This window comes from Corythoichthys intestinalis, chromosome 14, assembly GCF_030265065.1.
Source record: "Corythoichthys intestinalis isolate RoL2023-P3 chromosome 14, ASM3026506v1, whole genome shotgun sequence".
Classification (NCBI taxonomy): Eukaryota; Metazoa; Chordata; class Actinopteri; order Syngnathiformes; family Syngnathidae; genus Corythoichthys; species Corythoichthys intestinalis.
In genome coordinates, this window is record NC_080408.1 from 9,640,445 (window position 1) to 9,882,198 (window position 241,754).

General features: G+C 38.4%; 2 protein-coding genes across 3 annotated transcripts; one reads left to right on the forward strand and one right to left on the reverse strand.

The window, feature by feature from the left end:
* Window positions 1-6,836: 6,836 nt before the first annotated feature.
* Window positions 6,837-60,613, reverse strand: mmp16b (matrix metallopeptidase 16b (membrane-inserted)). Of its 2 annotated transcripts, XM_057857343.1 has the most exons (11): window positions 59,956-60,613; window positions 53,328-53,476; window positions 53,170-53,184; window positions 49,520-49,636; window positions 39,522-39,826; window positions 31,833-31,994; window positions 29,047-29,264; window positions 28,831-28,969; window positions 27,080-27,230; window positions 16,713-16,828; window positions 6,837-13,850 (listed from the first exon to the last, which is right to left on the reverse strand). In XM_057857343.1, exons 1-11 carry the CDS (start codon window positions 60,082-60,084, stop codon window positions 13,489-13,491), a joined length of 1,863 nt encoding a protein of 620 aa, XP_057713326.1. In that variant the 5' UTR covers window positions 60,085-60,613; the 3' UTR covers window positions 6,837-13,488. The 2 variants fall into 2 exon arrangements, with proteins under 2 accessions (XP_057713326.1, XP_057713327.1); XM_057857344.1 differs by lacking the exon at window positions 53,170-53,184 and having other exon boundaries at window positions 59,956-60,611.
* Window positions 60,614-84,550: 23,937 nt separating this feature from the next.
* egfra (epidermal growth factor receptor a (erythroblastic leukemia viral (v-erb-b) oncogene homolog, avian)) lies at window positions 84,551-231,070 on the forward strand. The gene is made up of 28 exons (XM_057856652.1): window positions 84,551-84,824; window positions 155,507-155,658; window positions 158,879-159,065; window positions 159,159-159,290; window positions 159,364-159,432; window positions 164,244-164,362; window positions 170,671-170,812; window positions 173,522-173,638; window positions 174,504-174,630; window positions 174,703-174,776; window positions 174,847-174,934; window positions 175,020-175,219; window positions 178,156-178,288; window positions 178,434-178,524; window positions 187,371-187,528; window positions 188,003-188,041; window positions 191,466-191,610; window positions 191,683-191,805; window positions 197,750-197,848; window positions 201,469-201,654; window positions 205,438-205,593; window positions 209,709-209,784; window positions 210,330-210,476; window positions 213,316-213,413; window positions 213,483-213,647; window positions 218,195-218,242; window positions 218,332-218,425; window positions 229,320-231,070. The coding sequence occupies exons 1-28, from the start codon at window positions 84,704-84,706 to the stop codon at window positions 229,643-229,645; spliced, it is 3,612 nt and encodes a 1,203-aa protein (XP_057712635.1). The 5' UTR covers window positions 84,551-84,703; the 3' UTR covers window positions 229,646-231,070.
* Window positions 231,071-241,754: the final 10,684 nt, after the last annotated feature.

Below are 241,754 nucleotides of genomic sequence, written 5' to 3' on the forward strand. Positions count from 1 at the left end.
TAATTTATTAGTCCGGCGCGGGGCGGCCGGACCCGACCCGACCCGAACGTGAATGCTTAACATTTTGGGCCCGACCCGTTCGGGTTCGGGCACAAGATCTAACCTCTAAGAGATAGGACATAACATAACAATGGCTGAAGCGGAGAAAGAGGGAGCAAGAAAGATTCTTGATGCACCTAAGACATTGAAAGCTGACATCTGGAGACATTTTGGCTTCTATGAGGTTGGTGGGAAACTTGACCAGAGTTATGCAGTGTGTAAAAAATGAAACATGACAATAATAATACAAATGGGGAAACCAAATCCATTGCATCACCGGAATTGCGCAGGGAAGATTTTTGAACGTACTTATATATTTTAAAATGCGCTGAATCGATTCGGCTTGTTGCCCGCATCGAATCGAATCGTCCATGCCCCGCATCGGGATGCATCGCCGCATCGATTATTGTTGACATCACTACTGACCACCTCAATGTTTTTTTATTCTCTTAGCGTTTATGTGTGCTAAAGAGTTGCACTTTTGAACTAAACCATTATTTTTTAAAAGGTTTTTATCTGAGTTGTTCTACATGATAAAATGTCTGAGTGAGAGCTCGTCTGAAACGGGTGATTCCATACTTTTTGCTAGGGGTTTTATAATATTATATTTCAAAAGAGCAAAAGTATATTATTTCACTTGTGTATTACATACAGTAAGTACAGTATATGGTGTAGATACATGTGAAATATATCGGTTGTCAGTCATTTATACGTATAGTAAGTGTCACAGGTGGGGGCACGGAGGACCCAAACGCAGGGAAACAAAGGTAAGAACGTGAGGCAGGGTGACAGTAAAATAAAAACATAAATAAAAACACAAATTACAAACAAAAACAAGGAATCAAAAACTTAGTTGAGCAAAGATCAACATGAGGCTGGCTTGGACACTGATATCAACACTTGGAAAGACACTTGGATTGACAATGACCCAACCAGAAAAGACAGCACATGGGGAACTTAAATACAGACATCGGGTAACGAGACAATGAGGCACAGGTGGTTGACACAAGAGGCAGCGGATTGGTTAACACACAGTGAGCAGGCCACAACAGGTGAACTTAATGGGTAATCACAATGACCAGACACAATAAGGCAAAATCTTAGCAAAACTCAAGGCATGAAAGTTAGTTGCAGAATTAAAAAAAAATATTATTGCTAAAGTGCAAAAGTATATTATTTTACTACAGTATTAACATAAGTACTATATTGTGTATATGAACACATCAATTATCTATTGTTTTTTTGTTTTGTTTTTTTTTTTGTTCAGTTTCCCTAAACATGCATCACTCCTTTAGACGTTCCTCAATCAAATTTTTTCAAATGAAAACTGCACAAAATATTATCTTTTTTGCCCTTAGCCGATATTTAAATAGTCATTTTTTCATCAGGTAACAATCCAAATCTCTTGGATTCACGTCTGTTATCGATGACGGCGTCAACTACTGCAACCTCTATGACGTGTTGTCAGGTAAGCTAAGAATGTGCGTTTATTTTTATTATATTTCAATTCATAACCAAATATCAACATTATATTATTACAGCAAGTGGGCTCACCTCATCTCTGGGCTTCTTGGAGATGACCAACGAATGGGCTTGCTTGGGCTACGGGGCCACCGATTGTAAAAATTAAAATGTTTTTGAGGCCTTCAATTCACTTAATACAAAATGATGAAGACATTTAACACAATCATTTCCAAAATACAAATCAGTTATGATGTGCATGACAATTTTGCTGACGAAATCTAACAAATCGATGTATAATCCAAATGGATTACCGTAATTTTTGGACTGTTAACTGCTACTTTTTCCTTAATTTTTAATTATATAGTCCAGTGCGGCTTATTTGTTGATTTATTTGGGTTAATAGGTAACATTTTATTTGACACCAGCATTATAAGACTGCCATCAGTTATAAATTATGTCACTAACACCATTTATGTCCAGCTCGGATCTATTACATCCATTCAAAAGTGAGATAATTTTCCGGCTAACACTAAATGACATCTGTTTTAAACATTCATTAATGCTCATGACAGTGTCATGTCATAATTATGATTGTCTAATGACAGTCTTACGGTGCCACTGTCAAATAAAGTGTTACCAAATACCATTACTAGCAATTAACGAAACAACTGGAACAGTAACTGAAGAAATAATTAGCACAGAACATGAATTTTAATTGTTATTTACATCTGGAGCGAAGCAATGCATGCTAGCAGGCATGTTGGATGGCAACAGTGTTGACAGCAGGTGGCAGCAGATGTTGACTGTCTTCCGCAAAGGAGCAGTGATGGCCAAATGAAGCTTCTTGAAGAAATGAAGCTTTGCAGCCAATTTGTAAAAAGCTTCACTGTGGTTCATTTGGTCTCATGACAGTTGAATGATGCCGCTGTCAAATTAAAATTTAATTTTTATATTTTATATATCCACCACTGGTAATCACGTCATCATAAGTAAGCATGTGCCGGAATGAGATTCTGACAGTATGATAACCTTAAACAAAAAATATCACGGTTTGACGGTATCACGGAATTGCAATTACAGCTCGAATATGTGTCATTTTGAGATATCTGGGTTTAAAAAAATTCAATTTCTTCAAACATACTAGCAAATTGAAACATAAGTATAATGTTAAAATAAATTTTAAAAAATAACAAAAAAATAACTGAAATATTCTAAATAAAATTAAAATAAATGCTGTCCTTTAGGTGAGTGTAAACCCACCGCTCAAAATTATTACCATCATAACAAAAATAATTGAATTATTTTCCATATAAAGCATATGTGTATGACTCGTATCATGTTTACATTATACAAACACTCTCTTTCCCAACACAGGCAATTGTTAGAGAGAGAAAAAACGCCACATTTTACCACCGCTAGACACACTATACACGCTGGAGTTAACTCTCGTAGCTGGTGGGAAATGTTCATGATAGTGTTTACTAACCTTTAATTTTGGATAAATGCAAACTCATATTGGAGGTATTGCCTCCTCAGCAGTCATCCTCCGCAAACATGTTTTTAGGGCTGGCCTAAACTACTAATTTTCTCCCGATTAGTCACCTGACTTGTCACGTCTGGGTGAGGGTTGTCATGTCTTGGTATGTTGTCTCTTCCTGCTTTTATTTTGAAGCCTCACCCTCCTGTTTCCACCTCACCCTTCCTGCAGTCTCACCTGTTTCTGATTATGATTACCGATTGTTCCCACCTGTGCCCCATTCCTCATGTGCTTAAATTGTTTGTCTCTCCCTCGTCTCGTGCCAAAGTGTCTTCGTCCTTCGTCGTCACTACAGCCTGCATTCATAGTCCAAGATATTTTACGTTGTGAGTTAATTCATAGTATTCTACAGTTTTGGTCTTTTATGCCTAGTGCCAAGTCCTTTGTTATAGTATTCTACTCCAGTGCATTTTGCCTGGCTCTCTTGTTTCCCGTTTGTACCATTTTATTTCGTAGCTCGTCTTGTTCCTCCTTCTGGAGCGCCCTCAGTTTGTTACTGCCTCTGATTATTTGTGTTCAATAAAAGACTGAATTCTGCACGTGAGTCCGCTCCATTCCGTCCAAGTGTGACATGACTATTTTTACGATTAGTCGACTAATGAAATAATTTTTTACTAATTTAGCAATGAAATTTTGTTGACTCTTATTAATTCACATTAACATTTTTGGAACACTTAAATTCTTTATTAAAGTATAAATAAACACGTAAATAACAATAATAAATCAAAAGTAAACATTGAGGTCAAATGCTGATAGCATTAACTAGTGCAATAGAATAGAATGTAAACAGATTCAGAACACCGACTTCGTCTTTCCAACATGATTCAAAACCATTCAGATTTTTCACAAAGAGTGTCATTTTAAAGCTATTCTTGGTGTAGAATCTGAATTCTGAAGTATGTGGGCTTAACTCCAGAAACCGTTATTTATCTGATGAACATGACGTGCTTTTATTTTGAAATGTTCACCAGAAGTACGTTCGCTAAACCGCTAACTGTAAGCTTTGCACTCCGCAAAAAAAGCAATTTTCGTCATTGCATGTGGTGTCAGTAACAGATTTTTTTCCCCCCCTTTTTTTTGTTGGCAAATTCTGTTAACCAGCGATTTTTCATGTTTGAAGTGTCGCCTTTTAAGTTTGTGTTTTGGAGAAGACCAATGTTATATAGCAGGTTAAAGTAGGTTGTCTTTTTTTCCCCATTTGCCTGAATGTAGTAATGCTAACATTTACAGCGTTTAATATAGATGTTTCCTTATTTTGTATGTCTGAACTTAAATTCTACGGCATGTTGATGAGCATTAAACATCTGTGAAAGGAACTGGAGTCTCATATGCCATCAACATGCATGTGTACACACACAAACGCATGCAGCGATAAAACGCAGCCGTTAAAATTACCGCCCTTATTTTTATTGACTGTGTGATAAATGGACTTAATGCATATTGCGACAGGCTTAGCAACTTCAATAAAACATGTCCTTAGTTAGTTAGATGGACTTACGATCTGCCAGCTTGTTGTCTCCTGTCGTCTTCCAAAATTATAACTGGGTGACGGTGTTCATTGACGGCCGAGGTGCAGCCAAGCTTGGTGGTAAAAAGACAGGACACAACAGTGTACCCTCCTTTGTTTTGGAAAAAAGTCAATGTTTTGGCACTTTGGTGCGCTTTTTTGGCTTTGTGCCTGTTAGGTTTTGAGTTGGTTACCTCCTAGCGTGTCCCTCTGATTGCCCATTGATTTCACCTGTTGTGCCTGCTCCTAGTGTATCCACCAATCTGCATCCTCCTGTGCCACCCACCTTTTCCTCGTTGTCTCGTTACCCCTTGTCTGTGTGTGTATATACTGTAAGTTCCCAGTTTCTTTTCACTCCTTGTCGCAACATTTTCAGTGTGTATGTCAGGGGTCGCGTTAACCGAATATTTTCCGTCGTTGACCGTTTTTTTAAAACGGTGACGGAAAAAACTGAAGTCCAGCTGTCATTTTGAGAGGTTGCAATTCACACCCCAGACCACAGGGTGGCGAGTGAGCATATTAATTAGCTATTGTCTCTCTTGATGCATGACGTCGTTGGCCTTACTCAGAAAAATGTCAAGGCAACTGAGTGTCCGAAGTTTCTTCAAAAAGCCCCAAAACGACGATGGTGTCGATAAAAGAGGTGAAAAAAGAGGAACTGATGCAGTGGAGGATGAAGGACAAACAAGCAATCAGCCCTCGGCAACTACTGGGCGAGCAAGCGTCAGCAAGGAGGAAGGTGTGAGACTGCGTTCAGGCCACAGCAGGTGAACTGCTAATTTCATTGTTCCATATGTAGCCTACCTACTGGCTGTTTTTGTCACTGCGGAGAAAAAGTTACATATTCATCTGCTTGATGTGTGATGGCATGGTGTGGATTCTCTGTTAAGCTTGTTTGGACAGAATATTAATTAAAAATGAATGAAAACTAAATACTATTGAATATGTCATTATTATCATTTTAAAAATTTAAGTGACGGGTAAAAATGGATTATGACCAGATTTTTATGACCCTGTCAGTCAAAATGACAGACAACGAAAAAGTCTAGCGCAACCTCTGGTGTATGTTCACGTCACTGTCAATTCTTGCCCGTTCCTACGTCACAGCCCTCGTGTTCCTCAGCCTAAGTAAGTTTTTGATACCAGTCTTTTATTAGTACCCTGACTTTTGTTTGACTTAAGAGTTGTTGGATTCCCCGGTCGTTTTGCTTGTAGTTTGTTTTTTGTTGGCTTTAATTAAATACTTTTTGCTCCGTCTATCTGCCTCACCTCCGTTTCCCTGCATTTGGGTCACACACCACCTGCCTGCCCGCAAACCTGACAGTGCCGCTTTCCCCACTTGCATACCGAGCGTCCGACATTCTCAACTTTCCACACATATATTTTTTTAACCCTTCATTAACCGTCGACGGGATGTTGTGCTCGTCAGCCCATTTAAGTCATCGATGACGGGACAGCTCTACATGTTTTACACGACAGTTGGCCCTCCTCCTCTAAGCCGCGGCCATCTGGAACTTTTCTGTAGCCAAGTATTCCCATACCAGTGATATTGTTTTCTTCAATGTATGGAAAAGTTCAACAGTTTCACCTCCTCCCGCAACTGTGTAGCACAGCTGACTCGCTGACACTGAGCAACAACCGGTGGGGGAGCGTTGACCCTTGCAGCTGCAAGTGAGGGATTTCTCTCTGCATTTTTGGGACATAAAAAATAACTAATATCTTAGGGACGGTATGAAAATTGAAATGAAAATGTTTGCGGTTATCGAAACCGTGACGTTTTCATACCACGGTAATAGGCACTTTTTTTTAATCCTAAGGCACATTCTGTACTTTGAGTATGTGAATAGTCCACTCCCAATGACACACAGCATTATCCTCATTGCTAGAATAAATTGTCCCAGACAGTAATGATCAAATACATTCTAAACCCTATCAATTTAACATGCATCATGACACAATAAAGGGCCCGCTGACACATTTGTTATGCACTTGTTTTTATTTATAACACACAGCATGTCTTTACCCATGGAGTAGTAGATGGATTCAAAAGAAAAATCTTTCAAGCAGACAGCATCCTTCACATTATGTACATATATACGCAATAATATAAGTTTAGTTCTATTACACGAGGCCTCAGACATGTTGGGAGTACAAAATAATAATAACAATACATAAAAACCTTTAATCTTCCTTAGTTGCATCGGCTACTTCCTGTTTTAGCCCTAATGCTTAGCAGCACAAAGTTGGACGAAAGGCAGACCCCAAATAAAATGAAGGAAATGTAGATGATACCACTTTTAAAAGTGTCAAAACAGCTTTAAAAGCTTACAATTGGGCTTTAAAACCGCATCGAATGCGAACGAAAGTACAGGAGAAAAAAAAAACGCTTCAATCCGTCTCCAACGATAAATACGGTACTTACTACAGTCTCGCATGGCCTCATTGTACCCACAAATCCACAGTTCATAACGCACAAAAACACTCTAAACAGCAATTAGGACCATTAACCCACCTCTTTCGACATGAAAAATGCGAAAGCTCCACCTTAGCAAAATGACATCACCTGTAACGATTAAAAACACTGAGGAGCTGAGGCTGTTTCAATAAAGAAGCATAAATAAAAATTTCCATCATAGTTCAACTATACTGTTGAGCCAGCATTTAATGATACATACAGTATTTGTCCAAAACTGCTTAAATCTTCTTAAATAAAAATTTCATTATACTTTGGTTAGACAGTCTAGCGAATAAATATTTGATTTTGAATATGTAAGGTCTCAGAATATGTCTAAGATTTGTTAGAGTTAAAATACTCATTAATTCAAGCAGCAGTAGTAGTTACACAGTATTTTTGTAGATCTAATATTAGTAAATTTTAGTTTTTTTTTTCTTAATAATCTGTTTTTTTGTGTGTGTGTGATATTATTTCTTTCCTTCTACTCAGCAGCAATACACTCGATTGACATGCATCTCCGGAGGGGAGATGCAATGATAATTTTGTCTGGGAAAACATGCTTCCCTATTCCCAAAACAAGAAAACAATTTATCATGGATTAGTAAAGCCGTTTAAGATGAACGGAATGTTGATGGAGGAAACTGAATTTGACCAATGTTTGTGAAGGATTAGTGTTGGCGTCCGTTTACTTCTACAATGCCACGCTAACTTTGACACAGAAATGTTGCAAAGGTTTAAAAACAATAGTGTTTTTCAGAAATAAATCTCTTATAGCAGCTGCATTTTAAAGTAAAAAAAAAGGCAATATTTTGTTTTGCCATACGAAATGCCATTTGGCAGTGAATTATCATGTTTTAATGCCATTGACGGGGATTGAGGTCCATTCCGTTTGAACAGTCAATGGCAGGATATGTACGGTGGCCGTGAAGTGCAAAACACAACAGCAAATCAAAAACACAATGGCACATTCAAAAACACCACCGGAAATCACTAAAAAAAAAAAAAAATCAAATAAAATTAATTTTTAAAAAAATTTTTAAAAATTGTGTCTTTTCTATATATTTATTCAGATTTAGCATTAACAAAGAGATACATACTAGTATAAGACATGTTTAATTAAAACAAAAATAATGAAAATAATTTTTATAAATCTATGCATATATATATATATATATATATATATATATATTTTTTTTTAATATATATTATTTTTAATAAATGGTTTTTAAGCAGTTCAAATGATAAGTTTTAAACATGTTACAGTCCCACCGAATTAAAAGAAAAAATGCTTTTCTTTATTAAACGCTTCATTGCGTGAGTCCACTCTAATCGGTTCAAGTCGCTCACTTACACACAAAGAGTTGCCGCAGAAACTGTTTAACACAGGGGTGTCCAAACTTTTTGCAAAGGGGGCCAGATTTGGTGTGGTAAAAATATGGGGGGCTGACCTTGGCTGACGTCTTTTATGAAGAACAATATATTTAAGCAAATTTTAGCAAGCCATTCTGTGCGTCACATTTGCTTCATTATATATATATTTTTTATTAATAATTACAACAATTTCGCAACTAGCCTTCGTGTCGTCCTCTTTCGACTCGGGCTCTTGCGAAATACTGCTGCTGTGAAATTAAACTAGTTTCAATTTCTCGCTACGTATCTTGCCTGTAATCTTGTCGTACATGTCAGCGTGTCTTGTCTTGTCTTGTCTCTTTAAAAACAGCGACTGTCTCTTTGCAAATAAGGCAGACAGTTGCGTATTTTAGTGAAGAAATAAGTTCAATTTCCACCTATCCTTGAAGTGTCAGCCGTCGCAGTCAACTTTCCTTTTTTGTTGATTGTTGCCATTTTAGAAAATTGGCAGTAAAGGGTCACACGGGGTAATGTTGCTTAGAGTGCTGCTGCCTTTTCGTGGGTAAATGAGGAGTAGCATTTAGTGTGTAAGATAATTCATATGCTGGTAGCAGTACTGCTGACCAATTTATTAAGGCTGTGTGTGGGCCAGATGTTATTGGCTGGGGGACAGATGAAATTTAACCACGGGCCGCATTTGGCCCCCGGGCATGATTTTGGACATGTCTGGTTTAACAGTTTAAACAATGATTGACGCATGCGGCACTTTGAAGTTTGGGCTTCCAGGTATCTCTGGAAATATCAAACCTTAATGTCTGTCAATCATTGTTTACTTTAATAAGCAACTCCGGTGCACTGCCTGACCAAGAAAAGGAGTAGGAGGGAGTGTGAGACTACGTGATCGGATCGGGACAGCTCATCTGTATTTATTAAATCTGCAATGGACTGAGGGTGCGAAGTTTGAACTGCGAAGTAGTGAGGGATCACTGTAATGCTCATTTTTAAATACCACACCAGAAGCGGAATAACTTCCTTGTTTATCAGTACCTACCCTTAAAGGTAGATTTGTCCAATCAGCGATGAGTGTACTTTTTGACTGGGACCTACCTCTTCCGGTTCCTTATTGTAATTTTATTTTTGGATTTGTCGTGGTGTTTTTTGATTTGTCGTAGTGTTTTTGTTTGTTTTTTTGTTAGGTGATTTGCCGTTGTGCTTTTTCATTTGCCGTTGTGTTTTGCATTTCAGGGCCACCATAGATATGAAAGTTAAAGCTCAGACCAAAGCTTCCATTGTGGTTTTGTTTGTGAAAGTCCAAGTTTACATATGTATAAGACAAGACTTTTGTTTCTGACATTTCCAAGTGTTGTTGTTTTTTTTTTTTTTGGGGGGGGGGGGGGTGTTTTATGGCAAACCATGAACATTTACAACTACTTGCCCCAGAAAATCTCAAATTTATCCGGATTTTTCATCAGAACAAGAAACAAGCAGGGTGAGGCAGCATTTAGTTATTATGCTACTCACACCTGGAACAAATTACCTGAAGGTCTGAAGTGTGCTAAAACTGTTAGCTCCTTTAAATAAAGGCTAAAAAGGCTTTTGTTTAGCACAGCATATACAGTGTATCAAAAAGTGAGAACACACCTCACATTACTGCAGATATTTAAATATCTATCTAATCTATCTAATAATCCATGTGCTTTGTTGACATGTCTTCAGCAAACTGTTTACGGGCTTTTTTGTGTACCGTCTTGTAACGAGTCTAGAGCTGAAACGAATACTCGAGCAACTCGAGTTTAAAAACTGATCCCAGTAATTTTATTCACCTCGAGTAATCGTTTATTTTGACAGCTCTAAGCATCACGTTTTGCTCAGATTACTTTTAATGCGGGACAACGCGCTGATGTCACGTGCGTAGAGGAAGAAGCAAAAAAAAAAAAACGTACTGCAGTCGACAGCCGCTACAAACGACGCCGACGTTGCTAAATGCTAGCCCGCACGATGCTACGTTGGTAGCAGGTAGCGTCTGATGTGTCTCAGAGAGATCACATGTATGTTGAACTAGATGCGAAATGACAGAGTCAGCGGCGTTAGTAAACAACTGCCATCTTACAGCAGTAGAGCGCAAAGCGCTAATAAAGAGCGCTAAGCGCTAATAAATAAAGATTAACGTTACTGTCACTAATTCAAGTAACGTTAGCCCTGCGGAGGGCTAGGTTTCTATGAATTATGACCACTGTCGATGCGTGGCTAACGTGTCTTACATACAGGCTTTAACATAACAGCGTTGTGGAGCTATGAGGGTGTAAAATAAAAACTTAATAATGCTAACTATCAATTTTAGCTCAGTTGTCATTGCTGGATAAAACACCAAGTAGCCCTGGTTCCTAATGGCTCCAATACAGCCTGTATCATACATTTATTTTGAACAATGCAAAAACTCAAAACCCTATCAGGACTTACAGTTTAGACTAACTTAAAACTTAACTAGAACTTAGAAATGGCTTGACACAAATAGAAATTCAATTGAAACACGTGGGAAAAAATCCTTACTTTTAAGTGATGTGTGTTATCAAGCGTAATGGCATTTTTAGGTAAGAAATATATATTTAATAAGATCTAAAAGTTTTTTGAATGAAAGCAGTGAATTAGTCTTTTTTTTTTTTTCTAGTTACATCTGAGATGCAATTGTTGGCTGTTTTCAACAATATACATCGAAAATAAAGACAGTAGCCACGTTTACATGCTGACTTTTTTTCATACCGATTCAAATCATTCCGAATGGAAATTTCACATCAGCTGTTTACATGTCACTTCATCTATTCCGATCCAGCGCTTATATGTGTCTGCCTTTATTCCGAAAGGACGTTTGACAACTGCCGTCTGACATGCGCAGATTAATCAAAACAAAGCGTCACGTTGCAAAACATGGAGATCGATCGTCAGATCAGCTGCTGTTCTAACTTTTCGAGTGGAAACAAAACTTCAGAATGACACGCCGTTCATTTAAAAAGTTGTGTGGGAACGCTGTGCGTGTGCTTGGAAGCCATGTTGCATGTGACGTTACTTACGTCACCACGTCAGTACGGAGCATGTGCAGAAAGAACGCAACCAGACACCATTCCGCTTCCCTGTTTACATGATATAATTTTACTTCTAATCGGTTTGGGAAAAGGAATATTCCACCCCTGTGAATCGGAATGAAATTCCATTCGGTTTGGGCCTGTTCATTCCGAATGAGGTGTTTATATGGAACACATTTATTCGGTTTGAACAAATATTCCGATTGTAATTGGAATATTTGGCTCCATGTAAACGTGGCAAGTGATTGACTGAAAATGGTTCAAGATTAGATGAAGTGTCTTGTTTTCTCATGTATATATATAATTGCTCTTCACCTAAAAATATATTTGTTTTAGCCGAATACTCGATTAATTGACAGAATTTTCAGTCGATTACTCGATTACTAAAATATTCGATAGCTGCAGCCCTAAACGAGTCACATGACATTTTGGAGGGAAAATGACAAGCAGTACTCAATTTGGACATTTAGGGATGTATGTAGTTCCCATGTGGTGTACTCTTTTTTTGTCGCCAGGGGTTTGGATATTAATGGCTATATTTTGAGTTATTTTGAGGGGAAAATAAATGAACTCTATTATATAAGCTGCACACAGACTACTTTTCATTGTGTCAAAGTGTCATTTTGTCAGTGTTGTCCCATGAAAACATATACTTGAATACCTGCAGTAATGTGAGGGGTGTACTCACTTTTATGATACACTGTACATAATTGTCTACATATTTTAAACTTCAAGCTATTTGCTTTTTATTCCTTTTCTGACTTATTTCCAGTTCTGATTTCAATTTAATGTGATTTTCATGTATAATTTTATTTCCTGTTTCAATTGCTTTTAACATTCTTTTGATTTAATGTGATTTTTATGTCCATCATGTGATATAAAGCACTTTGAATTGCCTTGTGTTGAATTGTGCTATACAAATAAATTTGCCTTGCCTTTTCAACCATCTGCCCTTTGAATTTGGTGGTAATCGGATTAACCCTTGTATTGTGTTAGAAATCTGCCCATATTTTTGGCGAGTGGATCAAATTTGATCTGTGATGTAAATCGACACTTGATAACTTTTCAGTTTTGGTTGATTTTAGCGACGCCGGTAGTCAAAAAAGCGGTAGTGTTTTGCCTTGAGGAAGACTGCGTTTCCCATTCCCATCAGGACCAGCGCACACCCGAACAGTGTTGTAAAATCATTAATGAGTCAAAAATTAATCTCCCGGTTGCCTGTAAGTGGATAAAACAACATTTCTGTTTCCAGCGGCTGTGTGAATGACGAATAGTAATTAGGTAATGAATTCAGTTGTGGCTAAACAATAGCATATGACGGTTAGCAACCGTGTGGCTAACCCACCGACCCCACCTGAACTCATCAGCGCTGACAAGTTCGGTTTAGGGCGGTTTAAACCCTAAACCATAACCCTAAATCCTAACCCTAGGGGGGTATTATCACAGAATTCCATTCTTCTGTTACCTTTTTTTCTACCAATGACCTTCAACTGGGCTTTATTAGTCAGCTTAATGTTTTTCAGCCACACTTTATACGCTGCCTGCTATCTTCATAAATTATGAACTAAATAAAAATCAGCATGTACCACCAAAAAATTGAGGAAAATGATTGCAAAAGTTGAGCCAGCATCCTCTTTGGAAGAAAAGATCCACACAATGCTCGTGTGTGTGCGTATCAATCGTCATACAATTGAAATTAAGAAAATAAATAAAATAACAGCTCAAGGTAATTTCATTGAGAACAAAAGTCAAGTAGAAGCTTAAAACGAATTGGTGGGTGCGCGGGAGCTTTTTTTTTTTCTTCAAGCAAGTGTGCAGACAGGGAGAGAGACGAAAAAAGGTCCACTTACATACAGGAGCTTAAGTCGCACTTGCTCCGTTGAGTTCATCTAGAGAAAAGAGTCCAAGTAGATAAATACACAGGACTTAAGAGATATGGCTCCCTCACTGCCTTCAGTATCCTTTTGTGCAGTTCTGCCGGGCATCGCAAAACGCGGCAATTATTAGACCTTTTTATCCAAGCTCCGCGCCCCCGCTCGGCGCGGTCGGGCCTTCCTCACACCCACTCCTGCATGGAGCGCTTGCAGTACAGTATGTGGCGCTGCGTGCTCTTCCTGCGGAACTGGAACACGGTGTACAGCAGGACCATCATGCATAGGGCCAGGACGCAGGGGATGGCGATGGCCACCGCCTTCTCCGTTCCGCCCGCACTGTCCAGTTTGATGACCACGTCGGCGTCGCCGCTGTCGTAGTTGCGCTCCTCGGCCGCCGGCGGGCTCCAGTCCCAGTCGGGGTCCGGGGGGAGGCCGTCGCAACCCATGAAGTCGCGCAGGATGGAGCGCGGGTAGCCCGGCTCCACCCGGAGCAGCTGGTTGCTGAACTTCCAGTACTCTTTCCCTTTGTAAAAGTATGTGAAACCTGGGTGGACAAAAGGAGAGTTTATTTTACCATTCACGTATATATAAGTCGATGCCATTGATGGCAATGGACGTCCAAATTTTCCAATCATTTCCAATGGCATCAACATTGCATTGGGCCAATTTAGAAAGATTCCATTGACGGCCATGTATGTCAAATCTATTGATGCCAATGTACTTGGATTTATTGACGCATATGGATGTCAATGCTATTGACGGCCATGGACGTCCAAATTACCAATTTATTTTCAACAGCAAAAAACAAGTGTCCCCAAATCAAAATGAAATGACCACATATGGCTAGGACATCCCCTCCAAATGTCCCTAAAAACCTGATATAACTAGGACATGCCTCCCAAATGACCTGATATGACTAGGACACGCCCCCCAAAATATCCCCAAGTGACCTGATATGATCAGGACAGGCCCCCCAAATGTTCCCAAATGACCCGATATGACTACGACACGCCCCCTAAATGTCCCCAAATGACCTGATATGATCAGGACACGCCCCCCAAATGTCCCCAAATGACCTGATATGATCAGGACACGTCCCCGAAATGTTCCCAAATGACCTGATATGATCAGGACACGTCCCCGAAATGTTCCCAAATGACCTGATATAACTAGGACACGCCCCCCAAATATCCCCAAATGACCTGATACGACCAGGACACGCCCCCCAAAGGTCCCCAAATGACCCGATATAACTAGGACATGCCCCCCAAATATCCCCAAATGACCTGATATGACCAGGACACGCCCCTCAAATGTCTCCAAATGACCTGATATGAACAGGACAGCCCCCCTCCCCCAAATGTTCCCAAATGACCCGATATGACTGGTACACGCCCCCTAAATGTCCCCAAATGACCTGATACGACCAGGACACGTCCCCCAAATGTCCCTAAATGCCCTGATATGATCAGGACACGACCCCCAAATGTCCCCAAATGACCTGATATGACTAGGACACGCCCCCTAAATGTCCCCAAATGACCTGATATGACCAGGACACGTCCCCGAAATGTTCCCAAATGACCTGATATGACTAGGAGAGGTCACCTAAATGTCTCCAAATGACCTGATTTGATCAGGACACGCCCCCAAATGTTCTCAAATGACATATGACTAGGACACGCCCCCTAAATGTCCCCAAATGACCTGATACGACCAGGACACGTCCCCCAAATGTCCCTAAATGACCTGAAATGATCAGGACACGCCCCCCAAATGTCCCCAAATGACCTGATATGACTAGGACACGCCCCCTAAATGTCCCCATATGACCTGATATGATCAGGACACGTCCCCGAAATGTTCCCAAATGACCTGATATGACTAGGACAGGTCACCTAAATGTCTCCAAATGACCTGATTTGATCAGGACACACCCCCAAATGTTCTCAAATGACATGATATGACTAGGACACGCCCCCAAATGTCCCTAAATGACCTGATATGATCAGAACACGCCCCCCAAATGTCCCCAAATGGCCTGATATGACTAGGACACGCCCCCTAAATGTCCCCAAATGACCTGATATGACCAGGACACGTCCCCGAAATGTTCCCAAATGACCTGATATGACTAGGACAGGTCACCTAAATGTCTCCAAATGACCTGATTTGATCAGGACACGCCCCCAAATGTTCTCAAATGACATATGACTAGGACACGCCCCCTAAATGTCCCCAAATGACCTGATACGACCAGGACACGTCCCCCAAATGTCCCTAAATGACCTGATATGATCAGGACACGCCCCCCAAATGTCCCCAAATGACCTGATATGACTAGGACACGCCCCCTAAATGTCCCCATATGACCTGATATGATCAGGACACGTCCCCGAAATGTTCCCAAATGACCTGATATGACTAGGACAGGTCACCTAAATGTCTCCAAATGACCTGATTTGATCAGGACACACCCCCAAATGTTCTCAAATGACATGATATGACTAGGACACGCCCCCTAAATGTCCCCAAATGACCTGATACGACCAGGACACGTCCCCCAAATGTCCCCAAATGACCTGATTTAATCAGGACACGCCCCCCCCAAATGTCCCCAAATCAACAGGAAGTGAAATTATATTGTACCCGAAATGTCAACCAACATACCTGTGCAGGGTAAAGATCTGTATCTCCACACTGCTTAGACACAGAGAATAGGAATCTGAGTGTCCCTATGGTCTGACCAGTTTTAATGTATCACATGTGAGTTTGATATACTCTACTTATGGTTGTTCACTATGTTTTTTTTTTATTAGGAGAAAGCAGCGAACAGGAGGTTTATGGGAGGACAGAAAGTAAGGAAGCAGACAGCACAGACAGACACCTTTTCGATATGTTGTCAAACCCATAATGCTGACAAAACTGGGCTATTGGCTCAGTAGTCAGCATACGCGACTGCCAGGACGGCGCTGCAGGTTCAAACTTAGTTGGGGAAGAGGTACTGTAGAACGAGAAAGGGGAGTGCAGTAACATCACTATTAGAGAGTTACATGGTAGTTCATTGCTAATTTGACAGTCAACTTTTTACGCTTTCCCTTTTTTTTTTAGGGAAAAATTCTGGCAACCACATCTACAGGTATTTTACTGTAAAATTCCCTTTTATTTGACGATTTTTGCAGTGTAGCTAATTCTAATTGAGGACAAGACACGATGCTCAAAGCTAACATGACATTTAAAAAATCATGCGTGCAGTGTCCTTCTTGTGTTCAGTGTAAACAAGCAAAGCAGCTTAATGACAGGCGGTCACAGTCGCGCCATCAAAGCGGCTTTGAAACAACGGCGCTACTGAACCGGACTCCGTTCCAATCGCCTTCTAATGGGATTTTCGGCGCTGGTTGCGTACCGTTGGCTTTGTCCACGAAAGCCCCCTGCGGAGAATCGGGGATGCCCTTCCAGATGGTGATGGGCTTGGGATAACCTGGATCCATGGTCCTCATATCTTCATTGTAGCGCCAGTATCTGAGAAATGACACACAGACGGCACACTCAACACGAGAGCATGGTTCCGTTTTAAGAAAGACAAGCATTTTTCTGTATTATTCTTGTTTAAAAATAATTCACATTATGAAGGCGGCGTGCGTTGGTTTTCGCCAGGTTCTTGCCACATTCCAGAAAGACATGCGTGGTATGTTGAGTGAACACTCCAAATTGTCCGTAAGCGTGAGTGTGTGCGCGAATGGTTATGTGTCCATATGTGCCGTGAGACTGGCTGGCAACCAGTTCAGGGTATACCCCACCTTCTGCCTGGAGTTAGCTGTGATATGCTTCAGCACCCTCGTGACCCTCGTGAGGATAAGTTGTTTAGAAGATGAATGAATGAATGAATTATATGAATGTTATGGTGAGTGATCAAAATGTTTGACGCGTGCAATGCACACTGGGAGTAATGACGCGGTTGGACTGGACTGGGAGGATAGCTATGCTAGCTAGCAAGCGAAGCTAGTATGACGACTGGCATTATTTTGTGACATTCTGCTGCTGGTCAGATTGCTTTGTTACAGAGTGGTGGGATGAGTTCCCAACGCCGTACATGCATCCAATTCCAGCTCATCAGCAGTGTCTTTAAACCGATCCTAGGCGGCTTGCCGAGATATTGACTTGCTGCCATTTGACAGTTTGTACAGCATATCCCTTTGTCGCTAGTCGCATCATTGTCTTGTTTTTTTCGTTTGTCTGCCTCTCACCGCGATTTTCCCTCGTTTTATTTATTTGTTTTTTTTTTTTTTTTTAATGTCTCCCTATGTTTTTTATTTGTGTCTCCCTATTCACGATGTCTTCATTTTTTTTGGAGTTTAATAATCCCTTTTTCCCAACCTGAATGTTATTGTTGTCTGCTTCCTGTCTGAAATGAGCTGCATTTTCTAATTCTCTGGTCAAGCCAGCCGCACTTTCTTTTCGGTTGCGTTTCTGTTGCTTTATAAGGAAAATCATGACTCCAACGTCACACAGAAGTATAGTGTTGTGTTCTATGAGCTAGTCTGTCGCATGGGTAATGCGGGTTTGAATCCCGCTGGAGACCTTCGTTTAATTACTTTTGCTGCTCGTTTTGCGAATATTGACAATGATGTCCTGCTCATCACTTTTCTGCTCGGGTTCAAATGGGAAGGGCAGAACGGACGACATGTTTATGTAGCTAACGAGTGACACTGTGGAAGTAAGCCAATGCTGCCCAGTGACGTCACCGCCCAAAGTCCATTGCGTCGTCAAAAACAATAGCGAGCTAATAGTTAAACTATTTTTTTCAAATTTTATGAAAACGAAAACATTAAGAGAAATTACTATAACTCATACTAACATTTATCTTTTAAGAACTACAAGTCTTTCCCGTGGTTCCCTTTAAGAAAAAAGTGTGGAGCCTTGGCAAAATATATCTCAATGTTAATTCTTTTCTAATATTGTTCACGCCTATCCCAAACATAACTATTCAAGTTATCTAGTGAAAATTTGTTTAGTTTTAAAAGAGGAATACCTCACCAAAATTGCAATGATTTTTTTCCCCAATATCGTTTAGACCTATTCTAGATCATGTTAAATGTTAATGCTGCTTTTCAAGAAAGTGATTACAATTATTGTGTCTGTGAGAGAATTTATTCATGCTTAAAACACAACCATTATATATTATACATTGAATGCTTTTGTTATGCTTGCATGAGAACATTATAGCATAGAGTATCATTGTTAGAGCAATCTGTTGTAATCTTTTTGAGTGGGCCTTCTCATAGCCTTGACGATTGTAGACGGAGTCAATATGCCCAAATATGGACTGTCATGTTCCTGTTGTTTCCAATATGCCCTGAATGAGTACAATATAGCAACTGTGACTTATCAAACTTCTTCCTGGCCACAGCTGCTGATTCAAGGTTATAGCTAAAGGTGGATTTTCCCCTATGAGAGATGTTTTTCTGTAACTTGAGATGTTCTTACTAAGTTTCAATTTCGTTTCTATGGTGTCAACCCATAAATAGAGGGATGCCCTGTATCTCTCTTTTGTCCACATGCGGAGATACACTTTGTGCATTATTCCGTGTCTGTACCCAAGAGCTCTTGTACTAAACCTTCGAAGAAAATCAATCCTTGGCTGGTTCATTCATTATTCTCATTTTGAGCCATCTTTTGGTATTTGTCTCGGAGTTCAAACTTGAGCTTCCCTGACATTTTCATGTATTGTGTGTAACGTTACTTGCACACAGTATGATTACCGTAATTTTTCGACAATAAGGGGCACCTGACTATAAGCCGCCACCCACCAAATATGAAACGAAAATGGCATTTGTTCATGGATAAGCCCCAATCGACTACAAGCTGCAGCTGTCCTCACTGTTTTATGGGATATTTACACTAACCGGTAATACCATATTTGACAGCGACATCAAAAGATCAAATGAACTATCATGAAGCTTTGAAGCAATTAGCTGCAAAGCTTCATTGCTTCAAGAAGCTTCATTTGGCCATCAATGCTCCCTTGGGGGGAGACAGTCAACCTCTGCTGCCACCTGCTGTCAACACTGTTGTTGTCTAACATGCCTCCGAACATGCATTGCAGCGCAACAGAAGTAACTAACAATCAAACTCCTGTTCAATGGTAATTATTTCTTCAGTTACTGTTCCAGTTGTGTCATTAATTGCTAGTTGTGGTATTTGGTAACACTTTATCTGACAGTGGCGCCATAAGACTGCCATAAGACCATCATAATTATGACATGACACTGCAATGAGTAGTTATGAATGCTTATGACAGATGTCATTTTATGTCATCTGGCAAATTATCCCACTTTCTAATGCATGTAAAGATCCGAGCTGGACATAAATGGAGTTAGTGACATAATTCATAATGTCATTAATGCCCATGATAATGTCATGTCATAATTATGACGCCGCTGTCAAAGAAAGTGCTACCTATTAACCCAAATAAATCAACAAATAAGCCACACTGGACTATAAACCGCAGGACTCAAAATGAGGATAAAAAAAGTAGCGGCTTTTAATGCAAAAATTACGGTAAATACAAATTGTTACAAACATTACTGGTTCATCTCTGCAGTCGAGCAAAGGTGTTTTTAACGCCGCATGCAAGATAATCTGCGTATTGGCTTGTTGACCAAAAACAAACACTGAACAAAGATGGCAGCGACACATAGATCCTGATGGTTACATAGCCACTGTTTCAGAAAAATCCTAGAACCGCCACTGGTAAAACTTGACATTAGACTTTACATCGGCCAACCCAGAAAAGGATGTAGCAAAATCTGGACCGCCTCTGTGGTCATCTACGGTTCGTAAATGAGACAACAACAGCCTCTCTTAACATCCTTTATCATTGTTTGCTTCCTGCATTTGAAATATTTTCTCAGTGATCCAGCAGATTTCATGCCGTGACCATGATGCCACATATCAAGAGACAAATTTGGCAAGGCAAAATAGATTTAGACGCTTGCCGGATTTTGTACTTTGTTAGGCCTTTCTAAACTCGATCAATTTCATATCTGCACATGTTATCAAGAGAAGCAGTAATAAGCAGAAAGACTTAATTTCATCACGTCACATGTGAGAATCAAATAAAATGCAAGTGCTAATTGTGACTAAGCAATTTGTCAGCAATGTTTTCCCCTCTTCTTGACCCACAATGAAAATGATTTATGTAGGGCTGTCAAAATTATCGTGCTAACGGGCAGTAATTAATTTTTTAAATTAATCACGTTAAAATATTTGACGCAATTAACGCACATGCCCCGCTCAAGCAAATTAAAATGACAGTATAGTGCAATGTCCAGCAGTTACTTGTGTTTTTTGGAGTTTTGTCGCCCTCTGCTGGTGCTTGGGTGTGACTGATTTTATGTGCTTCAGCATGACGGGCTACTATTTTATTTTTTTGATTGAAAATTTTACAAATTTTATTCAAACGAAAACATTAAGAGGGGTTTTAATATAAAATTTCTATAACTTGTGCTAACATTTATCTTTTAAGAACTACAAGTCTTTCTATCCATGGATCGCTTTAACAGAATGTTAATAATGTTATTGCCATCTCGTTGATTTATTGTTATAATAAACAAATAGAGTAGTTATGTACCGTATATTGAATGTATATTAAATATGCAGCTATCAATTATTATAGTAGTCGATTAATCGATTAACTATTTAGTTCGAATAATTGAGTAATCGGATAAGGACCATGAAAAATTAAAATACCTGAGCTGAGCCTCGAACGTTTAAAGATCAATGTACAACAAAACAACAATTGGCTAACTTACATACCAAAAGTCCGCTAGCTTAAATGCTATAAAATGCTAACTTTTTTTTTTTTTTTTTCAAATAATGCTCTTAAATGGTTCAGACACATATTCCCACAAAAACGGGTAAATATACCTATATAAACTAAATTACGAATCCATTAAAAAACATATGCTCAAAGAAGTAGCTTACTATGGTCTTAACAGGGAGCAGTTGGATTCAGCCATGTGAAATGAGGCAGACCAGAGGGCAGTGTATCCACCCTAATCAATAAAACTAAATGCAAACACTTTCAAAACAAACCATTACAAGGGCACTTTAAATAAACGAATACTCGAAGCAATATAATTTAATTCGAATATTTTTTCTAATCGAATACTCGAGTTAATCAATTAATCGTTGCAGCACTAATGTATATATCCATCTCGTGTCTTATCTTTCCATTCCAACAATAATTTACAGAAAAATATGGCATATTTCATTGATGATTTCAATTGCGATTAATTACGATTAATTAATTTTTAAGCTGTAATTAACTCAATTAAAAATTGTAATCGTTTGACAGCCCTACATTTATGGCGACAGCTGCACAAACGTCCCACCGCAATGCTGGCAAACTGCGAGACTCAAGTATGGACAAACTTCACTGATGCTTGTGTTCAACAGCAAGAGAGAAGCTAACTTGATGTACACATATACAGTTGTGGTCAAAAGTTTACATACACTTGTGAAGAACATAATGTCATGCTCTCTTGAGTTTAGTGAGAGTGATTGTAACAAATACTTCTTTGTCACAAAAAACATTCATGAAGTTTGGTTCTTTTATGGCTTTATTATGGGTGAACAGAAAAAAGTGATCAAATCTGCTGGGTCAAAAATATACATACAGCAGCGCTAATATTTGCTAACATGTCCCTTGGCCATTTTCACTTCAATTAGGCGCTTTTGGTAGCCATCCACAAGCTTCTGGCAAGCTTCTGGTCTAATCTTTGACCACTCCTCTTGACAGAATTGGTGCAGTTCAGTTAAATTTGATGGCTTTCTGACATGGACTTGTTTCTTCAGCATTGTCCACAAGTTCTCAATGGGGTTTAAGTCAGGACTTTGGGAAGGCCATTCGAAAACCTTAATTCTAGCCTGATTTAGCCATTCCATTACCACTTTTGATGTGTGTTTGGGGTCATTGTCCTGTTGGACCCAATCTTCGGGCTGATGACGTTAGGTTATCTTGAAGAATTTGAAGGTAATCCTCCTTCTTCATTATCTCATTTACTCTCTGTAAAGCACCAGTTCCATTGGCAGCAAAACAGCCCCGCAGCATAATACTACCACCGTGCTTGACGGTAGGCATGGTGTACTTGGGGTTAAAGGCCTCACCTTTTCTCCTCCAAACATATTGCTGGGCATTGTGGCCAAACAGCTCGATTTTTGTTTCGTCTGACCACAGAACTTTTCTCCAGAAGGTCTTATCTTTGTCCATGTGATCAGCAGCAAACTTCAGTCGAGCCTTAAGGTGCCGTTTTTGGAGCAAGGGCTTCCTTCTTGCACGGCAGCCTCTCAGTCCATGGAGATGCAAAACACGCTTGACTGTGGACACTGACACCTGTGTTCCACCAGCTTCTAATTCTTGGCAGATCTGCTTTTTGGTGATTCTCGGTTGAATCTTCACCCTCCTTACCAATTTTCTCTCAGCAGCAGGTGATAGCTTGCGTTTTCTTCCTGATCGTAGCAGTGACAAAACAGTGCCATGCACTTTATACTTACAAACAGTTGTTTGCACTGTTGCTCTTGGGACCTGCAGCTGCTTTGAAATGGCTCCAAGTGACTTTCCTGACTTGTTCAAGTCAATGATTTGCTTTTTCAGATCCATGTATGTATATTTTTGACCCAGCAGATTTGATCACTTTTTCTGTTAACCCATAATAAAGTCATAAAAGAACCAAACTTCATGAATGTTTTTTGTGACAAAGAAGTATCTGTTCCAATCACTCTATCGGACAAAAAATCAGAGTTGTAGAAATAACTGGAAACTCAAGAGAGCCATGACATGATGTTCTTCACAAGTGTATGTAAACTTTTGACCACAACTGTACTTATAATGGTGCGAGTGTATTTTCTTTTTTCATCAAATGGGCCTTTGAAAAATAATATTGTAGAGAACCATCTTTTGTTGAGCAGTGTTTTGAACTTATTCAGTGGCAAAGATGTGTTTTTATGTCTTTTATGCTCTTTCAAAGGGAGAAATGTTGGAATGTCCAACATGCACTATTATCAATTCCAATTTTGTTGACAAGGTTAACTCATTCACTGCCATTGATCCATTTCAAATAGATTGGACGTCAAATACTCGTTAAGATGCCTTCTTTCTATAGATGAGCCCCTCAAATTAAAAATCACGCAGACACAGTCCTCATTTCCGTCTATCAATGGGTGTCAAATACGATGATCTGGTGTGTTTGCATTGATGCTTGCATGTGATGTCCGTGAAAATGGGTACTAAAGATATGCTTGAATAATTGTTGACAGCTGGTTAGAGGAAAATTAGCTTCGGGTTGAACTAATGACAGCCATTGCAACTACACTCAAAAAAATGGGGTGTTGAACTGACATAAAAAAATTATAGAAAGAATTTGCACCTGATAATATTGCTTTCCTTCAGCATTTAGCAATTGTGTCCTTTTAACATAAACCACATATGTCTAGCCAACATTAGGCACTCATGTTGCGCGAACATAACGCACTGTTAATGAGCCAACATAAGGCACTCATGTTCACCCCAAAATACGTGTTAAACCGACATTAAAGAAATACATAATTTGTACCTGATTAAATTGCTTTCCTTCAATATTTAGCAGTTGTGTTCTTTTAACATAAAGCACACATGTTGAGCCAACATAAGGCACTACTAGGGCTGTCGAATTTATCGCGATAACGGGCGGTAATGAATTTTTTAAATCACGTTAAAATATTTAATACATGCACGGAACGACCCACTCACGCATTGCCGCAAACAGACTACAATGGTGCCGTTCTACGTACGTAGAGAGCTAAGAGACAGTGACAAGTGAGTGGAGTGGATACAGGCATTCATTTGGACCGTGCTTTTATTTGCCTAAAGCTTTGACATCTTCCACATCAATTATAACTATTGAGGCGAGCAAAGTGGGGAAGAATGACAGGAGTTGATCTTTTTCTTAACACCCTGCATTGTATACAACACAGAGAAGATATAGTATTTGCAGCCACCATACAGTCATGGTTATATTAAAAAAATGAGGATCTAAGTCACAGGTGTCAAACAGATTCCAGAAAGGGCCAAGTGGGTGCTGGATTTGTTCCAACCGATAAGGCACAGAGTTTAACCGATGAACTTCCTGCTGAAACAAACAGCACCTGACAAAGTTTAACTGATTACACATGTAAAAGATCTAATTGGTGAAAAAGTGTCCTCTTCATTGGTTGGAAAGCAAACCTGCACCCACTTGGCCCTTTCTGGAATCGGTTTGACACCTGTGATCTAAGTACAACAAGAGAACAAATGGCTAACTTGCAGCGCAAAAGTCCGCTAGCTTAAATGCTATGAGATGCTAACTTTATTATTATTATTCTTTTTTTTAACACTAAGCTCTTAACAAATCGTTTAAATACACATTCCCACAAAAAACTGTTAAGTATACTTATAAACTTGATAACAAACTCATAAAAATACATTAGCTCATACAAAAAAAAAAACCTTATGTTGGTCTTAACAAGGAGCATCTGGATTCAGCCATGTTAAATGAATTATGTCATATTCACTGTTGCCACTGGAGGTCAGTGTATCCACCGAAATCGATAAAACTAAATGCAAACAATTTCAAAACAAACCATTATAACACGCCTCTGATTAAACAAATACTCGAAGCAGCAAAATTCGATTCAAACCTTTTTTCTAATCGAATTATTCAACTTAATCGATTAATCGTTGCAGCACTACATTTGAAATGCTTAAAAAACATTTATTAAAAAATATATACACATAAAAGTTTTTTTTTTTAATTATACTTTTGGGGAAAAAAGTGGAAAAGCTTGTCTCATATGTATCTCTTTCCAATGCAAAATCTGAATAAGTACATTGGACACATTTTTTTGGGGGGGGGGGGGGGGGCTACTTCGCGGTTCACTTATCGGGGCGAGTGCTGGTCCCCATTGACCGCGAAAAACGAAGGATCACTGTATAAGTTGAATTTTGGGGAGGTCATTTCCCTTAATTAGACCAAGCACAACCATTATACATTATAGTCGTAATGAAACTGCAAACAAAGTGCATAATAGGTATCTATTGACAGATTTACAGTTATTCAGAAAACGATAAACAAAACAAACTCTCGATCTCCCTCCAAATCAAAATCACTACCAAATCCATTCAAATCTTTATCTTTGTCACGTTCTGCTCCTGGTCAGATTTTGTGTTGTTGCAGAGCCGGCTGTGGGGGCGTTCCCGACGTCGCACCTGCAGCTCATCAACAACAGTATAAAGACGCAGGCGATCCACTGGAAGGACGCCGAGATATTTATTCTTGCTGGTCGCCATTTGACATCCTTGCATTTCGAGTAACTTGCTATTTTGGTAATTTCGCACCCTCCGTGGGTTTTAGTCGCCAGTCACTTTAGTTTTGTATGCCTCTACCTTGTGCAGGTATGTGAGTGTATTTTAGTTGTTTTATTGACTCTGCCTAGCACCTTGGTTTACCCTCGCGTTTGTATATTGATCTCCGTTGACCTCCTGTCACGGACCCGTTTTGTTATTTCCCCTTTTTGCCGCGATTGCGTGTTTTTTGTTTTGTATTTAATAAACCCTTGTACGCTTCCTTCAGTCGTTTGTTGTCTGTTGTGAGGTCCAACCTTGTTTCCGCGTTCGCGGACCCTAACAATCTTAAGTATCACTTTTGAACAGCTGCATCAACTCGAATTAGACGGCACGCCTGGAGTATAAGTCTCAATAGACCGTATTGGTCCGAATATAAGACGGTGTTTTTTGCACTGAAATAACACTGAAAAAGAGTGGGTCGTCTTATGTTCGCGGTCTAGACATTATACCAATTCACGACGCTAGATGGTGCCAGATATCATTGAAGCGATGTTTTGTCATGACAGATCTCAGCTACTTTCTCCATTCACGACACTAGATGGCGCCAGATATCATTGAAGCGATGTTCTGTCATGACAGATCTCAGCTACTCTTTTTAGTTTAACCAGTTTGCAATGCAGTTATTGCAATTTTGTTGTTTTATCACAACAGATTGGTTTATTTACATTTCAAAAATCAGAAGTCATTCATTTACGAATGTGATTCCACTTTAGTTTTCATATTTAAATGTTCAGATATTAAGATTTGAATGAGGCAAAATAACATGCTTTTTCTCTCAAATATATTTTTATAATCATTTGTTTCGGATGTACTGTAATTATTTTCTGTATAAAAATTAATTTGGTGTTCAAACAATCTTTTTTCAAACTTGAGTCTTGAAAAAGAGGGGGTGGTCTTATAATCAGGGCCGTCTTATATTCGGGCCAATACGGTATAAGTCGCATCTGAGTACAAGTCCAAACCCCAGCCAAGCTAAAAAAAAAGTGTGACTTATAGTCCGGAAAATACAATATTTGTATTTTTCATTGGTGTACTGCCAAGAAATATACTGCAGTTATGAGTAGAAAATACTTTTACACAACAGAGTAAACATTTCCCGCATTAATGACTGAATAATTGCAAGTACATAACCATTTATTTCTCCTTAGCACCTTTATCTACAGTACATTAGTGCATATTTCGACCAAAATCAGGTGGTGAGAATTCAGTCGAAAACCTGACAAAAACTACATGCTCATTTTGACTTCATGCACAAACATCTTTGATTCTCAAATGTCCTATGACCGCTCCGCATACTGGAAAAATTGTTCAGTATACACCACTCTGGATAGATGATGCATGACACTGACCTGTCTCCTTTGAAGAAGTAGGTCTTGGCCGCGTCCTCCCACCACACAGCCGTCTCAATGCTCTGCGTGGGCATGCCGCTACCGAAGAGCGAGATGTCCTGAGGATAGGACGGCTGCAGAGTTGTGTCCTTGAACACCCAGAAGCGGTTACCTGAGGACAATGATATTAACATGATAGGAGAACCCTTCTTTGCAAGTGCTATGAATATAACTTCATACTACCAAAGATTCGAGATTGAATAAATACACTCTGTTCTGACTGGGTGACAGTGACAGATGTCATGTTAAACTGCCAGAAGGATGTGTAACTGTGTCAGACCTGCAAGTGTTATGTTCAGTCATCGAGACATGTTTTATTACGTTTTTCTTCTTTTTTTTTTCTGACACCACTATAGAAAACTAGCACGTCTTTACAGAGATAACATTTTCACAGAATTCTGGTCTAAAATGTCTTCGTTGCGCTATACAACTCCACCAGATGGCGCTGTTTCCTGATTTAAAAAAAAAACAAAAACAAAAAAAAACTTCATTTGGTTTTCAACATAGGAGGCTTCATGGCTGTTTTGTTTATTTAAAGCTCTTTGTTGTGGTAAGGCTGCGCCACAGTGTGACTTGAAGACGGGCAGAACACTCAACATATTTACTTAAAATAAATTCTACCTGCACGTTTTTTTTAGCTTTTAACCAAGAATCGAGACTGTTTTACATCCATATCTATAAGGAATTGAGGGATTTACGTATTTATTCACAAGAATTTTCAACGTATAAAGCTCTTTATCTGTGTTTCCACTCGCTCAGCTTTGATGGAGATAGGCCCCCTATTAATTGGCCCCGTGGCCCATGTCCCGTCAATACAATTATGAAGTCTATGCTCCTATTCATTTTGGGACATTCCAAGGCCACGTCCTGCTCAGTAACCCAAAACCAACAGGACGTGACCTGTAAATGCCTCAAAATCAACAGGAAGTGACCTAGACATGCCCCAAAATCAACCAGGAATTGACCGAAAATCAACAGGAAATGACATGAAACACCCCAAAATTAACTCACTGGCTGCCATTGGGAGGGATGACAGCGAAAGAACTGTTTGTTCGATGCCACCCTCCCGGATCAAATGGATTGGAAGCCTACTAATGATTAGTGCTGCAACGATTAATCGATTAACTCGAGTAATTCCATTACAAAACAGCTTCAAATTAAATTTTACTGCTTTGAGTATTTGTTTAATTAAAGTGGCGTTGTTATAGTTTGTTTTGAAAGTGTTTGCATTTATTGATTTGGGTGGATACAATGTCCTCTAGTGGTAACACGGAATATGGCATCTCATTTAACATGGCTTAATTCAGCTGCTCCCTGTTAAGACCAACATGCGGTAAGATTTTGTTTGAGCTAATATGTTTTTTAATGCATCCGTAATTTAGTTTATACTGTAGGTATTTTTAGCTATTTTACTCGATTATTCGAGCTAACTAGTTCATAGATTAATCAATTACTAAAATAATCGATAGCTGCAGCCCTGCTAGTGATAAACACATTTTTTAATTCACAGCAGAAGAATGAAAAGAGCTCGTTTTTCTGATTATTTTATTTTTGACTATCATAGAATAATTTCCTGACCCTTTCAGTATGCTGATAATGTTTGTAACGCCAGATTGTGAGATAATCGTTATAGCGAGCCTTGTATCGCAAATCGTATCGCGAGCGACCCAGAGGTTCCCACCCCAACTTCATAGTATGTGTATTTTGCTTACCTTTGAAAAATACAAATTTTCCTTCGCTGTTTTCGTAGACTGCATCAATTTTGGAAGGCAAGCCTTTCCAGAAGTAATTGATCTGCATGGGGTACCCAGGGACCACCGAGTTGTCCCGCACCCTCCAAAACCATTGATCCTATGGATAATAAATGGGGAACATCAACAATATACAGTAATTCCGATCCACACACTTCTTCGCAGTGCCGAATGTACCTTGAAGACAAAGAGTTCCTGGCGCAGGATGGCCAGCGTATTGAAGCCTCCGTCGCAGATGCTGGGCTTGGAGTTTGGGTTTGACGGCTTGCCTCCCTGCGGAGGGCGGTGGGGTCTGGTGTGTCGGTCGTGCTTGCGGGGGTCTGAGGGAAGGTGGAAGCGAGGAGGTGGGACAGTGGGCGGAGGCCTGGTTGGCTGCGGGGCTCTGTCAGGTGGACCTAAAGGCAATTTGGGAGAAAATTAATAATGACTTTTTAACTGATATCCCAACAATGTCCAACTCCAAAAATCTGATACCGATGTCAAACCAATACTGATATAGAGTGGGGCAAATAAGTATTTAGTTAAACACTAATTGCGCAAGTTCTCCCACTTGAAAATATTAGAGAGGCCTGTAATTGTCAACATGGGTAAAACTCAACCATGAGAGACAGAATGTGGAAAAAAAACAACAGAAAATCACTCTGTTTGATTTTTAAAGAATTTATTTGCGAATCATGGTGGAAAATAAGTATTTGGTCAATACCAAAAGTCCATCTCAATACTTTGTTATGTACCCTTTGTTGGCAATAACGGAGGCCAAACGTTTTCTGTAACTCTTCACAAGCTTTTCACACACTGTTGCTGGTATTTTGGCCCATTCCTCCATGCAGATCTCCTCTAGAGCAGTGATGTTGTGGGGCTGTAGTTGGGCAACACAGACTTTGAACTCCCTCCACAGATTTTCTACGGGGTTGAGATCTGGAGACTGGCTAGGCCACTCCAGGACTTTGAAATGCTTCTTACGAAGCCACTCCTTTGTTGCCCTGGCTGTGTGTTTGGGATCATTGTCATGCTGAAAGACCCAGCCAAGTCTCATCTTGAATGCCCTTGCTGATGGAAGGAGATTTTCACTCAAAATCTCTCGATACATGGCCCATTCATTTTTTCCTTTACACAGATCAGTCGTCCTGGTCCCTTTGCAGAAAAACAGCCCCAAAGCATGATGTTTCCACTCCCATGCTTCACAGTGGGTATGGTGTTCTTCGGATGCAATTCATTATTCTTTCTCTTCCAAACATGAGAACCTGTGTTTCTACCGAAAAGTTCTATTTTGGTTTCACCTGACCATAACACATTGTCCCAGTCCTCTTCTGGATCATCCAAATGCTCTCTAGCGAACCACAGACGGGCCTGGACATGTACTTTCTTCAGCAGGGGGACACGTCTGGCAGTGCAGGATTTGAGTCCCATGCGGCGCATTGTGTTACTGATAGTAGCCTTTGTTACTGTGGTCCCAGCTCTCTGTAGGTCATTCACTAGGTCCCCCCGTGTGGTTCTGGGATTTTTGCTCACCGTTCTTGTTATCATTTTGACGCCACGGGGTGAGATCTTGCATGGAACCCCAGATCGAGGGAGATTATCAGTGGTGTTGTGTATCTTCCATTTTCTAATAATTGCTCCCACTGTTGATTTCTTTACACCAAGCGTTTTACCTACGGCAGATTCAGTCTTCCCAGCCTGGCGCAGGTCTACAATTTTGTCTCTGGTGTCCTTCGACAGCTCTTTGGTCTTGGCCACAGTGGAGTTTGAAGTGAGGTTGTCAGATAATTAGTTAAAACAGGTGCCATTAATACAGGTAACGAGTGGAGCCTCGTTAGACCTCGTTAGAAGAAGTTAGACCTCTTTGACAGCCAGAAATCTTGCTTGTTTGTAGGTGACCAAATACTTATTTTCCAATCTAATTTGAAAATAAATTCTTTAAAAATCAAACAATGTGATTTTCGTTTGTTTTTTTCCACATTCTGTCTCTCATGGTTGAGGTTTACCCATGTTGACAATTACAGGCCTCTGTAATCTTTTCAAGTAGGAGAACATGCAGAATTGGTGGTTGACTAAATACTTATTTGCCCCACTGTATGCAGTCGTGGACTTAACATATTATGACTACAGTAATTATATTGTGATGCCCCACTGGATGCTTTAATAATGATAAATGTAACAACTTCAAGGTTTTCACAAAAATAACATTCTGTATAAAGAACAACTTCAACTGAATTTATAAAAATAGTGCCTATATTGCACTACTATATCACTAAGCATAACTGCTATGCTCAGATGGGACCAGCCCTTGTACAAAGGCAGAAGTCTTCTATATTCAAGTATATTGACCAAAACCAATAATGAAAAATCGATGTCGATATTATCCGATATAATTTTAAAATGCTTCTACCCAATAATATCGGACAACTCTGTTTTTAAGTGTAAAACTAAAACAATTATTTACTTTTTTTTTTTTTTTTTAATCAAAATAACATTATTTATTGAGGACTTCATTTCTCTTTAGTTAATTATTAACTAAAAATGTTCCTAAAAGATTCAAGTACAAATTTTAACAGAGAATTCAAATAATCTAAATTATAAGAAACTCAAAACAAAATGTAAAAGATTCAAAACAAAAGTCCAACTTCACTCAAAATGTGTTTAAATAAAATATATCAAATAAAATGTTTACTAAAAGTATGATATTTACTTAGCATTTTTAGTCCAATTTTATTCCTTTTACTGAAATGTATATTCTATTTTTTTTTTTTAATATTATGACATTATGATAGCATTCAAATTATTTACAATTTAGTATTTCAGAAATAACGTCTTATGTGTCATGAAAATTGCTATATAATCTATTATTTAAAAAATAAATCAGGGAAATTTGATGTGCAATTCAATCAAGAGAAAATACACATGTTGCTTTCTTATCCTGCGAATGTTTTCATTCTAACCAGATCGAATGGCTGGATTGTTACCGTATATCTTCTGGATGCCCTGCAGGTCGTCATGAGGTAGTTTAAAGTTCTCCGTGTCCATGTACTGGTAAAAAGGAGCCATGATCGCAGTGGGATCGTTGGAGTGTTCTAGGCCGAGGGCGTGGCCCAGTTCGTGCACGGCCACCAAGAAGAGGTCGTTCCCTATATGCGCCAATGACGACAAAATGGTGGATCAATGATAAATTCAAGTGGGATTGAAAAGCTTAATACTCTACATTTTATGAATCACATCATTTTTAATGCCCGTGGAAGCTTTCAGTGACCTAAAATCTCCTACAAAACCCTTCATTATGAGCTTCTTTGTCCCATTTAAATAAGTTTTCCTTTTAATATTCTTCATTATATGTACCTTGTATTATAGAAAGCCATCAAGATAACCAGTGTCTGCCTGGATTGACGTGAATGTGCCGTGATGAATCGTGTTGTTTTTTCACAACAACACAGAGTGTGATACGAAGGCGCAAAAAACTGATAGAATGTGCGACTGGGTGCCCATAATTACCCAAATTGGGTCAGTGTGTTCCTCCTGTCACTGCCAATAACAATTTATGATAATGTTTCGCACAACGCGAGTGTGTGAGTGTGCGAGATGAACAGAACACTTTGTAAGTGGGCGATTAGTCTGAACAAGTTAACTCGGCCAACGTGCCTCGTAGGAGGAGGAGACGTGGAATTGCTGCCTTGTGTGAAGTATTGTTTTGATGGCTTGATGGCAGAATGAGGCAAGAAGCACTGGAATGGATTTTTTTCTCTTGAAAAGGATGCTTAGGGCATTGTGAACAAGATTGTTGTCGTGGTGAAGTAGCCACAAGTTGGCCTGCCACAACTCTTGTCCCTTTTTACACACCGCAAAATCTCTTTGTAGACATGATTGTTGATCATCTGATCCACTTTAAGTGCCTGTGACACGAAAAAGCATGTTTATTTCATAATACACGCGGTATTTTATGCTCCTGAATGATATGGACCGCTTGGATGTGTGTGGAAGCGATCGCTATATTTATTTTGTGTTTTTGAATCCCACGCCATTAAAATGAGTGACTTCCAGCAACAGTCTCGAGTTGAGAAAGAGGGCACTGTGAAGTGTACGGTAGAATAAGTCACTTCACTATGCAGCCGTACTGTTGGATGAGAAGAACTAAGGATTCAGCTGATTTTTTCGGATTAATACTAGGGCTGTCAAAATTATCGCGTTAACGGGCGTTAATTAATTTTTAACGTTAATCACGTTAAAATATTTGACGCAATTAACGCACATGCCCCGCTCAGGTTAAAATAACAGCAGTATCATGTCCACTAGTTACTTGTGTTTTTTGTCTCCCTCTGCTGGCCCTTTGGTGCGACTGATTTTATGGGTTGACATCAACAATGGCGAGCTACTGGTTTATTTTGCTGATTGAAAATTTTACAAATTTTATTAAAACGAAAATATTAACAGGGGTTTTAATATAAAATTTCTATAACTTGTACTAACATTTATCTTTTAAGAACTACAAGTCTTTCTATCCATGGATCGCTTTAACAGAATGTTAATGTTAATGCCATCTTGTTGATTTATTGTTATAATAAACAAATACAGTACTTATGTACAGTATGTTGAGTGTATATATACGTCTTGTGTCTTATAATTCCATTCCAACAATAATTTACAGAAAAATACTGCATATTTTATAGATGGTTTGAATTGCGATTAATTACGATTAATTAATTTTTAAGCTGTGATTAACTCGATTAAACATGTTAATCGTTTAACAGCCCTAATTAATACGTTTATTTTTCGCATCGCGCCAGCCAAACGGCTGCAGAAAAATCTTGCTGTATGAGGGAGAGGCGTGTGCGCCGTTTTGGAGTTTCAAAACGTTCCCATTCACAGTGGATATTGGCCAAAACAAGCCCTACTACTGTGGGACCATTGGACTTACGAGGAAGTGAGTAAACATTGTGTTTTGTATTATGTCAAATACCGGGATCATTTTAATATGTAGGTGGCCTGCATTTTGTAGCTGACATGCATGCGGGGCGGTTATTTTTCGGCACAACACCGGCGTCTTGTCGCACATCCACACGGCGGGAGAGCACTATATTCGGCTTATTGTGCTCATGTGCCCGGTGTTCTCTCAAAATTTTCAACCGATCAGAAATTGCAGCTTTGAGCTAAAAATAGTCGCGAATACAGCGATTACAAAGTAAACACTACAAACTTTCTTTAAATTAAGGACTACTTACGTTTGATCATTGATAGGCATGTAAAAAGCTCTCCTCATTCACATTAGCTACACGTTAGCTGCACAACAACTGCAGCCGCCCTTAGGGTTGCCACCTGTCCCTTAAAATAAGGAAAAATCCGAAATTGGGAATTAAATGTTTCGTTCCGTATTGAACTACTACGGAAAATAAATGAATAGATACATTCCTATGCATTTTATGAGTTTTTGGGATGTCCCTTTTTTTCTCTGCCTGTACAGCTTTGGGCGCGAGGGGCGCGTCCCGTATTTCTTATTTCTGAAAGGTGGCAACCCTTGCCGCCCTCATCCGGGGAACGAGCTGTAAATTGCTCTCCGGCGAAGACAATCGATAACCCAATCGTCATGTCAAAACATCTGGGCTAGTTATGTGTGATTTTCCGCTTCGAAGACTTTGAAACATCACTCGGTTCGGGTTAGCATATCGGCTAGCTGTCACGCCTCTTGGTTTGTTTACCGGTACATCCTCCGAAGCCGTGGAAGGGAAATGACATATGTCCGATTTAGGTGTCATAAAATATCGTTCGGGATGTGCGACAGTAAAGGTGAAGTCGACAGTTTTGACCATTATGGAGTAATTTTGCCATGTCGTCCTGAATAAGTGCATTTTTATTATTTCATATTCCATTTAGCACAAGACTGTTATTTGTCATGACCATGCCATTTATTTAGCAATTGGGGAAAACACTTGGATAAAAAGAATATCCTGTAAAAGTATTGGCGTGGAGAGACTAAAACAATGACATTTTGCGGCTCTCTTCGTCGCCTTTTCCTCGTTCTGAATAATTCCCCCTCAATGGGCTGAATAGTAAAACCGATGAGCCCAGTCTCCCGCTGACGTCATCCACCTGTTGGGGACGCTAGAGCCCTATAATGGTAGGCGTGGCTAACCGGCAGATTAAAAAACTAATTTCTCTTTGCTAAATTGTTGTATATAGTCGAATCGTCTCAAAATATGATTCTAATTCACATAATAATGCTATTTAAGACTTTTTTTTTCTCCTGTCGTATGCTCTTTAAAGCATTAAAAGAACATTTAGTGTATATTGAAAAGAACCATTAACAGTCCAATCCATGTTGACTAGGAGGTTGGCAGAGATCATTTGCTGACAGCCTCTACCAGGCAAAATGGATTTGGATATTCTATTCTATTCTATTCTATTCTATTCTATTCTATTCTATTCTATTCTATTCTATTCTATTCTATTCTTAAAGAGCAAACCTGTAGTAAATAGCCACACTAATTTTCCACCGACACACATTTACATGTAACATGTGGCTGAATAACTCCTAGAGATTGTTGCCCTCTAAAACATGATATCCCACCGCGCTCCCCCCTCCCTCACTGGATGAATGCAACACGACCAGCCTCCTACGCCAAAGTCCCACAACGACTCCCGAGTGAGTGGCCATGGCTACCATTAGCGCTCATGTCAACATGCATCATTTACAATTACACTGCTGTGAGAGCCCATTAAAAGGCTACATGGCTTTCGAGACACATAATCGGAAACGGAAACGTTTCTCGAATGTGAGGCATTGGGAAGTAGGGGAATTTGACCCAAGGACAATGACCACTCGGGGATATGACGGCTGGAATAAACAATGTGGGTTGAAAGCTTCTTTTCTCCTGATTTGAAGGTGCCTACGCTTACAGAGATACTGCAACCATGTTCCTTTTTTTATGTGTATTATCGTTGTTGCGGTTTGAAGCAGCTTACAAAACAATGCATCCAAAAATTGAAAGGTTTCCATTATATTGTATTTACAGGCGCTGTAATTTCATTTTCCAAATTCCAATGTTAAAAAAAAAAACTGTAATTTCGGCTCACGGAATGTGGAGCAAAACTCCACCAAGTGAGAGCTCATAATTCCAAAACCTTGGAAAGTTGGGCACTCATAAGACAAGTTAGCATCGTATTTTGACCCTCTCATGTTGCTAAGAATGCCAAATAGTTGAACATTTAAATGTACATTCTTTAAGTTAAATGCAATTTTTTTTCTTTTAAAGGCTGAAGGCCGGTCAAGTCACCACTCAGTTGTTGTTGCTGTTGTTCTTGTGGACACTATCTTTGAAGTCCTAATTCTCTATTATTCGTGAACCAATGTTCTTGAAATTAGGTAGCTATGTAGCCTGAGCTAGTATCTATCGATCCTTGGAACCCTGATTTTAAAAAAAATGTATCAGAGTTGATTAATTAATTGCGGAATTATGCAGGTCAGCAGTAGGATCAGCCTTCTGTAGGTTGGAAATTTGCCAGTAGAGGGCAGTGTGGACGTAATGTTTGTGACTCATGCTCATTCAACTTAAGGGCAGAACGTTCATTCGAGGGCTGCAGCTAGCGAATATTTTAGTAGTCGACTGACCTATCGACCAGTTAGTTCGAATAATTAAGTAATCGGATTAGGAAAATTTAATGCATTGCAGAATAAATTTTAGGAGATGTAAAACAAAGGCTTGCTAAGATTGCACTTTCAAAAGAGCATTAGATGAGAGTACAAAATAGAATTTCAAGCAGAATTGCACTTTAATTTAAAAGAAATTAAAATACCTGAGCTTAGCCTCAAACGGTGTTAAAAAAATAATAAGTGAGGATTTATGTAAAACAATTGGCTAACCCACATAGCAAAAGTCCGCAAGCTTAAATGCTATAAAATGCTAAAGATTTTTTTTTCAATGCTCTTAACAAATCATTCAAACACATATTCCCACAAAAAAATGAGTAAATATACCTACAAACTAAATTACGAATGCGTACAAAAAAAATTAGCTGAAACAAAATCTTATGTTATGTTTGGTCTTAACAGGGAGCAGCTGGATTCAAGCATGTTAAATGAATTATGTGATATTCACTGTTGCCACTAAAGGCGGTGTATTCACCCAGATCAATAAAATTAAAGACAAACACTTTCAAAACAAACCATTACAACGCCACTCTAATCAAACAAATACCCGAAGCAACAAAATTCAATTCGAAGCTTTTTTCTAATCGAATTACTCGAGTTAATCGTCGTTGCAGTTCTAGTTCATTCACTGGCATCCCTCCCACTTCAAATGGATTGGACGGAAGTTTACATTTGGGTCATTTCAGGTCGTTTGCTGTTTATTTTCAGTCACTTCCATTTAATTTTGAGGCATTTCTGGGTCACTTTCTGTTGATTTTGGGGCACTTTTCACTTCCTGTTGACTTTGGATTAACACAACAAGAAGTGACCTGGGAATCTCCCCAGATGGCTGCGAATGCTCCGGTTTCAAACGCACGAACGTTCATTCACCCCTGCCAGCCATTGCGTTAACAGTCACTATTCCAGTGGAAGATTTTGTTAGCAACTTGTTGATTCCTTTGTTTGTCATTCATTCATTCATTTCGATATATTGTCACACCTAGTTGCAATCATGGCAGCAAATAGGTATAACATATATATATACATATAGGTAATGCTCACATTTCAAGTTTTTAGTTCATCAGATGTTAAAAGAAAGAAAAGAAATGCCACAAATAAAAAATATTGTCATGACTACATTGCATCCCAGGGTGCCATCTTTGACTGAGACCCAGCCAAGAATGTCAAGTTACATCATCATATTGTACAGTCCCTAACAAAAGTCTTATCACTTATCCATTTTGTGTAAACAATTACTAATAACCTGACTTTAAATTATTCAATTGGTTTCAGAAATGGCTCATATGAAAGCTAAGACCTTCCCAAATGATGTCTAATGTACAAAAATATATTTGTTTCACTGAAAAAAAGATTCATCAGTTAATGTAGACATAAAGTTCAAATTTTGGCAGGACAAAAGTTTTGTCGTCTACAGAAAGTAGTGTGAAAATTGTACAAAAAATCTACTTCAAATACAAAAATATGTTACATAAAATAAGCGAATTAAGTAGTGGTGCTGTGAGATCCAAATTTAATATTATGTATGACTTCCATGGGCTTCGGCAACGATTCATACAATTTATTGATGAAGTCATCAGGAACATCAAAGAAAGCAGTCTTGCATGCCTCCCAGAGTTCATCAACATTCTTGGGTTTCGTCTTCCAGGCTTCCTCTTTCATCCTACCCCAGACATGTTAAATGATGTTCATGTCTGGTGACTGGTCTGGCCATCCTGGAGGATCTTGATCTTCTTTGCCTTGAGTAACTTTGAGGTAGAGATTGAAGTATGCGATGGAGCACCATCCTGCTACAGAATTTGTCCCTTTTTATGGTTAGGAATGTAAAAGGCAGCTAAGATTTGTTGATATTTCAGACTATTTATCTCTCAGGGTGCAGACAATTAAAAAACTGTGTGGCATTTGCCAAGGCCCACATCCTGTCAAAAGAATGGACAGTGGAAAAGTGGCAAAAGGTGGAGTTTCAGATAAATCTTGCATTGAATTACACCGCAGTCGCCGTAAATATTGCAGGAGATCTACTGGAGCCCGCATAGATCCGAGATTCACTCAGAAAACCGTGAAGTTTGGTGGTTACATCATTACCAAAATCATGGTCTGGAGTTACATCCAGTATGGGGGTGTGCAAGAGATCTGCAGGGTGGAAGGCAACATAAATAGTCTGAAATATCAACAAATCTTAGCTGCCTCTTACATTCCTAACCATAAAAAGGGACAAATTCTGCAGCAGGATGGTGCTCCATCACGTACTTTAATCTCTACCTTAAAGTTCCTCAAGGCAAAGACGATCAAGATCCTCCGGGACTGGCCAGCCCAGTCACCAGACATGAACATCATTGAGCATGTCTGGGGTAGGATGAAAGAGGAAGCATAGAAGACGAAACCCAAGAATGTTGATGAACTCTGGGAGGCATGCAAGACTGCTTTCTTTGATGTTCCTGATGACTTCATCAATAAATTGTATGAATGCTTGCTGAACCACATAGATGCAGTCCTTCAAGCCCATGGAAGTCATAGAAAATATTAAATTTGGATCTCACAGCACCACGACTTAATTCGCTTATCTTAAGTAACATATTTTTGTATTTGAAGTACATTTTTTGTTCAATTTTCATACTACTTTCTGTAGGCGACAAAACTTTTGCCTGGCCAAAATTTGACCTTTATGTCTTCATTAAATGATAAATCTTTTTTCAGTGAAACAAATGTATTTTTGTACATTCAACATCATTTGGGAGGGTCTCAGCTTTCATATGAGCCATTTCTGAAACCAATTGTATAATTCAAAGTCAGGTTATTAGCAATTGTTTCTACAAAATGGATAGGCAACAAGATTTTTGTCAAGGACTGTAGATAAATCACACCAAATAAGCTATCATAGTAAAATTACATAAGAGTGCTAAGTTTTTTTTTGTAAAAGAAATAAAATTATATGATATAGTATAAGATAATTAAATCAAATTAATAAAAGGGAAAAGAAGTTAAGCCCAGTATGAAATAGCCATCAACATCGTCCACTCACCATCATGGTTGGGATTCCCCAGAGTCCAAGGCTCATCCGAGTCAAAGTGGGTGTCGCCTCCAATGCCCGGACCGGGGAAGTAGGCGTGGGCGAGGAAACCGCCCTCCCCGTCAAAAGGCGAGCTGTCGCCGTGGAAACCCGAGGCGAAGATGATAGTAATGTCCACGTCGCGGCGGCCCGTCTCCAAGGCGCTGTAAGGGACGGCCTCGAAGCGCAGCGGCGTCACACCCTGCCACACGTCAAATGCTCGGCGGATAGCGTCGTGGGTCTCACGAGCGCCCACCTTTGGCGTGACATTTTTTATGCTGTGGAGGGAAGAAAAAATACATGTCAAATATAGCCAATCCATCAGTTTTCTCTAGCACTTTGCTGAAGTTTGAAAAGATCTAAATTAATGCTGCCTTCACATGCTCTGGGAAAGATGGTCCTTACAACTCGCTAATTGGTAATTCCGAGTGTTTTCTGTTCATGTGCTTTTGTTGTCGTAGCAAAAAAACATAGCAACTTCATTTTGGTTTGTTGCATGGGCAAAAACGTTTTGGACCTATAAATTCATCTACAATAACAAGAAGAAAATGCATCAACATCCAAACAGTAACTTTTTTTGTAACTGTAACTGAACATTTTAGCAAACACCTGGTTCAGAAATAGGAGATTGCATACAGCAGGGGTCCCCAAATTTTTTTCTGTGAGGGCCACATAACTTTTCCCTTCTCTGATGAGGGGCCGGGGTCAGTTTGTAACAGAAAAGGTATGACGATTGCAGGAGTGCCTAAATGTAAAAATGTATTGTTTTTCAGAAAGCCACAATCAAATAACCCTTTCTGGATTCTTCACGGAACAAAAGTAAATAAAATAAAAATAATAATATAATATAATATAATATAGTAATAATAAATAATAATAACACTATTAATTAAATAGATAATAACCAAATAACCCTCTCTGAGTTCTTCAAAGAAAAAGGCCAGGACATAAATAACACTATTGAGAAGAAACAAAAAACAAATTCAAAATGCTCTCTGGTAGGGTTGTTCCGATCATGTTTTTTGCTCCTGATCCGATCCCGATCGTTTTAGTTTGAGTATCTGACGATCCTGATATTTCCCGATCCGATTGATTTTTTTTGTTTGTTTTTTTTTGCTCCCGATTCAATTCCAATCATTCCCAATAATTTTTCCCGATCATATACATTTTGGCAATGCATTAAGAAAAAAATAATTTAAAAAAACTCGGACGAATATATACATTCAACATACAGTACATAAGTACTGTATTTGTTTATTATGACAATAGATCCTCAAGATGGCATTTACATTATTAACATTCTTTCTGTGAGAGGGATCCACGGATAGAAAGACTTGTAATTCTTAAAGGATAAATGTGACTTTGTATATTGTGACTAAATATTGCCATCTAGTGTATTTGTTGAGCTTTCACTAAATGATACTGTAGCCATGCCCAAATGCATGATGGGAAGTGCAACCATGATTGTGCGTAGTGGTACCAATTGATATATCTTCTCTGTGTTGGGAAATAACATAGGGTGTTAAACAAAAGATCAATTACTACCTTTCCTCCCCACATTGCTTACCACGATATTTCTAATCGTAGGGAGAGGGGTTGTAAGGCTTTAGCCAATTAAAAAAGGCTCCAAAGGCTGCCAAAATTCACTCTACTCATTTTACGCTGCCATGTAGCTCTATATATAGGTAAAACGGCGCCATTACAGATTGAACGCGACCATTCGTGAGTGGGTCGTGCAGCGCATGCCATAATTGCGTTAAATATTTTAATGTGATAAATTTTTTTTTAAAATTAATTGATCGACTGATCGATTGGGACATCTCTACTCTCTTGTATTGTTCCGGGGGCTGGACCAAATGTGGAGGCGGGCCGTACCCGGCCCGCGGGCTGTAGTTTGGGGACCCCTGGTATACAGTAAAAAACATATATGTATTTGAACACCCTACTATTTTGCAAGTTCTCCCACTTCGAAATACTGGAGGAGTCTGAAATTTTCATTTTAGGTGCATGTCCACTGTGTGAGAGATAATCTAAAAAGAAAAATCCAGAAATAACAATGCATGATTTTTAACAATTTATTTGTGTGATACAGGTGCAGATAAGTATTTGAACACCTGTTTATCGGCTAGAATTCTGACCCTGAAAGACGCCAATTAAAGGTCCACCTCCACTCTATGTATTATCCCGAATCAGATGCAACTGTTTGAAGTCGATAGCTGCATAAAGACACCTGTCCACCCCATACAATCAGTAAGACTCAAACTTGTAACATGGTCAAGACCAAAGAGCTGTCTAAAGACACCAGAGACAAAATGTGTTCACCTCCGCAAGGCTGGAAAGAGCTACGGAGCAATTGCCAAGCAGCTTTGTGACAAAAGATCCACTGTTGGAGCAATCGTTAGAAAATGGAAGAAGCTAAACATGACGGTCAGTTTCAATCGGAGTGGAGCCCCATGTAAGATCTCATCTCGTCGGGTCTCAATGAACCTAAGAAAGGCGAGGAATCAGCCCAGAACTACACGAAAGGAGTTGGTCAATGACCTAAAAAGAGCTGGGACCACTGTTTCCAGGGTGACTGTTGACGGTTTGAAATCATGCATGGCACGGAAGTTTGCCCATGACCATTTGGATGATGCAGAGGAGTCATAGTAGCAAGTTTTGTGGTCAGATGAGATATAAATAGGGATGGAAATTGATAAGATTTTTACGATTCCGATTCCATTATCGATATTGCTTAACGATTCGATTCTTTATCGATTCTAATTTGGACTAATGGACTGTATGAGGTTCTGGGTTCAATATGTTTTATGGTTCATTCGCCTCGGGGTGTCGGTTAGAACACAAGGAGTGGAGAGTGGATTTGGTCTTTGGCACTTTTAATATAACTTGGCAACATGCACAACTACAGTATATACAGGCAATGGCACTTTATATTAGAATCACTCAATGAGCAGGTGGGAGCTTGCGTGGAAAGATGTTGATGTATTTGTATGTGAGTGAAAGACTGGAATGTGTGGATATACTAGTATGTGTGGTTCTGAAAGGAAAGAAAATTAGTGCTGATGCAATAAACAATGCAAATTTAATGTAAAGCAGTTAATAACACATATACATGACTCGCAGTGTAATTATGGAGCTATTCTATCTCCATATGTAATGAACACAAAGGTGGGGGGGGGGGGGGGTGCGCACAAGCCGGAAGCACGCTGCGTGCACGTTCAGTCAACAACACGAAACGGTCGCGCTGATAACGGCTCTAATTTATCATAAGAACTTTATGGCATGAAAAGGAAATACTTACATTCGTTCATTGACGCACAAAAATTAATACTTCCTCTAAAAGGTGGCCGTTCTCAGCTCGAAATGCGCACCTTATGCCTATTCTCGGTCCCAGAATACACAGCACGCATGACGTAGGACAATAACAGGAAATGGACTGGTTGCTATGGGAACGAACCAGCATACCCATGAAATCTTTCTAACAGCAGTAATAAGATTGCTAATAAAATCGTTTAGGATTATTTTAGATGCATATATGTTATATTTTTCTTATAGAGTATTTGACGAGGAATGCAATGGACCCATTAAAACGTTTTGGGAAAAATCACCATTTTTTAAAGTAGTCTCATGAATAATGACTTGGCCTGTGAATAGTTGCACTGCGTTTTGACTAAGCAGCGGCATCTCCTTGGAACTTAAGATAGTTACACTGCGAGAATTCATGTTGTAACATTTGCGATCTTAAACATGCGTATGGTGCGGCAATTCTGAGACATTGAGTGTACCGTTTCAGGAGCCTATCATAGAATCATTAAATACTCAAAACCGTTTGTCTATAAGAACTGGTTCTTGATTCCCAACCCTAGACATAAATAAGTCTTTTTTTAAGTCTTAATTCCACTAAATGTGTTTGGAGGAAGATGAGTAACGAGTGGTATCTCAAGATCCCCATCCCAACTGTGAAGCATAGGTCTGGTAGCATCATGCTTTGGGGGGGATTTTCTGCGCATGGGACAAGACTGTATTCAAGAGAGGATGACTAGGGCCCTGTATTGTGAGATTTTGGGGAACAACCTCCGTCCCTCAGTCAGAGCATTGAAGATTGATCGTGTCTCTGTCTTCCAACAAGGCAGTGACCCAAAGCACACAGCCAGGAAAACCAAGGAGTGGCTTCGTAAGAACCATACCAAGGTTTTAGAATGAGTCTCCAGACCTAAACCCAATAGAAAACCTTTGGAGGGTGCTCAAACTCCGTGTTTCTCAGCCAAGAGATCCCTTCTGCACTGCATGCAAACATGGTGAAAAACTACAGGAAAAGTTTGACCTCTGTAATTGCAAACAAAGGCCACTGTAACAAATATTAATATTTGTTTTCTGAGGTGTTCAAATACTTATTTGCAACTGTATCACACAAATAAATCGTTAATAAATCATAAATAAAATGCATTATTATTATTATTTCTGGATTTTTCTTTTCATATTATATCTCTCACAGTGGACAAGTACCTAAATGAAAATTTCAGACCCCTCCATGATTTCTAAGTGGGAGAACTTGCAAAATTGCAGGTTGTTCAAATACTTATATTCTTCATTGTATATTGTTCGTTTGATTAAACTCTAAACTATTCACGCACAGATTCAAATCCTCTGTACTCAATGCGACGCGGGACATCAAGGGAAAGCAACTTCAGAACGAGCGCGTAGCAGCGATGAAGCAAGTTTATTTGATTTTCCTTCACTTAATAATTTATATTTTTAGACGGGTTCCTTAGAAATTTTGTGTGACAAACACTTCCAAGCATTTTCAAGGTTATGCAAATTTTGCAATTTTAATGCAAAATTCAGTTTTTCAAACACGACATTAAAATCCGAGCATTTTCAAGCATTTCAAGGACCCATACGAACCCTGTAGCTTTGTGAGAACACAGATCTGCACTTTGAATTCGGCACTTTGATCGCCTTCTACGTTGATTCTTAGTGTTGACATAGTAAATATTGACAAAGTTTATCGTTTAGTTGTTGACCTTAAATGTTTTCCGGGCAAATGAGGGGAAAACAATACTCCTAACTAGGGTTGTTCCGATCATGTTTTTTTGCTCCCGATCCGATCCCGATCGTTTTAGTTTGACTATCTGCCGATCCCGATATTTCCCGATCCGATTACTTTTTTCTTTGCTCCCGATTCAATTCCAATCATTCCCGATAATTTTTCCCGATCATATACATTTTGGCAATGCATTAAGAAAAAAATGAATAAAACTCGGACGAATATATACATTCAACATACAGTACATAAGTACTGTATTTGTTTATTATGACAATAAATCCTCAAGTTGGCATTTACATTATTAACATTCTTTCTGTGAGAGGGATCCACGGATAGAAAGACTTGTGACTTTGTATATTGTGACTAAATATTGCCATCTAGTGTATTTGTTGAGCTTTCAGTAAATGATACTGTAGCCATTTAACTTCTGCCCAAATGGATGATGGGAAGTGCAACCATGACTGTGCGTCATGGTACCAGTTGATATATCTTCTCTGCGTTGGGAAATATTATAGGGTGTTAAGAAAAAGATCAACTACTACCTTTCTTCCCCACATTGCTTCCCGCAATTATTCTAAACATTGGGAGAGGGATTGTAAGGCTTTAGCCATTTAAAAAAAGACTCCAAAGGCTGCCAAAATTCTCTCTACTCATTTTACGCTGCCTTTTAGCTCTATATACTGTATGGGTAAATCGGCGCCATTATAGATTGAATGCAACAATACGTGAGTGGGTCGTGCAGCGCATGCGTTAATTGCTTTAAATATTGTAATGTGATGAATGTAAAAAAAATTAATTTTCGCCGTTAACGCGATAAATTTGATAACCCTACCTTAAGCTTAAACTAAAGACTCTGGAAGAGTGTAACACATTATGTCTGTAACGTTAAATACAATTAGAAAACGATTTAATTAAAAAATATACTGTATATATATATATATATATTAAAAAAAAGGCATGTCCGATATTTTTTGCCGATTCCGATACTTTGAAAATGACGTGATCGGACCCGATTGATCGGGATGCCGATCGATCGGGACATCTCTAATTACCACCTTACGGAATTAAAGAGGGACAGAGTAACAAAAGGATAAATGTGATTTTGTATATTGTCTTTCTATATATTTGTATGTTGTGACTAAATAATGCCATCTAGTGTATTTGTTGAGCTTTCAGTAAATGATACTGTAGCCATGCCCAAATGCATGATGGGAAGTGGAACCATTACTGTGCGTAGTGCTACCAATTGATATATCTTCTCTGCGTTGGGAAACAACATATGATGTTAAGAAAAAGATCATTTGCTAAATTGCTTCCCCACATTGCTTCTCATGATATTCCTAATCATAGGGAGAGGGATTGTAAGGCTTTAGCCAATTAAAAAAGGCTCCAAAGGCTGCCAAAATTCACTCTACTCATTTTACGCTGCCTTTTATCTCTCTATATAGGTAAAACAGCGCCATTACCGATTGAGCGCGACAATGCGTGAGTGGGTCGTGCAGTGCATGCATTAATTGCGTTAAATATTTTAATGTGATACATTTTTAAAAAAAATTAATTACCGCCGTTATCGAGATAAATTTGATAACCTAACTTAAGCCTGAACTAAAGACTCTGGATGAGTTTAACATATTATGTCTGTAACGTTAAATACAATTAGAAAACGATTTAATTAAAAAAAAAAATAATAATATATATATATATATATATATATATATATATATATATATATATATATATATATATATATATATATATATTAAAAAAAGGCATAGCTGATATTTTTTTGCCGATTCCGATACTTTGAAAATGACGTGATCGGACATCTCTACTCCTAACATACCACATAACTCTATAAAATCACTCATGCAAATTCTAGAGAAATCTTAGAATTGGACCATCACTCAATAATACGATGAGCTGAACTGAATTGTACAGCTTGACGGAAAGCAAACACACTGACAATTCATTGTACTCCACAGGTCAGTGTACAGACACTTTTACTTAGCCAGCGAGAAAATAAGTTGATACAACTATTTCAAGGCTGGCAGCATTCACTGAACTTTTACACAGCTCTCTTTATCAGTGCCTGGCAGGCAGAGAGGAATTGGGAATCTTCTCTCTCGCTCGCCTCCCATCTTCATGAATAACACGCAGTCACCGGCTCAGCACTGATTGACATTCTATTTGGAGAGTGTTCTCATCAATTCAAATTAGGGGAGGGAAGGATTTGAATAAATTGACGGCATTATCGGTGACAACGGCTGAAACCTGTCAATTTCTGCCGCCGCGTCGCCGACCCGTTTATCGGCCCTCCTCAGACGCCATTAAAAAAAAAATAGTGAGGAGGCCAATGCCTAATCGGGGTAAGAGATAAGATGAGAGTGGGAATATTTCCTGCTGAAATGAGGGATTCTACAGTTAGGAACGAGAGTGGAAATTGTTGTCAGGTATGAAAAGGCAAAATGGGAGCCACTAGTTATTTTGCATGCTCAAAAAAAAAAAAATAACAATGGTTGCATGCACACACAGCGGTGGGAAAAATAGCCATTCGTTCAAATTAAGTGCAAGTACTGTACATTATTACACGAAAATGTACACGTTATATGATGACATCCTATCCTCTTAACTATACATTCAACATACAGTACATAAGTACTGTATTTGTTTATTATGACAAAAATCCTCAAGATGGCATTTACATTATTAACATTCTTTCTGTGAGAGGGATCCACGGATAGAAAGACTTGTAATTCTTAAAGGATAAATGTGACTTTGTATATTGTGACTAAATATTGCCATCTAGTGTATTTATTAAGCTTTTAGTAAATGATACTGTAGCCATTTAACTGTTCTGCCCAAATGCATGATGGGAAGTGCAACCACGACTGTGCGTAGTGGTACCAATTGATATGTCTTCTCTGCGTTGGGAAGTAAGATAGGTTGTTCAGGAAAAGATCAACCACTACCGTTCTTCCCTACATTGCTTCCCACGATATCTCTAATTGTTGAGAGAGGGAGTTTAAGGCTTTAGCCAATTGAAAAGAGGGTCCAAAGACTGCTAAAATTCTCTCTACTCATTTTGCGCTGCCTGTTAGCTCTATATATAGGTAAAACGGCACCATTATAGATTGAAAGCGACAATGTGTGAGTGGGTCGTGCAGCGCATGCGTTAATTACTTAATGTGATTAATTTAAAAAAAAAAAAATTAATTACCGCCGTTAACGCAATAAATTTGATAGCCCTACTTTAAGCCAAAACTACTCTGGATGAGTAAGACATTTTGTCTGTAACATTAAATACAATTAGAAAACGATTTAAATAAAATATATATATATATATTAAAAAAAGGCATGTCTTGATATTTTTTTGCCGATTGCGATACTTTGAAAATGACGTGATTGGACCCGCTCGATCGGCATCCGATCGTCTTTAATTCTTGTGTCTTATCTTTCCATTCCAACAATAATTTACAGAAAAATATGGCATATATTATAGATGGTTTGAATTGCGATTAGTTAAGATGAATTACGATTAATTACTTTTTAAGCTGTAATTAACTTGATTAAAAATTGTAATCTTTTGACAGCCCTAATTTAGATGTAACACTATACTCTTATTTGAGTAAAATTTTTGGCTACTCTACTCACCTCTGCTAAGTACAAAGTAAAAGTTACCGTAATTTCCCGAATATAAGGCGCACCCGTGTATAATGCGCACCCCAAATTTACTTGTAAAATCTAGGGGAAATTATTGTACCCGTTTATAACGCGGACCCTAATTTTAGCACCAATAAATAGAAGAATACAAGAAAACAGAGCTCGTGTACAGATACAGAGATGTCATTTTACTGACTGGTGAAACACAGCACAAGCATAGCACATTGGTAGTTCAAAACATTAACGTAAACTGACAATATTTACGGTAATAATATGATTTGACAACTTCTCCAACTTACCAGAATCTAGGAGAAAACAAAACAGATGTGACTTTTCTTTTAAAGGCTGCTGTATAACTTGCTTGTTTCCTCATGATGAATAAATGTTTCTTCCATGGATTGATACGGTAAAATGAAAGTGAGAACGTAAGTCGGAAATCCGTGAGAGCTTATCGCTGTCAACACGACAGTAACAAAAGGAACTATTGTTATTTGGGTTTGAGTTTCCCGAGGGACCGATATAGTTGACGGACACAGGAAGTGTGTGTCCTTATATTTGTTATGGTCCGAATTGCGGAGCTGCAATAAACGTCGACTCAAATGAGTTCAAGAAACTAAATTCTGTGCTTTATGAAGAGTGAAAAAAGCAGAATTTAACACAGACGAAATCATTCGGCCGATTAGAGTGAAGTATTACCGAAACAAAATGGTGACGAGACGTACCGTAATGGTCGGCAACGGGTCGCCACATACATTTCTTCAACACAACGTGGCCGTGTCAATGAAAAAAAGTCGGTTTGTATATATATATATGTAATACATATATATTTCTGTCTCCATCCATGTACCCGTTTATAATGCGCACCATGAGTTTACAAGTTGATTTTGGGGAAAAAAAGTGTGCGTTATATTCGGGAAATTACGGTAATTTAAATGGGCTGAAAAACCTTCACAAAATAAAGAGTAGTAAATCATGTGATCTGTTTTCAAAAGTGAAGAATGATACAGATTTTTTTGTTACTTTCTTTCAGTGCCACACACACATACATGCAAGGCAATATACAGAATCTGTTCAGCCGACTATTCTATATATTCCCATACATGACGTTTTGGAGCAGTCACCATGGCAACACAGAACTTGTGATCACTATTGGTGGTGACGGGGGGAAAAAAGTCATCACTGGAACACATGACTCCTCCTCCTTCACGGTTAACTGAGGCTGAACCTGAATGGTCGCCAAGGCAACTGCCTCCCTTCCTCTCACCTGTAGGTGATGTGCGTACGCTGCCACTTCTGGCCTGTTAGCGCATATCTCCGCCTCCGTGACCTCGAAGCACTTTTGAGCGTGTCTGGAACGCCGCAGCGGGGCTTCTGCATCCAACTGGAAACAGATAAAGAAGAGTAGATCATTTTAGGTCATCTTTCAAACTATTTATATGACAGCTCTCCACTTTGTGTGAGGTGAACTTGACATTTAATGCGCAATTCTATCCTCATGTTAAATCCTGATACGATGTTATCACAGTAGATCAAGTAAGAGTATCGGTATACACTGATGGTGCCCAGTGCCAAAATATAGTGAGAAAGCAAAAGAATGATGCAGGTCGATAAACTCGTTTGGACAACCTATTGCTCTATTAACCCTTTCAAATGAGGGTGAGTTATCACATTGTAAGTCCCAACATTATAATGCTTACAATGGCATCATGTTACAGTACTGATGCAATGGGTAAAAACATTGCTAGAAAATCAAGTTGTGGTGGGAACCTCTTGATACCTCACGATAACGATATAATTTGCGATACAAAGCTCACGATAACGATGATCTCACGATATGGCGATACAACAATTATCAATAAACTGGTAAGGAAAATCATTCTACAAAACAACTCATAAACCGAAAAACAAGCTATCTTCATCCTTCTGCTGTAAGTTTATCACTGGTAGCCGTCCAATCCATTGGGAAGAATTCTTTTTCTTTTCCCCTAATATAATACCCCTTCATAATTCTATTGACGGGTCAATTCGGCCAGCCACTGCGCAACGCCTTCAAGCAGGGGGCCAGGAATCCCACAATCCGCTTCAGTTATTCGCCGTCGGTCGCACCGACACATGCAGCATTCAGCGCCGGATTTAGGATAAAAATATGAAAGCTGTACCGCATACAAACAAGAAATATTCTCTCAGGAGTGATTTGTACGAGGATTCAATGTATTATAATATTTTTCGTACCATGCATGCATTTTGAAACGTGAAAAAAATCAATGGGAGAAATTCGCTGCTAGCATTGTCATCATAGTCTGCATTATTTACGTAAAATAAATGCTTACTTTACAGTTATTTTGCATTTATTGACAAGAACTTTCATCGGAAAAGCTCTGTTTACATCAGGCAGCTGCTAGCTACATTCACTAACAGACTAGCATTGTACTTCGACATCTTTACATAAAATAAATGCTTACTGTACGTTTTTTTTGTTGTTGCTTTTAACCAAGAATCGAGAATGCTTTACGTCCATATCTATAATGAATTTGGGGATTTAAGCAGTTATTCACAAGAATTTTCACTGGAAAAGCTGTGTTTACATCATGCGGCCACAAGCTACATTCACTAACAGACTAGCATTGTACTTCGACATATTTACCTAAAATAAGTGCTTACTGCACTTTTTTTTTTTGCTTTCAACCAAGAAGCGAGACTGTTTTATGTCCATATCTATATGGGATTCAGGGATTTGAGCATTTATTCACAAGAATTTTCACCGGAAAAGCTCCGTTTACATCAGGCGCCCGTTAGCTACATTCACTAACAGACTAGCATAGTACTTCGACATATTTACGTAAAATAAATGCTTACTGGAATTTTTTTTTTTTTTTGCTTTTAACCAAGACTTGAGACTGTTTTACGTCCATATCTATAAAGAATTTGGGGATTTTGCTTTTAACCAAGACTTGAGACTGTTTTACGTCCATATCTATAAAGAATTCAGGGATTTAAGCATTTATTCACAAGAATTTTCACCGGAAAAGCTCTGTTTACATCAAGCGGCTGCTAGCTACATTCACTAACAGACTAGCATAGTACTTCGACATATTTATGTAAAATAAATGCTTACTGGAATTTTTTTTTTTTTTTGCTTTTAACCAAGACTTGAGACTGTTTTACGTCCATATCTATAAAGAATTTGGGGATTTTGCTTTTAACCAAGACTTGAGACTGTTTTACGTCCATATCTATGAAGAATCCAGGGATTTAAGCATTTATTCATAAGAATTTCCACCGAAAAAGCTCTGTTTACATCATGCGAACGCTAGCTACATTCACTAACAGACTAGCATTGTAATTCGACATATTTAAGTAAAATAAGTAAAATAAATGCTTACTGAACATTTTTTTGCTTTTAACCAAGAATCGAGACTGTTTTACGTCCATATCTTTAAAGAATTCGGGGATTTAAGCATGTATTCACAAGAATTATTTACCGGAAAAGCTCTATTTACATCATGCGGCTGCTAGCTACATTTACTAACAGACTAGCATTGTACTTCGACATATTTACGTAAAATAAATGCTTACTGCACGTTTTTTTTTTTTTTTTTTTGCTTTTAACGAAGAATTGAGACTATTTTACGTCCATATCTATAAAGAATTTGGGGATTTAAGCATTTATTCACAAGAATTTCCACCGAAAAAAGCTCTCTTTACACCAGGTGGCCGATAGCTACATTCACTAACAGACTAGCATTGTACCTCAACATATTTAGGTAAAATAAATGCTTACTGCGCGTTTTTTTTTTTTTTTTTTTTCATTTTAACCAAGAATCGAGACTGTTTTACATCCATATCTATAAAGAATTCGGGGATTTATGCATTTATTCACAAGAATTTTCACCGGAAAAGCTCTGTTTACATTAGGCAGCCGCTAGCTACATTCACTAACAGACTAGCATAGTACTTTGACATATTTACGTAAAATAAATGCTTACTGCACGTTTTTGTTTTGCTTTTAACAAAGAATCATGACTGTTTTACGTCCATATTGATGAAGAATTCGGGGATTTAAGCATTTATTCACTAGAATTTTCACCGGAAAAGCTCTGTTTACATCAGGCGGCCGCTAGCTACATTCACTAATAGACTAGCATAGAACTTCGAGATATTTACATAAAATAAATGCTTACTGCAAGTTTATCTAGCTTTTAACCAAGAATCGAGACTGGTTTACATCCATCTCTAAAAAGAATTCAGGGATTTAAGCATTTATTCACAATAATTTTCACTGGAAAGGCTCTGTTTACATCAGGCGGCTGCTAGCTACATTCACTAAAAGACTAGCATTGTACTTCAACATATTTACGTAGAATAAATGCTTACTGCACTTTTTTTTTTTTTTTTGCTTTTAACCAAGAATCGAGACTGTTTTACGTCCATATCTATAAAGAATTCGGGGACTTAAGCATTTATTCACAAGGATTTTCACCGGAAAGGCTCTGTTTACATCATGTGGCCGCTAGCTACATTCACTAACAGACTAGCATTGTACTTTGACATATTTACGTAAAATAAATGCTTACTCCAAGTTTTCTTTTGACAAAGAATCGAGACTGTTTTACATCCATATCTATACAGAATTCAGGGATTTAAGCATTTATTCACAAGAATTTTCAATGAAAAAAGCTCTGTGTCATTTCACTCGGTCAGCTTTGACGGCCTCGCCAACAATGCAGGGCCCCTATTTATCGGCCCCACGCCCCGTCAATACATTATGAAGTCTATGCCCCTTAAAACAAACAGTATCTTGATACAGTGATTGTGCATGTGGACAAGTGCCAAGTTATAACAAGCTGGTGCAAACTACGCTACCACTTATGAGTGACACACAAAAGGAAGGCAATAAATATCGTCAATTCTCACCTCAGCGTGATATCACTGCATCATCATGCAAAATAAGAAGAAGGACACGTGTTAAAAGCGTCACCTGCGCATTGACGCACGGCCACGAGAGGACAACATGTCTGATTTCTGTTCTACACTCACACATTTGCATGTCCGCGACACATCGGTATACTTACTCCATGGTTCTCTCATCCAGCGTCCCGGTGACATTGAGTCCGTAGGTGCGCTGCATGGCAGCAATGGCCGAGTGCATGGTTTGGACCGAGCGCAGAACGGACATTTTGGGTTCTGTGTGGGGAAGGTAGCCGTACCTCTGTAGCCATCCCTAAAAAGAAGCACGTTTTAGATTTAATTGTATGTGATAGACCGTGTTGTGTCAAAGTCACCAAAGTCACCACTAACTAACTGTATACATAAACACTAAACCTGCTTTTCAGCTATTTATGGTATTAAATGATTATTCATCTAACTGATAAAGATTCTTTTTTTTTTTTAATTTTGCATTTATACTTACTCTACTTAGTATAACTACTTGGATGCTGGCTAGCTAGCAAGCTACACTGCAGGCCAAAAGTATTAGGACCCCAGCAATTCTGTCAGATAATGCTCAATTTCCCCCAGAACATTGTAGTAATATCTTCATTTATTTTGCTTACAATGAAAAACACATAAGAGAATGGGAAAAAATTTTAAATCATTATCATTTTACTAGGGCTGTCATAATTATCGCGTTAACGGGCATTAATGATTTTTTAAAAATTAATCACGTTAAAATATTTGACGCATTTAACGCACATGCCCCGCTCAAACAGATTAAAATGACATCAAAGTGTCATTTCCACTTGTTACTTGTGTTTTTTGGTGTTTTGCCGCCCTCTGCTGGCGCGTGGGTGTGACTGATTTTTATGGGTTTCAGCACCATAATTATTATTGACATCAACAATGGCGAGCTACTAGTTTATTTTTTGATTGAAAATTTTATTAAAACGAAAACATTAAGAGGGGTTTTATGTAAAAATTCTATAACTTGTACTAACATTTATCTTTTAAGAACTACAAGTCATCCATGGATCGCTTTAACAGAATGTTAAAGCTTGTTGATTTATTGTAATAAACAAATACAGTACTTGTGTACAGTTATTTGAATGTATATATCCGTCTTGTGCCTTATCTTTCCATTCCAACAATGATTTACAGAAAAATATGGCATATTTTATAGAGGGTTTGAATTGCGATTAATTACGATTCATTAATTTTTAAGCTGTGATTAACTCGATTAAAAATTTTAATCGTTTGACAGCCCTACATTTTACACAAAACTCCAAAATTGGGCCTGACAAAAGTATTGGTACCCTTTGAAAAATCATGTGATGCTTCTCCAATTTATGTAATTAACAGCAACTGTTATCTACCTGTGGCACATAACAGGTGGTGGCAAAAACTAAATCACACTTGCAACTAGTTAAAATGGATTGAAGTTGACTCAACCTCTGTCCTTGTGTGTACCACATTGAGCATGGAGAAAAGAAAGAAGACCAAAGCACTGTCATGAGAAGCAAAATTGTGAGGAAGCATGGGCAATCTCAAGGCTACAAGTCTATCTCCAAAGACCTGAATGTTCCTGTGTCTACCCTGCACAGTGTCATCAATAAGTTTAAAGCCCATGGCACTGTGGCTAACTTCCCTAGATGTGGACAGAAAAGAAAAATTGATGAGAGATTTCAACGAAAGATTGTGCGGATGGTGGATAAAGAACCTCGACTAACATCAAAACAAGTTCAAACTGTCCTGCCGTCCAAGGGTACAACAATGTCAACCCGTACTATCCGTTGGCATCTGAATGAAAAGGGACTGTATTGTAGGACACCCAGGAAGACCCCACTTCTGACCAAGAGACATAAAAAAGCCAGGCTGGAGTTTGAAAAACTTACCTGAGAAAGCCAAAAATGTTTTGGAAGAATGTTCACTGATCAAATGAGACAGAAGTACAGCTTTTTGGGAAAAGGTATCAACATAAAGGAAAATAAACCGAGGCCCTTAAAGAAAAGAACACAGTTAACACAATCAAACATGGCGGAGGTTCCCTGATGTTTTGGGGTTGTTTTGCTGCCTCTGGCACTGGACTGCTTGACCATGTGCATGGCATTATGAAGTCTGTAGCCTACAAACAAATTTTGCAGCAAAATATAGGGCCCAGTGTGAGAAAGCTGGGTCTCCCTCAGAGGTCATGGTTCTTCCAGCCGGACAATGACCCAAAACTCACTTCAAAAAGCACTAAAAATGGTTCAAGAGAAAGCACTGGAGACTTCTAAAGTGGCCAGCAATGAGTCCAAACCTGAATCCCATAGAACACCTGTGGAGAGATCTGAAAATGGCAGTTTGGAGAAGGCACCCTTCAAATCTCAGAGACCTAGAGCAGTTGGCCAAAGATGAATGGTCTAAAATTCCAGCAGAGCATTGTAAGAAACTCAATGATGGATACCGGAAGCAGTTGTTCGCAGTTATTTCGTCTAAAGGTTGTGCTACCAAGTATTAGGCTGAGGGTGCCAATACTTTTCTCCGGCCCATTTTTAAAGTTTTTTTTACGTTTTTTATTCTTTTTTATTTTTTCGTTGCAAGCAAAATAACTACCAAAGCATTTGTAATTGCACTCATTTTCTGGGAGAAATTGAGCATTATCTGACAGAATTGCAGGGGTGTCAATACTTTTGGCCAGCAGTGTAGCTAGGTAGTTAGACAAGCAAGCAGGCAGAAAGACAGATAGATATACTGACAGACAGACAGATTGACAGACAGACAGATGGAAAGACTCAAATTCACATGCACCAACCACCATTTAGTGACCCTGCTCAACTGCAAAAAGTTCAGCTATCTTAGGTTTCTCATCCTGACATTTTTCATTTCACAGTACTGTGGCTCAGAGTTTCCACAGCATCGGAAGGACTCATTGTTCAAAGGCTTCAGTAAAGAAAAGGGTATGGCATTTTCTACGCAGTGAAGGCAGTTGTCATCAAATGGAGAAAATATGACACATGCTAGACGTCATCAAAACTGTTAAAAAGAGGGGAAGAATATTCAGACAGGCTGGATCTGCGAGAATTTTTGTTTACTGCTTTGTACATGTGACATCGCTTTCCGTCTTCTCCGATGTCTGGGTTATGAGGTAAGGTGGCAAAACAGAAAAAAAAAAAAACTTGTGAAATGCGAAAATGTGTTTACATGAGAAAATTGGCCCTATTTTCAAAACAGTATCGAACATAGGCAGCACTGAACTACAAAAAGAACTCCAAAAAGTGGCATTTGCCATTCTTTGAGACTGTTTTTATTTAGCTTGTACTGGAGAAGAAATATGCTGGATACCGCAGCTAGGAATGGTGACATATTCCAGGATGTTATGAACCATCCCAAATACCTTTCAGTGTTGCAACCTTCAGGTCTTTTCTATAAACAAAAACATCTTAATTTTATTTTGAATCTCTCTCTAATAAAAATCACTTCTCACAACTAGACATGTGCCGATTACCGGTTTCAAGGTATACCGTGGTATGAAAATGTCAAAACCGCAAAACTTTTCCGTCATACTGTCCCTACGGTATTAGCTATTTTTTATGTCCCAAAAATGCAGGGAGAAATCCCTCGCTTGCAGCTGCAAGGCTCAACCCTCCCCCACCGGATGTTTCTCAGTGTCAGTGAGTCAGCTGTGCTACACGATGGCTGAAGGAGGTGAAACTCCTGAAGTTTTTCCCCCATCGAAAAAAACAAAATTGCCTGTTTGGGAATACTTCAGCTACAGAAAAGTTACAGATGGCCGCGACTTAGTAGAGGAGGGCCAACTGACATGTAAAACTTGTTTGCGGAGGGTGGCTGCCAAGGAGGCAATACCTCCAATATGATTTCGCATTTATATAAAATAAAAGGTTAGTAAACATTGTCATGAACGTTTCCCACCAGCTACGAGAGTTAACTCTAGCGTGTTTAGTGTGTCTAGCAGTGGTAAAACATCTGGTCTTTTTTTTTCTCTCTGGCAACTGTCTTTGTTAGAAAGAGAGTGTGGGTATAATGTAAACATGATACCAGTCCGGTTTCACGTTATTTTACATTGACAGCAATGGCCCTGTAGTGGCATCACTCACTAAAAACCCTGAAAAAACACGACAGTCCCTGACAAAAGTCTTGTCGCTTATCCATTTTGTAGAAACAATTGCTAATAACCTGACTTTTAATTATTCAATTGGTTTCAAAAATGGCTCACATGAAAGCTAAGACCCTCCCAAATGATGTTGAATGTACAAAAATATATTTGTTTCAAGATTTATCATTTAATGAAGACATAAAGGTCAGATTTTGGCAAGACAAAAGTTTTGTCGCCTTCAGAAAGTAGTGTGAAATTGAACAAAAAATGTACTTCAAATACAGAAATATGTTACATAACATAAGCCAATTAAGTAGTGGTGCTGTGAGATCCGAATTTAACATTTTGTATGACTTCCATGGGCTTGAAGGATTGCATCCATGCGGTTCGGCAAGGATTAATACAATTTATTGATGAAGTCATCAGGAACATCAAAGAAAGCAGTCTTAAATGCCTCCCAGAGTTCAGAAATATTCTTGGGTTTCGTCTTCCAGGCTTCTTCTTTCATCCTACCCCAGATATGCTCAATGATGTTCAGGTCTGATGACTGGGCTGGCCAGTCCTGGAGAATCTTGATCTTCTTTGCCTTGAGGAACTTTTAGGTAGAGATTGAAGTATGCGATGGAGCACCATCCTGCTGCAGAATTTGTCCCTTTTTATGGTTAGGAATGTAAGAGGCAGCTAAGATTTGTTGATATTTCAGACTATTTATGTTGCTGTCACCCTGCAGATCTCTCGCACACCCCATATTGGGTGTAACCCCAGACCATGATTTTGCCACCACCAAACTTCACTGTTATCTGAGTGAATCTCAGATCCATGCAGGCTCCAGTAGGTCTCCTGCAATATTTTCAGCAACTGTGGTGTAATTCAATGGAAGATTCATCTGAAAAATCCACCTTTTGCCAGTCTTCCAGCGTCCATCCTTTTGACAGGCTGTGGGCCTTGGAAAATGCCACACGGTTTTTTATTTGTCTACACCCTGAGATATCTGCAGGGTAGGGTGGAAGGGTGGACTGATGAAACCTAAGTTAAATTTTTGGGAGTAACACACAACGTCATGTGTGGAGGAAAAATGGACCAGCTCACCAACATCAACATTTCATCCCAACCGTGAAGCATGGTGGAGGGAACATCATGATTTGGGGTTGTATTGCTGCCTCAGGGCCGGGACAACTTGCGATTATTAATGGAAGAATGAATTCAAATTTTTCAGGATGTTTTGCAAGAAACCTGAGGCCGTCTGTCAGATGGTTGAAGCTAAAAAGAGGATGGATGCATGCTGCAACAAGACAATGATCTAAAACACAGAGGTAAATCAACTTTAAAATGGTTTCAGAAGAACAAAATACACGTTCTGGAGTGGCCAAGACAAAGTCCAGACTTGAACCCCATTGAGATGCTGTGGCATAACCTAAAGACAGCGATTCATGCCAGACATCCCAGGAATCTGACTGAACTACAGCAGTTTTGTAGAGAAGAATGGGCTAGGATTAGTCCTGATCGATGTGCCAGACTGATCTGCAGCTACAGGAAGCATCTGGTTGAAGTTATTGCCGCCAAAGAGGGGGTCACAAAATGTTAAATGTGATGGTTCATTTACTTATTTTTCCTCCTTCTGTCATTGTTTACATACTATCCTCATTAAAATATGAAAACCTATAAATGTTTGGGTGGTTTTAGTTAAAGCAGACACTTTTTTTTCATCTGTGTGATTTTGACAAAGATCAGATCACATTTGATGGTGATTTTATGCAGAAATATGAGAAATTCCAATGGGTTCAGATACTTTTTCATACCACTGTAGATACATAGATACGCAAATACATAGATACACATATGCATACATACAAACTGCAGATACATAGATCGACATACTACTAGTATATATTGATAGTATTGAAGGTTTCCCATGGTCGCTTCTTCATAGAGGACAAATTCAAAAGTGAATCAAAATCACTAACGTATAAACAAGCAGAAAAATAAGGAGTTCATGCCTTCAGTTTTGACTACAACACAACACATCCATCTTGTTGATGTCCCTATCGCCAAGTGTCCGCTCCATCATCCGTCCATCCGTTCGACCATCCACCCTCGCATCCATTCACACAGCAACCAGCGGGGGCGGCCAATCAGAAATGTTCCCCTTACACTACCTATTGTATTATCTGTCAGTTCCTCTGTGTTTACCGACAGCTTATGTTTATCATCCTTTTCCCTGCATCTAGCCGCTATGTGTGTGTTTATGCCAAGACTCATGTATCCCACATGTATGGCAGTGAGGCGTAAAATTGATTTGGGGAGCTGCTGAAATTGAAGAATTGAAGAGGATTATATATCTCAAATCATATTTGTGATGATAATCATGAAAAAAAAAAATCTCATTATGCAACTGGCATGTGTGACTGGCTAATCCGCTCCATCAGCATGATGCTGAGGCCTATCACTTTTCACCATCAATTAATGCATTGCAGGCCCAAACAAAGCTTGCATCCATATCTGGGTTACATGCACACACGCACATAAATGAGCCTTGAGTGGCCGTGTTGTGCTATTGGTGTTCCAGATTTTCATTTTGGTGGTTGCTGGAGGAGTGGATACGGTCATGGATAACGGCTAAGAGCAGGGAAGGGCCGCTTATCTATTATATTATATATTTATGTGCATCCTACCTCGACGCTGAAGTGCTGGTGCTCCTCTCCGGACACTGCACACGCAATCCAAAGCAAGAGATGCAAGCACAACGCGGCCGCCTGAACGCAATTCGATGCTTTCTTTGCACTAGAGGCGACTAAGGTCATAATGACCCGCTTAAATCCCGATTCTCTCTTTTTTGTTGTTGTTGTCCTGCTTTTCAGCGAGAAGCCTCCCGCGTCTCGCTTTGGGGTTTTTTTGCGTCAAGACAAATGCATGAAGGCATGGAGCGCTGCGTCCGTGAGGCGCGTCGACGTCAAGGAGAAACGATCCGATGTCAAGCGCACATGAAGCGGCGTGTTCCATCCGATGCCCTCGCCATCCTTGTATTTACATCACGGGCTCCATTTAGACAGCAGCAGCATCACTGGGGCTGCAGGCGGGCAGTCTGCGCAAGATTGGCCGCCTCCTCCTCCGCCTCCCTCTCTCGTCGCCTTTCACGCCTGCGCTTTGATTTCGTGCATGACAGAATATGCACGGCGTCTGCAAAGAAGAGGGACGGAAAGAGGGGTCGAAGATGCAATTACCTTTATATTCATAACTAATAACACCCATGCAAATGTGAAATATTTTCCACTTTGTGTTATCAATGAAAAATTCGAATCGTCACGAATCTACAACTGATGTCTCCCCTATTATGACAAAAGCAGCAACGTACAGTAAGTAGACCAACACAATGGCTGATGTGACGTCACACGTCGGCCCCGCCTCTCGTTGCCAGGCAGAATTAGAGGAAACACAGGTAAGCTTTCGAATGAAAACAATTGGTGTATCTATTGCTACACTGTATGGCAGAAAAAAGCAGCATAGTGTGACAATATTGGAATTAACTACTATTCTATATTAAATATAAACAAGTATTTATTGGAAGAAACATTGGGATGTGACTACATAAATTACCCGCTATGTTTGGATATTTTTTAGTCAAAATAGTCTGACAGAAAACAAATTGTTTCTACTGTCAGATACTTTGATTTTCTTATTGTAGTGAGATGCCGTCTTCAAAAATACAGTGGGGAAAATAAGTATTTAGTTAAACACTAATTATGCAAGTTCTCCCACTTGAAAATATTAGAAAGGCCTGTAATTGTCAACATGGGTAAACCTCAACCATGAGAGACAGAATGTAGGGGAAAAAAACAGAAAATCACATTGTTTGATTTTTAAAGAATTTATTTGCAAATCACGGTGGAAAATAAGTATTTGGTCAATACCAAAAGTTCATATCAATACTTTGTTATGCAGTGTTGTCACAGATTACTTGAAAAAGTAATTAAATTACTGATTATGCCTCAAAAAAGTAATCTAGTTACTTTCCTGATTACTTCATTATCAAAGTAACTAAGTTACTTTAAAAGTAATGTCAGTTACTTTTTACCTATTTTTCTCTCTTTGCCGCCTCAACATAAGAATGACAACAGAAAAATGTCATCGCATGTATTTGACTTTCCGATGATTGAATTTAAAGGGGAATATCAGAATTTCGCGCAAGCTTAGCCACTCCGGAGCCCTAAAACTAACAAATATCTGACAAACTGCTTGGAATTTGTTGAAATCAACTCCACCGACCGATTAAACCCCGCTAACTCTAAGATTAAGCATAATGTCAAAACTTCTGAATTTCGGGTTATGGTTAACAGCATATCAGTGCCAATGTAAAATAATGCAAACTGACAGCACAAAATTTCAAAGGTGGTGGCGGGAGCGGATGCGCGTCCACAACCCAGAGATACTCCTCTCAACACACATGCGGTCAATTTGGCCACAAAACGTGGCGGCAACTAAGCACTTTACACTCAGTCGGACTTACAACACATCCCACTGATGCTAAACGAACACATCACCTCACGGCATAAATGTGCAACACGCATATGATGTAAACAAAGCTTGCCAAATTGGAGCGATGACTGCCCGTCGTTGCTACGGCAAAGCTACGAAACGGCCGAGCATGAAGTCCAACCTTTTGCTGATACCCTCCAGAATGAAGGAAAAATACTCACCTTCATTCATGGATATCCACAGATCAACATTCCCTCGCAACGTGTCAACACTCGGCTCCAATGTCCACCCGCCTGGCCCACGCCTTCAGTCCCACAACACATGTGACACGAGACCAAAACAGGAAATAGCTAAGAGGTTGTCATGGAAACATGTACCGGGAACCTTTTATTTTAGCATTTTCTTTTCAAAATGCTCTTCGTACATGACTACAATAATCTTCATTTTACATACGTTATGAGACAATGAAAAAATAGTAACGCAGAGACACTAAGGAAACTTTAATCAGAGTACTGGGGGTAGAAAAATGAACGCGTTAGATTACTCGTTACTGAAAAAAGTAATCAGATTACAGTAACGCGTTACTAACTAACGCGTTACTGACAACACTGTTGTTATGTAGCCTTTGTTGGCAATAATGGAGGCCAAACGTTTTCTGTAACTCTTCACAAGCTTTTCACACACTGTTGTTGGTATTTTGGCCCATTCTTCCATGCAGAACTCCTCTAGAGCAGTGATGTTTTGGGGCTGTCGTTGGGCACCACGGACTTTCAACTCCCTCCACAGATTTTCTATGGGGTTGAGATCTGGAGACTGGCTAGGCCACTCTAGGACCGTGAAATACTTCTTATGCCTTTGTTGCCCTGGTTGTGTGTTTGGGATCATTGTCATGCTTAAAGACCCAGCCACGTCTCATCTTCAATGCCGTTGCTGATGGAAGGAGATTTTCACTCAAAATCTCTCGATACATGGCCCCATTCATTCTTTCCTTTACACACATCAGTCGTCCTGGTCCCTTTGCAGAAAAACAGCCCCAAAGCATGATGTTTCCACCCCCATGCTTCACAGTGGGTATGGTGTTTTTCGGATGCAATTGAGTATTCTTTGTCCTCCAAACACGAGAACCTTTGTTTCTACCAAAAAGTTATATTTTGGTTTCATCTGACCATAACACATTCTCCCAGTCCTCTTCTGGATCATCCAAATGCTCTCTAGCGAACCTTCTTCAGCACAGGGACACGTCTGGCAGTGCAGGATTTGAGTCCCTGGCGGCACATTGTGTTACTGATAGTAGCCTTTGTTACTGTGGTCCCAGCTCTCTGTAGGTCATTCACTAGGTCCCCCGTGTGGTTTTGGGATTTTTGCTCACCGTTCTTGTTATCATTTTGACGCCACGGGGTGAGATCTTGCATGGAGCCCCAGATCGAGGGAGCGTATCAGTGGTCTTGTATGTCTTCCATTTTCTAATAATTGCTCCCACACTTGATTTCTTTACACCAAGCTTTTTACCTATTGCAGATTCAGTCTTCCCAGCCTGGTACAGGTCTACAATTTTTTCTCTGGTGTCCTTCAACAGCTCTTTGGTCTTAGTGGAGTTTGGAGTGTGACTGACTGAGATTGTGGACAGGTGTCTTTTATACTGATAATGAGTTAAAACAGGTGCCATTAATACAGGTAACGAGTGGAGCCTCATTAGACCTCGTTTGAAGAAGTTAGACCACTTTGACAGCCACAAATCTTTTTTGTTTGTAGGTGACCAAATACTTATTTTCCACTCTAATTTGGAAATAAATTCTTTAAAAAGCAAACAATGTGATTTTCTGTTTTTTTCCCCATATTCTTTCTCTCATGGTTAAGGTTTACCCATGTTGACAATTACAGGCCTCTCTAATCTTTTTAAGTAGGAAAACTTGCACAATTGGTGGTTGACTAAATACTTATTTGCCCCACTGTATATACAGTGAAGAAAATAAGTATTTGAACACCCTGCCATTTTGCAAGTTCTCCCACTTAGAAATCAGGGAGGAGTCTGAAATGTTTTTTTTTTGTTTGTTTTTTTTTTTTTTTAAAGCTGTCCTGTTCAGCTGTTTGACACAGAGAATGGAAGTCTAACTGCCTGGTTGGTCTGAACAGTTTTAATGTTTCACATTGAGAGTATGACATACTCCAATTGTGATCATTGGACATACCTCATTTATTATGACAAAGCAGTGAACAGGAAGGGGTTATGAGGGAACAGAACAAAAGAAAAACAAGAGAAGAAAGAAAAGAAACACAACAACAAGAAATACATTGAACGTTTAAATTAACTACTAATATGTTGGTGTTATCGTCAGCTAGATATATTTCTGGTTGACACCATGTGGGGGGCCTGTTGACCAGGAAAAGAGGAGGACGGGGCTGGGGGAGTATATAAGCTAAGTGAATGAAAGGGGTAGAGTGTACACAAATCAGCTCTGTGATCTAGAACCCAGTAATCGTGTGAATCACTTGTGAGTGTAAGCCCGTTGGCGACCGAGTCTGAAATTTTCATTGTAGGTGTGCATGTCCACTGTGAGAGAGAGAATCTAAAAAGAAAAATCCAGAAAACACAATGCATGATTTTTTTAAACAATTTATTTGTGTGATACAGCTGCAAATAAGTATTTCAACACCTGTCTATCGGCTAGAAATCTGACCCTGAGAGACCGGTTAGTTCGTCTATTAAAAGTCCACCTCCATTCCATGTATTATCCTGAATCAGATGCATTTGTTTGAGTCGATGGCAGCATAAGGACACCTGTCTACCCCATACAATTAGGAATAGTAAGACTCAGACCTGTCACATGGTCAAGACCAAAGAGCTGTCCAAAGACACCAGAGATAAAATTGTTCACCTCCACAAGGCTGGAAGTCTACAGAGCAATTGCTAAGCAGCTTGGTATAAAAAGGTCCACTGTTGGAGCAATCATTAGAAAATGGAGGAAGCTAAACATGATGGTCAATCTTAATGCGAGTGGAGCCCCATGTAAGATGTCACCTCGTGGGATCTCAATGATCCTAAGAAGGGTGAGGAATCAGCCCAGAACTACACAACAGGTGTTTGTCGATGACCTGAAAAGAGCTGGGACCACCATTTCCAAGGTTACTGTTGGTAATACACTAGAGGTCATGGTTTGAAATCATGCATGGCACACAGGGCCGGCCCAGCCTATACGCAGACTATGCAGCTGCTTAGGGCCCCTGACCACTAGGGGGCGCAGATAGGGGGCAATCTGGCAATTGTTTAATTTATATTCTATTTTGTTTACAACAGTTTGCTTTATTTGACTTTTGTGAGTTTTGATACTTGATTACAAGCTTAAAAAATAAAAGTTCTTCCTTAACTTCTTTCTTTCCTCTTTTAGAAAAAGGTTTGGTGTTATCTACTGTAAGTACTGACAATCATTTGGGGTGAGAAGTTTGAACAATGCAGTGCAACAAAATCTGATTAATATACAAAATATGGACATAAAGGTTGGATTGCATGCATGGGTTTCACAGTACACTGTGATGAAATGGTGGGCCAACAATATGGGCCCATTGGCATTATTTTGCTTAGGGCCCCCAAAATGGCCCTGATGGCACAGAATGTTTCCCTGCTTAAACCAGCACATGTCAAGGCCCGTCTTAATTTTGCCTCTGACCATTTGGATGATGCAGAGAAGTTCTGTGAGCAAGTTTTGTGGTCGGATGAGAGTAAAACAGAACAAGGAGAAACAGGGGAAACTATCCAGTTTCCGAAAGCGTTCTAACTAGCCCCTCCTTCACCTCGCTTTTTATTTGGGATGGCCCTAGCAACAGATGGGTGTCTTGCCATAAAAGGGAAAAATGAGAAGCAAGCTACCGACACCTCTTGTCTTTTTTGGCAATGTGTGTGCATGTAGGTGGAATTATATATATACTGTACGTGTCAGCACATTTCAGCAACGCACAGCGGCCTCTTCTGACCTTGACCAGGCAAGACAAAACATTCTTTCTTTGTGAACAATAACAATAAGCAAAAGAATTTCTTCATTGCGGGCAGCAATTGATAAAAGCAAATATATAATAACAACTTAATAACTATCTCATCAGATGCATTTCATAAAGCAATAGCATTTGATAAGTAATAAAATGCAACAATATGATTCCTTAAATGTATTGAAGTTGACCTGTGGAACCTAGGCCGGTTTAAACCGGTCAGAATGACAAGACAGTATTATCAAGAGCTAAACATGTCTATAGATATCAATTCCAAAAATGGCTCTTACTGCAATCAATCATGGAACATCCTATTATAGTAATCAATACTTTATTATGAGCCTTCATTGGAGGGTCTAAGGATGGGGGATACCCAGGACTTGAATTTATTTATTCATCTTTGTTGCTTCGTTTGCTGTTTCTGATTGTGTATCATATTGCCACTGCAATGCCCTTTGAGACAATGTTGTTGTGATCCAGGGCTATACAAATAAAATTGAATTGAATTGGTAAAAGCATATATTTAATAACCATTTAATAATTATCTTATCAATGCACAACCTATATTCTTAGTTAAAATGTATGTTTTGCATTTAGATGCAATGAAATAAGACAAAAATTAGGAGATGGAGGTTGGGTTACTTTATTGTGTTTTTGTTAACTGTTATTTTACAAATCATTGGAAAAAATACAATTTTAAATAAAAATCAGTTTCTCATGAGTCATGAATGCTTTGTTACAGTAAGTGCAGTGCAGTAGTAGCCTAATGCATGTGTATGACCTGTTGTGTTTTACTGTGTGTTATAGGTATACCTGTGCCAAAAGCAGTTTACTTTGCATTTCGGTGGTTTTAGGAGGTTTGATCCCTCCTCAAGAGGGAAAAAAAATCTGGCTCCGTGACGACCTTTATGTCTGGAGTTTATTGGAGTTTTGACGTGTGCTGCACACTGCGCAGTATTTGCATCAGTCATCACAATCTAGCTGGAGTCACAACAGCCTGCAACTGGAAAAGTTTCCACACGGTGGCGGTGTGTCCTGGAGCATTTTGCCTGCAAGCCATTGCATGCCTGTCGTGTCAACCCCTCCAGGCCCCACAATGCAGGAACCTGATCCCAACTGTATTGGTACGTCCTAAAAGAGAGAAAAGGAAGCTGGATTGTTTCACACCATAAACATGTCAGGATGCGTTCACGGTCCGCTTGACGATCCGACGTTTGATCGCCGTATTCTGTGGTTATTATACATTTTGGACTGGGAGAGGAGAGAGTTTTTACTGTAAGAATCTGGCACTAGTCTTGGGAACTCTCATGCTTCAGGCGCCACACTGATGATAGTTAGTGGTTTCCAGTTTGGGTAGCTTTCAATTTGACATATTTACATAATGCAACCAGAAATTTCCAAATTGTGATTTGGGGGGGGGGGGGGGGGGGGGGGTTTCCTCAAAGCAAAACAATTTGAACCAAAATCTTAAGAAAAATGAACAGCCAAAAGTTAAATAATCAAGATAACTGCCTCACAAGTAAGGCTTGTACTGACTAGCTGACTTGTCGACACTGACTACTAATATTTTTTGGTAGGCTTGAGGAGACAGCTACTTGTAGTAACAGACTAGTGTGTTAAATGACATTTGTTCTACACCTCGAGCAGAATTTTGACAGCTTTTCAGCAGGAGAGGTCTGTGACTACTTGCTAAGAACACGTAGCTAGAGGGAGAGGTGTTTCTTTGGCAAGAACAAAAAAAAAATCACATGACAGAATACGGCCTTCACCCAGTCTACGTCTGCGCTCTTGTCTTGTAATCTATATGTGTTGCATAAACTCAATGTATGAGTGTTGGTGATTATAGATTTTTGCCAAGCATTATCTGATATTTGTTTCTAATTTAGTATTGTACTTTAAGAAATGACTTAAATCAATTTTGCCTTTTTATATCAGGAGGAAATCGATACCTATTACTTATACTTATATATGGCGGAAAACACAAACCAGACTGAAAAAGCAGTTTCTGCTCTTGCACCCCTCTTTAAAATAAACTGCTGTATTTTAGGCTAAAAGAACTGTTGTGTTTGATAGAACAACATGTCTATATGCTGCCATAGCAGATTCATGGCGCATTAAGCCCCTGAACTATTTTTAATTTGTCCGTTTTACCCTAGAAACCCGTTTACAGACGTCGCGCAACTGCTTTTGTTTCAACCCAGCCATAAAAAGAAGGTAAGTAATTATATTTATTAATCAAAATGTCAGTCATTTTTAGCTTAGAATCATTAATTTATGTCTAATATTTTGTTTAAAATTAAAAATAAAAAGACTTTAAAAAACTATTCACTCGCATATTTTAAACTTTTAAACAAATTACGTCAAAATGAAAAAAATGGTGTCTGTAAATAAGTCATGGATAGCTACCTCATAACTATGGCTTAATTTTATTTTTTTTTCGTAACTGTCTCATTTCCCCGATTTGTAAATGATAAACAATCGATCCAAACAAACAAACAAACAAAAAACATTTAAAAGGGTAAATATATGAAAAAGAACATCTTGACCACTCCTTGATGTCTGCGATTTCTGCATCACGATCCTTGCTATATTACGATGTTTCACCTATAAAATCCCCCCAAAATCTGGCTGTGGCCATTCACATTGTTTGATTTTTAAAGGATTTATTTCCAAATTAGAGTGGAGAATAAGTATTTGGTCACCTACAAACAAGCAAGATTTCTGGCTGTCAAAGAGGTCTAACCTCCTCTAACGAGGTCTAACGAGGCTCCACTCGTTACCTGTATTAATGGCACCTGTTTTAACTCATTATCGGTATAAAAGACACCTGTCTACAACCTCAGTCAGTCACACTCCAAACTCCACTATGGGCAAGACCAAAAAGCTGTCGAAGGACATCAGAGACAAAATTGTAGACATGCACCAGGCTGGGAAAACTGAATCTGCAATCGGTAAAACGCTTGGTGTAAAGAAATCAACTGTGGGAGCAATTATTAGAAAATGGAAGACATACAAGACCACTGATAATCTCCCTCGATCTGGGGCTCCATGCAAGATCTCACCACGTGGTATCAAAATGATAACCAGAATGGTGAGTAAAAATCCCAGAACCACACGGGGGGACCTAGTGAATGACCTACAGAGAGCTGGGACCACAGAAACAAAGGCTGCTATCAGTAACACAATGTGCCGCCAGGGACTCAAATCCTGCACTGCCAGATGTGTCCCCCTGCTGAAGCCAGTACACGTCCAGGCCCGTCTGTGGTTCGCTAGAGAGCATTTGGATGATCCAGAAGAGGACTGGGAGAATGTGTCATGGTCAGATGAAAACAAAATAGAATTTTATGGTAGAAACACAGGTTCTCGTGTTTGGAGGAGAAAGAATACTCAATTGCATCCGAAGAACACCATACCCACTGAGAAGCATGGGGGTGGAAACATCATGCTTTGGGGCTGTTTTTCTGCAAAAGGACCAGGACGACGGATCTGTGTAAAGGAAAGAATGAATGGGAACATGTATCGAGAGATTTTGAGTGAAAATCTCCTTCCATCAGCAAGGGCATTGAAGATGAGATGTGGCTGGGTCTTTCAGCATAACAATGATCCCAAACACACAGCCAGGGCAACAAAGGAGTGGCTTTGTAAGAAGCATTTCAAGGTCCTGGAGTGGCCTAGCCAGTCTCCAGATCTCAACCACATAGAAAATCTGTGGAGGGAGTTGAAAGTCCGTGTTGCCCAACGACAGCCCCAAAACATCACTGCTCTAGAGGAGATCTGCATGGAGGAATGGGCCAAAATACCAGCAACAGCGTGCAAGCTTGTGAAGAGTTACAGAAAACGTTTGGCTTCGTTATTGCCAACAAAGGGTACATAACAAAGTATTGAGATGAACTTTTGGTATTGACCTCAAACAATGTGATTTTCTTTTCTCTCCCCCCCCCCCCCATTCTGTCTCTCATGGTTGAGGTTTACCCATGTTGACAATTACAGGCCTCTCTAATATTTTCAAATGGGAGAACTTGCACAATTAGTGGTTGACTAAATACTTATTTGCCCCACTGTATGCTAAGCAGGCAGCATGGACTCGCACTAGTTTAGCCATTCCAGACCCCTGAAACTAACAAATAACAAACTGCAATGGAATGGAACTGCAAGGAATTTGTTTAAATAAACTCCACTGACTAATTAAATCCCCGCTTACCCTGATGTCAAAAATTCTAAACTACCCCTTTAAAAAAAATATCATGGGGACGCCCTGATTTTGAGGTTTCTTATGTGTCAATTTAACAAACCTTGGCCTCAACAACCCAGCACAAGTTGTATGCCTGGCAACGGTGGCATACAGCTAGTATGCTGTAAAATGCAACAAATTTCAATCTAAATGTTTTGGTGTGAAGTGCCTCAAAAGTCAAACAATTTCAGGCAAACTCCTCCAGAAATTGTTACCATTTTTTCGAGGAAAACGTCTTCCCCCACCCCAAAAAAAAAAATAAAAAATAAATAAAAAATCTATCAAAATATTTTTGAGGATTAACTGCGTCGAAGATCGAAGAATTTCAGACAAAATTTACCTCAAACAATTCAAATCCCTTTTGGGGGACAATATGTTGCCAAAAATATTCAAATGTGGGTAAAAATACAAAAGAACGAAATATACTGTAAATTAAAATTTCAATTGAAATATTTGGAGGTCAAAGGTCAAATAATTAAAGCTAAAAGTTATGGGAAAAATATTAAATTCCAGTGCTTGCACATGTATTATGACACAACAACATAAAGTATACCCTGAAGCTTTATTACTCAACAGTTTCATTGCACATTTTTGAACAGGATGTAACAGATGACACGCGAAATTCCATAACCATGAACGCAGTCTCGTTCATTCATCAACTTGGAAGGTGTTGCTGGAGCGTGTAGCTGAAATCTCCATGGCGACAACGTGCACTAAGCAGGGCCACAGACATCAACAAGCTCAGGCTGACAAGTGGTTAAAAATGGAACACAATAAGTTGTGACGAGAGTGTTTTATTGGCATTAACAATCAACAAAGAGTGCGTGCCCACGCGTGTACTTTGTGTGTGTGTGTGTGTGTACTCAGAATTAAAACACATCACTGCTTTTTAAATATTTGCTGAGAGGAGTAGCTGGAGAGTCATTTCCTTTACACGTGCAGATGGTGAGATGCAAAGTGGTCTAGTCTAATTCAGCCCTATTAATTGCTACTTGACCGTTTGTTCTTTGGCCTCTTTTAAAGCCTGAAATACAGATTCAACGTTTATTTTAAAGTATTTCAACGATTCCTGAAAGCAAAATGTGCACGTCATAGAAGTTCATTGAAAGTAAAGTTGTTTTTGTTTTTAGCTTTTCCTGAGCATACGACAGGACAAAAAAAAGTCTTAAATAGCATTATTATGTGAATTAGAATCATATTTTGAGATGATTCGACTACTACCGTAATTTCTGGACTATAAGGCGCACCTGACTACAAGCCGCCAACCACCAAATTTGACATGATAACGGCATTTGTTCATAGATAAGCCGCACTGGACTATAAGCTGCAGTTGTCCTCATTGTATTATGGGATATTCACACCAAAAGATATTAACTGGTAACACTTCATTTGACAAAGGCATTTCAAGACTGTCATGAAACCAAATGAACCACCATGAAGCTTTGAACCAATTGGCTGCAAAGCCTTATTGTTTCAAAACTCTTCATTTAGCCATCACTGCTCCCTTGGGGGAGACAGTCAACCTCTGCTGCCACCTGGTGTCAACACTGTTGTCATCCAACATTCCTCCTAGCATGCATTAGGCACTACAGATGTAAATAACAATCAAAATTCATGTTCTGTGCTAATTATTTCTTCAGTTACTGTTCCAGTTGTTTCATTAATTGCTAGCTATTGTATTTGGTAACATTTTCTTGGATAGTGATGCCATTATACTGTCATAATTATTACATGACACTGTCATAAGCATTATTGAATGCTTATAAAAGATGTCGGTTAGTGTCATCCAGCAAATTATCTCACTTTTGAATTGACGTAAAAGATCTGAGCTGGACATAAATGGAGTTAGTGACATAATATGCCACATGACACATATTGACATCTGTCATAAGCATTCAGTAGTGCCCATGATAGTGTCATGTCATAATTATGACGTTCTTATGACAGTCTTATGATGCCGCTGTCAAATAAAGTGTTACCTATTAACCCAAATAAATCATCCAATAAGCCGCACTGGACTATAAACTGCAGGATTCAAAATGAGGGAAAAAAGTAGCGGCCTATAGTCCGAAAATTAGGGTATATACAACAATTTAGCAAAGCGCAGATGACGAGAAATTAGTCTTTTAATCTGCCGGTTAGCCACGCCTACCGTTGTAGGGCTCTAGCGTCCCCAACAGGTGGATGACGTCAGCTGGAGAATGGGCTCATCGGTTTTCCTATTCAGCCCATTGAGAGGGAATTATGCAGAACGAGGAAAACGCGACGAAGAGAGCCGCAAAACGTCATTGTTTCAGTCTCTTTACTTGAATATTTTTACAGGATATTCTTTTTATCCAAGTATTTTCCCCAATTGCTAAATAAATGGCATGGTCATGACAAATAACAGTCTTGTGCTAAATGGAATATGAAATAATAAAAATGCACCTATTCAGGACGACATGGCAAAATTACTCCATAATGGTCAAAACTCTCAACTTCACCTTTACTGTCGCACCTCCTGAATGATCTTTTATGACACCTAAATCGGGCTTATGTCATTTTCCTTCCCCGGCTTGGTAGAATGTAAACAAGCCAAGAGGCGTGACAGCTAGCCGACATGCTAACCCGAACCGAGTGATGTTTCAAAGTCTTTGAAGCGGAAAATCACACATAGCTAGCCCGGATGTTTTGACATGACGACTGGGTTGTCGATTGTCTTCACCTGAGAGCAATTTACAGATCGTTCCCTGGAGGAGGGCGGCTGCAGTTGTTGTGCAGCTAACGTGCAGCTAATGTGCATGAGGAGAGCTTTTTACATGCCTATCAATGATAAAACGTAAGTAGTCCTTAATTTAAAGAAAGTTTTTAGTGTTTACTTTGTAATCGCTGTATTCGCGGCTATTTTTAACTCAAAGTTGCAATTTCTGATCGGTCGGAAAATTTGACAGAACACCGGGCACATGAGCACAATAAGCCGAATATATTGCTCTCCCGGCGGGTGGATGAACGACAAGCCGCCGGTGTTTTGCCGAAAAATAGCCACCCCGCATGCATGTCAGCCACAAAATGCAAGCCACCTACAGTACATATTAAAATGATCCCAGTATTTGACATAATACAAAACACAATGTTCACTCATTTCCTCGTAAGTCCAATGGTCCCACAGTAGTAGGGCTTGTTTTGGCCAATATCCACGGTGAATGGGAACCTTTTGAAACTCCCAAAAGGCGCACACGCCTCTCCCTCATACAGCAAGATTTTTCTGCAGCCGTTTGCCTGGCGTGATGCGAAAAATAAACGTATTAATCCGCAAAATCAACTGAATCCTTAGTCCTCATACACAACAGTACTGCTGTATCGTGAAGAGGACTCCTTCTCTCGTACACGTCACAGCGCCGTCCTCCTCACTGCAAGACCGAAGCCGGAAGTAACTCATTTTCATGGCGCAGGATTCAAAAAACTAAATAAATATAGCGATCGCTTCCACACACATCCGAGCGGTCCATATCATTCAGGAGCATAAAATACCGCGTGTATTATGAAATAAACATGCTTTTTCGTGTCACAGGCACTTTAATCTATAACAAAAAATGTAATGTGAACAATGGAACTTTACCTTTACAAATCAGTTCATCTCAATCATGTTAAAAACCTAGCGTTGAGTATTTCTGCCATGCAGCCTGGAAGTTCTGGGTTTGAATGTCACCATTCCTAAGTGGAGTTTTATTGTTCTCACATTGCTTTGTGTAGTTTTACTGCAGGTAGTCCATCTTTCACATATTTCCACCAAAATTAGGTTTATTAAAGTATTGAAATATTCACTAGCATGAATGCTTGTTTAACTGTTGCTAAATGTCAGATGAATTGCTATAGAAAAGACATAAGTGGATTTACAGTGTCATTCACAGATTAGCTTTTGATCCGTATGCTTTGTTGACCACTTTTGGTGTTAACTAGAGTTGTCTGATAATGACTTTTTAACTGATAACTGATATCCTGATGTTGTCGGTTCAAAAAATCTGACACGGATATCAAACCAATTAGGGATGTCCCGATCCAGGTTTTTGTACTTCCGATCCGATATTGTTTTGCACTTCCGATCGATACCGATACTGGCCGATACCGAAACCGACCTATCTGAGCATGTGTTAAAGTTTAAAGTTATTTAGCCTCCTTACTTAGTTGTCAGACTCATGTTGAAAAGAGTTTTAGTACTCTTGATAACAACTAGCCAGCTGAATTAGGTGAGTTTGAATAACACACAACGGTTGGTAACAAGAAACTGACCTGTTTATTCAGTGACAAACACAAAACATTCCATAATTTCCCTTCTGTCTACTTTCGACATGTGAAAGCTTTAAAACTGTTTTGAAGATAGATTCAAGTCAAGATTTTGCCGATTTAGGAGTATTTTAGATAAAAAGTTAATTAGGTTCGCTTGGAAGGTTCACAACAGCCTACTAGGGAAGTCTCCTGCTTTAAGATGGCGGCCGCTTACTAACGCATCTAGTTTTCCATACTTCAGTGTTGCTGACGCAGTCGAGTCTGTCGTTTTGCATCTAGTTCTATATATATGATATCTAATATCTACAGTTAAACGATGTTGACGTAGTTTGTAGCGGCTGTCAGCAGCAGTCAGGTATTGTTGCGTTTTTTATCCAGCGGCATGAGTTGAGCTCAAGCCGTGGGTTGAGCACTGGCATTACCCGGGTCTACAACAAGCATGATGTTTACTCTCGGGACGCAATGCGGTCCGTTTCTCATTGCGTCCTGAAGACCGCGCTGTGTATTAGTTCCACTTTACTCGACATATTTCAATAATCGGAATTTGGATGTTTGTAAATCGTTCTCGAATCTTCCATGGCCGAATCGCTCAAGGATGTAATGACGGCTGGGCATGTTGTACCGTGGTTCTAAGTGTTAGATGGTGCGTCTTTACTCATGAGAGATAATGGCTCGTCATACAGAATGAATTCTTCGACTCTTGTTATTCCCTGGGCTTTGGGACTGTCAAGTGCCAGTTTGTCACGCATAGCAAAAGTTTCTGCCAGTGTTGGTTGCGTAGGACCTTTCTTTTTGTCTTCGGTTTTCTTAACAAACTTCTTATATTGTTTGTGGTGGTATTTCGCTAAATGCTTGATTAGGTTGGTTGAATTAAAACTTCTTACAGCTTTACCACCACGCTTGACTTTATTGTGGCATATGTTGCGCTCTGCCTCTTCGTCTTTGTCGTCCTTTAAGGTGCAATGATCCCACACAGCTGACATTTTTACCGATAAAGTCTCTCGGTAAATTGGGAGAGGGTAATGTAGTGTGTTGAAGGTGTGCCGTAAAATGCGGACCTGATTTAGGAAGCAAAAACTGGACTGGATTATGTAAATCGGTGCGATAGAAAACCTGGACCGCACTTTAAAAAAAAACTGGATCGGAAGTCTGGATTGGAATTTTTCCGTGTCGGCCGATCCGATACCGATGCGCATTTTTTTGCCCATATCGGCATCCGATCCGATCCAAATATCGGATCGGGACATCTCTAAAACCAATACTGATATATGCAGTTGTGGACTTAACATATTATTGCTAATTGTACTGTGATACCCCACTGGATGCTTTAATAATGATAAATGTAACAACCTCAAGGTTTTCCAAATAAAATAAACATTCTGTGAAAAATAGGATAACAACTTAAACTGAAGTTACAGGAAAAAGTGCCAAAATATTGTCCTGTATAAATAAAATGAGCCAAAATGTCCGTAATTAAATAAAAGGAATAATCTAGCCTGGTACACCAAACTCACCAGTCTTCCAGCTATAGAGTCTGGTGACCAATGAGCGGATCAAATTTCCAGGGCGGAGCAACCCACAGTAAATAGACAGCGGAGTGGACGAATCAGCGATGGGCAGACATGACGTTGGTAAAGCAACAACTCTCGCGCGGCGAGAACGGAGAAGTTTATGTACCATGGCTAGCGCAAGACAGACTGTTGTCAATGACTTGTGTCTATGTGTTTTTGGTCATTTAAAACTGATTTTACCGCGAATTGGAACATATTCTCGGCTCTCCTGTTCGCCATCTGTGTTGTTGTGGAGACGACTTCCAACATGGAAGAGTGACGTTGTTGGTTAAGAACACGTCATGCAAATAAACAAATCTGATTGGATGGATGATTTCGTACTGGCTGGAGAGGCCGTTAAGGAGGTGGGTCCCAGACTATTCTCACAGTGTTTGAAAAATACAGGAGAACAGTCAGGCCGTGCCAGACAAGGAATAATCAACAATAAATCACGTTTACACTAGTTGCCCCGAAGAGCCACTAGGGGGCAACCAAAGCATTACAATCATAGGACATGCCAATGCAATGACAATTCCTGGGGATGCATGCTGGGCCTTTGCACTGATTTGTAATCATAATTAAGTCTTTTATTGCTTTTCGTAGTGACTATTTCTTTCTGGTGACTCAGTAGTTATATGTGATGAGTTTTAAATTCAGTATTTTTCATTTTATTGGTCATTTTATTTGTGCTCTTTCCCTCAGTCAACAAATCCCAAGCAAGTCCAAAGACCTCTAAAAGTCACTCTTATTACAGCCTCCGTTACCTGCTCATGGACAATTGCTACAGGCTTCTACGTGAATTAATAACCTAGCATGCATACTGGCACGAAACCGTTACCAATATTTTTCTTTAAATGCTTTTATCGGCCGATATTATTGGACAACTCTAGTGTTAATCAATCAGGTTTAAACAATCGGAACTGACATTGAAAGCACTTCATACTGTGCATGGTTGTTACTGAGTTACATTTAAAATAAAACAATTGATAAAGAGGAATGCCTTTGGATTTTTTTCTTACAGATTCATGGTAACATTTATTTACTTTAATTTTTATTTGATACATACACTATAGAAATTGTCCGTATGTACATGTAAATTCCAAACAACAAATATATTTAAATATTCGACAGTGACTATAACCAGTGTATGACGTTAACGAGGGCAAAGGTGTCTGTATTTTTCCATGCAACATTCCCCAAAATACACTGATGTTGCCAACCCATCTGGACTCCGTCATGCAGAACAGACATGTTAAAGTCCCCCGGCCCCTACCCTCACACAATACACACAGTATAACCTTTCGCCTCACTAGGCAGCCTAATAACATAGTACAAGACATGTCACTTCAAATATGCTTCATTGAAAAAGGTTGGGACTTCTCAATGTAAAGGCATATTTTAGCTGATAGTATGCAGTTTGTATTGTAGGGGAGAGCCGGGTTCATTGTCCTAAAGGTTGGTTTTCACACCAGCTACAACTCGACCACCAGAGGGCGATGTTGCATAATATCAGTATATAAAAGATCATATGCTCCCAAAAGAAAAATAAATCTAAATTGTTTTTGCTATAACCTCACCCAACACTCTGAAGTAGAGGCGTTTTTTTATTTTTTTAATTTTTATTTTAATGTCAATTTAAAAAATTTAAAATCTTTTTTACACAATTAATTCACATTGTCAATCTAGCCAGTTTCTTGCTAGGTAGTAGATTAGCTTTTAGCCAAAACACCATTTGGGGTTGGTTCAGTGGCGGAAAAAATGTGAACAGGGCCTGGGAGTGATGAGCATGAACGGGAACCCCGAGTGGACTGTCCAACAGGGGTGTTGGGGTGCTAGTGGACAGTTATTTGCCCCTCAAAACCATCGTCCGTTGTGTGTGTATGTGGGGGGTTTGCAAGTGGAATTTTTTTTGTGGGCCCCTCCAGACAACTGGCTAAGCGGCTGGCAGAGATATTTTAACACAAACATTGTATTAGAGCTCCGCCCATCATCTTACCTTTCCGTTTGACCCTCCCCTTGCCCAACTCTTAGAGATCCTGGCCCGGGTGCGGCGGCACCCCCAGCACCTCCCGAAATTTTTCCCCTCAAAGGATTCAATTGATTTGTTTGGTGCACAGTGAAATTGATTTCAAAATAAGTATCCAAAAAGTCCACAAGTATTGTATTTTGTTTAATGACGGAGGATACGCTGCCCTCTGGTGGCAGCGTTGGATCTGTCTAGACTGTCGCCTTAAGACTGAGGAGTAGAGACTCGTCTGATATGGATAAAGGACAGCTGAGTTCAGGTTTGGCTCACATAAGGCTGTAGGTTGTTTCCGCTAATATATGTTCTTGTATGCATTTGTAATTAAGTTTACAGCTACAGTTTGTGAGAGATTTGCTATGAGAATTGTAAATACGTTAGCATTAGTAGAATTTAGGACTTTTGTTAGGTAACTAATTTCCATATTATCCAGAGTAGATGGACGTTTGAACACCAATTGTTTTGTGTCAAGTGTTTTATTATTAAAATTCGTGTCGTTTTGAACATAAGTGTACTTATGTGTGTTACAGCTTTACAAATTGTCAAAAGTGAAGGAAGTAAAAAGCACAATTGCCCTGTTTGATGTCTGTAAAGCTGAACAACTTCACATTCAGTGATGACAGAACTTGTCATATTGATATAACAAAGTAAAAAATAAGATACTGTGAGGTACAATAAGGTTCTGTTTATGCGGCTAAAAAAAAACGATTCGAGACAAAATAGCAGACTAGACTATGGAGTCCAAATCGTGTAGGCCAAGTACGTCGTAACCCTAGGGCGGGGACTACCTGTATGTGTTGATTGGAAGATATTCATGAAAGAGTGAAAAATGTGACAACCAACCCTGCCCTCCCTTGCATGTACAGTGCACATCGACATATGATTGCTTCAACACACGATCTTTTCGACATCCGATGTCAAATTTGACTTGCCATTTGTTTCTACATCTGACGACATGCTCGAAATACAATGATTTATGACAGCACAGCAGATTTTCTTGTGAGAGTAATCAACATGGGTTCCAAGAATGTCAGTGCAGGTGGTGAAAAAAAAGGAAAAGGATGACGCTTACCATTTAAATTAAGATATAAATATATGAGCGTGGTGTGCACGCTCGTGAACTGGCTCGACAGTCAGTCGTCTGCGATCTTGATGGTACTCCTTCGACCTCCGTTTGCCAGTCTTTATAAGGTAAGGTGACATTTACTATTGTGGTAACATCGCCAAAGAAATCGCCAGCTTCGTCAGGTTTTTTATCATTTATTTCAGAACTTGTGCAACACAAGAGCCTACTGTCCACCGCAGTTGAGGCCAACAACAGAGTGCGTATGACACCAAAAAGCATGTTTAGTTCACTTCATATTTCACGCAGTGTTTTATGCTCCTGAATGAAATGGACCGCTTGGATGTGCGTGGAAGCAATCGCTTTTATATATTAAATTTTTGAATCCCGCGCCATGAAAATGAGTGACTTCCGGCTTCAGTCTCGTGTTTAGGACGAATGCGAATGTGACGTCATCCGGGTCAGCATCTCACAATACAGCATTGCTTTAAAGCAGGGGTCCCCAAACTTTTTCCTGTGAGGGCCACATAACCCTTTCCTTCTCTGATGAGGGGCCGGGGTCAGTTTGTAACAGAAAAAGTGACGATTGCAGGAGTGCCTAAATGTAAAAAAAATACTGTTTTTCAGAAAGCCACAATCAAATAACCCTTTCTGGATTATTCACGGAACAAAAGTAAATAAAATAAAAATAATATAATATAATATAATTAGGGCTGTCAAAATTATCACGTTAACGGGCGTTAATTTTTTTATAAAATTAATCACGTTAAAATATTTGACACAATTAACGCACATGCCCCGCTCAAACAGATTAAAATGACAGTACAGTGTAATGCCCGCTTGTTACTTGTTTTTTGGTGTTTGTTGCCCTCTGCTGGCGCTTGGGTCCAACTGATTTTATGGGTTAGTACCATGAGTGAGCATGGTGTAATTATTGACATCAACAATGGCGAGCTACTAGTTTATTTTTTTGACTGAAAATTTTACAAATTTTAATAAAATGAAAACATTAAAAGGGGTTTTAATCTCAAATTTCTATAACTTGTACTAACATTTATCTTTTAAGAACTACAAGTCTTTCTATCCATGGATCACTTTAAGAGAATGTTATGTTGTTATGTATGTTAATGTTAATGCCATCTTGTTGATTTATTGTTATAATAAACAAATACAGTACTTATGTACCGTATGTTCAATGTATAAATCCGTCTTGTGTCTTATCTTTCCATTCCAACAATAATTTACAGAAAAATATGGCATATTTTGTAGATGGTTTAAATTGCTATTAATTAATTTTTAAGCTGTAATTAACTCGATTAAAAATTTTTAATCGTTTGACAGCCCTAAATATAATATAATATAATATAATAACAACACTATTAATGAAATAGATAATAACCAAAAAACCCTCTCTGGGTTCTTCACAGAAAAAGCCAGGAAATAAATAACACTATTGAAAACTATTGATTTTTTTTTTTTTTTTTCAAGGGGCCGGACCAAATGTGGCTGCGGGCCATGTCCGGCCCGCGGGCCGTAGTTTGGGGACCCCTGCTTTAAAGCATGCAGATGGACTGCGGATTCAGCTGATTTTGCGGATTAATTCATTTATTTTTCACATCACGCCAGCCAAACGGCTGCAGAAAATTGTTGCTGCACCAGGGAGAGGCGTGTGAGCCTTTTTGGGTTTCAAAAGGTTCCCGTTCTCTGCGGATATAGGCCAAAACAAGCTCTACTACTGTGGGACCATTGGAGTTACGAGGAAGTGAGTTAACATCGTATTTTGTATTACGTCAAATACTGTTCTGGGATCATGGCACATGTTTTAATACGGAGGTGGCTTGCATTTCGTGGCTGATTGTCAACCGAAAATGCCACTTGGCCGACGACCGCCGGCTTGTCACACGCCACCCCCCCCCCCACCCCCCCCCACCCCCCCCCCCCCCGTCGGTAGAGCACTATACTCGGCTTATTGCCCTCTTCTTGTGCCCAGTGTTCTGTCAAATTTTCAACCCAAATTGCAACTTTGTGTCAAAAATTGCCGCGAATACAGCTATTAAAAAGTAAAAACTACAAAGATTCTTTAAATAAAAGACTATATACTTACGTTTGATCATGGATGGACATGTAGAAAAGTTTTCCTCAGACACATCCTGCCACGTTAGCTGCACAACAACTGCACGCCGCTCTCTGTTTACATCTTCGCTGGGTAGTAAAGCATTATTTTACGCCATTAGTCGTGTTGACTATGTGGCAGCTATGCGCTCCTCCGACGTCGGTGGGTTTTTCCGGCGGTACTCTCCAGCTGCTTCCACGGCGAGCTCTCCTGTCCATAGCAGGGGAACGAGCTGTAACTTGCTCGCCGCGAAGACAATTGAAAAGCACGTCACCGTGTGACAAGATCCGGGCTAGTTTTGTGTGATTTTTCACTTCGAAAAGCCAAAATAAGACTTTGAGACTTCACTCGGTTCGGGTAAGCATGTCGGCTATCTGTCACGCCTCTTGGTTTGTTTACATTCTCCGAAGCCGGGGCAGCGAAATAACAAAATCCTGACTAACTGCGGTGGCATAAAATATCGTTCGGGGGTGCAACAGTAAAGGTGAAGTCGACAGTTTTGACCTTTATCGAGTAATTTTGCCATGTCGTACAGAATAAATGCATTTTTATTATTTCATATTCCATTTGGCACAAGACTGTTATTCGTCATGACCAGGTGTGAAAGTGGTTAGAATTTCTTGCCGGAACTCCCCAACGTGACGGTCGCCACGGAGCCAGAAATTTTTTTTATTTGTTTTGGGGGGGGGGGGGGGGGGGGGTCAAATCTACTGAAATGCAAAGAAAACTGTTTTGGTTTAAAAAAAAAAAAATCAGTTTATGTAACACATACATAAACTGATTTTCATTCAAAATTGTATTTTTTCAATGATTTGCAAAATAAAAGTTAACAAAAACAGCAATAACCCCAACCGCCATCTCCCAATTTTTATTTTCCCTAATTTCCTCACATACTAAATGCCAAATCTCAATTTTAACTACTTAACATAGGATGTATATTAAAACTGAAGTTTATGTAAACATTTCCTTTTTTTTAATAATAAAGATATAAGTAACATACATTCAGAAAAATAAGTACAAATGTCTTATATTATGCAGAGTGAAACGGAATATATTATGAAGATCACGCAAACATTGACTTTTTGAAATCATAAGCAAATGAATAAGTAGCCTAACATAAATGAACAAAGTCCCAAGTGCAAATTGACTTCTAAGATGTTGTGAACCTCTTCATCAGAGCAAATAAAACTAAATATGATTAATAAGCCACATTAACTCTTTTCTTTTATACCGGAACTGCGTTTCAGCCCTGAATCTTATACCGGAACTGCGTTCCTGACCGTTCCCGCCCACTTTCACCCCTGGTCATGACCATACCATTTATTTAGCAATTAGGGAAAAATAAAAGGATAAAAAGAATATCCTGTAAAAATATTGAAGTACAAAGACTGAAAAAAATGACATTTTGCATTACATTATTACACAAATTATTATTATTATACTAGGGTGACCATATTTTGATTTCTAAAAAAGAGGGCACTCAGCCCAGCCTCAGCCCGGCCTCAAGATACTTGAATTTTACTCGAAGTTCACTCAAAGATGCCTATATCACTTTAATATATTTAAAGTGTGCCCCCTCACTCTGGATGGAAAAAAAAAAGCTCCGACAGAAGTCAACAGTTGCCATTATATACGTATTTATCATTAAAAAAAAAAAAAAAAACTTCAGGCATTGTGGCCAAATCGTCAACCCAGTAGATGGCGGTAATGCCTCATGATAGGGGTAAACTGCCAACAAAAACAAGAAGACCTACTACTTCCCTCCATTCTCGTAGGAGCCATGTCAACTGCTGCCACCTAGCGGTCGGAGGGATTCTCTTCAAATTGGTCCCGTGAAAAATCATAAAAACCGGACATTTTTATGAATTTATAAAACCCGCCCGGACCACGAGGACACTACGTGAAAGTAGGACTTGTCCGAGCAAAAGAGGACGTTTGGTCACCCTAATTATAGACCCTACCCACGTGACGTCACAACTCCTTCCTCCTGACTGGTGCCGCCCAAATGTCCGTCAACACATCATATTTACCTGTTACGGCTACGTACATTCCTCCTATTTACGACGTGTTTTTCTGCTCGTTAACATTAATAATCAAAATGGTGAAGGCGTGTGTGGCGGTCGGTTGCAATAACAGAGAAGATAGACGGCGAAGACGGAGAGACTTGAAGTTCTACCGGATTCCGAGAGACCTGGAGAGAAGAGAGCGAGATGGGCTGCTGCAATTCGACGAGAAAACTGGGCTCCAAACGATTACCACAGATTATGTAGTAGTCATTTTATATCTGGTAAAATGCATTTAATATATATTTAGAGGGTTTTGGGCTGACAACCACAATTAAGATCATTGCTAGGCTAATCGCCGACAACATACACGTATGTAGGTAGTGAGAGTGCTATCGCTAAACCATATAAACATTAAAAGCCCTAACTTCATTGACAAACGACATGAAATACATTAGACTTGACAGTGGATGTTAGCAAGAACAAAAGATTTTGAATTGAAAATTTCGTAACTCACCTTTCCAAGCACAAGATAGATTCCTGCCGAATTTTCGTGGACGAGGACCTGTTTCACCCAACCAGCAACGAAGTATTTATAAGCCTCCAAGCTCTTAAAGTTTTTCAAACTTTCGTGAGAATAGGCTGATTTTGTGTGGACAAGATAGTTGTACATATCAGGCTAGCTAGCAGATGTCAGGCAAATACGGCGGAGACAGCGGGTCGAAAAACATCGATTTAGACATCAAATATGGATCTGGCGAATGGATAAACTGAAGCTTTTCCACATAACGCCTTTTATGCAACGCATCAAGTGAGTTTACGGCATCCGAAAGCACCGGGTCTTCCATGAAATGCATTATAAATTGCTCGATCAATTGAGACCATTGATAATACAGACACAAAATGACGGACAAGGGGGCGGAACCATACAGCGAGCACGTGATTTTGTGACGTCGGTGGGTAGGGTCTATACTGTATTATTATTCTGATTTCTATTTCTAATTTATTTGTTTTGCCATGTGTAATTGCCATTTGTAATAGTACCAGCAATATTTATTGAGGATTTAATGTAGTGTAGGTGCTGTGGAACGAATTAATAGAATTATAATGTATTCTTATGGTGCTCGACAGGCGGCCATTTCGACTTATAAACAACGTCCTGAAACGTTCCACTGTATGAATGTATAATGTTTACTGTAATTCTTTCACTTTTATAGAGCAACAGGTGCATGTTTCTACTGCGACATGTGTAAATGTGGTGGAACACAAACGGCCATCGGGGGGTGATTGTTCCACCCATCAATAACATTTAGGCATGTACAGTTTTACAGGCTCAAGATTCCACACCTTTACCCCTAACCTTGAGTGAAGGAACTATAAAGACTATAGTTTGGTCCTGAAAAAAATATGCAACCCTGGCCCCTGACCCAAAAAGTTTTTTAGAACCCCTGTGCTAAAGTCAGCTTTTGCATTCCGCCGGTGAGTGTCCCTAATGCGCATGTGCGCGCGCGTACCTGCTGCTTGCCTGTCCCTGCCTCTTGCGACGTCATTGCTAGACGTCCTCCTCTCGCTCCCAAACTGTGTTTTAGAGGAGGAGCTGTCAAAGTTGTCGGAGAGTCTCTCTTACTAGAGAAAACAAACGGGAAGAAAGAAGTGAAGTGAGTCTTTAGTGGACGTCGGACACAGTGGAGCGACTTTTATTGCTTTTGTTCGTAGCATGCAATGGCACCTTCTCAGTAGCAGCGTTTGCGTTCGGAGAAGGACGATGGCTAGCCGCCTTCTGGAGTGGCTCACCGTCACCTCACTGCTCTGCTCGTCGCTCGTGGCTGAAAAGAAAGGTATGTGCATGTGGGAAGAAGGGAGGGACAAGCTGGGAAATCTCAGACTGAGAAAGTCAAATCTTGGTGGCGGTGGGGAAAAGTTTCACTTAGATAGTCACTGAGGATCAGTTCAGCCGGTAAAGCTGGAATCAGCGTCACAACTTCCACTTTAACGTCACTTTATTGCTGACAAAGATAGACATCCAATTAATTTAAAATGTCTCACCTTTGCGTTTAATCCATTTTGACTGAGAGAGGCTGCCAGCGAATGCCAGTCCTCCCATTCAAATGAATTGGACATTTTTTAGGTCAATGGAAGCCAATGAGTTGAACATCTGGCCGATGTAGTGCATTTCTTTAATCAAACCGCATTGTGCAATTGTGCATTGTTTTCATATGAGTATGTTTTGAAATCACTTATGCTGTTTGGCCTGATTGCAAACACAATGGACAAACAAAAATGCAACACACTCACGCTGTCACGTACAATTATATCTATTGACGCATTAAGGGCAGACACATGAAGATTTATGCTCACTTATCATTGGATTATATGTACACCTGTAAAAGGTCTAGATCAGGAAGTGTTTCAAAAGTCTCCCTTTGCTGTTTACAAAACAAACTAGGGCTGCAGCTATCGTTTACTTTAGTGGTCGATTAATCCGTCAACTAGTTAGTTTAAATAACTGAGTAATTGGATTAGGAAAATTGAATGTGTTACAGAATGAATTTCAGGAGATGTAAAACAAAGGCTTGCTAAGATTGCACTTTCAAAAAAAGCAATAAATGTGAAAACAAAAAAAGATTCCTGAGTGTTTCTAACTGTGCAAAATTGCACTTTCATTTAGAATTAAATTCAAATACAGTGGTACCTCTACATACGATCACTTCGACACACGATCTTTTCGACATCCGACGTAAAATTTGAGCCGCCATTTGTTTCTACATCCGACGAGTTGCTCGAAATACGACGACATGACAGCACTGCAAACGAACACACGGTGGATTTTCTTGTGTGAGAAATCAACACAGTTTTCAAAAAAAGTTGATACAGTTGGAGAAACAAGGAAAAAAGTGATGCTTACCTTTGAAATGAAGATGCAAGTTATAGAAAAATATGAGCTTGGGGTGCGCGTCCCTGAACTGGCTCAACAATACAGCTCCATGGTCCTCTTCCGACCACCGTTCGCCACTATTTATAAGTTAAGGTGACAATTATTATTGTGGTAACATTGCCAAGGAAATCGCCAGCTTCGTCACGTTTTTATCATTTATTTAAGAACTTATCCAACACAAAACGCCCATTGTCTTAAGCAGTTGACTGCTCTCAAGAAAACGAAAGTATTATCTCTACCGCACCGACCTATCTCACTGTGACGTCAGCTTCGCGGTGCGTTCAGGGACAGTAAAAAGTGTCCGCCATATTAGAATCCAATTCGTTACATTATTTACAGGAATAATTATTAATTATTCTTCTTATTATTATATTATTCTGACTTATTTATTTATAACTTATTTGTTTTTCTATGTTTAATTGCCATTTGTAACAGTGCCAGCAGTATTTATTAAGAATTTAGTGTATGTTTTTAGGCTTTGGAACGAATTAATGGAATTATAATGTATTCCTTTGGGAAAATCCTGCTCGACATACGACCATTTCGACTTACAAACAAGGTCCTGGAACGAATTAAATTCGTATGTAGAGGTACCACTGTACCTGAGATTAGCCGCAAAAAGTATAAAAAATAAATAATTAAATGAGGCTAAAAGTACAACAGAAGAACAACTGGCTAACTTGCATAGCAATAGTCCGCTAGCTTTAATGCTACAAAATGCTAATGATTTTTACAATAAATGAGGCTATAAGTACAACAGAGGAAAAACTGGCAAACTTGCATAGCAAAAGTCTGCTAGCTTAAATGCTAAAAAATGCTAATGATTTTTTTTACAATACTTTTAACAAATCGTTCAAACAAATATTCCCACAAAAAACGACTAAGTATACCTATAAACTAAATCACGAATGTATTTTGAAGAAAAAAAAAAACACATCGTACTGGCCTGAATATAAGACGGCCCTGATTATAAGACGACCCCCTCTTTTTCAAGACTCAAGTTTGAAAAGACTTTTTGAACACCAAATTGATTTTTATACAGAAAATAATAATACATCCGAGACAAATGATTATAATAATATATTTGAGACAAAAAGCATGTTATTTTGCCTGTTCAAATCTTAATATATGAACATTTAAATATGTAAACTAAAGTGCAATCACATTCGTAAATAAATGGCTTCTGGTTTTTGAAATGTAAATAAACCAATCTATTGTGATAAAACAACAAAATTGCAATAACTGCATTAACCATCAAAGTGAAGTCTAATTGTAACTGTAGTCTTGAAAAAAATCTGAATAAGGAAAAACATTGCAATAAAATAATGCAAACTGGTTAAACTAAAAAGAGTAGCTGAGATATGTCATGACAGAACATCGCTTCAATGATATCTGGCTCCATCTAGTGTCGTGAATGGGTATAACGTCCAGAACGCGAATATAAGACGACCCCCTCTTTTTCAGTCTAATTTCAATGCAAAGAACACCGTCTTATATTCGGGCCAATACGGTAATAGCTCAAACAAAACTTACAACCTTATTGTGGTCTTAGCAGGGAGCGGCTGGATCCAGCCATGTGAGCGGAGTTATGTAATATTGACTGTTGCCACTTGAGGGCAGGGCAGTGTATCCAGTGTATTCCATCCAAATCAATCAAACTAAATCCAAACACTTTCAAAACAAACCATTACAATGCCACTTCTAATTAAACGAATACTCGAAGCGGCAAAACAAACACTTTGTTAGAACAAGCCTTACAGTGCTATCTGTTTTTGACGAACACCTGATATTAGGGGTGTAACGGTACACAAAAATCTCGGTTCGGTACGTATCTCGGTTTTGAGGTCACGAGGTTATTTGAGGTCATTTTCGGTACAGTAAGAAAACAAAATGCAAAATATAAATGTGCTAGTTGTTTATTACACACCTTTGTGATTTCAACAATAGGAACATTAGCATATACAAACCTAGAATTCTGCTCAAAAATAGCAGGTATTTAAAGATAATCCAACAACAATTTGCCTTTCAGACTCCGCGTACTGGTCAACTTTCTTTCTGAAAGAAAGAAGAAAAAAGAAGTCCTGTGCTAAAGAGAAAAGCAATCCCAATGACAAAGATTTTAACATGTATTTTACAAATGAAATGCCTCAATGAATCATTTTTTTTTCTTCTGAACGGTTTTCAAATCTTTATTGGTGGATTTTCTCAAGTTAAAGCACCACACAGAAATTCATAAATTTAATTGTGTAAGCAGTATCTGGGTATTATTCTTATTGTTTAATTACAGGTGTTTTAGCTAATTTCAATTTATTTTATTTAAATGGGCTATTATTTATTTTATTATGTGTTTATATTTTATAAATGTGATGTAGTATTCATTTATATTTTATATTTTATGTTGTATAACTAGTCCCTATGTGAATATTAGTTCCTACTTGTTTTTTTGTGGTAGGAGGGTTTTGTATTGAACACGGGGCCGTGTTGGTTATTATTATGGCAGAGAAGATGGCAGTAAATCAACAAAGACAAGTCAACTGTGCCCCGATCTACCACTCAAGAAATCTGATGGACTCAAAAAGTGGGTTACGATTGCATATTAGTTTGAAAATCGACCGGATCCACCGTATTTTTACACGAGTGACTTCCTGTCTGGCCAAGCCTATAGCTACCGGTAGTAGTATTGACGCAGGAGGGTCGCGTTTTGCGTCAAATAATAAACTCTACCGTTCTTTTCCGTGCGTCGTGGTGAGCCACTTCTGGGACGCATCTAACACGCGGCCGCACTGCGACTGGTGTGCATTGGCTGATTGACTCTAACGCCCGCGTTTCACTGCGTTCTCGCGGCGGCCGCGTTGTCGCACCGTTGACGTTTCTGGGTTATACTGTCCTACCGTGTTGGTCCTCATTATAGTAGAGAAGACAGAGTAAATATAATCTACACAAAGAAACTGTAACCCGATCGACTCACAGCCTCGAAAAGTAAGGGTTACATTACGTCAGAAACTCATTCGGTACGCCTCCGTTCCGAACCGAGCACCACGTACTGAAACGGTTCAATACAAATACATGTACCGTTACACCCTTACCAAATATAATAAATCAAAGAATAGACTCCCTTCTTTCTCCAGGGGAGATTCTAAAATTATCTTTCTTTAGTAATCAGCAGGTTTGCTTACTAATCTTAGGTGCTCCACTTAAAAACTGGAAGCTTTCATTTAGACAACAAACAAAAAAAGCGGAATAGTTACTGATTGCTTTTACTTCTTGACACATTTAAAATACAATGGCCATGCAGTCAACAACCCATTCAAAATAAGTTTTTGGGCAGTAACCTGGTTATGCAAGGCCATGTGAACATGTTCAAAAACCTGAATATGTTCATATTCAGTTCTCAAATACCCCATTGCTCCCCCTGGGTTAACCCTTTTCTGAAGCGAATATCCAGCCGTGTAAATTGTGATTTATATTGAGATTCATTTTCAAGGAATCTTGGGGTTCATCTCAAGTCTCTTAATTGCAATGTTAATCATTCCTTAAAACATAGAAGGCGACCTGGATTCTGTTCTGCTGTATTAATAAGCGTATTAAGTGTGCTAATGCATAGTCAGCCAAATATGGCATAAATTTGGTAAGGGATGCAAGGGAGGAGAGGAGTGAAGAAACATTACATTAAAATACAGTACTGGCAAAATATTTATTTTAATTAATATTTGTTTAATATTTGAAACTCCAAATTTATTATTTTGAGGATATTCTATTTAACAATATAGCTCATGCATAATTTCCAAAAACATCACTTTTCAGACCCCCCACACCAAAAAGAACAGCATATTTTTTAAGTCATGAACGATGCATTATCAAAGCCATTTTCAACACTATAACAATATGTTAATACTCACCACAATAACTGTTAATATGTAGACAGATACCTATTTAGAACTTTGTTCTCTGTTTGATTACTAATATAATTTATAATATATGTGCTTGGTCTCTGATTAAGTAATATGACTTTCCCAAAGTTCAATTTATACTGCAGTGTGACTTATGTTGTTTTCTCTTCATTGCACATATTTTGGCTGGTGCAACTTATAGTCCGAAAATAGAGTAATGTCTATAAAGGGTTGACCGCTTATAAAATATAGTTATCAAATATGGTAATTTAATTTGATAATAAATTATTTGTTGAATTATTGTTACACCTCTTTCTTGTTTGTTTCCCCTGTACTGTAATACAGGACTCTTAAGCGTGAACCAGAATAATCCATTCCACAGAATTATTACAGTATTTTTTAAAAATTTTTTTCAAGATATTTACGTTCGCTGAGTGACTCAGTTGCCTCTGAAGGCCAGATGTCAGGAGAGAAAGTGACCAGGAGTATTACCGTACTTCCTAATGACAAGTTCCTATTAGTGTGAATCATCCGCTGCTTGTTCTGTCATTATGTGCACAGTGTGCTGTTCAAGTCCAATGTGCATGGTAGTAAAGAAGGAGCTGTGATTCTAAATAAATACAGTAAATCTGCACTTTTACCATAAACAGCAGCAATAGTTTACAGGAAAAAGCACGTACGGCTGTTGAAAATATTGACGTATCGAAGTACTGATACTGAAAGGTTGTATCCGGATTAGGGACGTCCCCGATTCGATCATGTGATGAGAAATCGGGCCGATCGCACCGTTTTTCAGAGGATAAGAATCGGGTGAAAAGTATCAGATTTTTAGTTAAGGAAGATATATATACATTTATTTATACAGTGGTACCTCGACATATGATCGCTTCAACACACGATCTTTTCGACAGATGACGTAAAATTTGACTCGCCATTTGTTTCTACATCTGACGACATGCTCGAAATACGACGACATGACACCACTGCAGACGGACGCACGGCAGATTTTCTTGGGAGAGAAACCAACACAGGTTTCAAAAATGTTGGTACAGGTGGTGAAACAAAGAAAAAGGTGACACTTACCATTGAAATGAAGATGTAAATTATAGAAAAATATGAGCGTGGGGTGCGCATCTGTGAACTGGCCCAACAATACATCTCCATGGTCTTCCTAAGACCGCCGTTCGGCACTCTTTATAGGTTAAGATAACAATTGTTATTGTGGTAACATTGCCAAAGAAATCGCCAGCTTCGTCAGGTTTTTATCATTTATTTCAGAACTTATCCAACACAAAACGCCTCCTGACCGCCAAAGTTGACGGTGTTCTCTGTCACGTCAGACACGCGTTCAGGTACAGAAAAAAATGTCCGCCACATTAGAACCCAATTCATTACACTATTACAGGAGTTATTATTATTATATTATTATTCCGATTTTTCTTTATAATTTTTTTTATCTGCTATGTTTAATTGCCATTTCTGATAGTACCAGCAGTGTTTATTAAGAATTTAGTGTACTGCGGAACGAATTAATGTGATTATAATGTTTTCTTATGGGAAAATCCTGCTCCACATACGACTATTTCGACTTACAAACAAGGTCCTGGAACGAATTAACTTCGTATGTAGAGGTACCACTGTATACACGTAGTCCCCGGGTTATAACGGACCCAACTTATGTGATTACGACTTTACAACGCCTGCGTCTCATTGTTTGTTTGTTTGTTTTTTTGTTTTTTTAAATGTTAACTTTTGTTTTGTGACAAATGGTTTTATTTTGGCGCAGGAAGCGTAGAACAGGAAGTGAGCGCATGTACAAATCCGCCCACTCACTCCTCACACGCACACACAGAGTAGCCGAGTGACAGAGGTGACAGCGTGTGCTCACATTTGTTGCTTGTGAAGCATCCAGAGGCGGCGGCTGTATATTACCCCTTTTGTACTGTTTATTGAGCCTTTTCAATTGTAGTTGAAAACTTGGAGCGAGTTTATGGGATTGTTTTTGATGCTGTTTAGAGGCTAACAGATACAGTGGGGAGAACAAGTATTTGATACACTGTCAATGGGTTTTCCCATTGACAGTGTATCAAATACTTGTTCTCCCCACTGTACATGCTAATCATTTCTTATTGCTGTATCAGCAGCTACTTGTAAACGCAAACTTGAATTGCGGTTTAAATGAAGATGAGACTGATTTAATAATTTAATTCCGTTTTCTTTTAGTTTCATTCTGCAAGTGTTCTTGTCATGAGCAGCTGAATAAAGTCAGCAAACAACAGTGACGTCTGACATCGTCATTTCGGAGCTTAGCTCACTGTCTAGCGAGGACTCAGCGCCAACGTCTTGGCGAGGACAGTACAATGACGTATGATACATGTTTTTGGATAGTTTTTGGATACATGTTTTTGGATGTATGATACATGTTTTGGATTATTTTAGTAGTCGATTAATCGATGAAATAGTTCGAATAATCGAGTAATCGGATAAGGAACATGAAAAACTAAAATACCTGAGCTGAGCTTCAAATGGTATAAAAAAAATAAACAAGGATCTACTTTATGTACAACAAAAGAACAATCGGCTAACTTACATAGCAAAAGTCCGCTAGCTTAAATGCTATAAAACGCAAACGTTTTTTTGTTTTTTTACAACACTCTTAATAAAGGGTTCAGACACATATTCCTACCAAAAAAACGCTAAATATACCATTAAAATTAATAACGAATGCATTTAAAAAAACATTAGCTCAAACAAAAACTTGGCTTATGTTGGTCTTAACATGGAGCAGCTGGATTCAACCCTTTTAAATGAGGCAGACTGGAGGGTAGTGTATCCACACAAATCAATAAAACTAAATACAAACACTTTCAAAATTAACCATTACAACGGCACTTTAATTGATTGATTTTTATTTCGAGCAAAAACAACAAGTATGGAAAAAAAATAAAATTAAACAGTAATGATGAATGTAACAAAAATAATAACAATACATACACGTGTAGCTCGAAACGGAGTGGGAAGAAGCCAAGCTCGAATACTCGAAGCAGCAAAATTTATTTCGAATCTTTTTTTCTAATCAAATACTCGAGTTAATCGATTAATCGTTGCAGCACTAATTTAAAGAGTTAATTCCGATTTGCGTGGAACTCCAGGTTACATCGCCAGCGAAGGAACGGAACTCATTCGTAAACCGGGGACTACCTGTATACATACAGTATGTACTAAAGATGTCCCGATCGATTGGGATGCCGATCGATCGGGTCCGATCACGTCATTTTCAAAGTATCGGAATCGGCAAAAAAATATCGGACATGCCTATTTTTATTATATATATTTATTTTTTTTATTTAAATCGTTTTCTAATTGTATTTAACTTATCCAAAGTAGTTTTGGCTTAAAGTAGGGCTATCAAATGTATTGCGTTAACGGCGGTAATTAATTTTTTAAATTAATCACGTTAAATAACGCATGCGCTGTATGACCCACTCACGCATTGTCGCGTTCAATCTATAAAGACGCCGTTTTACCTATAGATAGCGCTAAAAGGCAGCGTATAATGAGTAGAGAGAATTTTGACAGCCTTTGGAGCCATTTATTATGTGGCTAAAGCCTTACAATATCTCTCTCAGCAATTAAAAATAATGTGGGAGGCAATGTGGGGAAGAAAGGTAGTAGTTGATCATTTTCTTAACACCCAATGTTCTTTCCTAATGCAGAGAAGATATAATTGGTGCCCCTACGCACAGTCATGGTTGCACTTCCCATCATGCATTTGGGCAGAAGTTAAATGGCTGCAGTATCATTTACTGAAAGCTCAACAAATACACTAGATGGCAATATTTAGTCACAATATACAAAGTCACATTTATCCTTTTTCTCTTTTTTCTTTCTATCCGTGGATCCCGCTCACAGAAAGAATGTTAATAATAATGTAAATGCCATCTTGAGGATTTATTGTCATAATAAACAAATACAGTACTTATGTACTGTATGTTGGATGTATATATTCGTCCAAGTTTTATTCATTTTTTTCTTAATGCATTGCCAAAATGTATATGATCGGGAAAAATTATCGGGAATGGTTGGAATTGAATTGGGAGCAAAAAAAAAAAGCAATCGGATCGGGAAATATCGGGATCGGCAGATACTCAAACTAAAACGATCGGGATCGGATCGGGAGCAAAAAAACATGTTCGGAACAACCCTAGTATGTACTGTATATATTTTCTTAAGAGCTAAAAAGTAACAAAATTATCCAGAAATACAATGGCATTGCCGACATACACAAAAATATGTACGTTTTATACTCCGCAAAACTCCCACAAAAAGTGGAAGAGGAAGTACTGTAAACAGTACAGTTCTGTAACATTTTTAGAACTTTTGTTTTAAAAATTCAATATTGGCAGACTCAGAATCAGGTGACTCCGACTCGGTTGTAAAAATATGCGATCGGGACATCCCTAACCCGGAATTGATTGCAAAAGTATCAATACTCATTTATTTGTTTTATGCAGCGGTCACCAGATGTTTGTTGTCATGAGGTAAATTTAAATTGTGCGTTACGCTTAAAGGTAATAGAGGATTTTTTTTACATTTTCCTTCTTAACTCATTGTCTGACATTGACTGTGCTAGATGTCCAGTTCGTTTAAACTGGTAGAGCTGGCACCCAATGAAAATTTGTCCAGTTCAAATGGTTTGGATGTCTTCTAAGTGACAAACACGTTTCAATTCACTACTAAAGGATGATTGGATGCCATAATTGGACGTCTAACATCATCATCAAAGGCACTGAAAGTATAAATTAAATAAAAAAACATTTAATTTTGCGTTATTAAGTATTTTTTCTATTCTTATCTGGAGTTGATCATTTCAGTGTCGCGACAGCAGTTCAGTCGGTCCTAATTTCAATTTGTAAATAGACGCTAATTCCTGGTTGAGGTCGATCTTTAGCACCAAGCAGATGGTTTAATATGCTTTGTTAAATTTTCCCCAAAAGACGTTATTGTAACAAGATGTCTGATGGAAACTTTTCTGGCATCCAAGTTACTGTAAGTCGTCAGCTAAACTAGAAGGAAGACTGTGGAAACAGTTCCACTTCTTCCCAGTGCTTAAAGGTTGGTTAGTAATGGCTTTTTTTGCATGAGTTTGCTGTGGAGGAAGTCGAGAACCATGCTCTCTGTTCCTTCTCATGAATGTATGCCCATTCATATGAACTGCCTTATTTGCGGTACGCCTGTCAGTGACCCGCAGCTTCACCACGAGTTATAACTGTGGTGGTTATTTTTTCAGATGACACGTGAGGCTGGGCTAGGAAGTCACGACTATAAAATCTCGTCTTTTATGGTCTCTCAAAAGTACAGGCATGAGGTGAACCTGCTGTGAAAGTCTGACCGAGCGGTCGGTCAGATAATCTGTCAAAGATAAAACTAATCTGACGGCCGTGTTACTGGCTAAAGCCTTAATCCCTAAAATCCAGGTTTCCCTGGCAGAGGATAAAAAAACTCATTTTATCGATATGTTTGTCATTGTTTTTGGAATTACTGTCCTTCTGAAAATATGACTGGCTGTGGGTGCTTTTATTTAATCAATTGAAGATAGGACTTGTTTCATAGTTTGATGTTTGTAACAGAATTTTAGCATTCGTGTGGGTGTCTAAATGTTTTCCAAATAGTTGACGTATTGGAGATGGATGATTAAGATGAAAGTAGATGCTAAGCACTGTCTAAATGTAATTTGAGCATAAACGTCTCATGGCAAAAGTTCAACCTGCAGCCAGCTCAGTGCAGTGATGCTTCCACCCCAATAACTTTTTTTTTTTTTTTCATCAAATCTCTCTATGATGAAAAAGCAGGCCTTTGCTTATCATTAAAGCACTCTCTCTGGGATAAAGATTGATTTCCTTCGTGAAATAAAGGTTGCGATCCCGTGAAATTTGAGAAGCTGCCGTCTGCGGTGCGCCAGTGCTGTTCTCATGATGAACTTGCCAGACGCCCATATGTTACAGACGTTGAAAATGTGTTTTTTGCTTGGAGCCAATGGGAACAGGTCGATTATTTCTCTCTGCTTCTAAAACTTTAGGTTCAGAAATGTTAAAGAGCCTCAAGTTGTAGTGAAGGATTCTGGTGTCACTCAGGGACAATAGTGGCTTTGTCCTTAGCAGCTTTGGTTACTTTTCATAGCATATTTGAGACCTGTTTTCTGCATCGAACATACTCATCTACAGTATGTACTATCTCACCAAAAGAGAAGAGTGAAGCTTTTCAAGTTTTCATCTTTATGCAGATTAATGTATTTTTTTTTTTAGAAGCATTGGAAACAAGTGTAAAGTTTAAAATGAGTGAAACCGATAGAAAAACAGACTGGATGGAACAAAACAAATAATGTTGAATAAAAGCATGTGCCGGTATGAATGAGATTGTGACGGAGTGATAACCTTAAGCAAAAATATCACAGTTTCACGATAGCAACGTATTGCAATTACAGCTCCAATTTTTTACTTTGAGATATCTGGGTTTTAAAAATAAACTTTTTTTCATTGAACAGGATTTTTATTTTTCAAAACATATTAGCACATTGGAACATAAGTAGGAGTGGGAACCTCTTGGTACCTCACGATACGATACGATTTGCGATACAAAGCTCACGATAACGATCTGACGATATGGCGATACAACGATTATCGATACATTGGCCAGGAAATCATTCTAGGATATTCTTCAAACAATTAATAAACAGAAAAACAAGCTTTTGCTGTGAATTGGAATGAGTTTATCAGTTCATTCGCTGCCACCCTCCCAGTTCAAATGGATTGGACATCTATGACCGTCAATGGGAGCCAATGCCAGGAAATGAGGTAATTTTGGGCCATTTAAGGTCATTTACCTGTTGATTTTCAGTTTCTGTTGATTTGGGGGTCTTTTATGGGCCTCTTCCTGTTTATTTTGAGTTACAGAACAGGAAATGACCTGGGAATCATCCAAAAGAATAGGCAGTTACTCAAACTCAACAAAAAAAATGACCTGTAAATGCCCTAAAATGAACAGCAAGTGACCTGTAAATGCCCTGAAAATCGGACAGAATGACTGTGAATGCTTTGGTTTCGAATGAACGAATGTTCCCAGCCTAAATGGATTGGGCGTCGAGCACCGTCAATCCAGCCATCAAGTTAACTGAGACACTATTATGGTGGAAGATTTTGGTAGCAACTTGTTGGTTCATTTTTGTATCTTTTTTTTTAGACATTAACACCTTTTCAAAACGATATCTCGATTCTTGGCAGGAGCACATCGATAACCTTTTGGAATACAAAGTATCATGGTATATCACCATTTCGATTATTTTGTCACACCCCTAAACATAAGTGTAATGTAAAGTTAAAATAATTTAAAAAAATATATATGTATGTATTTGTAAGAACTCAAATATTCTAAATAACATTAAAATAAATGCAGTCCTTAAGGTGAGCCTAAACCCACCGCCACAGCTCAACATTATTACCATCAGAACAAAAATATCTTCCATAAAAAGCACGTCTGTATGACTCGTATCATGTTTACATTATGCACACACTCTCTTTCTCAACACAGACAGTTGCCAGAGAGAAAAAAACGCCACGTTTTACCACTGCCAGACACACTAAACACGCTGGAGTTGACGTAGTCGTAGCTGGTGGGAAACGTTCATGACATTGTTTACTAACCTTTCATTTTTTATACATGCGAAATCATATTGGAGGTATTGCTGCCTCTGCAGCCAAAGTTAGCAGTCTGGGCATCCTAATTAGCCACTTTATCTGCCTTACGATATAGTATGTTTCACCACCGCTGGATACACTAAACACGCTGGAGTTAACTCTGGTAGCTGGTGGGAAAGGTTTATGACAGTGTTTACGAACCTATAATTTTGTATAAAGTATACATAATCACATATGTATGAAATCATATTGGAGGTATTGCCCCCTCTGGCAGCCACCCTCCACAAACATGCTTTACATGTCTGTTGGCCCTCCTCTAAGCCGCGGCCGTCTGTAGCCGAAGTATTCCCAAACCGGCGATTTCATTTTCTTCGATAGGGGAAAAAGTTCAGGAGTTTCACCTCCTCCAGCCAGCGTGTAGCACAGCTGACTCACTGACACTGAGCAACTATGGAACTAGAACAGTCTCTTAATGAACACACACACATTTTCGAAGTACACACACATCTGACATGAAACACACACGCATTTTGGGATTTATAACGACAACTGACACAAAATACACACTAATCAAATGTTTGAATTGTCTTGCACACAATTAAACACGCTTTTAGTTTGAAATCCGAACTCACAAATGTGTGGATATTTTTGAGACTCATTTCACGCAACCGAGAAACCCACGTGCATTCACCCTTGTGTGTGTTTGTTAGATGTTTATAAAACCCAAAATGTGTGTTTCATGTCAGATGTGTTTATAAATCCTACTATGTGTGTGTGTTTCGTGTCAGATGTGTGTTTGAGCATCTAAAATGTGTGTGTGTTCAATATGAGATTGTTTTAGTTCCAAAGGAGTCGACTGACCCCTGCCTATATAAAGCTCTAATTAACCCCAAATATGCTAAAGATGTTCTAGTAGGCTTCTTCTGGCTGTTTTGTGCCAACACAAACTGTTTTTTTTCCTGGAATGGTAACATAGTAATTCCCTCCACCTTGACTAGGGTTCCAGTAAATGTGAAGAAAAACAGGCCTAAAAGATGATTCTGCCACCACCAAAGTTTGGTTGGTGTCAAACCTAACTTTTGGAATTAGGGTTAAAAAGTTGATCTTTGGTTTCATCAGACCATGATGTATTTTCCCATATTTGGGAGATTTTCAGCGTTGTTTTTGTTTTTTTTTCTCCTTAAGTGTTCTGTTTTGCTACCCTACCCCATGTACCCTTCATTTAAAGGTATATTTTTTTGTTAGATACAGTGATCCCTTGATTTTCGCGGTTAATAGGGACCAGAGCCAGCCGTGATAAATGAAAAAACGCACTCCCAAAAAAAGATGTTTTTTTTTTGTTTGTTTTCTTTTGTGTTCAATGTATTCATTCTGATGTAGCATTGGAAAGAGATACATATAAGACATGTTTTTTTCACTTGTATTCCCAAAGTATAATTAACTCATTCACTCCCAGCCATTTTCACCGGAGCAAGGCCCTTCGCTCCCGGCGGTTTTACTGGATTTTGACTGATTTTTTCCAACGCCCACAAAAAATTCTGTTCTATTGCTATATAAACATGGAACCCACCAAAAGAAAGATTAGACTCTCTTCTTTCAGCAGGAAAAAAAGTTGGTTCATATCTTTTTCCATTCTTTAGAAATCATTAGAAAATAGCTTAGTTTGAGCAATTTTCCAATTTCTATGGAAAAAAAACAGAGAAATTGAGTTTTTTTGTGAAAGCATACATTTCAAACTTCACTCTTCAACTTCATTTCAAACATAACCTTGACTTTAACACAGCTATTTTTTGCTTTAGTTAGATCCCAAACATCTGAATAATGTTTTCCATTTAAAAAATAACATAAACAACAAGGCAAATAGAGCTTTTGATTGCAAAGTAACAATTTATTTACACATAACTAACTGAGATGACGCTGTTGTGGCTGCGACAGCAGGGTTAACTTTCCCCACATCGCTGCCTGTCTCATAAAGATGGATTTTTTTGAGTCTCAACGGGGTCTGCTTGGCGAGCAGCACGAACTCAACGACATCGTCCGCTGCACTGATGGTCCCGGTCGTTCTGCTCGGTCGTCCAGCGCTTGGCATACCGGGCGTCCTCGCGGTTGTTCTGCTCGGTCGTCGGCCGCCTGGCATCCTTCCGCTGGCGCCCCGGCCGTTCTGCCCGACCGTTGGTTGCCGTTGAATCGGGTTGCGGGTCTTACCAAATGCGCTGCTGCCCTCCAGTGGCCAGTTTTATTGCTTTAAAATGGATTTTCAGCTTTTTGCTTTGGAGCTCAGTTGAATCAGAACCCAGAGATGTCTCTATGAAAACGTAAAAGATGTATAAATATGTCGTTGGGACACTGAAACAATTAAAAATAGAATGCATTTATATGTTTTTGGGAGCAAATGAGTTAAAAGAATAAATTTTTAATGTTTTCTAAGCACTTCAAATGTAATAATTATGATAAGTTGATGTTATGATCAGTTTTTAAACAAGAATAAAGTAAAAAAAAATCTTGTCTTTATTAAATGCTTACTTGAGTCCACGCAAATCCGCTCAAGCTGCTCACTTACACTGAGTTGCCACAGCAACTGTTTAACAAGTTGAACGACGCATGCGGTGCTTTGAAGCTTCGGCTTCCAAGCATTATCTGTGGCAAGATTAGACATTAAACGTACGTCAATCATCGTTAACTTTAATAAGCAACTCCAGTGCACTGCCTGACCAACAAAGAGCAGCAGGAGGGAGAGTGAGACTACGTGATCGGCTCGGGATGGCTCATCTGTATTTATTCATTCATTGTTTTTTAATATCCGCAATGGATTGAGGGCGCGAAGTTTGAAGCGCAAAGTAGCGAGTGATCACTGTATACTAATCAAATCTGCTTGGCTGATTTCCTACAACTGCTTCAATGTTGCAGTTGGCCTCTTGACAGCCTTCCTGACCAGTTAATTTTTCATTTTTTCATCAAGTGATCTTCATTCTAGAAAGTCAATGTTCACTTGCTGCTGTTGACTCATTTTCTGTGTTAGATTTTTTCCATACTCTTTTCCAGATTCATATCAATTAGACCGGGTGTGCTCTTTTAAACTTGTTATTTTTTTATCCACTCATTATTTTGCCCTGATGGGAAAAGTGAGCCTCTTATTTGAAGGAGATCTATTTGTCTTGATTAATTGGGCCACTTGAGGCCATTTGAGGGACAGCCACTATTTGCGGAAACCCAGCAAGTAGATAGCAAAGTTCCATTTGCATAGATAAAACACTTCCACTCTGTTACGGTTGACCATATCAGCTTGCCTTGCAGTCCAAACACACCCCAAAGACACCAGCACTCTAGTTTGTGTATACATGGAGTAAGACTTAGTTACTCATTGAACAGATTTTCTGTCTTTTGTTTGTAAGTGGTAGCAACAAAGCCACCTGCTCTGCTTTACGGCCTTTCCATGATTCCCAGCGGAAAGCAAGGGATTAAAAGTGGAAAAAAGTTATCTTCCTTTCTCATCAGGTGGAGTGTGGTGCTGAAAACAGTAGAGTAAGGCCTGTTCTCATTGCTTCTCACAACATTTCTTTATGGTTGGTTTGAACTGAGTTGGATTTAATATCTTTCATTTTGAGACTTTGGACTTGAAGGGGTTTAACCTTAACTTTAGAATGACAGATTGTTTTCATTGTTATATTAAAAATAACACACTTTGGTTTATTTTTGTCCCCTCTGTTACTTAGTGTGGAGCAGCTATAAAACGGCAAACTCCATTTTAAGCTCTTTTTGAAGAATTTGAATGTCATCTCTGTAAAGGGTTGATTTGTCTAATTGTGAATTGCGGCAATTTCCCAATATTGGTGGCCACAGGGCCGACCTGGGGGAACTAGCTAGGTAGGTGTCGCTAGGAGCCCCCCTAAATTATAATAAAATGAACCAAATAATGATATGAACCACAGTGAAGCTTTGGAAAGCTTCATTTTTTCATGAAGCTTCATTTGGCCATCACTGCTCATTGTAATCTTTCACTTTCATTGGAAGAGACAGACAACCTCTGCTGTCACCTGCTCTCAACATTGTTATCGTTCAGCATATTGCCACTCAGGCCTCATGCCTCCAAGCATGCAATGCAGCTCTGTAAATAATGTGATAATTTTAGTTTGAATGACCTTTGATTTAGCCACATGCCATTAATTGTCATTATTCGTAAAGTGGATCTGCTTACATACTGTAAGTGCAAACTTTTTCTCCCTGTCTCGTGAGTGTTCCAAATAGCAAGCGGCTAATCTGATCCTGGTCAGAAACTGCTATTATTTTTTTTTATATGTAGCATATTGAAAAGTACAGTCCCTAACAAGTCTTGTTGCTTATCCAATTTGTAGAAACAATTGCTAATAACCTGACTTTTAATTATTCAATTCAAACTTCACCAAACTTCACTGTTTTGTGGCAAAAGGTGGATTTTTCAGATGAATCTTCCATTGAATTGCACCACAGTCGCCTGAAATATTGCAGGAGACCTACTGGAGCCTGCGTTGATCCGAGATTCACTCCGAAAACAGTGAAGTTTGGTGGTGGCAAAATCATGGTCTGGGGTTACATCCCGTATAGGGGTGTGCGAGAGATCTGCAGGGTGGAAGGCAACATAAATAGTCTGAAATATCAACAAATCTTAGCTGCCTCTTACATTCCTAACCATAAAAAGGGACAAATTCTGCAGCAGGATGGTGCTCCATCGCATACTTCAATCTCTACCTCAAAGTTCCTCAAGGCAAAGAAGATCAAGATCCTCCAGGACTGGCCAGCCCAGTCATCAGACATAAACATCCTTGAGCATGTCTGGGGTAGGATGAAAGACGAAGCATGGAAGACAAAACCCAAGAATGTTGATGAACTCTGGGAGGCATGCAAGACTGCTTTCTTTGATGTTCCTGATGACTTCATCAATAAATTGTATGAATCCTTGCCGAACCGCATGGATGCAGTCCTTCAAGCTCATGGAAGTCATACAGAACCACGACTTCATTCGCTTGTGTTATGTAACATATTTTTGTATTTGAAGTACATTTTTGTTCAATTTTCACACTACTTTCTGTAGGCGACAAAACTTTCGTCTTGCCAAAATTTGACCTTTATGTCTTCATTAAATGATAAATCTTTTTTCAGTGAAACAAATATATTTATGTACATTCAATATCATTTGGGAGGGTCTTAGCTTTCATATGAGCCATTTCTGAAACCAATTGAATAATTAAAAATCAGGTTATTAGCAATTGTTTCTACAAAATGGATAAGCGACAAGACTTTTGTCAGGGACTGCATTTGATATGTTAGAAAATGTCAGGGAAGCGTAGCATGAGGATTTTCCCCCAAAAGCCATTAGGCACCCCTTCCATTAAATGGTGCTCTAGGCAACAGCCTAGCTCTTGCCTATCCACAGGGATGTAACAGGGATGTAACAGATGAAACAGAAGTTTGAAGAATATTTTTATCCTTTTAGTTATTCTCATGATTTATTATAATCTGCCAATGGTTGGTGTCTCTAGTTCTCATTAGTCTCAATGTTTAAAATAGGCAAGAGATGGAAGACTAAGGTCCAGCTTGAGTCCACAATGGCTATTTGTGGTCCACTATTAGTGTGACCATTTCCCTTTTAGCTTAATCTACGATACCATCTCTTTACTACTGCTGGTCCTGAATAGGAATCTCCTACAGCGAGAGGAACAATGGGTCACCTAACATCTCAGAAGCCTGAAGCCGCTGAGCTTTGAAACATCACGCCTCTTCCTGTGTGGTCCACAGGTTTGTAAAAGAAGTGGTCTCACAAATAGTTTGATTGTTGTAACTAATCCAAAATTTGTACTCAAATAGCCATGTTGTCCATTGTGTTTCTAGATGCAAATTTCATTTTATACAGACTTCCGTTAGAGTTGTCCGATATGATCGGATAACCGATGATATTGGCCTATAAAAGCATTTTAAAATGATATTGGATAATATCGACATCGGTTTTTCGTGATCAGTTCTGGACCAAAATGCAAATGGCAGTGCTGTCATGTCCACTTATTGCTTACTGCCTTGTGTTTCTAGGTTTTCGTTGCCCTCTGCTGGAGCTTAGGTGTACTTAGTTTTGATAAGTTCCAGCCTTTTCTGCTGACGTAATCATATGTCGACGCGAGCTCATTGCGAATAGAGAAAGCTAAATGAACGCGCTAACATCTGCAGCCAGTGTACCATAGCAGTTCTTGCCATCTCTCCACGTCGTTTGTGCTTTATACAAGCATGGCTTCTATTTTTCCTTTGTTTTGGAATCCTGAGCGATTGTGTAGTTTATTTGAGACGTGTGCATTGAATTTTGTTTGCATTTGTGGTAAAATGTGGTTACATTCTACCATTTTCTGTCCAAATTGACAAGTGCTGTATACTTTGCTTTATTTTTTGACTTTATTTCATATTATTGACACAATGTTTTGTTATTTTCAGTTTTACAAAAAAGTGTCATTGTTCTTGTCAAGAGAAAGATGACCACAGTAAGGCCAATTCAACTTTACTTGGGCGACTGACTCTTTAGATCCTGATTTGTTCGCTATCTGCCGATTTGTGTAGCCACACACACACATTGCGGGCAGAATAAGTGCCTTATTGGCACTTGCACATGGTCCCAAAAACAAAAAATGTTTGCACTATTTTGATTTCTACAATACATATAGTGGTGTAATATAAGCACTTTTTTTCCCCATAACTTCAGTTGAGGTTTTTCTCTTATTTTTCACAGAATGTTTATTTGGAAAACCTTGAAGTTGTTACATTTATCATTATTAAAGCATCTAGAGGCATTACAATACAATTAACCATAGTATGTTAAGTCCACTACCGCATATATCTGTATCAGTTTGATATTGTTACTGGATTTTTGGAGTTAGACAATTATCGGGATTATCAGACAACTGTAAGGTTGGCAGTAAATCAAATTTTTAGAGCGTCTTGTGTAAATGGGACAGGTTCAGCCTGGTTTGACTTAGCAACAAGTGAGTATTTAACCGCAGTGAGGGTGGATCTGTTAACATAAAAGTGCTGTCTCATTTACGTACTTAATGCTTTGCCTGACCAGGCCTGTCTCAGGTTAAAATTGAGAGACAGAGATTGGGGTGAGAAGAGTTTTTCTCACCCAATTATTTGTTTTGTCCTTACTTGTTATTTTGTTAGGGTGTGGTGAGAAATCAGTCATGATGTGCTTGTTTTCTGTTATGTTGAAGTATCTTGTGTTAATTCTATAGACCTTATGGGTGCATGCTTTAGGATTTGAGATTGAGGTATTTAAGAAAATTTGACTTTGTGCCCTGAACACATATCTCCGTCTCTACGGTGCCTATATGAAAGAAAAATAATAAGTAAATTACTTTACAGTAGGCTTAATTTACATGACATTCCCAAGGACCAGCACATGATGTGACTATCAAGGCTGAGCAAATATGTGGTTGTTGGTAGAGATCGACCAATGTGTTTTTCAGAATAGACACTGATTATTAGTAGTTAGAAGGGACGATAACCGATTTTTGGAGCCAATCACACAAATAAATAAAAAAAATAGCTCCAAGAATGCTTGAATTTCTTAGACTTTTAAACAACAATACTTAGAAAAGAGCTTGTCTTTATTAAATGCTTCACTGCTAAGAACAGTCGTGCGCACACACACACACACACGCACGCACGCACGCACACACACACACACACACACAACGAGTTGCCACAGCACACTAATATTTAACAAGCTAAACGATGATTGACACGTTCGGCCTCTTTGAAGGTAGAGCTGCCAAGCTTCTCTGGCAAGATCAAAGCTTCAACGCCATCAATCAAGCAAGACTCGTAGTGCACTGCTGACCAAGAAAAGCAGTCTGAGCAATAGTAAGGCTGTGTGAGCATGAAGCAGAAAAAAAAAAAAAATTTAAAAACCCGATCCTTTTCACCCAATTCCAATCCTCCGAAAAATGGCACGATCCCTTATCCCTATCCCTAGTTTTAAATGGACTTGTTCCGTATGAATCGGTCGTATTTAAAAAAAAAAAAAAAAAAAAAAAAAGGCCGATACAGATATACGTCAAATTTCAAAATATTGGCTGGCCGATATATCAGTCTGTCTCTAGTTGTTGGTGTGTTCCTAAACAGCAAAAGAAATGTGCTGACATGCAGAATAATAGTCACAGTTCTCCCGTTTCTCATTTCCTTTACCTCATGTCACTTTTTCTAAGAAGGCCTGCGATTGACAATTTGAAGTGTCAAAGCATCGATTCTCAACTAAAACTTGTCTTTTTGGTCTGGCTTCCAAACACGGCTTTTAAATGTGTTTTCAATTGCCAAAAAAAGACTTCAAATTCCTTCAGTATACAGACAAAACGCGTCCCTGCAGAGCCGCCACCCTGCTCCAAGACTGAGACAAAAGGTTTATTCAGGACTTTGTTGTCTTTTTGACACAGACTTATCAGTCTTCTGCGTGACCTTAACTTGCCATGTAGACATGACTTTATAACCCTGTGTCAACAATGAAGACAAAGGCATCCCAGTTTATTCAACAGCCTTCATCTGACAAAAGGTACTTCTTTGGAACGTCATCCTACTGACACTGCATGTCAATGAAGATGCATTGTATACACACAGCAAATGCTCCGAGATGTGAAAATTCTGAATTTGCCAATTATTTGGGTAAAAATCCCACCCTAAAGCGTTACGTTTACTATTATGAATGCAAAAAAAAAAAAAAAGTTTTTCTTTAAATTTGATTTTATATGCTTGTATGGCAGTTAAGAATTATCATCTCTCTTTGTACTAGGGGAGAAACCTCACAATTATCAATACTTGGGTAAGGAAATAATTGTGTTTTTTTTTTTTTTTTTTTAATTGTACAATTAACATACAAAAAAAATGAGCTCTTTTCAACCTTGCTGTGAATTGAATTGAGTTTATCACTCATAGACGTCCAATTAATTTGAACTTGGGGGTGGCAGCGATTTAACGAATGCCATCCCTCCCACTTCAAAAGGATTGGACGTCCATGGTAGTCAATGACAACCAATGAGTTTAATTTTGACGCCATTTCAGGTCATTTGCTCTTGATTTTCAGTAACGTCCTGTTGATTTTGGGGCATTTTTGGGTCGCTTCCTGTTGATTTTGGGTTACAAAACAGGAAGTGACCTGGGAATCTCCCCAAAAGAATAGGCATGGATTCAAACTCAACAGGAAGTGACCTGTAAATACCCTAAAATGAACAAAAAGTGATGCCCCGAAAATGGGAACGATCTGGCTGCAAATGTTTTGGTTTGAATAAACGAACGTTCGTTCGCTCCTCCCAGTCTAAATGGATTGGGTGTCTAGCGCCGTCAATGGCAGCCATTGAGTTAACAGAGACACTATTTCAGTAGAAGAGTTTTGTAGCAACTTTTTTTTTCGTTTTTATACAGTGACACATTTCATAGACTTCACGATCAGTTGACGAGACACGGGGCTTGGCGCCGATCCGTAGGGGGCCTATTTTCAAAAACTTCAAATTCAAATATTTTCAAAACCAAAGCCGCTAGCGACCTAAAACTAAAACAGGCACCTACCTCCCTCAGGCATCTATGAGTCTCCATGAACAGTGACATCAAAGAATTTCAAAGTCTTTCCCTAATAAAATCCCGATTATTTTTTCACAATTATAACAAAATATAAAATGGCTGTAAGATTCTTAAATTTTACGGTGGATGCACAAAAATCACCAAATACAGAGATAGTCTCCTATATATTCAGGATCAATAGCAATATTTAACATATATATGTTTTTGCCCAAAATAGCAACTTTTGTTATTTCTTTTTTATTTAGAGCAACTTTTCAACAGCTAATAAATCCCTCAATTTTCACATCAGAAACTTCATACTTGAGCATGCATAATAATCCTAATTTTACTCAACAAAAGCAAATTTGGAATTTTAACTTATTTAGGTTGAATTCTGATGTTACTAGTGCCTCAGCACGGAGGCACATCTTGCCGGCTATCTGGCCCTCGTCGTTTTTAGATTGAAATGTTACATAAAATTAAACACGTAAAATGCGATTTTTTTTTTTTTGTATGGACGCAGAAATGTCAAAAACACTACTTTTTTTTTTTTTTTTTTGCAAAAAAAACGGGCAGTTGGCCGAAAATTACCTGATCATTTGAATGTAAAGTTACGCTACCGTGTATGGATACAACATGGCTGCCATCACAAAACTAAGAGCTTTTTAAGTTGAAAATTCTTGTAAATAAATGTGTACCTCCCGGAATAGTCTAGATTCTTGGTTATCTTTCGTTTTACGTAAATATTTCGAGTGTAAATTACGCTACTGTGGAAATCCAACGTGGCGGCCATCACAAAACAAAAAGCTTTTTAAAAAATTCTTGTAAATAAATGCATACATCCTGGAATTTCTATAAATATGAACATAGAACGGTCTTGATTCTTGGTTTAAAGCAAAAAAAACAAAAACAAAAAAAAAAACAGGCAGTTATCATTAATTTTACGTGAATATTTCGAGCTGACGTTACACTGATTTTTTTCCATGCATTTTTTTTTTGCAACGTTTCACAGCATGGGGCTTTTTTATAATAAATCCTTGATCAAATCATTCTTGTTACACTCCTGCCTGCTTGTATGCAGTAAAACCTTCGTCCTTTTCCCACCTAAATTCGGCATTTGAATGCAGGTCCAGTGCTTTGCCTGGGTTGGCCCCCAATGGGAAGGCGTGGTGCATAAGCAGATCTACTATTCAGGCGAAGTAGGCGATCGCCTTAGGCCCCCAACCTGTAGGGGGTCCCCAACCAGCTGCCCTTGCCCCAACGAGCAAGGGCTTGGGCCACCCGAGCTAGCAGCACCCCCAACTATTCGTCATGTATAATTATGTCAGCATACCAAACAAACAAATAACAAAACAAAAAAGAACGCCATTTGAATGCTGTGTTTATATTATCTCTCCCCCACACACGCGCACTACAATGGACTGTTCCACGACGACGGACTGAGTATCAGTCACTTAGCTTCATTTAGCGCCGTTTAGCGTCGCTTAGCTCCGTTTAGCATCGCTTAGCTCGGCTTAGCTGTTCGTTACCTGCACTTAGCTCTCCCGCGTTTTTCACGCCACTAAGCTCGCTATTTTTACAGCTCACTTGCTACTTTGCACGTCGGCAATCGTTTATTTAGAACACATGAGCGAATGTGCTCTCCATGAGAGCCAAAGTGCAATGAGGGAGAAGTTGAGAGCAGGCCGCTAATGCCTCTTTTAACTTTCTTCTTCTTCTTCACACCGAACATAAAATACACGACAGCACACCCTGTGGCGAAACAATGCAGTACAGTTCGATTCAGTCGTACAATAAAACTCAACAGCTGGTTAACAGCATTTGCTAACGAAAAAAAAATTAAATCTATTTGTGACACCACAAGCAATGATGAAGAATCTTTTTTTACGGAGTGTAAAGTTTTCGGTTAGCGGTTTAGCGAACCTACCTCCGGTGAACATTTAAAAATAAAAGCACGTCATGTTCGTCATATAAATAACGATTTCTGGAGTTAATCCCACATACTTCAGAATTAATACAATTAATATGTTGCGTAAATACTACAAAATACAGATTCTACACTAAGAATAGCTTTAAAATGACACTCTTTATGACAAATATGATTGGCAATGAATAATTATAATTATTATACTACTATTATACATAGTAGTATACTCAGGGGTGCACATAAGTGGTCCGCATGCGCGCATGCGTACTGGATGTAGACAAACGCGCTGGCCCTCAGCGGCTTTCATACGCTTTTGCGTACCGATGGCTGACCACTGTATTTGCGGCGGACACGAGAAAATAACTTCTCAAAATGTCGAAGAGGCAGGCCACACTGAGTAATTACTTCCGTGTTCCCCCACCCCCGTCAAAAGACAGACAGACGACAGAGACGTCACCGGAGCTACCGAAAAAAAGGACTTTTGCTGAAAAGTGGCTACAGGAGGTACCATGGCTAGAAGCAAATGATGCTCGCACGGAAATGCGGTACAAAACGTGCCGTGAGAATCCCAATGTCGCCGATAAGAGCAGCGCATTTTATGTAGGGTCAAAGAATTTCAGCCATCCAAACTTTGAAAAGCACGAAAAAAACAGAGCATGTGGCAATTAAGCAAACTATCGATGTCAGACATGACCCCACTCGCCCTATGGACAAGTCGCGGAATAAAGGTAATGAACAGCGACATGCACTGACAAACGTGTTTTTGCTCGCATTTTACAAAGCTAAACATGCACGTTCAATGAGGTCTTATGAGGAGGACATCCCACTTTTAAAAAGGCTTGGAGTTAATGTGGGAGCCGCATAATGCCCTTTATTTTGAATTGGTGCCTTTATGTTTATTTCTTTACATTTCACTTCAAAATAATGGCAATTTTGTTGTGCCAGTTGATGTTAATCAAGCATTAATTGTTAATATAATTAATTAAAGTTAATTGGTTCTAAGTAAAGCTTGTCATAAATTTATCGCATCAGGCGGGTCGGCTCTCAAGCTCAGTGAGGACCAAGTCACATCTCCAGGTCCTCCTCTGAGAACCTGGGCGAAAAAATTATGTGCACCCCTGAGTATACTATAATAATAATGCTAATTTTTTTTTTTAAGAATTGTTTTGAATAATGTTGAAAAGGCAAAGTCAGAGTTCTGAATCTGTTCACTTTCCATTCTTTTGCATTATTAAATGCTGTCAGCATTTAACGTAACCTCATTGTTTATTTGTGATTAATTATTGTTATTTACATTATCATTTGTACTTTAATAAAGAATTTAAGTGTTCCAAAATGGTTTTGTGAATTAATAAGCATCAACAAAAATTTAATTGCTAAATTACTAAAAAAAAAAAAAAAAAAAAAAAAGAGAAAATTATTAGATTAGTCGACTAATCGTAAAAATAGTCAGCTGACTAATAAGGAGAAAATTTGTCGTTTAGGACAGCCCTAGTGTACCGGAACATATTTCCTCGACACTCTTCTCACCTTTTTAAACCCTAACCCATGAAGAGGGCCCCTGGATATGTTCGCCTTAGGCCCCAAAACTGCCAAGTCCAATGTTTGTGGGAGGTGTCTTGTCAACTGATGGTGAGGTCTATGCAACTTTTTAAAACGAACTATCGATTCTTGGCAAGGACATATCAAATACCTTTTGGGATGCAGAGTACCACAATATATCACAATTTCGATAGTTTGTCACACCCTTACTTTGTACATATTTTAGAATCGTGTAGATTTGGCCATCCATTCTAATATGAAAACAAAACGATTAATAATTGGTTAACTTTAGAGGATCCACTTCAGTATTTCACATTAGTGGGAGCTGTAGCCAGCCATAAACTATCCACAGTTCTGATGAATAGTAAGACTCCGTAAGGTGGTGAAAGCCTTGTTAACGTGATAGCATCATGCTGTTGTGGCTAGTGACTTCATGCTTTTTATTGCACCACAACCCAGATGTGGTCTTTGGAGTTGAGGTTTGATGTCATCCCGAGGCAAAGGGAGGAATGTAATCTTTTCAGCGGGTTATTGTGGGAGACCTTGGGTTAAGCCTATTGTCACATTGATAGGGCAGTCGTAGCTGCCCATAAACTTTATCACATATGAATGTGGTTAGCCATGGTAATCAGGTTATACCGTATGTGGTGGTTTGTTATGGTTAGTTGATTGAAAAGTGACTGAACACAGTAAGACAATAACCCTTGGTTCTCACATGGACTTTGAAAAATACCTAATTGGATAGTTCTGTATAGGCTAAAGCTTTTTCGCTGACATGATACAAAAATACACCAACAAATTATCTTGTCATGCTCTTGTGAAGTGTAATTTCTTGAGCTTTGAATTACAATGATAGGGGCTGCTGGCAGTATAATTTCACTGGGTGTTGCGGGGGAAGAAAACAAGATGTCATCTTGTCTCCCGCAGTAGTTCAGGCGTATTACAAACTCAACATCACTTCTTTTTTAAAATCTTTGCTATTTTGAGACAAGCTGATGGAAAATGTCCTCTTATCTATTATCTATCTACTTTCAAGGGATGCACCTTTTAATTTTGTTGTACCTGTCTAATGACAAAGACTATTCTTCTATCAACTCTAAAATTACTAAAACGTATTGCACTCTCAAGACACCATGTTGTAGCTTCTCTAATTGCCTTTTAGGCTGAAACACCAATGGTTCATTGCACTCAAAATTAATTTCCTGGTGGTGCAACATCTCTATTACCTCATGCTTTTATGATGACATCCAAAGACCTGCAGGGGGGAAAATAGCAGTGTTTCGCTCCATAAAAAAGGTTGAGCCAACTCTCTTATGACATAATATGCACATGGCTCCCATTTACTTACAGCTGCTTAACTCCTAAAGCAAACTCTTACGAACGAGCAATGTCACTACTCTGCGTCCTTTAATGACCACAACAAACTGCTTCATGCTAATCGTTTTGTGGGTAGAGAACGTTCCCCGCAGTGCAAATACCCTGCAGTGCATATCATGGCGCGGTGCCAGGCTGTAAGTATACAGCTTATTGACCCTGGAGTATATTTACTACATTAACCATCTCCCCTTGAGTTAATTAGATTTATTAAAAAATATATATCGATCCCCTGTGAAGTGTTGTTCTTAATAGCTATAATCTAGCACCAGATAATTTTCATGATATAAAAACACTTTTTTTGGGGTTACTGGGTCAGTGGATCTGCAAACAACAAAATTAGAGTTGATTTATCCTTTGCTATGATTCCTGGACTAGATTCTAGGACTTGTGCTCTTGACGTTTTATATCAAAAATAAGACTCAGTTTCACCAATTTGTTTGAGAAAAAAATCCATGTCGAAGTAAGTAGCAGTTAGTCCTCCACTCCAGGGGGTGGTAGAGGTAATGCGCCTAAACCAACAACCACCATTAAGGGAAAAAGAAGACAAACTAAGATCTAGAAAAGTTATGTGGTTATGGACAGAGTAGGAACTATTAAATGCAGTGTTACTAACACTTTTTTTTTAAAAAGTAAATTTATTGTATATTTTCAAATCTGGAAATGTTTATTTGGCTCTAGAACTAGGCGGATGTCATTGAAACACTGAGTGAGTATTTATTATGGCACTATTTCAAGAGATTCTTTTTCAGTGTTGGAACTATTTGAAATTTTATTTTAACTTATGTGGGAGAGTATGCTCACTGGTAATTAGGGGTGTTCCGATCATGTTTTTTTGCTTCCGATCATTCCCGATAATTTTTCCCGATCATATACATTTTGGCAATGCATTAAGAAAAAAATGAATAAAACTCGGACGAATATATACATTCAACATACAGTACATAAGTACTGTATTTGTTTATTATGACAATAAATCCTCAAGATGGCATTTACATTATTCACATTCTTTTTGTGAGAGGGATCCTCAGATAGAAAGACTTGTAATTCTTAAAGGATAAATGTGACTTTGTATATGGTGACTAAATATTGCCATCTAGTGTATTTGTTGAGCTTTCAGTAAATGATACTGTAGCCATTTAACTGTTCTGCCCAAATGCATGATGGGAAGTGCAACCAAGACTCTGCGTATTGGCACCAATTGATATATCTTCTCTGCGTTGGGAAATAACATAGGGTGTTAAGAAAAAGATCAATTACTACCCTTCTTCCCCACATTGCTTTCCCACGATATTTCTAATTGTTGAGAGAGGGATTTTAAGGCTTTAGCCAATTAAAAAAAGGCTCCAAAGATTGCTAAAACTCACTCTACTCATTTTACGCTGCCTTTTAGGTCTATATATAGGTAAATCGGCGCCATTATAGATTGAACGCGACAATGCGTGAGTGGGTCGTGCAGTGCATGCGTTAATTGCATTAAATATTTTAGCGTGATTAATTAATAAAAAATTAATTACCGCCGTTAACGCGATAAATTTGATAGCCCTACTTTAAGCCAAAACTAAAGTCTCTGGATGAGTGTAAGACATTTTGTCTGTAACGTTAAATACAATTAGAAAACGATTTAATTAAAAAATATACAGTGTATATATTAGGGCTGTCAAACTATTAAAATTTTTAATCGAGTTAATTACCGCTTAAAAATTAATTAATCGTAATTAATCGCAATTAATCGCAATTCAAACCATCTATAAAATATGTCATATTTTTCTGTAAATTATATATATATTCTGTAAAATAAATTGTTGCAATGGAAAGATAAGACACAAGATGGATATATACATTCAACATACGGTACAAAAGGACTGTAGTGGGCATTTCACTCTACTGTCATTTAAATCTGTCTATGCTGTCCTCACTCCGAAGCGTCTACTTTTTCCAAAGCTAGACAGCTAGTGAACGACGCCTTAATAATCAGCCTACTTCTTCTACTATGAAAATGACGTGATCGGATGCCGATCGATCGGGTCCGATCTTTACTGGTAATGGTTGACAAGTAGCTGTTTTTGAGCCAACACAGAAAATGTTACTAAGGTTAGGGCTGGGCGATATGGCCTTAAGTACGTATCACGATAAATCGAGCAGATTTACTTCGATAATGATAAATGACGATAAATTCACCCAAGCGGACTGTTATATAATTTGAAAATTTGAATCAATGCATGGAATACAAATTAACCGTTTCTCGTTAAATTTATTTACCAGCTTTCAATTTAACAATTGCACATGCAGTCAAAACAATAAGTATCTTAAAAAAAATCTCGTAAACAATAAGAATTCTAGTGTGAACATTTAAAGCAGCTTGTATGACTTGAAAAATGTACATTATAAAAATCAATATGACGACTGTGCAAACATGTCATTGTAACACAAATGACTTGCAGCTTTAACAGTGCACTTCAGACAACTTATTGGTAATGGCTGCTGTGACATAATTATTCAACACAAGTGTTTACGTCAAGGTTTCAGTTTTTTTTTTTTTTCCAGAACATTTTTTAATATATGCACCCCCCACACAGACACAACCAGATTAACGCTGTATTGCTCTGATGCCATTGAAACATTTAAGATTTTATGATGGCAGAATAAAGCAAACACATACAGAAAAATAGCTGTGGCCATTAAACTGTCATATTATATATACTGGACTGTCTCAGAAAATTAGAATACACAATATTCTAATTTTTTGAGACAGTCCTGTGTATATATACAGGACTGTCTCAGGAAATTAGAATACACAATATTCTAATTTCCTGACTGTCTCAGGAAATTAGAATACACAATATTCTAATTTCCTGACTGTCTCAGGAAATTAGAATATTGTGTATTCTAATTTCCTGAGACAGTCCTGTATATATACACAGGACTGTCTCAAAAAATTAGAATATTGTGTATTCTAATTTTCTGAGACAGTCCAGTATAGGCTTCACTGTTGGATTATACTTTATGCTGAGTGCTTTACCATAATGAAAGCTTACAGAGAAATTACACAGAGATACCAAATAACGCAACATAATGATTGCTACCTGAAGTCCATGCCCAGGCCACTCATTAATTTCAGCCGTTTCGACATGGTTAGAGCCGCTATCCGACTCCATCACGTTAATTTGTACCGTTAGCCGCTAGCGTTAGCCTGTGGCTTGGCTACCAGAAGAAAGCACTGAAAGCATCCTCTCCTTAAATCGTGAGAACCAGGGAGCACAGCGGGTGAAAGCACGTCTGGAACCCGCCAAGAGTTTACTTAATGTCGGGTGAAAGTTTGGCGAAGCTCCCTTAAGCCCGACTCCATCACGTTTACTTGTAGCGTTAGCCGCTAGCGTTAGCCTACCGGGCTTCTGTTTGTTTGGCTTCCTGAGAACCACGTGACTCCATACGTAAGCACACTGACTGCTTTCTTAAAGGGGAATGAACATAGCCGAACAACACAGAGTCAAAGCGGGATGAAAAGACCATATTTTCTTGTTTTATTAAATTACCGAATTTACCGACATGGTCGAAATTACGTCTGTCATCGTGAAGAATTTCGGTAACGGTAAATTTTCGGTTTACCGCCCTGCTCCATAAGGTTGTCAGCTGGCTGGTTGTCCGCCCTTCCTTCGATCAGACCGGGAGCAGCGGTGCGCATTTACACCAGTCAATGACTTGGAGTGCGCGGTACAGCAGAAATGTTTTCAAAACAAAAATCAGGTTATCAAAAGAGGAAAGGAAAGAAAGCAAAACAGGAGAGGGGTAGAAAAGGCCAACAGGATGTGACAAAGTACTTCACAAAGGAAGGTTGGTGTCTTGTGTCAGTGTAGTGCTGAAAATTAACCTGTTATCTTAGCCCACTCCAGCCTCATCTGGAACCTCGCGATGTCTATAACAAAGCTCCGAAGCAAGGTCCCAACTCACTCCGTAAGAAATACAGGATTTTCCCGGCCTCAATGACCGACATTCACCGATTCAAAAACATGAATTCCAAATAACGACAGCATTTTTTTGTATCCTAAAGATGTTGAAAGTTGGTGTGGAAATTTTCTTTTTTAAAATCAACTTGAATCCAGTTGTCTAGAATTTATTGAATTTAGTTTGTCATCAATTGAATTTAGTTTTTTAACAAGGGACCTCGCGCGGAGCTGTAGCCTATAGTGGAGATTGCGAGTTTCCAGATGGGGCTAAGTCTACTCCATAATGAAATACTGTAATTGTTTGCTAGCTAGTGTTTGCTCCACTTTTAGCTTACATTTAATTAGTACAGCAGGCAAACCCTTAGCAAGCTCCTTATACTAAAACAGTTGTATACTGTAACGTATATTGTAGTATAGTTAAGTTAAAACAAAACATTTATTCTAAGTCATTCATTATGGTATTTGCTTTGAGAATATTCTAAAGTTAAAACATCTATTCTAAGTCATTTATTATGGTATTTGCTTTGAGAATATTTCTAATAAAAATGTATTTAGATTGTAAAAGATGGCCTTCAGTACATTTCTTATAGATGATATTAGACTATTCGTTATTGCTCTAAAAGCTGTATGTTTACATAAATATATTTTCATCTTAAATTAATGCAGAAAATGCACAAATTAGTGTGTAAAGATTCACCAGTGTGCAGGAAAATACGTAGTTGATACTCTAAATGTGTGTGTGTGTGTGTGTCCCGGCACTGGTTTTGGGGCACAAAGTGATATCTTTTCATGGGGCCCAAAATCCCTCGCTGCGCCCCTGATCGTTCCATCCCTAGTGTCAATGTAAAACATAAGCTGAAATGTTAACTACAGAAGAAGTAAAAAGCTTTCATCACCAAAACATGTTTGAAGAGAAATAGGTCTTAAATCTCTGGTGAAACTTGAAGTATTCATATTCCGGTATTATAATTTACTGTCATAACTAATGAAGACCATAAGAAGAGACAGAGAACAGTGTTGAGTAACTCATCATAATTTTCTTAATAGGTGTTTTAGAATGTTCACAGTCTAACTTGGGACTTATGTGTTTAGTAATACTGTTGATAATGGAAAAACAAACGTCTCGTCTGGCGTGTCTGGTACCTGTGATGACTGATATGCAGCAGTAAAGCAAAAGCATCTCTGTGTGTTCCAGCATGTGTGGGCGGCCTTGAAACAACCAGCCTCCTCAGTCATCTTAAACTATCTCCTGTGTTGTTTTGTGGGGCTTTGTTAACTGTGATGTGCTTTTGTTTTGGCGCGTCAGGGGGTAGATAAGACTCCCACTGCTCAAAAAAGTTGACGAAAAAAAAAGTGGCATGCATTGTCTGTGAAGCATTTCATGTATCTTGTGTGATTTTGAATTCATTCTTTATGGTAAATGATGATAGAAGTTTGTTTCGTTTAAACTGGCATTCCAGTCACTATCACTGTCAATGACAGCAAATTTATTAATATCATTGCATTGATTTTTTAATCACCCAGCTACAATTACGGATGCTGGTCTTTCAATGAAGGAAAGCTCATAGTGTGTCCGCCTGTGAGTGCTTTGTGACTGTGTAGGGGCTAAGCGACACCAGCTGATCCGTAGGGAAAGAAACTAGAGTGCTAGAAGTCAATTCACCAAACACAAGCAGCTACAATAGAACGCCCCCCCCACCAGAAATCAGCTCAATTTTTCGCTTGATGTTTTTCACAAAGCAAAAGTCGCTAGGATGATTATAAAAGTCTCCAGTTGAATTCAGAACACTGGAAGGAAAATTAAAAAAAAAAAAAAAAAATCATTCATCTGGATTTTTATTTTTCAAAACATTAGCAAATTGGAACATAAGTGTAATGTTAAAATGAATTTTTAAAAAATAGCTGATATCCTAAATGGGTTAGGGTTTAGGTTGCCACAGCTCAACATTGTAGCAATCAGAACAAAAATATTTTTTTTCCAAAAAAAGCACGTGTGTATGATTCATATCATGTTTACATTATACACACACTCTTTCTCAACACAGACAGTTGCCAGAGAGAAAAAACAAGTTTCACCACCGCCAGAAGACACACTAAACACGCTGGAGTTAACTCTCGTAGTTGGTGGGAAACGTTTATAACAGTGTTTACTAACGTTTAAATTTGAATGAATGCAAAATCATATTGGAGCTATTGCCGCCTCGCCAGCCACCCTCCGCAGACATGTTTTACATGTCAATTGGCCCTCCTCTTCCAAGCCGCAGCCGTCTGTAACTTTTCTGTAGCCAAAGTATTCCCATACCAGCGATTTTGTTTTCTTCAATGGGGGAAAAAGTTCAGTTTCACCTCCTCCAGCCATCGTGTAGCACAGCTGACTCACTGACACTGAGCAACAACCGGTGGGAGAGGGTTGAGCCTTGCAGCTGCAAGTGAAGGATTTCTCCATGCATTTTTAGGATATAAAACATAGCTAATACCTTAGGGAAAGTATGACGAAAAATTTTTGCAGTTTTGAAACCGTGACGTTTTCATACCGTGCTATACTTGAAACCGGTATCGGCACATGTCTAGTTGTAGAGCATATTTAGTCAATGACACGTACACACAACATTACACATGTGATCTCTCATTATTTGAAATTTTGGAAGAAACTGAGCGTTACTTGCAATCTTAAGCCTGAGTTATGCTCCCGCATTGCGGTGACGGCGCAGCGACGACGGCATCATTTGACATTCGATGGTTCTCCGGCCAGGTGATGCGTTGCACTGTAATTCACTGCCAAGCCACTAGAGGGGTGTGGCGTTATGTTTGTATGGTTTAGGGACATGCTTGTTGACCTCCTCTTGTCTAGTTTAACGGAGAAAAAATAAACAATGCAAGATGGAACGCTTGAATGTGGATCTTATGCTCATCCACTTGAATAAATGTTGAGGCGCAGGCGACGCAGAAGACTGTTTCAAGGCGGTTTGTCCAACTTTTGATGCTACATAGAGAGTTCTAGCCTCGGGTGGAAACCAGCTAGTTGTGGCGGCTAGCTTCAAACTGTCGTCGAGCACGGCGTCGAGCGTTTTGTCAGAGGTCTGCAAAGCCCTCCAGCCCGATTTGTTTGCCGTTTCCTACAACCTGCCAGTGGGAAGCCATAGCAGATTTCTGGCATCTATGGAACTTCCCAAACTGCGTTGGAAGCCTTGATATTAACGTTATCATAAAAGCACCAAGGCACTCTCAGTCAGTGATGATGTATCGTGTGTGAACTGTCTGTTGTTGAAAATTAAACATCAAAACAACTCTTTTGACACCAAATCTGTGCTTTATTCTTCATATACTTGAAGTGTGACACATAAATAATTCACAGACTCACAGCAAACATATGTACACAATAAATGATGAAATGCACCAACCAAAAATACGACATAAAGTGATAAAAAGCTGGCAGTTTTTCGCCGACTGGGTCACTGCTTCGTCTGGCCACTCGATTCCGAACACACACATACTCGTCTCGGTGGTTCTTCCATTTTTTCATTCAATCGTTGGCTGACCTCCAGCCCCGTATTTTCAGCAATCTCCTCACACGAATTGCTTGCCATTTGGCAATCTTCATAATATCTTGACAAGACATTGTAGAAATTGTCGTACTTGCTCTTCGTTGATACTCTCGTCGGCTTGGTCCATTTTTGCATATGTAGAAAAATCCTGTTTGACAATGGCGGTGATTTCGCGCTGAACCGGAAACAACATTCTGAGCGGACCAATCACAGTCCATTTCCGCCACGTCATATGCGTCGAAAAAGGTTTGAAAAATCAATAGGAGCACGTCAGGCTACGGTGCAGAATCGTAAATTGGGTCTTCCTTGACGGCGCAGGTCTGACGCGGAAGCATTGAAGTATGCGATGGAGCACCATCCTGCTGCAGAATTTTCCCCTTTTTATGGTTAGGAGTGTAAGAGGCAGCTAAGATTTGTTGATATTTCAGACTATTTATGTTACCTTCAACCCTGCAGATCTCTTTCACACCCCCATACTGGATGTAACCCCAGACCATGATTTTGCCACCACCAAACTTCACTGTTTTCTGAGTGAATCTCGGATCCGTGGCTCCAGTAGGTCTCCTGCAATATTTGCGGCGACTTTAGTGTAATTCAATTGAAGATTCATCTGAAAAATCCACCTTTTACCACTTTTTCAGCGTCCATTCTTTTGCCAGGCTGTGGGCCTTGAAAAATGCCACACGGTTTTTTAATTGTCTGCACCCTGAGAGATCTGCAGGGTGGAAGGCAACATAAATATTCAGAAATATTATATATCAACAAATCTTAGCTGCCTCTTACATTCCTAACCATAAAAAGGGACAAACTCTGCAGCAGGATAATGCTCCGTCGCATACTTCAATCTCTACCTCAAAGTTCCTCAAGGCTAAGAAGATCAAGATCCTCCAGGACTGGCCAGCCCAGTCACCAGACATGAACATCATTGAGCATGTCTGCGGTAGGATGAAAGACGAAGCATGGAAGACGAAAACCAAGAATGTTGATGAATTCTGGGAGGCATGCAAGACTGCTTTCTAGGGTTGTTCCGATCATGTTTTTTTGCTCCCGATCCGGTCCCGATCGTTTTAGTTTGAGTATCTGCCGATCCCGATATTTCCCGATCCGATTGCTTTTTTTTGCTCCCGATTCAATTCCAATCATTCCCGATAATTTTTCCCGATCATATACAATTTGGCAATGCATTAAGAAAAAAATGAATAAAACTCGGACGAATATATACATTCAACATACAGTACATAAGTACTGTATTTGTTTATTATGACAATAAATCCTCAAGATGGCATTTACATTATTAACATTCTTTCCGTGAGAGGTATCCACTGATAGAAAAACTTGTGACTTTGTATATTGTGACTAAATATTGCCATCTAGTGTATTTGTTGAGCTTTCAGTAAATGATACTGTAGTCATGCCCCCAATGCATGATGGGAAGTGGAACCATGACTGTGTGTAGTGCTATCAATTGATATATCTTCTCTGCGTTGGGAAATAATATAAGGTGTTAAGAAAAAGATCATATGCTACCTTGCTTCCCCACATTGCATTTGCTTCCCGTGATATTTCTTATCGTTGGAAGAGGGATTGTAAGGTTTAGGCCAATTAAAAAAAGGCTCCAAAGGCTGCCAAAATTCACTCTACTCATTTTACACTGCCTTTTATCTCTCTATATAGGTGAAACGGCGCCATTACAGATTGAGCGCGACAATGCGTGGGTGGGTGGTGCAGCACATGCATTAATTGCATTAAATATTTTAACGTGATACATTTTTTAAAAAATTAATTACCGCCGTTATCGGGATAAATTTGATAACCCTACCTTAAGCCTAAACTAAAGACTCTGGATGAGTGTAACATATTATGTTTGTAACGTTAAATACAATTAGAAAACGATTGAATTAAAAAACATATATATACTAAAAAAAGGCATGGCCAATATTTTTTTGCCGATTCCGATACTTTGAAAATGACGTGATCGGATCGATCGGGACATCTCTACTGCTTTCTTTGATGTTCCTGATGACTTCGTCAATAAATTGTATGAATCCTTGCCGAACCGCATGGATGCAGTCCTTCAAAGCCCATGGAAGTCATACAAAACATTAAATTTGGATCTCACAGCACCACTACTTAATTCGCTTATATTATGTAGCATATTTTTGTATTTGAAGTACATTTTTTGTTCAATTTTCACACTACTTTCTGTAGGCGACAAAACTTTTGTCGTGCCAAAATTTGACCTTTATGTCTTTATTAAATGATAAATCTTTTTTCAGTGAAACAAATATATTTTTGTACATTCAACATCATTTGGGAGGGTCTTAGCTTTCATATGAGCCATTTCTGAAACCAATTGAATAATTAAAAGTCAGGTTATTAGCAATTGTTTCTACAAAATGGATAAGTGACAAGACTTTTGTCAGGGACCGTATAGATGTGTTAATTTTCTCATTTCTCACGCCCCAACTGGCCCTAAAGCTGCTTTCATGTACCGACTAGAACTAGCAGAAGAGATCATGTCTTGTTACAGCATAAGGTAATAATTTATGTAATTGCATTACTTGTCTAACTCCCAGCATTGATTGCCAAGCCTCTATTGGTCTTCTTCACACGGCTGCGATGGAAAATACTTAGTCGATTTTAACAGAGAGGGGGCCCCTGAGGCTTGGCAGTGGCATGCTGCTGCATTTCAAACATATCAGCTTGATGTGTCATGAGGAGGGCATTTGCTAAAAACTCTCTTTTTGCTTGCTCATGCAAATGAAATCGGTCACACTTTTGGTGAGAACAAAAAGTATGGTACGGAGAAAAAAAACTGAAAAAAAGATGCCCGCTCCTCGGGTGTTTTGAGCTGTTCTCCCAGAAGCGAAGACTCATCAGTGGATTTAACGGTCCGCTGATGTGTAAAGCAGAGGTTGAGATTGGTGAGTAAGGCCTGAGTAAAGCTCGTCTCTCCAACCTTCCCAACGGCTTTTTATGGAATATTCCTTTTATGGGATCTGTTGTGACGAGGTTGACTTGCCAAAGCACCGATAGAGCTGTTGGCAGAAATGAGCCTGTCAGTTCAGTGCTTGGGCTAAAAATAAGAAACCTCTTCAGTCAAAAAGGCTTATTATCTCTTTTTGTTGCATAGGAGTTAGGAGTTATCTGTCCCTCTTGTTTTGTTGATGTGCTCCAACCTGGGCCTCCGACCAGGAATGCTTGAAACAAACCAACAGGGGATTCCCAAATCACAGCTGCCGGAATCCTGTGTGTGAAATGTACGATTCCCGTTTTGCCTTGCGGTTGTTGTTTTTCCTCCCTTGCTCATGCCTCTGCGACTGTTTGCGGGAGTTTTTTTTTTTTTCAAGGGGGTGTTGAGGAGTGAGTTAGCAGGAGCGTGCTGGCCGCCCACTCCCTTTCTCGGCCTTCCTCTGCTGCTTCCTGTGGGAATGAAGAGGAGTATGGCTTTAACAGAGAAAGGTGGATGTGGTGGGGGTTCTTGGACAGGAGAATGTGTGGATGTTGGGGAGGAAGCTGGCTCTTTTTAAGAGACTGGCGAGTGCATTATTGGAATTTTAAATTGGGGGTGCTATGGGGGCTGTGTGAGTTTTGAATAACACATGAGTGGGATTGTTTGGGGTGCCTCCATGCCGGACTAATGGACTTGTGGGAGATTTATCTGACTGATGATATACTACACGGATGAGTTGAGCCAGGCAGGAGCCCAGCTGTGTGTACATAATCCCAATAAATGAATTTGGGGGCCCGGTGCATTCACAATAAGGTGTGTTTGTCCCCCTCTGTCATTGAAGGAATGAATCCATAGTTACATATTGTTTGTTGATAATTTACTGCTGAAGCTCAAATGATAACCAACAAAAGAGCATCCGGTGAGTCAGTAACTGTGGAATTAATCATCTTGAATCCAACTTTTTCTTCCCTTCCTGACTCACTTGCTCTGAGTTTGGATTTGTCTTTTTTTCCCATAGAGTAGATGCTGGAACTCCTGGAGAAAATATCTGGCTCTTTCGCTGCTAAATGCTCTTGCAGTCAGTATTTTTTTAATCTGCTTTTTGAGAGTTGTTGTTGATGATTTAAATAATGAATTTATTACTGGTGCCATAATTAATTTAACAAATAAGAGAACGATTATAGTCCTAAAGTAGGGGTGGAAAAATACAGTGGTACCGCGACATACGATCGCTTCGACACAGGATCTTTTCGACATCCGACTTAAAATTTGACTCTCCATTTATTTCTACATCCGACGACATGCTCAAAATACAATGACACGGACACACGGCAAGTTTTTTTGTGAGAGAAATCAACACAGGTTTCAAAAGGTTTATACAGATGGTCAACAGGGAAAAGGGCAGGGGTGAAAGTGGCTAGAATTTCTTGCCGGAACTCCCTGACGTGAAGGTCGCCACGGAGCCAGAAATTTTGTTTATTTATTTATTTATTTTATTTTTTTCTATCAAATCTCCTAAAACTAGAAAACTGTTTTGGCACTGTTATTTCTATAACACATACAAAAACTAATTTTCATTCAAAATTGAATTTTTTTCAATGATTTGCAAAATAAAAGTTAACAAAAACAGCAATAACCCCAACTTCCATCTCTAATTTTAATTTTTCCTCATTTCCTCACATACTAAATGCCAAATCTCAATTTTAATTACTTAAGAACATAGGATGTATATTTAAATTGAAGTTATTGTAAACATTTACTTTTGCTTTTTTTTTTTTTTTTTTTTTTAAATAAAGATATAAGTAACATACATTCAGAAAAAAAAGTACAAATGACTTATATTATGCAAAGTGAAATGGAATATATTTTGAAGATCGCGCAAACATTGACTTTTTTAAATCATAAGGAAATGAATAAGTAGCCTAACATAAATGAACAAATATAAGTCCAAAGTGCACATTGATAGCTAAGATGTTCTGAACCTCCCCATCAGAGCAAATAAAACTAAATATGATAAATAAGCCTCCACAACTCTTTCCTAGCTCTTAAAGATTTGATCCATTTTCTGTTGCATTGCCCTTTTTTGGTCGCATCAATTCGACAAACTTGTTTTTTTTTTTTTTTGCTGTTCCAGAAAACATGCACATTTGAACCAATCAGAGCTAACTATCTCTGATGATCACATGTCAGTATGTCAGCCAATTGAACGGATAAACGAGTCCAGGCATTTTGCTTTGCTGCGTGCATTCGCACGTTGTCGTCAGACTCAGATAACTGCAGCAGCTGGGTAAACCTCCATGCCATCCGTGGAATAAAATAAATAATAAATATCGGTGGAACAGATTACGCTACACAAGCACTTTATTACGCTTATTGTTAACACTTGTGTATGTAAATCTGATGTTGGTAGATTTTCTTCTTGGAGATGAAATGCATGTGTGGCAGTTTAGCATTTTTTTTACATCGCGTTTTGACAGTTGCCTTCATATTTTTGGAATCAAAGCACCATGTACAGGAACAGCATTCCGGCCCTGAATCTTATAACGGAACTGCGTTCTGGCCCTGAATCTTATACCGGAACTGCGTTCCTGACCGTTCTGGCCCACTTTCACCCCTGGAAAAGGGTGACACTTACCATTGAAATGAAGATGTAAATTATAGAAAAATATGAGCGTGGGGTGCGCATCCGTGAACTGGTTCAACTATACATCTCCACGGTCCTCCTCCGACCACTGTTCAGCAGTCTTTATTAGTTAAGATGACAATTATTATTGTGGTAACATCGCCAGCTTCGTCAGGTTTTTATCATTTATTTCAGAACTTATCCAACACAAAACGCTTCCTGACCGCCAAAGTTGACGGTGTTCTCAAGAAAACATTGAAACCTAAAGTAACTCTCAGCCGCTCCGCTCCCAGTGCCACGTCAGCCAAGCGGTGCGTTCATGTACACAAAAAAAACTTCTGCCACATTAGAACCCGATTCGTTACACTATTACAGGAATTATTATTATTATTATTATTATTATTATTATGATTTTTATTTATAATTTAATTATTTTGCTATGTGTAATTACCATTTGTAATAGTACCAGCAGTATTTATTAAGGATTTAGTGTAGGTTTTTGGGCTGTGGAACAAATTAATGGGATTGTAATGCATTCTTATGGGAAAATCCTGCTCGACATACGATCATTTTGACTTACAAACAAGGTCCTGGAACGAATTAACTTCGTATGAAAAGGTACCACTGTATATAAAAAAACGAGTGTTGTTTTTAACAGGCATTTAATTTCCGTCTTAGTCTTAGTCTTAGTCTTTTGGACGGAAATACTGATTAGTCTAAGTCATATTTTAGTCATTTCAAAATCTGTTCGTCTTCGTATCGTTTTAATCAACGACGACTGAGAAAATTATGTCTAGTTTTAGTCGACAATTCTCAAAATGTTTTCATCTATAAACTTCAAAAGTTTTAGTCCAGGAATAAATATATAAAGGTTTCCAACAATTTCGAACGAACATGACAGACTAGCACATAACTGTTGAGTCTACAAGGACATCACCATTTTCATGATGATGAAAATACACACTCAGCAGGAAGACAGCACAAATTTTTGCAATTAATTGAACTCACCTGGATGCCACGAACTGCATGTAAAATGCTTTCCAAGAGTTTAAAAAGACACCAAGTAATTGTGCTAAATGCGAATGCTATGCTAACATGAACGCTAAGCTAACGCTACAAATGAGTTTAGTGTGTGCTGATCACTCAGTGCAGACCTTTAAAGGCTAAAGCAACATGGCATATCTTGCCAAGATAAGAATGCAAAACTTACCAAGCAGCACCTGACGCATACTGTAGGTTTCACAAAAGGAGCCTGGAATTGGCACAGTCTTACTCACCGGCAGCACGTCACATGAGTGACACGGCTAAACACTGCTAAATGCATGCTAACTCCACATACAATAAAAAATATCACACATTGTATTATGTGTGATCTTTATATTTATGACTGAAACTATGGCAAATTTTCATCTCGTTCTCGTGACGTCAGACGACAACTGGCGTCCATCTCGTTGTGTCTTAGTCTCTCAAAACACGTTTATAGCATGTCATCATGACATCCTCATCTTGGAAAAAATTGTTCGTTGACGAAATATTTTCGTATCGTTGATGAAAACAACATTGTTTGAGAAATTATCTGGCTCTTTCGCTGCTAAATGCTCTTCCAGTCAGTATTTTTAATCTGCTTTTTTACAGTTGTTGTTAATGATTTGAAAAATGAATGTTATTCGGTGCCTTAATTACTTTAACAGATGAGAAAACCGATATAGTCCTGGGTGGGTAGGGATGTGACAATGTATCAAAAACAGGATATTTCGTGATACTTTGTAGCCCAAAAGGTTATCAATATGCTTCCGCCAAGAATCGATAGATCGTTTTAAAAAGGTCTCATTGTTTCTTTCTTTTAAAAGAAAAAAATTATAAGGAACTAGGGCTGCAGCTATCGATTATTTTAGTAGTCGATTAATCTATCAACTAGTCACTTCAAATAATTGAGTAATCGGTTTAGGAACACTTAATGCGTTACAGAATTCCTTTTAGGAGATGTAAAACAAAGGCTTAATGAGATTGCACTTTTAAAAGAGCATTAAATGTGAATACAAAATAAACGTCTTGAGTCTTTCTTCAAACTATGCAGGATTGCACTTTCATTTAAAAATCAAAATACTTGAGCTTGGCCTCAAACGGTATAAAAAACAATGAGGATCTAAGAACAATTGGCCAATTTGCATAGCAAAAGTCCACTAGCTCAAATGCTATAAAATGCTAATTTTATTTTTGCTATTTTTTTTTTTTTTACAATGCCCCTAACAAATCATTCAAACACATATTCCCCGAATAAACTGCTAAATATACTTCCAAACTAAATAACGAATGCACAAATAAACATAGAAACAAGAACTTATGTTGGTTTTCATCGGGAGCAGTTGGATTCAGCCATGTTAAGTGAGTTCTGTCATATTCATTGTTGCCACTAGAGTGCAGTTTATCCACTACTGGTGATAAGCTCATTCCAATTCACAGCAGAAGGTTGAAAAGAGCTCGTTTTTCTTGTTTTTAGTTGTTCTGTAGAGTTTCCTAGAATTTCCTGATTTCTTGACCCATGTATCGATAATTTTTATATCGCAAATCGTATCGTATCGTGACATACCTAGAGGTTCCCACCCCTATATTATAGTATAGGTAAAAATTTCCCTACCAGTAGTTGTGGAGCTTGACCAAAGCTGAAAATAAACACCTAATTGGTAGATTCAGAAAAGCCAACCAATTATACTAGAACCAAGGGATAGCATGACTGATATAATATTACTGATTTAATTAGTAATGCCTTATGTGAGTCCATGCTTTTATAACCTCTAGGCTGGATTATTGTGACTCAGTTAACAGGCTACTCCAGCAAGCCCCTAAAGACTCTCCAGCTGGTTCGAAATTCCATTGCCGAACTACCAACTAGAACAATTTTTGTGTCTGAAAGTTGGAGACATCCCCTAAGGTTGAATGATAATGACAAATTGGTCGAAAGTTCCAACTAATTCATTGGTCATTTTTAGCTCTCCAATCCTGCACAGGTACAGGTGAAATATTTTCTCTCGTCAGGAATTAATCTATTTTTTTTTTACCCTGTCAAAATGAAGTATTAATTTATAAATGTGAATCTATTTTTAGTTGCTGCTCTTCTTGTGTGGCTCCTCATATTGTAAGATAAGGTAGCCAGAAATATTGATAGAGCACTAGCACATTAGATTGCACAGAACAAAGACGCTTTTTAAGGAATGTTATTTTTTTTATTTTATTTTTTTAAAATATTACCGTATTGGCCCGAATATAAGACTGTGTTTTTTGCATTGAAATAAGACTGAAAAAGTGTGGGTCATCTTATATTCGCGGTCTAGACATTATACCCATTCACGACGCTAGATGGCGCCAGATATCATTGAAGCGATGTTCTGTCATTACAGAGCTCAGCTACTCTCAAGTTTAACCAGTTTGCATTATTTTGCTGCAATGTGTTTCCTTATTCAGGTTTGTTTCAAGACTACAGTTAGTTTGACTTCACTTTGATGGTTAATGCAGTTATTGCAATTTTGTTGTTTTATCACCATAGATCTGTTTATTTACATTTCAAAAACCAGAAGCCATTCATTTACGAATGTGATTGCGTTTTAGTTTACATATTTAAATGTTCAAATATTAAGATTTGAATGAGGCAAAATAACATGGTTTTCCTCTCAAATATATTGTTATAATCCTTTGTTTCAGATGTACTGTAATTATTTTCTGTATAAAAATTAATTTGGTGTTCAAAAAGTCTATAAAAGTAGTTACTTACATTAGTGAATAAATACTGCATTATAATGAAGGCAACACATGTTATATATATCAATAATATATTAGCCTACTATCAAAATGACTAAATAGGCTATAAATACATAATGAGCCTCCATGATTAAATAGAGAATTCTCTATATTCTATAGAGAATGATGCACCACGTGACTACTGCTGTTGCCTGCCCTTTTTATGGCCCTTTCCTTCACTATCTTGGTGCGAGAGCCATGTATTTGATTTTCTTTATTATCTCAGTTTTGTTATTGAAGTCTGCAAATAGGTGCTCTGATATGGTCCAACTCCTTCATTTACCAGTCATCATCTGTGAACGGTTTTCCACGCTTTATTATCTCCCGGGTTGCAACAAAACTTGCAGCACTAGTGGAGTTTGGAGATGCAATCCAATTTTTAAATCTATTTTTGCAGTCCTCTAATTTCTCCAGAAGTAATGCAATCGCAATTACTGGGTACTAGGCTGCAAAAGTAGTATGCCTTCCCTGGAAATGTCTTTCCAGATTACTCATTTTGTGATTTGACAACTTCTCGCCACAGAGCAAACATTCAGAAAATCCTTCCGCATTGGCAATGAATGCAATTGATTACGCCTAAGAAACATTGAATCCTTTGTTCTCAGTTTTTTTTTCTCGTTTCCCCTTTGGTTATCCATTCTATGGACCATCATATAGCCGCCGGTTTGTTTACAACAGCCGCCCTGCTGATACAAACGTGTCAGGCTATGACGCAAATCTTCATTGACAGAAATGTTGAAATGGAATATTTATTCTGCACATTTTTACAGCATTGGAAAACGTTAAGATTGTTTGTGTCATGTTTGTCCTCCTACAGAAACCATGTTCAAACAAAAAATAAAAATATATTTCCGTCCCCCATCTTTTTCCATTTTCAAACATTTTTGAAATGCTCCAATGATGGGGGAAAATATTATGTGATGCCTTAACATTAGCACAATATGCCTTTGTGATGTATGATTGCTTCTGTGACCTAGAATATAACTACTTCTATTGTTTTTCCACCTTGGGTCCCATAGTTAGGAGGGAATCTCACGGGATAACTTGTTTTGCACCATAGTACGCGCTTGAGTCCCATAGTTAGGAGGGAATCTCACGAGATAACTTGTTTTGCACCATAGTACAAGCTTGAGTTCCATAGTTAGGAGGGAATCTCACGAGATAACTTAAATAAGCATTCTACTTTAACCGCTGGGAGCCTCAACTGGGGGGGAATCTCATACCCTTGTATAGTCTCACGAGTTCGGGTGGTGTGTTTTCGTGGGGGCAGGGAGTGGCCACCCGTGTCCCCGCGTCAGATGTACCTATAAGAGTCGGGAGATTCCCCCAACTCCCCGGAAGTCTGCCAGAGGATTACGTACGGGTCGCTTGGCTTTGTTCCTTTGCCGCTTTTCCAGAGTGTTGGCTTCCCGCTCATTTGTCACGGTAAGCGATTTTCATTGTTAAGGAACAGTTTGTTGTGCTGTAACAGTAATGCGGGGATTCTGGCATTGACAAACTAGATCTAACATCGTTACCACTTGTTCTTGGTTTTGATGTGTGTTTGCTTGCTCTTGTGGGATTGTAATCAATAAATCTCATTTATTCTGCATTTTCTAATCAGTAAACATCGTCTATTGAGCAAAAGTGTGCTGGTTGCTGACTCATCGCGAACTCGGAAATTTGGGAAAACACTCCAGGGAGCCACTAGGGCAGCGCTAAAGAGCCGCATGCAGCTCTCAAAACATGGGTTGCCGACCCTCGTACTATAGGTTTTGTCTTTTCCTATAACTTTCACTGTGATCTAAAGATTAGTTGGGCTATGTAAATGAATTTGCCATGACTTGATTGAGGCAGTACTTGGGCAAACTAATCAGAAAGTTTTTAGAGAGCCGCCTTTTAACAACAGCGATAGCTGACTAGAGTTGTTTTTGAGCATTCTATTTTGATGACCTTCATGACTGCTACAACAATAGTAATAAACAATCAGAGGATGCCTGGCGGGATACATCGAAGCGTTCTACGACCGTGCACATATAGTTTGGAGACTTTTTTTCCCTCCCCCTCCCTTTTCATCACTTCCTGTCCTCAGTAGGACATAATGTTGGATTCCGTTCATCCTCCTCTTCCCCCGGAGACGAGAATCAGCTACCATCTGGTCCAGCATCACAGGGTAGCCGCCTGGAGCGGATCCAGCGCAAAGAGCAACTTCCTGACATGTCAGAGGAGGCTCGTGTATCTTTTTTTCTTCGTTTGAATCCTCTAGGTTTTTTTTTTTTTTTTGCACCCCTCCCTCAGTTTTCTTTTCTTTTTGAGGCCCTGAGATGCTTGCTGTCAGTGCCTGCTGTCAGGCATCTCCCACAAAAAGGATGAATGTATTTTCTCTTTTACAACGAGTAGGATATCGATACCCTTCACCATCAAAATGCTCAAACCATGTTTCCTCAAGGCTGTGGGCGTTAATTTTACTCCATTCAAACAAAAGACCTGGTGTTATTTCTTAGCAGGCGTTCATTGAATGACAAAACAGGGTGACCCGAAAAAAACGGGAACTTTTTAACAAACCAAGAATGATGGAAGAAAAATATTTTAGGGCGCTTTCACTTAGCACCGTTTGGTCCTTTTTAAATCATTCACTCCCAGCCATTTTCACCAGAGCAAGGCCCTTTGCTCCCGGCCGTTTTAGTGGATTTTGACTGATTTTGCGAGGCCCACAGAAAATTCTGTTCTATTGCTGTATAAACATAGAACCCACCAAAAGAAAGATTAGACTCTCTCCTTTCAGCAGAAAAAAAGTAAGTTCATATCTTTTCCCATTCTTTAGAAATCAGCAATAGAAAATAGCTAATTTTGAACAATTTTCCAATTTCTGATGAAAAAAACTGAGAAAATGAGCTTTTTGTAAACGCATTCAGTGGGGCAAATAAGTATTGAGTCAACCACTAATTGTGCAAGTTCTCCCACTTGAAAATATTAGAGAGGCCTGTAATTGTCAACATGGGTAAACCTCAACCATGAGAGACAGAAAATCACATTGTTTGATTCTTAAGAATTTATTTGCAAATCATGGTGTAAAACAAGTATTTGGTCAATACCAAAAGTTCATCTCAATACTTTGTTATGTACCCTTTGTTGGCAATAACAGAGGCCAAACGTTTTCTGTAACTCTTCACAAACTTTTCACACACTGTTGCTGGTATTTTGGCCCATTCCTCCAAGCAGATCTCCTCTAGAGCAGTGATGTTTTGGGGCTGTCGTTGGGCAACAGGGACTTTCAACTCCCTCCGCAGATTGTCTATGGGTTTGAGACCTGGAGACTGGCTAGGCCACTCCAGGACCTTGAAATGAGTCTCACGAAGCCACTCCTTTGTTGCCCTGGCTGTGTGTTTGGGATCATTGCCATGCTGAAAGACCCAGCCACGTCTCATCTTCAATGCCCTTGCTGATGGAAGGAGATTTTCACTCAAAATCTCTCGATACATGGCCCCATTCATTCTTTCCCTTACACAGATCAATCGTCCTGGTCTCTTTGCAGAAAAACAGCCCAAAAGCATGATGTTTCCACCCCCATGCTTCACAGTGGGTATGGTGCAATTCAGTATTCTTTTTCCTCCAAACAAGTGAGCCTGTGTTTCCACCAAAAACTTTTATTTTGGTTTCATCTGAACACATTCTCCCAGTTCTCTTCTGGATCATCCAAATACTCTCTAGCGAACCGCAGACGGGCCTGGACGTGTACTCCCTTCAGCAGGGGGACACGTCTGGCAGTGCAGGATTTGAGTCATTCAAACTTGCCGTTCTTTCCAAGACGGCCCTCACCGCTCTTTCGCCGAAAAGTCCGATCCAAAATCCTGTCATACCCCGGATTGGGGGAAGAAGGAGAGGGGTCTGTATTGGCTTACCCACTTTATTTTAGCAACAATAATAAAGAAACACAATAAAAAAAAATAACGGGCTACTGCGACATGCATCTGCTGCCTCTCGCTATCTTGCCCTCGCTGCCCTCTACGTCACAGCCCCCCAGTCCAATAGTCTTTTAAGGGGGCCGCGCTAAGTTACGGACATCACAATACACAATAAATAGTTTGCCGCATAACCCTTCACACTAGGATGCCGCTGGTTTGAAACGGCTTGAGAAAAAAAAACAACAAAAAAAACATCTCTTTTGCAAGGAGTGTCGGCTTTTATTTTGGTGTGGCGGTGCGCCACAATCTTTTATTTGTAGGGGAAACCATGATAATCCGTGCGTGAAAAAGTAGTTTCGTCAACTTTAAAACTTGACAAACAGAACTTTTAGCCTAACATCATTGGGAATATTGACACAACCACCTCCTGATGCCTCTATAATCCATGCAATTAGACAAATTTTCAGTTTTGATGATCTTCCTTTTTTCCATTGGTTTATCGGCTCTGCAACTTTCTCATTGACAATCTCGACTTGGTAATTGACAGAATCCAATTTTAAAATTCTGCGACATGATATCACTTGGGCTGTCAAATTTATGGCGTTAACGGGCGGTAATTTTAAATTTTTTTTCAATTAATCACGTTAAAATATTTGACGCAATTAATGCATGCACAGAATGACCCGTTCATGCGTTGCCTCAAACAGTTTACAATGATGCCGTTTTAGCACATTGGGAAGGGAATAAGCAGAGAAATGTGAGTGGACTCAGGCGTACACATACCATTTGCAGCCACTACTGACAGTCATGGTTGCCCAACTTCCTAGTTTGGGCGAAGCAGTAGACGATCTTTTTCTTAACACGCTTAATTGAACACAGCACAGAACATACTGTATATCATGTGCAGCTACCACCGACAGTCATGGATGCACAACTTCCCATCATGCATTTGGGCATAGCAGTTATGTCGCTACAGTATCATTTAGTGAAAGCACAACAAAAATAATATTCCAAATAGATATGCCAAATACATATAAAACTTACTCAGACTTTGCCTTGGCTAGATCTCTAATAAATCTAAAACTCGCCATTGACACCTTGTGGTGTATTTTCAATCACTACTTATCTTTCTATTCTAACAATGATTTACAGAAAAATATGGCATATTTTAGAGATGGTTTGAATTGCGATTATTTACGATTAATTTTTAAGCTGTGATTAACTCGATTAAAAATTGTAATCGTTTGACAGCCCTAGTATCACCAGTTTCTTACTTTGTGTTGATAGGGTTATTCGTCTTGTAATCCAATTTGTTTATATACTCGTAGAATCAAGACATTTGATGGGAAATAAATTGAGGGTGGTTTAATTATTCACCCTTTAATCAGACAACTGAACAAGATTTGTTCTTAGATTGAAGGCCCAGGTTACATAAGCTGCTTTGCCCTAATGCTGTTTTGACTGGGAAATCAACATGAGTGCCAGTCAGCATCCTCCTTTGATTATGTATATGTTTTCCGATAATTGAATCAGCAGCCTCTGGATGCAGTGTAATTCAATTGGAACTAGCGAATGAGAGGAAGCGTCTCGCTCGTAAAACCCGCCGTGATTTAAGTGCGTATCCAATGTCCAAAACAAACCATTGGAGGGCTTTTGATTGATTATTACTCACGTCCCATTTGTGGACTTTCATTGTTTTGTCACTTAACACACCGTTTCATCTAAGCTGTAATCTAAAAACCTTGTACAGTATTTATGTCCCACATGGGCCCCTTTAGAGTTTCAAGTTATCTGTCCTGCAGCATTTGCGCTAAATCTTTCAGTTATCAGTTTTGCTTGGTGTGCTATTTGACTGAAATATACGTTTTGTGTTACAGATTTACTTGCTTGATAGATCTTACTTGCAACCCTGTGCAACAGCTTTTTTCTAACTTTGCTAAAGATTGCCACGTGCCAGTTAATGTCACATTTATCATACAAAATGCTTTGTACCCCCCTACTTCAACGCAAAATGTTGTGGTCTGAAGCCAGTTGTCAAGTGTTTCATTATATCAGTGTTGTTCTTGTCATTGATGACAATAACAAAAAGTATTTTGTCAACGAACACTTTTTTTCATGACCACGGGACTATAATGAGCTTAAAATGTGTTTTGGGAGACTAAAACGTAATGAGACAAACACCAGTTTTCGTCTGACGAGACGAGACTGAGACGAAAATGCGCGAGTTTCCGTTACATGTTCACAATGTGTTAATGTTTAGTTAGCCTGCATGTAGCAGTGTCTGGTTGTATCACTCGTGACGTGCTGCGTCCATCCCTCTTCCCAACTCACCAGTGTGTCATCGCCAGTCTCCATGCAGGCTTGCATACACGGTGAGATTTGTTTTCTTGGTTGGAGCGAATAACAGGGTACCCGCGGGTTATTAAAAGTATTAAAAAAGCATTGCATTTAGTTTTCCGTTATTAAAGGTATTAAAAGTATTAAATTAGCTGTTGTAAGTCTGGATTTTTTTTCACTGTGGTTTTAATTTTTCAGAACATCTCAGTGCAACCTAAATTATATCCGTGACGAAGTTTTTTTTTTTTTAATCCATAATGAAGATGACGCGTAGAATTTTTACGATGCACTGCACTTCGTGCGTGCGTGCCATTAGCATCATTAGCACCAACAACACAACAGCAGGCAATCGCACAGTCCTGTGTGCTAACGCAAGGAACTGCTCAGATGTTATCAGTTGTTATGTTCGACGAAAGCCTCAACAAGAAAACCAAGTCCAAACATTTGGACCAGCATGTGAGGTATTGGATCGGCGACCAAGTCGCATCCAGATACTTTGGGTCGCAGTTTATGGGTCATGCGAATGCAGTGGACCTGCTTAACATTTCAAAGTAAGTTGCCAATTTCTCCAATTAAAATGTGTTTAATGCAATAATGTATTTCTGCACGGTTTGCCTTTCGAATGAATGTGAATTTCGCAGTTTTAACTCAAGAGTTAGCCATGTTCAATGGGGTATTGGCAGGTGCACTAGCCTTAGCATGGATAAACCAGAGTCGTATGCTGCGTTCCAGAAAAGTGTCGGACTTTTCCGACCTCCTACTAGGAAAATATCATTGGAACGCCACTCAAACTGGGAGGTCCAAGTCGCGAAGTCGGAGAAAAAATAACTACCCCGACTTCCAAGTTGTTTCAATCTGACATCACTGGACAAAATAGCGCTCAAGAAAACGTATTGAATGATAACACAATAATGAAGTTAATCAAGTTTATTTGAGACGCCATGTATTTTTTTCTCATACAGTGAATTATCTTTGTTGTGCTATGTTTTTATATTGACGATCAGCAAAGGATGTAACTTAAAAAAGGCAGTTTACAGTGTGGGCTATAACGCAGCCGTCGTTTTTCCTCTACTATTTGATCGCTTATAGGAAGGCAGGTTTGCTGGAGGTGAAAATGTCTTTGGATGGCCCCAAAAAAAAAAAAAAACACCTCGTCGCGATCAGCAATCTTTGTTGTTTACATTTGCTTGGAACGCTTTGAGGTCGGAACTGGTACCATCCGAGTGGGATAAATCAGACTTCCCACTTCTCTGGAATGCGGCAGTAGATTCACCATCACTCAGATACACAACACGGTTGACACTGTCTGTTATTGGAACGAGTGCGGGGTAACGTTGATCTGAATAACATGGCATGGTGATAGGCAAATTAGAATGTAGGTGATAGTAAAACACCTCCTGGTATATTTACATTTTTTCTTGATTAAATAAGAGTATGGATATTCTCTATCTGATTAAAAGAAATGTCTTCAATAGCTAACAAAGGATTAACATGTGTTTTGTATACTTCTTGTAATGTGATTAGAAAAAAACAACTACCAAGGGTCATGTGTAAGCTTTTTTATTTTGTGGTAATTAATGGTAAACTACTGCCATTTAGTGGCTGTTTTTTAAACTTTCACTGCCAATTGCAAGCACTTTACAGTTAAGGTGGCCAACTTGACAATCACCTACCTACCACCTTGACTAGGTCCTCTTAAAAGGGAAACCTGTTGTATTGCAAATGTAATTTCTGAAGTTGCTTTACAAAAATAGTGTAAAATCCATTTTATCCTGGGAAAAGAAATCATGAAAGACCTTATATTTAAATGTGTTTTAATTGTATCTTCAACAAATGTGCATTCTTTTGTCAAACAAACTTAGTAATTTAGGTTGAATTTGATTTTCAGTGCTTTATTTTTTTTAATATGATTCAATATTATCTAAATAATGGGTGCGAGAAAAGTATTAATTTTCAGTTGAAATGGCATTAAAAAAGGTCTTAAAAGTCTTGAATTTAGATGTATCGATCCTGGGGGGACCCTGAACACATTAGCATAGCATTGGCGTAAGGTTAACTCTCCGACAACTTATTTTTGCATACAGTTCGTGACGTCCAGGTGGCTATAATTAATTGAAAATAATGTATTCCTGCTGAGTATAATAAATAAAACAGTTGGCATAAACCTTGTAGGCGCTACCACATGTGCCCGTCTGTTCATTCGAAATAGTTGGAAACCTCTATTAATTTATTTTTAGAGATTTTTATTTTAGTTCACAAACGAAAACATTTTTAGTAAACGTCGACTAAAACTATTCGTCAACAAAAACTAAACGAAGACCAACACATTTTGAAATAACTAAAATATGTCAGACAAATAAGTATTATCATTCAAAAGACTAAGACGAAAATTAAAAGGGCTGCCAAAAAACAACAATGCATTATATACAAGTAGACGTGCCGATTACCGGTTTCAAGGTGTGAAAATGTCAAGGTTTCAAAACCACAAAAATTTTCCGTCATATCGTCCTTAAGGTCGTAGCTATTATTATATGTCCCAAAAATGCAGGAAGAAATCCCTCGCTTGCAGGTGCAAGGCTCAACCATCCCAAACCGGTTGTTGCTCAGTGTCAGTGAGTCAGCTGTGCTACACGATGGCTGGAGGAGGTGAAACTCCTGAACCTTTTACCCCATCAAAGAAAACGAAATCACTGGTGTGGGAAAACTTCAGCTACAGAAAAGTGACAAGCGGCCGCGGCTTAGTGGAGGAGGGCCAACCCATATGTAAAACATTTTTGCGGTGGGTGGCTGCCGAGGAGGCAATACCTCCGATATGATTTCGCATTTAAGCAAAATAAGGGTGAATAAACACTGTCATGAACGTTTCCCACCCACTACGAGAGTTAACTCCAGCGTGTTTAGTGTGTCTAGCGTTGGTGTAACGTGGTGTTTTTTTTTTCTCTCTGACCACTGTCTCTGTTGGGAAAGAGTATAATGTAAAACATGATACGAGTCATACACACATGCTTTTTATAGATAGTAATTAAAGTATTTTTGTTCTGATGGTAATAATGTTGAGCTGTGGTTGTGGGTTTAGACTCACCTAAAGGACTGCATTTATTACAATTGTATTTTGAATATTTCAGTGATTTTTTTTTTTTTTTAGTGCTGTCAAATGATTAAAAAAATAATCTAGTTAATCATATATCAACTGTGTGATTAATCATGATAAATATTCATTTCCCTCGGGATGAATAAAGTTGCTCTTCAGGGAAAAAAAATCTAGTAAAATACTGTAATTGACTTAAAATTTGTTTTCAGATGAAATGTATGATGTATGAATGAATTAATACTTAACCAAATAGTTTTAAAATTTTATTTAACAACTCAGCTCGTATAAAATAAAATAAATTGTCAGTATTATACAGAAAAGAGTTCAACAGATTAAAGTGCCTCAGACTAACAATGTGGCTCAAGTACCGTTTGGCATATTGCCCAAAATTAACTGCCAACTTAAAGAGCAGACAAGCACAATACAGTAACAATAGCTAGTGTTTCAAAAAATTTGTAAACAACTTGTCTGTTAAATTAAACATTTCACACAAATAAATGCAGCATTTGCAGTTTTACACTAAATGGCCTGAAAGCTGTGTGAGATTTAAAAAAATAATAATAATTTGTCAATTTTCACACACTTAACTGAAAAAACATTACACTCAAATGTGTGTAAATGTGTTTAGAAACACTGCATAAGTTAGCCAGTCATACCCTTTTTTTTCGTCCAGTGGTCTCCTGTCAGTGAAACAAACGTAACTGTGGCTAGTTGCTCCACCTTCGTTGCCTTTTCATTTTCAAAAAGTTCATGAATTTTTGTGGCAGTAGTTGCCCGTGAAGATATTCTGTATGTTGGGTCGCCCGATGCTATCTTGATGAGATTTTCAAGGCCCTTGTCTTCGACTAAGTTGATGGGTCTACAGTCTCTGGCTACCCATCTAGCGATAGCAGTATTCAACCTACTTGTTGTCCTTTTGTTGACAAGTCCGAGTCCGCACTCTGCCAGTGTAGCTTGATGACTGCGGCTTGTTTTTGCGGTGTTAGCGTCATTGCTAACACTAGCGAAGATATGCTTTGCCCGAAGGTGGTACTTTAGGCTGGATGTGCTTCGATGGAAGGACAGTTCATCACAGCAGTATGTTCACACAATTTTCTTTTATCCAGATTTCCATTAGGCAGCTTTTTAAAACGGAATTTGCCATGAAGCAGTCCTGGGTCATCATCCTCACTCATCATGGCTGGCTGCATTTTGTCCTGCATTGCCGCGCGGAGAATGTAAACATCACCTTGTGGGATAACGGGAGGCAGTTGTGGCCAAACTTAGTGTGAGCGGTAAATTTCGTTATTTTTTTTTAATGCGTTAATATTTCCAGATTATTCAAGGTCGTTAACGCGTTTTTGTTGACAGGCCTAATTTTTTTGTTATTTTTTGAGATGTATTTTAACTTAAACTTATGCTCCAATTTGCTAATATCTTTTGAAAAATAAAAATCCTGTTCAATGGAAAAAAGTTACTAAATAAAACTACAAAGATATTCTAAAAGAAAGACGCACACAGCTGTGATTTGTCTTTGTTGAAATAATAATTGGGTTTATTATACATTTGCTTAAGTTGGTTACTGTTGCATTACATATTTACTTTGCTTGTTGAATCAAAAACATGCTTTAACTCACAATAATCAACTTCTCCATGAGACTGCTTCAAATTAGTCCGTCCTCAAATACAGAAGATGGAAGAAGTTTGAGAAGCTGTAGATGACTGATAAATGACTTGCATGAATGCATTGCCAAAATAGGTACTTGTTTTATACACATGCACTAATTTCACCTGCATGCACACACATAGAAAAACAAGTTCACAAAACACAAAACAAGTCTCCCTTGCTTTACCCCCCAATTCCTTTTAAGGTAAGACACCTCTTTGTAGCTAAGGACATTCTAAATAAAAAGCAAGGGAACAGAGGGTTGAGCTTTAGAACAAATACGGAAACTGTATCGTGTAGTGTAGTATTGCATTGTACTGCTTCCCTCTGTTCTCCTTCCAAGTTGTTCAAAAAGTTGAGTGCCTTCCCTCCTTATTTTCGGTAATGTTGATAAATGTCCTCCTAAGGATTTGTATTTGAACTTGACAGTCTTGGAGGAAAAAAAGAAAAAGTTCTTGACACATTCATCAGGGCTTTTATTTCCTAAAAGTCAATATTTGTTCTTTAAAAATAAACAACTGCCCCCTTGTTTGTATTATTTCATTTCATTCTCATTAAACATATGTTTATAGTTATTATCTATATGTATTTGATTTTTGTGGCTCTGGCTTTTTGCTGGCATCGGAATTATGAGCTCATGGTTTCCAACATTATTATCTTTGTAAAGGCCACGTTTGTTATAACTCTTGCACTGGCCCTTGGTAGATGGACTGAGTGTATTTACTTACTCTATTTGTCTGCCACGCGAAAAAGAAAACACCTTATATAATTTCTTTTGTGTATACAGGACAGGTACACACACATGCACATATCCTTTATCCTCGAGAAATAATTATCTGAACAAACACCCTTGACTACCAATATTAGTTCCCAAATAAACACTAGCAGACCTGTGACTAGAGGATTAACTAAAGCAATGATAGTCCACTTTATCAGATTGTCAACTCGTAGGGTCAATAATGACAAAGCATGCACGTACAAGTGCATGCATACAAGTACACGCAAACACTGTGCCCAGTGCCACTCCTTGCTTCAGGTGTTATTACCTCCATGAAAAATCAGCGCAACAGCAGGAAGTGAAGCAATGGTTAATTGGTATATGTCACAGTGATTGACGTCAACACAATCTCCATATGTGTGCCGTGCGACAGGTAGTTTTGAGTCAAAAGTGACTCATGTGCAAAGGACTTTTTTCCTGCCACTTAAATACATGCCGTGTTCTTCTACTCACTGCAATTGTGTAAACTGTACACATCCAATGTACGAGATTAAAGGATACATAGTGCTTTCTTGGTTACTTTGCAAAGCACTTGAGCTTCATGAAGTAAAGTTCTAGTAAACAAGTTCATGAGTACCGTATTTTTCGGACTATAAGTCGCACCTGAGTATAAGTCGCACCAGCCATAAAATGCCCAACGAAGAGGAAAAAAACATATAAAAGTCGCACTGGAGTATAAGTCGCAGTTTGGGGGGAAATTTACTTGATAAAATCCAACATATAGAACAGATATGTCGTCTTGAAAGACATTTTGAAATAAAAATAAAATAGAGAACAACATGCTGAATAAGGTTACAGTATGATAATCCGATCACATCATTTTCAAAGTATCGGAACCGGCGAAAAAATATCGGACATGCCTTTTTTTAATATATATATATATATATATATATATATTTTTTAAATTGAAATCGTTTTCTAATTGTATTTAACGTTACAGACAAAATGTCTTACACTCATCCATAGTAGTTTTGGCTTAAAGTAGGGCAATCAAATTTATTGCGTTAATGGCGGTAATTAATTTTTTTTAATTAATCACGTTAAACAATTTATACATGTGCTGCACGACCCACTCACGCATTGTCGCGGTCAATCTATAAAGATGCCGTTTTACCTATAGATAGCGCTAAAAGGCAGTGTATAAGGAGTAGAGAGAATTTTGACATCCTTTGGAGCCATTTTTTATGTGGCTAAAGCCTTACAATACCTCTCTCTGCAATTTAAAATAACGTGGGAGGCAATGTGGGGAAGAAAAGTAGTAGTTGATCAGTTTCTTAACACTATAGTCTTTCCCAACGCAGAGAAGATATATCAACTGGTGCCCCTACGCACAGTCATGGTTGCACTTCCCATCATGCATTTGGGCAGAAGTTAAATGGCTGTAGTATCATATACTGAAAGCTCAACAAAGACACTAGATGGCAATATTTAGTCACAATATACAAAGTCACATTTATCCTTTAAGAATTACAAGTCTTTCTATCTGTGGATCCCTCTCACAGAATGTTAATGTAAATGCCATGTTGGGGATTTATTGTCATAATAAACAAATACAGTACTTATGTACTGTATGTTGAATGTATATATTCGTCCGAGTTTTATTCATTTTATTCTTAATACAGCTAGTGAACGATGCCTTAATAATCACACTTCTTCCTTTTTCATCTGATTTATTAATAAAAAAGCCTCAAACCATTGTCCTCTTTAGACCGTCATAAAACTACAAAAAAAAAGTACACAAGCATTGCATTAGCAACAACGTTAGCTTAGCACGCTATACAGGTTCACTAAACATAAACAAAAAGCGTCTCATACAAAAAATAGAACATTTCGCTTACTAACATAATATGTACATTCTTTATAACAACCATACTTACGGACAAATCTTGTCCAAGGATCATATAAGCACAGCATTACAACGTAGGCTTCAGCCAGAGACGTCGTGCCGCCATATGAACTGGCAAGAAGAAAATAAACCATGTCGCAAAGCGACCACAAGAGTTCGCTGTTGTGCTGCAGCACAAAAAGCCTTGCTGTAAAACTTACCAAAAGGCAGAATACTGTCTGAGCGGGACATGTGCGTTAATTGCGTCAAATATTTTAACGTGATTAATTTAAAAAATTAATTACCGCGCGTTAACGCGATAATTTTGACAGCCCTAATATATATATATATATATATATATATATATATATATATATATATATATATATATATATATATATATATATATATATATATATATATATATATATATACATTGTGTGTGTGTGTGTGTGTGTTTGTGTTAAATGTATTCAAATTTAGCATTAGAAATGTTTTTTCACTTTTGTCCCCAAAGTATAATTTAAAAATTATTGAATATATATGTATATATATACATATATATATATATATATATATATATATATTTTTTTTTTTAGCAAAAAGAATTTTAAGCACTTCAGATGTAATAATTAGGATAAGTTTTAAACATGTTACTGTGTGACCAAACCCACTGAATTATTTTTAAACAAGAATAAAGTAGTAGAAAAATGCTTGGCTTTAGTCAATGCTTCATTGAGTGAGTCTACTCAAATCTGCTCAAGCTGCTCACTGACACACAATGAGTTGACACAGCAATTGTTTAACATGTTAAACGATAATTGACGCATGCGGCGCTTTTGAAGTTTGTGACTCTGGCAAGATCAAACACAAACATCTGTCAATCATCGTTAACTTTAATAAGCAACTCCAGTGCATGTGCACTGCCTGACAAACAAAGAGCAGGAAGGGAGGGAGAATGAGACTACGTGATCAGCTCGGGACAGCTCATCTGTATATATATATATATATATATATATTTTTTTTTTCTTGAAAAAATAAAAATAAAAAAACAAAAGTTTGAAGTTTGAAGCACGAAGTATCGAGGATCACTGTATTCCTTTGGATTATTGTGGTTATGTAATAGGTTATATAAGAGCATAATAATAACAGTTCAGATAGATAACTTTGTGCAGAGAAAAAAAATAGTCGTTCTAAAAAAATATATCAAATATCGTAAGCCGTTACTCACAACGTTACTCATTACTTAAGAATCCTTTAATCAAATACTTTTTTTACTTGTCCTTGAGTACATTTTATGGATGGCTACTTTTACTAGAGTAATATTATTTTGAAGTAACGCTACTATTACTTGAGATTTTTGGCTGCTCTACCCACCTCATAATACAACCTATACAAATATAATCAAAAGTGCAATTTAAAACTCATAAATGCACAACCTTTGATAGTCATGAGACTGTGCAGCTGTTGGGTCCAGTTGGGAAAAATCTAACTAGCCCAGTGAGGCGAGCTTGTGGTAGTTTGTGTGTTGATTTACCCTGACCTTGTTTTGTGCGTTGCGGCCTAATAAGGAAGTGACTTTATGGTCCCAGGCTATCAGGCCATTTACCACCTGCAGGGCCCGTTATGAAATCAGGCACTCCAAGCAGAAGCTGCTCTGTGGCTTTGCTTTTTACTTGTGTTTCTTTCCCTCTTCTTGAGTAGCTAACTTGGTTATTGGCGAGGGAGGTTTGTTGACGGCTCGCATTTTGTTGTAAATCCGGCTAATTGTAACAGGAGAAAGCAGCTGTGCTACGTGTCATATTTACGGTACATGCCATTTGCTTATTACAGTTTGGCTTGAGGAATAATTAGAGCACTAATTGTATCTCGCATGGCTCCTCTAATTAATTTAAATCTCGCTAGTGTGCCTTCACTTGTCGTGGATGGTTGGCCCGGTTCATGTCAGCGAGGACCCTTAGGGAGCAGCTAATGAGGTGAGAGAGGGAGGACGACGGCCGGCAGATGGTCGCGCCCTAATTCCCGCTCTTTCAGTGCAGTGCAATGATTTGGATATGCATTTTAGATGCTCTAACATTGACTGCAAAAATATTGACAATAGGGTTGAATTTTGGAAATTATATCAGCAAGTGAGGGTTTTTAGTAAGCTTGAGAACGATAAACCGATACGACCGGATATCCGGTTTTACAGGTGAGAGATACAGATGTATCGATAGTAAAGTTACCATTCGACAGTAATTAGTAGAGCTGGGAATCTTTGGGCACCTAACGATTCGATTACGATTACGATTCAGAGGCTCCGATTCGATTATAAAACGATTATTGATGCCCCCTCCTTTTTTTTTTTTTTTTTTTTTTTTTTTTTTTTTTTTTTTTAATTAAATGTTTTGTACATTAGTTCCAAAATTGTTAAAAAATCCTCTCAGGCTAAACCAAACTACTATTTCAGTATCAAGTTAACATATAGCAGTAAACAAATATACAAAAATAACAGTAAATAAAAAACTCCAGTCCCCATTCTGTAACAGCAGCTTTAAACTACATTCAATTAATTTAATGTTGTGAATCAACTGTTAAAGTTGTTAAAATTGCTCCCGTTATTCCATAATTTCCCTTTTGTCTACTTTCGACATGTGAAAGTTTTAAAACTATTTTAAAGATAGATTCAAGTCAATATTTTACCGATTTAGGAGTATTTTAGACAAAAAGTTAATTAGGTTTGCTTGGAAGGTTCGCTACAACAGCCTTGCAGGGAAGTGTACTGCTTTAAGATGGCGGCCGTTTACTAACCGCCGCATCTAGCTTTTTGTAGATGTACTGCTCACGCTACCGACTCAATGGTGCATCTAGTCCTATATAAATGATATCTACCATTACATTATGTGGATTACGTACTTTGTAGCAGCTTTTCGGCAGCAGTCAGGTATGTTGTTGTGTTTTTTTATCTCGTGGCATGAGTTGAGCTAGAGCCGTGAGTTGAGCATTGGCATTACCCGAGGGGCCGGGTAATGACAAGCATGATGTTTAGCTATTCTCGCTGCGTTCTTCCTCGTTGCGCCCCGAAGACCGCGCGGCGCGCTGAGTGTGTTGTACTTCCGCTTTACTTGGCATATTTCAATAATCGGAATTTGGATGTTTGTGAATCGTTCTCGAATCTTCCACGGCCGAATCGCGAATAATCTAAGAATCGGAAATTCTGCACACCTCTAGTAATTAGCCATTAGTTATTTTATGAACCGATAGTAGAGCTAGAATTCGGCTATCGCGAGCACAAGAATCGGCTTCTAATGCCTAGTTCAATGCATTGCTTAATATGATATTAATTTAGCTTTTACTTCACATGCTGTGCTTGTGTCATTCACCACACAGCGCACTTAGCTCGAGACCGCACGCATGATATAATATGGACAAGCACTACTCACAGTCGTGGTTGCCTCAATTTCCCAAGCATTTCGGCAGAACCGCTACTAGTCGCCATCATTACCCGATCGTCACTGGCGTGTCATAACAACGCGAGAGCGAATGAAACCACTGTAACGCATGCTCCGTAGCATTTTCTTCACAGCCCAAAACGAAACTAGTAGTGGCAATGAAGCAACATGCTAAAACAATGGAAAGTGTGATCACCGACGCCAGCGACGTGCAGCGATTGATTTTCAACGCACCTAGGAAAACAAAAGTCGGACTTTGAAGTGATGAAGGCAGCCAGATCTGTTCGCATGGGACAGAGCTTGTGTGGAGCGGTACAGAGATCGTGAGTTTTTAACCCTGAAAAATAACCCACTACAATGGTGGAAAGGGCGGCATATTGTTTCCACGAAACGCAGTCTACTTAAGCATGAACACGTGGATTAGTTGATCTTCCTCAAGAAAAATCTGCCCTTCAAAAAAGATATGGACAGTGATGAGGAATAAAAAATGAGGCAGCACAGGCATAAGTCAATGACTTTGCTGTGTATTAGGTTAAAGTAATGATTATTGACCTGTCTGTCTAAAATGCTGTTTTTATTCCCCCAATTGTACCAGTCGTAAAGCATAATTTATTATTTATTTGTGATAACACTAGCAGGTTTAATTCTTTTCTTTTTTCTAGAGCTGCTGCATATAATTAATATTTTTTGTTTGTAAGATGTTTACGTTGAAAGTTTGCACTTAAATTACTTACCTCTTGTGTTAAAAACACAAGGAAATACAGTAATTGAATTACTGCACTTTATTGTTGTCTGTCGCTGGAGTTTTATTTTATTATCAATCCCATCCAACAAAATGATGGTCATATAGTAAGCCTTATTTTTTTTTTCCATAAAAAAATAAAACGTAACATTGGTATGAAATTTTGTTGTTTAATTTTGCTATATTAGAAATGTGGTCTTTTTATATGTTTAAAATACTGTTCAAACACACACAACAAATATTTACTATGGTATCGTTTTCACTCTATCGAACCGTATCGTTCTTACACTGTATCGAATCGCTCGGCCTTAAAAATGTATCGTTTTTTTAATCGAATCGTAACCTGTGTATCTAGATACATATCGAATCGGCTTCATGCCAGAGATTTCCAACCCTAGTTTTTAGTTGGTTGGCTAACCTGTTAGCAAGTCGGTGTGTTGCGTTCTTCGGTGTGAGTTGTGGCCATCAGCAACTAGGGTTGTCAACTCACTGAAAAACTAAAACAAATAATTGAGCGACGGCCAGACAAATAGCTGTCACCCCTTTTTTTTTTTCTTTCTTTTTTTTTTTTTTGTATGTTTACCTTTAACTGTACCCAACGACAGCCCCAAAACATCACTGCTCTAGAGGAGATCTGCATGGAGGAATGGGCCAAAATACCAGCAACAGTGTGGGAAAAGCTTGGGAAGAGTTACAGAAAACGTTTGGCCTCCGTTATTGCCAACAAAGGGTCCATAACAAAGTATTAAGATGAACTTTTGGTATTGACCAAATACTTATTTTACTCCATAATTTGCAAATAAATTCTTTAAAAATCAAACAATGTGATTTTCTGTTTTTTTTTTCTTCCACATTCTGTCTCTCATGGTTGAGGTTTACCCATGTTGACAATTACTTGCCTCTCTAATATTTTCAAGTGGGAGAACTTGCACAATTAGTGATTGACTAAATACTTATTTGCCCCATTGTATTTGGTTTCACGGATAAAACAATGTTAATTTTTGTTATTTACCTGCAATTAAATCACTTTGTTTTCCAGAGATCAGACATTGATATGTGAACATTTCTTAATAAAGAACTGACTATATAATGGATTTTTCGCATCACTGTATATTTGTGTGGAACTGTAGGTCACAATATATATATTTTTTAAGCACGTAGTTTATAAAGGAGATTTTTTTTTTTTTTTTTTTTTTAAATTGCTTCAACAGCTTCAAATTTACAATGATGTCCTGAGACTTAAAGGATTAATTCAGTCTAGTGCTACCAAACCAATGAACGGAGCACGTCTTTTAATGTTTATATATACGCAGCAAGATCAGTACATTATTTTCGAATAATTAAACCCACCACGATGTCACAATTAGATGTTATCGAATGAGAGTGAGAGCATAAGAGGAGGATGCCCATGCTAAAGATAATGCTAATGTGAATGCCAGGGTAATGCTACAAGTTACAGTGGGGCAAATAAGTATTTAGTCAACCACTCATTGTGCAAGTTCACCCACTTGAAAATATTAACGAGGCCTGTAATTGTCAACATGGATAAACTTCAACCATAAGAGACAGAATGTGGGAAAAAAAACAGAAAATCACATTGTGTGATTTTTAAATAATTTATTTGCAAATCACAGTGGAAAATAAGTATTTGTTCAATACCAAAAGTTCATCTCAATACTTTGTTATGTACCCTTTGTTGGCAATAACGGAGGCCAAGCGTTTTCTGTAACTCTTCACAAGCTTTTCACACACTGTTGCTGGTATTTTGGCCCATTCTTCCATGAAGATCTCCTCTAGAGCAGTGATGTTTTGGGGCTGTCGTTGGGCAACACTGACTTTCAACTCCCTCCACAGATTTTCTATGGGGTTGAGATCTGGAGACTGGCTAGGCCACTCCAGGACCTTGAAATGCTTCTTACGAAGCATCTCCTTTGTTGCCCTGGCTGTGTGTTTGGGATCATTGTCATGCTGAAAGACCCAGCCACGTCTCATCTTCAATGCCCTTGCTGATGGAAGGAGATTTTCACTCAAAATCTCTCGATACATGGCCCCATTCATTCTTTCCTTTACACAGATCAGTCATCCTGGTCTCTTTGCAGAAAAACAGCCCCAAAGCATGATGTTTCCACCCCAATGATTCACAGTGGGTATGGTGCAATTCAGTATTCTTTTGCCTCCAAACAAGAGAACCTGTGTTTCTACCAAAAAGTTTTATTTTGGTTTCATCTGACTGTAACAAATTCTCCCAGTCCTCTTCTGGATCATCCAAATGCTCTCTAGCGAACCGCAGACGGGCCTGGACGTGTACTTTCTTCAGCAGGGACACACGCCTGGCAGTGCAGGATTTGAGTCCCTGGCGGCGCATTGTGTTACTCATAGTAGCCTTTGTTACTGTGGTCCCAGGTCTCTGTAGGTCATTCACTAGGTCCCCCCGTGTGGCTCTGGGATTTTTGCTCCCCGTTCTTGTTATCATTTTGACGCCACGGGGTGAGGAGGGAGTTGAAAGTCCGTGTTGCCCAACGACAGCCCCAAAACATCACTGCTCTAGAGGAGATCTGCATGGATGAATGGGCCAAAATACCAGCAACAGTGTGTAAAAAGCTTGTGAAGAGTTACAGAAAACGTTTGGTCTCCATTATTGCCTACAATGGGTACATAACAAAGTATTGAAACGAACTTTTGGTATAGACCAAATACTTATTTTCCACCATAATTTGCGAATACATTCTTTAAAAATCAAACATTGTGATTTTCTGTTGTTTTTTTTCCCCCAAATTCTGTCTCTCATGGTTGAGGTTTACCCAGGTTGACAATTACAGGCCTCTCTAATATTTTCAAGTGGGAGAACTTGCACAATTACTGGTTGACTAAATACTTATTTGCCCCACTGTACATTTAGAGTGTAAGGATACTCACTAAACACCATAAAAGGCTAAAGCAACATAGCATATTTTCACATGCAAAATAAAAAAAAATAAATAAATGGGCAAGCCTGTAGCTTCCTTCAAGCTGCTGCAGGGTCCTTCCGGAGTCCGGCAGTCAGCGGCGGCCTTCGTTGCCCACATAGATGCATGATCACAATCCTTTTTTATTGGCTTATGTTTTTTTTGTTAATCGGCCAATGTTGGAAAAAAAGTCAATATATCTGACTGATATTTCGGCCAGCCAATGTATTGGTGGAGCTCCAATTATGACTTGTTTTTGAGAATGTTTATATTTTATCAAACCTTATAAATTGAAAAACTTTCTTGAGGTCAGAAGATGTTTTTCATTCAACTCAGTCCTGTCGAATTTTCGTTTCTATTTTACTTTAATCATCCCCCTTGAATACTGTAGTGTACTTTGCTATGCATAAGAATAGCTGAGTTTATGGTTTGGTCTGTCTGGCATTCAAGTGCTAACCTGTCGTGGAATGCGGTCCAGGAAACTACAACAGCGCCTCGATTTCCACTACACATCTGGAAGACTCTTTGCTTGCCAGTTGTCATTACAAAACCGTAAATCTCCACTTTAAAGAAAGCTAGGAGAAAAAAATCCATTAGACAGTTAATAAATGTGCCATTACATGAGTGAATGTACGTGGAGGGGTTTACGCAGTACGGTTGACTGCTGCGGCATCCTGGCCAGAACCCGTCAAAAGCTGCAATGGAGGACTCATTTATCCAAAGTAAAAAGTTGTCTGCTCACCTTTTCTTCTAAATTGCATCCTTATTAGATTATTACAAATTAGCCCACCTTATGTAAAAGTGGAACTGAAGAACAGAACAGCTAGCTCAGAGAGACATTTTTAGTAATAAGCAGATAACGATGATGGCTTTCAAGTCCATTTGAACTTGGAGAACTGCAGCGAATGATCATGTTTCAGTGACATCTCAATGGCAGTGAATGAGTTAAAATTTGTGCTGCATCGATTAATCAATTAACTCGAGCAATCCAATTTTGCTGCTTCGAGTAGTCGTTTAATTCGAGTGGCGTTGTAATGGTTTGTTTTGAAAGTGTTTGCATTTAGTTTTATTGATTTGGGTGGATACACAGCCCTCAAGTGGCAACAGTAAATATAACATAACTCATTTAACATGGCCGAATCCAGCTGCTCCCTGTTAAGACCAACATAAGTTTTTGTTTGAGCTAATGTTTTTTATGCGTTATTAATTTAGTTTATTGGTATATTTAGCCATTTGTTGTGGGAATATGTGTTTGAACGATTTGTTAAAAGCATTGTAAAATATTCGCATTTTATATTCTGAAAATATAAGCCAAAACTAGTGCTGCAATGATTAATCGACTAATTTGAGTAATTCGATTAGAAAAAAGGCTTGAGATTAAATTTTGCTTTTTCGAGTATTCGTTTAATTTGAGTGGCATTGTAGTGGTTTGTTTTGAAAGTGTTTGCAGTCAGGTTTATTGATTTGGGTGAATACACTGCCCTCTAGTGGCAAAAGTGAATATGACATAACTCATTTCACATAGCTAATTCCATCTGCTCCATGTTAAGACCAACAAAAGCTAAATTTTTGTTTGAGCTAATGTTTTTTTAATGCATTCGTAATTTAGTTTATAGGTATATTTAGCCGTTTTTTTTTTGTGAGAATATGTGCTTGAAAGATTTGTTAATAGAATTGTCAAAAATTAAAAAAGAAAAATGTTAGCATTTTATAGCATTTAAGCTATGGGAGCTTTGCTATGCAAGTTAGCCAATTGTTCTGCTGTTGTACCTAGATCCTCATGAATTTCTTTATACCGTTTGATGCTAAGCTCAGGTATTTTAATGTTTTTTTAAATGGAAGTATATTTCTGCGTAGTTTGAAGAAACGCTCGGGAGTTTTTGTATTCGTATTGAATGCTGTTTTAAAAGTGCAATCTTAGCAAGCTTTTGTTTTACATATCCTAAAATTTATTCTGAAACATATTAAATGTTCCTAATCTGATTACTCGATTATTCCAGCTAACTAGTTAATAGATTGACTACTACCGTATTTTTCGGACTATAAGTCGCAGCTTTTTTAATAGTTTGGCTGGGGGTGCGACTTATACCCAGGAGCGACTTATGTGTGAAATTATTAACACATTATGATATCATTTCACATATTATTTTGGTGTTTTGGAGTGACACTAATGGTTTGGTAAATTTGTTAGCATGTTCTTTATGCTATAGTTATCTGAATAACTCTTAATAGCTATGGCCAGTGGCCACATTCACGTTCTGCATTTGGCAATGTGTGTTCAATGTATCGTTGACTTTTTTTATATTGAAATGCATGCTTTTTGTTTGTGGAGCTTTCACGCCCACGTGGGGGTGTACTCGCACTTGTTTACGTGAAGAAGAGCGCTCACACGCCAGAAGAAGACTGACAGCTACGCAGCTCTGAGTGAGTTAGCAAGAGAGAAACGCGGCTGCAAACCTACGTTCATTGTTCATGCTTGTGAAATATCTCTACAGAGGCAATGCCTGTGTGTATCATCTTTTCTGTTGTTGTCGTGGGTTTTCCACCCGCGATCCGACACTTAGAGCCAGTTGTGTGGTTGTTTGAACGGTGTGCTAATGCTAGCGAACGCATGCTAACTGTTTGTGTCATTGCTTTAATAGAACCTAATTATCATTTATTTACGTTGACGCGAACCTGTTTCGTATTGAGGACGAAATTGATTCAGCAAATTATACGGATGTCCAGCATCGTCATTTTGGGAGTTTAGATCGCTGTAGAGCCAGGACCGAGCCGTAGCGTCCTGGTGAGGACAGTATATTCGCATTTCGTTGTTCATGCTAGGGATGTCCCGATCCAGGTTTTTGCACTTCCGATCCGATACCGATATTGTTTTGCACTTCCGATCCGATACCGATACCGGCCTATCTGAGCATCTATTAAAGTTTAAAGTTATTTAGCCTCCTTACTTAGTTACTCATGTTGAAAAGGGGTTTAGTACTCTTGATAACAACTAGCCAGCTGAATTAGGTGAGTTTGAATAACACACAATGGTTGGTAACAAGAAACTGGCCTGTTTATTCAGTGACAAACACAAAACATTATAAATGACAAACAGAAATGGCATAGTCAGTCAGTAAAACGTGCAAATAATATTGTAAACTGTCAGTGGAAAATCCCACAAACCCCCCAAGCTATTAGATGCTTTTAATGTTTCGTGCATTGGTTACAAAAATTGTATAAAAAGCCTCTCAGGTTTAAATAAACGACTATTTCAGTATCAAGTTAATATTTTAAAACAGTAAATAAAATACTCAAGTCCCCATTCTGTATCAGCAGCTTTGAACTACATTCAATTAATTTATTTTTGTGAATCAACTGTTTAAGTTGTTAAAATTGCTCCCGTTATTCCATAATTTCCCTTCTGTCTACTATTGACATGTGAAAGTTTTAAAACTGTTTTGAAGATAGATTCAAGTCAAGATTTTGCCGATTTAGGAGTATTTTAGATAAAAAGTTAATTAGGTTCATTTGGAAGGTTCACTACAACAGCCTACAAGGGAAGTCTCCTGCTTTAAGATGGCGGCTGTTTACTAACGCACCTAGTTTTCAATGCATGTGTATGTCGCTAAATGCTTGATTAGGTTGGTTGTATTAAAACTTCTTACAGCTTTACCACCACGCTTGACTTTATTGTGGCATATGTTGCACTCTGCCTCTTCGTCTTTGTCGTCCTTTAAGGTGAAATGATCCCACACAGCTGACATTTTTACAGATAAAGTCTCTCGGTAAATTGGGAGACGGTAATGTAGTGTGTTGACGGTATGCCGTAAAATGCGGACCGGATTTTAGGGAAACCGAAGCAAAAACTGGAATGGATTATGTATATCGGTGCGCTAAAAAACCCAGACCGGAATTTCCCAAAAAGTCTGGATCGGAATTTTTCCGTGTCGGCCGATCCGATACTGATCCGCATTTTTTTGCCCATATCGGCGTCCGATCCGATCCAAATATCGGATCGGGACACCTCTAGTTCATGCACTGTACACTTATTCAGCATGTTGTTCTCTGTTGTGTTTTTATATTAAATTGCCTTTCAAGATGACATATCTGTTCTATGTGTTGGATTTTATCAAGTAAATTTCCCCCAAAAATACGACTTATACTCTGGTGCGACTTATATATGGTTTTTTTCTCTTCGTTGGGCATTTTATGGCTGGTGCGACTTATACTCAGGTGCGACTTGTAGTCCGAAAAATACGGTAAATATAATTGATAGCTGCAGCCCTTTTTAAACTACAATTTTACATATATTCCTTTTAAACATCTTATTTAGTTCTTTCATGGGGATCTCATCCTCCGCTATGACTCTGCAGGCCTGTCGACGTTTGTTCCGTGGTGGCTTTGAGCTGTCTCATTTTCACCCTCCAGCAAGATTTTATGCTTTGTTGTGGAGATTTGATTCCAATTGTAGAAGCAACCCACATTGGCTATTTTTACATTAAAGCAGGCCAAGTTATGACTGGATGGAGAAAATGCACAAGCTTACATGTGTTTTGCGTAATGTTTGTCTCAGTGACTGATAGCATTGCAAGCTATATTCTTCGTGAGCATTCATTTCCCCCCCTGCATTGGATCAATCAAAGTTGTATGTTCTGTCATTCAACCACCTCGGAGCAGTTCTGTGTTCTTGTGTCTTACACTGAATAGTCTTAAAAATCTATAAAGCTTACATTGTGCCAGTGGTGCAATGAAACTAAGTAAAAGTACTTTGTTACTGTACTTAAGTACCGTATTGGCCGAATATAAGACGGCCCTGATTAAAAGACGACCCCCTCTTTTTCAAGACCCAAGTTTGGGGAAAAAAGACTTTTTGAACACCAAATTAATTAAAAAATGTTTTTTTAAATAATTACAGTACATCCGAAACAAATGATTATAACAATATATTTAAGAGAAAAAGCATGTTATTTTGCTTCATTCAAAACTTAATATCTGAACATTTAAATATGTAAACTAAAGTGCAATCACATTCGTAAATGAATGGCTTCTGGTTTTTGAAATGTAAATAAACCAATCTATTGTGATAAAACAACAAAGTTGCAATAACTGCATTAACCATCAAAGTGAAGTCTAACTGTAACTGTAGTCTTGAAACAAATCGGAATAAGGAAAAACATTGCAATAAATTATTGCAAACTGGTTAAACTTGAGAGTAGCTGAGATCTGTCATGACAGAACATCCTCTCAATGATATCTGGCGCCATCTAGCGTCGTGAATGGATATAACGTCTAGACCGCGAATATAAGACGACCCTCACTTTTTCAATCTTATTTCAATGCAAAAAACACCATCTAATTTTTGGGCCAATACGGTACTTCAGAATTCAGATTCTACACTAACATTAGCTTTAAAATGACACCCTTTCTGAAAAATCTGATTGGCATCGAATAATTATTATACTATTATTATATATAATAGTATATTATAATATTAAGGCTAGATATTTTTTTAAAGAATTGTTTTCAAGCATGTTGGAAAGGCGAAGTCAGTGTTCTGAATTTGTTTTTATTCTATTTTTTTGCACTAGTAATTTGACCTCATTGTTTATTTGTCATTTACTGTTGTTATTTCTGTGTTTATTTGTACTTTAATAAAGAATTTAAGTGTTCCAAAATGTTTTTGTGTCGACTAATCGTAAAAATAGTCATCTGACTAATCGGGAGAAAATTCGTTTGGGACAGCCCTAGTTGTACAGTGTACCGGAACATATTTCCTCCACACCCTTCTCACCTTTTTAACCCCTGACCCATTTTCATGCCTGTATAAAAGAGGTGTCATTCAACTAGTTGTCAGTCGACATAAAATGTTATGAAAATATTCTATAAAGGTTGAAAAGTTACCTAGTGTTGCTTTATGTTATTCTTTTGCCCCTGTATCAGTACTTTTACTTCAGTGAAAAATAAAAGAGTATTTTATCCACCACTGCTTTTTACCCACATTCCCCATGGTGGCGTGCGACAGTCTTAATCACTTGACGATTAACGGTGTTTGTTTCTGTTTTCCCCTGCAGTGTGCCAAGGCATAACCAACCGCTTAAATTTGTTGGGGTCCAGAGATGACCACTACTTGAACATGGTAAGGACCTACAGCAACTGCACTGTGGTCCTCGAGAACCTGGAGGTCACCTACATGGAGGAGCACCATGACTTGTCCTTCCTCAGGGTAACATGCATTAATATTTGTAACACTAGAAACTGCAATTTCTGGAGAAATTACTCTGTGTCTTTGCTGTGTGGAGATACAGATCTTAGCCCCACCCAGGTTGGTTTGGGGACATTTCGGGGACAATATCAGGTCACTTCCTGTTGATCCGGAAATTTTGGGGGGGCGTGGCCTGGTCATATTAGGTCATTTGGGGACATTTGGGGGGCGTGGCCTGGTCACATCTGGTTATTTGTGGGATGTGTCCGATTGATATCTGGTCATTTCCTGTTGATTTGGGGACATTGGTTTTTTTGGCCATTGAAAATGAATGGGAAAAAATTTGGACGTCCATGGCCGTCAATGGCATCGACTTACGTAGGCGACAATGAAATCCAAGTACATTGGCATCAATAGAACGAACAAACGTGCCCGTCAATATCATTAAACAAAGTAAATGTCATTGGAAATGAATGGGAAATTTGAAAGTCCATGGCCGTCACTGGCAGCACCCTCCATAAGCGTCAATGGAATCTGGGACATTTGGGGGACACGTCCTATTGATATCTGGTCATTTCCTTTTGATTTGGGGGCATTGGATTTTTTGCCATTGAAAATGAATAGGAAACAATTTGGACGTCCATGGCCATCAGTGACATCGACATCCATATGCGTCAATGGAATCCAAGTACATTGGCATCAATAGAAATGACATAAATGGCCGTCAATGACGTCTGTCTAAATTGGCTTCAACGCAAAGTTAATGCCACTGGATATGAATGAGAAATTTGGACGTCCATGGCTGTCAGTGGCATCGACCTACATACAGTGTGGCAAATAAGTATTTATTCAACCCCTAATTGTGCAAGTTCTCCCACTTGAAAATATTAGAGAGCCCTGTAATTGCCAACATGGGTAAACCTCAACCATGAGAGACAGAATGTGGGGGGAAAAAAACAGAAAATCACATTGTTTGATTTTTAAAGAATTTATTTGCAAATCATGGTGGAAAATTGGTTATTTATACCGAAAGTTCTTCTCAATACTTTGTTATCTACCCTGTGTTGGCAATAACGGAGGCCAAACGTTTTCTGTAACCGTTCATAAGCTTTTCACACACTGTTGCTGGTATTTTGGCCTTTACTCCATGCAGATCTCCTCTAGCGCGATGATGTTTTGGGGCTGTCGTTGTGCAACACGGACTTTCAACTCCCTCCACAGATTTTCTATGGGGTTGAGATCTGGAGACTGGGTATGCCACTGCAGGACTTTGAAATGCTTCTTACGAAGCCACTCATTTGTTGCCCTGGCTGTGTGTTTGGGATCATTGTCATGCTGAAAGACCCAGCCACATCGCATCTTCAATGCCCTTGCTGATGGAAGGATATTTTCACTCAGAATCTCTCAATACATGGCCCCATTCATTTTTTCATTTACACAGATCAGTCGTCCTGGTCCCTTTGCAGAAAAACGGCCTCAAAGCATGATGTTTCCACCCCTATGCTTCACAGTGGGTATGGTGTTCTTCAGATGCAATTCAGTATTCTTTCTCCTCCAAACACAAGAACCTTTGTTTCTACCAAAAAGTTCTATTTTGGTTTCATCTGACTATAACACATATTCCCAGTCCTCTTCTGAATCATCCAAATGCTCTCTAGCGAACCGCAGACGGGCCTGGACGTGTACTTTCTTCAGCAGGGGGACGCGTCTGGCAGTGCAGGATTTGAGTCCCTGGCGGCGCATTGTGTTACTGATAGTAGCCTTTGTTACTGTGGTCCTAACTCTCTGTAGGTCATTCACTAGGTCCCCCTGTGTGGTTCTGGGATTTTTGCTCACCGTTATCATTTTGAAGACACTGCGTGAGATCTTGCATGGAGCCCCAGATCGAGGGAGATTATCAGTGGTCTTGTATATCTTCCATGTCTTCCATTTTCTAATAATTGCTCCCAGGGCCAGCCCAGGCCATTTGGGGGCCCTAAGCAAAATAATGCAAAGGGGCCCATATTTTTGGCCCCCCATTTCGTCACAGTGTACTGTGAAACCCATACATGCAATCCAACCCATACGTCCATATTTTGTATATTAATCAGATTTTGTTGCACTGTCAGTACTTACAGTAGATAGCGCCAAACCTTTTTCTAAAAGAGGAAAGAAAGAAGTTAAGGAAGAACTTTTGTTTTTTAAGCTTGTAATCAAGTATCAAAACTCACAATAGTCAAATAAAGAAAACTGTAGTAAAGAAAATAGAATATAAATTAAACAATTGCCAGATTGGGGGCCCCCTAGTGGTCAGGGGCCCTAAGTAGCTGCATAGTCTGCTTATAGGATGGGCTGGCCCTAATTGCTCCCACAATTGATTTCTTTACACCAAGCGTGTTACCTATTGCAGATTCAGTCTTCCCAGCCTGGTTCAGGTCTACAATTCTGTCTCTGGTGTCCTTCGACAGCTCATTGGTCTTGGCCATAGTGGAGTTTGGAGTGTGACTGTCTGAGGTTGTAGATAGGTGTCTTTTATACCGATAATGAGTTAAAACAGGTGCCATTAATACAGGTAACGAGTGGAGCCTCGTTAGACCTCGTTAGAAGTTAGACCTCTTTGACATCCAGAAATCTTGCTTGTTTGTAGGTGACCAAATACTTATTTTTCACTCTAATTTGGAAATAAATTCTTTAAAAATCAAACATTGTGATTTTCTGTTTTTTCCCCCACATTCTGTCTCTCATGGTTGAGGTTGACCCATGTTGACAATTACAGGCCTCTCTAATCTTTTCAAGTAGGAGAACTTATGGTGGTTGACTAAATACTTATTTGCCCCACTGTATGCGTCAATGGAATCCGAGTACATTGGCATCAACAGAATCGACATACATGGCCGTCAATGGCATCAATACAATGTAAATTTAATTGGAAGTTCCATTGAAAGTGAATGGTGAATTTTGAACGTTGCATCCGATTTAAAATGAATGGGAAAGTTTTTGGCAAATTTCCGGGTAATCGTAATTTTTTTTCCAAATTCTGTATACCATTTTTATGTTCACTGTCCCAGAATGTTTTATGTCCAAATTATGTGATTTGGTGAAAAATTGTAGGGCTAGATACATTTTGAAAATTTGTTGGGGTTTTTTCCCAAAAATCGGCGTTTACGGGCGAACCCAAGTCATTAGTTTTGTTCCTATTTTTTTTTTCAAATAGAGAAACAATCTCAGTTGAATATTTAAACATGGTTATTTGTTTCTACAGACGATAGAAGAAGTGGGCGGCTATGTACTGATCGCCCTAAACGCCGCATCCAGGATCCAGTTGGACAACTTGCGCATCATTCGTGGCCATTCGCTGTACGAGGGAGACTTTGCTCTCGCTGTGCTGGCCAATTATAACAAGACCACAGGTCGTAAGACCAGCGAGCTTCTCTTGACCAGCCTTACAGGTTGGTGATCATTCGTTACATGTTCATTGTATAGAATAATTTCATTATTTCACATTATTATAGCAAAATTATGATGCAATTTGTCTTTTCAAGAAATCCTCAAAGGAGGAGTCAAATTTGGCAACAACCAGTTGTGCAATGTGGAGACCATCCAATGGTATGACATCATCAACGAGGAAACTAAACCCAAAATGAAACTGCCAACAGCTAGCAACAATCCGCTTTGTGAGTGATGCAACAGAGGTATTTCGATAGTTAGTGATTAAGAAATAAAACAAAAAATTGTTTCTTCTCACAGGTAAAAAATGTGACAAAAGCTGCTTCAACGGTTCCTGCTGGGCACCCGGACCCCATAACTGTCAGACTTGTGAGAAGATTTTTATCATTTTCACCAAATGTATTTAATAATGTTCAAGTTAACATATCATGCATTGTTTTGCATGCAAACGGTGGAATGAAAAGTATCTGAACCTTTTGGTATTTCTCACATTTCTGCATTAAATCACCATCAAATGTGATCTGATCTTTGTCAAAATCACACAGATGTAAAAACAGTGCTTTAACTAAAACCACCCAAACATTTATTGGTTGACAGAAGAAGTTTCAAGTTTAAAAATTATTTGGTGGGACAGTAACATGTTAAAACTTATCATAGTTACTACATTTGAAGTGCTTGAAACCCATTTACAAAAAAAAAAAAAAAAAAAAAAAAAAAAAAATGTGTGTACATATATATATATATATATATATATATATATATATATATATATATATATATATATATATATATACGGTGCCTTGCAAAAGTATTCGGCCCCCTTGAACCTTGCAACCTTTCGCCACATTTCAGGCTTCAAACATAAAGATATAAAATTTTAATTTTTTTGTCAAGAATCAACAACAAGTGGGACACAATCGTGAAGTGGAACAACATTTATTGGATAATTTAAACTTTTTTAACAAATAAAAAACTGAAAATTGGGGCGTGCAATATTATTCGGCCCCCTTGCGTTAATACTTTGTAGCGCCACCTTTTGCTCCAATTACAGCTGCAAGTCGCTTGGGGTATGTTTCTATCAGTTTTGCACATCGAGAGACTGACATTGTTCCTTGCAAAACAGCTCGAGCTCAGTGAGGTTAGATAGAGAGTGTTTGTGAACAGCAGTCTTCAGCTCTTTCCACAGATTCTCGATTGGATTCAGGTCTGGACTTTGACTTGGCCATTCTAACACCTGGATACGTTTATTTTTTAACCATTCCATTGTAGATTTGGCTTTATGTTTTGGATCATTGTCCTGTTGGAAGATAAATCTCCGTCCCAGTCTCAGGTCTTGTGCAGATACCAACAAGTTTTCTTCCAGAATGTTCCTGTATTTGGCTGCATCCATCTTCCCGTCAATTTTAACCATCTTCCCTGTCCCTGCTGAAGAAAAGCAGGCCCAAACCATGATGCTGCCACCACCATGTTTGACAGTGGGGATGGTGTGTTCAGGGTGATGAGCTGTGTTGCTTTTACGCCAAACATATCGTTTTGCATTGTAGCCAAAAAGTTCAATTTTGGTTTCATCTGACCACAGCACCTTCTTCCACATGTATGGTGTGTGTCCCAGGTGGCTTATGGCAAACTTTAAACGAGACTTTTTATGGATATCTTTGAGAAATGGCTTTCTTCTTGCCACTCTTCCATAAAGGCCAGATTTGTGCAGTGTACGACTGATTGTTGTCCTATGGACAGACTCTCACACCTCAGCTGTAGATCACTGCAGTTCATCCAGAGTGATCATGGGCCTCTTGGCTGCATCTCTGATCAGTTTTCTCCTTGTTTGAGAAGAAAGTGTGGAAGGACGGCCGGGTCTTGGTAGATTTGCAGTGGTCTGATGCTCCTTCCATTTCAATATGATGGCTTGAACAGTGTTACTTGAGATGTTTAAAGCTTGGGAAATCTTTTTGTATCCAAATCCGGCTTTGAACTTCTCCACAACAGTATCTCGGACCTGCCTGGTGTGTTCCTTGGTTTTCATAATGCTCTCTGCACTTTAAACAGAACCCTGAGACTATCACAGAGCAGGTGCATTTATACGGACACTTGATTACACACAGGTTGATTCTATTTATCATCATCGGTCATTTAGGACAACATTGGATCATTCAGAGATCCTCACTGAACTTCTGGAGTGAGTTTGCTGCACTGAAAGTAAAGGGGCCGAATAATATTGCACGCCCCACTTTTCAGTTTTTTATTTGTTAAAAAAGTTTAAATTATCCAAGAAATGTTGTTCCACTTCACGATTGTGTCCCACTTGTTGTTGATTCTTGACAAAAAAAAAAAAATTCATATCTTCATGTTTGAAGCCTGAAATGTGGCGAAAGGTTGCAAGATTCAAGGGGGCCGAATACTTTTGCAAGGCACTGTGTATATATATATATATATATATATATATATATATATATATATATATATATATATATACACATACACATAAACGTTTTTAATGGGGGTGCTAATTCACGGTTTTTCATTTATCGCGGTGGATTCTGGTCCCCATTAACCGTGAAAAATGAGGGATCACTGTATCACCGTTTCAATATTTTGTCACACCACTCATACATACGGTACAATATATACATACAGTGGTATGAAAAAGTATCTGAGACTTTTAGAATTTCTCACATTTCTGCATAAAATCACAATCAAAGGTGGTCTGATCTTTGTCAAAATCACACAGATGTAAAAACAGTGCTTTAACTAAAACCACCCAAACATTTATTGGTTCTCATATTGGTAATGAGGATAGCATGCAAACAATGACAGAAGGGTGAAAAATAAGTAAGTGAACCCTCTGCGTAAGGTGACTTAAAGAGCAAATGAAACCAATTTTTAGCAAAAAATTGAAGTCAGGTGTGTGCCTAATCACTGATGAGTGGTTTAAAGCTGCCCTGCCCACTATAAAACAAACACCTGGTTAGAATTGTCTTGATGAGCAGCATTGTCTGATGTGCATCATGACTCAGTGTCTGAAGTAGGGTTAGGCATCGTTTGAAATTGAACGATTCCGGTTCAGATTCCATGTTTCGATTCCGGTTGCGAACGATTCCCGATTCCGGTTCTTTTAAGAGGAAGGGTCAAAAAAAAAAAATGCATGGTCAAAAAAATTGCATTTGTTTACATTAAAGCCTTAACTATTCGATGTTTTTTTAAATTAAATCAACTTCTCACAGGGCTAATTATAACTTATATAAATATAACTATTATTTTTATTATTAATTATAACTTATATAAATATCAGTCTTTAAACTCCAGCAGTTTTTTTCCGCTCGGCGGTCAGGGGATCGAAACAAGGAATCGAAATTTAAAAATTCGGAGGATTCCGGGAGCATCAGAGTGTTAGAACCGGTTCACATCGATGCTCGATGCCCAACCTTAGTCTGAAGACCTGCGATCAAGGATTGTTGATTTGTATAAAGCTGGGAAAGGATACAAAACCATCTCGAAAAGTCTGGATGTTTATCAATCGACAGTCAGAGAATTGTCTACAAATGAAGAGAGTTTGGCACTGTTGCTTCTCTCCCAAGGAGTGGTCGTCCACCAAATATGACGCCAAGAGTTCAGCGCAGAATACTCAAAGAGATAATAAAGAACCCTCGAGTGTTTGATTAAGATTTACAGAAATCACTGGCACAGTCCAATATCTATGTCCACACATCAACTATATGTAAAACTATGGCCAAGAATGGTGTTCATGGGGGGACTCCACGGAGGAAGCCACTGCTGTCTAAAAAAAACATCGTTGCTTGTTTAATGTTTGCAAAAAGGCATTTGGACTCTCCACGGAAGTTTTGGCAAAATATTTTGTGGACTGATGAAACCAAAGTTGAATTGTTTTGGAGTAACACACAACATCATGTGTGGAGAAAAAATGGAACAGCTCACCAACATCAATACCTCATCCCCACCGTGAAGCATGGTGGAGGGAACATCATGATTTGGGGCTGTTTTGCTGCCTCAGGGCCTGGACAACTTGCAATTATGAATGGAAGAATAAATTCAATAGTTTATCAGGATGTTTTGCAGGAAAACCTGAGGCTGTCTGTCAGACAGTTGAAGCTAAAAAGAGGATGTGTGCTGCAACAAGACAATGATCCAAAACAGAAGTAAATCAACTTCAGAATGGTTTCAGAAGAAAGAAATACACGTTCTGGAGTGGCCAAGTCGACGTCCAGACTTTAACCTCATTGAGATTCTGTGGCATGACCTAAAGACAGCGATTCATGCCAGACATCCCAGGAATCTGACTGAACTACAGCAGTTTTGTGGAGAAGAATGGGCCAAGATTAGTCCTGATTGATGTGCCTGACTGATCTGCAGCTACAGGAAGCGTCTGGTTGAAGTTATTGCTGCCAAGGGCGGGGGCACAAAATATTAAATGTGATGGTTCACTTACTTATTTTTCCGCCTTCTGTCATTGTTTGCATACTATCCTCATTAAAATATGAAAACCTATAAATGTTTGGGTGGTTTTAGTAAAAGCAGGCAGTTTTTTTTCATCTGTGTGATTTTGACAAAGATCAGATCACATTTGATGGTGATTTTATGCAGAAATGTGAGGGGGAAAAAATACAACAAAAATATAAGCAGTTACTCACAATTATACTCATTACTTGAGTATTCTTTTCACCAAATAGTTTTTTACTTGGTTACATTTTTTGGACGACTACTTTCACTTTTACTTGAGTAATATTATTTTGGAGTAACGCTACTCTCACTTGAGTAAAATTTTTGGCTACTCTACCCACCGCTGGTTCTGACGACATAACATTGGACTGAATGACCATGATTATCTTAACCGTACTAGTTGACAATTTTGACACCATGGATTACCATCGGCCACATCATTTTATCTGATCCTGCCAACTGACATCACCTCATATTGAGGGGGCGTTAAAAATTCCTTACCAGCGTATGATTGAAACTTGTCAGAACATGTACAGTACCTAATACAAAAATCAAGAATTACAGTAGCAATGCCTCGCTGAAGGCACTCATGAACCCTCAAACTATTTGTATGTAACCTATTAAAAGTCTGTTTAAATGTTAGGTTCTCTTTGAATTCAAGTTGCATACAACATCTAGACTTACAACTTCTGATTGCATTTATTCCACTGTGCACTTTTATGCAGTAACTAAACAGAACTGCGCACAGCAGTGCTCCAAGAGGTGCAAAGGACCCTCACCCAGCGATTGCTGCAATGAGCACTGCGCCGCAGGATGCACGGGACCCCGGCCCACGGACTGTTTGGTGAGAAGATGATATTTCAACTTTAAGTAATTAGCTTAGCAGTTTTCTGAACGAAATGCATAACAGAAGACTTAAAGTGAAACACAACAACATGAAAATAAATGTGTAAAAAGGCTAAGAGATCTCCTTTGAATCTATTTTTAATGTACACTGAAAACATTTTGGGACAGTTGACATTAAACAATGATTTAAATAAGAAAGTAACGTTTCAGCTAGGGCTGCAGCTATCGATTATTTTAGTAGTCGATTAATCGATGTTGACTAGTTCGAATAATCGAGTAATATGATTGGGAACATAAACAATTGAAATACCTGAGTTTAGCTCCAAACGGTATAAAAAATGAATAAATGAGGATCTGAGTACGACAAAAGAACAATTGGCTAACTTGCATAGCAAAAGCAAAACTTAAATGCTACAAAATGCTAACTTTTTTTTTTTTTTTTTTTTTTACAATGCTAGTAACAAATCATTCAAACACATATTCTCACAAAAAAGGCTAAATATACCTATAAACTAAATTACGAATGCATTAAAAACATTAGCTCAAACAAAAATTTAGCTTATGTTGGTCTTAACATTGAGCAGCTGGATTCAGCCATGTGAAATGAGTTATGTCATATTCACTGTTGCCACTATAGGGCAGTGTATCAATCCAAATCAATAAAACTAAATGCAAACACTTTCAAAACAAACCATTACAACGCCACTTTAATTAAACGAACACTTCAAGCAACAAAATTAAATTCAGAGCTTTTTTTTCTAATCGAATTACTCAAGTTAATCGATTAATCATTGCAGCAGTTGTTTCAGCTTATATTTTCAGAATAAAAACTTGCCAAACATGAGATCAAATATCCTGTATTTTGTGATTATTTTGTGGATTTCAATTCCAGTTTGAGCAAGTAAAATGTGTGTTCTCTATAGAGTTTAAGTCTGGAGACTGACTTGCTCAGTAAAAATCTTTGACTTGTTTCGTATAATAAAACAGAGTGATGAATAATAGGAATAGGACAACAATTTGAAGCTTTTATACAGTAGCCCACATAAAACTTGTTAGGTTTGATAATAAACAAGTTATATCGAGTATGTCTTTGTATGCTAACATGTTCAATTATTAATTAATTATCAATTAATAACAACCTACGCATTTACTTTGTATCAGCTTGTATGAACTTAATCAGTGTATTGGGCCTCCATGATTAGAAACTGTCAAGTTGATTTCTAGCTCATTAAATTGGCAGACTTCTCAATTCAGTTTGCCTGTACAATCATGTTTTACATCACCACTAAAGATTAATTTGCCCATCACAGACACATGCAGGCCCAAGCAATGACATTAACGTCAGACTTTCACAAATGAGCTTTTTTGTTTGCGAGCCAAGCTTTAGCCTTTCCATGAGTTTCTTATCTCTGTACTTTTTAAACAAATTCCTGCCCATTGTTCTTACTTAGAAGTCTTTTGCAACTCTGAGTGTGACAAATGGCTTTCACTCCTCCTCTTTTCTTGTTTTTTTCCTTTTAAAGCTTTTGTTTTTCTATTTCTACCCGCTAGATGTCTGTTACAAAGTGCACTGGTGTTAATTTTCTTCTTCAGGAAATTTTCTTGGTTCAGACCGATGTTTGCGAAATGACTCTGGTTGACCTGTGAGCTTCATAATTTGCTAATTATTTACCTATACAAGGGGTCAGCAACCCAAAATGTTGAAAAAGCAATATTGGACCAAAAAAACAAACAAGAAATATGTCTGGAGCCGGAAAAAAATTAAAAGCCTTATACAGTGGTACCTCTACTTATGAAATTAATTGGTTCTGGAAGTAGTTTCTTATCTTGAAAGTTCTGTAAGTACTAAGTAGAGACGCGTTTTCCATGTAAATACCCTAATCCGTTCCAAGCCCCCCAAAATTCTGACATAAATCTTTTGTAATGCATCAAAACTTGAAACTAATACATGTTACAATTAGATTATTAAACATAAAAACATAAAATCAGAGTTGTGTATAATGTACAACAAACAAAAATAGAGAATACAAGTTAACACACTCATGTAAAGAACACAAGGGGCGAATGAAGAGGATGCTAGGATACACACATCCAGTGGTATGAAAAAGTGTCTGAACCTTTTGGAATGTCTCACATTTCTGCATAAAATCACCATCATATGTGATCTGATCTTTGTCAAAATCACACAGATGAAAAAACAATGTCAGCTTTAACTAAAACCACCCAAACATTTACAGTTGTGGTCAAAAGTTTACATACACTTGTGAAGAACATAATGTCGTGGCTCTCTTGAGTTTCCAGTTATTTCTACAACTCTGATTTTTCTCTGATAGAGTGACTGGAACAGATACTTCTTTGTCACAAAAAACATTCATGAAGTTTGGTTCTTTTATGACTGTATTATGGGTGAACAGAAAAAAGTGATCAAATCTGCTGGGTCAAAAATATACATACAGCAGCACTAATATTTGGTAACATGTCCCTTGGCCATTTTCACTTCAATGAGGCGCTTTTGGTAGCCATCCACAAGCTTCTGGCAAGCTTCTGGTTGAATCTTTGACCACTCTTCTTGACAGAATTGGTGCAGTTCAGTTAAATTTGATGGCTTTCTGACATGGACTTGTTTCTTCATTATTGTCCACAAGTTCTCAATGGGACTTTGGGAAGGCCATTCGAAAACCTTAATTCTAGCCTGATTTAGCCATTCAATTACCACTTTTGATGTGGGTTTGGGGTCATTGGAACACCCAACTGCGCCCAAGACCCAATCTTCGGGCTGAGACGTTAGGTTATCTTGAAGAATTTGAAGGTAATCGTCCTTCTTCATTATCCCATTTACTCTCAGTAAAGCACCAATTCCATTGGCAGCAAAACAGCCCCACGGCATAATACTACCACCACCGTGCTTGACGGTAGGCATGGTGTACTTGGGGTTAAAGGCCTCCCCTTTTCTCCTCCAAACATATTGCTGGGCATTGTGGCCAAACAGCTCGATTTTTGTTTCGTCTGACCCCAGAGCTTTCCTCCAGAAAGTCTTATCTTTGTCCATGTGATCAGCAGCAAACTTCAGTCAAGCCTTAAGGTGCCGCTTTTGGAGCAAGGCTTCCTCCTTGCACGGCAGCCTCTCAGTCCATGGAGATGCAAAACACGCTTGACTGTGGACACTGACACCTGTGTTCCAGTGGCTTCCAATTCTTGGCGGATCTGCTTTTTGGTGATTCTTGGTTGAATCTTCACCCTCCTGACCAATTTTCTCTCACCAGCAGGTGATAGCTTGCGTTTTCTTCCTGATCGTGGCAGTGACAAAACAGTGCCATGCACTTTATACTTACAAACAATTGTTTGCACTGTTGCTCTTGGGACCTGCAGCTGCTTTGAAATGGCTCCAAGTGACTTTCCTGACTTGTTCAAGTCAATGATTCGCTTTTTCCGATCCATGTATGTATATTTTTGACCCAGCAGATTTGATCACTTTTTCTGTTAACCCATAATAAAGTCATAAAAGAACCAAACTTCATGAATGGTTTTTGTGACAAAGAAGTATCTGTTCCAATCACTCTATCGGAGAAAAATCAGAGTTGTACAAATCACTGTAAACTCGAGAGCCATGACATTATGTTCTTCACAAGTGTATGTAAACTTTTGACCACAACTGTATAGGTTTTCATATTGTAATGAGGATAGCATTCAAACAATGACAGAAGGGAGGGAAAAATGAGTCAGTTAACTCTCTGCCTCAGGAGACTTAAAGAGCAATTGAAACCAATTTTGACCTAACAATTTAAGTCAGGTGTGTGCCCAATCACTGATGAGTGGTTTAAAGCTGCCCTGCCCACTATAAAAAACACACCTGGTAAGAATTGTCTTGATGAGAAGCATTGTCTCATGTGCATCACGGCTCGGTCAAAAGAGCTGTCTGAAGACCTGCGATCAAGGATTGTTGATTTGTATAAAGCTGGGAAAGGATACAAAACCATCTGTAAAAGTCTGGATGTGCATCAATCGACAGTCAGAGAAGTTATCTACAGGTGGAGAGAGTTTGGCACTGTAGCTTCTCTCCCAAGGAGTGGTAGCCCATCAAAGATGACGCCAAGAGATCAGCGCAGAATACACAGAGAGGTAAAAAAGAACCCTAAACTGTCTGCTAAAGACTTACAGAAACCACTGGCCCAGTCCAATATCTCTGTGCCCACATCAGCTTTAGGTAAAACTATGGCCAAGAATATTGTTCATGGGAGGACTCCACGGAGGAAGTCACTGCTGTCTAAAAGAAACCCCATTGTTGCTCGTTTGATGTTCGTAAAAAGGCACTTGGACATTCCACAGAAGTTTTGGCAAAATATTATTTTGTGGACTCATGAAACCAAAGGTGAATTGGTAAGGACACACAACATCATATGTGGAGGAAAAATGGAACAGCTCACCAACATTAACACCTCATCCCCATCGTGAAGCATGGTGGAAGGAGCATCATGATTTGGGGCTGTTTTGCTGCCCCAGGGCCTGGACAACTTGAAATCATTAATGGAACAATGAATTTAAAAGTTTGTCAGGATGTTTTGCAGGAAAACCTGAGGCCGTCTTTCAGACAGATGAAGATTAAAACAACAACAAAAAGATGGATGCTGCAACAAGACAATGATCCAAAACACAGAAGTAAATCAACTTCAGAATGGTTTTGGAAGAACAAAATACATGTCCTGGAGTGGCCAAGTCCAAACTTGAACCCCTTTGATATGCTGTGGCATGACCTAAAGACAGTGATTCATGCCAGACATCCCAGGAATCTGACTGAACTACAGCAGTTTTGTAGAGAAGAATGGGCTAAGATTAGTCCTGATTGATATGCCAGACTGATCTGCAGCTACCGGAAGCATCTGGCTAAAGTTATTGCTGCCAAAGGGAGGGGCACAAAATATTAAATAATATGTATATATATAATAATATTAAAATTAAATATTCACTTACTTATTTTTCCCTCTTATGTCATTGTTTGCATACTATCCACATTAAAATATGAAAACTTATAAATGTTTGGATGTTTTTAGTTAAAGCAGAAACTTTTTTCCTCTGTGTGATTTTGACAAAAATCAGCTCACATTTAATTGTAATTTTATGCAGAAATGTGAAAAATTCCAAAAGATTCAGATACTTTTTTATACCACTGTAAACATACAATAGAGGTCTCTCTGAGCCAATTAAATGCTAGGAAAGCTACGCAATAGCCAATGGTACAGCAGCTATAAGTATGTTATGTTCAGTAATTTAGTATTTTTGCCTTTCGTATCCTGAAATTTCTTTCGCAACAAGAGCCAATATTTACCCGTTGAGGAGTATTAACCTGAAAACTTTGTGTGTGTATAGACGTTTGTAAGTAGAGGTACCACGGTATAAGCCTTATAATGAAGGCAACATGTATCTATATTAGCTACATTATTATTATATTTGGCTATAAGTTGGCTACAAATACATAATGAACCTTCTTGAGTTAATGTTTATTTTTCTTGCAGTGCATCCTATACAGAATGACACACCATGTGATTACTCTGTTGTACGATGCCGCCTCAAGTTTTTCATTACCGTATTACTGAACTAGAATTATGTTTGGCCTGCTACAAAAACCATATTAAAACACAGAATATTTTCCCTCCCTTTTCTTTTTCCATTTTCAAACATTTTTGAAAAAGCTCCAGGGAGTTACTAGGGCAATGGTAAAGAGCCGCATGCGGCTCTAGAGCCCCGGGTTGCAGACCCCAGACCTATACACAGCTCTTTGATTTTTAGCCCTAGATCTGAGACTTAGTGAATATTCCGTGCCGTTTATTTGAGTAATAATTTATTTATATAAAAGTGTTTTATGTTTATTTGAGATTTTTACGATCTAAATCACTGGCAAATCAGCAATAAACGTCCAGTCCATTTGAACTGGGAGGACTTTGAAAAATCACAGCCAGCTCTCTCAGATCAAATGGATTAGAAGTCTCTTGCCATCAATGGCAGCCAATGAGCTAATTCCCCTTTGTAGTAGTACTGGTGGGTATTCACAAGATTTACATGTGATGTTTAGATTGGGAAGTGCGACTAACGGTAATGTGTAAATTAAGAAATTATTTTTGTTTGAAGCCTATGAGATATTTCATGTTCCCTGGTGGGAGGCTATTGCTTTGAAAAGTCTCGTCTTGGGATTTTATTCACATGTGTATTTAGCAGCAGTCTCTACAACCCTGAGAGTTTCGAGGCCACTGTACAGTCTACCATGGAGGAATGTAGTGTTTTCATTAAGTCTCTGCTATGTTTGTGCTCCAGGCCTGTCGGGACTTCCAGGACGACGGGGTGTGCAAGGATTCCTGTCCGGGCCTCATGCGCTATGATCCCAACCAGCACCAACTGGTACCTAACCCACATGGGAAGTACAATTTTGGAGCCACCTGTGTTAAAAGCTGCCCACGTAAGGCTTCTTATATTATATTATGTTATATTTTGTAATCATATTTTCTAACGCTGCAGTTACACATTAGATGATTCTGAGTTTAATGATAAACCTTATTGACAAAGACAGAAATGATTGAGTTTCTGTACGTGTTAATGTCACATCTGTCCTTTCTCGCGTTAACTTGCAAGTCTGAGTCACATCAGCCTGTAAACGCTCAACATTGTGTGAAAGTAATATTGCAGACAACTGCAACTAAACTACACCAAAAGTAGGCATGTGCCGGTATGAGATTTTGACGGTATGATAACCTTAAGCAAAAATTTCACAGTATCACGGTTTTGCAGTTATAGCTCAAAAATGTGTTATTTTGAGATGTATGCGTTATAAAAAAAAAAGTTCTTTTTCCCCATTGAACAGGAATTTAATTTTCACAATATACAGTGCCCTCCATAATTATTGGCACCCCTGGTTAAGATGTTTTTTTTAGCTTCTAATATATATATTTTCTTATTCAAATAATATGGGACCTTAATGGAAAAAAAGAGAATAATCCAACCTTCAATACAAGTGCATTTATTCAGTGGGGAAAAATCCCACATAAAGAAAAAATTACTGGCAATACTTTTCGCCAAGATCGTCATCCATTGAATTTGGTACGCCCGCCAGTGTCGTGCCAATGTAGTTACCCCAGTCAAAAATTGTATCCCCTAGGGCAGAGCCATGTGGAGGTAGATTTGTGTTTTTATTATTCAATCAAAAAAAGTTGCTTCAATTAAAAAAAAAAAAAATGTGTTTGAATGCAAAAATAAATTTGAAACCCAAAAAAACTAAAAAATAAAAAAATTTTAAAAAATGCATGTGAAAGCTGTTTTTCTTTGATTATTATTTATTTTGTTTATTTTTTGGTTGAAGTCAAGTTTTTTAGCAACTTTTTGATTGAAGTAATGTTGATTTGTGTTTGAGCCACATTTTGGCTAGGACATTTTTCTCTTTATTATTCAATCCAAAAATAAGTTGTTTCAAAAAATATAGAGATTTTTAAAGAGAAAAATCACTTCAATCAAAAAAAGAAAAAATTCAATCACAGAAAAAAGTTTTTGATGCGAAAAAATATTTGAGATTGAAAATTTGCATTTGAAAACTTAATTTTTCATTGAAAAAGTTTTATTTAACTGAAGCAATCCTTTTTGTGTTTGGGCCATATTATGATTAGGACATATATTTCTAAATCATTCAATCCCCAAGAAAGTTGCTTCAATCAAAAAAAAATTATCAGTCAAAGAATTTATTTTTTTTTAAATATTTTTTCTCTAATACATACATACAGTGGGGAGAACAAGTATTTGATACACTCACAATGGGAAAACCCATTGGCAGTGTGTCAAATACTTGTTCTCCCCACTGTATATTAGAGCTGTCAAAATTATCGCGTTAACGGGCCGCAATTAATTTTTTAAAATAATCACGTTAAAATATTTGAAGCAATTAACGCACATGCCCCGCTCAGACTAAAATGACAGTACATTGTAATGTCCGCTTGTTACTTGTTTTTTGGTGTTTGGCGCCCTCTGCTGGCGTTTGGGTCCAACTGATTTTATGGGTTAGTACCATGAGTGAGCATGGTGTAATTATTGACATCAACAATGGCGAGCTACTAGTTTATTTTTTGATTGAAATTTTTACAAATTTTAATAAAACGAAAACATTAAGAGGGGTTTTAATAAAAAATTTCTATAACTTGTACTAACATTTATCTTTTAAGAACTACAAGTCTTTCTATCCATGGATCGCTTTAACAGAATGTTAATAATGGTAATGCCATCTTGTTGATTGTTATAATAAACAAATACAGTACTTATGTACCCTATGTTGAATGTATATATCCATCTTGTGTCTTATCTTTCCATTCCAACAATAATTTACAGAAAAATATGGCATATTTTATAGATGGTTTGAATTGCGATTAATTGCGATTAATTACGATTACTTAATTTTTAAGCTGTAATTAACTCGATTAAAATTTTTAATCGTTTGACACCTCTAGTTTTAATATAAAATTTCTTGAATTGCGATTAATTGCGATTAATTACGATTACTTAATTTTTAAGCTGTAATTAACTCGATTAAAATTTGTAATCGTTTGACACCTCTAGTTTTAATATAAAATTTCTATAACTTGTACTAACATTTATCTTTTAAGAATTATAAGTCTCTCTATCCATGGATCGCTTCAAGAGAATGATAATAATAATGCCATCTTGTTGATTTATTGTTATAATAAACAAATACAGTACTTCTGTACCTTATGTTGAAAGTATATATCCGTCTTGTCTTGTCTTTCCATTCCAACAATAATTTACAGAAAAATATGGCATATTTTATAGATGGTTTGAATTGCGATTAATTACGATTAATTAATTTTTAAGCTGTAATTAACTCGTTAAAAATTTTTAATCGTTTTATCGGTCCTGATATATATATATAAGTATACTGTAGATATAGATTATAGTTTTTTATATCAAATAGTTTTCTCACAGTTGTATTTAATGTCCCCCCTTGAAAATACAAGCTCTTTTTTCCTTAGAATATGACGTCTTTCGAGAAGCAATATAACTTGATTTTTTGTTGTTGTAATAGTTACCATCACTTTAGCTTTAGCATCTGAGACACATCTGCCTGTAAAAAGTCATTTTCAAAACCCCACATGTGTTTTAATCCTTTCAGATAACTATGTAGTGACAGACCACGGAGCTTGCGTGAGGACATGCAGTGGCAACACTTACGAGATGGAGGAGGGCGGTGTTAGGAAGTGTGCCAAATGCGATGGACTGTGCCCCAAAGGTGAGGCTGTCACTGTGCAACCTAGAGGGGGACATCCTCTTGACTCATCCACAGCACGTGTCAATCATTACATCCTCTAAGTGTGTGTGCACTGAATTCCAGTGCACTTCACCTTATATAGCCTTTTGAATTCTCGTTTTAAATACAACTCCTAGCAAAAAGTATGGAATATTCGGTCTTGGACGAGCACTCACTCAGACATTTTATCATGTAGAACAAACTCGGATAAAAAGCTTGAAAAAATAATGAATTAGTTCAAAAGTGCAACTCTTTAGCATTCAGAAACACTAAAATGAATAAAAAACATTGTGGTGGTCAGTAAATGTTACTTTTATAGAGCAATTGTTGGTATATCACTCCATTCTGAGGAAAAAAAATAAGGAATCATGAGAAACAAACAAAGAAATAACAATCAAAACACGTATGTAGTATTTAGTAGCACCACCTCTGGCTTTTTTAATAAACAAATACAGTACTTATGTACAGTATGTTGAATGTTTTTGTCCGTTTTGTGTCTTATCTTTCCATTCCAACAATAATTTACAGAAAAATATGGCATATTTTAGAGATGTTTGAATTGCGATAATTACGATTAATTAATTTTTAAGCTGTGATTAACTCGATTAAAAATTTTAATCTAAAATTTTAAACAGCCCTACTTTTTATCTGAGTTTGTTCGACATGATAAAATGTCTGAGTGAGCGCTCGATTCCATACCTTTTACAATGGGTTGTAGACAGATTCCATTGAGTGCTTACTGCCAACACTCCCAAGCTTACATGGATTGGATGTCCATCGCCATCAATGGAAGACAATGAGTTAAAATGACATTGTGTTCAGGATTTCACCACTATCTTGTCAACAGTGTGTCACGGACTTGGAACGGGCAACCTGACAAACACGATTTCCATCAACGCCACCAACATTGACACATTTAAAAACTGCACCAAAATCAACGGGAACATCGCTATCATCCGCACATCCATTCTCGGGTAAGTCAAGGGACTTCAACAGCCTCCGTGTGCACGATACAAGTGTCAAACTGTCCAATGTTTATACCGAAGGGATGCGTATACCAACACACCAAAGATGGAGCCAGCCCAGCTTGATGTGTTTAAAACAGTTAAAGAAATAACCGGTAGGTTTTTCCATATAAAAGGTCAATTTACTGTGTGTGTTGGTTGTTGACAAGACTTGTTTCACTGCAGGATACTTGTGGATTCAACAGTGGCCTACAAGCATGAATGCTCTCAGTCCCTTTGAAAACTTGGAAATCATTCGAGGACGAACCAAGAAGTAAATAGGACAAAATGTAGAATTTTATGCAATTTAGGAATAGGCGACAACGGCTGTCATAAAAGTTATTGTTTTCATCCTTCAGGGGGAGCCGCAGCTTAGTTGTGGCCCAGCTGGGCATCAGCTACTTGGGCCTCCGCTCACTCCGAGAGATCAGCGACGGTGATGTGGTCATTATCAAGAACCAGAACCTCTGCTTCACCAATAATAGCCACTGGAAGGCTCTCTTCAAGTCCACAAGCCAGACCACAACCATCAACGAGAACGCAGACACTATCAAATGCGGTATAAAAGCATTGTCATTTCCTCAAAGGCCTTGAAATATTGACTTGAAAATATTTTATTTTTCTATATTTTTGGTCCAACGGATTTCTTACAGATGTAGCCACAACCGTGGCATAGACCTCACTATCAGTTGACGGGAAACGAGGCGCAAGGCCGCTCCTTTGGGGGCCTATTTTCAAATACTTGAAATTCTAATATTTTCAAAACCAAAACAGGCACCTCGCTTAAGCATATGTACATGAGTCTCCATGAGCAGCGGCATCAAAAAATTCAAAGTCGTTCCCTAATAAAATCCCGATTATTTCTTATATAAGTATCACATAAATTAAAATGGCTATAAAATTCTCAGATTTTACTCCTAGAGGCACAAAAATCACCAAATGCCAGGATCAATGATAGTATTTAACATATCATATAGGTTTTTGCCCGAAATAGCGACTTTATTGCAATTTTGACGTTTTCAACAGCTAATACAGTGGTAAGAAAAAGTATCTGAACCTTTTGGAATTTCACATTTTTGCATAAAATCACCATCAAATGTGAGCTGATCTTTGTCAAAATCACACAGATGTAAAAACAGTGTCTACTTTAACTAAAACCACCCAAACATTGATCTTTAATTTTACTTCGCAAAAGCAAATTTAGCATTTTTCACTTATTTAGGTTGAATTCCGATGTCACTATTGCCTCAGCATGTCTTGCTGGCTATCTAGCCCTCGTCGTTTTTAGAGTGAAATGTTACATAAAATAAAACGTGTAAAAGCCAATATTTTTTTGTATGGACGCAGAAATGTCTAAGCTACTAGTTTTTGCCAAAAAACGGGCAGTTGGCCGAAAATTAACTGATTATTTGAATGTAAAGTTAAGCTATTGTGTATTGATACAAAATCCAACATGGCGGCCACTTAGGCATGTGATTCTGACGGTATGATAATCTTAAACAAAAATATCATGATTTCACAGGATCATGGTGTTGCAATTAAAGCTCTAAAATGTGGTACTAATGTGGATTATCTGGGTTTAAGAATATATATATATATTATTTTCAATTGAACAGAATTTTTATTTTTCAAATCATATTAGCAAATTGGTATATATGTATAATGTTAAAATAAAGTATTAAAAAAATAACAACAACAAAAAAAACTCAAATATTCTAATTAAGATTAAAATAAATGCAGTCTTTCAGGTGAGCCTAAACCCAAAGCCACAGCTCAACATTATTACCATCAGAACAAAAATAACTGAATTATTTTCCATAAAAAGCACGTGTATATGATTCGTATCATGTTTACATTAACACACACTCTCTTTCTCAACACAGACAGTTGCCAGAGAGAGAAAAAACATGTTTTACCTCCGCTAGACACACTAAACACGCTGGAGTTACCAACCTTTAACCTTGTATAAATGCAAAATCATACTGGAGGTATTGCTTCCTCGGCCGGTTGGCCTTCCTCTAAGCTGCGGCCGTCTGTAAGTTTTCTGTAGCTGAAATATTCCCATTCCAGCGATTTCGTTTTCTTCAATGGGGGAAAAAGTTTAGGAGTTTTACCTCCTCCAGCCATCGTGTAGCACAGCTGACTCACTGACTCTGAGGAACAACCGGTGGGGGAGCGTTGAGCACTGCACCTGCAAGGGAGGGATTTCTCCATGCATTTTTGGGACATAGCTTAGGGACTGTATGAGGGGAAAAAATTGCGGTTTTGAAACCTTGACGTTTTCATACCAAAGTATACCTTGAAACCGGTAATAGGCACATGCTTAGCGGCCATCATGCAACAAAGAGCTTTTTAAGTTGAATATTCTTGTAAATTAAAGCGTAAATCGTGGAATTTCTTTCGATATCAACATAAAATAGTCTAGATTCTTGGTTAAAAGCAAAAAAACAGGCTGTTATCATTGTTTACGTAAATATTTCAAGCTAAAGTTTTGCAAATTTTTTTCCATTCACTTCATGTTTTTTCACAACGTTTCAAAGTGCATGCATGGTGCTATTTTATATACTATTTACCTTGAATCCTCATCCAAATCACTCTTGACACTTTTGCCTGCTCGTATGCACTAAAACTTTTGTCCTGTTTCCACCTAAATCCAGCGTTTGAACGCTGCGTGTGTTTGAGTTTATCGCAGTGAAAGCCGCCTCGATGCTCTGCCTGCCCTGGCCCCCTATGGGAAGCCGTGGCGCAACAGCTGTAGGAGCTGTCTATGACCATGCATTGATAGTTTCTTCTCCAAATGAGCACCAAATTCCAATTCCTTTAATTTCATCTTTGTTGTAATAAAATCATCTAAAGTGTTTGTTATTGTTTTTGCTGATGCTATGACAATACATTAAGTATTGCTATCAAATTTTGGTCCTAGGCCAGTGGTTCTTAACCTGGGTTCGATCGAAGCCCAGTGGTTCGGTAAGTAAGTCTAAGGGGTTCGACGAAGGAAAAGAAACGCAGAGCCCTATTTTCGTAACCTGATTAAATCTAGGGAAAGTGGCTTTTTAGACCAGGTTTTGTATTGGTTTGCTCCTAATTGACAGGCTTAATCCGTTTCTTTTAACTGCTAGTTCTCGATATGATAGGAGGAGGAACTGGTTTGCTCAGTGGAAGGTTGATTTTCAATGGTATGAGGGAATACTGTAGACCAATGGGTAGTGTGGTCTCAAATTTTGACTTGTTTGTAAAACATTCTGTCAAAATGAGAAGAACTTTGCTAAATTGCTAAATTATTAGCTTGCTAGCTTAGATATATTGGTTTTAAATTAGAAAAAAATTGATTTATTATCTAATTCCAAAGGGTTCGGTGAATCCACATGTGAAACTTGTAGGGTTCGATTCCATTAGCAAAGTTAAGAACCACTGTCCTAGGCAGTAAACACAGTGAGTTGAGAAAGTTCGTGTGAAACAATGAGGCATTGATCATCATCTTCTGTGTGTTTCCAGCTGAGAGAAATGAAACATGTGATCGGAAATGCACGGCAGACGGATGCTGGGGTCCCGGACCTAACATGTGCTTCGCTTGCCGGGACCACAGTCGTGGCGGCAGCTGCGTGGACTCCTGTAACATTCTGGATGGGTGAGGTTTTCTCCCTTTACCATGTAATGTTTAACGAGTTGCTTCGTGTTGTAACACAAGACAGTAAACATCATTCTCACGTTGTTCAATAATTTTTTTTTGTCACATATCAATTATTGCTAAAATGTAACCTTTTTACTTGCAGGGAGCCACGGGAGGCCGTCGTGATGAAGAACTGCGTCGCTTGCCACCCGGAGTGTCATCCTATGAATGGAACAACAACTTGCAGCGCTCCAGTACGTGACAACTTTATACCAAAATATAAAGCAATTAGGATATTAGGGGCGCAGTCCACTCTGTTTATTTTTTAAGTGTTGTTTTCGTAACAATGACGATAACAAAAAAAATCTACGAACTGTTTTTTGTCATGACGTTGGCAAGTTAAAAACCATAACATAACGAGATGACAACGAGATGAAAAGTAACTCAGTTTCTGTCACATGTTCGCAATGCGTGACATTTTCATATTATACTTGGAGTTCGTCAGCTTGCATCGAGGCAGTGTTTGGGTCGTGTCACTCATGTGAGATGTGCTTCAACCAAGGCTGCGTGCCTTTTTTGCTTATTTACACATGGTAAGATTTGTTTTTTTATCTTGGGAAGAGAGAATATGCCACATTTCTTAAGCCTTTAAAGGTCTGTGCTGAGTGTTCATCACACTATAAATGTAACTTGTCACGTTAGCATAGCATACGCGTTAGTATTAGCATAATCACACAACCATACCTACGTAACGACACAATTGTACTTGACGCTTACTTACTTACTGACTTAATAATCTGTACTTGTAATTTATGTCTTGCTCAACTATGTTTACAAGTTTAATGCCTTTAAAACATGTGTCATTGTTAAACCCTATAGAAATGAAGTGCAGATTTTCACAAATACAGGCTAGAACATATCGCAGATTACATTCGAACAGACGTATTTACTCAAGTCATTGCGGTTTTCGTCATCAATGACTATAACGAAGATATTTCGCCGCCGAACAATTCGCCCCCCCGGCCCAGACGCACCCGCGGACAGCACCAACCAAAACAAGTGCCGCTCGGCTGACGCTGCTCCGTGTGCGCCCGCCGGGAAGGCCGAATCTCGCGCGTCATCTTATTTTAACCCTTTGTACTGACTCCATGTTTCAAAAGCTTGAAGAACACTCACCGAAAAAAGGTTGACAATTTATTTGTCGACAATGGTAAAAACAAGGCAAAAACAGACGACGGAGGGACAATTCTGGATCCAAAACAAGGCTATATGTTTCCGAGCAGAAAAAAATCTGTGTTATCTCAGTGTCCAGTCTTTTTAAAGTCTTTGCTGAAGCGGGCCTTGTCGAAGGCGTTTCTGGGCGTTGCTTTTGGGCCATCCCCTCTGTGGCCGGTTTTGGGCGGCTTAGGTTCGTGCGCGGATTGGGGCGCCCGCTATCAACTTTGCTGTCCGGGCTGGTTGTACTTGTTTTAGGACAAAGCGCTTTGTCCTTGGAGTTTGCTGGGAGAGCTGATTGCCAGAGTTGGTGCGTCAATCTTGTGATAAGCCGGCATTGTGTATCTCTTCTATTTCTTCTCATTAAACTATGGTGTGCTATTTATTTTATATTAGTAGTGTCGTCCTACCGTAAATATGAAAATGATACTATTTCCTGATTAATTATATTACGTGTGTTAGACTAATGCAAACAGTTAGACGGTGCCTACAAAAACCTGTACCATATGTATGTGTTAGACTATATATGTGTTAGACTAATGCAAACAATTATATGGTGTGTGCAATGACGATATTTTTTCTCCTTCACTTAAAAACGTGGCTTGGGAGACTAAAACATGACAAGACTGATGCCAGTTTTCTAATGAGATGACAACGAGACGAAAAGACATATTTACACACTAAATGTGACCCGTCGCATTAGCATAGCATTCGCATTAGCATCAAGTTTAGCGTGGCGAACATCCTCTTAAACGCTCTGACAACTTTTTTTTTTTTTTTTTACATACAGATTGTGGCTTCTATGTGGGTTTGATTTAAAAAATGTTATTATTATTATCATGAATAGTAGGGCTGCAGCTATCGATTATTTTAGTAGTCGATTAATCGATGAACTAGTTAGTTCGAATAATCGAGTAATCGGATAAGGAACATGAAAAATGAAAATACCTGGGATAAGCCTCAAACGGTATTTAAAAAAATAAATAATTTAGGATCTATTTACAACAAAAGAACAATTGGCTAACTTACATAGCAAAAGTCCCCTATCTTAAATGCTATAAAATACTAACCTTTTTTTTTTTTTTTTTAACAATGCTCCTAACTGATGGTTCAGACTCATATTCCCACAAAAAACGACTAAATATACCTATAAACTAAATTATTAATGTATTACAAAAACATTAGCCCAAACAAAAACTTAGCTTATGTTGGTCTTAACAGGGAGCAGTTGGATTCAGCCATGTAAAATGAGGCAGACCAGAGGGCAGTGTTCCCACCCTAATCTATAAAACTAAATGCAAACACTTTCAAAATAAACCATTACAATGCCACTTTAATTAAACGAATACTCGAAGCAACAAAATTTAATTCGAATATTTTTTTCTTATCGAATACTCGAGTTATTCGATTAATCGTTGCAGCACTAATAAATAGGCCGGTATGAGATTCTGACTGTATAATAACCTCAAGCAAAAATATTACGGTATTGCAATTACAGCTCTAAAATGTGTTACTTTGAGATATCAGGTTTAAAAAAAACTTTATTTTTCATAACATATTAGCAAATAGTTTTTAGTTAAAATAAACAATAAATAAATAAATGAAATATTCTAAATAAAATCAAAATGCATTAAATGCAGTCCTTTAGGTGAGCCTAAACCCACAATCACAACTCAACATTATTACCATCAGAACAAAATAATTAATATTTTCCATAAAAAAGCATGTGTGTATGACTCGTATCATGTTTACACTATACACACACTCTTTCTCAACACAGACAGTTGCCAGAGAGAAAAAACACCATGTTTTACCACCGCTAGACACACTAAACACGCTGGAGTTAACTCTCGTAGCTGGTGGGAAACATTCATGACAGTGTTTACTAACCTTTAATTTTGTATAAATGCGAAATCATATTGGAGGTATTGCATGCCCTCGTGCTCTAAGCTGCGGCCGTCTGCAACTTCTCTGAAGCCTAAGTATTCCCATACCAGCGATTTCGTTTTCTTTGATGGAGGGAAAAAGTTCAAGGAGTTTCACCTCCTCCAGCCATCGTGTCGAACAGCTGACTCACTGACAGTGAGCAGCAACCGGTGGGGAGGGTTGAGCCTCACAGCTGCAAGCGAGAGATTTTTTTGGGACATAAAAAATAGCTAATACCTTAGAGACGGTAAAAGGGGAAATTTTTGCGGCTTTAAAATTTTCATACCACGGTATACCTTGAAACCAGTAATCAGCACATGTCTAATCACGAAGTTGGTGTTGTCCTTGTAGAAGCTACAATATGTGCTCATCTATCTATGTTCATTGCAAATAGTAAATAGTAGAGATGTCCCGATCGATCGGGTCCGATCACGTCATTTTCAAAGTATCGGAATCGGCAAAAAAATATCGTCCATGCCTTTTTTTAATATATATATATATATATATATATATATTTTTTTTTATGAAATCGTTTTCTAATTGTATTTAACGTTACAGACATAATATGTTACACTCATCTAGAGTCTTTAGTTTAGGCTTAAGGTAGGGTTATCAAATTTATCCCAATAACGGCGGTAATTAATTTTTAAAAAATGTATCACGTTAAATATTTAACGCAATTAATGCATGCGTTGCACGACCCACTCACGCATTGTCGCGCTCAATCTGTAATGGCGCTGTTTTACCCATATAGAGAGATAAAAGGCAGCGCAAAATGAGTAGAGTGAATTTTGGCAGCCTTTGGAACCTTTTTTTAATAGGCTAAAGCCTTACAATCCCTCGCCCTACTATTAGAAATATCATGGGAAGCAATGTGGGGAAGCAAGGTAGCAAGTGATCTTTTTCTTAACACCTTATGTTATTTCTCAACACAGAGAAGATATATGAATTGGTAGCACTACGCACAGTCATGGTTCCATTTCCCATCATGCATTTGGCTGCAGTATCATTTACTGAAAGCTCAACAAAAAACTAGATGGCAATATTTAGTCACAATATACAAAGTCACAAGTCTTTCTATCCGTGGATCCCTCTCACAGAAATAATGTTAATAATGTAAATGCCATCTTGAGGATTTATTGTCACAATAAACAAATACAGTACTTATGTACTGTATGTTGAATGTATATACTGTATTCGTCCGAGTTTTATTCATTTTTTTCTTAATGCATCGCCAAAATGTATATGATCGGGAAAAATCATTGGGAATGATTGGAATTGAATCAGGAGCAAAAAAAAAAGCAATCTGATCGGGAAATATCGGGATCGGCAGATACTCAAACTAAAACGATCGGATCGGGAGCAAAAAAAACATGATCGGAACAACCCTAGTAAATAGTAAATAACCTTTATTTTTTTACAAAACTTTTGAATTTTACAGACAAAATTATTTTGACTGACTGTCGACTAAAACTAGACGAAGATGAACACATTTTGAAATGACTGAAATATAACTAAGACTAATAAGTATTTTTGTCCAAAGGACTAAGACAAAAATTAAAAGGGCTGCAAAAAACAACACTGATTTCTTTTATTTCCAAGGTTGCGGTTGTCATGATTAAGTGTCAAGAGGAGTGATTGCATGTTAAAAGAGACTACAGTACTATTTTTTCCCTCCCATTGAGTCATTTGAAGTTGTTCCATTTATTTCTATTGTGCAAGCTACCGGTTATCTTGAGTAACTATTGTAGTTGTTTGGCGCAATGACAACTGGATATACGATGGGATACATTGCTGTTATTCACCATTTTTGATTTATGTGATGAAATCAACCACACAGCATGGGAAAAAATGAAAGAACAGCTTTGGAGCATGGAATCTGTGTCACCTTCTTGAACAGCAACCAATGATTAAATCAGTGTGGCCTGAGGACATGGTATGTTGGAATAAGGGGTGGAGCAACGCGTGTTCTACTTGGCTCATTTTCCTCTTCTCGTCTATGCTTGTGAGACCACAAACCAAACGTTGACGCTCCAGCTTGGTCGAGCTGTTTCATATTAAAGCTGATGAGACACAGAGTATTACGTAAAGTGTTCAAGCACCTGATTGCAAGAAATGTTCGCAATGTTTGTCTGCTACTCAGACTTCCAACGAAATTATGTACGTCACCTTTCTACTGAATGCAATACTCAGGTGGTCAAGAAAAAAATGCAAGGATAACTTTATCTAGGACAGATCACCTTCATTCATTCATCTTTTGAACCGCTTATCCTCACAAAGATCGCGGGGATGCTGGAGCCCATCCCAGCCTGTCGCAGCCATCTTACATTGTTACTGATATCAAACATTTTTTTATGTTAAATTATTGTATTAAAGTTTTTAATACTGTACTGTATTAGCAAACATTTTAATTCAACTAATATGTTTTTTTTTCTAATTATTTGTATCTGGTTATATTTTAATTAAATTCGATTGTTGCCAATTGTAACATCCTTAAAGGGAACCTTGGACTTAGATTTGTAGGCTCTAATAAGCCACAATTTTTCCTTGTTAATAAAATATTTTCGAAACACATATACTATTGCCAATGATTTAAAAATCTATCATATTTAGTACATGTACGGAGGGCGCCGTGTTTTACGCGCGCAATGCACGCTGGGGGTGATAACGCGGTTGGGCCGGACAGGGAGAATAGCTGTGCTAGCTAGCAAGCGAAGCTAGTATGATGACGGGCATGATTTTGTCACATTCTGCTGCTGGTCAGTTTTGTTACAGAGCTGTGGGATAAGTTTCCAATGTCGTAACTGCGTCCAATTCCAGCTCATCAGCAGTGTCTTTAAACCGATCCTAGGCGGCTTGCTGAGATATTGACTTGCTGCTATTTGACAATTTGTACAGTATATCCCTCATTGCTAGTTGCATCATTGCCTTGTTTTTGTTTTTGCTTGTCTGTGAAGGAGATAGTACCTTTTCTCGTAGGCACCGTCAAACTGTTTGTATTATTCTAACACAATAATAATCAATCAGGGAATAGTATCATTTCTCGTATTTACTGTTTGACTGTTTGTATTACGCTAACACACCCAATATAAAATAAAAAGACAATACATGACGGCGTCTTATCACGGGAGCCCATTGTGTGCATCATGCAACTAACTGAGCAAAATTGACACTGGCAAGCCCATGTCTGCACCACTAACTTTCGCAATCAGTTCTCCTGGATAGTCCAGAACAAATGGCGGGATGCCCTGTCCCAACACAAGCAACACCGGAGAACGCCCGATATCCAACTGATAACTGCTAAGACTCGAAGAGCCCCTTTGACGCTGAGGTGGCAAAATCCACAACTCTCGTTGCCCTGACAACAATAACTCCTGAATCCTCCAGTCCAATCCACAAACAGACAAAAATCCCAAAACAATGCCCAAACACACCCTTCTTCTGCCCACAGCCTGCCCTGCAAGAGCCTTCAAAAGACAATGTTTAACTAATCATGGTCATTTCTTCTCTGGAACCTTTTGCTGACTTGTGATAAGGTGACCCTGTCCTCGCCTGGGTCCCCCTGTGCTGTATGATTGCTGTCAACTCAGAAGAAATTGTCAACTTGTGTTTGGAAGCCTTTTTCCAACTTTCAAAATGGAATCAGTACAAGGGGTTAAGATTAAGGTGAACGCGCGGAGTATGGCTTTTTTGCCAGGTTGTCGGGGACTCGCCAGCCCGGGTCGTTGGATCTGCGCCAGCGCGGGTTCGGCTGGCGTGATTCAGTCAGATTCCTTCATCTGCCTCTCACCGCGTTTTCCCACAGACCCTTTTTGTGTCTCCCTTTTTTTGTGTATTCAATAAACCCTTTTACGCAATTCCTATGTTATTGTTGTCTGCTCGATGTCTGAAGTGAGGACTTTAGGTCGCAATGAAGAGAAAAAAAATAATATATAGAGGGCGCCACGGAGTATGTCTCATTTTGGGGGAAAATTTATTTGATAAAAATCCAACACTAACATCCGACATGTCATCTTGAAAGGCAATTCAAAATAAAAAATAAAATAGACAACAGGCTGAAGAAGTGTACGGTATGCTATCGTTACATGACACATATACAACGAACTGAGAGTGAGAACGTGCCCGGTATGTTAACGTAGCATAGCTATTGAGAGTTATTCAGATAACATTCCACATGTTATTTATGCTAAAGTTATTATAATGTGTTACCGTAATAATTCCACACATAAGTAAGCCTGTCGCAATACGCAATAATTCCATTTATCGCGCGATAAATAAAAATGAAGGTGGTAATTTTTCAGCTTTGATTTATCGCCTCGCGTGCACTTGCGTGAGCGCGTGCAACAGACGTGCTGTTTAAAGTTCGGATTCCTCGTTACCAACTGCGCAAAATGCATCTTCGTTCCAGGTCCGGCCAAAACTAGCGCTGGAGCCAATCGTTCCCATTATATCCTAGTGTTCAACGTATACCGGCCGCGTCAGTGCTCCGGAGTGACTGTGGACCATCTATGGCGCGCCGGTGTTGTTGACGTGTGGGCGCTCCCTTCAGGAGTGACATTTCCTGCGGGGCGGCTATTTTTCTGCACAACGCCGGATATTTACAACGAAGTCCGCCAAAACATTGTTACCGACTTGGCTGCTACGAACAACCTCGCTTTGACAACGAACAGCTGAATGAAATTAAGAGCGCTGTGCTTCAAACTAGTCCTGTTTATGAAAGTCGATTGTCATATGCTGGTGTTGTGTAGTAATAAGCAGACGTGACTTCAGCGGCGCTTGCAAACTTTTTTAATGCGCGCACACACTTGATATCATGAAATGGCAAACTAGATGTGCTACGTCCCATGCCATTGGCTACGTGAGCCCAGAGTGATTATGGGACACGTAGTCCATATACTATACTACATCGATGAATTCTAAACTGTCATGACTGAATGGAAGTTAAGAAGGCCAAATCAATCCATACCAGTGACTATAGATAATGTTGCAAATATTGTTAGTTCAGTACGTGACACAGATGGATTCGGACCACAAATAGGATGTCTTGCTCATGTAGTAAACCTAGCTGCTAAGAGAGCTGTAGCAATCAACAGTGTGCCCTGCCTCACTTTAAAAACAGTAAAGATTGTTCTCAGCACTTTTATACAATTTTTTTTCAGATCAGTAAGAAGTAAGCACATAAATGTTATGCACTAAAATGCATGTTTATATGATGGCAATTTAATTTTTGCTCGTTAGAAAAAAGAAGAAAAAAAAACGAAACAAAAAATATAATTGTTATTTTTTTTTACAGAGCATTAAATGTATTGAATCGGATCGAAAATCGTGTCCCCCGCATCAAAAATCGTACCGAACCATGACTGTATCTTTGCATCCCTATGGAACACAATTGCATAAGCTATGACGGGAAAAGTTTTCATTTGCCTAAATGCTTAAGTTATTAAGTGCATTTTTTTTTTTAAACACATTTTATTTATTCTGTGTTTCTTTGCGGTGTCAAAATTGTTATTTTTTACTTAAGAGGCATGGTCTATTGTTTTTAGTTTCTTAAAAAGTAGTTTTGAATTCAAGAGTAAATATTTATCGCGTTTAAATGGGTGTACTTGATCTATTAATATATACTGTATTCGCACTGTGTTATTGTAAATTGGTTTAAAAAAAAAAAAAAAATGGGGGGGAATAACTATCGCACACTAAAATTTGTTATCGCGACAGGCCTACACATAAGTCGCTCCAGAGTATAAGTTGCACCCCCAGTGACTATATAATCAGAAAAATACAGTATATTACTTGTCACTACTCTTGAGGTCCCTTCATATTTTCTCATATTATGTCAGTAAGGTCATTACTGGTTTAATCTTGAGCACAAAATGGCTGAGGTCTGGACATGAAAGCCAAATCTGCAAAGCTTTTGTCTCTGTATTCTGTCTGACATCACATGTCTTGGTCATTCATGCAGGGTTCCGCCAACTGCACTAAGTGCGCCAACTTCAAGGATGGACTCTTCTGCGTGGCCCGCTGTCCTCAAGGCGTGCCCGGCAAAGACGACACACTTGTGTGGAAATACGCCGATGACGCCAACGTGTGCCAGCTGTGTCACCCCAACTGCACCCAAGGGTAACGACTTTTTCTTGGTTTGGTAACTTGACTTTTTAATCATGATCATTACATCTAAAATAATGACATACTTTTCTTTCCTCATATTTAAGTATATAGATATTTTCGCTTTAATCACCACCTTACTTTGTTGATTGACCCATGTGATTTCATATGGTTCTACTGCCTTTTAATAAGGCGAGAGGCTTAATTTGAAGTTACCAAATATGGATTCAAGTAATCCACTCCAAACTGGAGTTATTTAGTATTGAATGATGGAACTTACTACTTTTTCCCGTCATCTTTGTCTTTCGACCAAAACATAGTGGTTAGTGTCTGGAACTATGTATATTTTGTGATGTCACAAACAGGAATAATAATGCAACATTTTTAACGGTAATAACATCTAGTGATGGCACAGAAACATGTAATATATGGACAGAGTGTTGCGACCTCGGTTTCATATTTACAGTACATGTGACTATTTTTTTCTAGGTGCAGAGGGCCAGGTCGTGAAGGTTGCCAGGGGAAAACGTAAGTAAATAACGTGATTTGAGCCTTATGTGTTCTATATACACATTCAGAAGCAACTGTGTGTCCATCACGGGGTACCAATACAGTATAGCAGGGGTCAGCAATCCTGGTCCTCGAGTGCCACTATCCAGCTTGTTTTCCATGTCTCCCTTCTTTAACACACCTGAATCAAATGATCAGCTCATCAGCAAGCTCTGCAGGAGCCTAATAACGATCATGATTATTTGAGTCAGGTGCGTTAAAGGAGGGAGACACAGAAAACAAGCTGGATAGTGGCACTTGAGGACCAGGGTTGCTGACCCCTGCAGTATAGCAATCTAGAACATCCTGACCTCTATTTATGTATTAGATCATATCTGAAAGTAATCAGATTGCAGAAACGAGTAATATAACGCTTTCATGTTTCCAAACCAGTAATCTGATTAAAATTAGTTTCCTTAGTGTCTGCGTGGTACGACCGTATTGGCCCGAATATAAGACGGTGTTTTTTGCATTGAAATAAGACTGAAAAAGAGGGGGTCGTCTTATATTCGCGGTCTAGACATTTTACCCATTCACGACGCTAGATGGCGCCAGATATCATTGAAGCGATGTTCTGTCATGACAGATCTCAGCTACTCTCCCCATTCACGACGCTAGATGCCGCCAGATATCATTGAAGCGATGTTCTGTCATGACAGATCTCAGCTACTCTCAAGTTTAACCAGTTTGCATTATTTTATTGCAATGTTTTTCCTTATTCAGATTTGTTTCAATACTACAGTTACAGTTAGACTTCACTTTGATGGTTAATGCAGTTATTGCAATTTTGTTGCTTTATCACAATAGATTGGTTTATTTACATTTCAAAAACCAGAAGCCATTCATTTACGAATGTGATTGCACTTTACATATTTAAATGTTCAGATATTAAGATTTGAATGAGGCAAAATAACATGCTTTTTCTCTCAAATATATTGTTATAATCATTTGTTTCGGATGTACTGTAATTATTTTCTATATAAAAATTAATTTGGTGTTCAAAAAGTCTTTTCAAACTTGAGTGTTGAAAAAGAGGGGGTCGTCTTATAATCAGGGACTACTTTTAATGCAGGAGAACGCAGTGGCGTCACGAGCGTAGAGGAAGAAGGCAATAAAAATAAAAAACCTTACCGCAGCCGACAGCCGCTACAAACTACTCCGACGTTGCTAAAAACTACGCCCGCATGATGCTACGGGAGTAGCAGGTAGCGTCTGATGCATCTCATAGACATCACATCTATGTATAACTAGATGTGAAATAAAAGACTAGGCGGCGTTAGTAAACAGCCACCATCTTTAAGCAATAGACTTCTCAGCGCTAATAAATAAGATGTTGCTCGCTGTCACTCGCTCATGTAACGTTAGCCCTGCGGAGGGCTAGGTTTCTATGGAGGTATATTTGTGTCTTTATTAATCCCCAAAAAAGTTGCTTCAATCAAAAAAAAAAAAAGTCGCTTCAATCAAAATTTTTTTTTTCAATTAAAAAAAAAAGTCACTTGAAAAAAAAAATGTGTTTGAATTTGGGCTGTCAAAATTATCATGTTAACGGGCGGTAATTCATTTTTTTAATTAATCACGTTAAAATATTTGACGCGATTGACGCACATGCCCGGCTCAAACAGATTAAAATGAAAGCAGAGTGTAAGGTTCGCTTGTTACTTGTTTTTTGGTGTTTGGCGCCCTCTGCTGGCGCTTGGGTCCAACTGATTATATGGCTTTCAGCACCATGAGTGAGCATGGTGTAATTATTGACATCAACAATGGCGAGCTATTAGTTTAATTTTTTGATTAAAAATTTTACAAATTTTAATAAAACTAAAACATTAAGAGGGGTTTTAATATAAAATTTCTTTAACTTGTACTAAAAATTATCTTTTAAGAACTACAAGTCTTTCTATCCTCGGATCGCTTTAAGAATGTTAATAATGTTAATGCCATCTTGATTTATTGTTATGATAAACTAATACAGTTCTTATGTACCGTATGTTGAATGTATATATCCGTCTTGTGTCTTATCTTTCCATTCCAACAATAATTTACAGAAAAATATGGCATATTTTATTGATGGTTTGAATTGTGGTTAATTACGATTAATTAATTTTTAAGCTGTAATTAACTCGATTAAACTTTTTAAACGTTTGACAGCCCTAGTTTGAATGCAAAAATAAATGTGAACCAAAAAAAAAGAATTTGAAACCTTTTTCTTAGATTTTTTTTTCTTTTGATTGAAGTCAAGATTTTATTTATTTTATTTTATTTTATTTTTTTTTTGATTGAAGCAACTTTTTTGATTGAAGTAATGTAGTTTTGCATTTGGGCCACAGTTTGGCAAGGACATTTCTGTCTTTATTATTTAATCAAAAAATAAGTTGCTTCAAAAAGAAAAAAATATTTTCAAAAGACAAATAACTTCAATCAAAAATTTTTGAATGCGAAAAAATATTTGAGACTCAAAAAATGCATTTCAACACTTAATTTTTGATTGAAGCAATGCTTTTTTTTTTTTTGTTTGGGCCATATTATGGGTAGGACGTGTGTCTAAAACATTCAATCCTAGAAAAAGTTGCTTTAATAAAAAAAAAAATAATAAAATAAAATAAAATCTTGACTTCAATCAAAAGAAAAAAAAAATCTAAAAAAAAAACATTTTCAATCAAATGAAAAACATTTTTTTTTTTTTTTTGAAGTGTCACTTTTTTGGAGAGCAAAAAGTTTTGAACTCATTTTTCATTTGAAGTACTAAAAGTTTTGCACACACTTTTTTTTAAGTAGAAAAAGATTTTGAGTGAATCATTTTGACACAAAGATCCAACTTCGCCGCTACTTCCAACCTGTTTGAGTGACAGGTGATTACTCCAATGGCATAAAAGCATGAAACAAGAATAATGGCCACCAGGGCTCCAGCCAGCCATCGGACTCAGCTCGAGGAGTTCAAGCCGAAAATAGCGCACCGAAGGCGGATGACTTCGATGCGAGACAGTGCTTCTAAGAGTACATCTGAGATACAATTGTTGGCTGTTTTCAACAATGTACATCGAAAATAAAGGCATTGATTGACTGAAAATGGTTCAATATTAGATGAAAGTCTTGTTTTCTCATGTATATTTATAATCGCTCTTTACCTAAATTTTTTTTATCCGATTACTTGATTAATCAATAGAATTTTCAGTCGATTACCCGATTACTAAAATATTCAATAGCTGCAGCTCTAGTTTGGATAATTTCAATTCTAATCTGAGAAACGTACCAAAGCAATTGAAAAAAACTGTAAAAAAAAAAAAAAAAATGGTCGTCGACGAAATGTTTTCGTTATTGTCATCGATGACGAAAACAACAATGATTAGCAGTGAAATTTTCAATATGTGATGCAATTAATGTTATGCATGCACATTGTCTGCTTTAGGTCTTCAGGACTGTCCATGATTGCAGCCGGGGTGGTGGGCGGCCTCTTAGCAGTCCTTTTGGCGAGCCTATCTGTTGTGGTGTTGTTTCGCCGACGGCACATCAAGAGGAAGAGGACTATGCGGCGACTCCTTCAGGAGAAAGAGGTAACAACGAATCGATACACAGCTACACTAGTAGAGATAGTTAAAGAAAAGACTGTTGTTCTGGTATTCCAGTTGGTTGAACCGCTTACTCCAAGCGGTGAAGCGCCCAACCAAGCTCTACTCCGTATCCTGAAGGAACCCGAATTCAGGAAAATTAAAGTTCTTGGATCAGGAGCGTTTGGTACAGTCTACAAGGTAATAAGACCTCTTTTTGCTTAAAATGGCAGCATTAGCAAAAAAATTTACTTTGACTGTGCGTCGCATCTGTTGTCAATTTTTCAATTAAATGACACATTTTTAACTCGCGTGGTCACACACACCACTGACTCCACGTTGATTTCCTGTGTGCATTAAGCGCACACTTGGAGGCTTAGGAGTGGGATTCGTCTTAAATCAATGATGCAATGCTTTTGCTATTTGGTTTCTGATTGAGTAGCAGTTTTTGCAATGCAGATTTTTTATTGGACTATATGCAGTACCTATAAGGAAGAAATGGTTTGGGGTTAAGAGTTTGTCGTAAATTTTATAGTTGCTCATAAAATTTAGTAGGTATACAGATAACAGCTTATTATATACAATGTTCCGGTTTAAAACTGACTCAACCACACGTTAGTATTTACCCATTCAGACCTAAGCATGCTGCTGAAGGCAGAGATGGGTAGTAACTAGGCCTGAACGATATTGGAAAAAACTATGGCTGCGATTTTTGGAGGGGTTTGCGATATTATATTGCGACCGTGCATTTGCAGTGATGGCGGCCAGGCTGTGGAACCAATTACCACTTACTATTAGACAGGCCCCTTCACTTACGGATTTTAAAACACGCCTTAAAATTTATATTTTTTATTTTTCTTCAGCTTTTAATGTGCAATGACTGTTTGTTTATTTTATTTTTGTGTTTGTTTTATCTTTGAAGTTAACTTATTTTGCTGTTTTATGGTATGTAAAGCACTTTGGTCTCCTTGGCGGATTTTTTAAATGTGCTATACAAATAAAGTTTATTATTATATATTAGGAGTGGGAACCTCAGGGCACCTCACGATACGATACGATTCGCGATACAAGGCTCACGATAACGATTATCTCGCGATATCACGATACACCGATTATCGATATATTGGTCAGAAATTGGATACATGACATTCTACGATACAACTGTTGAAACGGAAAAAAAAAAAGATATTTAGAAATAGAAAAAATACTGTTTAAGTCATTTATTAAACAGTGACACCTTTTCTGTGCAACATCGCTGTAAAATCTAAATATAATATAAATCTAAATCAAATATAATATATCTAAAATAAAATCTGATGAATGGCACCCTTAATTTATTTAAAGTTTTAAATCTTTAAAAAAAAAAAAAAAAAAACGTGCCGTAGGTGTCAGCAGTTGAGCTTGGAGTGGGGCAATGATAAAATTGGTGGGTCTTTTCTTCGTATATGACCTTTGTTGCTTGGTTTGAGCACTTCCACTATCTGCTTCAGCATTTAAGATGTCAGACTTGCTCAGTCAGTCTTCCTCACAAAATAAAACAAAAAATATTATCTACTTCATAGCTTTTGAGTTGAAATCCTGATTTTTTTTGTGTTAAAAGTATTGAATTTAAAAAAAAAAAAAAATGAATTGAATGTATAGAAATTAAAAATGCAATAATTACCTATTTTTAATATGTAGGCTACATTAATTATCATGCACATCACTTTATATATTTTGGAACCTATTCAAACCATTTTTATAGTTTATTGTATCAAAATGACAGTAATAACAGTTTGTGTAGTAAACTAGATGGAAAGTGGTTCTCAAATAATATCAAATAAATCGGTAAATTCATGTGGGCTTGTTCGATATTCATTTTCATCCAATTTAGGGTCCTGGTTTATTTTATATCATTCAACACCAAATATCATCAAAATAATACATGTAAATTAAAAAGTCAATTACATTGCAAAACTTTCTTACCTCAAGTGATGAAAGCGAAGCTCACTAACTCCAGTGTCCACTATGTCACCAGCTGCCAGTGAAACTTATTTTTCTTAGACAATTCTTGCATACAGCAAAGTCCTTGTTCACCTTACTTCCTTTCTTGTTGGTGTAAAATCTAAAGTGTGTCCCCATGTGTGATTTGTAGCAATGTTTTTCTCATTTTTTCCTCCACCGTTCTCACGGAGCTTTTTTATTTTTTCAACCCACTTGGGGCCGCTGTTCTTCTATAGACGACTTGTGCGCACTTTACCTTCACCGCCACTCCCGAGCGCCCCTAGTGGACCGCCAAGGAATTGCTTAACAAACATTGAGCAGTTTACAGCATCCATACTCCATTGTATGGCCAATATGTTAAATAAAAGTATCGATACTTGGCGGGAGCATATCGATAACCGATCGGGTTGCAAAATATCGCGATATATCGCTGTATCGATATATTGTCACACTCTTATTATATATTATATTATTTTTTAAAAAAAAGTGTGTGTGTGTGTATATATATATATATATATATATATATATATAATATACACAGTACTGTATATTTTTATTATATTATGTATATGCAGGATTTTTTTTTTTTTTTTTTTTTTTTTTTGAAAAACATTTTTACTAGATGACTTGAATAGCTGTTTGGAAAGACTTTGGATGACTCGTCATGACCACAGTGTACAGTAATCCATCGTTTTTCGCGGTTAATAGGGACCAGAACCCGCCGCGATAAGTGAAAAACCGCGAAGTAGCGCATACCCCCCCCCTTTTTTTTGTGTGTGTGTGTGTGCCCAATGTATTTATTAAGATCTAGCACTGGAAAGAGATACATATAAGACATGTATTTTTTCTCACTTTTTTCCCCTCAAAGTTTGATTTTAAAAAATGTGTGTATATGTATATGTATATAATATATATATATATATATATATATATATATATATATTAGGGCTGTCAAACGATTAAAATTTTTAATCGAGTTAATTACAGCTTAACAATTAATTAATCGTAATTAATCGCAATTCAAACCATCTATTAAATATGCCATATTTTTCTGTAAATTGTTGTTGGAATGGAAACATAAGACACAGGATGGATATATACATTCAACATACGATACATAAGGACTGTATTTGTTTATTATAACAATAAATCAACAAGATGGCATTAACATTATTAACATTCTGTTAGAGCGAGCCATGGATAGAAAGACTTGTAGTTCTTAAAAGAAAAATGTTAGTACAAGTTATAGAAATTTTATGTTAAAAACCCTCTTAATGTTTTCGTTTGAATAAAATTTTCAATCAAAAAATAAACTAGTAGCCCACCATTGTTGATGTCAATAATTACTTATGCAATGCTCATTGGTGCTGAAGCCTATAAAATCAGTCGCACCCAAGCGCCAGCAGAGGGTGGCAAAAACACAATTAACAAGTGAGCGTTTCACTGTACCGTCATTTAAATGTGTCTGAGCGGGGCATCTGCGTTAATTGCGTCAAATATTTTAACGTGATTAATTGAAAAAAATTAATTAACGCCCGTTAACGCGATAAATTTGACAGCCCAAATATATATATATATATATATATATATATATATTTTTTTTTTTTTTTAAATAAATGCTTTTTAAGCACTTCAAATGTAATAATTATGATCAGTTTTAAAAATAACTGTCCCACTGAATCATTTTTAAACAAGAATAAAGTACTGTAGTAGAAAAATGCTTGGCTTTATTAAATGCTTCTGTATACCTAACATGGCTGTGACTCTTGGAGTGACGTAAAAATTACAAACTCCTCATAATCACTTCTGGCATTTATTTTATATGTCTCGAACGTCTCCACATTCCCCCCCTACAGACACACACATTTATTCCAGCGCACGCTTCCTTGCAGAAACTGTTTAACAAGTTAAATGATGATTGACAGATTGCTGCCCGGCTTCTTTGGCCAGATCAAAGCCATCGTTAACTTTAATAAGCAAGTGCCGCAGTGACTGAGAGCTGGGAAAGGGGGTAAGGCTGTGCAAGCAAATGAAGCAGAACAAAGGTTTGTGGATTGGAAAAATAAAAAATTAAAAAACTATCGCACGTCCTTGCGATGGGACTATCGCGCATGCGCACATCGCGATGGCGATGCTTAAACAATATATCGTTCAGGCTTAGTAGTAACGCGTTACATGTACTCCGTTACATTTACTTGTATTTTATTTGCTAAAACTTTGGTTGCCACAAGGGGGCAACCAAAACATTACAAATACAGGTAGGCTATCATAGGACATGCCAATGCAATGACGATTCCCAAGATGGCTTTTGCTTGGCTTTTGCACAGATTCTTAATTATAATTATGTGTTTTATTGCTTTTCTTAGTGACTGTTTCTTTCGGGTGACCAATAGTTATATGTGATGAGTTAATAATTTGTTATTTTTCATTTATTGTTCATTTTAGTTGTGCAACATGAGAGATTGGGTTTTTCTCTCAGTTTACAAATCCCAAGAATCTCAGCCCATGCACAAAGTTTACAGGCTTGTACATAAATTTATATCCCAGCATACTTACTAGCGATATTTTCCGATATTACTTTAAATGCTTTTATCAGCCGATATTATTGGATAACTTTATAATTTACAGTCCTTCTGGTGGCTTTACTTTAATTATTTGTAGGGGTGCACGATATCCATTTTTTTTAAACCGATATCGATATCTTCCTGCTCCTCAAAGCCGATACCGATATCGATAACCGATAATAAATATATACCATTTTTAATGTATATTCACCCGAGTTTTTGAACACCTGGAGGTTTAAAAAAATAATAATGGTGGATTCAACATAGATTTGTCTTTGATCTCACCAGAATTTTCATAATGCCATGAACATTATTATAATTAACAAAACAAAGACAAGAACAGTCTTGACTTCAAATAAAGTGCCAATATTTATTTTTCAAATAAATATAATTTGAGTCCATCACAATCAGTTAGTCAATATAATTGAAGATGTGTTTCCTGAACAGTGAGCACTGAACTAAAACATAAACCCAACAGGTATTGTGCTTTGACATCAGATAAAGATATTTGGTGCTATAGGAGACTGTTGTGGTCTTGGTCCATGAAACAACTTTCTTAACCTGGGAGACAGGTTAGGACAGCAAGCCTATCAATAACCAAAAGGCCTCTCAATAACTTACTAACTTATAACTAACACTGTAAACATTATATAGTAAGGTTTATCACTCATTCCTCATAACAAAAATATGGTAGAGCAAAAAGAATTAATGGCTTGCCTTATAATAATCAATATAAACGGCAGTGAGTGAACCCATATTCAATAAAATATGAGGTTTATTCTCTGCATAGTATAAAATCCTACCAAGCATGCTGATAGGACTAACATTACACGACAACTATTATATGTGTGTATAGCATAGCACATTAGCTTGAGCTACTAGCCTTAAGCATTGGCTGGCTTCTATAACACAACAACTTATGAAGTTCTGTACATATGACCCTTCACCACCGAAGTAAACATATTGCACATCCATATGTTATAGTAAACATAAATACTTAGACATATATTTCCGAGGCGGAAACGTAAGTAACAGAAATTCACAATTGTCAATGCTAACGCTAGACACAGCACTGTGTAAAGTGAATGAGTTTGTGGGCCAAATTATAGATGCAGCGAATTATTCAGACCGGCAGGTGGCAGCAATGCCCCGCAAATGGTCAACTAATTTCCCAGCCAGCGAGCACAGTACATACTGTATTATCGGTCCTATTAATTATGTTATTGGATTTACTGGGATGACGTCATAATTCCTATTATCGGACCGATAATTATCGGACCAATAATTATCGTGCACCAGTAATTATTTGCACTTTTTTTATTATGAATATTGTCAGTTATTTCTTTATTTTCATTTGTTCCGTGATGAATACATTTATACAATTTGGTGTAACCAACATGAAAGAGCTTAAAATGCGCAACAAACAAGAAATTGTGGACCTTAGAGTCGATTGAAAATTACTCTACTCTTAATATTAACTTGAAGTGCATTCACTGACGTCAAACACTTGTATGCAATTACATTAAAGAAACTGAATTTATTATTCAAATACGTTTAGACATAACTGTATAACTTGATTGGACTGTGTACCCACGCAGGGTCTTTGGGTGCCAGAGGGAGAAGATGTGAAGATCCCAGTGGCCATCAAGGTTTTGAGAGAGGCCACGTCGCCAAAAGCCAACAAAGAGATTTTAGATGTAAGTCGACTCCCATTTAAAAAAAAAAAAAAAAAAAAAAAAATCACGACGACCACTTGTTTTCACTGTAAACGGAGAAAGCTTCTCACTGGAGGAAATCCATGATAAATCCACGCTGGGCTGTGTGGGCGTTGGTGCGAGTCAAGTTTTTCTGGAAAATTAATACAACCTGTTTAAACTGCATGAGTTGTTCTAATTTCAATTTTCCCAAAGGAAATCATTTCAAATGAAGGAATGTGTTTTAGACTCAGTCATCTTTACAAACCCTGGAATTGTGAAGTTGATCAAACTAAAAAGAAAAGCAAAACTACTCTTCCTTTGACAATGCCTGAATTAATACACAAGGAACATGGAGGCCTTAATGGAGTACAGTAATAGCTTCTAGGGGCATCTTATCTATATTTTGATTTATTGTCAAATGGACCCCTCTTTTAAAATATACACTCACCGGCTATTTTATTAGGTACACCATGCTAGTAACGGGTTGGACCCCCTTTTGCCTTCAGAACTGCCTCAATTCTTCGTGGCATAGATTCAACAAGGTGCTGGAAGCATTCCTCAGAGAGTTTGGTCCATATTGACATGATGGAATCAAACATTTGGTGCAGATTTGTTGGCTGCACATCCATGATGCGAATGTCCCGTTCCAACACATCCCAAAGATTCTCTATTGGATTGAGATCTGGTGACTGTGTAGGCCATTTGAGAACAGTGAACTCATTGTCATGTTCAAGAAACCAGTCTGAGATGATTCCAGCTTTATGACATGGCGCATTAACCTGCTGAAAGTAGCCATCAGAAGTTGGGTATAAAGGGATGGACATGGTCAGCAACAATACTCAGGTAGGCTGTGGCGTTCCAATGATGCTCAATTGGTACCAAGGGGCCCAAAGAGTGCCAAGAAAATATTCCCCACACCATTACACCACCACCACCAGCCTGACAAGGCAGGATGGATCCATGCTTTCATGTTGTTGACACCAAATTCTGACCCTACCATCCAAATGTCGCAGCAGAAATCCAGACTCATCAGACCAGGCAACGTTTTTCCAATCTTCTATTGTCCAATTTCGATGAGCTTGTGCAAATTGTAGCCTCAGTTTCCTGATCTTAGCTGAAAGGAGTGGCACCCGGCGTGGACTTCTGCTGCTGTAGCCCATCTGCCTCAAAGTTCGACGTACTGTGCGTTCAGAGATGCTCTTCTGCCTACCTTGGTTGTAACGGGTGGTTATTTGAGTCACTGTTGCCTTTCTATCAGCTCGAACCAGTCTGGCCATTCTCCTCTGACCTCTGGCATCAACAAGGCATTTCCGCCCACAGATCTGCCGCTCACTGTATTTTTTTTCTTTTTCGGACCATTCTCTGTAAACCCTAGAGATGGTTGTGCGTGAAAATCCCAGTAGATCAGCAGTTTCTAAAATACTCAGACCAGCCCTTCTGGCACCAACAACCATGCCACGTACAAAGTCACTCAAATCACCTTTCTTCCCCATACTGATGCTCGGTTTGAACTGCAGGAGATTGTCTTAAACCATGTCTACATGCCTAAATGCACTGAGTTGCCGCCATGTGATTGGCTGATTAGAAATTAAGTGTTAACGAGCAGTTGGACAGGTGTACTTAATAAAGTGGCCGGTGAGTGTATATTTTATTGTATGAAATTTCTTCTTGGCTTGAGATTTAAATGCTTTGGCAATTTGCGGTTTATCACCACTTAAGGAGAGGTTATGCTTTTGCGTCGGTGCAACGCAGTAGCTAAGCCGTCCAGGGCGTACCCTGCTTGGGTTGGACCCTACGTGGTCGCCTAACATGTGCCTCCCAAAAATACTGAATATGCGCCTGAAGCCTGAAGGGCAAGGTAGTTCCACACCAAACGTCATTTCTTTGATACCTATTTCCATTCAATGTACTATAGATACCGGCAGGGGTGAAAGTGGGGGGGTCAAAACTACTGTAATGCAAAGAAAACTCTTTTTGGTCAGTTATTTCTATAACACTTACAAAAACTGATTTTCATTCAAAATTGTATTTTTTCAATGATTTGCAAAATAAAAGTTAACAAAAACAGCTATAACCCCAACCTCCATCTCCTAATTTTTATTTTCCCTCATTTCCTCACATACTAAATACCAAATCTCAGTTTTAACTTGTTACGTCCCACGGATGGCTCGCTAAGGGCGTAACATAAAATGAGCCACACAAATTTACAAGTGGACACAAATTTATTTACGCAACAATCAAACTCGCAATGAATATGTACAAAATGTGGATGAAGCGCGGCTTCAGGGTAAGCCTAGGCCAAAACAACAAACAAAAGGAATCTCCACTTAAACCCCACCCGCTAACTAAACCCTGATCATGAAAAAGAACAAAGAAAAGACAGCCACTAACCTAGCTTCCTACGCTAAGCAAAACAGGAGAAAATGGGTTGAACAGAAATGGCGACTTACCCCTACTTGCTTCAGTGCTCTTATATACAGTGGTGAACAAAAACGATCCAATAACGAATAAACACAAAAGACCTCACCAAAAAAGCGGGAGTGTATCAAACCAGCGATCAAATGCAAACGAGAGTGAATGGCGAGCAAACAGCTGGCGAGGAGGACCGCGGCAGAATGCTGTCAAATGCGACCTCCTAGAGCGTTGACAGCGGCAGGTTTATGAAGTTTGGCGCCTTTTTCGTGGCCAATCAGCGGCGGCGACGTCGTCGGTCCGCCCGGCGTCGATCAGCTGTCGCCACAGTGGGAGGGGAAGCAGCCAGCTGGTGGAGGCGACGATCAGCTGACTGGAAGAGTCTCAGAAAATTAACTATTAAACGGCCAGGGGTCGTCACATAACTACTTAAGAACATAGGATGTATATTAAAATGGAAGATAATGTAAACATTTACTTTTTGTCGTGTTTTTTTTTTTTTTTTTATAATAAAGATATAAGTAACATACATTCAGAAAAATAAGTACAAATGACTTATATTATGCAGAGTGAAATGGAATATATTTTAAAGATCGCGCAAACATTGACTTTTTTAAATTAAAAGGAAACGAATAAGTAGCCTAACATAAATGAACAAATATAAGTCCAAAGTGCACATTAACAGGTAAGATGTTCTGAAGCTCCCCATCAGAGCAAATGAAACTAAATATGATAAATAAGCCACCTTGCTCTTAAAGATTTGATCAATTTTTTGTTGCATTCCCTTTTTTGCGAAGCAGACAGCCAGAATAATTATAATATAATAATATTACTATCGTGGCCTGACCTTTATTTGTGTTTACATGACAGTAGGAGGGAGCATGTTAGAAGGGCAAGAAGTGATGACACTCTTATGGCACTGGTCACTAAGACCTATTCACACTTCGCAGTACTATAAATTCGATCCTTGTCAAATGTTCTGCCATATATATTTGTGTGCCAACTATGATCAAACTTGATGAGTACTGTGTGTCTTCCACAGTAAAAAAAAAATTAAAAAAATAAAAATAAAAAAATAAAAAGAGAGAAAAAGGAAAAACACCCTTGCAAAATGAACGCTTTAGAAGCTCACTAACCAAAGTCTCACAATAGATTTGTAAACTCCTAAATTTTAACGTCAGACCTACTTTTCTACATTCCCACTCCAGGAGGCATATGTGATGGCCAGCGTGGAACACCCGCACGTTTGCCGTCTTCTTGGCATATGCCTGACGTCCACTGTGCAGCTCGTCACCCAGCTGATGCCCTTCGGCTGCCTGCTGGACTACGTCAAGGAGAACAAAGACAACATTGGCTCGCAGTATCTGCTCAATTGGTGCGTGCAGATCGCAAAGGTATGAATTACTCCTATTTTTGCCTCTGCTAAGCACTCGCAAGAGTATTGATATTTGTGAATGTTTAAATATGTGTACAATCTCTGAGTAACAACACAATAAATTGCAATATTTACATAAAATTCACCAGCTTTAGTGATATCCAATAACCGGTCCTGCGTTGATTATTGGATGTCTCATTACCGCATTTTTCAGACTATTAGTCTCACCCGAGTATAAGCCGCACCAGCCATAAAATGCCCAACGAAGAGGAAAAAAACATATATAAGTTGCATTTTTGGGGGAAATGTACTTGATAAAATCCAACACATAGAACAGATATTTCATCTTGAAAGGCAATTTAAAATAAAAATACAATAGAGAACAACATGCTGAATAAGTGTCAAGTATAATAATGTTACATGATGCATGAACAACGAAATGCAAATGTACTGTCCTCACCAGGACGCTACGGCTCGGTCCTGGCTATACAGCGAGCTAAACTCCTCGATGACGATGCTGGACGTCCGTATAATTTGCTGACTTTATTTTGGCTGTCGTTTTAACACCACTAAAAATAGCGATAATACAAATCAATTTCCTCCTCGACACCAAACAGGTTCGCATCAACGTGAATAAATGATAGTTAGCTGCTATTACAGTACAGCAATGACACAAACGGTTAGCATGCTTTCACTAGCATTAGCACATCGTTCAAGCAACCACACAACTGGCTCTAAGTAGAGGTGTGCGAAATTTCCAATTCTTGGATTATTTGCAATTTGGCCGTGCAAGATTCGAGAACGATTCACAAACATCTAAATTCCGATTATTGAAATAGGTCAAGTAAAGCGGAACTAAAACACAGCGCGATCTTCGGGACGCAATGAGTAACGGACCGCATTGCGTTCCGAGAGTAAACATCTTGTCATTACCCGGCTAATGACAATGCTCAACTCATGGCTCTGGCTCAACTCATGCCGCTAGATAAAAAAATACAAAAATACCTGACTGCTGCCGACAGCCGCTACAAACTACGTCCATATCATGTTACGGTAGGTAATAGATATCATATGTATACAGAACTAGATAAAAAAATGACAGACTCAATGGCGTTTGCAGCACATTTATTGCAAACTAGATGCGGTGTTGGTAAACAGCCGCCATCTTAAAGCAGGAGACTTCTCTAGAAGGCTCTGTTGTAGCGAATTTAATTAACTTTTTATCTAAAATACTTAGCTTGAAACTATCTTTAAAACAGTTTTAAAACTTTCACATGTCTAAGGTAGACAGAAGGGAAATTATGGAATAAAGGGAGCAATTTTAACAACTATTCACAACATTAAATTAATTAAATGTCATTTAAAGCAGCTGATACAGAATGGGGACTTGAATATTTTATTTACTGTTTTGAACTGTTAACTTGATACTGAAATAGTCGTTTATTTAAGCCTGAGAGGCTTTTTGTACAATTTTTGTAACTAATGTACGAAACATTGAAAGCAGCTAATAACTTGGGGGGGGCTTGTGGGTCTCATCAATAATCGATTTATAATCGAATCGTTGCCTCTGAATTGTAATCGTAATCGAATCATTAGGTGCCCAAAGATTCCCACCTGTAGCTCTAAGTGTCCGATCGCGGGTGGAAAACACACAACAACAACAGAAAAGATGATACAACAGGCGTTGCCTCTGTAGAGATATTTTACAAGCATAAACAATGAACATAGGTTCCCAGCCGTGTTTCTCTCTCTCTCTTTCTCTCTCGCCCACTCGCTCAGACGCTGCGTAGCTGTCCGCCTTCTTCTGGCGTGTGAGCGCTCTTCTTCGCGTAAACAAGTGCGAGTGCGCCCCCACTTGGACGTGAAAACGCCACAAACTAAAAGCATGCATTTCAATATAAAAAAGTCAATAATACAATTGAACACACATTGCCAAAGGCAGATCGTGAACTTGGCCATAGCTATTAAGAGTTATTCTGATAACTATAGCATAAAGAACATGCTAACAAGTTTACCAAACCATCAGTGTCACTCCAAAACACCAAAACGATATGTGAAACAATATCATAATGTGTTAATAATTTCACACATACAGTGGGGCAAATAAGTATTTAGTCAACCACTAATTGTGCAAGTTCTCCCACTTGAAAATATTAAAGAGGCCTGTAATTGTCAACATGGGTAAACCTCAACCATGAGAGACAGAATGTGGAAAAAAACAGAAAACATTGTTTGATTTTTAAAGAATTTATTTCCAAATTAGAGTGGAAAATAAGTATTTGGTCACCTACAAACAAGCAAGATTTCTGACTGTCAAAGAGGTCTAACTTCTAACGAGGTCTAACGAGGCTCCACTCGTTACCTGTATTAATGGCAGCTGTTTTAACTCATTATCGGTATAAAACACACCTGTCCACAATCTCAGTCAGTCACACTCCAAACTCCACTATGGCCAAGACCAAAGAGCTGTCGAAGGACACCAGAGACAAAATTGTAGACCGGCACCAGGCTGGGATGACTGAATCTGCAATAGGTAAAATGCTTGGTGTAAAGAAATCAACTGTGGGAGCAAATATTAGAAAATGGAAGACATACAAGACCACTGATAATCTCCCTCAATATGGGGCTCCATGCAAGATCTCATCGCGTGGCGTCAAAATGATAACAAGAACGGTGAGCAAAAATCCCAGAACCACACGGGGGGGACCTAATGAATGACCTACAGAGAGCTGGGACCACAGTAACAAAGGCTACTATCAGTAACACAATGCGCCGCCAGGGACTCAAATCCTGCACTGCCAGACGTGTCCCCCTGCTGAAGAAAGTACACGTCCAGGCCCGTCTGCGGTTCGCTAGAGAGCATTTGGATGGTCCAGAAGAGGACTGTGAGAATGTGTTATGGTCAGATGAAACCAAAATAGAACTTTGTGGTAGAAACACAGGTTCTCGTGTTTGGAGGAGAAAGAATACTGAATTGCATCCGAAGAACACCATACCCACTGTGAAGCATGGGGGTGGAAACATCATGCTTTAGGGCTGTTTTTCTGCAAAGGGACCAGGACGACTGATCTGTGTGAAGAAAAGAATGAATGGGGCCATGTATTGAGAGATTTTGAGTGAAAATCTCCTTCCATTAGCAAGGGCATTGAAGATGAGACGTGGCTGGGTCTTTCAGCATGACAATGATCCCAAAGACACCACCAGGGCAACAAAGGAGTGGCTTCGCAAGAAGCATTTCAAGGTTCTGGAGTGGCCTAGCCAGTTTCCAGATCTCAACCCCATAGAAAATCTGTGGAGGGAATTGAAAGTCCGTGTTGCCCAACGACAGCCCCAAAACATCACTGCTCTAGAGGAGATCTGCATGGAGGAATGGGCCAAAATACCAGCAACAGTGTGTGAAAAGCCTATGAAGAGTTACAGAAAATGTTTGGCCTACGTTATTGCCAACAAAGGTACATAACAAAGCATTGAGACTAACTTTTGGTATTGACAAAATACTTATTTTCCACCATGATTTGCAAATAAATTCTTTAAAAATCAAACAATGTGATTTTCTGGTTTTTTTTTTCCACATTCTCTCTCTCGTGGTTGAGGTTTACCCATGTTGACAATTATCCAAGTGGGAGAACCTGCACAATTAGTGGTTGACTAAATACTTATTTGCCCCACTGTAAGTCGCTCCCCCAGCCAAACTATGGAAAAAAAACTGTGACTTATAGTCCGAAAAATACGGTACTTTTAATATTGACAGAATTGTACCTGGGAATCTTACCCTTTTTAACACCTCACCCTTTTGACTTAGGGTATGAACTACCTAGAGGACCGCCACTTGGTCCACCGCGACTTGGCAGCCAGAAACGTTCTTGTGAAGACTCCCCAGCATGTCAAGATCACTGATTTTGGCCTGGCCAAGTTGCTCAACGCCGACGAGAAGGAATACCACGCAGAAGGAGGAAAGGTCAGTCATGAAACCAGTGCTTAAAGTTCACATTTACTTCGGCAAGTAAATATTTTGTTTTCGAAAAATTTGTGCAAGGGGGCCTGCTTCCACCACCTCTTGGTGTTGAATCGGAGCACATTACCGCAACATGTGTTTGAAGTGTTTTGCAATTCTTGTCTATCAATGCACGAGCCTGTAATCACAGTACAGTGAAGTAACCGCAGCAGCGATGATGGCTCAGCCCAGTGTCGTAACTAGTTATTTGAGAACACTCCATAACACATCCTTTGCTACTGGCAAAAAAGATGGATTATGCGACATGTTTAAGCATGCAATATTCCTCTGTGGTGACTTCATGTTACAAATCAACATTGAAATATAAAATGCTTTTATTTGTATCAGTTCATCATAACATTTAGGCCTTATTGAAAGGAAATATGGACTTATATGCTGTCTGTATTCAGTGATGTGTTGGACATACTATTGAATGATTTATTTATTGGATTTAGTGAATAAAGCTGAAGCTACACAGACACGTTTCTAGCTAATTTGTTACGTGTGATGAAAGGTGCTATTTCTGCATCCTTCTTTTGTTATAAGATTAAGTGTTATGTAAGCGATATAAATAGTTCCGCTTCCTCAAAGAAAAATGAAAAATCTGATGAGTGCCTTCTTTTATCAGATTTTCCGCACAATTACAGAAAGATGAGTCACTCCTGCATTACAGGACAATTCTATCTAGAAGACAATTGGAAATACATGAAAGCTTGAATTTGATATCATTTGTGTAGTAATCACATGCTAATTTCATTTAGTTTTATACTCAATTTTGTTTTTAAAAAATGTATTTTTAATAAGCAATTTGTAAACTACTGCACAACCACAATAATATACATATTGTTACACTGTAAAATGACCACTCTTATTCTTTTAAATGCAAAGATTTTGGAATAAATGTTCCTAAATTGTGTTAGTAAAGTCACGTTACACCGTTTTAGGTTCAGCGAGGGCCAGTCCTGGGCATAGGTGAGCTAGGTGGATGCCTAGGGCGCCATTTAGTGGAGGGGCGCCAAATTGTTTTGGGGATAGGGGCCACCCAGAAAAAAATTCTCATGCTATGATTCCCGAACATTTTCTAATATATGAAGTCCAGTTCAACAGGCTACATATGACAAGAATTTGCCATTTCCAACCTCAATCGGAATAGCCACTTGCTAGTTTGTGTTAATCACGAGGCAGGGAGGAACAGTTTTGCACTTACACACATACACATGCAATGCCAAATAATGGCAGGTAAATAAATCAAAGGTGAGTCAAACGCACGGTTTCAGAACGAAACTAATATTATCACGTAACAACAAACCAAATAGCATAACTAGGAGTTAATGAAACAACTGGAACAGTTACCGTAGAAATAATTTACACAAAACATGAACTCTGAATTATATTTACAGCGCCACATTGCATGCTGGGAGGCATGAGGCACGAGTGTTGTACGACACGTGTTGACAGCAGGTGGTGTCAGACCTTGTCACAGAGCTTACATTGAGCAGTTATGGCTAAATGAAACTTAGTGATGAAGGAAACTTTGCACCCAATTGATTCAAAGCTTCATGGTGGTTCATTTGCTATACTGAGCTATCAAGTGGTCTTGAAACCCAAGAGGTGAACAGCGTGTATGATATGTAAAGTGTAAATGATATGTATGTGCTTGTGTTACGATATGAACAACATGCAACGAGTGCTATCAGGATAATTTGCTATTCATTTTTATTTAGAAATTATAGCTTTTCCACAGTATTTTGGCTTCAAACTGTACACCATTTAAAGCAACATTAGATAACTTTTCAACCTTTATGAATTATTTTCATAACATTTGTAATGATATGTCAACTGACAAATAGTTGAATGACACCTGTTTTACACAGTGAGGGGGTCTGTATCGCTTTGACTGGCACTAATTAACTTTGAGGAAGGTGACAGGAACCCTGCCACACAAAAAAAACTACAAATGTGCAACTGCTGCTGACGTCACTTTCCTCATTCATTATAAAGACTGAAGTCGATGTTAATGCTTTCGCGCGAATTATGCAAGGATGGCAGAGCAACAGAGACAAAAAGCTTTGTCCAAAGGGGAAAATGGAAGGGAGTCTACCAGGATAAACAGAATAAACATTGGCCTGACTTTTCACTTGCTAAAGTGACAGGGCATGTAGAAAAGCTCTCCTCAGACGCAATCTGCCATGTTAGCTGCACAACAACTGCAGCCGCTCTCCTATGACCAGGGGTGCACATAAGTGGTCCGCATGCGCACTGGACGTAGACAAACGCGCTGGCCCTCAACGGCTTAGATACGCTTTTGCGTACCGATTGCTGACCACTGTATTTGCGGCGGACACGAGAAAATAACTTCTTAAAATGTCGAAGAGGCAGGCCACACTGAGTAATTACTTCTGTGTTCCCCCACCCCCATCAAATGACAGACGACAGAGACGTCACCGGAGCTACCGAAAAAAAGGACTTTTGCTGAAAAGTGGCTACAGGAGGTACCATGGCTAGAAGCAAATGATGCTCGCACGGAAATGCGGTACAAAATGTGAGAATCCCAATGTCGCCGATAAGAGCAGCGTATTTTATGTAGGGTCAAAGAATTTCAGCCATCCAAACTTTGAAAAGCACGAAAAAAACAGAGCGCATGTGGCAATTACGCAAACTATCGATGTCAAACAGGACCCCACTCGCCCTATGGACAAGTGGCGGAATAAAGGTAATGAACAGCGACATGCACTGACAAACGTGTTTTTGCTCGCATTTTACAAAGCTAAACATGCACGTTCAATGAGGTCTTATGAGGAGGACATTCCACTTTTAAAAAGGCTTGGAGTTAATGTGGGAGCCGCATAATGCCCTTTATTTTGAATTGGTGCTTTTTATTTCTTTACATTTCACTTCAAAGTAATAGTTGATGTTAATCAAGCATTAATTGTTAATATAATTAATTAAAGTTAATTGGCTCTAAGTAAAGCTTGTCATAAATTTATCGCATCAGGCGGGTCAGCTCTCAAGCTCAATGAGGACCAAGTCACATCTCCAGGTCCTCAGCACTTTGAATTGCCTTGTGTTGAATTGTGCTATATAAATAAATTTGCCTTGCCTTGCCTTGCCTCTGAGAACCTGGGCAAAAAAATTATGTGCACCCCTGCCTATGACTCTCTCGCTGTTTACGTCTTCGCCGTGTAGTAAAGCATTATTTTTGCCATATTCGCCAGCTGCTTCCCCGCAAACGAGCCCTCTGCCCTCAACAGGGGAACCACGAGCTCTAACTTGCCTGTCGCCGGGCGGGTTGCCGATCGGTGAAGACAGTGAGTCGACAACCCCGCCGCCGTGTGAAAAGATCCGGGCTAGTTATGTGTGATCTTTTTTCCCTTCGAAGTCCGACTAACTAAAGGTGAAGTTGACAGTTTTCAACATTATGAAGTAATTTTGCCATGTCGTCCTGAATAAATGCATTTTCATTATTTCATATTCAATTTAGCACCAGACTGTTATTTGTCATGACCGTACCATTTATTTAGCTACTGGGGAAAAATACTTGGATAAAAAGAAGATATTGGAGTAGAGAGACTGAAACAATGACATTTTGCGGCTCTCTTCGTCGCATTTTCCTCGTTCTGAATAATTCCCCCTCATTGGGCTGCATACTAAATCAGATGAAACCATTCTCCCGCTGACATCATCCACCTGTTGGGGACGCTAGAACCCTATAATGGTAGGCATGGCTAGACGGCGGATTAAAACACTAATTTCTCGTCATCTGCGCTTTGCCAAATTGTTGTATATTGTCGAATCGTCTCGAAATATGATTCTAATTCAAATAACAATGCGTTTTAAGACTTTTTTCCCTCCTGTCATACGTTCCGCTAAAATCGACCAAAACTGAGAAGTTACCAAGTGTTGCTTTAGGTTGTGAAAATACAATATTTACAAACTTTACAATATTTCAAAATATATATATTTTTTTGTCTTTTTGTTTTTTCGCCTCAGCACTTACCGTAGTCACCCAGGGCTGTCCCTGGGTTTGGGTTAAATTGTATGCTTGGCTATAAACATTGCCATTTCTTTCCACTTTTCAGGTGCCCATTAAGTGGATGGCTCTCGAGTCAATCCTGAACAGGACGTACACACACCAGAGCGACGTGTGGAGTTATGGTGAGTTCCAAAACAGCAGCTTGTGTGAATTAATTCTAACAGTAAAAACAGCTTTTGCATATTGAGAACATTTGCAAACGGTATATTGTCTTTGGATGTTGTCAGAATTTAAAAACACACCATAAGATGTGAGAACATCTTGCTTTTTTTCCTTTCTTTAATTTTTTTTTTTTTTTTTTACACACATTTCTCCCAGCTGGACCAAATCGCATCAACCCACAAAAACACTTGTGAACACACGTGTGCGAAACTGCAGAGTCATGGAAACATAACACAACACTGTTTTTTTCTTTCTTTCTAGTGTGCTTTCAAATCTTCAAGCCCTCAGGGCTTGATCATACCTTTCTGTCTAAGCCATCAGCAAGCCCTGGCACAAATGACAGCCATTTCCCCTCACTCAGCTCCCCAGATACATCCTTCTAACTCCCACGTCCCATTTGTCAACATTTGGACGCCACGGGCCATTTTTCCTCACATCCTGTCACTCGCATTTCCACGGCTGTATCGCGCGCGGGAAGCCAAGTGACTTCTCCTTTCCCCTACAGGCGTGACCGTGTGGGAGCTGATGACATTCGGGACCAAGCCGTACGACGGCATTCCGGCCAGTGACATAGCCGGCGTGCTGGAGAAAGGCGAGCGTCTGCCTCAGCCTCCCATCTGCACCATCGACGTCTACATGATCATGGTCAAATGTATGTATTTATTGATGAAATACAGCCAAATATCTTCACAAATGTACACTTAAACATTAAATTTTTGGTCAAATAAAGTGGGGCAAATAGGTATTTAGTCAACCACCAATTGTGCAAGTTCTCCTACTTGAAAAGATTAGAGAGGCCTGTAATTGTCAACATGCGTAAAACTCAACCATGTGAGACAGAATGTGAAAAAAACTGAAAATCACATTGTTTGATTTTCAAATAATTTATTTCCAAATTAGAGTGGAAAATAAGTATTTGGACACCTACAAACAAGCAAGATTTCTGGCTGTCAAAGAGGTCTAACGTCTTCTAACGAGGTCTAACAAGGCTCCACTCGTTACCTGTATTAATGGCACCTGTTTGAACTAATTATGGGTATAAAAGACACCTGTCCACAACCTGAGTCAGTCACACTCCAAACTCCACTACGGCCAAGACCAAAGAGCTGTCGAAGGACACCAGAGATAAAATTGTAGACCTGCACCAGGCTGGGAAGACTGAATCTGCAATAGGTAAAACTAGAGATGATGCCGATCGATCGGGGTCCGATCACGTCATTTTCACAGTATCAGAATCAGCAAAAAAATATCGGACATGCCTTTTTTTAATATATACATTTTTTAATTAAATTGTTTTCTAATTGTATTTAACGTTACAGACATAATATGTTACACTGATCCAGAGTCTTTAGTTTAGGCTTAATGTAGGGTTATCAAGTTTATCCCAATAACGGCGGTAATAGATTTTTTTAGAAATGTATCACATTAAAATATTTAATGCAATTAATGCATGCGCTGCACGACCCACTCACGCATTGTCACGCTCAATCTGTCATGCTGCCGTTTTACTTATATAGAGAGCTAAAAGGCAGCGTAAAATGAGTAGAGTGAATTTTGGCAGCCTTTGGAGCCTTTTTTTAATTGGCTAAAGCCTTACAATCCCTCTCCCTACAATTAGAAATATCGTGGGAAGCAATGTGGGGAAGCAGGGTAGTAATTGATCTTTTTCATAACACCCTATGTTATTTCCCAACGCAGAGAAGATATATCAATTGGTAGCACTACGCACAGTCATGGTTCCACTTTTCATCATGCATTTGGGCATGGCTAGTATCATTTACTGAAAGCTCAACAAATACACTAGATGGCAATATTTAGTCACAATATACAAAGTCACATTTCTCCTTTAAGAATGACAAGTCTTTCTATCCGTGGATCCTTCTCACAGAAAGAATGTTAATAATGTAAATGCCATCTTGAGGATTTATTGTCATAATAAACAAATACAGTACTTATGTACTGTATGTTGAATGTATATATTCGTCCGAGTTTTATTCATTTTTTTTCTCAATGCATTGCCAAAATGTATATGAGCGGGAAAAAATATCGGGAATGATTGGAAATGAATCAGGAGCAAAAAAAAAAAGCAATCGGATCGGGAAATATCGGGATCGGCAGATACTCAAACTAAGACGATCGGGATTGGATCCCAAAAAAACATGAACGGAACAACCCTAGGTAAAACGCTTGGTGTAAAGAAAACAACTGTGGGAGCAATTATTAGCAAATGGAAGACATACAAGACCACTGATAATCTCCCTTGATCTGGGGCTCCATGCAAGATCTCACCCCGTGGCATCAAAATGATAACGGTGAGCAAAAATCCCAGAACCACACGGGGGGACCTAGTGAATGACCTACAGAGAGCTGGGACCACAGTAACAAAGGCTACTATCAGTAACACTATGCGCCGCCAGGGAATCAAATCCTGCACTGCCAGACGTGTCCCCCTGCTGAAGCCAGTACTCGTCCAGGCCCATCTGCGGTTCGCTAGAGAGCATTTGGACGATCCAGAAGAGGACTGGGAGAATGTGTTATTGTGAGATGAAGCCAAAATAGAACTTTTTGGTAGAAACACAGGTTCTAGTGTTTGAAGGAGAAAGAATACTGAATTGCGTCCAAAGAACACCATACCCACTGTGAAGCATGGGGGTGGAAACATCATGCTTTGGGGCTGTTTTTCTGTAAAGGACCAGGACGACTGATCTATGTAAAGGAAAGAATGATTGGGGCAATATATCGAGAGATTTTGAGTTAAAATCTCCTTTCATCAGCAAGGTCATTGAAGATGAGACGTGGCTGGGTCTTTCAGCATGACAATGATCCCAAACACATAGCCAGGGCAACAAAGGAGTGGCTTCATAAGAAACATTTCAAGGTCCTGGAGTAGCCTAGCCAGTCTCCAGATCTCAACCCCATAGAGAATCTGTGGAGGGAGTTGAAAGTCAGTGTTGCCCAACGACAGCCCCAGAACATCACTGCTCTAGAGGAGATCTGCATGGAGGAATGGGCCAAAATACCAGCAACAGTGTGTAAAAAGCTTGTGAAGAGTTAAAGAAAACGTTTGGCCTCCGTTATTGCCAACAAAGGCTACATAACAAAGTATTGAGATGAACTTTTGGTATTGACCAAATACCTATTTTCCACCGTGGTTTGCAAGTAAATTCTTTAAAAATCAAACAATGGGATTTTCTGGGGGGGGGGGTTCCACATTCTGTCTCTCATGGTTGAGGTTTACTCATGTTGACAATCAAAGGCCTCTCTAATATTTTCAAGTGGGACAACTTGCACAATTAGTGGTTGACTAAATACTTATTTGCCCCACTGTACCTTTGGTTGGTCCATATCTTTCTGCATCAAACTGAATAGAAACATAATCCTGGTCAATGATAGTGTTTCGTCTTTAACAAGGATTCGGCATTGTTTTTCATAAAAATTATAAACATCGACCTTCAGAGTGCTAATTCTTTACTGTATTGTTGTATGTGCAGGTTGGATGATCGATGCGGATAGTCGACCACGTTTCCGTGAACTAATGGCAGAGTTCACCAAAATGGCGCGGGATCCTCCCCGTTATTTAGTCATCCAGGTATTTTTTTCCCATGTACAAACTGTAATTATCCACTTTTTGAATGTGACGATAAACCTGAAATAATAGGGGGACGAGAGCTTGCACCTGCAGAATCCCCCCGAAAGGTTCTACCGTACCCTGGTGAGCGGCGAGGATATGGAGGATGCCGTCGATGCTGACGAATACTTGGTACCGCAGCACGGCTTCTTCACCAGTCCGAGCACATCCCAGACGCCGCTGATTCACTCCACTGTAAGCTTTCAAGCGGCTAGTCTAAGCCAACATTTCACTGTTTATGTGCAAAAGCAAAGGTATACTGTTATGCTGTATTTTTATAGGCAATGTTGTTTTTGACAGCCCTTTTAAATTTTGACTTACTTCTTAGTCTTTTTATACTTAGTCATATTTTAGTCATTTCAAAATGTCTTTGTCTAGATTTAAGTCGACGAAATCACTATACAAATTTCGTCTAGTTTTAGTCGACAATTACACAAAATGTTTTTGTCTGCAAAATTCTTAGGTTTTTGTCTAAAAGGTTTCCAACAATTTCGAAATAACCGACAGACAAGCACATATTGTAGCGTCTACAAGGACATCACCGACTTCGTAATAATAATAAACACTCAGCAGGAAAAACGGGACATAAAAAAAGTATCTCAACCTTTTGGAGTTTCTCACATTTCTGCATAAAATCACCATCAAATGTGATCTGATATTTGTTAATTAAAATCAGACAGATGTCAGTGTCAGTGACAGTGTCTGCTTTAACCAAAACAACCCAAATATTTATAGGTTTTCATATTTTAATGAGGATAGCATACAAACAATTACAGAAGGGGGAAAAATATGTAAGTGAACCCTCTGCCCAAGGAGACTTAAAGAGCAATTGAGACCAATTTTTACCAAATAATTTAAATCAGGTGTGTGCCCAATCACTGATAAGTGGTTTAAAGCTGCCCTGCCCACTATAAAAAACACACCTGGTAAGAATTGTCTTGATGAGAAGCATTGTCTGATGTGCATCATGGCTCTGTCAAAAGAGCTGTCTGAAGACTTGCGATGAAGGATTGTTGATTTGTAAGTCTGGATGTTCGTCAATCGACAGTCAGAGAAGTTGTCTGCAAATGGAGAGAGTTTGGCACTGTTGTTTCTCTCCCAAGGAGTGGCCGTTCACCAAAAATGACACCAAGAGTTCAGTGCAGAATACTTAGAGAGGTAAAAAAGAACCCTAGAGTGTCTGCTAAAGACTTACAGAAATCATTTGCACAGTCCAATATCTCTGTGCACACATTAACTATATGTAAATTTGCCAAGAATGACTGTTCATGGGAGGAAGCCACTGCTGTCTAAAAAAAAAAAAAAAACATTGTTGCTCGTTTAATGTTCGCAAAGAGGCACCTGGACACTCCACAGAGGTTTTGGCAAAATATTTTGTGGACTGATGAAACCAAAGTTGGATTGTTTGGGATTAACGCACAGCGTCATGTGTGGAGAAAAAATGAAACACCTCACCAACATCAACACCTCATCCCCACCGTGAAGCATGGTGGTGGAGGGAGCGTCATGATTTGGCCTGTTTTGCTGCCTCAGGGCCTGGACAACTTGCAATCATTAATGGAAGATTTAATTCAAAAGTTTATCAGGATGTTTTCTAGGAAAACCTGAGGCCGTCTGTCAGACAGTTGAAGCTAAAAAGAGGATGGATGCTGCAACAAGACAATGATCCAAAACACAGAAGTAAATCAACTTCAGAATGGTTTCAGAATAACAAAATACACGTTCCGGAGTGGTCAAGTCAAGTCCGGACTTGAACCCCATTGAGATGCTGTGCCATGACCTAAAGACAACTATTCATGCCAGATCGGCGAGGAATCTGACTGAACCACAGCAGTTTTGTGGAGAAGAATGGGCCAAGATTAGTCCTGATCGATGTTCCAGACTGATCTGCAGCTTCAGGCAGCGTCTGGTGGTTGAAGTTATTGCTGGCAAAGGGTGGGCCACAAAATATTAAATGTAATGGTTCACTGACTTATTTTTCCCCCTTCTGTCATTGTTTTCATACTATCCTCATTAAAATATGAAAACCGATAAATGTTTGGGTGGTTTTAGTTAAAGCAGACACTGTTATTTCATCTGTGTGATTTTGACAAAGATCAGATCCCATTTGATTGTGATTTTATGCAGAAATGTGAGAAATTCTAAGTTTCAGATACTTTTTCATACCACTGTATGTAAATATTGTAGCGTATGTATGAGTGGTGTGACAAAATATTAGAAAGGTGATACAGTGATCCCTCATTTTTCACAGTTAATGGGGACCAGAACCCACCACGATAAGTGAAAAACCGTGAAGTAGCACATATATAGCATATATATATATATATATATATATATATATATATATTAGGGCTGTCAAACGATTAAAATTTTTAATCGAGTTAATTACAGTTTAAAAATTAATTAATCGTAATTAATCGCAATTAATCGCAATTCAAACCATCTATATAATATGCCATATTTTTCTGTAAATTATTGTTGGAATGGAAAGATAAGACACAAGATGGATATATATATTCAACATGCGGTACATAAGGACTGTATTTGTGTATTATAACAATAAATCAACAAGATGGCATTAACATTATTAACATTCTGTTAAAGTGATCCATGGATAGAAAGACTTGTAGTTCTTTATGAAAAATGTTAGTACAAGTTATAGAAATTTTATATTAAAACCCCTCTTAATGTTTTCTTTTTGATAAAATTTGTAATATTTTTAATCAAAAAATAAACTAGTAGCCCGCCATTGTTGATGTCAATAATTACTTACACTATAAAATCAGCCGCACCCAAACGCCAGCAGAGGGCAGCAAAACTCCGCAAAACAAAATTAACAAGTGGGCCTTTCACTCTACTGTGATTTAAATCTGTCTGAGCTGGGCAAGTGCGTTAATTGCGTCAAATATTTTAACGTGATTAATTTAAAAAATTAATTAACGGCTGTTAACGCGATAATTTTGACAGCCCTAATATATATATATATATATATATATTTTTTTTTTTAAATAAATGGGTTTCAAGCACTTCAAATGTAGTAATTATGATAAGTTTTAACACGTTACTGTCCCACCAAATTATTTTTATACTTGAAAACTTTTCTGTCATTGTTTGCATACTATCCTCATTAAAATATGAAAACCTATCAATGTTTGGGTGGTTTCAGTTAAAGCGGACTCTTTTTTTTTTTTTTTTTTTTTTTTTTTTTTTCATCTGTGTGATTTTGACAAAGATCAGATCACATTTGATGGTGATTTTATGCAGAAATGTGAGAAATTCCAAAAGGTTCAGATACTTTTTAATACCACTCTATGTATCTCTTTCCAATGCAGTTAAATCTGAATAAATACATTGAACACATACATTAAAAAAAGAGTTTTTTTTTTAAGTAGATAAGCCCTGCCTGTACTTCGCAGATTTTCAATTTTCACAGGGGGGTACCGGTCCCCATTAACCGCGTAAAGCGAGTGATCACTGTACATTCTTTTTAATTAAACCGAACTAGAAGCCATGAAAAAATGTGTAAAAAGAAAAAAAGTTGTCCGAGCGTTTAAGAGGATGCTCGCCACGCTAAAATTTATGCTAATGTGGATGCTATGCTAACGCATAGAGTTGCATTTAGTGTGTGATGATCACACAGCACAGACCCTTGAAGGCTAAAGCAACATTGCATATTCTCTCTTGTCAAGATAAGAAAACACATCTTACCATGTGTTTCCAAACAAGCAAGATGGAGCGTAGCGCTGCTTGAAACGCACCCACAACTCCGATGAGGAGAGTGAGGGAGAGGTGCAGCACATCTCACATGAGTGACACGACCCAAACACTGCTAAAATGCACGCTGACGTATTCCACGTACAATATGACAATATCACGCATTGAAAACATCGCATTTTCGTCTCGTCATTTCGTCAAACATAAACTGCCGTTTGTCTCGTTATGTTCAAGCAAGTCTCCCAAGCCACGTTTTTAGCTTGTCATCGTCATGACAAAAATTGTTCGTCGACGAAATACTTTCGTTATTGTCATTGTTGACGAAAACAAGTATGGGTGTAGCTATACATGTTGGTGGAACTCTGGAGTGTCTGCCGCAACTTTAAGTATGAGATTAAGAGGTGAAGTCGTTCAGCAGTATGTTAAGCAGTTTACAACACCATATTCCCAGAGAAAATCTCTACAGCAGTCAATTCAGAGTCTAAAAAAAAATAAGGCTTTGATTTATATTCTATGGTTTTATAGTTTATGGCCCGGTTGCCCGATTTCTGTTAAAGTCACCACCGTTCCCCACCTCTGGTCAACCGCAACACAAACAAGTAAGCCTCAGTTAATCATCCATTCTCCCACGTTTTCTCCCAGGTAAAGCGCTTCTTCCTCAGGTTCAATGTTGGCCATGTATCAATCTGGCTCCTTTACCTGAGAACATCAAGTTTGATTACCTTCGCAGATGCTGTTTTTGAAATATCATAGCAGGGGGGTGTTCTGCGCAGAGGCCCGACGTGGGTTATGAAATGTTTTCCAGACGCTTGTTCCGTTTCCGTGTTTTAATTTACTCTTGTTGTTAAAAGTAATTGCTTTGTCTGCAACGACGACAGATGCGACGTCGCTTGTCACGTCGGCTTCGGCGGAATCGGATGGTTCTCACGCTACCCGTGACAGTCGTGTGGTTCCTCTCAGTGCCAAAACAAGACCCTGTAATGGCTCAAATGGAAAATGTGTCATTAACTTTTTCTTCTCCCCCACAGAGCTTGAACAGCACTAATGGGATTTGTAATGGCAGAAATGGATTACTGGTAAGAGAAAAAATGTGATTTCATGTCTTTTGACATCTTTTTCTCTTTTAAACAGATGAAGTAAAACTAGTATTTTTTTGTGCTTACAGAATGGAGTACCCAGCAGAGATGGAAGCATCGTTCTTCGCTATATTCCAGATCCTACAGACAAACTATTAGATGACGCTTTTCAACCCGCTCCAGGTAAGTGTCCTCCTATCAGAAGCACAAAATAACCTAGTGAACTCAACACCCCTGCGTCTGTTTGGACATAGCGTCCAATAGTGACATCGCGTGGTCAAAAAATAAATTGCGGGCTCAATTTGACCCAAAGAGAATATCATGAAAGAACATAAAGGACAGAATGAGCAAGCCGTTAATGAGAGTATCCTTTACTTAAATGATATAGATCTTTTAAGCAAGAAATGTACGAATAAACATATAAGGGAATCATGCTGTAGTAATAGGAAAACTGTACCTCTTGGGAAATTCTTTTGGAATGCAGAGTTTGATAATATTAAATAGAGAGAGGCGTGGCTTTTTCCTTTTAAACTGTTTGTTTCCAAATTATAGTAAGGGAATTGTATTTAAAGGTTTTACATAACATATACCCAACTAATGTGTACTTATCTCGTTTTAAGGATATTGACAACAAATGCATATTTTGTAAGACTGAACCTGAAAGCGTGACTCATTTGTTGCATGGTTGCCCCATTAGTGCAAAGTTTTGGACTGATCTTCAAAAATATATTTTATGTCAAACCAAACAAAAGTTTGAATTAAAGGGAGAAACAATCATTACTGTATTTGAATCCAAATATTAAAAAATATATATACGATATTAAATCTTTATATATTGCTAGGGAAATACATTCATGAATCTAAATTTCAAAACGGAAATTCAAACTTTAACATATTTTTGGTTGAATTTGAATCGTATATCATAAAACAATAAATGCAAGTCGACTCTAGATGCTCATACAAAATTGTTTAGCTTATAAAATACTTTTTTTTCTCTTAAATTATTATTTTGATGTTATTATTTTATTTTTGTATGTCTTACAATGTAAAAATGTTGATAAGGTTATATTGTACAGTTGTGGTCAAAAGTTTACATACACTTGTGAAGAACATAGTGTCATGGCTCTCTTGAGTTTCCAGTTATTTCTACAACTATGATTTTTCTCTGATAGAGTGATTAGAACAGATACTTCTTTGTCACAAAAAACATTCATGAAGTTTGGTTCTTTTATGACTTTATTATGGGTGAACAGAAAAAAAGTGATCAAATCTGCTGGGTCAAAAATATACATACAGCAGCGCTAATATTTGGTAACATGTCCCTTGGCCATTTTCACTTCAATTAGGCGCGTTTGGTAGCCATCCACAAGCTTCTGGTTGAATCTTTGACCACTCCTCTTGACAGAATTGGTGCAGTTCAGTTAAATTTGATGGCTTTCTGACATGGACTTGTTTCTTCAGCATTGACCACAAGTTCTCAATGGGGTTTAAGTCAGGACTTTGGAAAGGTCATTTGAAAACCTTAATTCTAGCTTGATTTAGCCATTCCATTACCACTTTTGATGTGTGTTTGGGGTCATTGTCTTGTTGGAACACCAAACTGCGCCCAAGACCCAATCTTCGGGCTGATGACGTTAGGTTATCTTGAAGAATTTGAAGGTAATCCTCCTTCTTCATTATCCCATTTACCCTCTGTAAAGCACCAGTTCCATTGGGAGCAAAACAGCCCCACAGCATAATACTACCACCACCGTGCTTGACAGTAGGCATGGTGTACTTGGGGTTAAAGGCCTCACCTTTTCTCCTCCAAACATATTGCTGGGCATTGTGGCCAAACAGCTCGATTTTTGTTTCGTCTGACCACAGAACTTTCCTCCAGAAGGTCTTATCTTTGTCCATGTGATCAGCAACAAGCTTCAGTCAAGCCTTAAGGTGCCGCTTTTGGAGCAAGGGCTTCCTTCTTGCACGGCAGCCTCTCAGTCCATGGAGATGCAAAACACGCTTGACTGTGGACACTGACACCGGTGTTCCAGCAGCTTCTAATTCTTGGCAGATCTGCTTTTTGGTGACCAATTTTCTCTCAGCAGGAGGCAACAGCTTGCGTTTTCTTCCTGATCGTGGCAGTGACAAAACAGTGCCATGCACTTTATACTTACAAACAATTGTTTGCACTGTTGCTCTTGGGACCTGCAGCTGCTTTGAAATGGCTCCAAGTGACTTTCCTGACTTGTTCAAGTCAGTGATTCGCTTTTTCAGATCCATGTATGTATATTTTTGACCCAGCAAATTTGATCACTTTTTCTGTTAACCCATAATAAAGTCATAAAAGAACCAAACTTCATGAATGTTTTTTGTGACAAAGAAGTATCTGTTCCAATCACTCTATTGGAGAAAAATCAGAGTTGTAGAAATAACTGGAAACTCAAGAGAGCCATGACATTATGTTCTTCACAAGTGTATGTAAAAAACTTTTGACCACAACTGTATGTGAACTAGTTGTCTGTATTATTGTTTGTTATTTGTATGTCCTTTTGTTCAATTATTTAAAAGAAAAAAAAAAAACATGTTTGTAAATTTATATTTGTTTTGAATAAAGTCTCATTTAAAAAATAACACTTTTTTTTAAAAAAAGGCCGTAGATTTGATATATATATATATATATATATATATATATATATATGTATATATATATATATATATATATATATATGTATACACACACACACACAGAGTATATACAGCATAACCTGCATGTAGACTTTTTTACTGTGGACGAGACATTAATAAGACCAAACAGATTGAACACCATTATGAACCTAATTAATTGATAAGATAAATGATTAATGCAAAATAAATCTGTATTCAATTATACTAACTTTGACAGTACAAATATAACTTAACATCTTAATCTGATCATTTTTCCTAAATCTCGTCGAATAATTTTCTCCATCTTGTTTAGAGTGTTAAAGGCTACTTAACAGATTAACGTGTCTGATTCTTCCACTTTAAGCAAATTGCATACTACTAAATTATAACTATTTGTTCTTGTTAAGCCCATATATCTAAAAGTTGTTCATTTTTCACCTAAATCAAGAAAAAAATGTTTTGAACAATATCCATTCTTACATTAAAAATACTTTTGACTAACAAGTTCTTTTTTAAGAACTTTAAATATACACGCTTTCTGTTTCAAATAGGTCTGTTAAACCTATTTTCAGTTATCAATTTTTCTTATTTCAAAAAATCTGAGTAAAATGTACTTGAAGCATAGGCAGATAATTTCACTTGTTTTTAATAGATTTACACTGAAAACAAGGGAATTTAATTTTTTTTTTTTCTCAGTTTTAAGGAGGTGGGTTTTTCAGCGCATATATATTGGTTGAGGTGATACGCCGTTCGATTCAAACCTTTGTTTTCAAAAACAAAAAACATGAAACATTTTGAAAACTTCCAGAACAAAAGTCTGGATTCTATAAGCAAATTTAAATTGCAATATTCGAACACAAAAAGTACATTAACATACACAAGAAATACAAACTTGTTAATCATCTATTTACTATCCAGGAATGCAAAAAAAAAAAAAAAAACATTTCTCTGAATACCTCTCAAAATTGTCTCTTTGAATAAATTAAATAAGACCAAAAAAAAACTTCTTAGTCAGGGAGTAAAAAAATAAATAAAAATGGGGCCTCCCTTCAGGTAAAACACCTTTTTTTGTCCACAAGCACAGCCAAACTCAATAAAAAAAAAAACGAAAGCTCCTTCGGGCTGCTTACAAACCACATAAATAAAATGAAAATGAAAACTGGGGAGAAGGGGATAAACCAGTTTAATTAACGTTAACAGAAAACATACAGGAGGATATTTCTCTCAAAGCAGCGTCCTCCTTATTCACACACAGATGAATATTATGCTAACTCTGATGCAGGTCAGACTTTCAGAAGCAAAATTAGTGGTGTGTTCCCCACCTCCACAACACTGATGTCTCTTTACATTACTTATAGTGGCTGCTGCTGGCGGAAAAAAACTTCTAATATCCCATGTCTTCGAAGACAGCAGAGGAGGCGGCATGTTGTATTTCTGTCGGGCTGTGAATATGTGTGTGTGTGTGGGTGGGGGGGGTCAAGTCATCAGCCAATGAAACTTAGTGGGGAAAATAGACTGGCACATTCAGCAAGTGAAAAGGGGTAAATGTAAGTCTGAATATAATGAAAGTACTGTAATTCACTTAATAATGGTAGGGTCAATTATACGCTTACAACATATGGGAAGACAATTTAAATTACCTACAGTGGGGAGAACAAGTATTTGATACGCTGCCGATTTTGCTGGTTTTCCCACTGGCAAGCCATGTAGAGGTCTGTAATTTGTGTCATAAGTTCTCTTCAGCTGTGAGGGACGGAATCTAATACAAAAATCCAGAAAATCAAATTGTATAATTTTTAAATAATAAATTTGTATTTTAACTGCATGAAATAAGTATTTGATACATTTAGGGCTGCAGCTATCGAATATTTTAGTAATCGAGTAATCGACTGAAAATTCTATCGATTAATCGAGTAATCGGATAAAACAAATATATTTTTAGGTGAAGAGCAATTATACATATACATGAGAAAACAAGACATTTCATCTAATCTTGAACCATTTTCAGTCAATCAATGTCTTTATTTTCGTTGTATATTGTTGAAAACAGCCAACAATTGCATCTCAGGTATAACTAGAATTAAAAAAAAAAGACTAATTCACTGCTTTCACTCAAAAAACTTTTAGATCTTATTAATATATATATATATCTTACCTAAAAATGCCGTTACGCTTGATAACACACATCACTTAAAAGTTAGGATTTTTTTCCCACGTGTTTCAATTGAATTTCTCTTTGTGTCAAGCCATTTTTAAGTTCTAGTTAAGTTTTAAGTTAGTCTAAACTGTAAGTCCTGATAGGATTTTGAGTTTTTGCAGTGTTCAAAATAAATGTATGATACAGGCTGTATTGGAGCACATTAGGGACCAGTGCTACTTGGTGTTTTATCCAGCAATGACTACTGAGCTAAAATTGATAGTTAGCATGATTAAGTTTTTATTTTACACCCCCATCACTCCACAATGCTATGTTATGTTAAAGCCTGTATGTAAGACACGTTAGCCACGCATCGACAGTGGTCATAATGAATTGAAACCTAGCCCTCCGCAGGGCTAACGTTCCGTGAGCTAGTAGCGACAGTAACGTTAATCTTATTTATTAGCGCTTAGCGCTCTTTATTAGCGCTTAGCGCTGTACTGCTTTAAGATGGCGGCTGTTTACAAACGCTGCCCAGACGCGGCCGAGTCTGTCAATTCGCATCTAGTTCAACATATATGTGATCTCTATGAGACGCGCCAGACGCTGCCTGTTACCAATGTAGCATTGTGCGGGCTAGTATTTAGCAACGTCGGCGTCGTTTGTGGCGGCTGTCGGCTGCAGTAAGTTTTTTTTTTTTTCCCTTCTTCCTCGCCGCACGTGACAGCGCGTTGTCCCGCATTAAAAGTAGTCCAAGCAAAACGTGATGCTTAGAGCTGTCAAAATAAACGATTACTCGAGGTGAATAAAATTACTCGGATCAGTTTTTAAACTCGAGTTACTCGAGTTGCTCGAGTACTCGTTTCAGCTCTAGATACATTACCAGCTAGTAAATATTACGGCTCTTAGTTCCTTTTTAAGAACCCCTCCTGTTCTCCACTCATTACCGGAAGTAACTGCACCTGTTTGAACTTGTTACCTGTATAAAAGACACCTGTTCACATGCTCTAATAAACAAACGAACTCCAACCTCTCCACAATGGCTAAGAGCAAAGAGCTGTGTAATGATATCAGGGATAAAATAATAGACTTGCACAAGGCTGGGATGGGCTACAGAAAAATAAGCAAGCAGCTTGGTGAGAAGGTAACAACTGTTGGAGCGATTATTAGAAAATGGAAGAAGTTGACGGTCAATCTGCCTCGTTCTGGGGCTCCATGCAAGATCTCACCTCGTGGGGCATCACTGATCATGAGGAAGGTGAGGGATCAGCCCAGAACTAAGAGAGCTGGAACCACAGTCTCAAAGAAAACCATCGGAAACACATTACGCCGTCATGGATTAAAATCCTACAGCGCACGCAAGGTCCCGCTGCTGAAGCCAGTGCATGTCCAGACACGTCTGAAGTTTGCCACTGACCATCTGGATGATCCAGAGGAGCAATGGGAGAACGTCATGTGGTCGGATGACGCCAAAATTGAACTTTTTGGTCTAAACTCGGCTCGTCGTTTTTGGAGGAAAAAGAAGGATGAGTACAACCCCAAGAACACCATCCCAACCGTGAAACATGGAGGAGGAAGCATCATTTTTTTGGGGCTGCTTCTCTGCCAAGGGTACAGGACGACTGCACCGTATTGAGGGGAGGATGGATGGGGCTATGTTTCGCCAGATCTTGGCTGACAACCTCCTTCCTTCAGTGAGAGCCCTGAAGATGGGTCGTGGCAGGGTCTTCCAGCATGACAACGACCCAAAGCACACAGCCAAGCCAACTAAAGAGTGGCTCCGTAAGAAGCATCTTAAGGTCCTGGAGTGGCCTAGCCAGTCACCAGATCTGAACTCGATAGAAAATCTATGGAGGGAGCTGAAAGTCCGTGTTGCCCGGCAGCAGCCCCGAAACCTGAAGGCTCTGGAGAAGATCTGCATGGAGGAGTGGGCCAAAATCCCTGCTGCAGTGTGTGCAAACCTTGTCAAGGACTACAGGAAACGTTTGGTATCTGTAATAGCAAACAAAGGTTTCTGTTCCAAATATTAAGTTTGATTTTTGTGATGTATCAAATACTTATTTCATGCAATTAAATGCAAATGTATTTTAAAAATCATACAACGTGATTTTGTTTTTTTTTGTATTAGATTCCGTCCCTCACAGTTGAAGAGAACTTATGATACAAATTACAGACCTCTACATGCTTTGCAAGTGGGAAAACCAGCAAAATCGGCAGTGTATCAAATACTTGTTCTCCCCACTGTAGCTAAAGTCATTATATAATGCAAATAAGGGACAATTGGAGCATCCTGAAAAGTTGGTAGTGTTGTGTCCCTACCGTCCCTATGCAAACCTACGCCTTTGGTAGCAATAGTATTCAAATTGAGTGATTGTTTCGCCTTCTTCCTCCTGTTGCGTTACTTGTCACACATATGCTTACTAGTGTGAAAGGTTCAGCGGCACGAAAAACGGGGATCAATATTTCAAAGTCCCAACATAGCAGAATATCAGGAGAGAAACAGTGAGGCTTTTCCTCGAAGAGTAGTGTTCTCAGAATAAAACCAAACCGTGACGAGATGTATTTTTCATTGTTGCACAAGAAAACTATGGTGCTATTATTTGCAGCTTCCCCTTCGTTGCAAAAATAGTCCCGCAGCGCTACAGAGAAATCCCAGCAATGCTCTATTATGCAAAACAGAGGACTGGCTGCGAAAAACACATCACAACATAAAAAATGATCTATTTTTTGCAAATAATTAACTTATTGATTGGAATAAAAATAGTTCATTGATTGTGTCATCAGACAATGCAGTCAAAATTGAGTTCCCCACTTGATTGCTGATAAGATTACCACAAGTTACCTTGTGGATTGCACATGTTGAAATGAGATGAAAAATCATTCAAAAGTTGTGCAGGTGAAAATGACTCTTTTGTTGGGGGAAAACAAGAGAGCATGTTAAAAATATATATTGTGTATTATTGGTGTGACAAAAAATTGAAAAGGTGATACTCGTGATACTTTGTAGCCCAAAAGATTATCTATGTGTTCTTGCCAAGAATATATGAATCATATTAAAAAGGTGTTACTGTACGGAGCCAAAAGGAGGTTGATCGCAAAATCTTTTATTAGAAGAGTGTCCGTGTTAGCTTAATGACTGCCACTGACGGTGCTAGACATCCAATACATTTTGACTAGATTGGACGTTTAATGCCTTCAAGGCCACTGAAAGCAGAGCATACACAGCCATTCGACATTTACAGGTCACTTCCTGTTCATTTGAGGGCCCTTACTGGTTATTTCCTGTTGATTTTGGGTCACTTCCTATTCATTTGGCGAGATTCTTGAGTCACTTCCTTTTCAGTAACCCCAAAACAACAGGAAGTGACCTGTAAATGCCACAGAATCAACAGGAAGTGACCCAGAAATGCCCCAAAATCAACAGGAAGGGACTGAAAATGAACAGCAAACGATGTGAAATTTCCCAAAATGAACTCGTTGCCAAGCATTGGCAGTGTTGTCACAGATTACTTGAAAAAGTAATTTTATTTACTGATTACGCCTTAAAAAAGGGCCACAAAACATGGCGGCAACTAGGCACTTTACACTCTATCGGACTTACAACACATCCCAAAGATGCTAAACTGACACGTCACCTCACGGCATAAATGTGAAACACGAATATGATGTAAACTATGCTTCCCGATTTGGGGCAATAACGACCCGCCTTTGCAACGGCAAAGCTACAAAATGGCCGCGCATGTAGTGGCTTCAACCTATCGCCGGAACCCTCCAAAATACTTTTCATCACGCCTTTGTCAGTCCCAAAACACTTGGCGCGTGTGACTCGAGACCAATACAGGAAGTCACGGTGAGCGGTTACCATGGAAATGGACACATAGTGAGAAGATGGGAACCTTTTGAACATTTTCTATCCGAAATGCTCTTCGTACATGACTACAATAGTCTTCATACTAGATATGAGGCAATAACAAAATAGTAACGCACACTAAGACACTAAGGAAACTAACTTTAATCAGACTACTGGTTTGGAAAAATGAACGCGTTAGATTGCTCGTTACTGAAAAAAAGTAATCAGATTACGTTACTGACAATACTGGCCACTGGCTGCCACTGACGGCCATAGACGTCCAGTTCGTTTGAAGGTGCAGGGATGGCAGTGAATGAACATTCTAATACCCTCCCAGTTCAAACGGATTGGACGTCTACTAGTGATAAATTCATTCCAATTCACAGCAGAAAGATGAAAATAGCTTGTTTTTCTGTTCATTGTAGTATATCGTCGAATGATTTTCTAACCCACTTATCGATAATCGTTGTATCGCCATATCGTGAGCTACACAGAGCTTCCCACACCTACTGTATATATCAAGTAGTTGTACATGTTTTAAAGAAATTCAAAATTATTCATGCAAAATATTGTCCTTTCCTGCACGCAAGGGCATTACAGTCATTAACCCTACTTGTAAAACAGGATTAGAAATAACTAGGGTTGTTCCGATCATGTTTTTTTGCTCCCGATCCGATCGTTTTAGTTTGAATATCTGCCGATCCCGATATTTCCCGATCCGATTGCTTTTTTTTTTTTTTTTTTTTTTTGCTCCCGATTCAATTCCAATCATTCCCGATAATTTTTTCCGATCATATACAGTACATTTTGGCAATGCATTAAGAAAAAAATGAATAAAACTCGGACGAATATATACGTTCAACATACAGTACATAAGTACTGTTTTTTGTTTTTTATAACAATAAATCCTCAAGATGGCATTTACATTATTAACATTCTTTCTGTGAGAGGGATCCACAGATAGGAAGACTTGTAATTCTTAATGGATAAATGTGACTTTGTATATTGTGACTAAATATTGCCATCTAGTGTATTTGTTGAGCTTTCAGTAAATGATACTGCAGCCATTTAACTTCTGCCCAAATGCATGATGGGAAGTGCAACCATGACTGTGCGTAGGGGCACCAATTGATATATCTTCTCTGCGTTGGGAAAGAACATAGGGTGTCAAGAAAATGATCAACTACTACCTTTCTTCCCCACATTGCCTCCCACGTTATTTTTATTTGCTGAGAGAGGTATTTTAAGGCTTTAGCCACATTAAAAATGGCTCCAAAGGCTATCAAAATCCTCTCTACTCATTATACGTTGCCTTTTAGCGCTATCTATAGGTAAAACGGCGTTTTATAGAGTGAACGCGACAATGCGTGAATATTACCGCCGTTAACGCAATAAATTTGATAGCCCTACTTTAAGCCAAAACTACTCCGGATGAGTGGAAGACATTTTGTCTGTAACGTTAAATACAATTAGAAAACGATTTAATTAAAACATATATATATTAAAAAAAAAGGCATGTCCGATATTTTTTTGCCGATTCCGATACTTTGAAAATGACGTGATCGGACCCGATCGATCGGGAAATCTCTGGAAATAACCGCTATGAACAGCAGATTCTCCCAAATTAGATTGCAATTAATACTTCAAAACTTGAGCATATCAAAAAGTGATGAAAAATGAAGTCCCAAATCTCAATTGATTTATCTGTAAAAACTAGGGGTGTCAAACGATTAAAATTTTTAATCGAGTTAATTACAGCTCAAAAATTAATTAATCGCAATTCAAACCATCTATAAGCTATGCCATATTTTTCTGTAAATTATTGTTGGAATGGAAAGATAAGACACAAGACTGATATATACATTCAGCATACGGTACATAAGTACTGTATTTGTTTATAATAACAATAAATCAACAAGATGGCATTAACATTATTAACATTATCTTAAAGCGATCCATGGATAGAAAGACTTGTAGTTCTTAAAAGATAAATAAAAATAATAAATAAAATATATAAATATTTATTTTAAAAAAATAGAAAATAAATAAAAGATAATAACTAGTACAACATATAGAAATTTTATATTAAAACCCCTCTTCATGTTTTCGTTTTAATAAAATTTGTAAAATTTTCAATCAAAAAATAAACTAGTAGCCCGCCATTGTTGATGTCAACAATTACTTACACAATGCTCATGGATGCTGAAGCCTATAAAATCAGTCACACCCAAGCGCCAGCAGAGGGCAGCAAAACTCCGAAAAACACAACAAGTACACCTTTCACTTTGCTGTCCTTTTAATATGTTTGAGCGGGGCATTTGTGCGTTAATTGCGTCAAATATTTTAACGGGATTAATTTAAAAAATTAATTACCGCTCGTTAACGCGTTAATTTGACAGCCCTAGTAAAAACCTAACAATGTTTCCATGCTTGTTTTCTTGCAGACTACATGAACCAGAAGACAGGTTCCGACATGATGAATCCCATGTACCAACACCCCGGCCCTCCCCGCACCATTCTTCCCACCATCTCCTCAGATGACGCTGAATCCGAATACCTGAACTGCTTCAACAACGGGCCGAACGGACCCGAGTACCTCAACGAGTTCCCGTCCCACACCAATGGCACGATTCATGCCGTCCAAAAGTACAAGCCTCAGAACAGCATAGACAACCCTGATTATCAGCATAGCTTCACACCCACCTTTAAGGCTCGTCTAAACGGACACACGCGAGCCGCGGAGAATGCAGAGTACTTAGGTCCAGACTGACGGCTCCCGGAGTTGAAACAAAGCCATTTTTTTAGCGGTACCATCCATGTGTCACCTCTAAAGACTCAACCCGAAAGGCCTTCTGAGTCGTGCCGGAAAGTGAAAATGTCTCTTGACGACAATAAGGAGTGAACCCGGCCACAGCAGCCATAAAAAGGGGAACTAAAATGAGCTGCTCAAGCCAAAAATCATTCGGCGTGACAGCATACAATCCCACAAGATGTTACATGAACTTGCTTACATGCGGTGCCGAGGCAAACATGCTGGATGGACTTTTGGCGACTCTCTTCCTTCAACGTGGAAGTATAGAATATATGAATTGTCCACTTAGGGGAAAACTGGTAAAATGCAAAAAATAGTGGTGAAAAGGTATTAACACTAATGTAACTCTATATGTAGATACCAAGATATGTTGGACAAGGCTCGACCTGCCAGATATGCCAAAAATAAGCGTGTGCTAATGTTAGCTAACTTTCCTAGTTTAAGAAGATTATAGTATATTATATAGTATATATTATAGTATAATCCACAGTCTCCACTTTGCTGCAGCTCCCCTCAGTCTCCTCATGGATCAAACTTGTCTTCTCATCATGACCAACATGTTGAAAAGTAAATAGAGGGGAATTTTATTCTTCTTGAATGTGTTTGTTGGTATGTCTGGTAGGGTTATCTAAGACTCGTGGCGTTGCTAGGGTTTCTTGTATTCCAAGCAAGAAATCTCTGGGCCTCCCACTGCACCTGTGCGCACTGCAAAAAAACATTTTTTTTTTTGCGCACATAAATGCACAGTGGATACTGTAAGTAAAAAATGTATAAGGGCACATCAAAATAAAAGTTGACAGACAATAAATATAAAATATTGTAATAGAAAAACATTTAACAGTATGAATAAATGACATGAAATAAATTGGCACACTTAAAGGGAACCACGGATAGAAAGACATGTAGTTCTTAAAAGATAAATGTTAGTACAAGTTGTAATAAAGTTGTAATAATTTGATAATGAACCCCCTCTTAATGTTTTCATTTTAATAAATAATAATTAAAAATTTAATAAAAACAGTTTGTTACTGTTTTTGTGTGCTATGATGCACGGGCTATCTGCAAATATAATCTAACTGCTGTGTTTCACTGTATACCCTAATCATATGTAAAGCACACGATAGGTCTGGATGCTAACTATCTCCACGATAATATTGGAATAAGTTGGATCAGACAATAGTTTACCGTGAAGATCTGTAAACATTTTTTGACATCACTCGCGAACTTCACACATTAACGCTACTCTCATCTCATCCAGTCTTTCCTGTTCATTTTGCTTTTGCTGCTCGTTTTCTGAAATCTCAACAGGGCTGTCCTACTCATTTACAGTGGGGCAAATAAGTATTTAGTCAACCACTAATTGTGCAAGTTCTCCCACTTGAAAATATTAGAGAGGCCTGTAATTGTCAACATGGGTAAACCTCAACCATGAGAGACAGAATGTTGGGGGGAAAAAACTGATAATCACATTGTTTGATTTTTAAAGAATTTATTTGCAAATCATGCTGGAAAATAAGTATTTGGTCTATACCAAAAGTTCATCTCAATACTTTGTTATGTACCCTTTGTTGGCAATAACGGAGGCCAAACGTTTTCTGTAACTCTTCACAAGCTTTTCACACACTGTTGCTTGTATTTTGGCCCATTCCTCCATGCAGATCTCCTCTAGAGCAGTGATGTTTTGGGGCTGTCATTGGGCAACATGGACTTTCAACTCCATCCTCACCCCGTGGCATCAAAATGATAACAAGAACGGGGAGCAAAAATCCCAGAACCATACGGGCGGACCTAGTGAATGACCTACAGAGAGCTGGGACCACAGTAACAAAGGCTACTATCAGTAACACAATGCGCCGCCAGGGACTCAAATCCTGCACTGCCAGACGTGTCCCCCTGCTGAAGAAAGTACACATCCAGGCCCGTCTGCGGTTCACTGGAGAGCATTTGGATGATCCAGAAGAGGACTGGGTGAATGTGTTATGGTCAGATGAAACCAAAATACAACTTTTTGGTAGAAACACAGGTTCTCTTGTTTGGAGGAAAAATAATACTGAATTGCACCATACCCACTGTGAAGCATGGGGGTGGAAACATCATGCTTTGGGGCTGTTTTTCTGCAAAGGGACCAGGACGACTGATCTGTGTAAATGAAAGAATGAATGAGGCCATGTATCGAGAGATTTTGAGTGAAAATCTCCTTCCATCAGCAAGGGCATTGAAGATGAGACGTGGCTGGGTCTTTCAGCATGACAATGATCCCAAACACACAGGCTTCGTAAGAAGCATTTCAAGGTCCTGGAGTGGCCTAGCCAGTCTCAACCCCATAGAAAATCTGTGGAGGGAGTTGAAAGTCCGTGTTGCCCAACGACAGCCCCAAAACATCACTCATGGTTGAGGTTTAACCATGTTGACAATTACAGGCCTCTCTAATATTTCCAAGTTGGAGAACTTGCACAATTAGTGGTTGACTGAATACTTATTTGCCCCACTGTATGTTCCACTCAGGTTCATATTGAAAGACACCGTGGAAGTCTGGCAGCATGGCCATGTGACATCACCGCCCCGCGACGTCAACAACAATGGCGACCTACTTGTTAAACTAATTTTACAAATTTTATTAAAACAAAAACATTAAGAAGGGTTTTAATATCAAATTATTACTACTCGTACTAACATTTCTCTTTCAAGAACTATGTTTTTTTTATCTGTGGTTCCCTTTAAAGTTGCACACTTAAGTTTCACTTTTCACAAAATACATCTGGTCCAATGGCAGCATCAAGTGCAGGTTGCTATGACTGATACGGTGCTCCTGCAAATGGCCAATTCTTGTCGTTTCTGTGGAGTATATTATATAAGCCCTCAGAGGCCCCTTTGTTGGCCAGGGCCCCAAGCAACTGCTTGGCTCTCCTGTTCGCTAGCCCAGCCTCTGTCTAGGCCATTAGTTCTCTACCTTGCTTAAGCTAACGAACCCCAAAAGTTTTACATGTGGATTCACCGAACCCTTCAGAATTAGATAATAAAGCATTTTTTTTCCAAATTCAAAGCCGATATATCTAAGCTAGCAAGCTAATAATTTACCATTCCTGTTCAAAATTCTTATTTGACAGCTTGTTTTATAAACAGGTCAAAATTTGAGACCATGCTGCCCATTGGTCTGTTGTATTCCCTCATACTAAGTGCGACCCAACCTTCCACTGAGCAAACTAGTTCCTCTTCCCATCAGATAAGGGATCAGCAGTTAAAAGAAATGAATTAATCCCGTAAAGTCCAGTCCAAAACCTCGTCTAAAAAGCCACTTTGCCTGTATTTAATCAGTGTACGAAAATAGGGCTCTGCATTTCATGACTGTCGCCAAACTCCTGAGACTTACTCACCGAACCCATAGGGTTCGATCTAACCCAGGTTAAGAACCACTGGTCTAGGTATTTCTTGTTATGTGTGCAGTGTTGTTTTTGTCATCGTTGACGATAACGAAAATATTTTGTCAACGGACGATGACGCGCTAAACATGTGCCAGCTTTCGTCTGACGAGATGAAAACGAGATAAAAATCGCCAGTTTCTTTCATAAGTTCACAATGTGTGACATTGTCTTATTGTTTGTGTAGTTAGCACGCATCGTCGCAGTGTTTGGTCATGTCACTCTTGTGGTGTGCTGCGCCCCCCCAACACACACGCTTACTCACCGTCCACTCCAGGCTTGTTTGGAAACACAAGTTTTGTTTTCTTATCTTGGCTAGAAATGCCATGTTGCTTTAGCCTTTAAAGGTCTGTTCTGAGTGATCATCACACACTAAATGTAACTTGTAGCGTTAGCAAAGCATTTCCATTGGCATGGCTTTTGTGTTAGCATTAGCTTTTAGCATGGTGAGTGTCGTCTTAAACTCTTGGAAAACTTTTCACATACAGTTTGTGTCGTCCAGGTGAGTTTAATTAATTGAAAATAATTTAGTTTTCCTGCTGAGTGTGTATTATCACCACAAGATGGTAATGTCTAGAGATGTGATCGGGTCCGATCACGTCATTTTCAAGGTATCGGAATCGGCAAAAAAATATCAGCCATGCCGTTTTTAATTTTTTTTTTTTTTTTTTTTTTATTAAATCGTTTTCTAATTGTATTTAACATTACATACATAATATGTTACACTCATCCAGAGTCTTTAGTTTAGGCTTAAAGTAGGGTTATCAAATGTATCCCAATAACGGTGATATATATTTTTTTTTTTAATGTATCACGTTAAAATACTTAATGCAATTAATGCATGCGCTGCAGGACCCACTCACGCATTGTCGTGCTCAATCCGTAATGGCAGCGTTTTACCTATATACAGAGATAAAAGGCAGCGTAAAATGAGTAGAGTGAATTTTGGCAGCCTTTGGAGCCTTTTTTAAATTGGCTAAAGCCTTACAATCCCTCTCCCTATGATTAGAAAATATCATGGGAAGCAATGTGGGGAAGCAAGGTAGCAATGGATCTTTTTCTTAACACCTTATGTTATTTCCCAACGCAGAGAAGCTATATCAATTGGTAGCACTACGCACAGTCATGGTTCCATTTCCCATCATGCATTTGGGCATGGCTACAGTATCATTTACTGAAAGCTCAACAAATACACTAGATGGCAATATTTAGTCACAATATACAAAGTCACAAGTCTTTCTATTCGTGGATCCCTGTCACAGAAAGAATGTAAATGCCATCTTGAGGATTTATTGTCATAATAAACAAATACAGTACTTATGTACTGTATGTTGAATGTATATATTCGTCCTAGTTTTATTGATTTTTTTCTTAATGCATTGCCAAAATGTATATGATCGGGAAAAATTATCGGGAATGATTGGAATTGAATCGGGAGCACACAAAAAAAAGCAATCGGATCGGGAAATATCGGGATCGGCAGATACTCAAACGATCGGATCGGGAGCAAAAAAACATGATCGGAACAACCCTAGTAATGTCCTTGTACATGCTCATCTGTCAATGTTCATTACAAATTTACTAGACGAACTAGACTTTTCTTTGACTAAAACTAGACGAAGACGAACACATTTTGAAATGACTAAAATGCTACTAAGACTAATATTTTCGTCCAAAGACTAAGACGAAAATTAAAAAGGATGCCAAAAACAACACTGTATGTATGGTTTTGTGTCTTATTTGCCATGACCAAGTGTTAAAAAAACAACTTCCGAACACATTCCTTGTCCCCTTTAGTGGTGTAAAAATGTCTGGTAAATTCAAGCCCTGTCTGTGTTGAGTTTGTGTGTGAACATAGTATTTCCTTCCCCATGGTTGCAGAAACAAAACCACTTTATACAGTCTTGCAGTGTTTCCCAGGATCGTCGACACTGTTGTCTTTTCCCCGCTCTCTGCGAGAATATTAACTATGAATTTCCCAATAAAGGAATGCACTAAATGTAGCAACCTGTTCAGCCTCCTTCTGCAGATGTGACGCAGGTACTTGTACAGATGTAACAGTGTATCCAAGATGCTGTGATAAATATATACGCTAAATGAATATAGTCCGCTGTAATTATGTGCTGCACCATATGGGAATATTCTGAATTACGAGCGTTTAAGATTATATCTGTATGAATAAATCATTTTTCTATGGAAATGGCCTCTTCTTTTCTCCTACCTGAAATGGAGTTATTTATTAACAAAACAAAAAGATTCACTCAACCTATCAGTCACGACTACAGCACTTCGAGTCAATGTCTCCTAACTGTAGATAAGATCTGCATGCGTGTTCAGAATGAATAAAAATGTCTTACTCAGGGTTGGTTGAGTGATTTAAATCCATGAATTGATAAAGTGACATCCTGTTGTCTGTGTGTGTAGAATGCACTGAGTTGATCTCAGAAGAAATCAGGGTCAAAGGTGCCACACTGCTACTTCGACCCAAATTGTATTCTATATACCTGTAATTTTCGGACTATAAGCCGCTACTTTTTTCCTTCATTTTAAATCATGCGGCTTATTTGTAGATAGGTAACACTTCATTTGACAGCGGCATCATAAGACTGTCATAATTATGACATGACACTATCATGGTCATTACTGAATGCTTGTGTCATTAAGTGTCATCCAGCAAATTATGTCACTAAACCCATTTATGTCCAGCTTGGATCTTTTACATCCATTCAAAAGTGAAATAATTTGCCGCATAACACTAAATGTCGTCTGTTATAAGCATTCATTAATGCTCATGACAGTTTCATGTCATAATTATGATTGTCTAATGACAGTCTTATGGCACCACTGTCAAATAAAGTGTTACCAAATACTATAACTAGCAGTTAATGAAACAAGCGGAACAGTAACTGAAAAAATAATTACCACAGAACATGAATTTTGATTGTTATTTACATCTATAGCGCTGCAATGCATGCTAGGAGGCATGTTGGACAACAACAGTGTTGACAGCAGATGGCAGCAGAGGTTGACTGTCTACCCCAAGGGAGCAATGATGGCCATATGAAGCGTCTTGAAGCAATAAAGCATTGCAGCCAATTGGTTCAAAGCTTCATGGTGGTTCATTTGGTCTTAAGACAGTCATATGATGCCGCTGTCAAATAGTGTTACCGGTTAATATCTTTTGGTGTAAATATCTGTTGAGTTAATTATTGAGGGTTGATTGAATATTTGCTTGATTGATTGAATATTTGCTTGTGCTCATATATACCTAATACATACATAATACATATTGCCATATTTTTTCTTATTTGATATAACCAGTAAATGATTATTGCTTGCTAAACTAGGCTAAACTAATGTTTAGGTGTTACAAAGTGTTAAAAAGGGTCGGGGTGACAACTGCCTTGCTTCATGGCCGCAACATTGCGTAACTAGACCTTCTAGGACATCTTCAGCATCTTACGTCTGGACTTTCGTCTAGACTTTCGAGGACAATCTTCCATTTGAGGACATCTTCCATGGCCGCAGCGTTGCATAACTGAAGTGTCTGGGTCATTCTGACCACTTTACCTAAGTGCCCTTGCTTACACACGTGTATTTAGTTAGTTCCACCTACATGTTCACACATAGCCAACCAAAATCACATGGGTGTCTCCAGCTTGCTTTCCCCCTCCCTTTAGGGCGGCACCCTTCTGTGTTAGGACAAACCCCTAATAAAAGAAAGAGCAACGAGGGTTTTTTTTTAGATCAATTTTGGTGACTATACAGCGTAATCTAGCATTTCTCTGTCTAGTTCCCCCTTTCTCTCCTTGGCCAAGAAAACTGAGTGTCTTCTCTCTCCATAATACACTGAGGACAGCTGCGGCTTATAGTCCAGTGCAGCTTATCTATGAAAAAATCCATTTTCGTGCCAAATTTGGTGGGTGGCGGCTAATAGTCAGGTGCGCCTTATAGTGCAAAAATTATGGTAGTCATTTGCAAAAAAAAAAAAAAAAAAATTGCTAGTTTATTTTCATAACTTAAAACACACAAAAAAAGTAAGAAGAAATTATGATGTATGTATGCCTTTCTGAAGGTAAAGTACATTAAAAAAAATTTCAGTGTGGACTGCCAAATTAATAAGAAAAATGCCTTTACTCATATTCACCATTATTTACAAAAAAAATCCCTCAATATATAATAGTATACTTTTAAATAAATTTGAATATACTGTATTTTCCGCGCTATAAGGCACGCCTAAAAGGGATCAATTTTCTTAAAAACAGACTGTGCGCCTTATATATGGATTCATATTGGTTAATCATGGCATGACATCCCCTTTAGCGCAGCACCATCTAGTGGATGAATAACGCAACAACTACTACTACTACTACTGCGCCTTACAATGCGGTGTACCGAATATACAAAAACAGTTTTAAAATAGGCCATTTATGGAAGGTGCGCCATATACTTAGGTGCGCCTTATAGTGCGGAAAATACGGTATGCATGGTCAATGGCAGAGGTGAATAGTAATGCTTGACATTTACTCAATTACAGTTGGTAGGTTTTTGAGAAAAAAATACCTTTTAGAGTTTCACCAAGCAATACTTTTTTGCTTTTACTTGAATAAATTGTGAAGAACTAACACTACTGTTACTCCGCTACTTTAAGCTACACTCAACTCGAGTCATTACATTTTTAATACATATATGATGTTTTTTCCCCTCAAGCAGTGTTGTTTTCGCCAACGATAATGATAACGAAAATATTTTGTCAACGAACACTTATTTTATGACAATGATGAGACGATAACGAGCTAAAAGTGTGTTTTGGGGGACTAAAACACAACAAGACGAATGGCAGTTTTCGTCTGACAAGACGAAAATGAGACGAAAATGCGCAATAGTTTCCATCACGTGGGTACAATGTGTGACATTTAATGTGTGGTTAGCTTGTAACGTGGCAGTGTCTGGTTGTGACACTTGTGATAAAGATTTTTTTATCTTGGCATTGGAATATGCAATGTTGCTTTAGCCATTAAAGGTCTGTGCTGAGTCATCATCACACACTAAATGTAACTCGTAGCATTAGCATAGCATTCACGTTCATATTGGCATTAGGCTAATACAAACAGTGAGCGTCCTATAAACTCTCGGACAACTTTTTTTACATACTAATACTATTATCAATTGAAAATAATGTACTGTTTTCCTGCTGAGTGTGCATCATCACCAATTTGCCGTTGTCCTTGTAAATGCTACAATACGTGCTTGTCTGTCAAAGTTCTTTCGAAATAGTTGGAAACCTTTATTTATTTTGATGTTGTTTTGTTTTGTTTTTGATTTTTTCCCCAGACAGATTTTTTTTTTTAGTAAATGTCAACTAAATCTAGACAAAATTGTTTTTGACTTTCCGCATAGGCGGAGTTTGACTTTTGGGCCAGGTGGGGCACAACATGTTGATGACCCCAAAACGCAGTGTCAGCAATAAAATTAACTTACAAGAATATGTATAATAATAAGTTGAAAATGAGCGTTTTTTTGTTTCCCATCATTCTAAATTAGGCTGCTTAGGACAACTATACTCGCCAAGCTCATCATTCATTGAATATGGTACGCCCGCCGGTGTCGTGACAATGTAGTTACTCCAGTCAAAAATTGTATCCCCTGGGCGGAGCCATATGGAGGTAGATTTGTGTCTTCATTATTCGACCAAAAAATGTGTTTGAATGCAAAAATGAACTTGAAACAAAAAAAAAATTGCATTTCAAAGCTATTTTTCTTTAAAAAAATTTTTTTGTGTTTTTTTTTTTGATTGCAGTCAATTTTTTTTTTGAATGAATGAGGCAACTTATTTGATTGAAGTAATTTTTTTTTTGCATTTGGGCCACATTTTGGCTAGGACATGTGTCTTTATTATTCAATCAAAAAAGAAGTTGCTTCAAACAAAACATATACATTCAAACGAAAAATCACTTCAATCAACAAAAGAATAATTTCAATCATGGAAAAAAAGTTTTTGAATGCGAAAAATATTTGCATTTGAACACTTAATTTTTTATTTAAAAAGTTTGATTTTAGCATTCCTTTTTGTGTTTGGGCCGTATTATGGGTAGGACATTTGAGTCTAAATCATTCAATCCCCCAAAAAGCTGCTTCAATCAAAAAATATTTTCAAACAAAAAAAACCCATTTTTTTTGAAAAATAAAATTGCCCTCCCCTAATTTTTTTTTTTTTGTAAATGCAAAATGTAAATTAGAGCTGAAACGAATACTCGAGCAACTCGAGTAACTCGAGTTTAAAAGCTGATCCGAGTAATTTTATTCACCTCGAGTAATCATTTGTTTTCACAGCTCTAAGCATCACGTTTTGCTCGGACTACTTTTAATGCGGGACAACGCGCTGATGTCACGTGGGGAGAGGAAGAAAAAGAAAGAAAGAAAGAAAAAACTTACTGCAGCCGACAGACGCGACAAACGACGCCGACGTTGCTAAATACTAGCCCACACGATGCTAGTTGGTAGCAGGTAGCTTCTGATACGTCTCATAGAGATCACATGTATGTTGAACTAGATGCGAAATGACAGACTCGGCCGCGTCTGGGCAGCGTTAGTAAACAGCCGCCATCTTAAAGCAGTAGCGCGCTAAGCGCTGATAAAGAGCGCTAGCGCTAATAAATAAGGTTAACGTTACTTTCACTACTAGCTCACGTAACGTTAGCCCTGCGGAGCGCTAGGTTTCTATTAATTGTGACCACTGTCGATGCGTGGCTAGCGTGTCTTACATACAGGCTTTAACATAACAAAGCATTGTGGAGTGATGAGGGTGTAAAATAAAAACGTAATAATGCTAACTATCAATTTTAGCTCAGTAGTCATTGCTGGATAAAACACCAAGTAGCACTGGTCCCTAATGTGCTTCAATACAGCCTGTATCATACATTTATTTTGAACACTGCAAAAACTCAAAATCCTATCAGGACTTACAGTTTAGAGTAACTTAAAACTTAACTAGAACTTAAAAATGGCTTGACACAAATGGAAATTCAATTGAAACACGTGGGAAAAAATCCTAACTTTTAAGTGATGTGTGTTATCAAGCGTAACGGCATTTTTAGGTAATATATATATATATATATATATATATATATATATATATATATATATATATATATATATATATTTTTTTTTTAACAAGATCTAAAAGTTTGAGTGAAAGCAGTGAATTAGTCTTTTTTTATTCTAGTTACATCTGAGATGCAATTGTTGGCTGTTTTCAACAATATACATCGAAAATAAAGACACTGATTGACTGAAAATGGTTCAAGATTAGATGAAATGTCTTGTTTTCTCATGTATATTTATAATTGCTCTTCACCTAAAAATATGTTTTATCCGATTACTCGATTAATCGATAGAATTTTCAGTCGATTACTCGATTACTAAAATATTCGATAGCTGCAGCCCTAATGTAAATGCAAATGACTGTCGTGCTAGTCACATGATCTGTTCGAAAAATAATTTTGACCCATTATAAAAATATCTTTTGTTCATTTCATTCATTTTTGTTGTTTGCTTTAATGCTTTACAACCTTTATATTTATATTATGGTTGTCAAAATTATCGCGTTAACGGGCGTCAATTAATTTCTTTAATTAATCACGTTAAAGTATTTGACACGTTTAACGCACATGCCCCGCTCAAACAGATTAAAATGACAGCAAAGTGTAATTTCCACTTGTTACTTGTGTTTTTTGTTATGCCGCCCTCTGCTGGCGCTTGGGTGCGACTGATTTTATGGGTTTCAGCACCATATCACCACAATGGCGAGCTACTAGTTTATTTTTTGATTGAAAATTTTACAAACTTTATTAAAACGAAAACATTAAGAGAGGTTTTAATATAAATTTTCTATAACTTGTACGAACATTTATCTTTTAAGAACTATAAGTCTTTCTATCCATGGATCGCTTTAACAGAATGTTAATAATGTTAATGCCATCTTGTTGATTTATTGTTATAATAAAAAAATACAGTACTTATGTACAGTATGTTGAATGTATATATCCGTCTTGTGTCTTATTTTTCCATTCCAACAATAATTTACAGAAAAATATGGCATATTTTATAGATGGTTTGAATTGCGATTAATTGCAATTCATTTTCAAGCTGTGATTAACTCGGTTAAAAATTTTAATCGTTTAACAGCCCTAATATATATATATATATATATATATATATATAGCTGGGGTCTCCAAACCGGTCCTTGAGGGCCGCTGTGGGTCCTGGTTTTTGTTCATACCGATCAAGCACAGACCTTTTAACCAATGTGGTTTCTTCTAAAACAAGCAGCACCTGATTGCAATCAACTGATTACACCTATAAAACACCAGATTGGCAAAAAGGTGTGGTCTTGTTTTGTTGGAATGAAATCCTGCACGCACTGCAGCCCTATGTGGAATAGTTTGGAGACCACTGATATATAAGAAAGTCAATCGCATGCAATGACACTTTTCGGCCCCCCTTAAACTCCGCTTATGACTTTCCGTCATCAAATACCAGACGAAGACAAACATTTTAAGACGACTAAAATATGACTAAGACTAATACGTATTATCCAACAGACTAAGATGAAAATTAAAAAGGCTTCCAAAAACAACACTGAAGCC

Excerpts from the sequence above, each read along its gene's own strand:
- mmp16b (XM_057857343.1), bottom strand. The coding sequence starts at position 60,084 with ATGACCTTAGTCGCCTCTAGTGCAAAGAAAGCATCGAATTGCGTTCAG. Across the intron at positions 39,827-49,519 it reads CGTACGCACATCACCTACAG|CATAAAAAATGTCACGCCAA; the intron begins GTGAGAGGAAGG and ends TTCCCTCCACAG. Across the intron at positions 31,995-39,521 it reads GGGGAATCCCAACCATGATG|GGAACGACCTCTTCTTGGTG; the intron begins GTGAGTGGACGA and ends TGGCGCATATAG.
- egfra (XM_057856652.1), top strand. The coding sequence starts at position 84,704 with ATGCAATGGCACCTTCTCAGTAGCAGCGTTTGCGTTCGGAGAAGGACG. Across the intron at positions 173,639-174,503 it reads CGATGGACTGTGCCCCAAAG|TGTGTCACGGACTTGGAACG; the intron begins GTGAGGCTGTCA and ends TCTTGTCAACAG. Across the intron at positions 213,648-218,194 it reads CGCCGCTGATTCACTCCACT|AGCTTGAACAGCACTAATGG; the intron begins GTAAGCTTTCAA and ends TCTCCCCCACAG.